General features: G+C 38.6%; 2 protein-coding genes across 7 annotated transcripts; one reads left to right on the top strand and one right to left on the bottom strand.

Moving 5' to 3' along the window:
- The first annotated feature begins 41,568 nt into the window (after positions 1-41,568).
- ALCAM (activated leukocyte cell adhesion molecule) lies at positions 41,569-77,242 on the top strand. 2 transcript variants are annotated; one of them, XM_042031633.1, is made up of 16 exons: positions 41,569-41,702; positions 44,429-44,648; positions 48,655-48,719; positions 49,100-49,187; positions 50,024-50,206; positions 54,973-55,100; positions 56,758-56,887; positions 62,301-62,413; positions 63,281-63,416; positions 63,491-63,624; positions 65,070-65,202; positions 65,910-65,948; positions 66,251-66,368; positions 68,275-68,331; positions 73,253-73,367; positions 74,936-77,242. In XM_042031633.1, the coding sequence occupies exons 1-15, from the start codon at positions 41,649-41,651 to the stop codon at positions 73,338-73,340; spliced, it is 1,686 nt and encodes a 561-aa protein (XP_041887567.1). In that variant the 5' UTR covers positions 41,569-41,648; the 3' UTR covers positions 73,341-73,367; positions 74,936-77,242. The 2 variants fall into 2 exon arrangements, with proteins under 2 accessions (XP_041887567.1, XP_041887568.1); XM_042031634.1 differs by lacking the exon at positions 68,275-68,331.
- A 21,965-nt stretch (positions 77,243-99,207) lies between these two features.
- CBLB (Cbl proto-oncogene B) lies at positions 99,208-227,361 on the bottom strand. Of its 5 annotated transcripts, none has more exons than XM_042031627.1 (19): positions 227,227-227,360; positions 226,141-226,299; positions 216,278-216,528; positions 159,212-159,358; positions 148,065-148,221; positions 144,127-144,248; positions 141,841-141,978; positions 140,271-140,358; positions 137,818-137,949; positions 133,886-134,089; positions 126,064-126,249; positions 123,134-123,499; positions 121,385-121,479; positions 117,681-117,824; positions 113,617-113,696; positions 113,386-113,517; positions 111,963-112,100; positions 109,408-109,527; positions 99,208-103,496 (listed from the first exon to the last, which is right to left on the bottom strand). In XM_042031627.1, the coding sequence occupies exons 2-19, from the start codon at positions 226,285-226,287 to the stop codon at positions 103,234-103,236; spliced, it is 2,910 nt and encodes a 969-aa protein (XP_041887561.1). In that variant the 5' UTR covers positions 226,288-226,299; positions 227,227-227,360; the 3' UTR covers positions 99,208-103,233. The 5 variants fall into 5 exon arrangements, with proteins under 5 accessions (XP_041887561.1, XP_041887566.1, XP_041887563.1 ...); XM_042031632.1 differs by lacking the exon at positions 227,227-227,360 and adding an exon at positions 226,746-226,972; XM_042031629.1 differs by lacking the exon at positions 227,227-227,360 and adding an exon at positions 226,472-226,665.
- Positions 227,362-288,358: the final 60,997 nt, after the last annotated feature.

The following is a 288,358-nucleotide window of genomic DNA, read 5'->3' as shown; positions in this document are numbered from 1 at the left end:
AACCTTGAGGTCATACCCATGATAACCCTGACTCACATCCAAGGAGAATCAGCCAGACATGAATTAATTTTTCCAAAGGGGAAGAAATTAAATTAAATTAAATATGGGCTTCCTCATAGTACTTATCTCTGTTAAATGAGAAAATTGTAAGTACTGAAGAACTTTGAGGCTGGTAGCTGTGTATCAACTCCAAGATATTTTCTGGCCAAAGTAATTAGGGCTCAGCTGATGGATGGACAGGTACACAGCTCACTGTGTTTACATAAGCTCTGTTTCAATAGGACACCAGGCTCCATATATGACAGTGTTTATTGTAGATGAGCAAAACCTATTGTGGCTTTCATCCAGCTGGATGATAGATGGGGATTCTTCACAGAAAGAGAATGAGAAATAACTGCCAGTACTGACAAAAATGCCAGACTGCGAACCGAAACAGTGAAAAGGTGCTATTGCAAAATCAATGCAGCTCCCATACAGGATAATACAGAGGGGTCATCTGTCTTCTTCCTAGCAGACAGTCATCTACATCAGATACAGCTGAATATGTTAAATGGAAGCCTCATCCAAAAAAAGTATCAAGGATGACAGTGCTAAAAAAGACTGATGTTACTCCTTGTGCCTGACAGTTAGGTTGGGCTGGTTGGTCTCTGTCACACAAAAATACTGCTGTCTAGACATGGGGGTGGGGGAAAGCCTTTTGCTAATAGTAAAGTGGTTATAGAGTGCTTTAACTGTGAAGGAAATAGTCTCCTTTAGTCTTTCTCATTCAAAAGTTCTATTTATTAAAAAGAAGAATTGGGCAATTTTTATATTTGTTCTTTGAAGTTTAGCATGACCTACAAAACTACCATATATCCAAACTCAGGCAGAGGATTCCTTCCGCCAATATTTGTGTACTCAAGTGTATATTTTTCTAATACTGCTGAAATGCTGCAAAGTAGACATTTTTATTCATTGCACGCATCTGGTTGCTTTAGATAAACTAAGTAAAAAGAACTAAAATACTGATGAGAGTATTTTTCAGCTCAATCTTTATTTTCCTGTGCTTTGCCATAAGCTTCAATACCGAACTACTTCTTAGCCTGGAAGTTCATATTACATTATCTTTCTAATAGTTGGAATAATATCCAGACACTGAAAGGCTTATTACTGCCTTAAGTCTGGGTACAGTGACCACTGCTATCAAATGCAACTCTGTATCTGAATTCTTACTGTCCCAAGTGTGGCTGTGCAAAGTCAAATCATTCAAGTACTAAAAGACATTAAAGTCTAGAAGCAGTTTAAATGCATTTTTTCACAAAATCCATCATTTACACCAGACTTAATACCTTAGAATTATAGAATGGATATTGAAGTGGACTTAGAATTACTTTTTTTTTGTTAACACTTACACTATTGGACCAGCTAGGGGTAATATTTTCCTGATCTGTAGCTCATGAACAATTAGAAACTGATGGTGTAATCAATGACTGAAGCAACCACGAAATGATGGAGAGAAAGATTGTGAGGGGATCTCAAGTTACCTGGCAAGTTCTTCACACTGATATTTCCCTTCCCTCCTTTGGGCTTTCTGCCTGTTAGTCAGCAAAAAAAGTAGGTAGATCACAACTGAGCTTAATTTTGAATAAGCTGTACTGGGGAGGTGGGAGCAGCAGCAGGCTGCAAAGGAGGGATTCAGAATTATTGCACAGGCACATGGTGATGGCGTTAGGAAAGCCAAAGCTCACCTGGAGCTGGAAATGGACATCAAGGACAACAAGGCAATCTTGTGCCACTGGATGGGCAGTAAAAGAATAAGCAAGGAAAATGCTGCCCTGTTGCTGAACAGGACAGATTGAGTGACTGCACATAGATAAGAAGTCCTCAGGCAGACCAAGTCTCCAGAACTTTCTTTTCCTGACTTTTCATCTGGATCTCCTAGAGATCTCAATAGGCAAACTGCCCACAAGCTGGCAGTGTGCCCTTGAAGCAGACAGCAAATGCTATATGGGACTGCATTAGCAGAATAGCACCAAGTCAAGAGAAGCAGTTACTTCCTTGAACTGGTATTCCTAGATCACATTGGAAAAACCACACCTGATTTTGAGCTTGTAGATACAAGATAGATGTGGATAAACTGGAGCAATTGTGGTGAGGAGTCTGCCATGCAGGAGGGGCTTTTATGATTCTATGATCTGCCCAAATAAAGCCTTGGGGAACCTCAAGTGGTCTCATGGCTGACCCTGGTTTGAGCAGAGGAGCTGCACTAGAGGCCTCCTGGGATCCTGTTTAACTTGATTTACTCTGTGATGATTCTGTGAAATAGGTCACTCTCTGGATTATTGTCCTTCATTTGCTTCCCTCCTTCATTCGTAGTCTTGATACTGGATATACCTGAAGATTGTGTGAAATGTGTATCATAAGGGAAGCAAAAGATCTTTTGATACCCTGGTTTGGGGGCTTGTCCAATAGTAAATTGTGTTTGAAAACTAGGTATTAGTAGTGAAATGTGATATGCTTGGAGTTGGTCTGAATTGTGAGGTTCTCTCCCTAATGGTAGCTTGTTAGCAATATTCAATCCTAGCACAATTCATTGATTTCCTTACTTACTTGGGAAATGTATTGTGTTCCCTTCTGACTTTTCTCTCCTTCTATACTTTACTACAAAGGCCTGTGTCACAGCATACATTTCTTGTTGACATAAAATAGCAGGAGTATAATACCATGTACTTAGTAGGCTGTGTGTCATAAGCATTAAATACCAGACCCACTGGTGCCAAACTAACTAACAAAATCGTTTATCAGATCACTTCAGGGATTTTCCTGCATTTGCTTTACCACTCTTTGAAGTGATGTAATAGGCTCTGCTGACTTCTTGTCAGCAGGGAATACACAATAAGATGTCTGGCTTTTGTAATCAAACCTCCAAGGGTCTCTATGCAGAGCTGTAATGCGGCTCTTGAATTCTCAAATTCAAGACAAGTCCACTTTCATAAAAAGGCAGTTTAGTATGAATGACACATGCAGAGCACTAGAACTGCACATTCAGTATTCCCCCGCCCCTTTTACTAAGAACCATTTCTCAATTGTGCATTTTTCAGAGAAGGAGTGACTTAGGCCAGGTCACTTGAATCATTTAAAGCAGACAAGGTGGAGAACTCATGCATGTGTTGTATACTTTGATAAGACAGTTGTGTTTTGTCAGGAGAATGCTCTAAATTGTTGAACTTTGCTCAGTGTGGCCTCTATTTTGTGTATGAATGTGTAGTTGTGATGTCACTCCTAGCCAGCAATGAGTTCTTTGTATCTCCTTCCAACAACATTGTATGAAAACATCAATATAAGGAAAATCATATATGCCTTTTGATGCATTTATTCTGCAGGGATCTTTAAAAACCTTTACTTTCACTGAAAAATAGATCATCTAAGTATTTTAATCAAAACAAGCCATTATGTTGGTAGGTATTGTGTGCTTTGGCCTTTTAAGGAGGAAAAAAAGTGTGCTGAAGTGCCTGTTTCCTTGCTGGTTTTTTTTCCGGTGGGTTCATGAGTAGAGACTTCTGTTCTTGGGCTTTATGTCTCAAGGCAATGATAATTTAGAGGGCATAGTGTAAAATTCTGTCTGCTAGAAAGCTTGACAAATTTTATTTAAAAATCAGTAGTTTTTTGGTTGTTCAATTTCCACTCCTGAAACTTTTCTTATTTTATGATCTTCCTGAGAAGCTGATGACAACTGCAATTAGAAGTATAATCACTAAGGACAATAGTACTCAGCATTCTCTAAATATGCCATTATTTTTTACCTTATTGTTCAAGGGTATTTGAGGAAATTCTGTATTTCAGTTGCTTTATCCCACTCTTACCCGAATTCAGCATCTAAGTACGGTACCAAGTGTTGTGCTTCGTTGCTAAACATCTGCTGAATCTGGATCATGATGATTTTGAACAACTGGAGCAAGACTTCCTGAGCTCTGCAGTGTAAATTGGAAAACTAATTTGGCACCATAAATGGATTTATTGCCACATGGGCATGTATTGCCCAAAGTCTTCCACCAGCCTTGCTTTCAGAGATCTGTAGTTTATTATGAATATGGAAGCTGTGTTCTCAAGTTCTTGGCCTTTAATCTAGGGAGTATGTGATCTGGACAGGTTAACTAAGTATTCTGGGATGTCATTTTTTCATTTTGAAATGAAGTTTCACACGCTGTGGGCTAACTAATTAGGCCCATTTAGAAAGCAATGAATGATTTACTCCATTTGAAACAGGGTGTGAAGTTAAAGAACCTGATAACTGCTGAAACTAATGCAGAGTGGTTAGGTCCCATTAACTTCACCTTAAAAATGTCAGTCTGTTAAGTAACTTCCTTAGCACTTAGCTTTTGGCAATTACTTAGAGAGTCACCATTTGCATTCCTCTCCCAACTACTTTGGAAGTGGGAAGAGCTGGAGCTGCCTGGGCTGCCAAGAGCTGCTGTCTCCTTTCGATGCAGAGCCTGGCACTCCTAAGGTCCTTCAGCTGCACCTCCCTTCCTGCTTGCTTGTCCCACTGATGTCAGGTCGGTGACCTGAGGTGTTTGTGTGTCTGTCAGGGTGGTGACCCTGTACGTAACCACCTTGAAATGAGGGCTGATACAACCTCTTTGTGTTCCATGTTTGGTTGCCAAGTTCATTACTCTGCTGGATATGAAGTCCAGGCTCTCTCAGCTCAAACCTGTGTTAAACAGTTGATTTTTCTCTTTTTATTTTGTTCAGCTTTTGTGCTTGAAAACCAGAAATGGTAATACTGCTTTTTCTGGGTAGCTTATGAAGATGTAGCAAAAATGCCAGTAAACTGGTTAATGTAAAAAAATCTTTGTTGTTTAAAAACAAAATCATATGAAGTATATATCAAATACATGAGGGTCCTTACATTTGCAAATTTTTATATTGACTTCAGCTTTTTTACACTACACTGGTACATGTTTTGCAATTAATTTCAAATGGCAAAAGGTTGAAAAGGCAATTTTTTCCCCTTTGTCAGCTACTTCATTTTCTCCAGCATTGTTGAAATCAGTGTAGCACATGTGTTATGTTGTCTACTGGATTTATAAAGCAGGATGTAATTAATTAAGATGAATGTCTCCAGAGCCAGTTTGTAGATCAGGTGAAACCTCTGGCCTTGTCCTCTGTTTTGAATGTGGTTTTGGTGGGTGGAACAGAGACATCCACAGAAAACTGAATGGCTTTCATTTTGTTCAGAGTGTCTAGTTTGTTGCTTGGGGAGGGCAAAGTGCAGGAGGAAGAGGGAATGTGGCCAGATAAGCTGTTTGCTTTTTTCTTGCCTTTCCCACTCTTATCTTGGAAACTTTATGGTGAGGAAGTATGGCCTGGGATCCTCTGAAGAGAAAAGGTAACAGGTAAATGTGTGATACTAAGAGCTGGAAAATGAGACAGGAAACACAGGACTCCCTGCTGAAGTGCTTTGATGCTTCTGTGACCTAATGTTTTTCCTTTGTCTCCTCCCCAGCAGAGCTGGGAGGGTGAATATTGCCTACCAGAAACAGCCAGGATTAGTTAGTTATGCATTTGAAGTTCACCAGCAGGAGACCTTCAGGGCTTTCAGACAGCTGCTCTTGGAGCATCGATCATTCATTCAGGTTGTCCCACTTCATGAGAAAAGTAATTACTATTGGTGAGCCAGTAAGTATGCACTCTTTTCTTAATTTGCTTTTTGACATCTCTGAGGGAGCAACCAATACACTCAAAAGTGCCCCCAAATTATTTTTTTAAGTTGCCTCGTAAAGGTAGATGACTTTTAGTCCAGAGTTCTTATGACATGAGAAGACAACTGTGTCCCAAGTCTCTGTAAAGTACTGTCTCTTCTCTCCTCTGGTTTCCTTTAGCATTTCCCACGGTACTAAATTGAAGGGCAGGGGAGTGGCAGAGGTAGCCCCGGTCTGTTTGCTCTCTTTTTGTGTTCAAAAGCATGTTATCCTGAGTTTGAAATAAAATGTTTCATTCTAATGACCATAAAGAATTGACTTAAAACAGTTATCTATACAAGAAAAAATAAAAGCCTGTTCAAACCCACCCAGTCTGTCAGCCTTTGTGATTATCTTCTGTTCTGTACTCAAGAGATTTGCCCACAGCATAGAAGAAAAAGCCAGCTCCTCTTTGTGCATCTAACCCTTGTGGGAGACAGTGCTCTTACTGCTGCACCTCATCCACTGAATTTAGAGTCAGAGTATAGCAATGGAAGACATCCAGGGTAAAGTCACACCACTAAACCTTTACAGTCTGTTACATGTGCCTTACAAAGACAGCTTTCATACTGACTGCAGAAGGGATGTAAAACATGGGTTGTAACAAGGATTTGTTTGCTCTTGGCTTACACACAATTCTCACAAAATGACTGCAAAGATATGGGGAAGAAGGGAATAAAACTCTGGAGATAGTACATGTCCAGAGAACTTTAAAACCGTATGTTGATATAATCTGCACCAACTCTGCTCTTTTCCTTGATTCTTGGATGATAGTACAGATTATGCTGAAGATAATCCTATTCAATTGTTCTTTTGCTGTAGGAAGAAAATGCAGGCATAGGTCAGGGTGTGTGAAATCCCTTTTCATCTCATCAATATTATTTCTACCATCAGAATTAACAACACATGGTACCACCTAAGTTATCTGTGGTTGTAGAGGGGACATGACATTAATTTCTATTTGTTACTTTTGTGACCTCACAAAGAAGAAGAATGGCAGCATTTATCCTTCCCTGTGAAGGGCCACATACTGGTTAATAAAGTCTGTGTCTACTGATAAGAGTGACAGCAGTCAGTCAGTCTGTGCAGATGTGTGAGAAAATGAAATCCCTGTAAATGTCCTCCAGATCAGTAGATACCAGCTAATTTCCCTTCAATAGAGCAGATAGATATCCATCCAAATATCTAATATCAATATCATGAGGAGGCAGAATAGCTGGATAGTCAAAAATGCAGATCCTTCCCCCATCATCTCTCCCCAAAGTGCAAAGATGCTGATTCAAGTGATACTGACTCACTGGCAAAATAAACGTGCTCGGGTGTGCTAGCTCAGTTTGCAAAAAAGGACTTGTTACAATCAACAATGGCGCATTTAAACTTTGAAACTAGATGTTTCTTGGCCGTGCCTCAAATCAAGTTCCCTCAACTCTTCACTGCTGTGGGAGACAAGCTCATCCTAAGTGATTCTGACTGAAGGCTTCCTTGAAGAATTGCCTGAAAATTGGAAAAATTATGTGTATCAAAAAGTGAGTTTAGATCATCAAGAGAAGATCACGAAATCACAAACAGCCTACAGCTCTGTAAAAGATAAGGAGTAGCAGCTTCCAATGCTTACGAGAGAGCATGGGGAGGATCACTATGTTGCTTGGGATAGTAGCTAGAAATAAATAGATAAATATTAAACTATATTGTTAAAATTGCTAGTCGTGACAAAATATTCCTAGATAAATTTTGTCTGAAAACAAATGAGAAAAATTTTGGATTCTTCCCTTGAAAGAGAAACTCCGTGCCCTTCCTGGGAATTACAGTATCTTTCTACCTCTCTTTTTTCCTTGTGTTGGAGAGCACAAAGTAGGAGAAAGGACTTGTTTTGTTAATCCTGTCTTTCTCACAGGAGCAGACTTTCTGTTGAAAAATCAGCTGTACACAAGTTCTTAATTGTTGCAGTCTTTAAACAGATTTTTTTTCTTGTATACATTTATTTACTTACTTTAAGGGTCAGAAAAGTTCACTAGGAAATTAGTTTGGTAGTTGCTTACAAAAAAATTGTTTCAAATTCTAGTGATTATTAGTTGAAGCTATTAAATGAACCTGAAGAAGTAACATAAACCATTGTGTGCTTCTTTTAATCTTGGTGATTTATGGTAATGGTGATATCTTTTAAAAATTCTGTAGGTTTTTAATTGAGATATCTAGAGAATCTCTGTATGTAGTTTGCTCAATATCAAGGTCTCCATGAAATAAAGTTTTATACATCGGTGTCATTGTTACATCCTCGAAACATTTTGAATGTTCTATTGCCAGAGACTAGATTAAATGCCTGTGCAGTGTTCTCGTCTGTATGCAGTGTCTGGGAAATATCTTCCAATGTCTGTGGAAAGAAATCCATCACTTACATTATCTGTGAAAAGTAATGCTCTCAACACTGATCTTACATGATTTTGCGATTTTTTTTTTTTTCTCTAGTTCTATAACTTTAAGAATATTGGTAATGCTTGGAGCAAGTTAATGTCAGCATTTTAACTAGAAAACCTTTACTTTTTGTCTGCAAAAATTGTAAAATACTGAAAGTGCTTATTCAGCATTTCATCTTGCAGACCAGTGACTAGAAAATCAGTATTTGTACCAGGGTGGTAGAAATGAGGATGCTTTTTTTTTTTTGCAACCATATGAACCAAATCTTGATAGATGTCTGAACAGTCCTTTAAGCTCCATTGTGCTATGTTGTTATTTTGTGTGTTGGGACTTCCTCAGGCATCCAAAGTCACTTACCTGAGGGAGGAGATCTGCTGCATGTGTAGACCTGCAGCAGTGGCCAGTGTGGATTTGCTGGGTGTCCCTGCTCTGCGGGGAGGACTTTTGGTAGCTTTGGCTTTGCAAATGTACCTGCCCAAGGCAGAGCTGGAACAGTTGCAGGCTGCATGCACAGTATATTTGACTGTCAGCTTCTGCTGATAACTTCCTTAAAAAAATCTGTTTTCTGTTTGGGATTTTTTTGTTTTTGAACAAATATTTTGAGTAAAGTTATCACAGGAGTTTATCTGACCACTTGGGCAGGTGTGCATCTGAGCCAGCTGTGCATCTGAGCCAGCTGTTTACACAGCATCTGCTCACAGTCAAGAGGGCATGATTCACTGTGAGGAAGAATATTCTAGTTCCCTAGAAATGCCATTTTCCCTCATCTGAGCATAAAGATGATGCTGAAGCCCACACTGAGTGTAATTACAGTTAGGTGAAATCAATTTTACCTGAGTTTACTGCTTTATTAATTTTTCCTATAGTCAGAGAATGGCTATAGATGGTTCTGTTGGGGGTAACAAAAATACAGTGAGATAAATATCCTGAGTTTATGACTTTAGGACTGTGTTTTAGTAACAAATGCTTGGTAAGCTTTACATCAGCATACAAAAAATCAGTCAAATTTCTAAAAAACATACTTAACCCTGATAATACTTACCCTTAAAGGGAGATAAGTGGGAGTTGCTGAGGAGCTGAAATGGAAATTTTACAGCATGAATAGGTCAGCCAGGAGTGGTAGTCTGTTCAGCTGCATTTTTTTGGTAGGTTTTCTGTATGCTTCAGATACTGGTGGAAATAACTTTGAACTCAGCTCAAGGACTGTTCATGAACCAAAATTAATTTGTATGCCAAAAAACCAGAGAATTTTGACATTACTAAGACATATGGGCAACAACATTCGGAAATCCCAACTTACCAAATCACAGTTTGGAGAGATATACAAAAGATACTGGTCTTGATAATTTTCTAAGAAAACCTAACAAAGAATTTTTAAATGGCTTATAGTATCCAAAAGTCTCTTTACAGATTAGCAAGCTTAAGATCCTCAAAGTATTCAGTGATTTAATAGAGTCAGATTAAGCTAGAATTCTTAATTTTTTTCAATGTTCTTTGAAATTTGTTTTTTATGTCATGTAAAACAATTTTCATGGGCCATGTTAATTTTGCCAGTGTTTGGTATTGAATCACTTCAATTCAGTTAAAAATTAATCAGTTTAAATTTTTTTTCTATCTAACCTCTTGTTACTCAGTTGATTCTGCTTCCTCACCTTTTTTACTGGTATTTTTTTCTCAATGTTATGCTTCTTTCAGTGATATTTATGAGGAACCTTGACTAACAAGAATAGCAAATTTCAGATCCATCTAGAGTGACATTACTTAAATAGTGAATCAGCAATTTTTTTTCTCATAATTCTTTTGGTGATATTTTTGCTTTGATTTGTTGCAGTTTATGTTACAAGAAATGTTACTTCTTAACATTTCCCCACACACACCTAATGGAACAGATCATGCCCTGTCTGCATAAGTGCTAGAGAATGATTTCTTTGATGATCAGCTGTTAAGTTCTTCATCTTTTGGGTGCAGAGTCTATTTCTTTTGCTTCTCAACATCAGGTTCAGAATAGTTAATCTCATTCTCAAGAGATGAAGTGCCCTCTCAGCAGCTGCTGATGTGTTTTGGAGACTGGTGGTCTGGCCTATCTAATAACACTGGTGTAATCTTCCTAACAAGTAGATGCTGATCCTGGTTTCCCACCAAAAGTCTTTGATAAAATCCACAGAGGTGGCTACTGAAAGGGCAAATAGCACCAATTTTAGCAATCAGATGCAGAGTTCAGGGCAGGGGGGAAGCCTTCTTTCACAACTTGAAATCACATTTCTTTCTCTTCTTTTTTTCCTAAAATACTCCTTTTAACAAAACTCACATTCAGAGGATCTTTCTTCCCTGTGGTCTTAATCTGATATTGAGTTTCTTAATGGAAGCAACCTTGGAGTGTTCTAGTTTTGATTGGTTGTAATTCTTCTTTTTCCAAATGCCTCTCCTGTAGTTAGCTGTTCTGCACAGAGAGTTAGAGTTTCAGATCTTTCCTTATTCTTCAGGAGACAAATTTTCCTCCTCCTTTCACCTGTTTTTTTTCCAGTGTCCCAGGATTCAGTTGAAAAATTAATTTGCCCTTCAGTTAATCAAGGCTCTGTTCTGCTTCCTTTCTCGTCAATATCCGGCACATCTTAGCTGATTAGGGCATTGTTAAAACAGATTAACCTTAGCTGTAGATTAAGGACCTAAAGTGTTTGCTGTGATCCTCAAGGGAGAGCCTTACAAGTTTAAAAGAAAAACCTGTCCTCTTCAGTTAATGGCCAGATGCTTCTTGAACAAACTTTGGGATTGACAAAGCCTTAATTAAATTGCTTAAATTCTCAGGTGTGGATCTGATCCAGCAGTTGTTGAAGCTGACTGATACCAGCAAGCTTTAGACAGACCCAAGTCTAACACAAATGAGGTATTCTAGTACTGTCTCAACTGTCACACAATAATTACAAAAAAACTCACCAGCTTCTTTCTGTCTCTAGCTGGAAAACAATATTGTGGCTTGTGTTTTACACCAAATGGCAACTGGAATACAAGGTCTCTAGAATGCTCTGGTAAATCTGGAGCTGCATTTTTATTGTTTGTTATCTCCATGTTATTATGAAACTTTAGAGCTAGAGGATACTGGGCATTTTGGAGCATCATTTTAACCTTGCACTGTCTTTGTCTCCAAATTATATTAGAAGTTGTCATTCCTTGAAGGAAAAAACTTAATATATGAAAATCAGTCAGAATGAAAGGCCTCCATTGAAGTCAACATCCATCTGGCATCTGAGTGTTCTTCTTGCCCTTGTTACCTAATTTGAAGAGGATTAGACAAAAACGTAGTATTTCACTGTAAATAGTTAAGAATTGGCTTGACAGGGCCATACATAATCTGATCTGGGCTTTCCTTTAAACAGAAGGTTGTGCTGGATGATTTCCAAACCCCCTTCAAGCCGGGCTTTGTTATGAGTCTGTGATTCTACAGTATGTTCAGGGGCACAGTGGGGACACATCTACCCAGAGCTGGCTAATACTAAAGATGTATCTTTGGCTGACTTTATGCTCATGCTGATCTGTATTCCCATCTCCTCCAAAAACCCCATAAAAAACAAATCTCTAAGTGATGAACGTCAGAAGAACTGGGAGTGCTGTTTCTGTACTTGGCAAGAGCAAGCTTTTTAGAACATAGTGGTCTTTGCATCTTAGGCCTGCAGGTAATGAGTTGAAAACCAAAGGAGGACTGCGAGCAGTCCTCCTTTAATGGAGGTCCTGGAGACACAACAGGGTATCCCACTAAGCAGAGTAAAGAAGTAACTTATTGCTTTCTTGCTTTGAAAAACTGTTTGCTGGGCCTTTTAATGTGACATAGAAGATTTCAAGTGTGTGTAACAGCAAAAAAAAAAAGTATTTTTTTACAGCTCAGCTTTATAACACTCAGTTTTTAGAGTGCCGTGAGATGATGTGGGAAGAACTGGCATTAGTGAAAAAGCACCTGGCTTGGGTCTGTGATGAGTCCCCTGTGCAGTTTTTTCCCCCCATAATGTCCTGTCACGTGTTTCTTCCAGATGGAGATGAGTCCAAGTCAGGTTAGTTTCTAGCTGGGGAAATGTGGGCTGAGTTAACACCTGGACTTTTATTTTATATGCACAAAGAGGGAACACTTGGTGCTCTACACTTTTCTGCAACTGGACAGGAAAGACGAGAAGAGGGAGGGAAGTGTGGAGATTGCAGCTATGAACAACTTGTGTTGTGGATCCTGTTACAGTTGGGGAGTTGCCTGATGACACCTTATAAAAGCTGGGGAAAATCCTTTTAATTTACAGCACATATGTCTGTTTGACATACCTCTGAGGGCTTGTGCTCTTCAGCTGGCTCTGGCATGTTTTCCAAGATGAGGGGTCTCAATTCCTGGATCAAATCAAAGAAACCCACAGACAAAGTTAAACAAAATTTTAAATACCTTTTTACAAATCCTTGTTCAAAAGTTTTGATTCAAAAAATCAAATTTCTAAAGGTGTACAAGGATTTTGTTTGCTTTCCTCTTAAGATATCTTCAGAGATCTCTTCAAATAATAATAAAAAAAATTGTTTCTTCAACAACTTGCAGCCATGAATTTGCTGAGTTGGGATGGATTTGGGATATTAGGTGTTTGATTTAGGGTTTTTTTTTAATGTCCATATACATTAATTGAAATTCTAATATGATGAATAGAGGATTCTGTAGGTTTGAGCCAGTTTTCAGAATTTTGCTTACCCATAACAACAGAATTTTGGGGGGGATCCTATGTTTTGTAGAGACCTGATAATCTTAAGCAGCAGTGCAACTGGTTGTACTTAGCCTTGGGATGTCAGGCTGGATATCTTCTCAGAGTGTGACTAAGGGGCAATTCAGGAAATCAGATTTCTCCATTATATGTCACTTTGATCACCCAAAAAGCAATACTGACTTTCTAAATTAATGTCTATGCTCTCTTGCTCATACAGAAATGTATCCCTGATGGAGTTAAATGTTTTTGAGAAGGACTCTGATTTATAAATGTTCTTTATTAATTTTTAACTCAAATAAAATATCTATGGCTTATTAAGGCTTATTGTTCTGTAGTTTCTGCTACTTTTACTTCTTCCTCCCTATTAAAAAGAATAAGGTTACTGTCCAGGAGCAGCTTTACCAGCTGCATACTTTTCTGATAAAAAGCATGAGGTTATGTGGTAAGGGGTGAGTGTTCAGACCTGTCAAGCAAACTGTACATCACTTGCTCATGGCTGATCATTCTGCACCAACAGACTCTGCATCCTTCCTAATGCTTCATTTTTCATAGCCCTTGGTAGCAGCATCCATGGGGATTTGTTAACAGAACTTACAGTGGAACGCCATTTCTGTAAGCCAGACCTGGAAAAAGCATGAAGCTGTTGCTCTTAGTGTCTCTTTTGTCTGGACCCCTCCAGAGCTGGCTTTTATGTGCTCACAGAGCTTGTGGCTGTGAGCCCAGGACTCAACAGATTTTAATATCTCTTGAATCTGTGAAATGTTCTGTCCCTAGGAAGAAAGCTGTCCCTGCCTCTTAGCCCTTCTCATCTCCCACAGGCTGCCTTTTCACCATTTAAAACAAGCCAACCAAGGTACCACAGCAATGGCATATTTACAATTGAATTCCTCAGTTAATCTTGTTGGAGAAGGTGATTTTGGTCTCTGTCCCTTTGTGAGAGATGGCTCTGCCCCCCCTCTGCAATTTCAAGCCTGGATTTGAGGAAGATCATCTTAAAGACTGAGATTTCCATCTGCAGTTGAGGCTGCTGGTGAGCAGCAGGTGTGACCTGTTCCACGGTAGCATTCCCAGCTCCATGGTACAGCTTCTCACCTCCAACGCACATCAGTGTCTGCTCACTGGATCCTGCTTCCCATGGCTGATTTGAGGGCAGGGAAGTGGGGAGAAGAAGTGGAAGAAGAAATGTTTTGCCCTTCATTTTGTCCCTCTGCCTTGCTTGTTTTGCAAGGATTTGTGGCAGTCTACCTCCAGAGATGTGCAGCGCCTGGTACCATGCAGGCTGAGTCTTCAGGTTGCTTCATGCCACTGTAAGAGAAGCCCTAATAATGCCAACATTTGAAATGCAGAGAGAAATTGTGATATCTGAGCAGTATGGAAGATTGTAAATCTGTAATAACATAAAAATATGCTGACATCTCTAGAATCAAGTAGATTAGATGTGTTTTAATACTTACTCCACTGACTCCTTTTTGCTGTCAGTTTTTGAACAGAAAATATAAAAGAAAGTGTAAAGGAGTAATTCTTGTATTTGCACACAGTGATTTTGAGTATAGTGGAATAGCAAGTTTTTAGAAGGACTGATTACTGTGCTGTAGTGGAAAAGTTACAAAGTCTTGCTTTGTCTTCTCAATTTTCTGACAGGCAGCTGAGTCAAATTAAATTGTGTTTAGAACATGAGGTTAATACCCAGAAGACCTGGAGTTGCATTTGTAATTTAATGTATTATGGGTTTAATTTTCTAAGTAGCCGTGCCTCCAAGTGACACTTAAAAGCACCAGTTTAAAGCTGCTTCTTCGCACATTATGTTTCATGAAGAATGAGCTGAAAGCAAAATCTGTTTTGTTTTTCCAAACCAGAAAATGGTGGTTTTGTTTTCACAGTTGGGTGCCAAATGATGACAATTTTTTTTATTCATGCTATTAAACCTGAAGGTTAGAATTTCAGCAGCACTGTATAAGTTCATATTTCGACTTACAATATGTATAGAATGCCTTAAAGAATCATTTGAAAAATTATTACTGTGTTTATTCAGTTTATTTATTCCCCAGATATATAAGGCATCATAAATTTTATGTGTCATAAAAACCCTGAAAAGTCTCACAGAATTGTCACTACCCCACCAATTTCAGATTTTTCTGTGGAAATTGGTGAACTTTTATACTAACTGTGCATTGAGAGGGTTTATTTGGCAATGCCCATAGAAGCTGGATTAAATAGCAGGTTTTGTGGTTACTTCAGAGGCAGCTACTCCTGCAGTACCCATCCCTAGAGTGGAAACACAGGTCAGCCAAGGGAGCACGTGTGCTGTAATCCAATAACAAAGTGTCAGGTAAAACTCAATGTGCCTCGGTGGGCCTGGGCCTCTGACATTGCTTCCTGAGCTGTTCCGCCTTAAACCTGATTGTGTTGGCCTGTTTGGGCAAAAGTCAGCAAAATCACTTAGATCTCTTTGGTTTGTTGTGAAACAGACTCCATTAGCCTGAAAGGGACTCAACAGAGAGTCCTGTGAGTTGCTTGGATAAGCCTGAAGGCACGAGAAACCTTTGGGCAAAACTGTGGGGGTTTTGGTCAAGGTTTCTTTTGCTCCCAAAGAATGTGGATATTAGCAAGTTGTTTATTGTGTAACTGTAGGCATTATGTTTGAAACCCAGCCTGTTTTAGAGTTCATTTTGATGTTCAAGGAAGTTACAGGACCGGTTCAATCTGCTTCATGATATGTAGGTAAAGCCAACATTCATTAACCAATTATCTACATGCACTGTATACATCAGAGGAAAGCATCAGATAAGAGAACTTCTGTCCAACTTCCATCTGCCTACTTGGGCACCTGGCTTAGATATGAATATACTTAAATCAACAAAGTAAACAGCTAACCACATGAAGGCAGAGTTATCGCTTTGAATTACTGCCCTATTTTAAAAAATAAGAGTTGGCTGTGTGTCTTGGTTCACTTGAATTTCTTATTGTGAAATACAACTTTGGCATTCTGGGTTGGATTTCTTTTCTAATTTTCATCATTTAGCTTAGTAATCTTTTAACTCCATGTGTTGCATGGGTAACTAAAACCTCTGTAGGTAGGAAAAACTGAGCATAGTAGGCGAGCTGTGAAGGAAGATTTTGGGTTTCAACCATTGAGACAGACTTACACAAGCCCAGAGGGCTGTATGAAGAGCTGCTCTGCCCACTGGAAGCTTTCTCAGATCATGTACACAGGATCTGAAGAGTGTGCAGTCAAAAGCAGACAGTTCTAAGCTCAGGTGACTACTTAGGTAGATGTACTGAGCAAACCCTGCATGGATAGCAATTGAAAAGTTTCTCCAGTGTAGGAAAGAGATTCCCTGTCAAGGAGCTTTAGCATTTTCCTAACCCTATCAAAATATTTATCACACAATGTTTCTTTTTTTCTTTATAATTTCTCCTCCATTTTTGCAGTGCACAGTGGGTGTCACCATTCTATTACTACTGCTAAGCTTTTCATTTTGGGAATGTGTTTTTCTCTGCATTCTAACTTCGGTCTGCTTTAGGGATGGTTTTTATGAGTTGGCTTTATAGTGCCTTGCATACTGAAACTCTAATGATATAGAAAATACAGTAATTGTTTTGCAGTATTGAAATACAAGTATTTGCCTTTATTTCAGAACAGTTTGTCATCATTTGTTAGGTAACTGCAGTGTTTAACCTAGCAGAGTTTAAAACTACATATTTCATATCAGTAGTCAGGTGTTAGATCATTTAACAATATTATCAAAATCATTATTTTTTTTATACAATGTATTATTATTTCATCACAAAACACTATAGAGCTGGTTTAAAGGTTCAAAAGCAATTTGCCTGATGCATATTTTATTTTTGGTGGCAGAACAAGAATACAAGTGTCCTTGTTCTTTATTCAGAGCTTTAGCCAAAAGACCTTCCTTTCTCTAATACTCATAGGTTGGCTGTGGTTTTCTATTGATACTTTGCTTGTTACTCCAGTTATAGAACACACAATTTTCCTAGCAGTAAATTATTGAAATTAAGGTGTTTGGTTCACATAAGGTATTTCACCCTGCTTTACATGAAAACTGACTGATGTGTTTAACAGAATAAACCTAGAAGCAGCTTGAAAGATAATGCTGGGTTGGTTGACTGGCTTTAGCAGGGAGAAAAGCAAGGACATACAGATTTGAAATAATTAGCTTTTAGTGCTTTGTTCTGGTGGCCATAACAGACTTTTCCACTGTGATTTAAAAAGTATACATGATGACATTAAAAATGTAGAGCCACATCTTAATTGCTCTAGTATAAATCTGGAATAACTTTTAAATTTCAGTGTTTTATGAAGCTGCAGCTGAAATCAGAACCCAAGCCACAGCTATTGCGTTTCATGCACTTAAAGGGAGCTTGAAGGCTGAAATCTCAAGAAACTGTAATGAGTTCACTAACCTGGCGGGGCATGTTGGCTCTTTTATTTTTATTTGGAGTTTCAGTAATATATGCTTGTGAGATTGAAAAGAAGATGATGTGAAATCCGGCCATATTTATAGTGTGAATGAACACATGAACAGCTGTGTAGGTACATACATACCCTACATTTAACCCACTTTCTCTTTCCAGAAACCTGAAATATAAAATCTCTATCGAATTTCTTTTTCAATTGAGTGCACACAATTTTTCATAATATTTTGATAAGTCCCATCTTCATCTGGTAATTTGAATATTTCATATTATTTGATTTGTCCTTTGATGATATCTTGCAGGAATATGTAGGTGAAAGTATAATGCAGAGATTGAATCCTAATAGATGAAAGGTTTAACATCTTTATAGGCTTCTGCTTTGCTGTAGATAGGGTTCTGCAGAATTGTGCAAAATTCTTAATAAATCAGAACTTTTACTTGCCAGACTGCTTGCATTGGAAGAGCTGAAATGGATCCCTTCTCTTGTTTTAGACTGTAAGGGCTCTTAGGTTTCAGCCCATGAGCCCTAAAATGTGCCAAAATCTAAAGTTTGAAGATTTTGGGGTTTTGTTGGGGGTTTTTTTTAACAGGAAAGTGATTGTATAAAATTTTGTAACCAAGGAAAAAAGTCTATGTTTAATGACATGTGTTTAAATAATTCAAAATCTAGGAATATATCATATATATCTGTGAAATGCTGAAATTATTATTTGCAATGTACCTTTAAAACCAGATGTGTTAGCTCCAGCTCATATCAGATATAAACTTTAAATTATCCCTCAAAAAATTTGATAGCTCAACCTTCAATACCTCAAAAAATTGTACATGCACTTCTTTTTAAACTGAAGGGGTAAATCTCAATCAAAAATATTTTTATTTAGTTATCAGCTATCAAAGTGTCAGTATTTGGCCAAAAATACCCAGTGTAATGCTAATAAGCTCTAGTTTAATTTTCTTTTGGGTTTGTTTTTATTTTTTTTGCTCGGAATAATGAGTGTTTTAACAAAATTTCACATTTATACAACTTATTTCATGTGGATTTGTCTTTTTTTAAACCAGAAAAGCAAGTTATTAATGAAAATAATTTTACTCACTTGTTGAAAAGCAACTGCTATCACAGAAGAATGTAAACTCTGTTTAAGATGGTATGTCCTGTGTAAACAATGAAAATAAGAAATGCTGCATTCTGTGTTCGGTGAACGACAAACCTCAAGTTAAGGTGATGAACCATAGTTCCGAGGAAAAAATTATTCAGAAGACTGGGGCTTTTTTGTAATGTAAAATACTAATGCATAAATGTGTAGACATTTTTAAAAACCCAACAATTTACCTAGGATCAAAAAGCTATAGGTCTGAAGATGCCTGCTTAAATGTGTTCTTCACAAAAATTACAATGTGAAGTTAGGTAGAAAAGAAAATTGCGTAAGTGTTTTCCTGAATATATAGCTCCTTTGAATAGAACAGAGCCAAAAGGCTGCTTGTTAAAATATGATTCACTTCTCTCCAGTGGCTGTTTCCACAAGACAAGAATAGGATTGTTTCTTTGATAGATGAACAGAAGAAATACAGAAGAGGCAAGAAAGCAGGTGTGTCAGCACATAGCAAGTGTCCTTCTGAAAACAACTAAGTCCCAGGTTTAACCTATCATTAGGTTTTATGCTTTGAATTAATCTGCACAGTGAAATCTGGTGAAAAGTACAGGGTAAGGTTTTTCAGTAATTACTCCTAAGCATGTGTTTCTGTTATGATAAGTGACTAAGCATAACAATTCTGGCTGTGATGGAAAACAGGGAAAAGTCTGTCCTTGATTTGCTTCTGACTGCAGCAGCTGGCATAGGTGTATCCAGCTAGATGTGCCAAAACCAGCTTGGATAGCTATTATTTTACTAAATAGATGCTCTCTGTCTTTTGAGGGTCTATTGATTACCAAAAGGTTTGATGGTTTTTTCTCTTTAGTATATAAATTTAGCAAGCTTACTGATTTAAAAAAAATTAAATAAACACATTAATTCAAAGATGCATTCATTGTCTATAATACAGTGCAGCTTTCCTCCTGTTAGAGGGGCTTGTTCATAAGCAGTGTAGGTGTGTATTCTGATATTATTTTTTGTTCATGTGATAGCTTTGTGTTTAAGATGAGATAGATGATAAAGTACCTCATGAGGCATCTTCAGTGCCCTGAAATATCATTTGAGCCAGTTTCACTGTCCAGCTCTAATAGTTTGATTTATGGAAGCTCTCTAAGCATAGAAAGTATGGGGTTTTGTTTTACAGAATTTTGAAGGCATTGACTACTACTTTCACTTAAAAACTGTAATTTTAAAAGATGAAGTTGTGAAGACTTGAGAGGACAAAGTTAAGTGCTGACACTAAGAGAGCTTTTCTGCCCCTCTTTCCCTCCTCTGTGAGGGAAGGGGAGGCCAAGGTTGAACAATCCACACCAAATTACATATATTTGGTTTATAATGTTGGAGGATGAGGTGACATTAACAAATACAGCTTTCAAAAACGTCTGGTCCGTCATATAAACTGCACTAGGTAATCCTACTGGGATGAAGGGGAGAGAAGACAGTGTGCAAAAGATGATTAGAGATTAATATGCTAGTGCTGTTGTTAGTTAATGCAGCTGACTTTATCTCCTGGTGCCACCACTTTCACTCTTAACTGGCATCGTGCCCTTGTTTTTGCCGAGTGTTTCTTTTGCTACCGTTAGGTGCAGTTATGTGAAGTGTGTACCTATTTAAGATGATGTAAACTGCTCTGTTGCATGTATTTGTAGTGGTCAACACTCCAAGAACTGTGGTACCCAGAGAATCCACCTGCAGCTGTGTTCTCTTAAGTTCTTGAAGCTGCAGGTAGGTAACTTCAATTATCAAGAGTGCACAGATTATGTAGCTTGGACCTTGGAATATTACCTCACAAGCAAATGAACAAAAGTAAGTAGCTGAAGCTCCTAATCACAAAGCAGGAGAAATTCTGTATTGCTGTGTACTTTAATTTATCTGATGTGTACACCAAAGGCCAGCAATCTGGAGTTTTTGTTAAATCTTCATCATTTGCCCACAGTAGCTTGGTTTTGTCTATTTTTATTCTGAATGTTCCCTCCAGGTTGACTGTTCTTATCACTTGTGTGCTCTTGAGTGGTGTTTAAAAAGTCCTTTTCTTTGCTGTGTCAAGGAAAAATAAAAGCAGAATCACTGCATCTGCCTTGGTTAGTAGATTGACACTTCGTGCTTCTGGTTCCCACGGTTTGTAAGGAAAAGTACCTTAACACTTCAAATTCAAATGTAAATCTTTTCTTACTCAAGAATATTCTCGGTAAAAAAAATTATCCTCCGATATTTCTGAGGTAGAATATGAGCAAATCAAACATACTTAATCTTTTTTGGAAGGGACTGTAAGTTTTGTTTAGGTCTGCTTTGGCTCAGAATGGTTCGAGATGGGCTCCATCCCCATCTTTCTGTCAAAGCTTTGCAGAGCTAAGGGGAGAAGGGAAAGGCGCTTAACACATTGACATGGAAATAAGCAGCTCTGAGCCCCCAGCTTTGAATGCCTGCTGAGGGCAGGACTAATGAATAAAGCATCACCATTTTTTCATTGCTCATTTTTAGCAGAGCCCCAGCACCCTGGCAGAGATTTAAATAGTAACTCATAAAGATTAAGAGTTGATATTTTTCATCTGTAACTTTTCCCTAACAAAAACAGTCAGAATTGTACCAACAATTAAAATGAGGTACTGCTTGGCTACAAGCTCCCTGTGCTTTTGTCTTGTATTTATTAGCTGATGTAACTTTGTGTTTGATTTTCTGACTTTTATATGGAGAGGTATGTCTTGGTGTGCAGTGGTACAAAATGAGTGTTTTCTTACAACCTTTCTCTCTGTCAAGGCTCTAAAAGAGAAAAAAAGGAAACAATATTGAATGAAACACTAATGCTGTACACTGGTAGTGCTTGGGTGTACTGGAAGTAATGTGTGTCTCAGTCCGCTCCCCTGCAATGTCCCTTAATTCGTTTTAATGTCTCTCTTCATTCTTATTAATACACTTTGTTGTTCTCTATGCTTCTGCCACGTTGTATTACAAGTAGCTACACATGAAATCTATTCTGCTCTTCTGTCACCTCCAGGTCTTTCCCAGCACAAGGACTATCCCTACATGTCCTCTTCCTTTTTTGCTGACACTTGCTTTGGAATTTTTTTCCCCCATAAATTATGACGCTTTTTTTTTCCTAGTGTAGCATCTAATCAGGATTTCTATCTCATATTCAAAGTTCTCTGAACAGTTCATCGTTGTGATCTCAGCACCATTTTCCTCGTATTTTTTGTATTAACACAGTTGCAAAAGTATCTTGACAGCTTTTAAATTCTTTTTAAGAGAATGTTGCACAGTGTCAGGTTTTATACTTTCAATAGGTGTACCTAAATTACATAATGCTTTGTCTTCCAGTGGGCTCTAATGTTCTTTCACAGAAATAGATTGAAATCTGCGGTATCTCAAATTGGAGTTGTTTTACCCAAAAAGTCTTAGAAGATATCTAAGCAGAATTCCTTACATTTATCAAGACCTAAATTTATTGCAATCTCTAAAATAATTTACAATGTGTTTCATGAGCTTTAAAATATGATTGAATTTTAAAAGCTATGCTTTTTAACTGTTAAAAAAATAGTCAGCTCAAGCTTTGGAGTCACAAGTCATTAATGTTGAGTGAGAATAAAGATTTTAAGCCATTTTAACCAGAAGTATGTTCTTTTTTACACTTCCCCACATTATCTTAACAAAATGAATGAGCTTTCATTAGGAAAAAAGTAAAAAGTACAAGATTAAAGTTGATGAGCTAAATCAAGGTGTCCTGCTTGGCTGATTTAAATCCATGATTAAAATCAGTGACTTGATTTAAATCAATCCACTGTTCTTTCAGCCAGTCTGAAATGAACTGTTCTTCATTTCCTGCCTAATTAGAATTGCTTCTGTAAGATTAGTTAGGACTGTGCTTTGATACAGAAAATCTGCTGCACCCTCCGAATTCCCTGAATTTTGGTTTTGGGGGATGAAGACCTTTTTTCCTCTTGTTTTCCTGCTTCTCAAATAATAGTTTTAATGAAGTGAAACTACTCCTAGAACAGTATACCTCTGTCCCTTAATGGCTGGAGATAGAAAAACAGGTCTACAACCACAGCTCACCTTGTTAAGGATCATTTCAGCTGATGACTTGTTCAGATAGCAGGGAAGGTGCTGGTGCTCACTTGTGTCTTCCTTTCATCTGTCCGTTATCCTGGGACTGATGTTCCCAAGTGCCTGCCTCCTGCAGAGCCTTGCCTGTGCAGCCTGGTGCAGGTCACCCTCACCCACAGAAATGACTGAATAAAGGGGTGTGGAGATGTAACTAAGGAAGTGAGGGACAGTAGACCTAATACTGGCTATTTTTCCCATGGGCTTCATGCCCATCAGTCCACTGAAAATGAAGCAGGTAGAAGGTCCTGTGAAAACTTGCCTCTTCCTAGGAGCCTTGCAAACTTCGCAGGTTGGATGCTCTGGTAGCCTGTCAATTTAAGCTGGTTTTGCGGTCTTTTTCTCAGCTGGCCACAATCTTTGATTTATTTATTCATTTATTTTTCCCTCTTCCCTGTCTTCACAACACTTTTGATATGAACTACTTCTTACATTCCTGTGAAACTTAGGTGGAAATTGTCATCTTCTTAACTCGTTGTCTTGCTGTGGGGGGGTACCTGTGAGCATCAGTCACACAAGCTTCATTTTCCTTTGCTGTAAAGAAAAGCCTGTCACACAGCTCTAAGGAAGGTTATCGTACTAGTTCAGGGTTTTTTAGGCCCACAGAAGCAACCTATGATAAACTACTTTGCTCTCTGAAGTGTAACTAAATAACAATTTCTGTTTGTAGCTATTGCATCCATCCTGAAAAATGAAGAAGTGATTTCATCCTGGTGTGAAATCCAGGACAAAACCAGATTATTTTACTGCATGGCCTATAAGCAGATCTCTTCAGAAAAGCCCTTAGTTGATTTAATTCCTTTGGTTGTTCTGGAAGGCAAGTCATAGGAAGGATGGTCTTCTGCATCACAGCTTTGGAAAACCAACTCAAAGTAATCATCCTGCCAAATGCTGCCTGCCTGGCCTTTGCCCATCATGAGAACTTTATGCTGCACCTGCCCTACAGGAGAAAACTGGTTTCAATAAGTCTCTTTTCCTTTGATTGTCCTTCTTACTTAGATTGCACAGCTGTTTAAGAGAGAGATTACCATGTACTCTGGATCTTTGGAGTGCCTAATATTGTGAGCTGCAGGGGAGGCATGGAGGCAACTATGAAATATTACGTTATTAGTGGTGTGCAAAGATTGTTTGGAAAAAATACTACTGACAGTTCTGAAAGCTGAAGAATTTACCTTTATGATGAAAATGAAAAATAGCTAAAAGCTTGCTTGTACTTAGAACAAGAAAATAATGTTTTGTTAGCTAGAATATAATTTAAAATATGTTATGGAAATTTACATTTTTCTAAAGAAAGAGCTGCCAAATCAAATTAGTTTTGAATTCAGGAAAACTCTCGTTGAGGGATTCAGACAAGCCATATGGTACTGTCTTGCAAACACCAAGGCAAGGGAAAGTATTGTGTGGGCTTTTATCACATTTTAGTCATTTTGAGAAGAAAATATGTTTTAATATTTTTATGCATACAATTTATATTGCAATTTAATGAGAAAGAAATGACATGTACCTAAGATAAATCTAGATAATGAAAACCTACTCAGATGCATTCAGCTTGATTTAAGGTGCCTTGTTTTGATTAGAGCACTTAATATATTGAGGGGTTTTTTTTTTTTAATGGCTATGATGGATATTTATCTTATGTTGGACTCATTTCAATACTGTAGCAGCCAATTTCAGGTACTTGTATGGATTGTCTAGAGAGGAAAAATAATTCTTGCAGCAGCTGTTGGTGCACAGAAGGCAGGTTCAGGTGTGAAGCTACTCCTAGGGACTTTTTGATATCTCCTCCTCAAAGCAGAGGCGTGGTGCTTAATAAACAGTACTTCAGGATAATGCCAAGGGTGTAAAATGAACCACTTAAAACTCTGCAGCCTGGTGCTCTGTCACCCAGTTCAAAGCTGGCTTGTGCCAACTGTCTGTCACTGCTTCTCCCCATCCCAGCTCTGCCACAGCTGGCAGCCCTCCACACCATGGTGTTCAAGGCACTGTATGTCTGGGGACATTTTCTGTGCTGTTTTAGAGCAAGGACAAAAGCAGTTATGTCCAGGAGTATGTGCTTTGAGATTCACTGGTGTGTACAGGAATCTGTAAATGGACAGTTTAAGTTTTCTTACTTCTTTTTAACAGGTACTTTTTGAGCCCTGCTCCCAAAGGTCCAGGCTCACAGCCCCTCAGTGCAGAAGCTGTGGGTCCCTGTTGAAAGGTGCCCATGCTGCTTTCCAGAAGGGGGGATGACTGGGGATCAGCTGGTGAGCAGCTGGTGCACTGCAGCCCTGCTCTGAGGGCTCTACACCCAACACCTGTATAAGGGCTCAAAAAGCCAGCCTTTCACTCACTCTTCTTGGTCCCATTCCTGTAACTGTTCAAAGCCAGCCTAGACAGGGCTTCGGGCAACCTGGTCTGGGGAAATGTGACCCTGCCCATGGCATGGGGGTTGCAACTAGGAGATCTTGAAGGTCCCTTCCATCCCAAACCATTCTGAGATTCTGTGGGTTGGTTTAGGCTGTGAACATCTGTTTTTCAGTGTGAATTTGCATATCAAAGGCATTTATGAAAAAGAAAAACATATAAAGAAAAGTTAAACAAATCAGCCTAAAAAGCTGATTTGTACCTGTGAGAGGCTAAAGGCAGCTACTCTTTTGCTGGGGGCTGGCATGGGTTGCTCTAGGGTTTTGATTTGTATGTGGTGGGGCTGGTTTGGGATAGGTGTTTGTTTGTTTTTCACAAGCCAATTAAGACCAACCTGAAATACCATCGATTCCCACCGTGCACGCATAGCTCATACCACATGTGCCATGGCATTCCTCCCTTTGGTCAGACAAGCTGACACTGACATTTCTGCAAAGACCCTCACCTGTTACAAAAGGCAACTTCTAAAGAATGAAACTTCACAAAGTCACTTTTATCTTCACTGTGTGACACTTGTTTCCCATTAATTTAGAGAAAAAAGGCTTGTTGTCAGTATTGGGGCATTAAAAACATACATCATTCCGTGAGCTGTTCAGAGATGGTCAAAGCTCACATAAATAATTCTCTAGCCTTGGTATTTTAGGAAGGACACCAGATGGTGCTCCAGAAAGAGGGGGGAAAAAAAAAAGGATTCCAGAACTATTAATTAATTTTCAGGTTGTCTTTAGAATCATTATATATAGCAGCATTTTTTAAAAATATTTGTGCTAATTAGTGCATGTTTTTACAGAAGGTGGGGATGATTAAAAGTGTTCTTCATCCTCACAAAAGATAGAACAAGTTTTTTTGGGGGGGGGGTCAGATTCTTTGAGCCTATGAGCCATCTTGGCACCCCTCCAAATGGTCAGAGGCGGCTTGGAATAGCTGTAGGATTGTTTCTGCCTTTCAGAAGTGTTTTCTGCCAGGTACCCAGCACGGTTATATTCCTCTTGGTACAGAGCAGTGATTTGGGAGGGCTGCAGGTAATGGGTGCTCTAGGAGTCCCCTCGGGCATGATGGCTTTAGAGCCACAGCACAGCAGGACAGCTTGCAGCTGCCTGACTCAGAGAGGCTTTCAGCTTAGCAAGAGCTGAGGCAGTCCCACGCAGACCCCATGTGAATGCGGGTTCTCTGCAGAAAGCACAAGAGTGCTCTTAGCAGAGAAGTAAGGTACCTCTCACTTCTCAGTACTGCAGTATAAAGGTGCACATGAAGGCTCTGCTCTTCAGGAGGGGATCTGCTTCAGCCAAGAAATGCTGTGCTTTGCCCACAAATGGGCTACATAGCAAACACCTTGTCTTCAATGGCTGCAAAATGGTCATTCTCTGAGTACATAATTAGTGTCAGAAGATGGATAACTAGCACTGTACTGGTAAAAGCTCCTGCCACAAATCAAAATAACAGCTCAGGAGACCTGTCCTCTATGTTCCTGCTCAGGGGCAAGTGGTGATATGGGCAGCAGCAGCAGCAGTACCTAGACAGGGAAATTGGTAATTATGGCCCAAATGTGTAGGTCAAAACATGATGTTCAAATGTACTTAAAAGTGCATTAATAAAGTTGGGCGTTAACGCGGTTTACAGGAGCATGATGCACTGCAGCAGCTGTCATGCTGACTAAAACACGGCTGCCTTCTCTGCTGAGTTTCTGACAGGTGTATAGAGGAAGCAGTGACTTTCACACCAAGATTGGTGTTTACAGAGAGTTTCAATGACAACATAAGTGCAGCTACCCTGCACTGGAAGCTGTGCATCTAAGGTGGGCTACTCTGAAGGAATTGCTGTTTACTTGGCCATTCAGATCAAAATCTGAAATTTCAAGCACCAGAGCCTGTGCAGCTGCTATCATTTCTGATACTGCTGTTCAGGACTGTGTTGACGTGAGCTGTGTGTAAAAAACACATTCCCTAAAGCCAGCACAGTGTATCACCCAGACAGTCAAAGTTTCTCTCTTCCTGCAAAACACGTAGCAGGTTTTATTGGTGACATAGGCACAAACCTGGAGTTGCGAGGTTCCATTGAGCTGGGGTTATGCTCTGGAAGTAGGAGTGGCTCCATAGGGGTCCTAAAGTGCTCTGCATAAGGTTGGTCTGGGCTGGATCCCTGAGCAATCATTTGGTTGTCTCTCTGTATCCTCTTACACATGGGGTCCTGGAGTTTCAGGATGCTACCACAAGATTTATAATAATAGGGAGTGAAGCCTAGTCAACATAACTGTTTTCTAGTAGTTATGCTGATATTTCGTGTCTTCATCCTCATGCTGTTGCACTGTTTGTTCTTGATGACAAATACGTGCGTAAATATTTGAAAGATTAAACTTCTTATGGCTTCCATTCTCACACACTGACAGTAACTCTGTTTTTGGGCCCACATACAGGCCTTGCAATGTAACCTGCTGCTTTTAAACTTTTTAGCAGCATTGTATTTGCAGAAAGTAGTGCCTACATTTTAAAATTCTAGAAAGTAACTCCTGTATTAATTTAAAGCATTAGTAGGAATCATGCTTTGCATTTTCTAACCTTTCATGGCAGCTGAGACTTGCAGCAATTTGTTCAGTAACTGGACAGTACCTATATGTTCCAATGTTATATTATATTGGAAAATCACTGTAAGCTGTGACTGCATCCACCATCAATATAGATTTGAACTGCTGTTATGTGCTCCTTTCCAGCATTGTTTTATATATGCAGCATTATTTTAAACAGTGGTTTGTTTTTTGATTTTTTTGTTTGTTTGTTTGTTTGGGTTTTTTTTATTTGGCTGGTTTTTTGGGGTTTCTTTTGTAAAAAAAAAAAATTCATGAAAAGCAGGAAAGTAATAGCACAACAGATGTCAGTTTGTATATGCAGGTAGAAATGTAAATACACGTGAGGTGGAAGCAGAACATGATACTTGGCAGCATTTCCTACCCTCACATGTCAGTAATATCCCCAAGTAGACATGATGGGCACTGAAGTCACACCAGCCTTAGATATCTCCTTATCCATATGTCTATGTTTCACTGTTGAATAAGAGTCTGTGTAACCTTTGTTTTTATATATTTGGGTTTATATATTGCTTGCAATCTTTGCTCTTGACACACCTGTGAGTTTTCAGCATACTGGTTAAGAAAGGCAGGTAAAGACAAACTTGCAGAAATGAAGGTGGTCTTGATTTCTCCCGTTAGTGAAAGTGCACATCTGCTTCAGCTCATCCTCCTAAGGCAGGAGACTGTTGCCAGTACCAAGGCTGCCTACAGGCATCTGTGAAATTTAAAAAACTCCATCTGTGAGGAGCCCATTAAATCTAAAGAGTGCCACAGAGGAGATATCAGTCACGTATTTTAGCATAAATCATAAGGATTTTGTAGCATTATACTTTCAAGGAGCTTTTCCCCTTCCACACTTGTGTTGTTGTGCTATCAGTGAAATGATAGGTCCTGTTTTCAGGTAACAAAGACCTGTTGATGATTTGGCAAGGCTAAGTTCATCTCATCTGCATTGCTCTGTCTTCTCCCTTATCAGTAGGGAAAGCAGCTGGAAAAAAGACAGAGCAGCCAAAGCCTGTTGTCAGCTGCAGGGTGTCTGTCCAACAGGCTCTGTTCAAAGCCTGTACAGCTTTTTACACCCACTCAGTGTCATGGAAGGATAAATCTGCCCTTCATCTGTGCTCTCTAAAGTTGTATCTTCTGTAAGGCCTTGGCCTTTTTTTGTTTGTGTGGCTGGGGTTTTTTGTTTTGAGATGATGAGCACATGGTTTTCACCACAAGTTAATGAAGCTCATTCACTGAAAATAATATTCTGTACACATTATACAAATTACAGTCACAGGTTATTATTTTCTCCATCATGAAGGCTAGCTGATTTATTTGTGACTAACTGCTAAAACCAGCAAGCAGCAGGTCTGGTAAGTGTGACTGCAGTAAGGCAAGTGTGGCAGGACATTGTCAATTAGCTGTGGACCCCATAGCCTTGATGAAAGGCAGGTAGGACAAACATTCTTCTGTGATACACAATATTGGATGTGCAATTTTGGGTGCCTGTCTTGGCAGAGTGTCAGTGCCTTGTGCCCTTCTGCAAGTCACCTATCAGACTTACATTCACCAAATATTTTATTTCTTAGTTATTGGGGTGTATGGTATTATTATAGGATTACAATTGAATCTTTTGCAAGTGTTTCAGAGCACTGATAAAGAGAACCAAGAAATGATGGCTTCTCCCCACAGGGTCATCTCTGCTTGCTGGAACCCCTGTTTGCTGCAGAGGTGATTATGGATAGCAGATAGTGAGCCTGTGGCAGAAGCTGAGGAGCTGAGCCTTAGGACAGTTTTGTATGAGTAAACAAAGGCCTAGGTGGATGTGCAGATAATGGACGGGGGTACGTTTGCAGATCTGCAGCAGTCAGTAGTAGAGATCTGGCCATTTTCTGTGTTTTATGATTCCTTGACAGAGCAAATCACGATTTGAAGTAGAGGAGCAACAGGCATGATTTAAAAAACTACGTTGCTGGAACCTGTCAGGCACTAATTTTCAACTTTGAAAGATCCTAGACAGATGGAAGGCAAGTGCCTGTTCCTTCTGACTGTGGGCAGAAAGGACACAACTCAAAGGAGGAAAGTGGTTAGAAGAGGAGGAAAGTTGTTTGCTGTTGAGCTTTCTTTGCATAGGAGGACTCTGGTGGCATTCATTTAACTACATCACTTTTTCTAATTTTTTGTCTCACTTGCCTTTTTTTCCCTAATTCCTGATTTTTTTCCACTGCATTTTTTTACTTTTAACTAGAGTGATCAGTGGTATTTTTCTCCCCTCATGCTTTGCAATATTATTTTCTTTATGGTGCTTCAGTTTTGCTCCTGAGACTCCTTCAAGCTTAAATAAGTATACAAAATATATACATGTTTTGGAAAGTTCATATTTTTTAAAATATAAATAGTTACTAAGCTTTCACTTAGCAAGAAATTTAGTATCTTTTTTTACATTTACTTTATAGCAGGAGATATGGGTAATTCCTATTTATTGCTGTACTTGCCAAACCTTAGGTGTGTTATCCATGCAATTTTTGCTAAATGAAAGTGAAAAAAGGCTCAGGGAACAAGTCAGGAAAACCAAGTAGCTTTAGTGCCGATGTTGGCTCTGGCAGTGTGGCCATGGAGCCCCTCCATGTGTTTGACTGGGAGTAGGAGGATTCAGCATCAGACTTTCCTCTATGATGCTGTAGTCTTTGTATGTGTTCTTGCATCTCGCCAAGGCCGGGGTGAAGAAAATACTGCTTATTGGCTGCTTTTCAAAAGCTAGGGCTAGAACTATTTTTCCCTTGTTTTGATGCAAGAGTTGAAGCATGGATCAATAAGGCATCTGTTTCTTAGATAGTGCCTAACTCCCGAAACAACTGTAATTGGAAGGTCAATCTGTTCCTTCTCCTCTTACCTGCTTATGGAGCCTCACAGACTAGAACCTAAAATAAGGTACTTACAAGGGGTACTTGAATGTAGACAAGCTGCCATGTGCTTTACTGGCATGTGTAGGCCATAATGTGTGTGAAAGAAAACTTTTTTTTTTTTTTTGACAGTTGGAGAGGAGCACCCTGGGTCAGGGACTGAAGGGCACTTCTCTTTTTGGTTAGCTGATGGTCAGAGTGAAGCCTTAACTTGGCTCTGTGATTGCGTCTTCCCAGAAACAGCAGCTGACCAAGTGGGTTGCAGTGACCTCCCCCTTGCTGTCTTGCAGTTTCTTCTCACTGGTTTGATCCTTCACAGACTGGTGGGAAAAGGTTAATGGGTGTGGTAGGAAGGGAGCCCAAGTGTCTCACCCTATGAGGAACAGTACATTTGCTTCCAGGTGCCCCTGGAAAGAGCCAAGAGGTTTGGACCCCCTTTGGCATCTCCCCTCTGGTGCCTCCATCACCTTTTCCCAGGCTTCTCGCTGCAGTGAAGCAGCAGCACATGCAGGGTGAAGCGTAAATGTGGCAAAAGTTCAGCCTCCTTTATCAGAAGATCTTGTCTTCTCCTTTGGTGCACTGCCAGTTGGACACTGACTTAAAATCTGGGATAAAAGGGGGCAGCATGTTCTTACTTAGAGCACCAAATCAAAGCCTCTCATAATTTTGGTATGAAAAATGTGTGCTCTTTAGCCTTTTATTCAGCATTTTTGTATAAATAATGTGGGTTTTCTATACTACTAACCTGTGAGATATATTGCTCTGTACTGTCAATATCAAGCTAGGAAGAAACAAGAGGGAAAACATCTTTTTTTTAGTATGCTGTCTATTGACTTTTTTTAGTTGGAAAAAAGGGATTCATAGAAGACTACAATGGGGATTTTTAGATAATTGTTTTTGAGCTGCAGGTTTTATTGGACTTAGGAGAAACTTTTAAGTCCCTTTAAGTTATTGGCTACACACCAGTCTTGCTGACTAGCATAATGAGAATATAAAAAACAATTTGAGTAGTTTTAACAAATGGAGAAGGTCTTTAGAAGTGCAAGTGAGAAGCATATCAGAAATATTCTGCAGGAGCAGCCAGGGGCTAACCTCAGAAACAGTGAGAAGTTTCACTAAGCCACAAAGGCTTTGTTGATTCCATTTTTCCTAATTAGGTATACCCTTTAAAGTAAAAATTTTTTGCAGTATTGACTCAGAAACTGTTTTCTGAGTCATATTTCTTGACTCTTCTCATCTCTTGGCAGATAGCTTGTGTCATCAGACTTTAGTAAGCTATAACTCACTTCCCTGGCAGATGTGCCTGACCACTTGTAAAAAATCACACCATATGTTGGTAACTATTTTAATAAACTACTCTCAATTTCTAGTATGTTAAAAAAAGAAAAAAATCATAGTTCCTTTAGGCATGACTACATCTTGAACAGAAGTATTTATAAGAAGATTCATTAGCCATTTTTTCTCTTCCTCTGAATTATGGAAGCTATCCTAAGAAATGTGTAAAAAATGGTATGAAAATAAATTATTAACCCTGGTCTTTCAGCTGCAGCATCAGTTGTGGGAAAGAACTTTTTTTCCCACTGTATGGTGCTCATAAAAGTCATAGCTGGGTTTTCTGATGCTGATCACAATTTGCCAATGTTGGACGTGTCTCCTGATGTGGTTCCACCTGGATCTTGTGGAAAGGTTGTCTTTACTAGCCTTATACTAACTCAAGCATTTTTAAGTAGGTAGTTGTGTGTTCTTTAAGTCCAATTTGTAAGTATTTGCTTGGAATTACACTGCATTTTTTTCTATTTACAGCAACACTGCCATATATGTAACTTCTTTTAAACCTCTAAGATTTACTCAAAGGACTTGAAAATTTAAATCTGCAAATATGACTAGTTTTGGATTAGCACTGAATCCAGAAACAGAGTTAAATAATTCTGAGCCAAAAGCAAGGACTTCTATAAAATAGTGTGATTAGAAGGCCACTGAAATCACAGTGATGTCTTGGAGTGGTGGTTTGGGAAAAGAAGCTTAGGTCTTTCTCTTTGGAAGGAAAATCTTGCTATAACAAAGCCCATGTGCTACAAAGGCACTGGTGGCTTTCATGGGTTTTCCTTGCAGTTCTTTAGCAGACTTTGGAGCCTTCCTGATTTTAAAGGGAGTAGATTAAAAAGTGGAGCTTTTCTGGTCCCATTTGAGAGCTGTTGGACTTAGCAGTTCCCTTTGTTTTCATGGAGCTGGGCACTGGAGCAAGGCTGAGGTGGTAAGGTAGGAAGGTTGATGTGCTGACACAAGTAGTTCATTTTGCAGTAGCATTTTGCATCAGTTACTGAGCTTTGAACTGCTCATTTAGTCTCAGGCTTTGCAGAGGGTAGTGCTAGGAACAGCTCTTTTATGTCATTTGAAAGCTTTGCTGACTTGGAAGCAGTATCTGTTTTACTTTAAATGACAACGATAATGCATTTAATGATGGCCATTCAAGTTTTAAAGGAGTATGACTACGTGCAAATTTCTTTTGCATACCTATCAAAAGTTCTAGAAACTTTTGATGATTATGATCTGGAAAATGTCATGGTTATTGCTTTGTATGTAATATTTGAAGCTACTAAGCTGACAAAAGATTATTAGTCATCGTTATTTAGATGCGTTCTTGGTGTTTGGGTACATTCAAAATGAAAAGCTTTTTTTCTGTATGTTCTCCAGCGCAGTGCTTTAGCAATGATGATGATAGAAGATGTTCAGAGAAATGCTCAGTGTGAACCTCCCTAGGGTAAAGCTTGCAATGATGATAATCCTTGTAAACTACGCACTGTGGTATCCACTACAAAACCATCTGCTCTCGAAAGGACATAACTTCCTAAAACCTCTGCCTTGCAAAGAAACTTCCCTCAATCTTCCCAAAAGCTTCTGCTAAAGTAGTTCCAAATCAGGCTACATGCAAATCATACTGAAAAGGAGCATAGAGATAGGAAAGCTGTTTTCTGGCTTGGGAAGTGGGAAAAATAGCCACCAAAATACTGAAACAGCTGGATATTTTGAGACCTTGGAACAGAAGTAGCCCTCAGTGAAGTTAACAGCAGTTGAGTAGTCTGGTGTTTGAACAGGCACACAGCACTCAGAGCTCTGTTTGGTCACCTTGTAGGACTTTGAAAACTGTGGTTAAAGTGATCCATGGGATTTTGGACCTAAACTCAGAGGCTCAGCCTGGAGCTCACACTTGGGGCTACATAGCTGAACCGTAAAGCCGAACTGTATGCATTTGTAGGAAAACTGTTCATCCCTGCCATTCAAGACTGGCTGAACAATCGAGGAAAGAGCCAGTGAGAAACATGCAATGGACTCAGTCCTCTTGAAGGAGTGGGCTGAGGATTTCTTTATTGATTTAGGTGATAGAGCCCATGTAGCTTTGGTCAGACGGGACAAATTATCTCAGCTAGTTTCTAATTATAGCTCATTTCTTTATACTGATAAGGAAAACACTTGTTTTATATGGTATTAGAGAGGAATAATTGTTCATATTCATAAGAAAGACGATTTCTGAAGGGCTGACATGTTTCCTTCAGGATTTTTTCGTAATTCATGAAAAAAAACTGTGTTTTAAACACATTTAATGCTTGTGTAGGGTAATGATAGCTGAATTCTGCTGGAATTTAATGCCTACTCTGGTGTTTTCAATATCTCTTTAGCTTTAAATACCCTGCCTGTTTGCTGATGTGTACTGTCCTTAATGTTGTTGGGTGCCAATCTCCTTTTCTCTAGCCTGTTTGAGTACTTGCCAAAATCAGTGTTAAGTACCTAAGTGCTCCTGTTTGTGTGGGTTTGGCTACTTGTGTCATTGGAATTAAGTAAGTGTTTATCTGACAAGCTTGTCAAAGGCAACTCAACATCTTCCAGAGTCACAACCATATTTTTACCTGGATCTTCTCCCCTTCCTTCCCTCCCCTCTCCCCCTGCAAAAACAAACAAACAAACAAAACAAAAAAAAAAAACCCAAAAAAGCAAATGAAAACTGTCCCAAATGTGCAAGTTACTTCACATCTTCAAAGAGCTCAAGTTAGCAGTATGCATTCTGAAGGGTAATTTCTGTCTGTTCCATCAGTGCTTATAGGATGATAAAGAATTTTTTTCCTTTAAAATTGCCTGGGCTCTAATATTATTCAGGGTTGAAACTAATTGAAGGTATACCATGATAAAGTATGAGAAATCCTTCAGAAAGTTCTGCTGTGTTGCTTTAAAAGTGTTTGGTGCATCAAATACTGATGTGTATGTTTATCTACAATTAGTTTCCCTCTTGGATACTCTTGATGATTCTTTGTAACTAATAGTCCTTTTGATGACCTAGTCGCTCATGTGTGGATTTGTTTCACTATTTAAACAGGTAGAGATAAGAAACTATACTGTTTATATAACCTGTATCAGATAACATATCAACAAACACATGCGCCTTTGTTTTTAATCATATTTGTGCAGTGAAGATAATCAGTGTTTGAATTTTCTTGGAAGTGTTTGCCCTGCTTCCCTATTTTCATGCCCAGCATACGAATGATCATACCCACCTAGCTGAAATAGGGGGTGTCCCATGTGTGAGTTTTGATAACATGACCCTTTTTTTGCCTGCTTTTACCAGTCTTTTGACATCTGATGTGTGTCTTGTGTTTTCTGTGCTATGTCAGAAAATTAATGAACACTGTGTGAGCTGTGCATAGGACTGCCTGTTGTAGCTCATGTGAAGAGTAGTTGTTTTCAGTAGAACAAGCTGGATCATGAGGATGAGCTTGTTGAGAAAACAGCAGCTGAACCTCTGTTGTAGAGATGTGCAGACTCAAGGCTGGGTGGCGTTTGGCTCCCTGGCTGTTGTGGCTAAGCAAGAAAGGGTTATTTAAAGGCCCATTATATCCATACAGGTTTTGTCTCGGTTTTCAGCTGATTTTATCAGGCACAGGTGGCAAAATAAAAGGTCCATGACATATTTGCTGTATACAGTCTTCACTCACTCTTGTGAAAATCTTGAAAGCCTACTAAATGGCTTACTGAAAAAGTGACCTTTTGCCAGCCAATGAGAAGAGAGAGAGAAGGAATATTTAAAAGTTTATCCCTACCTGAGGAGTCCATGCAGCATGGAAAGCAGCTCTGGAGAGAAGATCCTTTGGTAGACACAGAGTTGGACATGATTGATGTACCCATGCACAAAGATGGCTAATGAGATTCTGAGCTGCACTAGGGAAAGTACTGCCAGCAGGCTGTGGGAGGGGATCCTTCCCCTCTGCTCAGTGCTGGTGAAGCCACACCTGGAGCAGTATGTCCCTTTCTGAGCTCTGCAGTATGAGAGACATGGGCATACTGGAGAGAGTCCAGGGAAGGGCCACTGGAGCACCTCCCCTGTAGGAAAAAGCTGAGAGAGCTGTTCAGCTTGGAGAGGGGAGGGCTCAGGAGGAATCTCATTGGCGTGTACAAATACCTGAAAGGGAGGCTACAAAGAAAATATAGACAGGATCTTCTCAGTGATGCCCAGTGACAAGGCAAGATGCAGTGGGCACAATCTGAAGCACAGGATGTAACTCTGAACATCAGGAAACACTTTCTTCCTGTGAGGGTGACTGAGCACTGGCACAGGTTTCCCAGGGAGGCTGTGGTGTCTTCTTCCTTGGAGATGTGCAGAAGCCATCTGGATGGAGTCCTGGACAACCATAGGTCAGGGCTGTAGATTGCCCTGCTTGAGTAGAGTGGTTGGACCAGTTGCCTTCAAAAGTCCCTTCCAACCTCGGTCAGTCTGTGATTTTGTAAGCTCTCTTAATTTTTTCTCCAAATAGTGCTTTTAATTAAATGAAAAATATTTTTTTGTGTTAAAACCTGCTTTAAGGCATCAACAGTTGGGACAGTAAACACCTGCTGTCAAATCTTGTCACATCCAAAGTAGGAGAGTTTTTTCTAATACGTTTAGTATTGTACCAAGCTGTCATTCATATACTGCTTTGTCTTAAAAAAAACCCCAAAATTACTTTTAATAAAAGCATGTTCAATGAGGAGCAATTAAGCTGGTCAAGGATATAGAGAGCAAGTCGTGTGATGAGTGGCTGAGGGAGCTGAGCTGTTCAGTGTGGAAACTAGGCTTATCACTCTCTACAGCTACCTAAAAGGAGATTGTAGTGAGATGGGTGCGCACAAGAAATGGCCTGAAGTTGGCAGCAGGGGACATTTAGATGGGCTGTTACGAAAAATATCTTTACCGAAAGGACTGTCATGTCCTGTAACAGGATGCCCAGGAAAGTGGTTGAGTCACCATCCCTGGAGGTCTTTAAAAGACTTAGGGACACACTTGAGTGGTGGACTTGGCAGCATTAGATTTACAGTTGGACTCAATGATCTAAAGGGACTTTTCCAACCTAAATGGTTCTGTGACTCTAAAAGGTGCCTTCCCAATCTTAAGAACATGTAATGGTTTTGTGAAACACTGATGTTTCCTAAAATAAATCATTTAGGCCAGTACCAGCAATTTAGGCTGGTACCTAAGTGGGAGCCTGGTAGGACCTATGTTTATGCCTGTATAGCTGAAATCCTTTTACGAAGTGGAGGGCAGAAAGAAAAGTAGCAAACAACGTAATATTTACTTCATGAGGCAAAGCTTTGTAACCTCCCAGATTCTATTTAGTACAGGCTAGTTGGGGCTACTTGGAGAAAAGATGGGACGGCTAATGCCTCAAGTAAAGATTTGGAGTGCTAATCCTAATGTAGAGTTTCCAAAGTAGTTAACTACAGTTTCTGAGGTAGGTGCTAAATAGGCATAATAGCTCTTGAGTTTGGACACTGCCACTGAAGAAGCTGCTAATTGACCTCCCCTGCTTGACGCTGCTGATTGCTGCAAAGAACCATAGCAGCCAACGTGTCCTGCTGTTCTTTAGTAATGAGACTTTGCTCCTTGGGTCCAGAAAGTGTAATAAAAAGCAGCATTGCTGAACCCGCCTGGGCAGAAGCATCAGCAGTAAAAAATGAAGTGCAAAGGAGAATATAGGACATCTTTGTAGATGTAAAACGTGATTTAAATCAGTGGATACCAATGTACTGAGGGAGGTTTGGCTCCGCAGATTTCCACTGCACTGGAAGTAAGCCCTGCTGTGCAGACCAGTGCAGATGAGTCTTGGGCAGTACCTGTGCTAGCCAGTTTTCAAATACAGGTTCATAGTCTCACGTGGAGCTTGCATCTAGAGGGTGTTTGAACAGCCCTTGTTCTGTTTTACATTTGTCCCAAAAATGCTATTGGTAAGCACCTAGAAGATGAGTTTGTGGCAAGAAGTTGTTTCAGTATTGCAAACGGAAGGTAGAGGTAGAAAACATGGCTGCTTTCCACACACTTTCTACAGCTTTTGTTATTTCCTTGGAGAAATATCAGCTTCCTAATTTTTTTTTTTTTTAGCTTACCTTCTATCCATTCCTCCTACATGATCCTGTTGATTTAAAAATAATAATTGGTCTAAAGTATGACTTGCCTTGTACTTTTGGTGAGGATCTAAAATAACAACAGCACCTTCTCTGCCGTTAAGCTTCTGTTCAAGATTTTTTGTTTTGTCCCTTAATATGTGGGTACTGTTTGGTTCTTCCCTTGTGAAACACAGGCAGAGAGCAGGACAAAGAAGGATGCAGTTAGCACTGCCATGGAGACATGGGAAGTTCTCTAATTAAAAGCATCAACAGCTATGTCATCTCAATTTACCAGTGTCCTGCTGGGATCTTACTCTGAGCCATCATACCTCATGAAGCTGCTGCTTTCTTCCCATGTTTGAACCTGTGTGGAAAGGTTTCATCTGGCTCAGAGTTTCTTCAGCACTGGATCAAAGAGAGGGAAATGAGGTAAATCTCAGCCTGCTCAAGCCTCTTATGTATGTAAAGAAATGGAAGGAAAGTGATATAGGTGTAATTCAAACCTAGCAGGTAGAGCTGCTCTTGGTGTACATGGGGCAAGATCCTGCCTCTGAATTAGTGTGTTGTTAACAGCACTGGCTCAGTTTCAGAAGAAAACATCTGAAAATCATGTAAGGAATCTGGCTGAGCTCTTAATTAGCTACAGAAAGGTGCACCAGAAATAGAGCAGGGCAGGACATGATGTCCGGTGACGTAGCGTTATTCCCTGCAGCCGCCTTTGCGCCCTCCTGCAGTTAATGAGAAGCGAGGGCCCTGACATTGACCCTGAATCGTGTTAGGGCACGCAGAAATTTGTTATGTATTTGTAGATCCTGCTTTCATTTTTTTTTTCTTAACATGAGCTGGAAATTATGTAAAGACGTCTCACAATATGATGGTTGATGGCAAGCACTGTCATATCATTAAGCAATAATTTTCTTCTTCATCCCGCCATTTTACAAATATGTCTAGTAGCAACAGAGAGAGGAATTTCCAATTCTGTTGAAGTGGTTTTTCTGTTTGTTTCTTAAATGTATAGGTTGGTAGGGTTGTTTTGTGGAGATTACTGCAGTTACTGCAGTGAAAGTTTGAAGTTATTCAATTAATTTGCATTCCTTCAATGTGCTAGATTTGTTGCTACAGAAGTAGGAGGAGAATATTTTTCAGGGGGACCTTTTGTATTCTTGTAAGGACTATTTTTCTGTATTTAAAGTAAAATCTGTGTCTTTTTGGTTCTGTGGTAGCAAATTCATAGAAAACTGTGTGATTCTAGTATAGGCAAAATTTATGGCAAGTCATGATTTTGTCCATTTTAAGAAATGCCTTTCAGCTGAAAGAGTTCTAAGATCAGAGGCCAGTCTTTCCCTTCATCAGGCCATTCATCAATTACCTGCTCTGAATGCTGTAAAGAGTTTTTCCAGAAACATTTTCATTCACCTCGTGAGGCTGTTGAGTCTTCAGTTGTGTATACTTGCTACCTTAGCAATTTTGGGGGGGCTAAATGGGTGTCTAGAAGAGAGCAGCATTTCAGATCCTGGGGGCCATTTTGTTTTCCTCTAATGACAGGGAGTATTTCCTCTAATAACAGCGAGTATCTCATATCAGAGGAGCAGTTTTTGGTTTTCCGTGTGGTGCAAAACACTATTACAGGTTTCAAATTACTAAATGGCACTTAGCTGGAATTTGAACAGGTACCAACCAGTTTACTAACTGAATATATATTTGCAAGTCTGTTGTAATTTTGGTCCCATGGGAGAGAGGAACCAAAAAAGGACAGCTTTTTTCAGCTGTAGCAAAAAAATGAAAATCAGGATTCAGCTTGCACAGCCAGAGTTGCGTTGCCCCCCCTCCGGTGATCAGAATGAGGATGAGTGCAAGAAAGGGCCAAGGGAAAAATTCATTCCAGCTTTGAATTTTACTTCAATTTATGGCTTGATATTGTAAAACATTGCTTCTATTTCCATGAAATTGAAGTTATCTGATCTCTTTAAAAATTTTTGTTTCATTTTCAAAGATTGCACTTACTCAGCACCATCTAGTGGAATCACCATTATTGTCATTTAGGAAAAGCAGCTGGTCCCTGTGAACCATATAACAAATTAGAGCATCCAGTACTTATAGTGTGAATAATGCACCTAAAGCATGTTTGTGACTAATTAAGTAACAGAATCAGAAAGATTACTAGTGCTTTAGCTGAAAAGGAGCAGTTGAACGAATGAAAGTTTAAGATAAATGCAGGTAGTGGTGCCTGTTATCTCCTGTGTTCCTTCAGTCCATTAAGCTCCAGCCTGCTTTTTTGCCTTAACCATGTGGTGCCATCCAGGTTGTAGCTTCTCTAAGGAAAGATTTTGGAGTACTGTTTCTTTGTGCAGTATCACACAGCACAAACCCCACAGCCTCATTTGTCTCTGTGATACATGTGACAAGTACAAGCTGATGTTAAGTGAGCTGTAAAGTCCTTATGTGAGAAAAATGCTCTGAAGTCTTTTTAATTTAAATTGTCGTCAAGGAATTCAGGTTTTGGCTCTTTGAAAAGGCATGACTTTCTTTAAAACAAAAAACAATCCCTTTGAAAAAGCTCCCTATTGAGTGCAGCTATGTGCTCTATAGAATTGTCAGGCCCTCCCAGCAACTGCCTTATGACTTGGGAAAAGCAGAGGGGTGTGTGGCTCAGGTCTTTGGGGGTGGATGGGAACCTGTTTCTTTTCCAACTATAGAAAGAAAGAGCTGAATCTCCAGAAAAATTAATGTTTCTAGAAGGAATGGATGATTCTCCTCAGAAACACCTGGCTACATCAGCAGCATCTTACTTCTCACTCTTAGATACGGTTCCTTTGGCAGCAAGCCCTTAAGCTACAGTTGCAAATGAAAGGGCAGCAAAGGGGGAGATCCTGAGTCTCTGAGCAAAGAATCTGACAGAAGTCGCAGATGTGCGGCTGAGAGCAGGCAGCCAGCACACTCTCTGGGCAAGCACCAGAGGCAAAAGCTCTCTCCAGTGCAAGGAGCAGCAAACAAGAGGCAACTAAGGAAACTAGAAGCAAAGTTGCATTGTAGTAAATGCACCAAGTTGTAACATCTTCCCCTTTAAGCCTCCTTGCATTTCAGCATTTCTTCACTTTAGGGTCTGTTGGTTTTGTTCAATTCACATGTTTCGGACAATGAAAATAAGTGGGTCAGTTTTATTCTGTAAATTTATATGCATTAGCACAATAACATTGTGCTGAGGCTTACAAAAAAAGCTGTTCTTAAATAGCTCATAGAAGCATTTCACTTCATTTTTCCAAAATCTAAACGTACAGACTAGTTTTTTTCCCCCCCAGGTTTTAGGGAACACATTTTAATATTATCATTCTCTTTTCTGTCATCATTTCCTAGGTTTTTAATGTTGTGGAGCAGTCAGAGTATCACTTCTTTGGTGGCCTCCTCACAGTAGTGTATTGCAATGTAACCTTCCCAGGAAGAATTGGCTCTTTTTTCAGATGAAGAAAATAAAGGTTTAGGGATTTTCCCTTTGTACATTTTAAGTTTGAGACAATCCCAATTGTAGGGTAGGTATTAATCTGGTTGAACAGGTGCAGTTGTGTTTGGAAATCCACTTGGCTCCCATTGACTCCAGCAGGAAACATGGGTTCAAAAATGTCATAACATTTACTTAACAAATTTAGTGACAGGAATTCTGTTTTGTTACAGGATTGAGGATAAATCCTACGTGCCTGAAAATAATCATTTGCAAAGGAGCTGGTGTTGCAATAGGTGTGAACCAAATATTATCTAGCATATGGGAATTCAAGAAAACACTTTAAATTGTTTCTTCTCTTTCTGTTTCTCCTCTAGCTCTGGGATTGTACACAGTAAATGCAGTATATGGAGACACTATTACTATGCCTTGTCCTCTAGAAGTACCAGATGGTCTTATGTTTGGAAAATGGAAATATGTAAGTATAGCTCATCTTTATATTTGTTAGAGCTGCTATAAGATGATGTGTATTTTTTGTGTGTGTGTGATTTTAAGATTCCAAATGATAGTATTTCTGCCTCATATATGAAGCCATTTATTCCCGTGTTTATAAGACTGCAAGATTCCAAGCTGTATAATTTCTGCCAAGCGTCGATTAGAGGTTTGAGGAATTAATCTCATTGTTCAATAGAAATAATTATTCAGGAGTTCTCTGCCAACCTGTATTAGAGATCTGGCATGTTATCCAGTGGTGTCTTGCTCACTTGACAGAGCCATTGTTGTACATTTGAGCACTTTTGAAGTCAGCTGCCGGAAGCAGAGCATGCTCCATCCCTGGGAAAAAGCCCTGCCCCGCCTTTGGTTGATCTGACAGTCACTCGGATCTGTTTCAGGCTTCGTTGTGCTCAATACACAGCGAAGAAGAGAGCAGAGCTGACCTTAGGAGCGTGGCTGCTGGTTTCACTCTGCCATTTCTGTCAGGGAACAGAGGCAAAAATGTGGGTGCTCTCTAGGTGTGCTGGCCAGCCTGCAGTAGGAACACTGCAGGATGAGCTTCTCCTGTATATGATCGGTATCCCAGGTCAAAAGGAGAATCAGAATATCAAAGTCAAATGAAACCTGGAAGCATATGCGGATAAAAATGCTGGCATACCAAACCCCTTTTGCTTCTCAGACTGGTATTGAGACAAATGGTTTTCCTGCCTCTGTGAAGTTCATCTAAATTTTCTCTTCTGCTCAAAAAAAATGTACCTGGAATAATAGATAATTTCTAGTTTGACAGTGGATTTAAAATTATGTAGCGCTAGCTCTCTCTTTACAAATAGCATCCACCAGCCTATTTTACAGGAGAATGATCTGCCAGTGGCAGGGGGAGTCCTATTTTCCCCTAGCTCCTTCCTTTTTACCTTCAGGTTTGCAGCTTTTGCAGCCCCTATCCACTCAGTAGTTCCTTTCCTGCAAACACATTTTGGGAAATGAAGTCAGAAGTCTGTGGAGAACGTTTCCCCAAAAGGGAGAAGTAAAACTGTTTTATAGGAGCATTCAGAAGATGGAGTGCCTACATTTTGCAGTAGCTTTTTCAGTCTGCTGACTTTTCTTGGGAAGACACAAGTCCATCTCTCTGAAGGTGCAAGGATATTCTGAAAAATAGAAACGTGTTATCTTTTTCCATTGCATTTGGATTGCCTGTGTTGGACAAGTACCACGCAGCAAGTGGAGATGTTGTAGCTTCTTCTAAATGGAAAGGGAGACAAAACCTAACATACAAAAAAGCCTGTCTAAGTTTCTGTTGTATGAAATTGTTGACAGCCCACACAAGCAAGTGAAAGTGATGCCTTTTCTCCTGGGGCAGCTAACAGCATGGCAACAGAGAGGGTTGGATTCATTTTTTTCATCAGGTGATTATTTAGTTGGAAGAAGGAGGAACTCTGTTTTCTTCTCTCCTGCCTTGTGAGGAGCAATTTGGGTTCCTGGTGGGAATGTGGAGGCACTGGGAAACTTGCACCATGGCAGGTGTTGCTCACTTCAGGGTCTACCTGTGTGTGCTTGCAGCTAGGTAGGCTATGGGAGTCAGGAGCTCATTTGCACTTGACAGCCAACTTCCTGTGTATCAAGTCAAGACAGTGTTTTCTTTCCTGTGTGACAGACATCTAGACAAATCCAGCAGTTAAAAGTAGGAGAGGGAGAAAGACTGCAAGGGAATTTAAACTCCACAGCTAGCTGATGCCTCCTGCTTTCTGCCCAGCTCCGACACCACTCATCTCGTCACAGCATCGTCATGCTTTTGTGGGCTCTGCAGTCCAGCTGAGGTATTGTGCTGGGAACACTGCTAACACCAGTGCTGCAAGGTATAAGGGACAAAAGAGAATGAAAACCTTTTCCAGCCCCCAGCACAATACAAAATATAAAGATAGAATCAGTGTTTCACCTCTCTTTAAATAAAGGCAGATACTGTCTGTCTGCTCTGTGCACGTGTTTGTGTAAGGAGGAAGGAATCAAATCCTGTAGAACCGTCCCTGTAACTTTGTCCCTCAAAAAATCAGATTTTTATATGAGAGATTTGTGTAAGGCTGTCAACTTTGTATTCCTTCTTGGGATGGCAACTGCATAAGGAGGATGTCTAGAAAATGGTACTTTGCAGATTAACAGTATTTGATTGTATGTATATTCCCATACTACAAGCTCTCGGGTCTTTTAAAAACAAAGGGAAATAAAGCTAAAAACTAATTTAGAATAAAATAGGCAGTTATGCCTGATTAAATCCTGCATTTGGAATGAAGTCTAAATATCCCGAATAAACAATATGAATATGTAAAACAATAATGAAAAAAGGAAATTGAAGCTGTTGAGACTAGCTCACACATGCGTCTATTTCAAGTACTTTTTCATACAGACACTGGCAAGAGCTGCCAAAAACACCAGCTTTTATTAGAGAAAGCCCTTTGCTATGCTGAGATTGAGCAAAAGGATTGAAATAATTTCTATTGATGATATGCTCAATGTATACCATGGCAGTCTTAAACTAGCTCTCTTATTACACTGAATTTCTTCTATGTACAGTAGAAATTAATCAGGAAAAAAAAGCCATCTGATACAGTTTGCAGAGGGTTTTTTTTGAAATTATGGGTTGTACCAATTGCAAATCTTCAGGAACTTTTAAATGAGTGTTTATGCAAAATAGAGGTGTTTATCCTTTTATTATAGGAAATGCCAAATGGATCTCCAGTATTTATTGCCTTCAGATCATCAACAAAAAAAAATGTACAGTATGATGATGTACCAGACTACAAAGACAGGTTGAGTCTCTCAGAAAACTATACATTATCCATCAAGAATGCAAGAATCAGTGATGAAAAGAGATTTGTATGTATGCTAGTTACAGAAGATGATGTTTCCGAAGAGCCGACGATAGTCAAAGTTTTCAGTAAGTAAATCTAGTTGTTACTACCATTAACATTCATCAGCATCTGAATCATAAATTACAGAAACTTTTGTTTAAGGCAGGATTAAAGCCAAGAAAGTAAGTTTGGCTCAGTAAATTACTAAGACTAGCAAATTTCTGCAGCTTTCAAAAATGTAATCTACTGGTGGCATTTATGTAACAGGACTGCCTGCACTTGCAGTTTATTCATGATAAGTGCTGGCTCAAAGAGAATTTTAGGCTTTGATAATGACTCACTTATGTGATGTCATTTGGCCTTGGAAATGAAAAATGTAAAATTAGCATTGATTATTTTCCATTTGTTCTCAGAGCAAATTTTTCTGCGGGAGGGAAACATTAACCGTGTGCAGTCTGTAGAATTAGTTCAGGCAAGAGGTTTGAAGTGGCTCTAAGCAGCTACTGTGCAACAGCACGAACCGTGAGGGAGAGAGCAAGGGGCTGGAAAATGAGCCACCAGCCCCAAATGCTTGTTTTGTCCCCTGCTGAACGGTAGGAAGGAGAAGTACCAGTCTGCCATTCTCTCCTGGAGCAAAGCAAGGTTTATTACTGTTTGGTATCACTACAGCTCGATGGCAAGGCTGGTCTGCAGTGCAAACCCCAGTCCTCTGAGGCACAGCCCAGCTCAGAGCTCACACAGGAGCGAGGACAAGCCTGGTCTCTTCTTGGTGCTGATTCAGAGCAGAAGTGTAATCCATCAAACCCTGAGCCAGCTTGGGGAGGCGTCCATTGTGGCTTTTAAGGGACACGGGGCTGTGGCTGCAGTGTCTTATCTTCCTTAGCTTCATGTTTTTATATGGCTTTTGGCCTTTGTTGCTCTTCAGGTGCAGATTTACACAGTCAAAGTAAGTCTGTTGTGGGAACACGCTGACTGCAGGTACGGGCAGTTTCAAAGTGATCACACTCTGCTTGAAAAACAAATTCATGTTTTGGAAGGGCATTCTTTTGCTTTTCTCAGGTAGAATGTGTCAGGGAGTCCTCAATGATGTCTATGCTGTCAGTCACATAAATGAGTTTAAGGCCAGATTAGGAGCCAATAGTAATTCCCTCGTTTCACTTTCAATTTGACTGCAAGAACAATTGAATTAATGACAACAGGGACGAGTGTGCTCAGAGCACGCATTGTAAACACAGTGCTTCAAAGGAAATGATCAAGAATTATCATGTTTACTTATTGCACAGTAGTAAATATGTAGATGAGGCAGTGGTATATGGTGAAATGAAATGCTAACTGCTTGAATTACTGTGTACTCTACTAAGTATGAACACAATGCTAACTCAGCCATGGAGCACAGCTTGTCTGGTTTATTCTGTGTATTAGTACTAATAGAGAAATCTTCTGTTTACTAAGGAAGATAAGAAGGGAGGATGCCACGCTTGTAATATGGCCAACTTAGTGCTGCAAGAAAAATTACCTTTATGTTTTTTCACTTTGCATTCACAACTTTATTCATGGTTCTCTTAACTTTTCTTTGCATTTAATTTTCTTGAGTCTGGTTTTTAAGTTCTCATTTTTAGTTGTTTGCTTGCTTTAATTGCAGAAGAGTTAAGAGTTAAGCTGGCAAGCTTCGTTTGTTTAGCCAGGGGAGTTTCTAACTCATTGAGCCACAGGTACAGAGCTAGGCAGCTGCAGTGTGGCCCTCATAAACCAAGACCTTGTGCACCTGAAAATCAGCTGCATCCCAGGAGTCATGGCTGATCCTGGGTTTTGCTGGAGCTTGTTATGCCCTCAGCTGTGCTACCTGATTAACTCAGGACGAAGGAGCTGAAATGGCTCGTTGTGCAGTTACCACCTGCTAATCTCTCTCACTGACTACTCAAACAAGCACTACCAGCTTTCCAGATGGATCCTGTCAGCAACTTTTTTGTGGAATTAAATGGCCAGTTTCCAAAGCAGAGCAGCCCAGCAGACAGAGCTGCTGTCCTGCTGCACTGACACTTGGCTTTTGTAGGCAGTGAACTCTTTTTCCCTCTATTATGAGGCCTATATAGAGTTGAAAAGTACTCTGGCAAGCTCTTAAGCTGAGAGATAAGCAGTGTGCTGAAGTTGCAAACCCACCAAAGTGGGGTTTGCTGCCAAGTTTAAAATTTTTTCTCCCTTCAGACGCTGAGCTGGTAAATGCCAAGTAAGTGTTTTACAGTGAATTACCTTTGTGCACGTGCAGCGGCTGTGGGGGTCTGGCAGCAGGCATTTCCTTTGGAGGCTGCTCTCAGAGAGCAGGTGGCAGCCTCTCAAGTGGAACATCTGCTCAGTCACAGAGCACTCAGAACGAGGAGAGCCCCACACAGCAGCTACGGAGCAGGGGACCTCCCCTTTCCCTCATAGGATCACTGCGGGGCAGGGGCGTCCAACGCACCAAAAACAGGGTCTCATCTAATCAGTCCTGGGGGAGATGAGAGATGAAAAGAAGCAAAGCTGAGGTGGAAGAAGGTGTTGTGGCTTGGTCAGCTGGTGACTGGGACAGGCAGGCAACTATCCCTGTTTATGGGACCCAAAAATCTGACCCAGAAGGCCTGTTAATGGTCTTGTAAAACCACGTTTTCTTGAATTGACAGGAAAATATTTTGTCCCTGACTGGTTCTTATATGAAAAAGATTCACCTTTTTCCTTTAAAGCTGACAAAAGAGAAATAAACATGCATATCTCTCCTAAAAATAAAGATCTTTATTAGTCTTTAGAAGAAAATATGATGGTCTTAGTGTATAGCTTTGACTGTTTCTTTTGTTTGGTTTTCTTTTTTGCCACAAGCAAAGTTGTTTGAAAATGTCAGATGAATAGATTCTTTTATTCACTTTCATTTCACTTTTGACCTGATTTTGCTCTGTCCTGGAGTAGTCATCCAAGTGAAGAGTATCTGTGCATGTATGTGCACAAGTAAAATGGATTATTGGGAAAACACACAGGCTTGCTACGTCTGTGACAACAGGAGCAGTGCATCTGCACATCAGCAACTTCATCAGTGTGTGTAGAGACCTTGGCAAGATAGTGGTGAAGTTCACTTAGGGCTGGGATTAGTGACATACAAACAGTGCTTCATAGGAAGCTTGATTTGGGGAAAGGGTTCTGTAAGTTGACATGGTTAAGAATGTTTCAGTCTGTCAAAGTATGCTTGTTTAAACAGTATAGATAGGGTGTAGAGGCTCTCCTTGACTGTATAGACATTGATTTATTTTTTATTTCCTTCACTCTTCCCCTCTCCTTTTAAAATTGTGGGGAAAACTGTCTCTTTTTGGAGATAAAAATTTGCATTCCGGGCTTCAGGCCAAACTGTTTTAACAGACAAGTTATATAGTCTCTAGAAAGTAGTCTTTTATGATGGAAACACTGATAGATCCTCCACTTTGGCAAGCCAAGAGGTCCATCTACCATAATAAAAGTAAATAAAAAGACTTACTGGCACTGAAGAAAAAGTTTGTGTTTTTTTAAGAGAGTTATAACTAACACAGAATTGGTTAAAATAATTACACTTCTCTCTATCATCTGAATTTCTTAAATGTAATAATCCCAGTTAGGAAAAAATAAACATTAGAAGAATTATTAGGTTGACTTTGTTCCTGTATAATGTTGACAGCTCAGCTACAGTAATATCTGCAGGAAAGCTGCTTTTTTGTTGCTACAGTTTCTGTACCACTGGCTCCTTCTCCAGCATGTATATCCTATAAATCGATAGATCAGATCAGATTCTCTCCTCCTGGGTGGTGAACTAGTCTGTCTGGCTAAAAGATGTATTGTCAGAATACATGGAATTCATTATGGAAGGCGTGACAGGTTTAAAGTGAGAGTTTGTTCTTCTCAATCCATTTGCCAATACTGAGAGAGAAGTACCTCACCTTTTCTTCTTTTAATGGGAAAACATAGGTAAGGCTGTGATAATCAGGCCAGATTATTCTGTTTAGTTTCAAAAGTCCACATATTTTTAGTATTTTTTTTGCTTTTCAAACAGCTGTTTGTGCCCCCTTCACCAGTACTTTTATCCTATTTATGTTTTAGAACAACCCTCTCAACCAGAAATCTTACATCAAGCAGACCTCTTAGAAACAGAGAAGCTACAAATGGTAAGAGAAGCATCCTCCTTCACAGTTATGTTCTTGACAGCTGCCTGAAGTCCCTTTTCAGTCCAGACAGAGGTGGTGGCTCAGAGAGGTGAATGAACACCTGCCTGTAAGTCTATAGCCAGGCTGAGCACAGAGCATTTGCCTTGCCACTACTCTCTTTATTCCTGCCTGATCTGCAAACAAGGGCCGTCCTGACCTTAGGCCCACCACCCTCTTCCAAATTGTACCTCACTGATTTGATTTTCCGTATTTAAGAAAAGCAGTTGAGGTTAAGCCTTTGAACTTTCTAGAAATTTTTACCTAAAACAGCATAAGTAAAAACAAAATTATGTCAAAACCTAGTGGAGAAAACCAGTGACTAATTCCTGTCTGTTTTGCAGCTCGGGGAGTGCATTGCAAGGGACAGTTATCCCGAGGGCAATGTCACGTGGTACAAAAACGGGAGAGTTTTGCAGCCCGTGGATGATGGTATGTTTTGGTAATGACCAATGTCCCTGGATCCACACATGGCTCAAGAAGAGTGTTTATAAGGGTTGCTCTGCTTTCTTCTAATATATTCTTCCTTTGAGAAAAGCTACTTGTATGTATATACAGATGTAACTAGAAGATGTTTAGCCCTTTCAGAGTACCCAAGCTATGCCACATAATCTTTCTCTTTTGGTACCAGTTCTAAAACCACATCATAGGGAGGAGAATTGCCTTTATTAATGCTATCACAAAGCTATTTTTGGGCCTATGTAACCAATAGAAACCTGTATCTAATTTTCAACTTCTTATAAGGCATTAACTGTCTCAGTTTCATACCTGTTCAATATTGTGTTTTGGACCATGTAGACCATCATCTTATACAACTGTTATTTTCCAGGATATGTATGAATGACTATTTTTTTCCTTCTTTTCAACTTTGACAGACTGATCAGGCTACAATATTTTTCCTTCCATAAATCAGAGAAAGCTTAAAAAATAAATTTGATCCTAATTTTTTTGCCATCATTTTTGAGGCCTTCTTTCTGTCTTACAAATTAGGCTGAGATTTGTATTAAAAACCCCACCAGTTTGCAACTAGGTTTTTTTTGTTGGAATGGATTTAAAATATTTGGTAGGTTAGGAGTATGTTGTTGGTAAAATGTTCCTTGTATACCTCAGTGGCAGTACAACAGGAAAAGTTTGTACAATCTCTTGGGTGACATGTCATGCTGCTTGTGTGTTTGCAGCCTGATCACAAATGCAGAACAGGCAACAACATACAGGAAAAAGGTTTCAAATTCTGTCTGTGTGACACTGAAACATTATTTCCTTTTCAGTTGTGGTCATAAATTTGCAAAAGATTGTGGACAGAACAACTGGACTTTTCACCATGACATCGTCTCTTCAGTACATGCCAACAAAGGAGGATGTAAATGCCAAGTTCTCTTGCATTGTGACTTATTATGGACCATCTGGCCAGAAAACTATGCAGTCTGAACCAGTTGTCTTCGATGTTCACTGTAAGTTATCAAAAAAGCATCTTTTGCTGTACAAAGTCTACCTCCAGGGCAGGGGAAAGCAAAATCAAAAACAGTTTACAAAATTAGAGAGTTACTGCTTCTTGGCTATTGAAATGGTTTCTTCAAAATTGGTTTGTATCAAGAAGGTCTGAGTACATTGCCAAGGTGATTTTTATTATCTTCAGATTTACATGAGATTTCATTTTTCCTAACAATAGAATACTGAATATCAAGATTTCGTTGACAAAAGTGGTAGCCATAAAGAGTCACAGTGAAATGGGCTTTTGAGAATTTTAAGAGAAGTTATAGTGGTTGATTCTGTGCCCCCTGAAATATGCAGTAAATACATAATACAGTTTTTAGTAAACTCAAATGTTTTTCATCTTTGCAGAGTCAGCACCAAGCAGTTAATGCTGGCTGTCTACCTTGCATAAAATGCTTCTCTACAGCTGTAAGATGCTGTGTTTTACATTTAAAATACATATTTTGAATATTGGTAGACTTTTAAGTAGAGAATTTGTGTAAATAATTGCTTCTAACTGGACTGAATTCTAAAGCAGCTTCCTTACTGTGTTACTGACAGATGTGGAAATCAAAATGCTCCTTCGAGTAAACAAAACAGGCTGTTGGCAAGGAAAGATCAGAGGAGGTGGCAGCACTTAGAGACCAGGGGAAGAGACATTTCAAAGTCTTGTAAAATGACACTTCTGAAGGACTGTAGAAGGGAGCAGGTCACAGCAGGATGTAGAGGAACCAGAGATAGACAATATATCCAATCAAGTGTTACCTCTCTGCACACTTCAAGAAATACCTCATCTTATAAAAAGATTAGTCCCTGTTTTGGGAGTGATAGGGTCTAAGTATACAGCCCAGCATCTATGTCTTAGCATAAATTGTATGACAGCTGTGTAATCCAGCTGAATACAAAGCAAATAAGTAAGGCACTGGATCTCTCCATGCAGTGTGAGTGCACCATTGCCTTGAAAACAAAAGCCATGGGCTGGAAGTGCCATGTATGTTCTGCCTAGATGATAGTTGCTTTTCCTCTACAGGTAAAGTTTGTTGAGCCACAGGGTAGGGGATCGGTTTTGACCTTGCCCAAATAAAACCAAACCTTGGAGGTCTTTGGTTTCCTCTGGATTAAGGTTGTCTTTTCACCAGCTGTTTCTCCAGAATGACAAGCAGAAGAACTAATGGAGAAGAAAGCCCCTGGGACAACTGTTACTCCTGGAAACACCACAGGCATTCCAAGCCTGCAGACACCTATCTCATCACTTTGAAGCTAGAAGCATTTCTTATTTTTTTGGTTTGGATCTAAAGCTGGGCACCAAATTTCACTGTGGCTTTTTTTTCTGTCATTTGTGGAGCCCCATGACTATGAATAACTCCTGCTGTGCATGGCAGATGTTCCCAGGAAAGAAATGTAATGACCAGAAAGCATTTGTTGCTATTACTTGCCAAGAGGTGCTGTGCTGTCCTCATTTCCCCTCTGCTTTCATGCATTAGGGCCACTTCACCTGTTGAGGGTGAGGCTCTTCCAGGTTCCTGTGGTGCATGTACTACATGCACTCGCAAGTAAGAACTCCCCATGTGAGGGGAAAAGAAGGCTGCACGGCTGCAGGATGGTCACTGGCCGTGTATAGTGTGCCCTCTGTATAAAGATTTAATGGTTGATAAACTAGCTCTTCTAGTCCTGGTCTAGTAATACACAATTTAATTAATTCCACCAGTGTGCTGCTAATTAGCAAATAATGGAAGGCAGGCACACCATTCAGTACCTCAGAAGAGGCCTCAAGTATGAATTCTGTCTTTAGAATGTGGAGTTTCCCAACTTTCTTTATGAGTATTTTCATCTGCTGTAACTTCAGTTCCTTACTCTGCATAAATGCATCTCCAAATGAATTTGTGAAATTCTTTGTTAACAGATGTATTTCATGACTTCTGTTAGTTGATGTTAATGGCCTGTCTGATTTGGTTTTGCTTTTTTAGTTTAGTACAGTGATCCTAATTCGTTTCTCAATAATTGTGATTTTTTTAATGAGTCAAATATAATGCAGATTAAAAAAATGTCAGACTCCAACTCTAAGAAATTGAAGTCTTTCAGCCTTTTTTATTTTATATGGACTGTCAAAACTATGATATTTTGCATCTCTAAACCAATAGAACAAAATCATAAAGACCTGCTGCTCATTCCTTGCAACTTACCCATTTATCCTAAAGAAATGGGGAGAGCATGATTAAAATTATACCGGCAGAAGATTTTTTTAAAGATATATCTACTCACTCAGGATCTAAGAAATGTTTCATTGTTTGTTTTGTTTTTTTATTTTATCCTTTGTATTGAGTTAGTGCAATCTTTAGCATGCAAGTGTTTAATAAGCTAGTTCATGTCCTGGAAGGAGCCAGCCACTGTAACCTAGTGTGAGAAGAAGAGTGAATTAGCTCTTGCTGTGTTGGATGTTACTTGGATTAGGATAATTTAGCTCAGCTAGCAGCAGTTACGTGCTTGGTTTTGCAGCTGCAAGCAAGGAAGCTACTGAAAGCTAGGAGTACTAGGAGAGAAGTCTTGGAAGTGGGCACTTAGATAGTATTTCAGATATTTAATTATCTAGGCTCCAGTTATGTGGGGTTCTCCTCAGCAGTAATCAGTGTAAAAAGATAATGTTTGTCAAGCAGATTTCCCAGTCATGGCGTGTTGTTAGGTGTCTGTCTTGTTATGGATAAACTGCTTTACATGACAGATTAGAGTCAAAGGCACTTCACACTCATACTGCTTCCAGCATTGGTGTTTTCCTTGAAATGGCACATTGGCTGGGACAGCTCTGGGATAGCAGCATTCATCTACTAAATGGCTGCCTTTTGGTGCTGGCTCCTGGAATTTTGCTGTTGTTGAAAGCAGAATCTCAAGTTTGCAGAAACACCAAGTCAGGAATATGTGCCACTGAGAGGCAAGACGTGCCTTCACCAGGCTGCTCCTGTTTATTAATGAAAGCAGGGGAGCACATTACTCATGCCAAACACCACTCTGCGTGGCACTGGATACTATCTTCCTGTTCTCAGGCTGCATCTTCCTCAGAAGAGTGGCCTCTTCATCTTAAACATCTTAGTTTAAGTAGTCTTTTGCTATTTACTTCTGTATGTTTGGGGTTTTTTTCTAGTTTAGCAAATTAAATTAAAATTTGCTCCTGGTTGTTTACAGTAGATAGAAGGGTAAGATATTTCTACAGAAAAGACTGGTGCTTTGCAAGAATGTTACTTTTGTTTAACTGTGCCCATTTCATCCAGTTCTGTTTATCTCTGAGAGGAAAAACCTGTTCTAGATTAAAGTCCTAAAGTCTTACTCTTTATTAATTCCTCCCTTTTCAGTCTTGAGACAAAGCCTAAGCAATTCCAGGATATATCTAGACGTTCTTTATGATAAGTTTACCTTAACGTAAAGTTGACAGAAGGAGACACACGTTTTTGCAGCAGCCCCTGAAACTGAGTTTTTGGTCCAGCAGCTACCAAGAAGGGCATGCATGTCATTCCTGGCCAGCAATCTCATTGCATCTGTTGTATTCCCATACCAGCAGTGATGCTGGACTTCCTTTTTCTAAGCAGGAGAAGCTGTGCCTCAGCTCTGAAGGTACTGGGGAAGGAGCCTGTTCGGCCAGGGAAGGGAGCGGAGGCTCTGAAGGAGGGAGGGAGGCTGTGGCTGGTTGGAATCCAGTACCCCTCCTGCCCTGAGGAGGGGTGAGGTGCTGTGCTCTGCTGGGGCTCCCAGTCCTTGAGAGGCCCCAGTGAATTGCAGCTCCTGTTATTGAGAAATCCCGTCACAGAAGACAGACGTGATAAATGCCTGGAGGGTTGGAAGGGCTGTAGAGCACACGCTTCACTAAGCACACAAAATCACCTGTCAGCCAGGACTTTCTTTGCTGTGGAGATTTTTTAGTGCCTAATAAGGTGCGCTGTACTGTATCTTAATGCAAGACTGGCATCTCTGATGGACTTTTATTTATCCTTTGAAATTAAAATGGTGAGAGTTATCTGCCCATATTATTTTTTTTAATTTTGTTCATTTTACTTTGTTTTTTAAAAATTATATTTAAGCCTCTACTTAGAAAGAATAGCATCTGCTAAAGAATGCTTTAGAAAATTGTGAAAGTAAAATGTAAGTTATAGTTCAACTTCAGTGAACATGACAGAAGTATGTTACATTTACTGTTCTGTTGACTATGTTAAGGGTCCTATTATGTTCACCAGATTTATCTTTCTGAAAGCCTGTAGTGATCAGCATATAGAATAGGCTGAATATAGTTGCTTAGTTCATATTTCTTTCTTTTTAATGCCAGAAGGCTATTATCTAGTACTAATACATGGTGTTGAGAGCTTCAGTTGTTTTTCTGATTGCTGCAGTCCTCCAAAAAGGGAATTTCACAGAGGACAAGTTAATCCCTCATAATGAAATCACACCATGAAATGGTTCATACTAATCAGGATTTCTTTTGCTTTAAAGCACATGATATGTTTGTAATCATTGCTGTTTCAGTTACAGGTATTTTGGAGAAGAAAAATGAATTTTATGTCATATGACTTCTTTGCACTTAATTGGCAAAAATATAGAGAGTGTGATTAACTTCAAGTTCTTTTATGAAAAGATCTACACGTGCAAATATTTTCAGCTGCAGGATGATAAAATTGCATTTTCTTGGGCCATGAATATTGCATGCATAATGTTGCTGTGCGGATTATGCTGAAGCTATTAAATATGTACATTATTTTCACAGACCCAACAGAGAAGGTGACTATTCAAGTGCTGCCACAAAGTAGTACCATTAAAGAGGGCGATAACATCACTCTGAAGTGCTCAGGAAATGGCAACCCTCCTCCACAGGAGTTCCTGTTTTACATTCCGGTACGTCCTGCCTTGCTGTCGCTGCCTAGTGAAATATTCTGTATCATTCCTTCCTACAGACATTGCTACATGTCAGTGTATACGTGGTTTTGTAACAAATGAAGGAATTCGATGCGACAAACACTGAAGATAGACATTGACCATTATAGCATGCTCTGAGAATGCCTCACCTCAGTTGGCAAAATATTTTTGAAAAAATCTCTCCTTTACCCCAGCCCACCCGAATTTTGCAGGAGTATAGACCTACTAAAAATTACAATGCTTCATTTCCCATCATCAGGTATTTTAATAAACAGTTTTGATTACAGCAGTTTAGCACCTTGAAGGAAACCAACTCATCTGTTGTCATAACACAGATCCAGCAGTGAAAGTACAGCAAATTAATTCAGCTATATTTTGGACTTTCACAGATTAATCTTTGTGCAATTTCTTTTCTTCAGTTAATTAATTAATTGTTTGGTGGCATATAAAACAAAAAAGAATGTGTGTGACAGCACAGGAGAACAAATCTGTCAAATGCATAAGACACAGACTGAGAAAAATAAAGGCTTTGTTACCATTAATCTTCTTAGTACTGGTGAAGTCCACAGACAGATGTGACTTTATATTCTAAGGCTTCTGGTCCTTGTTCCCATGTCCTCCTTCCCGCTCCTACTTTACATGCCTTATTTGTTCCTGCTGCAGCATTGAGCAGAGCTGCTCTTGCAAGAAGACAGAAGTGGTATCCTTTCAGATATTTCAAACCCAGCATATCACCCTCTGAACATAATTGTCGTCTACTCTGGGCTCCTGGCACGTTTGAATTGCTGAAGAGAGCAAGGGGAGCTAGGAGCTGAAGTCCTTATCTCAGAACAGCCATTTAGATGCAGTGAGTCATCCTAGAAGCACACTAAATGCTAGTGAAAAAGTGTCTGGTATCTCTCCTTGCTCCACTATCACAGTGAGTGAGCTAAACACCCAAGTTTGTCTTATCTTTGGACTCCCTGTCTTTTCTCTCAAGAAGAGCTGCAGTGGGTGATCCCTTCAAAAGGCTCAGAGGTATTATAAATCTCTTTCTGGATCCAGAGATAGGAATTAGGGTATCATCCTATGCTTGTTTCAAAGCTGATCTAAGTCAGTAATCAGGGGGAAACTAGGGAACTGGACAGCCAGAAAGCAACATTTGCTGGCTAATTCAGAACACCAGTGTCTGTGGATAACTGCATATAATGCAGTGTATACCTGACCAGGGTCTATATTGTGATGTGGATAAAGCAAGGTTTGCTTGTGCTGTTCAAAAATTTGCAATGCAGTACAAATCAGTTCATGATTTGTCCTAGACTGAATATATCAGAATCAGATTTAGCTACACAATTTGTTTTGGTTTTTGATTTCTGCAATACTTATTCTGCTAAACTTTCAAATTTTGTATATTAACATTCTCTTAAAATGAGTTAGTCATTCAATTAAAAGAGTAAGCTCTTGATTGTAGTTGTTTTTTAAAATTATGTTGTCACACAGGAAGTAAACCTCAGTATAATTAATAGGAAATTACACTTCAATGATGCCCTGTCTATATGTACTTTGGAGTATTTAGCTATCCTTATAATTTAAAAAATCCTCAACAAAAATTAGTGGGTTTAGCAAGCCCATGTACAGTCTTGTTTTCCACCCGCAGGGAGAAACAGAAGGTATAAGAAGCTCAGATACTTACATAATGACAGATGTGAGACGAAATGCAACAGGACAATACAGGTGCTCTCTGACTGACAAAAGCATGATGGACTCGACCACCATCACTGTGCACTGTAAGTCATTGCATTTTGCACTCTTAGGTAGGATACAAACTGATCTTGGACCTCCTGGGATGGTTTCTCTGCTTTATGTATGTAGCTTAGTGCAGTTACCTACAGGTGAAGCAGTTGGTTTGAAGGAGTGTCTGGTCATTTCTATTTATTTTAATGTATTTCTGTTTGAAAATCTCAACTTTCTCAATTCATTGGCCTAGAAACAGTTTCACTTCATGTAACTTTTGTGTAGTATACACTGTCACATACAGTGAGAATTTTGGTATTTTATATTTCGGTCATATATATAGGGCAAATTACTCTCTTCTGGCCGTGCCTTAGAATGTACACAAACATGGAAGCTGATCCACAGGGATATCACTGAAGGCCATTCTTCATAATCAAGTTCACATTCCCTCAATGAGCTTAACAGTCTAGAAAAGAGACTCAGGATGTTGTTATGTTCTCATAGGAAAAGTTGCTTTTTTTTTACTTTTCCCAGGATCGTGAGAGCTACAGAGCTCAGTAAATTTTCTTTAGCTGGATACTGTTTATTCACACTATCAGCAACACTTCGAAAGCAGCCATTGAACTGGTGGAACCATTGAAGCAAGAGTTGCTTTTAATCTCCCTGTGGAGAAGACATGAGCAGGAACTCTCAGCCAGGGGTGGTTTTCCACTAAAAATATTGATGGTCTGAAGTCTTCACGGTAGCATCAATAGTTGACAGATTCAGAGGGATCTGATGGATAATGAAGTTTAAAGGCTTCCACAGTTGTTATACTTTACATGAAAACAGACTTCATGTTTTTGTATTTGGTTTTGAATTTTTTTTTCCTGGAAGAGGTACAATACATCCATAATATATCTGTACATGAACAATTACACTGTTATATTTAATTAATATTTTGCCTTTAATAAGTTCATCTGCTGTTACCCTGCCCACCCCTTCTGTTTGCCAAGAGTTGGGCATGTAAAATCTGAAAAGAGCCCAGTGCTTCTGCCTCTTAACTTAGCAAAGTTAAGGTAGCAAATGTAGCTTTATAACTGACCCTTTAATTTTTCTCCTAGTGGACTGCAGGTCTACTCATACTTTCATAAATAATTAAAAAATCAAGTCCTCCGCTCCAAGTTATTTTTAACAAGCCAGTTTTCCTTTCTCTTCTATTTTGTGTGCACATTGGAAGAGCTTTACTATGCCAGAGAAGCATGTGTTTTCTAGGTGTGAGTCTTCCCAGTGTTGGCAGCTAGTGCAGCTACCCAGAACTCAGAGCTATCCTCTAGTACCCTACTGCTTCACTTTACTTAGGGTTCATTTTGTTTTTCCAAAACACCTCTATCTGCAATAAAGCCTTTGCTTAAAAGAGGCGCAATGGCCTGGAATAGTTCTGTAATTCCTGAATGTCCAGACCATGCCCTATCCTTAAGGTACTTCAGTGTCTTCCTTATGCTGCTCTAAAGCATTTCTGCAGGATGTAGTTTGTCCTTCAGATAGTACTTACTAATGCCTATCAAATCCTACTTTTTCTCCCTCTTTTGCTTTATTTTTTACCTTGTCACATATGGATGAATATTCCTCTCTCTGCTGTTACACTGAAAAAACCTTGATTAGGAGTCAGGGCTTTTCATTTCTTCCCATCCAATCTCAGTATTTTAGATTTTCTGTTTTCTTTTTTAAAAACCTAACCACAAACACAACAAAAAGCAGGCAATATAATAATTTAAATTTGAGAAACTGTTTACAGTAATTTGTTAAATTTCAGCTGTAGTGCTTTTTCCCAAAACAATTTTATTGAGCATTCTAATTACCCTGATTTCTTTCAGTGTCTAGGTAGGGAAAGCTTCTTGCTGGTATGAAAAAACATTATAATGCCATATTCCTCAAATATTATTTGCAGAAAAATATTCTGGCTGAATACAGAGCTCCCTTTTTGCAAATTGAATGTAAATTATGAGACTTACAGAAAGCTGAAAATTGACATTGAAGCATCTGAGTTACCCATAGTGTCTAGGGAAATATTTTATTTATAAAGGAAATTGAGGAGGGATGAAAGGACAAACTGTACAACCTGAGTTCTTGCCCTTCAGAGCAGGATCTGTGCAGCCAGATCCCAGTTTAGAGTCCAGCAGAGCTGAGTGCTTGTGGTTGGCATGATTTGTCCCTCTACAGAGGGAGCAACAGAACAAGATTGATGTTGTGGGTTTGGGGTTTTTTACACTAGGTTGTAAATTCTCTGCCAGCTCTGTTCCTTCAGTGAGTTTGCCCAGGGTCAGATGAGCAAAACTGGCAGGGAAGGGGACCAGAGCAAAAGCTGTTTACAACCACTTACAGAGATGTAGCAGCACTCCCTGAGCGAGGCAAGGAAAGCACCCTGCAGCAGAGGACAGGTGTATCTTCTCTCAGCTATAAAGAAGCAACTCTTTCAACCCACAGTCCCCTTTCTTTATCTATTGCTATGGGGATTCGAGCAACTTGGCCTAGTGCTGGTGTTCCTGCCCATGGCAGGGGGGTTGGAAGTAGATGATCTTTTAGGTCTCTTCCAACCCAAACATTCTATGATTCTGTAACTGTTTCTGCATGTAAAACCTAGTATGGAGTAAGTAGGTCTGTGGAACTTCCTCTTTGTGATGCTTTCCTTTCTGCTAAAATGGGTTCTGCAAACCGTCCAGTAAATTAAAGGTCTTAGGAGTATAGCACTTGTATTTCTCTGTAGATATTTTTATAGCCTTGTATTGACTTGTCTCTTTCATTAAAGCCATCAAAAATACAGGGGAAATCACCTTTTGAATGTTGCATGGGAAAATATATTCTCAGGATACTAGGAGAAGTTTCTAGTTGTCTGCTAGTTTATTCATGGAGCTCAGACAACAAGCAAGTGCCTGCATAGTTTTCCCAATTGTAGCACAGTACAATCAGAGGCCTCCTTTAAATGCTGCAAGTCTGTCCTAGATGTGCCACAGTTTCCAAACTGAATTGTGTGCTCCAGTCTTGCCCACATTAATTCCATACCTCCCTCACATGATGTGGTGATATGTGCAGAATGCACTGTTTGTCTCTTCCCTGCTCTACTTGGTATGCAAAGACAGCACTGAAATCAATGCAAGACTTCAAATGAGACCACATTAAGAGCTAGCATATATTGAAAATGGTGCCTGATGAGGAGCTTGTTTCTGAAGAACATTTCAAAGCCAAATGTGAAATGTACAGAAAATTCTCACAGAAAAGTTTTTCTTTCAATGGAGACAAAAATTTAATTTTGACAGTCTTCTGTATGCAAGAAATATTTTCTCCTCATACTTCTGTACCAAAGAGAGATTATTTACTAAGTAGCAAGATAAAGGTAGCTACATAGCATTTCTTTGTGGACCTGGCAGATAAACTGGCAGAAAATTAAGCTAAATCAAGTTGCTTGTGCAGAGTTCCTAGAGGGGATCCTATAACAGTAGCTGAATTCTGTCTTGCCTCACAAGTCATACAAATACTGCTCTGAGTTAAGTAGCTCATCTCATACACTGTAAATTTTCCTGAATTGCTGTAGCAACCAAGACCATGGTGTGAGAGGGACTGTAGTCCCAGTTACACCACACAAAGGGGCTGGCAGGGCACAGACTATCCTGGAGGAAGACTCAAGGATTGCTCTGGGCTCAGTGTCACTCTTGCCTGAGATGAAGGCAAAAACTTTCATGAATTTTTGCTCCCTATGACAAATGTGAGAGGAACACCTTCTGAATGGTCTTGGTGATCTCTTGGGGTTGAGGTGCTATCTTGCTTCAAAGAACAAGAGGTTTAAGTACATGTATAAGGAAATTCTTGAGGGAAAAAAGAAAAAATCTTCGTTTTTTCTTCAACCACCCCTCTGCCTTGATAGAATGTGTTTAAGGGTAACAAAGCAAGAAGAAACACATCCCATACACCATCCGAATCTATATACTGCTCACCGGAGGAGTCTTGTAATTTTATTTCTTTATTTTTCTTCTGGAAGCCACCAGAGAATAATTGGATTCCATTTACTGGTTTCAGGAGGGAGGATAGGAAATCCCCATAGGAGTACAGAAACAAGATGCCATTTTATCTCATCAAGATCTTTGACAAATGCACAGATGAAAGTACAGTCCTTGTGACCTCTTGGACGAGACACTGGGCTTGTAACACAGATAATAGTGCTGCAGACCAGTAGTACAGGCTGAACCCTAGTTGTTCCCTGAAGTTCTACCTCTAATTACAATGGCGTTCCCAGGGCAACCACTGAATGAAGCCAGTAGGGAAGTTCATTGTTTTGTTAAGGAAAACTCGCTTTCCTCTACTGTGATTTTTGTCTCAAGCTTTTTTTTTAAGTTCTGCTTAAAAGCCAAAAGGAGGCTTTACAGTACTTTGCCAGCAAGTACTATATTTGTGATGAAGTCATGTGTGCATTTGACTGCACATGTTTGTGTGTGCACACACACATCTGTGATAGTCATTCAACCAGGCAACTTGGCTCACAAGCAAGGCACTGTCAGAGGGGAAGCAAAATAGAGATTGGCAAACTCTGCTTTTCTTTCACTGTAGGATTAAAATTTAAAAAAAATGACCAGCCCATTTATACTAAGAAATAGCTTATATATATATAAGGTTTATATTATATATAAACCTTTATACTAAGAAAAATCCAAAGCAGTGTTTTCTGATACTCGGGTTACTGGCTCTCACCCTGCCTTGTGTCAAACACAGCTGTCGCTGACTGCAATTTCCTGGGAGCTTAAATATGTCAGGCAGAGCTTGGAGTCTTTTTTGAGGTACCTAAAGTGGCACTTTAAGTAAAGGGCTTCATGTGTAAAGGGCCCCAACCCTGTAATTCAGACATCTCACCCCTTCAGTCAGTATCATGTCTCATACACCTTCTTTGACCACCTTCATCTCCTTCAGATTTTGAGGATAAAAATCCTCTAGTTTTATCACACAAAAGAAAGGTACCTCTTGACCTGCCTTTTTCTCTACAATTACTATTTAGCATAACCTGTCCCCACCTGCACTAGTCCTCCCCTGAAGATGCGTTTTTACCTGGCCCATAGCAAGCTGCCCTCACAGCATTCTGTACTTCCTTTTCCAAATTCACATACTTCTTTGTGGAGTACTTCTTCATCTTCTTATGCCTACTTTGTCATTCTTTCAGCAGAACAAGGTGAAAAAAATGTATCCATTTTTCTAGTGATTAGTGAGGTTTTGCTTTTCCTGTTAGCCTATAATTACAGCAAAAATATGAATGTTCTGCAATGCCTATTTTAGAATAATTCTCTCATCTCCCTTACTTGTAAAATTGACTTAGATTTTATTGAAGAAATGAAATCTTGAATTTAATGAGTGCAATTAGTCACATTTTCTTTTCTTGGTAAGCCTCTGAAATGGGCCAGGCTTTCTGAGATTAACTTTTTACAAATGTTCTTTCTATCCCAGATTTGGATTTGCAGCTTACTCCTAGTGGAGAAGTCACAAAACAGATTGGAGAGGCCCTGCCTGTGTCATGCACGATTTCTTCCAGTAGAAATGCAACTGTGTTTTGGATAAAGGTCAGTAATTAATCTATTTCACACTTCATCTGAGTGTTCACCCCTTCATATTACTGCTGCTACTTCAGTGTTTTGGGAGGAAGGAAGGAAGGAAGTTGTTCGTTGGGCTTTTTAAAGAATGTTGTTAAAATGAGTCTTATGCATATGCTTAAAATGAGATCTTATTCACTCACATTGATGACTGAAAATCAGTTACTATAATTATCAGCTCAGCTTTCAAATAGAGAGAATTAAGGCATATTGTAACACAAATACAACTTTCTCGAAATTGTCTATGCAAGGCCTTTTGAGAATAAGGTTCCTCTAAGAAAAAAAGCCCATTTGGAGGAATTTTGGTGCATTTTCTCAGAGGTGAGCTTGGTCTTTGTTCTGATAAACATAGCAAAAAGGGCAAGGGTTGAGAGGTCAGATAGTGAAAAATGCAGCTATTGAAGAAGGTGGCTTTACACCAAACCTGTAGTGCTGGAAACTTACAGTAAGGATGCCTAATGGTTGTTTATGAGCATATGTTGATCTCGTAAGCCTGGCCTAGAGGAGAGCTGCTTGTGTCTCAAACATGTTTTGTCACTTGTGGTCTTGGCCAACCCACTAGAAAAGCTCAGAGCTAATAACTGATCCCATTTATGCCCTTGATTTAAAAGCAATATTGTTCAGGAAGAAAGGAGATGGCTTCTATAAATCTCCATCAGTTTCTACTTTACATGCTGGATATTCAAATGCTAGTTATTAATGGGGAAACAGCTTGAAAGTGTGGCTTTAATTTTCCAAAGCATGTGAAAACTCCTGTTGATAGTAGTCACATCTGTCATTAAGGGGTTAATATATTGTGAGTCTATCTCTGTCACTTCTAACTCCTGACTTTATCAGGACAATACCAGAATGCAAACAAGTCCATCATTTTCAAGTCTTCAGTATCAAGATGCTGGAAACTATGTCTGTGAAACGACCCTCCAGGAGGTGGAAGGATTGAGGAAAAGACAGACACTTAAACTTATTGTGGAAGGTAAGAGAGCAGAAAGTTATGATTATTATTGTTCTTTTTAAATCAAATGGTTAACTGCAACATTGTTCTTGTAGGAAAACCTCAAATCAAAATGACCAAGAAAACCAACACAAATAAAATGTCTAAAACAATTATCTGCCATGTGGAAGGTTTCCCCAAACCAGCAGTGCAGTGGACAGTTACAGGCAGTGGAAGCATCCTAAATAAAGCAAGTATCTTTCTTATTACTTTATTCACCAAAAACTAGTGTATAGGAAGTGCAAATTAAAGTCGAGGAACATTTTTCAGATAGTGAGATTGAAGAAAAGTCTTTTTCATTTATCTAAGAGAAGGTTAAGTGGTAGCTGTAGCTACATGGTACTTACATGGATGATTTTTTATGATAAAGCCTTTTTGAATAGAACAGGTGAAGGCAAAGGAGATCCACTGGCTACAAGCTGAAGCTGGAAGGAAAAAGAAAAGGTTACAAATGAAATATGCATTTTTTAAATGAAGGTACTTAGTCGTTTTATCTGGGTAATGTGCTGATTTCACCATTGGATAAAGAATTTGCAAATAACGATGGAATTGTAGAACTTACATTAGAAAGCAAATGGGTACTTGATGTAGGCATTAGCTGAGTGAAGTGTAATGAAATTTGGCATGTGTGAATCAGAAGTTACATTCAGTATAATTCCTTATGGGCTTTGCAGCTTTTATTCTAATATTTATAGTTGGTTTTGTATGGTTATACCTGTTGTTTCTCACATTATGCCCGCATCCTTGGGGATAAATAAGAAGAACTCCTACATAGCAGGCAAAATACCTGGAAAATATGCAAACTGAAGTATTTTTATATGGATTACCAAATCCCATGCAGAGTATTGCCACATTTTGCCTTAGCAGGAAAAATAAATGAGACCTCTCTACAGTCAGTGGATGGAAGTACAATGTACAGTGCTCCTGTAGATTCCATTACATTTCATCAGGTTCTGCTTTAAGCCTACAGAAATTATGTGTAGCTGTCAAAATTTGTCCATTTACTTGTAGGTATAGGACAGCAATTGTCTTGAAGCTACACAAATGATTGGAAATAATTTTCTCTGGGTGTTGCATTAATCCAAGAATAATGTACAGCAAATTTAAGGAACAACACATCACTGTTACAGTGCAGATACTGTAGGTGCCACTAAATACATGGAGCTTGCCAAAATAATGCTTAATGTGGAAACAGTTTGGAAAGCTGGAAACTGGAAAACTTAGAGCAATTCTTTTCCTTATAATGACATAAATGAAAAACAGCAAGATGGAAAAAATAACACCTTAGAAGTCTGAAATTTCCTTTAAGAATTTTGTCATTTGGAATATTTTTTAAATAGTTGAAAGAAAAGCAAATACAGAATGTTGTTAACTTTTTCAGAATAAACCTTTATTATCATTAGTCTTACAGTGTGCACTATGCCATCTATAACTGGATATTTTGTCCGGCTTTTTCATTCAAATATTTGCATTGCCATTTAATAAAAAATGTATTTCTATTGCTGTTGTTTGGAGAACTGAAATAATAGTTGAAAGTTGTTTCCCTCTGAACATTTTCAGTGTGTAACACAATTAATGAGTGTACTGTTCTTTGTGTTTTTAAAGGATACTAATCTTCCTTTTTCACCTTTTCAGACAGAGGAGACAAAATATGTTAATGGGAAATTTTCCAGTAAAATTGTAATTGCTCCTGAGGAAAATGTAACTTTAACTTGCATTGCAGAAAATGAGCTAGAAAGAACTGTGACCTCCATGAACGTCTCTGCTAGTGAGTGTCCTCTAAAGATCATTTCTTTAAAGTTACAGTTTCTCATAAAGTACCCATACATCACACTCAAATGAAGAGTAGGTCTGCATAGTAATGTTGATACTAAGATATTTAACCTTTTTGTCTTAAGTCAAGCAATTGTAAATCCACTCTGGATCAGTAGTACATAAAATTTATTGATTGCTTTCTACATGAGGTCACTTAGTCTTCATCACTTTCTTGGCTAGATACCTCTATTTAGAAAAGTAAACAATATTACAAAATAATAGTACAACACAATAGCACAAAATACTGCAAAGTAATACTTTATTTACAAGACAGAGGTCTTTATTTATTACTAAATTGACAATATCCCTTAGTCCCTAAATTCCAGTTTATTATTACTGGTATGACTTGACTCACAACAGAAATCAGCCATACTGGGCTTTAATCACATCATGACAAAAAGTAGTGAGAAGCTTTGGAAGGCTAGCACAGAAATACTCAGAAATATTTCTGACTTTAATATTATACAGTTTTAGAGTAAAATTCTTCTAAGGGATATATTATAGTTACAAAGGAAAGACTTCTGTTTAAAGATGGGATTAAATATCTTGTTTGGCAAACACTGTTCCAGTTTCTGTCACTGGTGTAAATAGGCAATTAAAGGTGATGTTCAGGTCAAATATGTGTTGTCTCTAATTTAATTTTAACATTTTTCATTTCAGTAAATATTCCAGAATACGATGAGCCAGAGGATAGGAGTGGTACGTATGGTTTTCTCTCTGTAACCCTTGCTTTTGATTGTCTCGGTTCAAGACCTGTGTAGAGCACTGCACAAGTTCCTTAAAGTCCCTTAAAGCTGGACTTGATTTGAAATAGTTAGTGCTGTGATTGACTAAGATGTGACTTTCTTGAAGCTTAAAAACACGTTTAAAGAGCAATGCCTAGTTTGGTTTTTTTTTCCATTTCTAGTCCCTTTTCTTGTTTCTGGTGAAAATTCTTTAGAAATGTTGTAATGCTTTACTTTATCGTAGGTCATCTCATTAACTTTTCTTCTTTGCTTCAGATGACAATAGTGAAAAGGTTAATGACCAGGCAAAGCTAATAGTGGGAATTGTGGTCGGTCTTCTGCTGGTTGCTCTGATTGCAGGTGTTGTCTACTGGCTCTATGTGAAGAAATCAAAGTAAGAATTTTTGTAAAACTTTATACTAAACTGGAAAAAGAACAATGATAAGCAGAGATGTATGTTTACCTGTTTTCCTTCCTCTACAGCATTCCAGTAGTCTAAAGTGGGGAAAAGCTGTTACAGTAGGTGCACTTGGTAGAGAAAGGAAACTTGGTACCCCTGGCTTGTCCTAATGCTGAACAGGACTCATGTCCTAGAGGTGGGGTTCAAAGATTTTCATAGATCAGAGTTGTAATGAGGTCCTTTTCCCTGACAGCCAAGTCTGTGCTGACTCTTGCATTTAAATATAGTACTTAATTGTGGAACTTGTGTGGAAGTCTGTGTGGTTGTACTGGTGCTAGAAACTGCCTTCATTTAGAAATTGGCTGGCTTGTTTCCTTTAAAATGGAATAACATACAGAATAAGGCTCAGCCATCTCAGGGAAAAGAGAGAATTGTTTTGTTCACCTATACTTTAAGATTTCTGAAATAAAATTGGTAAACATAGAGCTTCTGTTGCTGAAAAATCTAGAAGCTCTCATCCCAATCCAGGTTTTAGCCATCACAGGCATAGAATAGCATTTTTCAGTGAGGCCTGCTTGCTTTCAAGTTTCTTCCTTGTCACAGAGGCTCACTTCTGAATATAAATGGGAGGGTCCCAAGAAGTGACCATGTTCTTTTGAAGTTGGCTTGCTCCATTTGGTCTTATCCCTATACCTTTGTCTCCAGGGAGAACCAAAGGCAGTCAGAAACAGGCTTTCTTTCTGACAGCTCTTACAGCTGCTTCTTAGCACAGGAGGTTAAGTGGTTGTGCATAACAGGCACTGACAAGGACAGGTGTAAAAGCAGTCTTAAAGTTCACTTGGTTTTTGTATGATCTTTCACTAAAATTGAATCAAATGAAATCTAAAATATACCAGTGGGATTTTACTATGAACAAATGTGTTTTCACTGATGTGCAAGTGCAACAAGGAATTCCCCATCTGCTAGGAAATGCTCTTTTTTTTAATTTTTTTTGGATAATACATAAAAATTTTAGTTCAACCATAACGGATTAGGTTTTTGAAATTTTTCAAATATAGAGTTGTTATAAATTACCCAAGCACAGAACCACACTCAGATATTAAAGAGGATTTTTTTGGTTTTTTTCCAAAGCTTATGCTTCTTGTGGTAAAAAATTAAAAGTAACAACATAGTGCTCTTCCTCCCACACTTTGCTACTGTTGCAGTAATGTCTAAGATAACTTTGTCATTCCTTTTTGAATGTGTGAATGTAGAATCATGAAACCGTGGTACACTGGTTTGGGTTTCTTTGGATGAGGTGGTTTGATTATAACAAGGGCAGAAAAGGTAAAATATATTTTCTTGCACCATTGAGTAGTGTGGGGAGAGCTGACAGGAATCATAAAATATAGCATGAGATGAATTTATGAATTACAGCAATTTTTTCTGCTTCAAAGATAGAATATAGCATATTCTAAATGGACAACACTCATTTTTCTCATGCTCAACTTCTCTTCCTAAAGCTTAGAGGAAAAATTAGAGCTAGAATTGATTAGACAGGTTCACTGGAAACAAAAATACCTTTATAGTTTAATTATAGTCTCTGTATTTGACATGTGGTTGCTAGCTTCAAAACCCCTTAATTGATGTATCATCATTGACAATCTCCTGTTCTCTGTACATGTTTAAATTGATCTGTTGTTATCTTCCCTGCTTTCTGCACACCATACTTGCAGGAGCAAGCAGAATGTCAGTACCTATTCTGACAAAGTTTTCATTATGAATCATAGCCTAGAAATCAAAGCAGGCCTTGCAAAAAGCACCTTACACCTTTAGGCACAACTCCATCCAGGCCAGCAGGTAGTAGTTACTTTTTGAACCCACCCTTGACCAGTAACTCACCTAATCTCTATCCCCAAAGTGACGCCAAAGGAAAGTCTGAGAACGCAGCAGCACAGAACTTTCCAAGTCTGCCGAGGCAAGAAAAACGTTAATTTTTTTTTGTTATTGGTGTTGTGGTTTGTATAATCTTCTATTGTCTTGTCATCCACACTAAGTAGGAATTATACTTGTAGCCTTGGAATATATTCCCAATAAATCACTTGTACAGTTACTCACTGCCTCAGCTCCACTTGATGGAAAAGCTGATTATTGCCACATACTCTTTTCAGTGTGAATATTATCCCATAAATCAGAGACTCATCTGTATTCCACGTCCTGCAACCAGCCTCCTTTTGAATAAAGAGTTGAGGCTACCTACTCCAGCATGCCTTGTTTCTCCTTCATCTGAGCAGAAGGCCAAACACTTGTTTTCTTCAGATTTCTCCTTTTTCCAAAAAGGATATTGTAAACTAATATGCACTGAACAGAATATAACTCAGCACTTCAGAATTTTTCTAAAATTTTTGTGTCAGACGTCAGTTGAGAGATTCCAGGACACCCATGTTCGGTAAATGCTTCATATATGAAATTTTCACCTTGCCAGAAACAGCTGAGGACATAGCAGGAATTAAAGATTCAGAAAGGAAATAGTGCACCCTGTACCCTGCTCTCTAGTCATGAAAGTTTGCACGTAGATTGGACCCTGGCCCCATTTTTGTCCCCGGAGTTTGGAGGTGCCCAAATCTCAAGTCACAAGGCTAGATAAAGGTTAAAATGGTTCAACATCTGGTGAAGGAAACTTCAAATGGACCAGCTGAATCACAGCAGCAGTCTTAAAATTGTTCACACTCAGAGCACATCAAACTCTTGAAATGTTTCTTAGGTCACAGTGATGACAAAGGTTACTGGCATCTCTGAAACTGAACATTTGAAGCATAAAAATTCTGCTTTTCTGATACTTTATAGCAAACAAGCATATGAGTCCACACATGGTGGGCCAAAAAAGTAGGAAAGTCACTATGTTTTCAACAAGACTCAGCATTTGTGTTGGTTTTCACTCAGTTCCCTTCCAAAGAAAAGACATAGTTACAAACATCTCTGAAAGTGTCAGTTCATGACAAAAAACTAATATAAAAGTGACACAAATTAAAAACAGTCATCCATTTCCTGATGATTGGAATATTTTTCTAGGATCTCTGTGTTTTTTCCTACTGATGGACATTTGAAAACAATCGAAGAAAGTGGAAGGCAAGGTTGGAATAAATAAGGAGGTTGCAGCTAGTCCAGATTGGGATGTATAAAACCATTAGCTCCTAGAAAATCTTCTGCAACAGTGCAGTTGAGTGTAGTTTTAATGAAATTCATGGCTCCTGCTTCAACCCCCAGAACTACACAGATGTGCATTATCTTACCTGTCATTATCACAAGATTGAGTAACAAGGACAAACAGCACTGCATCCTTTCTTCCTTAAATAGTGTTGAGGGTGAGGCCTAGACTTGCAAGATTAAAAGAAATCAGAAATTAAAACCCTACTGCAATTTTTGGGTCACCTATATGTAGTCTGTATTTACACTACAGCAGGAAAAACAGTTATCATGGAAAATGGTCTTCATATTACAAACAATGCTATGAGCATCGTTCAGTATCTGAACATGAAAATAGTGGCCCCTCAGTACATACACGCCAAAGAATGCTAAAAACCTCACTTTGGTGCTACTTACAGAAAGATTTTGATTAGGATTCCCTGGGGATAATTGTTTTCCTGAAGAGCAAGCATAGATAAATATTAAATATGAGTCATAATTTTAGCAAGAGCTCAAAATGATCCATGATTTACAAATTAATTTAAAGAAAAAAGAAAAGAGTTGAGCGAGTAAACTCATATTTATACAACCAACTTCTCACTCTTCAGAACAACAGCATACAAAAGTGTGGGCTATTTTGTGGAGCTGCAGATAATGACAATGTGTAAGAGTGCTCCAGGCCTGGGCAAAGTGGGCTGTCTTCCCTTTTGGGCAAATCCTTGGGAATACTTCTATCTGTTCAGACTCCATTGCCCACCTGCTCAGACATTATCAGGAAGTCACTCTTGAGTTGAAAATGGAGCAAGCTGACAAGAGTCAATGCACAAAAAATGTAAGGAACAAGTGTTGTTGAATGTTAAGCTGAAAAGGACCATTTGTCCTGTGCCTGAAGTCACCCCAGGAAGTGATGGAACCTGTGTTTTGAGACATTTCTGTTACAAACCCAAGCCACGTCTGTCAAGCCCTGGGGATTGGTGCCATGCCAGGGGTGGCTGTGCCTCTGCTGTTGGCAGGGCACTGCCACTGGATCACACTGCTGCAACTCTGCAAAATAACTCCTGTGTCTCTCAATGACACTATTTGGATAGCACTAAAAAAGGCAGCAGCACTGTTTGTGCTGAGGTGGTGAATCTGCCTAGATAATGGTATTTGGGGAACAAAAAAACCAGGTCAGCAGGATCACCAAACCACCATAAATAAACAGCTGCATTTCAGTCTCAGGCACTGAGAATTGAAATCCATCTGATTGTCAGACATGAAAAACTGCTGCTGCTCTCATTTCAAGCAGGTGGTTTGTAACATCCTCCAAAAGAGTTTTGGAGCACCTGCCTCTTTCAAAGTCAGTGTTGCTCTTTGAGTGTCCCATTTTTGCCCATTGTGTCTTTAGGAAAATAAAGGTGACATTCAGTTTCACTGTATGCAGAACTAAAATAGATTACTTTCAAAATCAAAACCTGATCGCGTTGGAGAATATCCTGACATTAGTCATTGAATACTTTTAACCTAATCGAAGACCAGACAGATCCCTGTGCTGTAACTGTCAGGTCCTATGAGATTCAGTCTGCTTTGGGCACTGTAAAACTCTTGATAAGAGGCCAAAAGAAAAGGATCCCAGTGAGCCATGCCCCTGATCTATCCAGTCTCCAAGAGCAGACATTAGCAGTTATATGAGGACAGATGTGCATGATACTGCTTTCTCACATCCAACTCATTTCAGCTCAGGTAATTGCCTGAGTCCAGACTCTTTCAGCTTTTAATCTCTTTCCCTATTGTCTCCTATTTTGTGGGACTTATTTATGGAAAAGACTCATTAGCCACATGACAAGCCAAATTATGTGCTCAACCTAAACCAAACATGGTTTTAATTTAAATTTAAAATTTTTTTAATTTTCAAGGGATTTTTTTTTGGAGGGGTTGTTTCCTTTTTGTTAGGATTAAAGAGATTTGTGAAAGGTTATTAAGCTCACAGAAGGTCAGTCTCTACCAAAGCACTGAATTTTCTTCTTCATTGCATCTCCCATCCTTTCCTTTTATGCATGCCATGTGTTTCAGGTTTTGAATACCAGAAAAAAATAGAATGTTACTGCCCAATGGAAATTTACCACTGTAGAACAAGTTACTTTGTAATACTATCTCAGCACTTTTAAAATTAAATTTGCCTGTAATAAAGAGGAGCTCAGATCTTTGCAGTAAATGGGTTTTCAGGATGACACCTTCCCGTCAGTCACACAAATATAACAGAGGCACCCTAAACTGATAGGAAAAGGTAAATGCTGCTTTAAAATGTTAAAACTTATAGCCCCTCAGGAAATAACCGCCTCTAAAACCAAAAAGATTTTAGAGTGGTCCCTTTCAGTGTAGCCTGTGGGATTTGGGATCCAGAATCCCATGCTCCCCTGGCACTCCACCTCCACGCTGTGTTCCCCAGCCCGGAGAGCAGCATTTCAGCAGCACTCCCCGAGGTGGGGGGGTCAGGTGCATTGGTACCCCCGCAGGAGCTCTTCAGAGACAAAGACTAAACGGTGCTGTCTCAGTAGCACTGCTCCCAGGGTATTCCAGCTCAGGGCACACACGGCAGGCAGCCACTGCTCCCGGCCTTTGCTCAGATGGAGGATGTGCACAGGAGCGCTCCACTAGCGCTAGCTCTGCCCGGTGCTTCGGGAGGTGCGTACCTGCATGGTGTCAGCGTGCCATGTCACACTATCTCCCTAACCTGTGTCTTCATTGTATTTTGCAAGTCAGCGTCACTCCGGGTCTTTACCCTGCAGCAAGGGTGAGCATATGCATCAATCTGTCACAACAGACCTCGCTTTTCTGTAGGGGAAACAAATTATCTGTAGAGAAAATGCAGCTACGATAATCTGCTTTGACACAAGGGATTTACTTTGTCCCACTCAAACACATTTGCCCATTTACATTTTCAAAATTGGGACCTTCAAAATGTTATCACAGCACTGCAGGAATCTTTCACCTTGGCAGACAGTGAGGCTTCTCACAGATTAAATGAATGGCATAGTGGTTTTATTGTGCTAAGCTAAACTAAGCTCTTAACTCATTAATTCATCACCACTACTTGCATTAAGGAAGACCTGCTATTTTTAATGAGGCATACCTCTTTTTTTTCCCCCCCTCAAACATTTACACAATCTCATCTTTACCCAAAGCTTGTCAGTCATAGCTAGCACAGACCTAGAAGCTAGAGTGGGATTTTTTCTCAGTGTTGCCAGAATTTTCATTAGTTTCTTCACATTTAAAGAGCTTCCGTTTGGCACGGGCTCTGAAAGTCATTTACTACGAGTACACAAAAGATTGCTGTGTTGATCAAGATATCTCAGCCATGCTCGGAACGTTTTAGTACGCCTTAAAGCAGACTCGTGTTTATTGAAACAAGCTGCACAATTACTTTCTCAAGAAACATGGATCTCCACAACTGGTTTAACCTTACTAAATGTCTGCTAGCTCAGACTAATTCTGAATTCCTCAGGAGGTAAATCAAACACACAGAGCCCTGCTGCAATACTTCTTGTGGTACTCACAGCAGTGGGGATCTGGTGTCACTGGCCTATTTACAGACATATGCAAACCTGTTGCTCTGCTCAGAACAGAACTGTCAAAATTTTCTGTTTACTGTGAGGGGAGGAGGCAGTGTCATGAATATGAGGATGGAACAAAATGCTGTAGACATGCAAAAATGCCCTTCCTTTACATTATAGGACAGCATCAAAACATGTAGACAAAGATCTTGGAAATATAGAAGAGAACAAAAAACTAGAGGAAAACAATCATAAATCTGAAACTTAAGAGAAAATGTGTCAATCATCATTCCAGGTAAGTGCTTCATGTTACAGCATTAACATCTCTTTGTCCACCATTTCTCTCTGGTGATTAAAGCTGTAGCTTGGGCTGGTGTTCACCTTCCAGAGGTGAAGCAGTAGGGTCCTTTTGTGGTGTAGTTTTAGAACAGACAGACTCAAGCTTTTGGCTAGGTAAGAATTCAGACCTGCACACAAAAATATAAAAAGAAGCCTGACATTCAGATGGGACTTAATATTTGGCTTTATTTTAATGTATGTGCTCAAGGAAATGAAAATATAAATTTGTATAATGTATCACTGTGGTACATATGTGTATGTAGGGTTCGTATGACTTGAAATGTTTACAGGAATTTCTTCCCTTACTGAAAGCAACAGTTTCCAAGTCCTTGGTCACTTTTTTCATCATTAATGCAAAGGTCGTGAAACTTCCTTTAGAACAAAACAATTCTCTTAGTCTAGATTTCACACACCTGTTCTGTGATCAGTTCTATCCTGGAGAGAGACACTGTCCATTACATTAGTAACAGGTTTGAAAGTTTCCCCTGCTGGGATCCGTATGAAGTAAACTGTTTACAAATGATCTGGCAGATCCCCAAGTTCTGCTGGGAATTACAGGAGCACTGCAAAGCACCAAGAGCACCACCCTGTGCTCACACATATATACACCACTGCTGCACCTCTCCTCTTAGTACCCAAAGGAGGGGGTTAGACCATTTTTCTGGCCAATTTAGGCCATTTAAAATTAACACTGTGATAACACAAGAGTCTGAAAACCAGCTAACCATAGAGAGGTTTGTTGAGTTTGTCATCAACTGTTCTTAAAAATGAGAGTAGTACATATCGAGGGGTGTTTGCATTGTAAGCTCCTCCACAGGAAACCTGTAGACAGCCCTGATTTTCAGTGATCTTAAGCAAATAGCACTGGATACTTTCTTGAGGTAAAACGGGGTTAAAGCATTTGGAATTATATAGAATTATGGTATTTCATGTTTACATAACAATGTTTCTTATTTCAATGAATGCAACTCTCATTATTAATGTCAATATGTCAGTATTGTCTGAAATTTTCAAATAGCAGTCACAAGTTTTTCACTAAATATTCAGAATTCATTGGCTTATATAGAGCAATTACATGGTATATAAAGAGATGCAGCATTGCTGTAGGCACTTTACCAGCAATATCAGTGTTTTACTAGTTTGGAAAAGGGAGTTGGGAATACCAAAATTATGGCCTAGGAAGGATTTAAAGGTGGAAAACAAGTCAATTTGGATGTTGAAAAGCTTGCAGCGTAAATACAATGTGTGCCTTCAGTGCAATCTTTTACTCTGTATTCCTTCAGAACAGTAGATCTACACAAATGAAATGGACATAAATCCATTACTTACCAGATAAATTTGCAATATTGTTCCCAGTACGTCCAGTAACAGTGATTCTTGTCATGAAAGAAAGTGTTTGCATCACTGAGCTGCAGAAGAAAGTACTATTCATGTATCTGTTTATTTCAAGTTTACATACAGAGTAGTCATGATGGGTAACATATTTTAAAATGTTTAACTGGCTTTTATCTTTCATATTTTCAGAGAACACATATAGACCAATTGAAGCATGAACGTGGATTGTATTTAAACATATACAAAGAAGTGACAGCTATTCATGGTTCAAGTATTAAGCAGATCATACTACCAGGTTTTCAAAGGATTTTAGACACAATTATCTCAAGCTAAAAAAACCCCACAAACTAATTTTGGCAACAGCCATGATAATAGGTCACCATGTTGTGTTCTGTTTGAAATATTTTTTTGTAAATGTCTGCACTGAAGATTTCTTTTTGTTTGCCTTTATGTAAATTTTTTACGTAGCTATTTTTATACACTGTAAGGCTTTGTTCTGGGAGTTGCTGTTAATCTGATGTATAGTGTAATGGTTTTATTTCAATTGTTTTTATGATACCCTTCGAGCAGGTACATGTCTAATTCTGGTTGTTATCAGTGAAGCCTCTGCTTTGTAGCAAGTACCTAGAGTGTAAGATTGTCTTAAAGGAAAATGTCAAACTCCTTTTTCATTCTTTGAAATCGTGGTAAAGCAGAAGGGGGACAGCTGTGACAAGAATGAACTAAATTGTTAATGAAAAGGAACATTTAAAAAACCGTGCAAAGCTAAACAGACTAGAAAGGGAATAAAGAGCTTCCCTGAAGAAGTCTGGGTATTGAGCAAGGAACACTATGAAAAATTCCTAGCCTACATACAGCTGGTGGCTAATAAATCCTTTTCTTCTAGAGCAAGACACGCATTTTATTGATGGTTATCAGTCGTCTTTCATGTTAGCATTAGGATAAGGAACTGGAATTCTGGATTAATTTTGATTCCTTTATGTTATTCGCTGCCTTAAAGTACTGTACCTTTTCTTCATTTCAGAGAGATACCAGTCAGAATTGGAAACTTTTTTTAAAACGTGGTCATATCAAAGCTGCATTTTTCCCACAAAAATAGAATATATATATATATTTTTTGTGTGTTTTTGTTAACTATGCTACAGATATTGAATGCACCTTGAGATAATTTTAGTGTTTTTAACTGGTACCTAATTTATCAAACAGTACATATAATTGTAACAATGAAATGTCTATGTATCTTTAGTTACATTCAAGTTTGTAACTTTATAAACATGTTTTTTGCTTGAGGAAATTTTTAGAATGGTACTTGATAAGAAAAGGTTTTAGGGTGAATGGCCAATAGAAAGTTGTACTTAAGGGAGATAAGTTTCATCTTATCTGGAAAGTTAGTTTCTGGAAGAAGGTAGCAGGCAACTTTGATAGAGAGGAACAGTAGAATAAGCAGAACATCAGGTTTCCATTTACAAATATCCAGGGAAAAAGTAAGTTTTTATAGACTGGTAGGCAAAAATAAATAAATAAAAGATAAAGATGGACGTTAGGAAATGTATTTTGCCACTTTTGCATTATTTAGGGGGAAGAAAACACTGTTACTTGTAAATTTGTAAAATGTTAAATGTCTGGGCAGTAGTGACTGATGTCTTAATAAAAGCTTCCTGTAGTGCATTGGCATGGATTAAATACATAAGATGTCCTATAAACTCTATGCTGTATAAAATATTAGAGGGAAATCCTGTTATATGCCTCTAAACTTTAATTTGTTACTGTTTTACTTGGCAAAAAAAAATTATAATCTTGGTCAATATTTAAACCAAAGTAAAATGGGGGAAAAACCAAAGTAATTTGTTTTGCATGGCTAAGCCATTCTGTTATCTCTGTAAATATTGTGATTTTTTTTCTTTTTAGAATTTTGTTAAAAAAATTCTAAAATTTTTAAACACCTGTTTTTCCAAAATAAAACGTGAACACACAAAAAAGTTACTTTATATATAAATATATCTTTTTCTTTTGGTGCAAGAACACTGCCAAGCGATACACGTTTTTTAAAAGAAAAAACAAATTCAGTGGGCATGACTCTGAACGGGAAAAGTTGTACCAGAGTCCTGTGAAGGAGTGTGCATCTATCACCTCTCTTTGTTTATAACACTACAAATGGTTCTTAATACAGAGAGGAATCTTCCAAAGATAGGGAAAACTCCAAAGGGAAAGCATAGGGAAGGGCTGAAAATTTTCATACCACTGTCAGGGGAATATAGGGCAAAGGAGAAGAAAAAAAAGTCCTTCAACTTTCACAGCTATAGAAAAAGGAATATAAACAACTCTTCGCCTTTGGGATTCTGCTTGATCTCCTATGCACTTTAAATCGTCAGTCCGAGGAGCTGGGTTTTTCGCTGCTCCAAGTTCACTATAGGCAAGTCTCAAGAACCAAGAGTGCAAAAGAATTAATGTTTCTATCCATGCCTAAACAACAATAAAACTGAAGTATTGTCTTCACTGGCTTGTGTGAAATCTCAGTTTACAAGAACACGTGTGAGCCCAAGGGAAAGCGCTTACCCAGAGTAAGCTGCTGCTGCTGCTGCCGCCTCTGGTCCTGCGAACACAGCCCCGTAGAGTCTGGCTGGCAGGAAAAGTCATGGGATGCTCATTGTGGGTTTGTGGAGCTTCTCCTGGCCCACAGCACCTGGGGAGCACAAGCACTTGCTCAGAGGAAAGCACAAGCTGGCACACAAAGCCTTGCCAGAGTTCATCATGCAGGTCTCTGCTTGTGACCTGGACAAATAATTACCCCAGCAGTGAAGTTGGGGGGGGCCTGATCAAATCTGAGTGAGAACGCCACAAGAGTTCAACCTCAGTTTACTACACACAGGAAGAAAAACCTCTGCTCACAAGTGGTTTAAAAGCATGATAAGGGGCAGCAGGGGACAGTCCATCCTCTTGCTTTACAGGCAGGAAATAATGTAATTAATGATGCCTGTTCATGGCTGCGCAGGAAACTGCCACTGAGCTTGGAACAAACCAGTGGGTTTGACTGCATGCTGCAAAGGCAGTATCCTGCAAAGATACCCCATGGGCTTCCCAAGCAACTCTGGGAGTCCTCTGAAGCAGTAAGATCAAAGCTATAGCTGTGCTGCAGTGGATATGTGCCACAGAAATGTGATAATGGTGCGGCCACAAGGTGAGGCCTTCTGGAAAGAAAGAAAAACACGTGCTTGGGGTCAACACTATAAAAGGCAAAGCATCAGGGACATTTTGTACTTGTTCTGAGTACTGCAGACCAGCCTCTGCTTTAGGGCTTTACTGCACCTACAGCTACTGTGCTGCTGGGGCCAGCAGCCAGTCAGAGCCTGAGCAGAGGACAATGCTGACCTGACTGCTGGCCAGGGAAACAAACCATCCACACCTCATTGTCTGGATATTTTCCAGGACTTGCCAGCATCAACCCAGATGGTTTAGGCAATATGTTACACCTCTTCCTGGACACAGAGTTTTCATCCTGTCATGTTTTGGAAAACATACACAAATAAGTTCTATATTGGTTACTATTTGAACATTATGAGATACCAGTGTGAGTTTTATCCACATTGGTGCCAGCCCACAAGGCCATACAAAGAGTGAATAAATCTAAATTTGTTGTCTTGTTTTTTTTAATGATAAATTTTGTCAGGGAACATCCGATATTCACCTAATAGCCTCAGCTGCTGGCTGTTGCAGTGAAATCTGATTTACTTGTAGTACCACATGTAGCTGGATACCTTCCTGTTGACTTCATATTTAGACAGCCATATGTCTGTAATTATCTCAGCTAAGATTAACCAGTGACATATGAAATGAGATCATGACCTCCTGTGTCAACCACATCTGTGCAAATGTTTTCTGGGTTTCCTTTTGACGAGAATGCATCTGCATTCAGGTGTCTGTTTCCAAGAATTGCCCAATACTGCATTTTCAAGCAGGTTTCTCCTCCAGGCAGAAGGAGACAGAGGAACACAGGAGGTACATAACTTCCAGTTATGTGCTTCTAACCCCTGAAGGGCTCCCAAGCTCTCTGGAAAAGGATAACATCCTCAAGCTGGCATAATTCAGTGCTGAGTGAGGCTCACTTCAGCCCTCTCTCCCGGTGGTCTGCCAGGGAGGGAGGGCACTGCCCTTTTACAGTGGGAAGATAGGAAGGGAGGCAGGCGGGCTGCAAACAAACCAAGCAGCCAACCCCCCACATACATCCCTTCATGTGTAATGCAGCTCTCACATTCTGTAAAGATTTGCTGCATTTCAAGTTGTTAGAGAATCAGAAGCTAAGCCTATTACTTATTATCAAATTATGTGAAAGCCAATTTCTAAAATAAGACTAACTCCATCCCCCCAGCCACTCACAATTCTTAAAATGTCTTGTAATTCATACATTTTTCTCATTTACATTCTAAATAGAGACATTTATTCTGTTAGTAGCAGGGCATTCACTTTGATGTAGTAATGAATTTCAGCTTGAAAAGGTAGAGCCTGACAAATTATTAGGAAATTTTGTTTCTTAGTGAAGAAACAGTAATGTACCTCTGTCATCACTCACCCTCCCTTCTTTCCCCCCAGATGTTTTGCCTCTTCTCATGCTCCACTTGGTTTTACAGCCAAGGCCTCTGTTGTCCTCTTCCCTGTGCTAGTGCTCATTGCCACATCTCCTGTTCTGTATAGATTGATTCTCTGCTGCCCTCACCATCCGTTCTTCATTTGCAGGACACCCAGTAAATACCAGCAATTTAACATAACCGTAGACATGAAACAGACTGTGAAACAGGAAAAAAGGTAGAAATGTACCAAGCTTCCTGTGCTTGGGCTTCTATGTGTTCACATCCATAGTTCTGGAGTCCCCTGGAGTTTCCCTATTTTGGGAAAAATGGCCAAAAATCTAACCCACACTACAAAGGCTCAACTGTAATACCATAACATATATCCGTGCACACCATGTTGCCTTTTTTCTCATCTGACCCTTTTCCTGCCACTCATAGCATTAGAAATAATGTTAAATAAATATCATTGGGTCCTTGAACAACAGCACAAGTCTTATGTTTAAGAATGTGATCTTTTTTCATATATTCAGTCCACATAGTTGTGATGCAAGGATTTATTACATGCTACCCAGCCCTGGACTTGAGAGAGCAGAGGGAAGAAAGTAACATCCTATTGCTCTAACAAGCAACAAATTAAATCATATTTAAATATAGTGACTTACACACATTTAGTTTTTCTAGGAAAAAGGAACAAACCTACGTTCAATTTCACTCAGATATATTCTACAATAAAATAATAAAATAATTATAAACAGAATACATTTAAAAGGAAGAACATATAATTGAATCTAAATTCAGGAAATGAAATGAATTAAAGACTCAAATAAAACCCTCATATAGAAAAAATATTTTCACAAATTCAATTTTGTTGATGTTGATATAAAATAATTCTCTGGTTTTATTATTCCAAATAAAGAAGGAAAACACTCATTTCCATGAATTTAGGAAAGTAAACACACACAACAAACAATTGGCCAAAGTGAGTGCACTTACTAAACAGAAAGAAACAAGATATGGAAACCAGCTCAGACAGGTTTTCTGATAAAACTCAAGTTAGGAAGATTAGCAGTGTGTGGAATACTCAAGGCTTTTGTCTGATGTCACGTGTGTTACCTATGCTAAGTGCAATGTCTTTCTACCCCCACTCACTGTACTTGAAATAATCCACCGTGCACTGCAGTCCAGGTTTGCTGTTTCTCTTCTGCTCAGCACTGCATCCCAGATTTTCCTAATCCAAACCACATCAGGAACAGCAGTGGAAAAGCAGAGTTTTTTCACTGAAATTTTTACACAGATTGAAGTCAGGGATAAGTATTAAAAGTTTGGCAACAAAAGTCATCAGTGGTCAGAAGCTCTTGAGAAAATTGTATTTGTGGACCAACTCCTCTCACTCTGCCTCTGACTGAAAAATCAATTGTTTTGTCCTTCATAAAGGGGTGTGGGAGAGAAGGGAAGAGTGAAACTGCCAGTAAATAGGAGCATAACTCACTATAAGTTGCCTTAAATGGCAGCTGAATACTTTTCCAAGCGCAAATCTTCAAAAAATAAAAAAGGTGGAAAAGAACCTGAGGTCGGAGGGTTGCTGTGGTCAGCAGCATCCTCCAAGGATGCAGCCCTTCGACAGGAGCCCTGCTCCATGCTAGTGCTCTCTCTACTGCTCTCCCTGGAGCACTTATTCAAACATTTGCTCTCTCCTCATTATCTATATGTTTCTCTGCACTTTCCTGAGATAAAAGGTGCTAATAGCTATCACTGAGAAGGGAGCTGGGGCTCAAGGCAGTCAGAGCAATCCTTTACAAATCCTTAGTGGTCATCTTTAGCTCTAACAGAGGAAGCCACCAAATCTCTCCACGTAGCTCCAGAGAGGGAACAGCCTACAGTACTGGGCAGAGGTAAATTCAACAATTAACAAATCCATCTAATTCCAGTTACAGCAGGATGGAAACACTGAAAGGAACTTCAGCCATTACAGAAGGCACACAGAGAGCTGGCATTAAGCAGCTTTCATTTGCTCATGGAGTTTTAAGGAAGGTCTAATGGCTGAACCAGCAGTAGCAGCCAGAGCAGGACCGGCTGAAGCCCTAACCCAGCTTCAACATAGCAGCAGGTACCAAGACAACTTTTTAAACATCTGCATTTCTTCAATCAGTACAATTCTGCTCAGAGATGAACTGAGAGGAAAGGAAAAAAACCCTTCTTGAGATCGGTGGAAATAATTAGGCTGGTCAGGATGAGCCTCTTCAACTCTAAGAGATATGGAAACTAAACCCAAATAGCTCAGGTTCCTCAATATACATAATACTGCCTTTATTATAATAATTCCACTTTCAGTGCAAAAACATTTGCATAAATTTACATGAGGGAAAGTATTCAACTTCATTTCAAGGTATTATTAACTAATAAACCCTCTCAAATGGTATTTTAATGCACTCAGTTCTTTCATCCAACTAGATCTTGACACAAGACACAAGTATAATAAGTAATCCAACATAAAAATTCATAATTCATCATCCCAAATAAATCCACCTGAAATATGAGGCATGACATTTTGTTGCTGGCTGGGCACAAGGCAGAGATATGGCCAAAGAAATAGTGATCATGGCTGTGGTAACCAGCAAAGTGAGATATTTTCTAAGTGGGAAAGCAGCCTCTGCTTCCACCATCCTGAAGAGAATTTTGGTGTGAAGTATCACAAATAGCACACTAATTATGCATTAGTGATGCTCATCTACATGATGAAAACTCTAAATTCTGGTTAATGCAGAAACTTGCACATCAGGACAAGAGGCAGTGAGAGAGAAACTGTCAGGCATCAAGGAACTGAGACAGAACAAATAATGAAATTATTACATTATTACAAGGGAGCTTTACAAATTAAAGCCAACATGCAGGCATTAAAGCTGACCCAAAATCGTTAGAAAATAGTCAAAGGAAATTAAATCAGGAATGAGAATTTTCTCAAAAAGAAACTAAAAAATATTTTACAGGAAGAAAAAATAAAAGGCTACTCAGAAAAAAAACCAACCATACCATCCTGTCTGCAATGGCAGCTATTAAATACCCAGACAGATTTGAAAAACTGATTAAAAAGTTCCAAAAAAACCAAATTTGCCAGCCCCCCTGTTCCAAAACAGGAACCATAAGCCAAAACTAACTGAACCAAAAATATTTACAGGGACATTTGAGAGATTGGGACAATTTTGACCATGTAGGAACTAATGACCAAAAAATGGGAATAAAAAAATTTTACATTAAATACATCACCTTGAAGATTGCAGATTACTATGGAAGACAGTCTAAGTGGAAGAGTAACCAGACTGGTGTTGAACATATGTTTACAACACCTTCTTACCACTTTGGGTTCCACAGAGAGACAGCCATGCAAGGTCCAGTTTCAGAAGAATCATATGCTGGGTTGTTGCCTCAGGGTCTGACTCTTCTCCTTTATATTGCAGGCTTGAGATCTAACTGATAGGACCTGTAATTCTTATTGATTAATCAACATATTACTAATAAATAATAAAACTGTTTAACTAATAAACAGACTACTGTTTCCAATTCACTTTATTTGGCTTGCTATTACACACAGCTACAGAGCTACCATTTATCAATGCTAAATCCTATTAATTACACATAACTACTACTGAAATACAAGTCACCCTTCTCTCCCCACAGCTTTTAACATTAAGGTGCAAGTTATCCCTCTTGGCTCTGCCCCCGTACACCAGTCCTTTCCAAAGCAGACCTGGCTGGCAGGCAAGCAAGTTGTCCCAAGGGTTCCCTCTGGCATCCTGGTGTCCTTAGGCCAGTGGGACAGCTACACTAACATCTGTAAAAGCTCATGCTCTTACTGCTGGAAAATCTGCCCTCCTTTATTTTTTACCTGATTTTTATCTTACTTTCCATTTCTCCACTTCTGAACCCTTTTTGTTCCCCTTGTACCTCCTTTCCTCTAGCCAGTCCCCTCCCAAATTAACATGTTTCTGATTAGTGCTTCTCCACCAGTCCCAGTTCTGCTACATCTGTACCCAAATTCAGTGTTCAGTAACAGTAATGAAGCAATCTCACTTTACTGATATTAACTGAGGGGGGCCTGGCAAGACAAACTCCCCTAGAGCTGCCTGGTTATTTTTAGCTTACCTGCCTTCTAAGACAAATCACTCCATATGGGAGCCTTGATACCACTACCTGGATCCAGTTAAGTACAAGCACTTGCTTGTCATCTGCATGAGGAGTGTGCATGTGACAGCAGCTTGTCACTCTGTTTCTGTTCACACCATCACCATCCTGCTCTCTCTTAGCTGATGGATTGCAGTGCATTGTCCTTGATGTGTCCTTCAGACAATCAACAGCTTTCCTGCAGACTTTAGAATCCAAGACCTGGCATTCCAGCAGGACATCTGCTTCCCCCCCGTAGGTTAACTAAAAGTGATCTGAGGGAGGAAAAAATCCATAGAGGTTATGCTTAAATGAATAATCTGTGAAGTAGACAGAGGTAGCCTGGCTGTAGTGTAGAACAGAAGATGTGTTTATTTAAACCCACAATTCTGAAGTTCAAAGATGTAGAAGAAACATTGCTTTGTTCCCATCCCCTTGCCCCCCCAATAAAGTTGAAGAGCAATGTTAGTGATGGTGGTAATGATGGCAGCAGAGCAAAGCACTGCTTAGAGACAGCATCCAAAAAGCGTCCCCAGTGCCTGAAGTAACATGCAGAAGCAAAGCTTGCTGCTCTGAGCTGAGAGCAATGTGCACCCTCTCACACTGCTGGTGCCTGAGCTAGAGAGGATAAGCATTCTCCAAGGGACCAATTGTCCTGCTCCTACATATCTGGGGCAGGGGAACATCTTAGGCACAAAGTAAAACTCCACACTGAACTTTAATGGGGGTCTGACTGTAGACAGTTACCTTCATTAGCCACAAAGATCAAGCAATCCCCACAGATACCCTCAGATACCCTTTTGATCCCTAATCATTCTTGACAGCAGGTGGAATTCTGTGTGTTGAATTAGGAGTCTGTCTTCCCTCACGTCAGAGATCATTTCCTCCCAGTACAGCCTCGGTGCCTGGAGAACACGGCAGCGTTAATAGGTTTCATTTCCCCCTACTGATGCTGAACAGCCTATGATTAATCACACTGTCACTGGATCCCATCCTGATGAGAAAAGTAGGCTAAGCATTATTTATATGCTAAATGTTAGGCATTTACAATATGGTTTTAACAGTTGGTACCCTGATTTTCTGTGACGCCGGTTTGTACGACAAAACAGCAATGGTTTAGTATGCGGAGATCTGCTGGCCAGTTCTTAGAGCCAGCTGAAAGTACCCAGGCTCAATAAAAAAATCACAATAAAAAAATTTACCGGAATTATTTTCTCCTTTTCTTCTAAAATCTGTTCTCAGTAAGAACCCAAATGCCATTACCATTCCAGGTCACATCACGTAGGCAGTTTCTTCTTGCACACAATGAGCCCACTCACAAGGTGTGGGTGACATTTTCTCAGTGCTTTCCAGTAAAAGGGGTCGGCTCTCAAAATTGTTCAGAACTTTTTCAGCGTTGACTAGGCTGTTCTATAAATAAAGCCTTGTACAACAGTGAGCTCAGGGCCCTTCAGACCAGTCACCTCAGGCAAATGACAGCCACCTACCGGGATTTACATGCAAGTTTCACCTCATTCATTAAAGATGGAGATTTTCCTAGTCCCTTGTTATCGTTGTTTATCGTAACTAAATGATTTGGTAAAATCTTCTGCCTGGCTGTTTACAAAGTGCCAGTGCACATCCTATGATACTCAGCAACTACTCAAAGACCTGTATCCTGGTCAGAACCTCACAAGGAAATCAGACACTGTAATTCTATTAACAGTTCCTTATTAAAAGCAGAACATCAGACTCAAGCTAATCTGTTCTGTTGACACAACAAGCTTCAAACTCCTGGCTTACTCTTTTTTAATCAGAAGCCTAATCAAATTTTACTTGTTAACATGACCTGATTATTAACTGGCCCAGAAAGGAAACATTTTTCTCCCCTAGTTATTCAAGCCTCCTGGGCTCACTGCCTCAATCCAGACACTGGCAAGTGGTGGTACAGACCTGCCATCTTGTTTTGCTGGAGTGGGATTTTGTCACCTCTGAAATAAAGGGTAAAACCAGCCATGAATGAGGGAAAAGCCCAGCAAACGTCGTGCTTGTGGAAAGGCAAGGGCACTTCCATAGGTGGCACTCAGGGCTACACTGAGCATCTCCCACATCAATCCCAGCGTCTGATGGAGCTCCAGGCTTCCCTCACACGTGCCTGCCAGAAAGAGGCATTGCGGCATCACAGCCTGCTCCTCCAGCCACCCTCTGCTGTGAGACAAGTCTGTTGCTGCTTCCCCTGCATCTGGCAGCTATTCCCGAGTGCCAGATGTGCTTCCCCCTGCTCCACTGCCTCTCCCTGCACCGAGGGGCGGATGGAGCTGCGGTGCGCTGCGGGGCAGCCAGCCCGGGGCTGTGCACAGCAGCACGGGCACATCCTGCCCTTCGGCACTGCGCTGCCTCCCACGAGATGGCCGGCGGCAGGGACAAGGAGGAAACCTTGTACAGAGAGGCTCTGATGGGAAGATGGGAGGGAACACCTCATCAGAGACATCAGGGAAGCAAGAGGTGCAGATGACAAAGAGCAAAGGATGGGGAAATGCACTTCAGAAAATAAACGAGAGATCTTGTCTCCAAAGCAGGAAACAAGAGGGAAGAGATCTCAGAAAGCAAAGAGCAGACTAAACATGCAAATTCTGACCAGAAACAAAATAGAGGCTGGTGGAAGAGAAAACAGCATAGGACAGGACAAGCAGCTGAGCAAACAGCGGCAAACCATCAGCAATGCTGTGAAACACGACTGAGAAATGATATGCTGCTCTGCAAAGGTCAGACAAGGAATCATGGCTCAGGAGGAGAGAAAAGGACAGTTCTGGGAGAGATGACAGGAGATTAACATCCCAACACTTTGTCTTGTTTTGTACAACCACTAAATAAATAAATATTCTGCACTGAAAATATACACTGCATTTGTGTATGCAAGCATTATATATTATATCACAAACACTGTAAGGTGAAACATTACAATAAAAAGAAAATGGAGAGGGAAGCATGAAACAGAGAAAAAAAAATTGCCCAGTGAATTCTACTTTGTGCTTCAATTTCCACTGGCAATCACTCAGAATGGATGGAAGGACTTTCTGGCTCTCCTGTTGGGACAATGCTACTACTTGGAGACTGGGGAGGGAGGGGAAGGGCTTCCAACATTTCTGAAAAACGTGCACCTCTTCAGAGCACAATCCCTCAAAAAGGGAGCAGTGCCTAGAGGGAGATAAACTGTAACATGCTCCCTCCACCATGTAGCAGCAAAGGTAAGCTCTCCATACAAATTACTCGTTTTTTTTTTTTTTTTTTTTTTGCAAGGAGAATGAGTAACCACATGAGATATCCATGTGTTGATAGATGAATGTCACTACACATTCCTGGATAGCTCAGGAAACAAAGTATTAAAAAAGATTCTAATTACTGCAAATCTTAGTGGATTTAAAGCATTTGGGGGTCATCCATCAAAATTAAAGCATACTGTGATTAGAGAACCATATTAGGATGGGATACATTTTGCATTACAAGGGAGCTTTACAAATTAAAGCCAACATGCAGGGAAAAATATGATTCCTTTGAGCTTTTACTAAAATTTAGATAACTCGTAATTAATATGCATACAGGATGACTTGTAACTTAGTGGGTCATGTGCCTTTTTAAAACTTGGTAATTTTAATGCCATTTTTATTAATATGATTAATGCAAGCCTGTTTGTCTGATGAGAAGGAACAGAAGCAAATCAAAGTTATCTGTCTGCTTCATTTAAACTCAGATTGGTAGGAATATACCCTGCTCTCTGGCCTGAGATATCAAATTGAGGGAGGAAAAGCAAAAGCAGCCTTACAGAAATTGAACCATTATTTACTGGACAGGATTGGAAGCTGTCATCCATTGAACAAGGCTTGGTCAACCAAACTTTGGGATGTAATTGTACCTTCTACAAGATGCCAAGATAATGGATAAGGATTTCAAAGGAGTTTTATTAAAAGACAGTATTTTGCAGGATGTAAAAGGATTTTAGATCGACAAACATCCTACAAAAGTGAGCTAGGAAATCAGAGGGACAGTTTAATCCATGCTGCCTTGATTTAGGCTCACTAGAGTCACAAAATAGCTGCTGAAACACAGGTTGCCGTTTACGATGAATCAAACTTTCTCCTGTAATTTGACACCCTTTTATAAATGAGCCTGTGACTCTGCAGCTCAGGCTCAAGAGAAGAGGAGACAGGAGAGGCTGGCAACTCTGGGAGCCAAGCCTGCAGTGTCTCAGATTGAAGTCTTGTATAGCGTCTTTTCCACCCCTCCAGAGTGCTGCTGTTGAACAGCACTGGAACACGGGCGAAGCGAGTATGAGCCACGAGCCTAGGGATGACATTCACCCTGCAGCACTGCTCCTCAGTGGCTCCGGCTCCCGTGGCTGTGCTCTCCCTGTCCCCACAGCTCCTCTTCCCTCCCCTCTGCTGCAGCCACGGCAGAGGCATGGAGTGCCTTGTGCATGCGAGCAGCCCTGCAGAAAGTCCATTTTCCCTGTGTGTGCTACACAAGATTGCATGCAGAGTCAGCCTTGCTTTGCAGCAACAGTCTTGTTTCAGGCTTTACTACCCTGACATCACATCTTCCTCACAGCAGGAGGACGCATCTGTCCTTCGTGTTCCCCTGTGCACAGGCACAGAGGGACGGACTGAACGTGCAGGGGACACGGCGTTTCAGAAAAGCCCTGGGCAGGGCTGTGTATACACACAGAGCTGTGCAGATCTGATAAGCTCAGCTTATCAGCAAGCTCCTTCAGCAGAGGACACAGTTAAGCCCCCTGTTTTACAGGGCACAGGCTTTGGTCAGACAGCTCTGAAGTGCAGGGGAGAAATCACTATCCATATGCTGAACTAATACTAAACTCTAATGATGATAAAGTCTTCACAGAGAGAAAGCTGAAAACTGGAATGAAACCAGTGCTGAAGCAAGAGCCCACATGTTTGCAGGCAAGCATTATAGACACTTATCAGTACTGAGTCAGCAACTAAGGCAGGCAGTAGAAGTTTGGAAGGAGCATGCTGCTGGATAGGTTAAGTGCACTACACAGTCCACACTCCATCACCAAAACCATTTTCAGAAGAGCTGTGCATCCCTTGTCAAGCAGTTTCTGGACTCCTCTCCTTGTTTCTTCTTTTACTAACAAACCCAACCATAAGTGGGAAGATTCTTTCTACTCTCCCCCTTGCTCTGCTTCATACCTCTTTATCTTTTGTTTGATCTCCATCCTGGAAAGCTCCCTTCAGCTAGTTTTGCACCTGATAGAAAAGTGAAGCAAAACCCCCAAAATCTTCAGCCTTCCTGAAAAAGTCTTTTTTTCCCTGGCTTTAAATTCCTTCAAAGTATCTCAGTTGCTATCAATCTATCCCAATGGCATCCTGTATTTACCATAATTTTATCCTCTGTCCTCACTGCTTCTGCAATTCTACCTCCTTTCCATCTTCAACTTTACTTTATTTGGTCATTGGTCTCCCATTTGGTTTTGATCTCATGGTCATGGATTGGCAGCGATGTGACTTCCAGTCTTGCTTAAGCATGTGATTGGCACAGGTAATTAGACAAAAGCAGGAGGAAAGTATCCAAGTTTTTGTTTGACCCACACACCCTCAAAAAAGATTCCAGCAAATGAATGTGCAGATAACATGAACAGTGTGTTGTCAGGACTGACAGCGCCCAGGGTGCACTCAGCACTTTCTGCAACACAGAAACCACAGCAGCTGCAGAGCTGATCTGCAACCAAAGCACAATTACAGTAAATTCTTTGTTTCCAGGGCAGAGTCAAGATACCAACCCCCTGCAGCCAAACAACACACAAGAATTGAAAAAAAATATACTGCAGATATCCCGTGAAAGAGGTGGCACATCATTAAACAATCTTTTCAAACAGCCTTGACCAGCTTGAATACTCCCCTGTTGCGTAACAACCAAGCTGTTAAAAGGCACAAACTGGATCATTTCAAAGCACACAAACACAGCCCATTTCATTCTAAAACTTAAGATTTGCTAAAAAGTGGATTAAAAAACGTAGAAAAGAAAAAAAAATATAGAAAACCCATCGTTTTCCCAGCCTATAAAATTAGTCCCTTCTTTTTCACATCATTTCTCTGCACTGCTGCAATCTGCATGCTCTTAGACTTTTGAGCTAGTTATCATATGCCCAGTTCAGTGGGCTCCTGTTTGAAAGGGAAACTATATGTTGTTAACAGACATCGTGGGGAAAAGTAGATGAGTTTCTACCATTTGCATCTTCTGACTCACCTCAGGAAGACAGTTGGTACCACAGCTTTCCTGGCTAGCACACTTCATACAACCCACAGAACATGCAATTATCTGCATTTTCATTAAAGAAAAAAAGTAACAGGGAAGGAGGGCACATCAGGCTGACAGCAGCAGTCACATCAGCCCTGCCTCAAACAGCAGCCTTCATCTGGAGTCACCACAGAGCAGCATTGGCCCGATCCACCGCAGTTGTAAAGCCCAAGCCCTCGGCAGCTGTACCACTGCTCACACCACAGAGAGCTGCGTGCCTTCTCCCCCAAGAGTTTAACTCAAGAGATCCCACATGTTCACAGCCTGGAGCATTTTGCCTACAGATCAGGAGTTACCATTCAGCATCAGAGAACACCACAAAGTGGCAGAACTATGGAGACATACAGACAAGTACGATTCCAGCCAAAAAAACCAACAAACCACTGACACAGTTAAAAACTTAATGGTCTCAACACAGCATCAGTGCTTTGTGCAGGCAAGGCATGACTGCACTTAAAGCCACTTACAGAGCTGGCCAGGTACTTCAGGCTGGCACAAATAGCCAGGGAACAGCTAATGAACAGCTGCTAATGAGGGATTTGCTCACTGTGGAAGACAGAAGGGGCAAGAAAGAAGCAGAGTGTTACTGTCACTGAATGTCCCTGGGCAACAAAAATTGTAAAGGAGGAGAGAGTTCACAGAGTGACACAACCTTCAAGAGACAGGCACAAGCTCTCAGCAGTTGTGGTACTTCAGGCTGCAATAGCCAGCAAGGGTGGGAAGATAAGATTTCAAAATTTCTGAGGAAAATCTTAGTAACAGAGAAATCGTATCATAGTAAGCAAATAGAAGAGATGAGAGAGGCTTATAAGATGAACCAAGAGAAAAATATAAAGCCTGAGACTGAAGAAGTTGAGGTGAGACAACCAGTCAAACACTATAAGAGAGCTGTAAAAGCATAATTCAAAAACGTGCATCTGCTTTTACTGAAAATGGGACTGGGAGAGAAAATGAATGTTCTAATTAGGTTTATAAAGGTATGAAGACTTCCCCCACTGCCATATTTCAGGTGTTTGGAAATTAAATCTAATTGGATTTTAAAAATATCTACAAAGATATCTCAACACTATACATAATTTTGCTTGGTAAAGTTCCTATGCTACCTTTCACAGTTGCTAATACAGAAGAAATGATACCTGTCAAGATAGTTGTTTGCTTGTACTCCCCTACATGGCTATTTCCTCATATTTTCCATTGTCTTATTCCTATATTTCAATAGGATATATATATATATATGTTTCTGCCTCACATTAGGGACAAAATTATTGGTAGAAGACATGTTTTTCTATTCTGTGTTTTCTACTTTTCCAGCATCTAGTTCACTGGAGTCTCACCACTCTAACAAGGTTTTTGTCCAGGATCAGATAAATAGCAAGAATGACAGCAATATATCTTTAATTTCCATGCTTACTCTTATCTCACAAATATGAGAAAAAAGATCAAGCCAGAAGCACTGCATTTAAGTGTCAACATCTTAACAGTTTCTTCTTCATGGAGCTCCATGTGTTCTGAGGTGGACAGAAAGAAAAAAACTCTCAGCAATTAAACTCCTGACTTTAAGGCAGTAGAAATTTGGTTGAGGAAAGGTCAGAGTGGAACAGGAAACAAAGTTTTTTTTATTATATTAGGAAAAAGATTAATTGAAACAAGATACATAGATTAATTAGAGCATAAATCTCTTCTAATGGCTTTAGCCCAGATCATCATCTTTTAATTGCCCTTCAATTCAAATCATGAAGTTTTTTGGCATATATACCTTATTTCTATCGATTCCATTTTTAAATCAATAGAAGTGAGTCACACAGAAGTCAGCCTTTACTGACTTAAGTATTTTGATAGAAGCCTATGAAACAGAAATGCACAGCAAGAGCTGTAGTCCAAACTGCTTGAACAATGTCCCTTAACCATAATACAGACTTCTTTTTATATGAAACTTTCCTCCCTTATATGGCCTTAACCACAGAAGCATAGAATAGCTGTAGGTAGAAAGGGACCTTTAAAGGCCATCTAGTCCAACGCTCCTGCAATGAGCAGGGACACCTTCCACTAGAGCAGGCTGTTCAGAGCCCCATCCAACCCGGCCCTGAATGTTCCCAGGGGTGGGGCATTCACCACCTCTCACAGCAACCCTTTCCAGCCTCTCAACGCCCTCACTGTAAAAAACCTCTTCCCTCAATCTAATCTAAATCAATCAGTCTTCAGTTCCAAGTGTTACACCCTGCTAAAAGTTTGTCCTCACGTAGGCAACACTGCTACCTGCATCACACACAGAAAGTCTGGATAAATAGAAGAGAACCTACTTAAGAAAAAGAGAAAGAACAGTTAAGGGAGAAAGGAAACAAACTGCAGACACTGACATGATGAGAAGCTCTGTCCCTTGGCCCACGTGAATTTTGTCTTCCCAGCACACAGAGGCAAATTCCATTACTCTCACCTACTCTCTGAACTTCTCATGACATCTCCTGCTGAACCCATGATGGTTTGACTCTCCCTTTAAGCTAAACGAATCAAATTCTTGTCTTTGCAAAATGACAAAAAATCACCCCATGACAGAGCTTGGAAAAACAACTAAACTGAGCCTGCAATGCTTTGTCCCACCACCTACAGACTGGCCTATCTCCTCTTACTCCCAGTACAATTGTAGAAAGGGGAAATTTCTTACTCTCTAGAAATGAGAAGGAATAGATGCTTTGCAGATTCCAGTTTGCCATCTCCAGCATTGTGCCAACTTTTCACTTTCAAGAGTGCAAATAAATGAGCTACACTTATGATGTGTATTTAAATTCCAATTATCATACAATTAAGCTACAACTCCGGTTCTCAAGAAACAATATGCTCTTACAGCATAAAAAATAATCAGCAAAATTACTGAGATTGTTTCTTAGAGACATAAACCATTTTCATTTCTTACTGCTTGCCACAGGGATATTGCTTCACATCCAGAGGATGCCTCTCTCTATATATGTGAGTTCTGGTACCACCCTTCCTAAAATAGCTTTCAAAGCATTTTTAAAACTAATCTTGTGGAACCTCTCTCCCCTTCTTCCCCCTATCCCCCCTGAATTAATCTGATAGAGCTTTCATAAATAAACACAGTCTCTCCTTCCCAGTGGGGAAGGGAACAGTCACATACTTCAGAAACCATGGATTTTAGTAAACGGAGTTTAAAGAAGGAGAACTTATCTTTAAATATTTGAAAATAATTGTCAGTCTCCTCCACCTTAAACCCAGACAACCAAATATCCTGTCATTGTCTTTATCTGGTATTTTTAGATTCAGTCTTAAGTCCAGCTCCTCTCTCAACTCCAAGGCAAGTCCTAGCAACATTTCCTCTTGTCAGGATATGGCTTTGTAAAACTGATCCCTTGGTTTGAATAAGGCTCAGTTCATTGATGTAGATTGCAAAAAAGTGCCAAAGCCTTAAGGACCTTCCCCTTCTTATTCTCTAATCCAAGAAAGCCCACTGCTGCTGCAGCTTCAAAGTAGCTGACATGCAGCCCAGAGATCAGGCAAGCATTTCCAAGCTTATTATAGGCTGGTTTTCCAGGAGTCTCCCTCTCTCTACATGTTATTCAGCGGACATGCAAATGAAGTATTGTCCAATTTGTTCCCGAGTTTCTCACAGAAATGCAGAAGCAGTGCTCTCCTTTGTACTCTCCTAAACTGCCCTACTGGCCTGGCTCACAAATTTCTGCAGTCTCTAGATGTGTTTCTGTGTTTAAACTGAGTGAAATACACATAAACTCTATTTCTTGAGTGATGAAACTCACACAAGGTTTACTAGCACCACATAAAATAAAAGCTCTACAAAGAAATCTCACTACATCACTACAGTTTAAAAAGATTAATTATACAGACATAGAACTAGAAAGGGAGCTCCTCCCTCCACTCTCTCTCCTGCTGCCTTCTACACACCTACCAAGGGCATTATTACAGAGTTGCTCTAGATAAACAGGTTTAAAAAGCAGCTATAGATTTTGGGTGCACAGGTAAGTACACCGAGAAATCTTAAAATATTCCAGATGACAAGGAAGTTGCTTTTGAAACTGGACCACCTGAAACTGAGGTATCACAATTGCCCCCAAATACTTTCATTATATTTGGGCAGTAACAATTTTCAGCATGCCTGATGGCTGTATGATTTATTGCCAGTGATGAGCATAAAGCATAGTCACAGCATGACTACTCTGTAGCTGGAAAATTATTTCCACAACTGCGTTGAAAAGTGAAACCCAGATTTCAATTCTGAGAAAAAAACGCCACAACCTCCCATGTCAAAGTAACCTGTAAGGTCTCAACACTTTCTAGATTTAACAGGTTCCAAATTGGGCTCAGATATGAAACTGCCAAATGACAAAGTTTTCTTTGCTTAGTCATTCATTTACAAGATTTGGTGAAATTTCTCACTATCAATTTCAAATCATCTAATTTTGTGAATCCTTTCTAAACTTAGATGTTAACATATTTTCATTATAGCATAAAGAACAAAAGAAAGGCCCATTCTTTCTGAGACTTACTGTTAGTTTAAAGCAGCATTAAATGGATTTATTAAGCTGTATTACCCACCACCATTTGTGTTTGAGCTGATGATGTTATTTACACTTCTCATTTAGTTCTGGAGAAAGAACCTTCACCAATCAACCATTTTCTTTCTTCCTTCTGTGTTTTTTTCCATAAGGGTATTTTCTTCATCTTTTTTTCCTTTTCTTCCTTTGCAGATACCTGTCACATTGCTCCTTCCTGTTTCCTCTGACAAATCATTTTATCCTCTTATCACTGACAACAAGAGATAGACAACAAGGTCTTGTTCAAAGAGTGTAACTGCTGAACAAGCATCAGTAAGTTGGCATCATTTCAGAAAGTATAGGGACCAGAAGTTTTCATAATTGTTTATTAACTAAGAAAAAAAAAAAAAAAAATAGTTGGAGGACATGCAGCTCCCTCAAAGCCACTGCTGTGGTAGCACCTTTCTTTTTTTAAAGGCATGTGCGATAGCTTCCAAAAACTGAAAATAAAAACTTCTCCACCATAAAACCGATTGTCTAAATAAAGAAATAGATTGAAAAAATGCTTCTCCTGAAATCCTTTTTCTCCCACAAACATGCTACTACCAAATCAGACCCACTCCGTACATCTCATACAGCTCTCCTGACAGATTTTGCTACTGTCTTAAAAGGGAGACCAAGCAGCCCTCAAGAGGCATGGATATTGCAGTAATGGAGAAAGCTCAAATACAATGATGATACAGTATCAATAATACAAGGTCCCATAGGGCAGATCACCGAAAAACAAATTTCAGCTCAACCAACCAAGGAAAATCAATCCACATTGCTAAGGTAGTTTGTACATCAACAGGAGTCTCTCTGTACGAGCTGTTATTCCACACTGTTGTGCTCATCACTAGCAAGAAATTAACCTTTGTCCTGTGCACCCCATCAAAGGAAACGAGTGTGCTTCACAAGGCAGAGTGCAGCAACCACTAAATAAGCATGGAAATGACACGGGGTTCAGGATAGGTTGAGTTTTACAGCATTATGCTTGTGACACCACACATGAATACAGCAAGTTACACAGCCACAAAAAGTGCAAAGCATACATCTTTGCATGAAGCCACAGCCAATTTAATTTTGTCTCAGGCCCTTACAAATTGTTATGGAATGTGGATAAAAAGGCAACCAAGAGCCAGTTTGATGGCAGGTTCACAGCCTGCAGCAATGCTTTGGTCAGCCAGTATCCTAAAAACAAAGCACAGATACAATTAAGGGTCTGCCTCTTCTAGTAATCTTGGAGACTGTTTACTCAGCAACACCAACACATCAAAGGAAAGGATGCCAGTGTGCGAGGACAGGTCTGTTTAACTCCAAGCAAGGTTTGTTTATTGCTAATAGTCTTCCTGCTTAAGATAGACCTCAAAACACACAGAAAAGCCTTGAAGGGCCTGGACACCTCATGTTAAATCACAGGTAAAAAATGTTTCTATGAGAACTGACTGAGCAGATTGCCACAAAGAATTTCAGAGCTGTGCCACAGACCACAGCAAGGGCAGGGCAGGTGTATGTATGTGTGCACAGTAGTGGTGTGAGGGCAAACACTGATAGAGTATTAACTATGGCACAGATCACTCTGGAATGATACATGCAGGAACATAAAGCCCTTTTCATGTTACCCTGTTCTGCCCCAAGCATGGCAAGTAAGATTTCCCCCACTTAAGCGCACCCTTGCACACTACCACTCAAATTCCCCCCTCCACCCACACTCCGAAACACTTCTAAGTTTGCACCAAATGTCCACCCATCTTTTCTCATTTGATTCCCTGCCTCCTGTTTCCATTACACAACATTCCTGCTCCCCCAAGATAATCACAGTTCTAGCACCTCCTTGCTCAGTAAGGTTGTACATCCTCAACTCTTCCCTCACCATCCAGTCGTCCTGTCTCTGGAGGATCTTGTCCAGGTGGGCAATCTACACTTGTATGAGACCTCACGAAATTCACCCATTTCTGTTAGAATTTGGGAAAACTATGTGTATCCTCCCCCAGGCAGCAGCATGCAAACCCACAAACCTTCTATCTCTGGTCACACTCACAGTTTCACCTAAAAAGCTACAAAATTGTCATCAATACAGCCAACATATGGGCAAGGTTACCTGACAAATGAGGAATAAAGGTATTTTGGAGGCCCTTGGTGGAATCATTCAGATATAGTGCTTTTACCTGCTCTGTGTGAGAATTTTCAAGCTACATGACACTTACTACTTTGATATCAAAGGTCTATCTTTTATCCTGGCCGCTCATGGTAATCATTTACCTTTATCTGAAGGAAGTTCCCAATTTCATTGACACACCTTATAAAATTCATCCCTTCCACCTGCTCCTCAATTAGTACTAAAAGTAATCAAATGCATTTGTGACTTTTCAAGATACAAACCAAATTCTATGGACAAACTTCTTAACTCCCATATATTTAGACACAATTCATCTCAAGCATAAGGACTGTTACTAGCAGATGTAGTCTGTGTTGGTTTTTCACATTTCAGAAGCAAAATAGGGATCTGTTGAAATAAGAAGTGGATTTCATCTTCATCCCTGACAACCAAATCATGAAACACAAAAGCACTCTTCCAGGCCAAGAAGGGAATAGGAAAAAATGCCAGTGATACTAAAGAAAACAGGCTTTCTCACAGAATTCTCAATCCATTTTGGATGACCATGCTCACAGAGGCCATTTGGATACAGTACAGAGAATCTGTATAATCACTGAGACAGACAAGGCCAGCAGAACGCTTTATGAGGGACCTCAGAAAAAAGTACAGATGTGGTTGCAAGCTGAGATGGGAAACTGTAAAGTGTCTGTCATCATGGAGAGGAAGGATGTGCTGGTGACTGATGTCACTAAAGAGATTTGGGGTGGGAGAAGAAGATAAAAAACAGTCTTAGAGGGAGCAGATGAGGATACAAAGTGATGCATCTGTTGTGGGACAAAGGTTGGGCTGAACATGGCCAGAGCTGGGATGTAGGAGAGCAGGATAATTTGAATTTTAGTATGTGAGCTTAGGTAATGAAGGTAATACTGACAACAGCCACAGTGAAAAGAAAATAAAAGCTTTAAAATAAAGGCTTCATAATTTTTCAAATTTCAAGACTTTCATATGGACCACACTGAATTGGTAACAAAAATGTGAACAAGAGGAAACACTTGAAAGTCACATATTCAAGCAAGTTAATAACTTCAGCAGACTACCAGCCACTAGCTTCAGGTATTTCTGAACAGCTAATGATGTAAATTTACTTATGTTTGTAAAGAATTTGAAATTCAATGACACTCCATCAGCAAATTAAAAAGTGTTTTCCAAGGGCACTGACTGCACTGTGGTCTGATGAGAACTAGGGAGCAGGTGTTACTTTCAGTGCCCTAATCACCACACACATGAGCAGAAGCCAGCTCTCTATTTTGGAGAAAATGTATGCACCTCCCCAGCTACACAGGGACAAAAGCTTGCCTTGTAAAACATGGATGACTGTAGTAGCTTGACTACAGTGCAGATTCAGCTATCCAGCAGGAGCAGGTATTTTGTAACATGAATACCACAGCCTAGGTTTAGGCTGGCATCACGTGGCGTACTCTCTCCTCCACACTTCACCAGACCAGCAGGTACATCTCAACGTACATACACACATCCTTCCAAAGCCAAGATGATGAGCTTGGAAACCGAGGTGTTTCCAACGAAATCCTTATAAAGCTTTCAGGATTTTTGCTAGCATTCAAACACTTTATGAGCAGAATGCTATTTCACACTTCCCTCTGCTGCTAAAACCCTGGCATCCCATTCCTAAACAGTGTGACTTCTAAATAAGACACGCTGTCCTCAGAGTAGGACACTTCCCTGGAGAAGAACCCAGTAACTGAAAACTGGAAAAATCGTAACAAACACTCCTTCATGTGCACTAGATCCCCAGGCAATTCACTCTAGCTAAATCTGGCACGGCAACAGGAGAGAGGGGCTTGGATTGTTATGATAAAATTATCTTCTGTCTAGTTGTCTGCTCCTCTCCCATCCTGCTGGCTACTGTGGCACTTACTGCAATAAAAAAAGCTGTTTTCCAAGCAGTATTGTTGTAGTTGGATGGGCTGATTTCTTCACAGATCCAGACAGATGCAAGCAGCTTCACAGTGAGAAGATCAATATTCAATGGGTACTATGCTTTTACTTCTGGCAGGTCTACAAAGCAAGAATCTTGTCACAGTTCACATTATTCTGAGTCTTTTAAGTTCCTTACAATGTTCGGGATGCTTATGCAATTAAGTTTCATAAATATAAGATTTATTTTGTGATTTAAGATTAAGATTTGGGAATTAGCATTTATTCTAAGTAAGAATTTCCAGTGCTAGACATGAAATCATCTAAGGCCAAATGGAATGTTCAGATGTCACAGTAACACACAGTGTTGTAAAATCTAAGCTTATCAATTTCCTGATGGAAACTTACTGACCCTGATAAATGGAAGCAGGTATCTGGTACAGAACTAATGACTGGATCTATCAAACAAAAATTCCTGAAACATTCCTAGAGCACCCAGCTGCTAAAATTTGTTTGTAACACAATGAAATAACACCTAACTTTCATATAACAAAAGTAAAAATGACAGAAATAGGCACCTATAGTACTAAAGACAAGTATCCCAAACAGGTAACTTCTCTAGTTAGTAATATGACTAGTGACATATACAGTGGACAAGGATTTAACACACTGAAGGAAGTACCACGAAAATCTCAGCATTGAAGGCCTAATCCAACAGGAGGGAACAGTGTTGGGGTTTAAATAGCAACACTTGTACTGTCATGCATAGTAGAGGGGTTAGATTTTCTAAACTTTTTCCAGGATGCTGGGATACAGTAACACAAAAAAAACTGTTTCAAACAGCTAGGTTTTTTTTTTTCTTTTACATTAAGAGTACAATGCTTGAGAAGGTAAATGCACAAGATATTAAAAAAATACCAGTGTCAGCTTGTTGTAATTTTCTTCAGGAAAAAATCCCGCAAATTAATATACAGTCGGACTATGTGTTCACCACTTTGGATTCTAAATATTTAATGGTTAGCGTCTTTCTGCCATACAACTGTTACATGCACATTCCAAAAATTACTGCCAATTTATTAACTTTTACTCCTGAAATTTAGAAATGAGGTAATGTATGGGGATATAAAGGACATGTCTCAATGCAATGATTCACCTTATTTTAGAGCAAGGCCTCATTTTTGTGGCTTACAAAGCAATGGTTTTTAAAGCCCCTACACAGGATAGGCTATGTTTCTAAAGCATCATAGGAAAAGTGGTAATATTCAACAACAGAGACAGAGTCTTGAAAAAGCACGGACTAACCCAACATTTTCTTAACATTAATTTTATAAAATACCTTACATGAACAGATAAAGAACTTGAGCATACATAATAACCAAAATTTAAAAAGACTGTTGAATAAAATATAAATTAATTGAACACATCACTAAATTTGCCACGTTAGACAAGTTTATAAAAGGCATTTTCAGATAAAATAGTTATTTGAAAGAAAATCCTTCAAAATGGAAATTGATGAAGTCCTTCTTCAAGAAGTCACTCCTAAAAGCCCTAAATTCCAGGTCATCAGGTAGCACCTGAATTTGCTTTGAATACGGTGTTCATTTGCTTCAAACATTTGTCAATATTTAAGACACAAATTTAAATGCTTTCAGGTCAGAGTTGTCAGTGCAAAGTAAAGCTTCAAGCTGAAAACGAGAGAAATATGACAGAAGAAATGATCCTGGTACAAAACTTCCTAAATTCACATTATAAAAAAGCTGTGCCAGATGCACTCTTGAGATACTGGACATTAACAAATGTTACCAGTGGCCATTTTAGGGTTCCAGACAAGCCATTAACATGGCTAATTATATTAATTTCCTTTATCTTTATCACCATTTAAATTTTTCCTATACATAGCCTCTGGAAAAGATCTGTGCTGCTGCTGTCCACTTGCTCTGCTCAACTTCTGATTCAGCCAATTTGCTCAAAATGCAGTAACTTAGCCAAAAGGAGAGAAGAGGTGAGGCCAACAGACATCACAAGGATGGTCTAAAGACTGCAGTGCTGGAACAAATACAATAGCACATGTTTCTGAGTTTAACCAACTTTGTTCACCCAAGCACTCTCATTCAAGTCAATCTTCCTTAAAATTATGTAAGTGCATAACACACTGCCAGGCTCAAACCTTTAAGTTTTCAAAGGTTAAAAATACATTTAGAGAACTATGTCTTTAGAGAACTAGACTGCAGCCAGATTAATTTATATTAAGCCTATTAATTCCTGCAGAGTAAACATCAACACTCTAGCAAAGCAATTTTGATGTTTGACTTTAAAACTACTAACCAAAACAGGTTTGAAACAGTCTGCACATTCCACTATTTAGAAGTGCTATCAGCACACTCATTTAAGATTAATGGAACTCTTTTCAAGTTACCACTCGGAATATTGCTCATTAAGTTTGGCTTTCTAACACAAAATAAAAAAAAGGTGTCACTGGTGGTCACAACCAAAAAGGAGAAGGAAAACTTTAAAAACCTTAATCTATCAGGCAGCAGTTCCAGCCTCTAATTGAAATATAAGGATGTAATTTATACTAAGCTGCTGCATAAAAAAGAGAAAATTAGTTCTTCATTACAGTTCAAAATTTCAAAACTCAATCTGCAGATTGTTTGTTCATCCTTGTAAAGTGGTTTTTTTTTTTTTTTTTCCACTGTCATCATTGCTATGCTGGCAGTTATGCTAGAACCTCATTTCAGTAATTCCAGTACAGCCAGAGTGTGTAATTTAATAGCATGAATCATTTTGAATTTATAGCTAGCTAAAATGCTACAGGGATGTTGCAAACAAACCAAATGAACTAGAGTGTTCAATACTACACAAAACTTTCTCCCAAAACAGAGGAAAGAGATTAACTTGAACCAAAACCACAGAACGTAACTTACACCAAAATTTTTCCTAAGCTGTACTCGAGGAATGAACAATTAAAGGAAGATGCAAATGTCTTTTCCTGGAATATAAACTCAGAATTGTTTGCTTAAATCAAAATGGAGCAGCAGCTCTTCCCTATACCCCGTATTCTCCTGATCATCTTTTATCACTGAAGCAGATTAACGATATCCACACTATGCTTTGTGATGCTACAAAATAATTTAATTAGTTTTAAGAATAAGATTTTTGATGAAACAACAGGACTTTGAGATAACACAGTAATTTCCAATGGGTGTTCTCAGTTATCTCAAATCCTGCAGTTCAGCCACATGCTGTCTTTAAAAACATCTTTGCAACAAATGCACTGGGCTGATGAGATCTGATCCAGTAAGTGATACAAATTTTAGCACTTGCTCAGAGTGAAAGAGAACACTAACAGCTGAAAGAGAATAATGAATATATACTTCACACCCAGCCTGGCACACTGAAAATTTTCATGTACTCGTCACATCTCAAAATGAGAAAAATATTCTAACTACCACAAGGTTTTTTTTTTTCAATAGTATTAGAAGAAAAGATTTCCAAGTTTCCTAAAAAAACAGTAAAGCAGCAATCTTAAGAATTGTTCTGAAAATATCTGGACTCAACTTTGAAGGTACTCAGAACAGAGTTGTCGTCTCTCTCTTTTTTAAAATCAGGAAGATTTTTAAGTTGGCTTGCATCAACTTGGGCTCAAAAATAAAATGTCGAAGTTTGGAGTATCACTAACCAAGTAAAGCAAAAATGTATTTCCAACTAAGCAGCTGGAAAGTGAGCGGATGAATTTGGGTGTTAAACACATCCTTGAGGAATATAAAGTGTACAGGGGAGGGAGGAGGTTACTGAAGAACTTTGCAAAAAATATTGCTACAGTAGCATTAGGAATTAACAGTGCATCAAAGATTTAAAGTTTCCAAGTTAATACAAACTGATCCAAGCCACAATGAACCACAGGATAATCACTCAAACAAAACATTAACCGCATTCTACTTTACTGAAGCTAGAACTGGAATTTACCTGAATACCTTTAATATCATTGAAAAAGATTTGTTTTAGTCTTGCCATGAAGAACTGGTGCCATTAGCATGTAATCAAAACACAGTATTATTATGTGCATTTGGCTTTTTTTCAACATCTGCAATCAAATACTCAAACTGGAAAGAGATTTTACATGTGAGAACTCAGTATCACTGTTGCACGAAGTGTTTTATTTGTTGGTTGGATTTTTTTGTGGAAACTGTATATAAAAGACCTTGAGGACTACAGGTCATGGAATTCTTGTCAAACAGAAAGCTGCCCAACATTACTGTCAAAATACCTTTAAAAAGGCAGTTCACAGAATAATGTATTTTACATTCAGATATCTCCTCTCTCAAAAGCAAAGGAATCTCAGAAGAAAAAAAAAAATCAGTAGTGAAGGCCACATACTTTTTGCATTTGATGAGCTGAAATGCAAAAAACAATTAAAGCATCTTGTAAAAGAAAAAAAAAGACCAAAAAACACAGAACTTCTGGAAAGTGATGATTTAGTTGATGGAGTGGTCAGCATGGAAACTGTTGGGAATGCTACAGCAGAACTGACCACAAGTACAAGGGAATATGAACAGGACGTAGTACAGGCACAAACTAGAAAACTGTAACTTGCCAACTTGTAAACAAGAAAAAGCACTTCACAGATTAAAAGTTCTAGGGAAGTAAACTTTTTTAAATTACTTTGTAAGTTCAACCCTGATTTAAAAAAGTATGGCTAGCAAAAATACATAAGCCTCAGCATATTTATAAGTCTTGATCAGAGCAGCCAGGAGCCTTTGATAAACGGCTGGAAACAAACACCCTTCTAGTAAGGATGGAAGAAAAATATTCTGTTCTGTTCTTCCTCTCATTGCCCAATCCACATGTGTATCTGTAGAATTCATACACTCCAAGAAAATCTTGATGCTGCTATAGATTGAGACGTGGGGAGACTGGTGGAGGAAAACAGACAAACTCTCTTAAAATGCTGCGGGCCACGTCAACGTTATTCTGGGCAATTTCCAGTGCCCTCTTGACTTCTTCAAAGGAATAGCCCTCTCCCATAAGTTTTGCAATTTTTGCATCCACATTTTCCATGGAACTGTCAGAGCTGTATGCTTTCCTGTGATGTATTTCTGGTGCAGTTCTCCGAGGAAGTGGTTTAGGGGGCCTGGCTGGTGCTTGCGAACCATCTGTTTCAAATAAAAGGGATAAAAATCATTATAAATTGGCCTGAGACACTGTTATAGGTTGGTCAAACCTCATGAAACTGTTTAAAAAATAAAATTCTAAAGGAACATGAAAAAATATTTTAGTTAACCAATATATCTCATTTTAAAATTCTGACAGAAGCTTAAGTCCTCAAGAACATCCAAAATGGAAATAAAGTAGCAATATACTATTTTAATAACATGATAGGAACATGCAATTTACAATCTGGATTATCTAAAGTTGGAAGAAAAATAAAGTATGCTGCAACAGCAAAGACAGCGGAAATAGCCAGTCAAACTTTTAAAGGTTCTCCACTCTCAACCCACAGTTTGAGAACTTCTTATTTTAAAAAAAACCCGCCCAAAACAACAAAACAAACTAACAAAAAACCCACAAACAAACAAAAAAACCCAAACAAGTTCCCCCTCTACAAAAACAAATAAATAAGCAAAACCCAAACACAAATGTGATCACAGCTTTATCAAGAACCATAAGTTGTGTAGAAGAGGAATCCAGACAAATACGCCTGAGGGAGAAAAATCCTTAATTTATGGGTCCATCTTGCAGATTCTGTTCAGTCAATTGCTATTCATTTCATGCACAGCAGCTACACATAAGCACATACATAAGTGGTTTCTCAAAAAGACGTCTAGTCCAACTATTCCCACGATGAAAACAGAACACGCTCCTTCCTCTCCAGTCCCCCTTTAGAAACATCTCCTGGCTCCTTATCCTCTATGGAAAGGTCACCTTCACAGTTAATGCTGGTGGCAAAGAATCAGGATGGGCTGGTGAAGAAAAGCTAATATTCAAACTTGCTAATCTCCGAGTCAAGAGTTTCGTGCTTAAGTAAACTTAGTGCTTTACTGAAACCTCTTTATCCTCACTGATTCCACAATAAGAAGCTTAAATACAAGTAGGCATAGCACAGAAAACACTTTTAAGAGCAAAGTATTTAAAAAATTAAAAAGTCTTTAATCCCTCAAAAAGGGTTCTAACAAGTCCTATCAACAGTGACTTTGATAGATAAATTAGAGGAATTTCTGGCTGTGATACTTCCTGTTTACTTACACTGAGAGCAGTGGCATTTTCCAGTGTTAAGTACTTCAGAGGCAGTTCTTTAGGCATGGAAGACATGTTGCAACCTTATCATAACCACTGGATAGAGAACTATAATTCAAACCAAGTGCATGAAACACTTCAGATAAATGAAAGCAGTTCACACTAGAGCATGTCTAATCCAGGTGTATTTTTCTTTCAGTTAGTTTTTCCATCAATTCGGATGAGTGTTACTATGAAATTTAATTTCACTTCTTAATTCAGAGTTAATAGTACCTTTAGCAGAATGGTGATATTCATATAATAAAGGGATGAAAGACATTTGATTAAAGATTTACAGTAAGGGGCTAAGACCTACAGGTAGTAAGAGCTACTTCATATTTGTTTTGATTTTTTTCCTCTGTGAAAATAAAAAGAATTCTGTAAATGATAAACATTCTAATAAACACACCTGAAGCAGATCCAAACCTCCTATGAAGGTATGGAAGATCCATTAAACACTTCTCTGAGAAATTAACTATAGCTCAGGAAATGCGGTTATCACTAAAAACTGAATCAGAAACAAGCTCGAATTTCTCACTTCACTTATTTTAGAAAACTCAAGACTGTAAAAGAATAATATGCTTTATCTTTAGAATAATAGCACATCATGTTAAAACCAATCACTTTGCTTTCACAAACATTCAATCTGTTTTAATATGTACATTCCATTACGGACTTCATTTCTATACAGTATGAAACAAAATTAATTTACAAACTTTACATTTTCCCCTGGGCTTGAAGTACAGAAGAAACTCCTTATGCATAAATCAGATCCCGTGCTTGTGTTACATGAGGATATTTTTGCTTGCCTCAGTCTAATACAGGCTTAAAACTAAAGCTATTTCTTGTTTAAAACCTTCACTTCGCTGAAGCTTTCAAACAAATTTTATTAAGCAATCACATAATTTAGAAAAGTCATTTTTAATTCTGTCAGCAGATTTGAAGCACAGGCATTTTATTCTCACTACAGTGACATCTCTCTGTAGCACAGATACTTTGAGATCTTCAGCACTCTCAATTTCCATTATTATTTTTTTAAACGCTGACATCTCTTTCAGTATCTTCACATCCATATAAAATTTCAGCTAAAGCTGGGTATCGTATTGGATCCTGAGCTTAAAGATACTAAGCCTAAGCTGCATGTCCATCTGGACACTCAGATAGAGGTATTAAGCAGGACTTTTCTTCCCAACCTCCCATCATCTCTGATGTTTCAGCCACCACAGATGTCTAACTAAAAATTCAAATAGATTTTCTAACCGTGCAATTCAATTAACAATATTCACCACGAGCAGCTTCCTCCACCGCTCACATTTCTGTAATTCAGCACTAGACTGAACCCTTAGGTAAGGGGTTAGTATAAAGGCAGACACAGGCTCATTTAGTAAGTGTTTAAAGCATGGAAGCAGTGGTGAGAGCTCTATGGCACACTGGGAGGAGGCTATTTGTAACAATGCCAACTGTCTGTTCCTCTCTGCTGTGAAATGCCCTTCTTTTCTTCCCTCACTGCTTTTCCTGGATGTGCCTTGGTTTTTCACTGACAGACTGAGGAGCATCAGAGAAGCAGGTGACAAAGGCTTGCTGTGCAAGGCCCTCTGTGGAACAGTGGCAAGCAGCTACACCTAACCTAACTGGGGTACAGGAACAAAGCACACCCAGGGGACACGTGCTCTAAGGAACTCAGAGAGCAGGGAGAAGGCAAGGGAAGGACTCACTGCACACACTGCTCCATCAAGCTGTTAGGCACCACCTTCATATTTTACAATACTGTGGATTACATTATTTCCCCTAGTGTTAACTAAATACACCCTGGAATAATAGTCTTGTATAAAGGAATCCAAATTTGCAAGTGTTTTCATAAGGCCAACTGAGTGAATGAATAGGCAGCAGGCAAATATACTTAACCAACCATTTGAATCTGTATCTTACAGAATAGCTAAGTTCAGCGAAACACAGCAGACATCTATTAGAGGTTTAATTTTCTTCTTCCTTTCCCTCTTATCATTGGCTGTGCTTAGGCAAAATATTCTGACTACTAGCAATATCACAGAATCATAGAATGGTTTGGGTTGGAAGGAACCTTACAGATCATCTAATTCCAACTCCCCTGCCATGGGCAGGGACACCTTCCATTAGACCAGACTGCTCAGAGCTCCATCCAGCCTGGGCTTACACATTTCCAGGGATGAGGCATCCACAACTTCCCTGGACAACCTGTTTCAGAGCCTCACCACCCTCACAGTAAAGAACTTCTTCCTGATACCTCATCTAATCTCTTTCAGTTTGAAGCCATTCCCCCTTGTCCTGTCACTACCTGCTCTTGTAAAAAGTCCCTCTTCTTTGTTTTAGGCTCCCTTCACGTACTGGAAGGCCACAATTAGGTCACCCCAAAGCCTTCCCTTCTCCAGGCTGAACAATCCCAACTTGTCTCAGCCTTTTCTCATAGGAGAGGTGCTCCATCCCTCTAATCACCGGACTGGTCTTCTCTGGACTCACTCCAGCAGGTCCATGTCTTATGTTGGAGGCGTTTCTCCAGGTGGGGTCTCATGACAGCAGAGCAGAGGGGCAGAATTCCCTCTCTTGCCCTGCTGGCCACACTGCTTGGGATGCAGCCCAGGACAAGTTTGGCTTTCTGGGCTCTGAGCACACATTGGCAGCTCATGTCCAGCCTCTCATCCACAGCACCCCCAAGTCCTATCTCCTCTTCTTGCTCTTTTTGTAACAATCATAAACAGTTGTATATAAGAAGCTTGAGAAACCATGCCTTTGGGGGAGTGGGTTGTATGGCTGAGTACTGTTTCTGAACTGTTCGATACTGGATACCCGAATTAGAGTAAATTTCTCGGTATACATTAAGGATTCAGTTGAAGATCATGACAGCAATCTTAAAAACAGTGAAAGTGAAGCAGAGAAGTTAAAGCACTGCCCATGCTACTCTAGGGACCCAGTGGCTAAATTATAATTAGATTTTAGAGCGAACTTCATTTCTTTCTCAGCTAGTTCAAAGAATCACCTTACAAAAGCAATGAAATGAAGAAGTTCTTAAGTGAGCTGATTAGTTCAGAATAAATGCAAAATCAAAGTTCTGAATACAGTTACACTCTCTACATTGTCTTTTTACATCACAGATGAAGGTGAACCAGTTCATCCTGAAGCTCATCAGCTCTGTCCTTTGGAATTACTGCCACTGTAAAAACAATTTTCCAATTAAGAGAATGACATGATCTATCACATAGTTTTCATCTAATTGAAATTAAATGGAATATCTTGCTGCATATCATGCTGATTTAGAATGATATTTATAGCAAAAGCTGACACGTGAGTGTTTTAGAAGATGGCTGTGGGAAACACAGATAGGAAAGTATTAAGTGACACCACAAATCTCCAAGTTCTTAACTAGCAAGTATTCTGCAGTTGATTTAGGAAAATTAAAAACTGTTCTACCCAAGAAGTGCAAAAATTGCAGGAAAACTCCATAGCTTTAAAAGTAGTTACATCACTGTCATAATTGGCACTTTAAGAGACCTCAAAACACCCTGAATAAATTGAGCCAGTATTTTAAGACAAACAGATCCCTCACAATGCCACATATAAAGCATGTGTTATAAACTCCTTTCTTCCAACAATTGGAAACAAAAAGAGAAACAGCTATATTTGTAAAGATACTCTCCCAAAAGAGATAGTATTTACCAAAGGTATCACACTGATTCTCAATTATGCTATTCATTAAAAAATAAGTAAGCCTGAAGAGAGCTACCGAAATTTCCCATCATTTAAGCTGGAAAAATATATTCTTTTTTTCCCTACACCCCAACAGCATGAAACTCTGTATTCCTGAGAAGGAGAATGTAATTACTACTAAAAATATATCTTTTTTTCCACTTGGGAATGTTGCAATTGAACAACGGTGATTATTACACCTGAAAGACTAGAGAAAAGTCCCTTCTTTATGCATTAAGAAGTCTTTACACACAAATTTATCTTATCTGGAGAATGATTAATGGTACAAAACATCACTTGGCTTTTTCTCTGTGTGGTTTCTTCATACAGCAAAATAATGTGTCTGGGACAATCCCTCCCCTCCCCCATGTACTACGCACATCTAAAGAAAAGAACATTTTTCTAAAAACTGGTGAAAGTACTTTGAAATACAGGTAATACTGTTATTATTTTTATTCACTTCAGTAGATTTCCTTTAAAGTTTACTATTTTTGTTGCCTGAAAACCATAACCAAAATTTCTTTGGCAGAGGAATTGTTTCTACTGTACCTGTTCCAGAAGACCAAATTTTAAGTGGTTTTGAGTCTTGCTGTTTTATTAAGAAACAAAGTTTCTTAGAAATTCAGACAGACATATCAGCAAAAAAGACTGAAAATAATAATACTTTAGAGAGTGAAGCTACTATTTTTTTGTTTAGGAGAAATGAAACAAAGATGGAAATCACATGTTTGTGCTCCTTGCAGTCCTTCTGGTCTCTTGTGAGCTTGAAAGATGGCAGGAAAACCTCTGCCTTTCTCAAAAAGTAAGGAACACTAGAACTCACAAAAGCATTCATTTTGACAGCTAGTAAAATTGATGCCATAGTATCTACACCTACAGACAAGTAGCCACTTCTACCCTGATTGCAGATCTTCAGTCTCTGTTATCCTTTGATGATTTCATACTTTTGTAAAGCAGTATTACCATTGTCATTTGCTGCACAGGATGACAAAAAACTCATTGGACTTTATGGATGAAAGTTATTTTCTTCATAAACTTGTAATTTTCTACAAGAACAGTTTTCTGCCTTACCTGAAGATGGAGGAAGTTGATCATAATCTTGAGATGTCCTATTTGTTTTGACATTTTCTGCAGGTGCTCTCCGAGCAGGTGGCAAAGGAACATGACCAGTTACTGGGTCAAAATGGGGATCTGTGATAACAGAACAAAAAATGTGTCTTAGAATAATTAGAATTATTATTGGAGGGAGGGCTGAAGCATAGAAGGTAGGATTAAAACAGCCTCCCATCACGCAGAGGAACCATGAATCCAGAGGTGTCCCCCCACAGCACATGCACGTACACCTCCAAATTCAGCATTCATAGTACACATGTTAAGTATGATTTGAAGTGACAAACATAAGAGCACAACTTAAAGGTGGTCTGTCCTACACTGACCGTGGTCTCCTCTGTTCACATCCATGAGGTACTTTTCAACTACACAACCTTGACACTGCTGGGATTGTGCCTGGCAAAGCACAGGAGAAGTTGCAGTGACTGAAGCAGCACAATCAGAAACATCCCAGCTATTCAGTTTGCTTAGAGCTTCATTACACTTCTATGCTTTGCAGTTCACAAAGACTGCAGGGCTGATTTCATACTCATACAGTCCCAGCTATGGGTAAATATTACAGGGACAAAATTTTAAAAATGAGAGAAAAATAGTCCTGGTATATTGTGTCCTCCTTTTCTCTTTTCCTTGTCTACCAAAGATGCTGCTGAGCAAGTGTAACATCATTCTGGATCTGGCTTCTGCTCTGGACTCAGTGCTTGTAGAGTGCTTGTTTTGTATGTGAATGCAACTTTTTGCTGGTGTTGATGAAGAGATTATTATTCTAATCTGACAGGCTCTGATGGATTGCTGAGAAATCACCCTCAAGACTTGTATGGAAACCAATCATCAAAAACTCATCATAAATCTTCTACAGCAGATTATGTGACAAGATGCAAAGTGAGTAATATGGCTTTAGAAATACCACATGAATAAAAAAAGACCAACTCACACAACCATGCATGCCTAAGTAGATGCATACACTTCTAAGATTAATGAGAACTGCTGCTGTATGATTGTATTCCCTATGCAAATATGAAGAACAATACATGGCTGCAGATACATATTCCAGATATTTATTTTAAAGCTATTAAATGTTTTTTAACACTATCAGTGACATTCTTAGATTATTTGGAAGTTACACTTAAAAATTTAAAACTCTGCATGTTTCTGGGAATTGGGCACAGACAGATGGAGCTTGTGTACATCTGTGTGTGAGGGCTCCTATTTTTCCTCTCCATTCCCATCAGACCTGAACAGTGCAGTGCGTGTTTCTGCATCAGATGATAAAATTGAGGCACCCATCCAGACTAGACTGCTGAAGATTACATTTTTTTATTTTGAAGCGTAGAAGATAAACTACACTGTATTTATGAACATCAACCTTTAAATTCTGTAATGTGCTAAGTCCTTTCACCTGGATGTGTTCAGAAATTTAGATGAGAAGGTAACACGCTGAGTTGGATTTCCATTATAAAATACACACAGATTTGCAAATTACTCAATGTCAGGCCTTGACTGATAGCAAAACATAATAAAAACATTCCATAAAAGGTCACTGTCCCTTTCACCCCACAGTGAGTTCCACTCAAGCAGGTCAACCAAACACCAGACAACCTGTGAGGCCATCATGCAGCTGCACATGACTGCCTGTCATCCACATTCTGGCCTTCCTGTGAAACTATCACCACAACACTTCATTTTATCCCCCTCCATAGAGCCTCTAAGAGAAACAGAGAGGGGAAAGACAACATCTAACCCCACCACAAGGCACATCATCCCTGAAAATATTCACAGCAAAGGTAAACTTAAGACACCAACATTCTTTGAAAGCTTCCACAGAGAAAAAAAAAAAATCACTTCACAAACATGGCTTATAACCCACAAAAATCCTGTTGTAATCTGTAGCGTAATCAGCAAATGTATTCAACTTCATTAACCTGAAAATCAAACTCTTTTCAACTCAAAGACAAAAATAGTGAATTGTGAATACAGTTTTTATACCATTTACAAGCAAAATACCAGACTGAATGTGTCACAGTGATTTACAGGGAGAGAGAGATAGGTGAAAACCTGACTTAGCAAAAAAGGTTATTTGCCTTAGTAAACAGGTTATGAACCCCAGGACCTAGCAATTGTGTTCATAATATAGTTTTGTAGCGGAATTCTTTTCCCTTACTTTCCAGATTCTTCTGCAGTTTCAACTTGAAAATAACCCCTATGAATTACATTTTACTGTTGAAAACAATGGAGTTGACAAAAAGATTACACTAATATTACAGATTACAACAGAAAACTAAAATGTACAAAATTTCTAGCTTGGTATGGAAATATTGACCTTATTTTATTACTTTGTGATAATGAAAAATGAAGTCTTTATCATCTGAGTAGCTTCACCTTCACCTTTATAAAATTTGATTTTTTAGTATTTTGTATAACGAGTTCTTGAGACCTGATGACAACTTTATCACTGAACAGATAAACTTCTGAAGTAAAGGAAAATGAAATAAAATACATTGTTTCCTCTGTATTCCTACCAGAATGAAGGAATAGTTCATGCCCTGAAGAGGGTCGGCTCCCTGAGCCAGCAGGTTTTGTGTGCTCGATCATGCTGTGCCGGGCAGGTGGTGGTGGTGGTGGGAGTGAGGGGGGTGAGCTATCAAATGCATCTTCACCTGCAGTTTAGAAATGAATTATTAGATGAGCAAAACTTCATTAAGAACTGCAGAATAAAGAAAAAAGCTTATTAACTTTATTTTTCTCTGTCTGCTGAGGCCTTTACTCCTACAGTTGATCTAAGCAATTCAGTGACTCCAGTAATGAAACTGTAAACCTGACTGTTAATACCCACAGTCCTCTTCTAATACATGCTCTGAATGACCTTTTGCAGTGCTCAGTTTCTTTTCTGGGATGGAAGGAGAGATTGCTTTTAGTGACTCAATTGCCAAGAGTGTACTACAATGAAAGCTTCACTGAGTATCATGGTAGAGTAACAGCTGTATTTCAGTGGCTAAGCAAGAATATTTATATAAAAACACCAATGCTGACTACACTGAATCTACTACATTTGTACTGTGTATTATCTCTATCTGCTGTTCAGAAGCTCTGACTCCAGACATAAACTGAATTTTCTAGAGCTTGGCAAAAGAATGCACCTCTTATACAAAGGTGGCGCAAGCAGGACTAGAGTTACCAAGCACCATGGTTTTTTAGGTGTTCTTTTGCCTTCATTTCTCCTGCATCTCAGGAATACTTCAGGGACCAGAGAGAGCATAGCGTTCAAATGTTCAAAAGGTTTTATGGAACTAGAAAATTGGATGCTGACACATACACACAGACACAACCATGCAGCTGAGTTTGTCAATGAAGGTGTGGGTGGTCCCCAAGCACAGCATCAATATATATGCAGAGATCACTGATTTTTGTGTAGGAGAACAGAACAGAAATCAGGGTTGGAAAAAAGAGCTTTTGGTGACTGAAGACAGCAGTGAATTTTAAACTGTACCTTGTTGGTGGAAAAAAAAGCCAGATATTAACTTATTGATTTAATTTAGTGGTTTGGATTTTTACTCAAATACCATCTTTTGGGCATTCTTCTTTTTATTTGACAAAATAAATTGAATTATTTAAGCTACAGGAGGAAAAATGCTCCACTACTGCATTAAATTGCAATGCTCAAACTTCTTAGTAAGGGACAATTAAAATTTATTTTAGGAAAAATGGTTTTTACTTTTCTGTATAGCTGGAATACTGATTTAGTATACCCTTTTGTCTGTCTCAAGTGAGGCCTTACAAACAGACTCCAAATGACACAAACATTGACTTACAGCTGTAGTTTTTAGCTCATAGCCTGTTTGGTACTCCTAACATACTCAACACTGGCTGTTTTTCAGTAAACACGGCATTTAGTTCATCTGGGCAGTGTTAACCATTACATGTAATCAGCAAAAAGTCTGCAACCTAAAGGGGGCACCAGAAGATCATAATCGGAGGGTGTCCTGCTGAGCAAAGAGCTGTGTTTGGGGTTGTCTCTGGCAGGAGGCCGTGCAGGTGGCAAAGGTACCGGAACAGTAGGTGCATCATAGACATCTCCTGAATGACACAACCACAAGAGGTGAATGTTTTCCTGCTGCACCCCTAGGGCAGCACAGAGTAAATAATCTTGACGAACAGCGAAAAATAAAAACATACCTGACTCTGGATGTTTAGATTTCTTTATCTCAGAAGTAGCACTGTGTGTTCCATTTGCACATTGACCGTTCTCACACACCCTGAAGACAGACATGAAGCAGGAAGCAATCAACCATTTAGCCAAGCATTAATTCCCTGAATGAGCAGTACCTGGCAGTTCACTACATGGAAACGAATGAAGGACAATAAGCAGCACCAAGTTTAAAACTTACATTTTTTGATATTGAGAGCAGATAATGGTTAACCCTCACTAAAACTGCTTTGAAGGATTATACTGCTTTCTTGGTCATGTATTGATATGGCTTAAAAAAACAAAGGCTGCAATGCAAATTAGATGAAGAACTAACATTAAACACAGTCCTCGCTTCAGAACTCAAGTCATTAGTTTATTCATCACATGTCACAGATTCAGCCCTAGTTCACTTTCCCAGATGCTGAATTTTCCCTAGCAGAAATAGGAAAAAAGGGAAATGTGGGTTTTGGTAATTATCCACACCAAAGCACACAGAAAAACCATTAAACAAAACATAAGAACAACAAAAAAATCCGAACAGAACACCACAACGCCCCACTAATATTAATAAATTTCAACTCAACTTTGCAAACATTAAGAAAAAACCCAGTGAAAACCCCAAAACTGAACTAGCCAAAGCAGTTTTACAGGAAGATATTAATCTCTGTATCAAAAAGCTGACTCTTACTGATACTTCTACCAGAGTTTACTGATTTTTTTTTTTAATGGAAGTATATTCTGCCCTCATAACTAAACAACAGTATCAAATTAATATGAAAATCACCCAACCAAACAGTAAAGAGTGCCTACAATCTTATCAAAAATACTGGAGATTATTTTTGTAAGAAGACTTTGTTCAAATATGGCAGGGAAAAATAGAGAACAAGCCTTTTCATAATATTAAATATTGTTTAAAAATACAAAAGAACCAGGAAATACAGAAGAACCAGCTCCTGTCACAGCTGTGGGCCCTGCATACTCAGAAAGAATCAAGAGAGTTTCCTTGGGAAAAGGCCACCATGCTAAGCAATTCCAGCTTAACGATAAAAACCCCATCCCACCATGCACCATTATTACTAAACACTGGGAAATCTCCTAGAGTTATATAAAGCTAAAATTTCAGATTTGGGGTTTTTACCAACAGTGTTAATAAACCTACCAGCTTTGGCCACAAGGAAAGGAGGAATGAATAAGGGTCTAGAGTAATTTAAAATACATAAACAGGAAAGAGGAAATGCATTTGTGGTCCCAAGAGTTACAACTAGGAGCAATGAAATAAATACAAGAATAGTTCCAAGATTTAAAAACAAACAAACCAACCAAATGAGACAAAAAACCCAAAAAAGCCCCTAATGGTAAGAGAGATTCTGCTATAAATTAATTCCCCCAGAGAAGTGGTAAAGGAGTGCTGTTTCTTTCTTTGACATTAGATCAGTTCAATCTTTCAAATGCAGCGGATGCAACACTTCCTGTGACTCCTCACCACATACACTAAGTAACTATTTTCTACTCTAATGTTAATCTATTCTGCATTTTCAAGAATGTAACCAGCCACAGGGAGCAAGGTAACTTAGCATGGCACCACTTCAGAAGTATTCAGTTCATGATGAGCCCAGCTAAGAGATCAGTTTACAAACGATGCTGAAATACCTGTTTACATTAACAGTAAACACTAGAAAAAAGGGCATCTAACTAACAAGCTAACTAACAAGCAAGTCTTCTGTCCTTTCCCCTTGTGGAAAAAGCGTTATTAGGAAAAGACAGCAAATGCAATAATGTAACATTCTTCTAATAATAGCCTAATTAGTAACGCTGAAATTCTTTCATTTCTTATTCCTGAACTTCCTGAACTGAAGAGATGTTCAGCAGTAACAAACCAGACAATTAAATGATCTGCCAGAAAGTAAGGCTGAATAATTTTTTGTATTATTCCTGAAATATTTTTAGCATTGTCATATCTACAGGTAAAAGAGAGAAAAGGCAAGACAAATTTGGGAGTAGGATGGACCAATTACATAATTCCTAAACTACAAAACATCCTGACAAAACTTTGTAAGCTCTTTAGAGTACTGAAAACTCCAAGTACTATCCAAGAAGTGAGGGAGTAACACTTAGGAAAGAGTAAGAGAAAGTGACACTGGGGAAAGAACTGAAATGTGCTAAAAATTTATAACATTTACAAAAAGAAATAAAAAAAAGTTAATAACAGTTTTGCAGAACAATAATGAGAATTTAAGTTTCATTGAAACAAAGCATACCTCCCACGATTTTTAACGAAGTGCATTAAAAGAATACAACATCAACCAGGAACCAGACTCTTTCTTGAAAACTTTATCTCAGCTTTCACATCTAAGCAGTGACAGTAGCTAAAAGAAGATATTTTAAGTATGTGGAACACCAGATTTTTTTTTTTTTTACTGCCTAGGAGAATGGTTTGAGTTAAAATTTTTATCAGATTGTATAACAAAAGGAGTTGGTGGTTTTAATCACGGAGCAACTTGAATAGCAAACTGAGGCATTTTATCTGTAGCAAGTCCTGAATTCATGTAAAAAAACCCCACCATATGCACAGTAAAAATTGGAGAAAACTCAGAAATCATCTTTCTATCTATAGCCTCCATTAATAATTCTAAGGGTCTGGTAAAGTACTGTACCAGCCAACTGAAGGCAGTCTATTTTTTTCAGTATCATAAAAACTATAAGATTCTATTTTTCCAGCTGCTTATTTTCTCAAGAACCTTTCAGTTTGCATCTATTTGCATCATTCCCATACAGAAGCACAACATGATCACATAAAAAATGGCATAGGTAAAAAGGATTAGGACTATGGAATTTTTTTCTTCTGACTTCCCATTTTTTGCTTAGCCAACAGTTTTATTTTTATTTATCATTGATTTATTTTTAAAGTCTCATACTGTAGATAAGAATTTAGGTACTTAGTTCATAAAGCTTAGACAACTACACAATACTCATGTCTATGCAGTGAAGCCTGGATCAGGATTTCTAAGACAGAATTTTTAACCTGCATGCAAAGAATGATCATATTATGACCATTTTTTGCCTGTTTTAAAATCTAACTTAAAAGGTCTGAAAATTATTATTGGCTAATTTTGGGGTGAGAGACATGTTGAGCTTTATTGATGGTGGGTCCCCAACATCACATTCTGACAGAGAGGAAAAAAATGGCAATATGTCACTGAATTTTTTTTATCACAGGAGGGTCTGAATTTTTTAGATCATACTTGATTTTAACGTAATACTTGTGACTTACAAGACCAGTTAAACATTTGCCCTTTTTTGCCCCTACAATTTAAGACTTATTCTCTTAATCCCAGCCATTCATATCTTTTCAAGCTGCAAAGTTCAGCAGGAATGTCACAGCCTTGAGTTGCCATGTCCCTTGCTCCAAGTCTCCTTGTCATAATCCATCTATTAGTAATTCTAAACTGTGAAAGTTTGGTGGTATTGTTTCAGAATGTATTTAAAGCTAAGGAGATACTCCACCTGTATTTAAGAAAAGGTTCTTTACCTGAGAAGCACAAAGAAAATATACTGCCAAATGGGCTCAAAAAGCTAAAAAGACACATTATACATTGGACAAAAAGAGAATCAAAGTATGCACATGCAGCTGCCAGTTCACATACTTTTCAGTACTGCATTGCTTTCAAAATGAGTAGTATGAAATGTGAAAGGCTAAGATTTTCAAAGCTGACTGGGAATTTCAGTCACACAGTTCTCCTCAAGTTTAAAGAGTTGTAGGGGTTGAATCTCCTGGTCAGTGCTGAAAACCTCAGCGCAAGGGGAAAAAAGACCAACTACAGAAATGGTATCCAAAGGCAAAAAATACCCAGTTCTGACACGAGAGATACAATGATGTGAACTTCATAGTTTTATATCTGTGGTGGTGGCCAAATGAAACAGAAGCATGGGTAATCCAAGCTTAGAAGGCAGGCAAGCTTAACCATCATTACAGACATTGAACCAGCTAATTTTGAAAAAAAAGCAGAGGTTTTGTAAATAAATTTCTTTCAAGGCACCTAAATTACCTTACCGAGCAAGAGGTTTTATATTATGACCATGAGGAGGTTGTGAGCTCAGTATTACAGGATGAGAAGAAGGGATTTTGTATTCTTCGTCATCATCTGGGTGTTCCCTTGATTTATCAGACAGAGAATTTGCTGAAGGACCAGGGCACCTAAGGAGATGAGAAAAATGCTAGTTTTTCTTTAGCTGTTATGTACTTGACCTCAGATAATATAGAAAATACTCCTCTTTAGTCCAAACATCCTTAATACACTCTGCTATGTGTAAGGAGACAAAAGCCCCATGACAAACAAACTTGTACGGTTACTGACTTTTTGTCACTGAGAATGCATAGAGAAAAGGGCAGCTGCCCTTCTAAGAATTGAACAGCTACTTTAAGCAAGCACAACACAGCAGAGAATTACAAAGAACTAGAGTACTAAATAGGCACTTGCAAGACAACCTGTTTGCACTGATCAAAAGCACCAAATAAAAGTTAATTCAGGACAAAAGGTACGTAGCAGGGCTTAGGGATGCAGAGGACATTCACCCTTTCACTGGCCTGTCAAGCTGTGAGTAAGGACACACTGTGTCCTCTCACATGCCTGCAACGTGCACGTCAGCCCTGCTCCTTCTGTCACTGAGAAGTGCCATGCCAAAGGCTGACCTCAAGAGAGACAGGAATTCCAAGCCACAGCTGGCCCTGATGGAACTATTTCATCTTCAAAATTTTGTAAGCAAGATGGGAGAGACAGCAAGAGGAGAAACACCTTTTGGTCCTACTTTTCCCTCAACTACCTCAAAGCAACCAAATATTCCTAATATATTTATAGACTACAAAAGGTGCTTGGAATTGGATGCCTCATTACATACCCAAAAATGCATCTTCCCTCATGCAAAATTTCACTGTGTTTTAAAGTACTTTTGAGACAAAGAGTCTGCTGCTGATGCACTAAAATGGGAGCTATTCACTGGAATGAAACAAACACTAACTTGAAAATTTTGAAGTTTTGGGGAAGAATCATTCTGTATCTTTGACATACGAGTTGTAGATATCTTTTCAAGAATAAAACAGCAATTTGATCAAAACCGCTAAAAAAGTCTGATATAATTATAGAAGTCCAATTAAAAGTAACTATTTTCACGTGTCTGGTCAAAAACATAGGGGCTGAGTGGAAAATAAAAATCAGATGTTCAGTTAGCAAGAGTCCAATATTTCATTATTGAAGTACAAGTTAAAATAACTACTTTAGTAAAACAAAAAGAAATCAGCATGGTTTCCAGGAAAAAAAAACCAAAAAAAAACCTCCCGTGCTTTTCTATTAATGTAACTTTTTAAGAAAAAAAAAGTCATATTTGTAACATTATATTCAGTAAAAACTGATCAAACAATTTAACTAGGGACATTTTAGAAGTGTGAAGTTTCAAGTAAGGATCATTTTGCCTCCTTGTTATTTAGACTAAGACATATCATACACGATCAATATATCCTTCAGCCAAATGTTTGAAATTACAGACTGATTATAATGACTAGAAAGAACAGAATGCCTTGGAGCTACATGAAACACACCAGCTCTCAATCCACAACACTGCACAGACTGGAGAGTACAAAAAAAATTAGCAACTTGCCCAGATTAATCAGAGTAGCAAGGTTGTGAATAGCAGAGTATTTTGAATCAAGTACAGTTCAACGTTTACGAGTGCTGAGCGCAGTCGATTTAACAAGAGGAAAAACAGACTGTAAAAATATTCTCTCTGACGTTTCCAACTAAGTCATGACATATTATTTGAGTTACTTTTTTGAAAGCAATTGTGGTTGGTGCAAATTGCTATTTTTAAACATTTTTTTCCCTCTTCCTGTTTTTTCACCTACATATTGTCATACAATATTATACATTAGTGGGGTATTTCCTAGCAGTAACAAAAATTTAATTTTAAATAAATTAAAGAGAGACATATTAGTGTTTAAAGAAAGAACATAGAATGACCAAATTTTATTTTTAGAAGTAATTCCATGTGACATTTTAGTAATTAGATAATTTGAACTTCTCACTCCTAACGTTATGTATTGATAATTTTACATTTTAAAAATCAAAATCTAGAATTGCCTGTGTAATTTTTAAAAGGTGTAAGTACAAAGCCGATACAGAAATGAAAGCTGATTTCTTCCTCAAAAATCAATGGAGTTCGGTTTTCACAAATAAAGATTTTTCCTTCTCCCTGGAATTCATCAGTTTTCTACTCAGAAGACTCTGGTTAATGAAAGCATTTCTTTTGACCAAGCTGAAGTCACACATTCTAGCTTTGGATTGGCCTGACATGGATTTTGTGCCTGTACATATTGTTACAATACCATGTGGACCTTCCAATGCTCTATGTATACACTGTACTTTGGTTCTAGGCTACATCTGCAAGTATCTGAGTAAAAAAAGTGGGATACTCATGAAGAAGGATGTTTTTCCATGCTATGAGATATAAAAATAAGAATATTCCCGTCTTCAGATTTGCATTGTATTATGAAATAAGTAGACTAGAAGGGGACTGATTACATGAGGTATCCAACCAGTACTCCTGTGAGACCCTACCTCCATCAAGTTACATCCCAACATTTAATTACAGGTATGTCTGGATAATACTCTATCATTTTCTTCTGAACTGAAAGAAGCAATGGAGAACTTTACCTCAGCACTTGTGTCACCTGAAAACAGGTTTAATAGAAAAGACAATGCTCCACTGCACCTTTATTGTAGTGCTCAAGAAGAAAAAACCCAGCATATTAATAAAATGCTGAAATATATTTGTCTTCTATATTAAAGCTAACTGAACACAAAAATTGAATGGGTACACAATAGTGAGAAGGTTCTCAGGACTAATACGAACTGACTGTCCAATTATATTACTTAACAGCAAGAGCCACAAACAGAACACAGGAAAGCAGTTGTAAGATAGCATTATTGTAATATGCTCCAATTTCCTTACAAAAACACAAAAAAAGGATAGACTACACTGTAGAACTTCCAAGCTTTTGACTTTAAATATATCTTGTTCTGTACAAAATCCTGTGTCATTCAGAATCTGAAGATACTTGCTATGACAGCAACATCTTTATTTAAAAAATAAACAGGCATTTTACTGGAAGACTAACAGCAGTCTGCAACTTGAAATGACAAGACTTCCCAAACCATATTCTGGAACTTAGGAAGGTTGATCATATTTAAAATTACATAAAATGGATTTGGTTGTTTGTTTTTTAGCCACAGCAAGTAAGAGATGATGGTGTGAATCCTGGACAAAGCTCCATGTTCCGAAAGCCCAGAAAGCCTGACAAGATTAGGGGCAGAACAGTGACAGAACACATTTTTAACCCTAGCACTTTCCCTAGAATCTGTCATCTCCTGTGATAAATAGCTCTGACCACACTTCTCCTGTAGTAATAGAAGCAAAACCAGACAGTACCTGCTCCCACTGCCAAATGCCTGTGAGCAAGATCTGCCATAATTTATCCTCTCTTCCTATACAAACATGCTATGTTCAATTAACATTAGAACTGCTCCCATTTAATCAATACCATTTACATTTCCTTTGTAAAACGCACATTAAAATTCATGGAAAGCATATCAAGTTGTGTTAGTTAATTTCTTTCCTTTTCATATTTTTCTCTCAGCACCAGAGTGTCACTGCTATTATCTAACATTAATTAGCACTTTTCTTTTATAGATAAAGTTAACTTACTTTATACTAGGGATAATGGAGCCAGCTGGAAGAGGGGGTGAAAGCCGTGGAGGGACATCATATTCTTCATTCATCAGGTGACCATTTGAAAAAACCTAAAAATCACACAAGTATTACAATGGGTATCTCCTTCTATCACCATGGATATTCATCAACTAGGCATTACAAAATAGACCTTAAGAAGCCTGTGGGTAAAGGCTTTCCCAGGAGTTCACACCACAGAGCTGAAGTGACTCTCATGCCTGTTTCAGCTCACCCCATTTTGGAGCTGTAGAATATGTTAAAACTTCACCAAAAGAAGGAGTTTCACATGATAGTTATTAGACAGACACTCAGTTACTGCTGAACTGCCTGGGAGAAAATTAAGATTTCAAGATTGCAAAGTGAGAGAGATGAAGTGTAATGGGAAAATGCTAAACATATTAATTATTAAAACTGTGATACAGTGCTTGCCAGAATTCATCCCCTACCCCCAGGATTGTCCTCCCAATTCTTGGTTTCTATAAATAACGGAAGTTTATATTACAATTGATATATGAATCAGGGAAGAAAATTCTTCATGTTTCCCCATGAATGTGAATACAGCCTGAAATGGTAATTCAGGGTTGCTTCCTTCAATCAAATGGTTTAGATCTACAACCTGAAGGTGACAGTTCAAACAGTACTTGGTTAAAGGTATGCACATGTAACTTCTCCAGACTACAACAGCACTTCCACACTGACTGGGTATTCTAATTTGAGAAGTATTCATTCTATCAGCTTCAGTACTGTGCCAGACCACAACAAGAATGCTACATGAAGGAACAACTGAAGACATAAACCCAGTACTCTTTTAAAAGCAGAAGAAAACCTGCAGCATTTAAAGTAACAGCCTAGTTCTAAGTAAAATTTTGGTGCTTTGCCTCAATGATGATAAAAGCATTATATAATGATGATTTAATTATATATAACATCATAGATGACTTAAGTACCTTTCATCATATATGTCAACACCCCTTATCAATACTAACTGAATTTCAGTAACGTACTTTCAAAATAACCAAAAGCTCCATATATATACACACACACACACAAAATAAAAGTAACTGGAGATAGAAAGGTTAAATAGCTTGTGGTCTTGGGAAAAGCAAATAGATGGAAAAAAAATTATTTCTAACTGCCATGACTTAACCACAAATCCACCCGTCTTAGCACAAGCTACATAGTCTTGCACAAGCTCTGTAGTCTTCAAGCAAAAAAAGAGCAGCAGCTTTGAGTTAATAACCTCTATGAATAAATTACTGAGCTGCTTTGATAAAACTGATTAGAGCAGAACTAGGAATTTTTTCTTAGGACATCACCATTTGATCTCTTTCCAAAGATAAGCCTGACCAGCTGTAAATGGCTTTGCAAGTGCCTGAAGCTGCTAAAGGCCAAAATTCACCTCACCTACAACAGAGAGAACTGGAATATCTACTATTCCATCAGCAAATGCATACACAGTCTTGGCATATGACACTTCCAAAGTGGACTTGAGATGCTATACTATTACAGCATACAGTGATACACTGTGAAAATTGTAACTCAATTACTGTTGCTTTACAAATTACAGTATTTAACAAATCATTTCTTTATGAGCAGCTTATGAACAGAAAAGATTCAGAAACCACAAATCATCACTGCCTAATATCAACAGTGTGTTAGCCAATGCCAGACAATGCTGCAGTAGTGTGTCAAATTAGGATTCAACACCCAGTTCATGTGAAATACCTTGGCACCTTCTGCAGGCAGCTCGTGACGTCTGTGTTTCCTCATAAATCCCTGCTCAGAACTCACGCGGCCGTGCCTTCCGTTTACGTTCGAAATGGCCGTCAGTCCCGGCTTGGGGGAAGCATCGCCCCCGCCCTGGCAGCCCACCAGCTGACCTGTCCCAAACACGTCCCTGGGACACCATCCCTCGAGGGGCATGGGCTGGTCCCTGGCAGGGACGCTCTCGGGGTGGTGCAGGTGCCTGCTGATCCGGTTGTCCGGCGGGATGGGGGGAGGCCTCTCCGGCGGCGGGGGCGGAGGGTCTCGCAGGGGAGGTGGTGGCGCTGGCAAAGGTTTGTCTTGTTTCCTCACCATACAGGGAGAAGACTAAACAACACAGGAAGTGACAAAAAAGCAAAGTTACACGGAGGCATGAATGTTGCTCATGACCAAGCATGGCTTTATCGTTTCTCACTGAGCTGCTTTCTTGGCACCACGACAGTACCTGCCAGCAGGCTAAATGCAGACCTTGCCTGCCTTCTGCAGACTACCTGGCCCTTTTCAGAAAGCATGCCCCATTTCTGCTGTTGCAGGAGTAACCCAAGAAAGGAGTGGAAAGCAGAAAAGACAGCTAACTCTGGTAGGTTTATTTGACCCATAGTTTTTTTCCAGTATCCCTTGCTTTGATCATTTGAATCACTTATTCATCTACTGAAATGAGTTCTGTGGAGTGCTTGGAAAAAGCAGACTTCCTGATGCAGAAAAAAACCCCAAACAAAATAAAATCCACATCTCAGAGGAATGACTTGGTGACAGCAAATGTGCACAAAAAGCAATGATTAGAGAGCAAGGGGAAGAAGAAACAATTACTTCATTTTTAATTATATACCTAGGGATGACTCCAATCTTTACATGACATGCACTGTTAGGCCGCTGAATCTGTTTGAACTACAGTTCAGTTTTTCAGCTAACAACCTAATTAGTTTGTAGTTTTACTTGCAATTAGCTTATCTGCAAGAAACATTTGTCAGAATACTTACTTTCTAAGAATTGAATTATATCATAAATGGTTAAATGTGATCTAAAATTATGTATGCTAATACTAAAAAGCTGAAACCCGGGTTATCAGGAAAAAAACTTGTAGCTGCACAAATCTGAGCACAAATCCGACAAAACCAAAATATTTTCATTATGACTGAATTACAAATGGCAATTTACAAAGTAACAGTTGGCCAGGTCCTTACAAATGTTTTATCTCCAGCTACCATAAGAAATACAGGAAAGATTATTTCCCTGGGAATGTATAATTTTCTTGGACTTTGGTAAACCTGCATATTATCACCACTGAAAGAAATGGAGGTCACAGAAGTTTTACAGTAAGAACAGCATTTGCTCTCACTTCACTGGCTAGCCCAGCACTCTTCTTCAAGCAGCATCTCAACACGTGACTTGAACTGAAAATAAAGTTATTCCACCTACAGGTCTATGCACATAAAAAGGAAGTAAACCAAATAAAGAAGTGTTTAACTCACCTGCTGGTCAAGAAAAATAGTTATTTTCACTGTCAACACAGGAAAATAATACCCTGATCCAGATTTTTCATTATACTTTATAGTTATAAATTATAGTTTTTAACTTGAGAAAAATAGAAAAGTTATTGTTTCAGGGTTTTTTTCCCCTGAAGGAGTAGTTTTGGCAGGACTAGATTTTCTTTTTTTTCTTAAATATAAATTTTTTGAAGTATGAAATTATTCTTTGTTGCCCCCATCCTTTTTCCCTTGCACCCTACGAAGTTTTTGGTTTTTTTTTTTCCAGGAAAAGTTTCACATAAAAAAAGCATTTTCAAAAAATTAAAGCAGCATTAATAACATCCCTGGTCTACTTTTTTTTTTTAAAAGCCATGAACTCTGCAAAAAACCCTATTGTAAAACTAATTTTTAATGGATGTGGCTTTTTTTTTCGTGTATATCCTCAATGTGTTAAATTCCTCTGCATAATTCAGGAAGTTAAGAAAGAAGATTAAAGAAACTATACAAACTTCTATTTTTTCTTCTAAATTATAAACCACTAAAATCTTAAAAAGATACTGATTTTCAACCTTAAAGTAAAAACCTGACAAAAGAAACAAGGTACTTCAAACTGAATTATTATGAGAACATAGGTTTGAAGTCACTTCTTGAATTTGAATTAATCATATAAAAATGAAAAATTTAAATCTAACTCGCTCTCTCTATACAGCAATTACAATAAAACAATCAACCTGTAATAGAGAGCAACAAGCAGTATTTGTTCTCTTTCATGCTTATCCACTCAAAAAAATCATTGAATCTTTAGTATCACTAGTTTTACAAAACATAGCATACAATCTTGTTGGCTATAGTCATTATTATTTCCCTTGAAATTTGAGTCCTATTATATGCCATTTAAGGTTATGAAAGCAGTGTATCCGCACATATTTTTCTTGTAAGAACACTGTGGAAATCGAACATAAATCATCATGAAAGGAAAACATATAATTTTAATGAGATAATGACCTTTAAATCTATTTTCAGGAAACTTTAGCTTCGATTTATTTTCATTAATCAGAGTTTGTTACAGAACTGATCCATTACTGCAATGTCTTTAAAATTCTGACCATAACCAAGTACCATATAGTCATCAGGCAAACTGAAGTCATATTTGACCAACACATGCAGTCAGAAACATTTAACTACATAAGGTATTACGGAAAGAGAAGAGACTTCATTGATATGGATCTAATCTAAAGTTTCCTTAAACTAGAAGGAATTCAGGTTCTTTTGGCCAGAGCAAAACCATGCAAAAAACAAAATCCATGGAAAGCTTTGAAACAGTCCACCATATAAAACAGACAAGAAAGCTCACCTTGGAAACAAGCAAATACAATTTCTCAAAATTCTTATATCTGGAAATAATGGTTCAGTAAGATTTACCTTTGGTGACCCGGTTGGGCTGGCACATGGTGACCGCGCTACTCCCTTCTGAATCAGATCCAGACGGGGAGGTACAGGGGGAAGACTAAGATGTGGGATTTGCAGGGGGTCTGGAAGGGGTTTTCTTCTTTGTGCAAGAGGGGAAGATCCTGGGGAAGTCACTGGTGAATTCTGCCTCTCATTGCACTTCAAGACAGAAAAAAAATTACCTTTTACCTGATGATGAAGTACACAACTTCCATTCCACAACTAAAACATTTGATACTAATCAGATACTTACTAATAGTCAATTATAATAGTCATTTTTCATAATGGACATCTGGACAGTAGAGCTCATCTTATAGTTACTGAAAAAGAAGTCTACAAGTCATTCTACCTCAAAATGAAGACCCATGTTAACTTGTGATGAAAATAAAAGAATGTATATTCCAGCAACTTATATAAAAACCTAACAATCACTGCCAAACATAAGGAAAAAAATCATAAATTCTACTGTAGCACTGCTACCCTTGATAACCTTTTTATTTATAGAGAATACTCAATGTAAAGTTCTACAAATTACTTTTAAAAGCTGGACACCCATGATATTGCCTGTTAACTACAGCCCTTTTTCAAATCATAATTCCATACAAAATAGAATGTATATCTACTGAAAACTTACCAATCAAAATCACCAGCAAGTCAGTAGGGAAAGAAGTGAAATCACCAAAAAAATGAGGAAGTAATTACAAAAATTACAAAAATTTTAGAACAATTTTATCATTTAAGCAAATACTGAACTAACAACACAAACATTTAACATCCCCCTCCAGTGACAAATTATGATTTCTTTTTTCCTTAACCTGTCCTTTTAAATTCATCAGAACCAAAGATTTCAACCCTCAATATAGGGCTCCACCCAATTTTGTAACTACTCCCTGCCCCTCATCTTGCTCAGTTTTAACAAGCACAGCTCAGGCGTTTGCATAGATCAGTTCAAGTTATTTCCATGAACTCACTGTATGAGTGTCAGTGCATTGTAATAAACCCGGATGTTTGTGCTGTTCTGTGCTTTCCCTGAGAGTAGACAAGTTGCTGGAAGACATCACATCACAGCTTGCCTAGAGGGGCAAAAATGCACCCATCTTTAGGCTTAACCTCCGTGATAAAAACCTCCCCCTCTCTTCCATAAGCTTTTTCTCACAAATGCTGAACATCCCATAGTAACTGGGATGAGACTAGAAAGTTCTTTAACAAGGTAAACAAGTAAGCAATGTTACCTTTCTTTATTTACATAGTGATTATATTAAAGAAACTGGAAACTTCATAAAATCAAAAGCAGATTGAGGAAGAGGATCTAGTGCACTGACTCCTTATCAATGCTCTGTACTACAGCTTAGCTTAACATCCTGTTCTATACAACAGGGATTGCTACCACATTTCCTTCAAAAATAGGAGCCACCACAGTATTACTGTCAACAGTGCATGAAAATGCAGGAGAGGGGTGAGGAGGTGGTGAAAGCTAGAAGGGTAACATGCAACTCCATCAGCATGATTTTTTGTTGCTATTTAGAGTCTTCCTCACTTTGTCTACATGTGTAAGCTCCGTGTCACAACTAAACATTCAAATTCAAGAGACAGAGCAATTTAAGATTTGTAGTCTTCATGGCTACCAGAAGATTCCCAGTTTCTCTCTTCAATGAAGAGGTGGTCTCAATATGTGTATTAAATGCCTTGAATAAAGTCCTTAAATTTTCTTTGTTCCCTTTAATTGGGGAATAACCCTGTCATTGACTAGGAGACCATAAAGGTAAGCACTTAAATTATCGAAGCATTTAGTCTCTCAACATTAAGGAAAGTTGAATAACTAAGCAATATATGTATCTTGCAAGCATGCCTGAGCAACCATAATTATAGAATAATGATAAACTGATTGTCAATTCATTTTCCTTATCAGGAGGCATCTATCAGTTAAACAGCATAATAAACATTGTATCATTTAATAGCATTTGTTTTCAAAGTTTAGTTGTAACTCCATGAAGCATTCCTGAAAGCCAAGAAGCATGCAATACAGTCTACTCAAAGGATTGACTTCAGCAGACACAAAATGAATTTATTTCCCAAATTATCTGAAATAGAACCAAATAAGCAGGTCACACCTCCAAAAAGATGCAATTATTTAAAAGAAATGAAATTGCTGTAGTTAATTCACAGCATTTTATGGTGTTGCACAACATAATGCATTTCAGTCAGCAGGGAATTGTTCCAGAAGAACAATCATATGTCATAGGAGTAGGAAACAAAGAGTAAGAAAGATAGGAAATACTGAAAACCAATTACTGGACAGGAAACATTTGTTTGGAATTTAAGATGTTCTAATTGTCGCATCATCACACTAATTAACACAATTTCCTGAGAGAGCAACCTGACAGTCTCAAATGAGAGAAGGCATGGAGCTGTACAAATCCCAGCTAAATGAACAGCACTGTAGTGATATCATTTTAAGAATATCCATCCCTGTTTCCATCTGGCAACTTTCTCTTACACAGTTCTGCCCTAAAGAATCATCAGGCAAAATGATGCCCTCTTCCCTCAGTGTGACCACTGGTCCCATCCATGTCAGACTTCTTTTCTCCTGCTGCAACAACACTCTAGCTTTCACAGAGCCAAAAAATCACAGAATATTCACATTTAAAACCCATTCACTTAAAAGTTCAAGATCCTTAAACCCTGACATGCTTTTAAACCCAATGAAGAAAACAATTTGAATTATGTGATAGACTTCTAGTTCCATATATGCTTGGCATTTGGCTACCCCTATCACATTCCATGGACAGTAAACCACAACTAACAAAACAAAATGGAAGATTTTCACAGTAGTAAATGCGTGAAAGGACTTGAATTTAGCCTTACATCCATGCCTTGTTATGTCTTGTTTCAAAATTGCAAAGTAATCTTTCAGCCCCCAGGACTACTATGCTATACTACAGCCAAAATGCTAACAGAACATGCTGAGATTTCAAAAAGGGAATTGATTATGGCCAATAGGTTAAAGGCTAACTTAACAGGCACAATAAAAGAAAAGGAAAAAAAAAAAAAAAAAAAAAGGAAAATAGCTGCAAGCTGCTTGGTGCTGAAATAAGAGCAAAAGCTTTGCTGGGACAAACTAATAATTCCTTGTTTGGATCCACTGATACTAAATATAAAATAAAACCAAGTATTCCACAATTCCACAGCAACAAACCGGTTTACCTCAGCATTCAGTATCAGATTTCCATCATATTCCCACTATGAAAATCCCATATTTTTCAGTCCACCCCCATCCAACCTGTCTAGCTGCATCATTTGATGTGTGTTGACAGCTCGGCCAACAAGATGGCTGCATCTCATGTGGATACCAGGGCACTGACAGATGTACTAGTATCTACTCTTTTTGGCTCACTCTCCTAAAATTTCTCCGTTTGTCACCTACTGGAGATTTCTGTGTGTTTTCTGTATGCTGGGAAAAAATGTGCAATGAGAGAGCAGAGTGACAAAAAGCTAAACAAGCAAGCGATTAAGGCACAAACTAACTCAAATGAACTGGCAGTGACAGAAGACAGACCTTCAGTGTACAAAGGGGCTCTGCTGCACCATACAGAGACCTGTGCAATAAAGATGTAATTAAGGAGAAGAACACAGACTCCTTTGTAACAACATGGACTTCATCTGGTTGGCGTGACTGCTGCCAAGGGAAAAGCAGCTGTGACTGACTTTGCAGTTGTACTGCAGAAATAAAACACTTGTGTTATTCCATCAGATGTATTTATTACTGGGATATACTGGTATCAGTGTGCCCCAAGCAGTTGCGAATTCAAGAAAAAGCCTGCTTCCAAAGCCCGATTACAATTTCTAGTCAAGGCTTCTTCTGATGGAAATACTAACAGTCAGCCTATTGAAACAAGAGTTTTAACTTCAAATACTTTTCTGCCAGATAGGCACATTTGAAAAGCATACTCAACATAAATCTTTACAATTGACTCACTGAGGAATATTATCCTGCCTGTTAATGTCCTTGGAGCAAACTCAAACTGCTGAGGCATCTAAGATGATCCAAGCAGACCTACAACAGAAGTAGTTCTCTAAAGTTTCTTTATTTATAATCAGGTAAAAGTAACTCACGTATTTGTTACTTCTTGTTAAGATAAGCTGTGACCTAGGCAGACCAGCATTATGTGGACTTAAAAACTTATATGAGGATATGAATTTACGTCACTTAACACTGGTGACTATAAACATGTTTTTAAAAAGACAGATTTATTCCCTATTTGATCTTTGCTGACCCAAGAAAATGTATGTGAAGTAGAGAGAGGGAGTTAGGTCTGTGAGAGTCAGCAGCACACTGCCAAGGGAATCAGTAATTAGAGGAGGCACACTCCCTCCCAGTATTTATACCCTTCAAATACTAGTAACTGATCAGTTAAGTAAGTTACTCCTGTTGAGTGACATGATCTCAATAAATTCCCACCAACCAGGTGCTCCAAGGAAGTGACATGTATGTATGGGTTCAGGTACTGCTGAAGGGAATATCTGGATACATATTTCAAGTCTTATTTTACATATTTTTATATTTTATATAATGAAATAAAAAACATTATTACTATGTAATACATACCTTCTTCCATTACCAGAAAAAAGTCAGCTTAATAATATGGAAAGGAGTTAAAACAGTCTCCTCCCATATTTTGAGAGCCAAGGTCTTTTGTAGTGATTTACCAAGTCTGACCTAACTCACCTGCTGGAAGAAACCTAGTCATGGCAAACTGTGTCTTTCAGCCTTGACAATTTCCTATCATTATTTTAAAGTACAGCATGAATCAATCAACCAGGTTTTTGTGTGTTTAGATATCTAGGAAATTAATTTCAGAGAAGACAGTAACTCTCCAGATGGGGTAACTTCATCTACTTTTAGACTAAAGTGTTTATAGACAATTTTAATTCACTTTCAGGTACTGAAAACCTCCTAATCTCCTATACTGGTAGAGCCCTCCTCTATGTTTTCATGGGATATTATTTGAATCAAACAATTACCTTAGCACTTATCAATTCAAAATTACTTTCTCTTAGCAAGAACTCCTGCACTATCCATTTGCCTTATTTCCCTTCTTTTTAAAAGAAGATTATCAAATTATGTCTTGTACCAAGGAAAAGCGACAGAGAACTCCTCCTTCATTAGGACAATTAAATATAAAACATTATGGAATAGCTAACATACTCTACTAGAGATTCAGATGTCCTCTTTAAAAACAATACAAAAGAAAAAAAAAGCTGGTTTTAGTATTTACCTGAGCCTGTAATCTGCACTTTTTTAATGTGCATTTCATAATGTTGTGCTTCACTAGAAGAAAAGGTATAGAGCTAAGAAAAGGAAAATTTTGGGCAATAACTGCATTAGCTAATCTGATACCACTGGGCTGGAAATTTCTCCGCAAGGAAACAATTAACAGAGGCTTTTGGCACCACTCTCCATCTTTCTTTTATTAAGAAATATCTGAAGACAATTTGGAAATAAAAAAAAAAAATAAGCTGCTTGATGAGGCAGATAAACAGCCTAACTGCAGTGGATTTCTCTAAAGCCTGTTAGAGGTGATCTGCTGCTACTGCTGACTCATACATAACACCTAGCAAGAATTATTCATTTTTCTTAATGTGCATCCACTTATTAATGTCTTTTAAGAATGACTAAGGAGCTTCATGATTATTCTTTTCCTTAAAGCAATTTCAAGTCTGAGGTCTTTCAGAGACTTAATTCAGATAACTCTTAGAGTTTCTGAGAACAGTTCAGGGTAACAGTGATAAACTGCAGAACTGGTATTTTTTCTGATATCTGATTGAGTATTTCCACAACACGTTGTGAAGCCCTACAGTCACCTCATCAGAACTTCATGTCCCTGAAACTCTCCTCTTCTAACAAGTTTAACATCCCAGCTCAGTACTAGCCAGATTTTTCTTATAATGGTCAGCCAGGTGATTTGACACAAATACAGTCCATTAGATTTTCAAGGATTAACAGATTTATGTTGAGGAAGCTTACCACAGCCCATGCAATAAAGTAAGAATTGAAGAAGTTATTCACTGAGATTACAAAGTAACAAGAGTACCAGCAGGTTGGCTGCAAGAGTTAAATTATTGTCTTTGCCATGTAACCTCCATCATTTCAACAAACTATGTTACTACAACATAGTTTGCTATGCAGTACCCTGTTCATAAGAACAGCATCAATGACAAACAAAAGAAAATCCCAAAAAGAGTAAAGTTCTACACAATGTCGTAGAGAAAAATATAATTTCTTTCTGCAGGCTCCAAAGATACACTGATTAGCAGGAAAAATAACGATTAAAGAAATAGGCAAGTCTGATGAAGACATTGCTAACAAGAAGTATAAATAAACAATGCCATATTACACACAGGTGGTATGGTTAAGACCATCACTGCAAAACCAGTGGTAACAATTTTAAGAAAACAGCAGCTAAACATCACCAAATGATGCAATATTTCAACAATTTCAAGTAAAGAGGCTGGCAGGGTGAAGATTTCTTTCACTGAACAATGAAATCAATGAAACAAAAATAGCAAGGCACCTAAACACTCAAGCTCTTGGTGGCTACCGAAAAGATGACTTCTTATAGTAAACCTATTGTTCCTTCTTTTGATAAAGGCATAATGCATTTTTGCCTTATCATGGAAGTGATAGCATTATAAAAGCCCATCAATTCAAGGCTATCTCACCGAGGTCATGCTGCAGACTGCAATTTAAGTCCAGGCAGGAAGGATAAACTGCTCCCAGGGGTAGCCCATGTTGTATTACGTACACAACATAAGAATGATTCATAAGCCTTAAGAGGTTAGGAAGGACATCAGAAGCATGTATATTAACTGACAGATACTCTCAGATATGAGGGTGAAGAACGCTTTTTTTCTTAAGAAATACGATGATAAGGAAATGGGAAAGTAAGATGTTACAGAATTAATTCTAAGGCAATGATTCAATCTAGATGACCTTAGTATAAGGTAAAATCTAGTAAATGCTCTGTCAAAATCAGTGTTGCATGGCCTCTGACAATATCTATCCCAGGCTAAAATACAGTAGTAAAAACTACCACTACAAAATAAACTTTTTTCAGTGACAGTGCTTATTTATCAGTAATAAAATCTCCTGCAATGAAAGATCCCAGAATTTAACACAGAGCACTTTCAGCTCAAAAAACATCCCAAAACACAAAGTCACTATGGACAATCTCAAAAACACTTTTCCCACTAAGAGTACCTAATACTAAAAATTACAGGAAAAAAAAAAATCATAGACAACTCACATGAAACGTAACTAAAAGCTACATGTGTACAATATGAATTAGGTGTCAAGTCACTTCTGTAAAGTAATAATATTGAAAACTGTTTAAAAACTCAAGTTTAATCCTAAAGCACTCTATACATGTGTACACACATGTGCAGAAAACAAATGTATATGGGAATTTTTTTGTTCTTTACAAATAAAAGCTTGGGGAATTGTCCATACAGAATAGTTTGGGTAAGAGTTTCACCTGGTGCAAATTCATGCTTTGCCCATTACAAAACAAGCTATCTCAGTTCACATCAGCTGAGAATCTGGAATATTTTTTTTCTCCAATCCAACTTCAGTTTTAATGCTGTAGTATTGATGCATTTTGTTTTTTCAACCCAACAACTGTTGAGAGAAATGCTGAGAGCTGAAGCATGAAGTGCAACCTCTCATTGTTTAAAGTTACAGGCAGCTTTGTTTACAAACATTCTGGGTTTAGCTGTGGTACAGCGTTTGAAAAGTTACCTTTCGGACTGAAGCCAAACGATTCATCATTAGAGACTCTTCTCTATCATCATCGTCATCCAAGTCCAACATGGGCATACTAAAGCTATCCATAATACTGCAGCACCTGGAGTTCTCATCCCTGGGATCAAAGGGATCCACAATGATTGGTTCAGTTCCCTTGATCTCACAGCGGCAGAAAGGGCAGCCTTGGCCATCCGATTCCTACAGCAAGACAAAAAAGTAGATAAATATAAAAAAAAAAAAAAGAAAAAAAACCAGCAATAATTTTAAAAGTAGGACTTGTACCTTTTGCACAGAAACATTCGTAACTGGTCTCTAAAAGCTTGTAAAGAAGTACTGGAGTAAGCAGGAAACAGATTAACAAATATTTAACTATAGTAAATCTTAAAATGACAGCACTTTTAAAGCTGTCTCTCTTCAACAGATTAAGTTTCACTTAAATTACTAATGAAAATGTAACTTACCTCTACAAAGCACTAAAACAGTCTTAATATTACAGGTCAGGAAGCAACATGTTTCCTTTCAGGCTTACAATTTTGCTATTTCTTCAAGAGAAAGAAGGTGAGGTGTGTAGACAGATATAATGCATTATATTCTGTATCTTTTATATTAACGATAAAGGGTTTCTTTGTCATGTGAAGTTAGGAAATGCAGGCAAGTTTTATGGCATGCAGCTCTTCTTAGAAAAACATATTCAATCCACCACAGCTGCAGCATTACTAGCATTCAGAACACCTAAAGCTACAAACAGCTTAAGTTTACATAAAAAATCAGGACTTAACTACATTTTTAATACATTTTATAAGACACGGAATTCTTTTCACATGTTACCAGAAACAAGAACTACTTGAATTTTACTTTTTAAGTGGTATGTGTTCAATGATTTTCAAGCAGCCATATTAAATTCCTTTTACTTATTTCAGATACGTATTTTTTTCTCATGAGAAATAAACAAGAAGCCTTTAGATTCAGACTACTAAGGAACAAAAACCAGAGAAAAGTCTTTCAAGCACTTACGAAGAAATATTTCCATCAAGAAGCATAACATAGATTTGAATTATAAAAAAAAACCAAAAAAATCTACCACCAAACAAATAAAACCACAAATAAACCCACACCCAGAAGAACCATGAAGCTTTGAGATTTCAAGCTAATTCAAAGTGATATCAGAATCACATTGTGTTGTAACTGCAGTCAGGTAGACAGACAGCTTAAGTGACATGAACACCAAAATTAAGTCTAAACAACTTACCTATACTGAAGTACAACCAAGCAAGCACAGGTTTTTGATTTCTCAGATGTAAAAACAACTTAAATTTTTTCTAGCTTTTTTTTATCTTGACACTTGCCAGTCTTACTAAACTGACAGACGATTAAGAGTTTTTGGACGAGCTGCATCACAAGGCCAGGTAAGTATAAATGATGTCTCTTGACATCATTTGCAGGATTGGTAGTGGATTTTCATTTTGTATGGAAAGACATATGTACTCTACTTCCAGCACCATAAGTACAACTAATTAGTAAACATTACTACCTCAAAAACCATCTTCAAATGACATGGTCCTACTGAAGTACCCACTGTCAAGTGAACAGAAGTCCTCCCTCACTCTACGCAATTCCTTACAGCTTCATTTTCTAAAAAAACCCTTATCAACGAGGCACAGAGCTTTTACTTTTCAGGGCTTTCTTGTACCTATGTTGTCAAATAGTTCTGCACTAGCAGTTTCCATCCTTTCTTTTAAAAAGCCTTAGTAACCAAACACATCAGCAGACTCGTATTCAATAGTATGAATATATATCCAAGATGTCTGTATTAATACACACACTTATCCATGCTCTCAGAAAGGTTATTTAGAACATTATGAGCCTTACGATACAGCCTATATGCCCATATGCTTTTAGAAAACATGTAATTTTCAGACAACAGACTTCTGTGGTGTAAATTTTACTCCTGTTGTGTAACAAAAAAAGGAAACAAGTAAACCAAGTCTTATTTGAGCAACTGAGCTCCAGAAAGGTGAACAGCTCAATCATCCTTAGTATTCTATGCAGATCTGATGCTGCTTACTCAATTTTTTTCTGCTTAGTGGAAACATCTGTACTGGATCTCTTGAGGCATGCCTAATGAGCCATTATGCTGCCAATTAAACAACCCACCAGAAGCTCACAACAGCTGATGCTGTTACAATGTAATATTTCTTCATTGCCTAGCTAATTATACAAAAGTTAAATTTGTAATGAAGTCTGAAATGTACCTGACCAATTACAGCTGGTAGCAATGTTCTGATGAAGCCTGGTGCTTTCAAACACGTCAGTTCTCTGAGCCTAAAATGCTTTGTCATCATCTTCCTGAATCCCTATCCCTCAGCCAAGTACTGGGGACCTCAGCTTCTCAAGCCTCCAGAGTCAGAGCACATCACTGCCCCAAGATTGGAACATGCTCCTACCATGACCCGACAACCAAAAGTACAAAGATTTCAGTCAGGGCTTCTGCTTAGCCCTGTCAGCTGAGCCAAAAAACAAATGAACAAGCAAACAAAATCAACAAACTACAGACCTCCCAGAATTTTTCAGAATTTTTTAAATCAATGATTTATGCAGTCAGACCTCTATGTCTGTCATTCAGAATGAAACTTGAAAGAATAGAGAAAGGGTACTCCTGAAATGAGAAACATTGTTCCATCTCAGCAGCTGCTTAGTAGTGAAATAAATATCCTTACGTGAGTACACCTCAAATGGAATTTCCTCAGAATTTCTGATCTATGGCCAGTTTGAAAGATTTGTGCTTGGAACATCAAACTCAGATTTCACAAAGAACACAAAATTGGAAACTGAGAGTACTTCTTTTTCAAGAAAGCTTTATTGCTAATGGAAGAAAAACTCAAATTATACTTCTGATATATCACATTGGTTTGCCACTGAGACTTTCTTAATTAGGTAGAAAATGTCCTAATTAGAAAAGGAAAATTATGACATGAAATGAAGACATACCACAAATATAAGAATGAAAACACATTAATGGAGGTGAACTCATTTAAAAGCAGGTCCAAAATGGACTAGACTCAAGGATTCTTTTTACTCTTCTCACTACATTTGTAAGCAAAGACTGATTATAAACTGTGGAGCAAAGTTCTCTCTGAGAACTGGATGAGTCTTCTCCCCATAAAATATAGATATGAAAGAAGGGGCAGGGACAATGCATAATTGAAAAGAGGAATGACCTTAGCTTTAGATTTTACTTTTTAGGTCAACTGCCCTGAACTAAAGATACCTGTTCTCCCTTCTCCCACAGACTGGTGCATCTGTGAACAAGATGGGACAAAACACACCAACCTGTGTCACCAGGAAGTCTCTGGGTTTTTTTGATGTTCCATAAATGATGTTGAGAGAAGGGAGTTTCCCCTCCTTTCAATCTCTTAGTCCAACAACCATCTAAAATGTTTTAGTGCTACACATCTCTAACGTGAAACACAGGCATCCTAAAAGCTTTATTTTCCACAGGTCAATTCATGACCTGTACTACTGGCTGAATCCTTCTCTCACCAAAGACATCCCTTCTCCTCATAAAATGCTGTCTAGTCAGTTATCCATTCCCAGCAGCTACGTGTCTTCTTTGTGCCTTTTAAATACATCATGAAGTGACTGAATTGGCACCAAATGCCCAGCTTGTACTGTCTGAGTAGGTACTGCACTCAGGAAATAGCTTCCACTCAGCAGCAGTCAGCAAATGGCCTTGGCAAAACTACAAGTCCAGACTGCAAAGACTCCTGGAGCTTTGCTTTTCACAGATTTCTGGTTTGCAAAATGAAGTTTATCATTTTAAATATATACATCCTTGCACCTGGAAAAGTAATCATGTACCCACATTGTAAACAGGAATGTAACAGAGAAATTCATTCTCTTCTCCACAAACTAAATTATGACAGTACCTGCCATGCTGTAAGACAAGAAGTGCACATAAGGTGTCCACAAGGCTCTATCTTCACATCCTTGTCATTCTCTGCACAGATTTTACACAGCTGAAAAGTGGAACCCATTTCACAGTACAATTCATACTGCTCCTGTAACAAAAGAAAGTCAAGTGATTACTTCTTCCCAATGATCTGTTCACAAAGAATATACTCCTCCAAATGCCGTTTCCCAATCTGCTTTCCTTATTTATCAAGGAAACTCTTGCTACTGATCTAAAAGCCACACTAAGGTTACTGAAACAGCTTACATTTTTGCTTCCTCAAACCTGGGATATACTACAACTCATGCCAAAAAGTGTTTAAGATATCTGTGCCTATTAGATTTTGTACAGACTTGTAACATGTAACTGCTATGCAAGGCACACATCTGCTTTTCTTTGGTTGCAGCTAGAAGGAAGAAAATGAACATATAGTTGCAAGTGAAAAGCTAAGTGATGAATAGGGACAAAACCAGGATTTTCATTTCTAGGTATGAGTTTAGGACTAAGAATATTATAGGATTGAAAACTGACAAGTGAGAGGGCTTTCTACCTACAGCAAGGACACTGTATAGCAGTATGTTAAAGTACACAATCCTTGTGAAGGAAGCATGGCAAGAACACCCTGCAGGATAACTTGGCAACAGTCATGCACAGATTATTCAGTACTTTGCCTCCTTACAAGACTGACAGGAAGGTAGAACACCACCATTAGGAGGAATAAAAAACAGACAAAACTCAAGTCCAGAACAGTTTTCTAGAATTAGTTATTGTTGAGGAACAGACAGTTAAATGCATTTGTATTGAAATAAGTTTTTTTTAGCCTTGAAAAACCAATTTTTGAAAGCTTAAAGTAAGGAGAATCCAGGTCACAGGAAAGTAAGCAGCTACTGCTAAGTAAAGTGAGGGGACATGAGGCTAAGAAAAAGAGAAAACAAAAGAGAGAGCTTGTATCTGCAGCTGTAGTCAGTGTACTAAAGATGCTTACAGTGGAGCTTCAGCAAAGAATCCATTTGCAGCAATCTAGCCCTGCAGCCACTTCAATACCATCTTTTCACAGTTTAGGTAGGTATAGTGACAACTTTAAACCTCTTCAGTTATATACTATTTAAGGTAGACTCACATAATTCACACTGTTGAATCACCATCATAATTAGCTAATGATGTCCTCATAACTACATGTTCACAAACAACTGGATTCACAACTAGATTCATTCAATGGATTCGAAATAAAATGATTGGCTTGTGAAGAACAAGGTAATCACTGACCACGTGCTGCTTCTCCTTTCCTTGAGGAAAAAGTGAATATATGGGCTAGAGCACTGCTCTGCGCAACACAAATACCTGATAAATCTCCATTACTCTTTCATTATTATCTTAAGACTGGAAGGGAAAGATGGAAGTCAGACAAGTGGAAGTATTCAGGTTTTCTTCAGGTAATTGTTTTTAGGAATTCTCTTACTTACAAAACAGATATTTTTGTAATGGTATTTCTGATAATACCACAGATGGTAAAGAACGCTTCTTTTCTAAAATACTTCTGGTGATGGAATGCACATGGAGCACCCAGAAGTACAGAAGATTCAGCAGGTCATCCAGTCTGATTTGAGGAAACAAGATCGTTGGGAACAGTATGGCTTGTATTTAGTCTGATGTCTTTCTTTGAACATATCCTCAAGTCTTCCAGATATTTTCATCAGGAAAAATGTTCTACACAGTATGCCTTAACCTTCTAGTCTTGATTTCAGCACCATTTTTAATCAAGCATTTGTCTTGGGGGGGCTACTTCCTACTACTTGACTACCAAACATCTGCACAATTCATCACACCATCACTTAACAAGACTTTAAACACAACTTCATATTCTAATTTTCTCTGCAATTCTCTGCAAAGTGACTCTGTTTAGGCATTTAATTACTTCTGCTGTTTTCCCGATCTCTTTTTTCATTTGCACCATAGGCAAAGAACAAAGGAGAGAACTGGATACCCCGGAACATCTTTGCGATGTATGAACTATACTCCTCCTCCTGGACTTGCCAACAAACTGTACCATTCCTACTCAGGCTTCAAAACTGTTATTTGATCCTCATTTTGTTTCTGTATTCCCTCTGCTATTAGCAAGGAAAAAACAAGCTACATAAACCTGTTGTTACACAGATATCAGAAAAACCTTTCATAGCTGTTTAAAACACTTCTCACTTGGAAAAGGCTCACAATAAACAAAACATTCCAAGACATGCCATCTGCATCACCATCAGCTCTACAGTTTAAAGGATTTTTATCCTGTTTTTCACCTAAGCCCCTTTTATCAACAACATTATTTTCACTCTTATGAACTTATTACTCACATTTTAATAAAAGTTTATTATTATTGCTAGGTGAGATACTAAGGGAAGTGAAGATTACAAAGTAACTCAAAACTCTGTAACATACCTGTGTGACTTTTATGTGATCATGTGGTGTGGGCTCACATAATCCTGTCAAATCAGGATTATAACTTCGTCCATCTGGGAACAGATAGCTGCATCACAAGAAGACTGTTATAAATATGCACATATCTTTAGTTTTATTAGCTAAATCATACTTAAAAAATTTCAAGGGGGCAGAATAAGTTACAGTAGACATTACTAAAATAAATCATCTTTCCTCAGCCATCTATTTTTCTTTTGAATGCAACTGAATTGCTACATATTCATTCTGACACATGCTCAAGCATATTTGTAAGAGCAGAGGAAAGGTTTTGACATCACTTGCAGAGCTACCACCAGAACGCATCTGAGCTTTGATTAGCAGATAACCTTCTAGGGGTAGCTCAAAAGAGTATTATTTCAGATCTTTGTTTCACAGTGAGCTCATACTTCCTAGTGATTTCCCCACTGAGAGCATCATGCTCAGGGACTCTTAAGACTATTTCAAGTAAAGCAGCAGAAAAGATGGTAACACATTTGTGTGTATCTGTATTGTGATATATATATTATATATGACACAATATTACTTATGTGCATATCTGTATATTATGACAAGAATCTACATGATGGGAGCATTTTAGTCACGCAGGAAACTAGCAATAGGTTAAATGGTATTACAGCAACCCTAGATTTTTCTATATTCAGGTTTATGTTACCTGTAACTTGCAAACAGTTTCTTAAAGGCCACATATTGTTATGTCACATAATGAAAAAGTTATAGGGTACAAAAACATCACTCTGCATTAAATATTCTCAGCTCCAGTTTTTGTCAGAGAGAAATACTACCAATATAAGTGTGCTTTTACTACAAGTATGAAATCATCATACCAGAAAAAAATACTAGACTGCGTAGGACTGAGAAAAAATACATGGTTGCAAAAGATTTATCAATCTTTTTTTTTTTTGAGGATTCATCAACTACCTTCCCTTTTTCTCTCACATTATATATATTTATATTGCGTATACCAAAACATGTATCCCAGTGAAAAGATTCCAACACCAAATATTTGTCTGTTAGTTCAGCCAACCCAGTAAAAATGTACTACTTCTCCCTATAAACTTACATTCTCTAATAATTATAAATCTTTTCTGTAAACTATTAGAATGTGGAAAATGTTCTGGCTGCACAATATATAAAAAAGCAATTACATAGCTTTCAAATCATTGTCCAGAGTTAGACACATGAGTAACTGGAAGTAATAACTGTTCAACAAGCTTAAGTGCATTGGGAACTCGTGGGGGGCTGTGGGGGGAAGGAGTGATCAATGCAACAGCTGTCTCATTTTATTTTCTCGTGGAATTTATTTGCTATGAGATATGACTTTGGTTAACTTTCAGTAACTCTGGTAAATGGAATTCACTAGAAACAAGTGCTTTTTAAGTGAATTAAATAAATGGTCCTTAAACTCCAAAAGAATGCTAACCACCATATGCAGATTCTCTGTTTTAAACATCTTTAACTACCTATAGAAGAATTAGGAGAACAAGGAAATCAGGATTTCATAGCCAGGGTGGCTGTAAGAATTTGTACTTACAATCCTTCCCGGCTGCCATCAATCAAAGCTTGAAACAGAGGCTTATTGTGAGGTATGGTCTGCAGTATGTTCCCATCGCCAGTCACATACCCAATGGCCCACTGGCCCAGGCGAGTGCAACTCAGTCTGAAAATGTAGCTTGATAAAAACAGGATGAATGAAAAGTCAGTGTAATTCAGAGTTCAGCAAAAAAAAAAGTGAAGAGAACAAGGATGGCCTCTGGTTCAAACACTGAATTAGGTCCCTGGATATTCGGGTCAGATTCCCAGTTCTGCCACGTTCTTTGTATAACCTTAAATAAACCTGCCTCTTCTACACTGTCAGTTTCTCACGGGCAGAAATAAAGTAAGAGTAGCTGCCTACCCCCTGCTTTTCATCTGCCTGTGTTTTAGTTCTCAGAGTGAAAGCTGCACATTCACTGTGAACAGTCTCACTCAAGACATGTCCATAAACCTCTTCAAGAAGAGTGTATGATATTATCAAGTCTCCATAGCTACAACAGACACCTTTTGTGCACACACAGGCCAATAACCTGAACAAATGGAAGGAGAAATACAAAGCATCTTTAGATGCAACAGAAATGGGAAAGATGAAGGATAAAACCTATCCTACTAGCAAATGGTAATTTTGTGTGCGCCTGTGAAGGTGAACAAAAGAAGTATCACTTCTGTTTTGGAAAAATCAGATATTAACTACACAATTGGACTTAGATTTAAATACTTCTGTGTGTTACAGGCAATAGCTGGGAGTATACATAATGTAGACAAAGAGCTCAAGCAGAAGAAAAGGAAGATTACAGGCAACAGGATTGGGGGTGTATAGTGCTTCATACTAAAAACTCTACTCCCTTTCATGTCAGACACCATCCCACATGCACAAACTTCACTGTGAAAAGCATCTCACAGCAAAAGGCCACAAACTCAATTCTGTATTACAGAGCAGCTTTTCTGAATTACAGATCTATAATTTATTTCACTCCAAATTATTATGAGAAATCTAAACCTCTCTGAAGTTTGACAGAGCTCTTACAACCTTCAGGAGAGCCCATATTACATTGAAGTTCTAACTATTCATTTGAACAGAATCTTGTAATTTGCAGGATGTTTTAGGCAGATTAAGGAAGAAATTTTACTTCATATCCCCTCTTTCACACTCCAGCACTTCACTTAAGCAATTCAGAAAGTAATTTTCTGGTATGTAATAGAAAGCTATTTTAGAACTAATTCTCTATTTACAAGGAACATAAAAGCTACTTGGGGTAATTTCTCTATTACAGCATCAGGATCAATAATAGAGAAAATACTAAATATATCAAACACTCTCAAAATCAACCTAGTTATTTGACTTATGTAGTAGTGTCCATGAGTATCAAGCTAAAAATCAGTGTTGTTTTGCTGGAACCACAAGATTTTTGTATATATGCACTTGACTACTTTGGTAACCTAAGATACAGTATACTGTTTGCTAAAAATCAAAAGAAACCAAGTACTGAATATGGGTATAGCTGTTGTGAAGTTTTGAAGTTGGTAGACTTCACTAATGAGTTTCAAAACAATGCACTTTATGCGTACATGTGTTTCTGCAGAAGTTTACACAAGTAGGCATTAGAGAAAAAGATTCGTAACTTTAAGATAAAATTAGCAAAATAAATGCTAAGTAATGTAGGATTAAAGTAATTACTGAATTTTTTTTCCTCCCATCTGGAAGAAGAAAAAACCCCAGGACAACAGTGACATAAATGGTAAAACCTCAGTTTAAATAATTTACTATGTATAGCACCACAAAGAAAGTATTTAAAAACTCAACAGGTCATGATCTTTAATCTGACTGATTGCTTTTCTAGGTGAAGAGTTTATGATATAGAATGAAAAAGGAAAAAAAGAGGTATGAAACACAAATGGAACACAAAAGCACGGATTAAATTTATAGCTTCAATGTTACCATGAAAGTTGTTAAGATGATTTTTTACTATTAAGTAAATTTCAAGGTAAATTTTGAAAATCAAATTATATTTTAAAATACACTTTTCAAGAATGCATTGCTTGTTTTACCTGATTCAGAAGAACAAAGAAAAAGCAATTTATTTTCAATTTCTTTCTGTTAATTTTTACATATTTAGACTTTTATGTGCTAATACAGTATTTTTTTGCTTCACTTCTTCAGTGCTAAAGTGAGTGTTAAATAAAACACAAAAATATGCAAAATAGAAGTGCGAACCTAGAATAATTATATAGGTTCTGAGACAGCAAGTTTATTTGAAAAGCAGTATGCAGCAAAACCTCTCACCTCCCAGGTTTAGTGCTGTATTTCTGCAGCCTTGCTTTCACTTCATCATACGTCAGGAATGCCATATATCCAGGATGTGTCACAGCTAAGAAGTTCCAATTCCTTAAGATTGAGCCCCACGGCTACAAAGAGAAGGCAAACAAGTGAGGAGAAGCAGCCAGGTAGCTCTTCATTTCTAAAAAAACTCAGGTCTGTAGGTCAGAGACACGTGAAGTGTTCTCAGCTTCAGCTGAAAAACACACACTTCTGCTTTAGGTCTAATTGGTACAAAGGACTGTCCTATATACCCGACTTTGCTACAAGTGTTCCTTCGAAAGAATTATTCCAAGAACACCAAGTACAAATTTTTGGATAAGGATGTTGAAGACCCTGAATTTAAGAGACCTTCTATTCACAGCTACATTAAATATTAAACATCATGTTTAGTTAGAACCTGGAAAGTATGACTCCATGATGGTTTAATAAAACCACAATTAAACCTATTCTTGAGAGGTCCTGAAGCACTTTCATAGTTAATGATAAGCAACATTAACAAATGAATTGTAATAAAGCCACTAATTTGAGCTGTCATTCCTTTTTTTATTCTCTACCTCTTGATTTCTTCAGTCACCATAATGGTATTAAAGACAGAGAACAAAACAAATATTGACAGCACTTCACCTGAGTATTTGCTGACCTGAATAGCAAATGCTTCAAAAAACTCAGTGAAACATGCCTGATATGCTATCACTTCAAAGAATACAGAACAGTCCTTTACTGTAAATGAAGGATGATTTTTTTGAGTAGTGGATTAATACAGATTTATAAATGTCCATTGCCAGCATTTGGGAAGACAAGAAACTGCCTCTGAATGGTTTGCAGATTTTTTTATCTATTTCTCTAAAGATCAAGGCAGGTGAAGTTAAGCGACACAAGACAAGATGCTTGTGTTCTTATGTGCCCTGCAAATTCCCTTGAAAAGATTTTTTAAGGGCTAATGAGGCAGAGATGAAATGCCTGTGTGACATGCTTGAGCAGATTATCCTAACAGTTCTGCTTGAGAGTGTTACATTTCCCAGGCAAACCCTAACCACTACTTACACAGAGATGATCACCTGTTTATTTTAAAATTTATACTTCTTCAAGTTGGACACATGGAATAGAAGACAGGTTTCAGCAGAGAGGCCATAAGAAACCTGAAGTGTTTAAATTTGTCCAAAAGCAAGGAGGGGAAAAAAAAAAAAAATCACAGTTCCTAGATTCTACACTACATCTCACCAGCTCCTTCAACAACTTCAACAAGGCCGAGTGCAAGGTCCTGCACAGCTTGGGGCAATCCCAAGCACAAGTATAGGCTGAGTGGAGAATGGATTGAGAGCAGACCTGATGAGCAGCACTTGGCCATGCTGGTGGATGAGAGGCCGGACACAACCCAGCAAGGTGCACTCAGAGCCCAGAAAGCCAAATGTGTCCTGGGCTGCATCCAAAGCAGCATGGCCAGCAGGGTGAGGGAGGGGATTCTCCCTCTCCTCAGCTCTTGTGAGACCCCACCTGGAAAACTGCATCCAGCTCTTGGGCCCCCAGAACAGGAAGGACATGGACCTGCTGGAGCAAGCCCAGAGGAGAAGGAAGATATCAGGTGGATGGAACACCTCTCCTATAAAGACAGGCTCAGGAAGTTGGGATTATTCAACCTGGAGAAGAGAAGGCTCTGGGGAAACCTGGACCAGCATCCCAGTACCTAAGCAGGTCTACAAGAGAGCTGGAGAGGGACTTTACAAGGGCTTGGAGTGATAGGACAAGGGGCAACAGTTTTGAACTGAAAGACTGTTGGTTTAGGTAGGATGTTTGGAAAAAATTCTTCGCTCTAAGTGTTATGAAGGCACTGGAACAGGTTGCCCATGGAAGTTGATCCACAGCTTTTCAGTTGATGCCCCACCCTTCAAAGTGGTCAAGGCCAGGTTGGATGGAGCTCTGAGCAACCCGGTCTAGTGGAACGTGTCCCTGCCTATGGCAGGGTGGTTGGAACAAGATGATCTTTAGGGTCTCTTCCAACCCAAACCATTCAAACGCAAGAACCCATAGCTTGCCTTGTGTACACAGAGTCTTACAAGAGCAGAAGTGCTAAATGGGACAAGATTTCTCTTCCATGGAAGTATTTTCACATCAAAGCACATGCTAACAGCAACAGACTGAAGTTCCTTCAGAGCATCCAGATACTCTGCTGTGCTAACCCCTCTGGTCAGGGAACACAGCCCTTAAAGCTGTGCATACATACAGTGGGGAGGCAGGGGGAGCAACTTCACTTTCACAGGATCTCCATAAAAACTAGTCTTACTTTCTTCAGTGAATAAGGATCATTACAAATGCAGCTTTTCTGTAACATAACCCACAGTGGGCAAAACAGTATTTTGATTACTTAATTGGGATTTTCTCTGTGGGTGTATGCACACATAGTTACAGAAGCTGTTTAAAAACTAAAAAAGTAAAATGTAACCTCATGGGAATGGTTCTCAGACCAAGTTCAGTGCAAGTTCAGTTCAACAGTTATGCAGCTATTGCACCTAATCTGTTTGGCAAAACATTTGTCTCTGCTTCTTTGCTGAATTAAAAGTTAACCCTTACCAGTCATCTCTCTTTACATGTATCAATACTGCTGATCCTCTTCTTCTAGCACAAGGCAAAGTAATGAATCAAACAGGCAATGGCCTCACAAAGAAAGTAAGTGACCAATATTTAAGGTTAAATTAAACAGAGATTACTGACACCATTAACATTTGTAACTATGATACTGTTTTGACTCATAATGGAGAAGAGATAATCAAAACTCTATATACTAAAATCATCAATCCCCTCTTGCCAGATTTTAATGCCAACTTCATAATGGCACCCTTTCCCACAACAGCAAAACTAGGACATCTAAGCAACAATTAACACAGGATAATGTGGAAAACAGAACAAACATCAACACAGGGCTTGATATAAAATTGATATTTTGAACATATCTCCATCAGGCTAAAGAACGATATATTCATTTAGGTTGGAAAAAGACCTTTAAGATCTAGTCCAGCTGTTAACCCAGCACTGCCAAGTCCCCCACTAAATAATGTCACTAAGTGCTTGATAGTCCTTTCAGTGAAGAAACTTTTCCTAAAATCCAGTCTAAACCTCCCTAGTGCAACTTGAGGCTCTGTACTAGTTTATCACTTTACAGGGTAAAGAGAATAAATTATCAAATAAATGGTTGTATATCTCAATGGCTTCTATATATAAAAGAAATACCCGAAGTGATAAATTCAGAGGCAGGACATCTAATATGGAAGCAAACTACCACAGTCTTCTATACTGACTAAAATACTTTAAGTAGGTTCTGTAGAAGGAACACAAGGTTAAAATAGGCACATAACATACATAACAACCTTATTTCAGATAAATATTAACAGTAATACAATTAATGATATTCCCAAATATAGTTCCTTGTTGAAAATAAACAGCAAAGCATTAATGGCAAAAAAATATGTTCATGAAGAAAAGACTTAGGCCTACCTTTAGCCTAAAACAAAGTAATATGTAGCTGTCTTTATGTGTTTGTAGCAATACCTTATGTATGTAGATACAAAAGCACAACAAAAAACACAACTAAAACTCTGATTATCAGGAGGTCTACATTTCTAGGAATGTATTTAAAAATAGTGAAAAGCAAGCAAGCAGCAAACACAAAGGTCTTGCAATAACACTAGACGTGTGCAGAAATGAAGCAGGTGCTGCTGCATGCTTTCCGTTTTTCAGATGTGGGTGTTGCTGCCTCAAACACCTCTGAAGGACTAAAAGAAATACACAATTTATTTCTAAATCATAATGTTTCAGTTCTTTCAGTTTTTTTAAAAAATCTGCTCCCTTGCCCTCAGGGCAGTAAGTTTCTCAAATTCACACAAGTATCTAAAATTTTTAAATCTTACCTGAAATAATCTAGTGAAGATATCAAATTCGAAAATTGAAATGTAGTCATTGCAGGTCAAATCAATAGTAGATTTAAGAGCCATTGCTTCCAAACCAGAGCTAATCTGATGAACTTCATGAAGGCACTGCCTGAACACTTTCCACGGCACTATAGTTCTGTTAAATTAGTAGAAATAATAAATTCAATAAAATAACATATTTAAGATTTGGTATCTCATTTAGACATCAAAATAGAACTTTTAAAGAAGTGAAGTGGAACATTAATTTGGTTTCTCTACAGAGACAAAAAAATACAAATTAAGTTTTCTGAAAGCAGCCTAAGCAAATACAAGAATGGCTTACCTTCCTTTAAAAACAGCTGAAGTGTCATTTATTTCACAATGATAAATATTCAAGCTTCCTTAGGAGGACAACAAAAAGAACACTGAAGAAACTAAAATACCCAACCAAGCAGGTGCTGCAAACAATCTCACGTCCTTTCAGAGATAATGTAAAGGACCAGCTCTGTGCTTGGTAAAGAACTCCTTTCTTCACAGCCTCACTTTCCAGAATGATAAGCATCAATTTAATATCTATAGAGATGTAATTTTTGCTATAGCTAAAGCTCATCAACAGTGGTCAAGTATCATGACAGCAATCAACCAGATACCACTAGGGTCCAAGCCCTGCCATAAGCCATGGCAGCTACATTAACTTTAATAGACAGGAAATTAGAATTATCCTTTCTAACACACAAAGCCATGTTCTGTCAGATTCAGCTTCTATTTGCACGCTTGAAGATAATGCAGGTTAGTTATTTTACCAACTGAGTTTTTGTATTTGGAAACTGGGATGAGGCTGATCACTTGGATGTGCTCCATCTTATCACTCTCAATAACAGCAATTCTTCTTGTGTCAGGGTGAAATCCAAATTTTGCCAAGCCGTAACACCTTCTCTTAAAAATGCTCTGCCACACATTGAGATCAGATTATATTATGTTGAAAAACATTCTAATTAACCAAGATATAAGCAATGCATAATTATTTAGGACAAGATCTCACACATTCATAGTAATATTTTGTTAGTAACTGCTAAATCAACTGAAGACACAGACCTCACAGACTTAGTAATATTTCCTGTAAATTTTATTAGATCAAACTGCCTTTGTTTTTCCAACTATTTTTCTCATGCACAAATGTAAATTACTTCGTATGGGGGGGGAAGGGGAAACCAACTGTATTAAGTTGGTCCTGCGTAACAAATACTGTGCAGTTATCCTAAAATAAAACAAGCAGTAATTTGAAGTACAACACTAAAGATACACTCCTGTATTTTTAATGCATAAGATATTTGCTACATTTCTAAGTGGAAAGAAATCCACTTGTTACATGCAGGGTTGTATTGAGAAAGTCATAAATGACAAAATGGGAAGTATAATAGATCTCAGCAGATACTTTCATCTGCGTATGAAAAACAGGAAACCACAAAGAGCTGAAGAGAGATACCACATCAGATGCCATTTAAGAAAGAATGCACATCAAATTTTCATTACAGTAAAGAGAATGAAACATTGCATTAAATTCAGACAAAAAAACTGCAAAAGTCAGTGCTTTTGTGGTGTTAAAGTTGTCTCAGTTCAAGTGCCTACTGCTTATTTAGCTCCTGTAACCATGGCTCCAAAATGTTTTCTGATTCTCTTTATAAACCACCCTAAATGGTTACAGCACTGGGATCATGCTGAAACGGGGTTAGAAAAGGTTCAGGGTTCATTGTGGGGTTTTGTGATCTTTTTGTTTGGTTGTTCTTTTCTGGGGGGTTTTTTGAGGATGGTTGTTTATTTTATTGCTTTGAGGCTTTTTTAAAGGTTAAGACAATAACCTTTAAACAAAAAAACACAATAGTAGAGCATTTATCAGATATGATCACAGCCATACTACACCTTAACAACTCGTTTTTCATGCCTTACCCAAGACAGTATCTTAGATGCAACTACTAAGTAGGATCTTAGGCCGTCTATTCACTTACACTGCACCCCCAAAACTCCACCAGCAACACAGAAAACAAAAGTCTTCAGGAGAATGTTTTTAGAGCTCTGTTGGCTAGCACTTTGGACAAGACAGAAACCAGATGCTGGGAAATTAGTGGTTAGCTAATGAAATAATATCTAAGGTGATTTTTTGTGATTTCTCCAAGAAGCGTTTGGAATAGTGGTGGCCCAAATTTAAAACACACTAAATTCAACAGATTTATTTTCTCTGCAGCGTCATGGAACAGGTCTTTTTCTTTCTTTAAATGAAGGTGTGAACTGGTTGTTGAAACCTGTTAACTCCTATTTCTCAGCAGCTATTTTATAGAGTCAGCATTCCTAAATACTTTGAAACAGCAACAGCCAGGGATCATTTCTCGCCCAGTGTCTCTCTCTCCAGTTTATCCACACATATGCAGAGCTCTTTTTGAGGCCTTGCAGACAGCACACACCCACTCCAAATGCGGGTATTACCGAGTCTTCACAAGGTGAAGGTTTCTGCAATGTCCTCTCCTCCTGCTCCTACATCACTGAAACCTGGTGACCTTTCAGGCACCCTGAGAAACACCCTCCTCTGGCAGAGATCTGGGAGGGGTCACAGAGAATGAAAGAAACTTTCAGAGATGGCTGCTAAATTGAGTTTCTGTTTGAATTAACATTTCACTGTTCTTGCTTTCTCGTGTTTTAGGGATACACAGCCTTGGAAGGCACCTGTTCATTATTCAAATCTAAAGAGTTACTTTAACTTGACTTTTGGTTGGTGGCAGGGGTGGTGGAAAGGGAAGGAGAACAAGACTTATCAAACTAAGGCTGAGATCGGGACTGTCCTAGTTAATAGCACGTTTAGACTGTTATCTAAATATATATGTGTTTACATATATAAAACACAGAAAGAAAAAAATAAAATCCTGTTTGCAATGAAACCACTGCCTGCCACATTCATCTCCTGAACCACAGACAGTATCTCCTATAAATATTTTCAGGGATCTTTTTGTAGTATTTGTTGCATCATGTCCTAATGATCCTCGCACCAGAGGCTGGCAGATACTATGCACATGCCTCATGCTATTAGGCTGAACCTGCGGACACTTGTCTAGGAGATGAGTCACTCAGCTCTGCTTTCTGCTCATCAGAAGGATGTGATTTGATGTCTTGGTAACATTAGTTCTCTACAGAATTAGGCTGAGGATGTGCAGTGTCTGAGTATTTCAGGTATTTAATTGTAGTTACATAAGCTATCCCCTGTAGAAGAAGTGCTCATGACTGACTCCAGCTGAGACAATGTTCTGGGGAGTCTCTCACACGAGAGGATGGTACTAAACAGTGACTGTACTTCCCTCAAAGGTCTGATGCCCGAAGTTTACAGCCACTGCATGTGCACACATTACAAGTATATATACCCACAGCTTTGGTAACAGTTTCTCTTTTTATAATACAATTTGGGAAAAAAAGAAGAAAATCTGACTAAATTACACAAACATACTGTTACTGTGCTACATGTTAATTTATTGCAACCCTCTACCAGTTCAAAAATCCTCAGAGAGATAATATTAGAAGGAAACAAAAATATGAAGAAAGCCACAATGTACACAATGTACAGAAGTAAAAGGATAGAAGGACCTTTTACAAGGAAATCCTAATCTCTACCTGCCAGTCTTTTAGGAAATGATTTATACACCCCATGTCCTTGTACTGCCTTTCTTCATCATTAGAGTAGAAGCAAGCCCACGCCAATTCAAGGAAAGAAAACAAAATAAAACAAATGATCCTGAAAAATATTTCCTGAAGGGGTTTTCTGTGCATCTCTCAAATCAACAAAAGTATCTGGATCTTGGTATTTACCCTGGGATTGTTTTCTTAAAGAGTCCTGTCAAAAATCCTAAAATAAGTCATTTCTCCTGTCAAAAAACCCTAAAATAAGCCATTTCTCCATAGGCCTCTCTAAATGACACTACTTCTCTCCCTTTCTTCTACAATAGTAAATCTAGTAAGTGTATTTGAAGAATGATGAACTCAAAAGTGTTCTAACTGAAGTGTAAGATTTTAAAAATACTGTTATATAAGATGGTATCTGTTTACTGTTGTTGGCACACATCAAAGCCAAGTATGACTCTATAATCTTAAATACAGTGTTTTAAACACCACCCACACAACTTCCACATGCTTAAAGGAAAAGGGATTAGTGTCTAGCATATGATTTTCAAGCAATTTAGCAGAGGAATTTAGGTCCTCTCTTCCCTCCTGCCCTGATCATGTGTACATGGGATTTTCTAAAACTCCCCAAATGTTGCTACATTATTAAAAAGCAAAAAGACATTAAAATAAACCTGGAGATGAAGCATATATTTTCTGAGCACAAAGAGCACAGCACTTGTGTAAAACTGCAGAGATGCAGCTATCCTGGAATGTCAAGTGACACTGCTTCCATTTGAACCAGAGCAGACCACAAGAATGTCTAGGGAGGTAAACATGTACCTGTATAACTTACAGTGAACATTTTTGTCTGCAAGAGACTCTCAAATGTTGCCAAAAAACACACCACAAAAAGGCCATTACTGTTTCTAGGGCAATCTAAAAAATATTCAAACAAATACTGACCCAGATAGAAACAACATTCTTTGTAAGTCTGCAGTGAGCAACGTGGATTTTGACTTATCACCACTGAAAAGAGCATTTTCTTAAGGTGGCTGCTTCATTTTTAAGTGAGAGGCCACGTTTTCACTGTTTCTGAACTGCAGAGCAAATAATTGACACAGAGAAGGCTTGAGAAGTTCAGTCCTAAGGGAAAAAAGGAATTCTGCCATATCATGCCAGTACAATTGCTAAATACTGACATCATTCCAAACAAATATGGATTAATCTAATGAGAACAGAGATGGCAAAAGAGAGAAAATGAACCTTATGAAATGGGGAAAAGATACCATCAGAAAAAGCCACTTCCAAAGCTGTGTAACTGGACATTGCTGGAGAGACAGCAAGTTCCTTAAGAGATACAGGAAGTCTGCATGTCCCCAAAGGGGACACTTCTCTATATTTTCAACTCTGATCTCTAACCACAATCCCAAAGCACGCTCATGCTTTTGCACATCCTTTTATACCTAAAACACTGCTCTCCTGCCTATCCATTGAGGATCTGTTCTCCTGTCTCAGAACCTTTTGCACCAAGTATCAGAACTTTCTTCTCTCTATCTTTTGTACATGCAATTTTACCTTATTCTTAGCTACCCAGAATAGCTGTGAAGACTGTTCTTTTCCATTTTCTAATTCTATCTTGCAAATTTCCACTGACTTGCTCTTCTCTATAATATTACCTGTTGTTTTATTCAATCTTTTTCATCTTGCATTTGTAGGAAAAAGGTTTAGTGAGATTTCTGTCTCACTAGCACCCAGGGAACAGTACTTTCTGTCTCTAGCTCAAGTTTAAACAAGTTTATCAATAAGCCTGTGCTACTGATCTGCTGAGGAAAGAACCACACCCCAAAAGCCCTGTTCCTGTTCACATCCTCCTCTTTAAAAGCTCCTGTTGCTATAACACCTGTCTTGACAGTGATGAAGGTGATGGTATTTGGACCACTGCCTCTTCCTCTTTCATCTCTGTCTTTTGCTTCCCTTCACAGTTCAGTTCATATTCAGATTTGAAGCTCTTTGGGCCAGGACCAACTCTTCAGTCTGTATTTCTACACTGTTCAGGCAGTAATAGGGCTCTTGGGCACTATCAGCAGCAAGAACAGAAAATCAAGTAATAAATTATAGGGATTAACAAGGTGTTAAAACTTAGTTTATCTGAGGTCTCTTGAACTTGGAAACATTTAACTGTCAGATAAGTTGCTCATTGTGGTCTGCCTGTTTTACTGCTTCTTCTGTGAACCCAAACCACTGAGGCTGTGTCTGTTCTCTCCTGAGCCAAAAAGCACTGACCACAGCAGAACCACAGCTACTCAAAGTTTAGAGTATCAATTTGAAATGCACTATTTAACTGCTACTGAGAAATCAATAGCCACATTTTTTCATAAATTCCAATAAAAAAAAAATACATTTCAGACCTCATCTAGAAAAAAGTATAGGAGCATTAAAATAGTAATGTCTTTGATCCCAACAGGGAAAGAATTTCTATTTCCTCAGCAACTAAAAGGTGTAGGGAAATCAATGTATCTGAAAATAATAACAGAAATGCTTCAAATTTTTTAAAGTTTCACAATGAAGAATAAAAAGCTTAAAAGATAAATAAATGGCAGAACTATGGAAAAGTGAAAATCTAAGAATATTGACATTTTGCTGCTGATTCATTCTGCAACACGAAGACAGCCACAAATCACAAATTTCAATAGTTACCAAGCCCTGCATGACTTCACTGTAGTTTTCAAATTCAGAAGCTGAAAGATCTATTAGGTCCTCTTGCCTGCTCTCCTTCTCAGTCCAGGATTACTCCCAGTGGCATTTTGCACGTTTTTACTCAGAAGAGCAAACCAGTAAAAGATGTAAGGTGCTAATAAATTGAGTGAGGAATCAGGGGAAATCTTCATCAAGCACTATACAGTAATAAAATGTGGATAATGAAGATGCTATCAGATTGTGTTTTATATGCATATTTACAACCCACTGGGGGGGGTTATTAAAGTATCTGTGAACAAATGTAACTGCTGGTTATATGGCTTACAATTTCATAGTTCCACTTAACATTACTGTTTAGCTGCACATGTAACTAACACTTGCTTCAGCACAACTATAATGGTGAACCAGGGGTGAAGATTCACTCCACTAAAACCACTTGCTCCAATCACTGTACTCTGTCAGTCACTATAAATTCAGAAAAATCACATCTCAACTTCACCACTTTCCTGCTTTTGGAATTATCAAGTTATTTCTTGGTATAGGTAAAGCTTGTGTGAATTTATTTCTTAGTTCTTTTTTTAGTCAGCTCCTTTACATTCTTTAAGAGGCTCTCTTCTTCCACATAGCTGGTGAAAATGCCAGAGAGAACGTATTCCAGGCATTCAGTCTTTGGAATGTTCTCATTCGTTCCTGATTTTTGTTTTCAGAAAGTAAATCCAAACTCTCTATTGCTCATCTCCCTGATAACTTTTCTCTGTCCGCTTCCTTTACAAACTCAATACACCAAAATCATCCTGAGCCTTCAATTGAACACTGCTGACCTCCTCACCTACCCCCTAATTTGGATACATGTTTTACTTCATCCTTGCAGAAAAATCAATACCTCCATTTTTTCCTTCTTCATACTGCTATTAGCATCCTTCTCCTTTCACCCAGACAATCAAAATCTCATTATCTCCGACCTTGATTTATCAGTCCTCCCTATACACTCCTAAACCCCACATCAGTGTCTCCAGATCCCTTCCAAACATCTTATAACTTCCAGGTTTCCCATTCCCCTCTCAAACGTGCAATACTGGAAAAACTTCGCAATTGGAAAGGCTCTGACTCTGTGCTCCTTTTACACTTTTCTGCCTGTGTGAGAGCTGACAACTTCCATTATTGATGTATCTGCTGCTCTCACAAAGCATTCTCTCCCAGACAAGCTTCCCCAACTACTGGCATTATCTAGAAGTTTTTTAGGGGGTACCAGACATGTGAAAGCTGAGAAGGTATCTGCAGGCCAAGAATATGTGGTTATCTCAGCACTTTGCACTGAGGGAGCTGTTCAAATTGCTTGCTGAGTTCTACACGATGTTTTCAACAGAAATCCAAAGAGCAGCTACATGTATGACCCAAGGCTTGAAAGAGCCTAGCCATTTATTTTGCTCATGAGTTTGAAGCCATATGAATGTACGCCTGACTAGCTCTAAACACAAAAAGAAGGACTGCATGCTATGACACTTACTAGTAACAGATAAATAAACTTAGTGGCAGCTGCACAATTTTGCAGCAAGTGTACAGACAGACAAATGTAACCAACAAAATTAAGTGTTCTCCATTCACTGGAAAAAAATCTTTTTTCCTTTTTTAAAGTAAAACTGGACTCATTAAAATTGTCTGGTTTGGATTTTTTTCCTCAGCAAACTAAAATATGTTGCTTTCTGTAAATGGAAGTGTAGGTCACATTTTCAAAAACTGAAAGCCAAACAGTTAACTTAAAAATATAAACTACTATTGGTGACCTTCTTGCTATTTAAAATATTTCAAATTAAAAAATAAAAAAATGTCACATTTCAGAAAGAAATGAGTGCAACAAGTTGATTATACAAAAAAGCATCTAATTTGTTATGTTCAGAAACAGGAAGGTTGTTTTCATGATAATACTATGTTGAAAAAAATCATAAATTAATCTGATAGTTCAAATTCCCTCCTTCCAGTCAGATCAAACTGCAATAGAAAAATTTTTTGTGCAACAGTTTACCATCAGAAGCCAAGATCCAGCACGACTTACTTTTTATTTATGCTCTAATCTTGAGCAGAGTGGCCCCAAAGTAAGGGCTGCTTTTCAGAAACAAGTGAGGGGTCCAGGCTTCCCCTGTAAAACAGAAACGCAGCCAGGGAACGCACAATTGAGTTCCTCCCTGTACTTCTTCACTGCACTAAGTAGAGTTGGGGGTTTCAGAAAGTCCTAGGGGCCTAACTCCAGGTGGCCGGATTAGAGAGAGATATTATGAGTTGTTTGCAAAATCTTTATGCAGCCTTTGCTTTTAGGGAAGTGATACCAGCAGATTTGCAAACTAATTTGTCATAACAGGCCCATTGCAGAGGAGGTGCCTTACAGGCATATCTGCCATATACTTCTAAAAGGATTAGAAAATAATTGATGTTTAAAAAGCTTCAGGCATTTTGTTTAACAAAGAGATTAAACACAATGCCAAAGAAACTTTTCTCATCTGTTTGACATATATGCTGTTACATGTTTTATAGTTACTTAAGCATCATTAACTAAACCTGAGATAATGGCAAGGCTGCCAAGCACAGATCTGCTGCTCCCTGCTGAGGAGACAGGCAACGAGACCAGCTTCACTTTATTAAACCAGAGCTGGGAACACCAGTAACAGTGCTTATTTACCTGGTCTGAAAGTAAAGCACCTGACCAGAAAAAACTCAAAAAAAATTTCAGGCTATACTACAAAAGATATACAAGTTTAACAGGATGTCACTAAATTGCCTTGATTCCTAGACATTCTTGATACATTGATGTTTTAGGCAAAAAACCAACAAGATCCAAACATCCAATCACCCTCCCTAAAAAACAAACAAACAAGAAAACCCAAACATAAAAAATGAAAGCCTATCAAAGTACATGGGGGAGAGCAGAGAAGGTCAGAGGGTTCCTACTGACAGTTCATATTCAAAGTTGCATTCTATGAAGAAATTTGCATGAGAAGGAAAAAAACAAAGCCTAGAAAATGCATGGCAAGAGCTCTGGGGCCATGAAAAGTTTTAGAAATAAGAGCTCCAAGAAATGACTCAGGAGAGAGAGAGAGTTAAGTGTGAGCAAGGAAAAGACAAGGGCAGAGCTGAGTTGTTCAGATGAAGTGATGCAGTTGAAAGATTCTCCTTACCAACTTTGCTCTGATAAAATCTTACTAATATGTTACAGTACCCTACTGTCCGACACCTTGAGTGCCTATCGTGTCATCTGCCAATGGAAACTGGCAGGACCATTGGAAGGAAACTTGAAGGAAATCACTTGAATCTCACGCAGACAGTAGTGAGAAGTCAGTCAAGAACCCCAAAGAGGAACAGTACAGAGAATAGGGGAGCTGAGGAAACTGGTTTAGATTAATTGATAGAAACAGAGCTCGCAGAGGAGATCATCTGTAAATCCCAATGACAAAAATGCAATTTGTGATCAAGATATCTGCTAAAGGTCATTCAAGGACAGAGCCCAACAGGAAAAGAGAAGGACCACAAGGAAATTTAAATTCTGAGAGTTGCTAAGCAAAGGGGGAAAAGAGAGGAGGAAAAAATAGAAACACTGAACAAACAAGATCATTAGTCATTTTATCAAAGATCCTGTTTTTTCTTTTCTTGACTGACATGTTTTTTAAAAGCCTTGTCTGAAAGAGAACCCTGTATGTCATTTAAGTTAATCCTTCAGAAAACTTTAGCTGAACTTTTGAAGTTATTTTGAAAATCATATTCACATTAAAATGGGCAACACAGAACACAGTTAAATTCCTTTTCTCTAACAGAGAACTGATATAGCAACTTCATCACACTCTAACATTACTCACATGGGAAAGAAACTACCAGAAAACACTACCATGAACTCAGAAAGAGGAAAGCTGACAGTAGGTGTGTTTAGACTAACAAAAAAAACCCATGGAAGTGAAACTGTTGTAAATTCACACTGAACAGAACTGATTTGCAAAAGTGTCAACCTACTACACTGGTATTCTAAATAAAAAATTACTTATCTTAAAGAGCTGTTTATGCTCAGAAGAGGCAACAGATTGTGGCAGAAATTGTTCTGCCTACATTGTGCAAGATACCAGAGCTGATGACCGTAATGAGTCCTCCGTTATAATGAAAAATACACCAACCTATTGCCTCTGGCATTCCTCTTATGTCACTATTACACTTATAAACATTCCACATGAGAAAGTGAACAAGCTGCACATCTTTTATTAGCTTGTATGTGTATTCTAAATGGATTTTTTCCCAGAAACAAAACAAAAATCCCACATATGCCTACTTTTACATTTTCACTATTGCATTTGCTATATGGATTAAATCATATATCTACACTTCACACACTTCATTCCACTAAATAGTGTAGTAGTGAGAAAGGTAGAGGTGAGATAAGGAAACATTGTCCATGACACTAGTATCAAGTTCCTAATTCAGACTTCAGAGTTTTCATTTGTAGACTATATATACATTTTTAATAGGAAAGGACATGATTTGCCCTATAGTTTGTGAAAGCAATGTACTATCTTCACCCTATAATGGAACAAATAAACTTCTTGCAGTAAGACTGAACGTAAGTACCCTTGACAGAACTACCTTTGAGCAAAATACAACATTGAAAAAAAAATGTTAACAATGAACTTAGTGATTTTAGCCAATTTAAAGACTTAGATGAGAAATTATCTTCAAAACATCTACCAACCCTTATCTGGATTTGTAAAAAGTTCATTTTTTTTTATGCTTATGATTAGAAAGAGTTCAGGATTTTATAAAATGTTGCTACTTACTTATCTCCAAAGAATTTTCTCCAGAAATCTGCAGCATCGGCTTTGGTGATGCGAAAGTTATCACCCTGGAATTGTCCATTTGGAAAAATAGCCTTAATTTCTGCTAACATGTGGCTGAAGATGAGAGACAGCTTTGTTAGGTTTCTCCTGTGGATGTAATAGGGAAAAAAAAAATCACATCAAATCCTTAGAATTTAATAAGTTTAATCCATCTTTCAGTATTTCACATATCCTGTGTATTTGTGTAATAATCCCTTTGTGACACAAGAAAAACACTGAGCTTTCAACTGAAAACATAAAAAAATATAAATCAGTGGTTTGAGTTTCCACACACTTCTGAGGACATATTTATCATTAAGTCTCCGTGAATATAAGATCACTTTTTGGCAACAGAAAAATTTGAGTTCTCAACTGCATATTCAGATACATTCCTTGTGCATTAAGCTTGTGTGTTTCTATTTCCTTTACTCATTGCAGAAGCAAGAATTTATACTAATTAGACAGCTTATCCATTAAAAAAAAACCAAAACAACCTACCAAAGAAAGATGAAAAACCACCCCACACTCAAGAAACTAAAATTATAGTTTTGTACATGACATCAAACCTGTTTCAGTCCAAGTTTCTAGAAATATAAACATGGCATAGAACTAGATTTACTCCTTTTTTCCTATGGTAGTTTTATTCTTTTTGTTCTTTTCAGCTTTCTCTTAATGTACTTACTTCTTACTCTCCTTTCAAATGCTCTCTAGTTAAAACTTATTTTCAGCTATCACTAGCATATTATAAACAAACAAACAAATCAACCTTCTTTGCTGTTATCTCATTTCCATACATTTTCCAGACTGGTATCAGTTAATCAGAGATTACTTAGCTTTTGGCACAGAAGTTCCATTTAGTATAGTGCAAAGAACAAAGAATCCTTAAAAGCAAATAATCCTTTCATATGGAAAAATCTTTGGGAAATGGTGAGGAGAGGAGAGGAAAAGTAGCAAACTTTATGAGAACTTGTGCCTGGAGATTCCTTGATGCTCCTTGCAGTAAAAAAGGGCCATTTCCCAAGCTAATATATAAAATAGAGACTACATACGAGACTGAGCAGTTTCTGATGAAGGATTTGTATTCTTGTGAATTCTACTGGAGTATTTTAAGGTGTTAGAAGTGTCTCACGTATGTCAAGCCCGTTCACCTTTAGCCATCTCAGGTACTACTTAAAAATGACTCAAGCAATTTAATGAAAACCACAATAAAATGCTTTTCAATCATGTAATTTATAGACTGTTTAAAGACAGTATTTTAAATAAATTCAAACTTATTCGTAAGTTCCTAGCCCCATGGAAATATTAAGATAGATTTTTATTTTAGTTGAACATATTTCCAGAGGTCTTCCTGAAAGAACACTAAATTTAGCACTGAGGTGGTAATTACTTCAACCAAATTTGTGAACTTTATAATAGAGATTTCTGTGGAAGCTGTGTTGCAGATTTACTATAGGTTTTACTACCAAGAAAATGATGATAAAGTTGTTGTGAAAACATAAGTAATTTAAAACAAACAAACCAACCCCCAATGAATACGCTCTCCCTTCCCTCAAGATTAAGAATGGCTATAGGGCTAATTCATTCAGAGTCCTCTAATTCCTTCAGTAAAATCAGATGTCTGTAATTATGATGCTCAATAGTTCCTTGCTATCCCACTTCCTATTTCCTTTGTATTTTAATTACACACATGTGTTCTTTACTATTTTACTCCTCAGAATTCAAGTCTGATGCAGAGGAGCAAGCAACAGCTGTTTCATGTGGCTTCCTCAGTCTGCCCTAGACCCAGGATTAAACAAGAAGCTTTCTGTATTTGGGACAGATGGGAACATGACTCGGTGCAAGTTTGAGCAGAGCTCTCCCCTGCCTGGCACAATCAACGTCCCACATTAATGCGCTGTGCTGCAGCGGTTCTTTCCAGGTACAAATTCACCTAGTGAGCTTGCTGGATCCCTGAGGCTTGAGCCCTGCAGTGAATTAAGGGATGAAGTCACACAGAGGTGCCACCTGGGGCACTTCCTTGCCCGGAGGGCAGCGTGTCTGTGCGCACACATCCCTGCAGAGGCACTGCCCAGTGGGCACAGCTGCACAGGACATGGCCAGAACCAGCCGCTGCTAGGATGTGGACAGTAAGAGACACACACCCAAAGGGTTCCATCTAAACCACAAAGCCCCTTCCTTCCCTCTTGGAACAGCATCAGTCACTAAGTGCATCAGGACACTTTTGTTCCATTGTACAAAACCGCAAAGAAAGGAAAAAAGTACCATTTTTTTTTTGTTTGCATTTCTGTAAACAAGAAAAAATATTTTAACATCTAACTGAGATAGCTTCTTTTTATCTGACTGCAAAGGTGAAACTCGAAACCAACTAGAAGCTTGTCTGTGCTTGAACATATATCACAGCACGTACAAACAGCAAGAGATGGCAAATTCTTGGTAATTTATATGCAGGGTATCTGTTTCTTTCAGTTTAATTTTGATTCTTGCGTTATGAGATCACTATCTCAAGTCCTTCTTTGGTATCAAATAGCCATGACAAATCATGTCTCAATTTTTCACTTACATATTTTTTCTTCAGAACAGCAAAGCACATAATGCACCATTTTTGCTTATATATGCTTATGTGATACCAGATCTCAGTACCTTCCTGAGGCAGAGGTATAACGCTCACTGATTTAAATGGTTTTTAACAAGTATGGTGCAGACATGATGGCACTGGGGTGGGCCAATGACTCTCCCTATCTGTGCCTTTCACCTGCCTGAAGATGTCTATCCATTTCAGCAATGTACTTTTGCTGTCTTGGGGAGGGCTTTCCCAGGACACCTCAAGAAACACATACTCCACTTTATCAGACCTGGCAGTCTGTGCAGCTTCATTTTTCAAGTTAGGATGATTCCCTTCTTTCCCCCATATGAAGGAAGGAGCACTGTCAAAAATTTTCCGCCCTACTTTTTCCATTTATAAGTTTAAGACAAGGTATTTAAGTCCTATTTATTTGAAAAAACAACAACTAAAACCATCAAGGTTTGGCAATTTGGTGAATAATTCTAATGGAAGCCAAAGAACTGTTCAATCTGAGCACCTATTTTGCGTCTCATTGCCACCACGAGACCATAAAGAAACCAGTCTGCATCTCTTGCAGTAACAAAGGCTTTCTTCTCCTGGTCACAGCAAAGGCTGATGCAGTGGCAAAGGGACAACTGCACTGGCAGCCTGGCAGAGCAGAAGAGCTGAGCAGGTAGAGACATGCTCCAGAGACCCTTTGACTCACTGGATTCCAGCAGGGGGGAGATATCCTAAGGGATCACATTGCAGCTACAGCTCAAAATACTGCCATCCAAATTATACAGAAACAATGGTTTTAATGCCTCACCAGCCAGCCTTCACGGTTTAAAATTATAATATACTTTTACTGGCAACCTGGGGCAGGTTAGAGGTGGAACTTCTTTCTTTAGCTGTGGGACAGAGCACAGACATCTTTATTTCTGCAGAGAATGAATTTCATGCTGATGAGAAAAACCTTAACTTTCTGAAATTACAATCAAACAACACTGCTTTATACAAAAGATGATCCCCGTCCACTATGTAATAGCTACTGTGGTAAAATATAACAATTTCAACACTAAATTAAGTTTTATCAACTGCATTTTATGTAACACAGTGTAGATCTCAACCAAATTACTCGCAGCATACTCAACACCTCCTAGTTAATATTTTTCCTACGATTCAAGCTTATATTTTGCTACCTTGCTTTTACCAAGTCGAATCAAACTAATGCCATACAGATCAAACCCCTTGTAGAACTTGATTTCTGAAGTACCATTTTATCAGTCACAGTCTATGATTTGCTGCCAAACATGTTTGCACATGACGGATCTACTGAAGGACCAACATAACACCTAAGAAAAAAAAATTAAAAACTGAATTTTTATTTAGTATAAACTTGTAAAGATCTGTTGAATCAGTAAACATCTTTTCGCTAATCAGCAAGATGCATGTTTTTAATTTCAAAATTAATCTGTCTTTTGAAGTTATCCGTCCTCAGCAAGATTTCTAAATAGAGAAAGCAACGCCTGAAGACAAGGATTTCGGGTTTATTCACTTCTCAGCAAATTACTATATTCTGAATCAATTTTCTCTTCAACTGTCAGGAATGGGGTCAGGCTAGAGATTTAATAACTGAAGGACTTTTCAAATACCAGTCATATGCAATTTGAAAGCAGGGCTTGATAATGGAGATACTACAGCATCCCAGCCAAACCAAACCAGCAGCAGCTGAAGTAGTAGGAGGTCTGAAGCTGTCCTACCCTCCAAGTGAAGCATGATCAGCATGCAGTAACACAGATAGGTTTTGGCTGTGTCAACTTCATAATCACCTTATGAAGTTAATTTTACTTGCTGGAAGGCAGTATGGTCCAGCAAACAGGACTGGACAGGGAATTAGGCAGAGTCACTTCCTTTCTGCCACTGACCTGCATTATGAGGTGGAAGGAACACCCGAGTCCTGCACTTACTGCCTGTGTACATGGATGAACAGAGCAAAATGCTCAGAGAGCTCCAGACTTGAAGAGTTCTGAACAAAAAAGCATGGCAGATCCAGCCTGTGCATAAATACACAAAGCAAAGCATCCATCTGTGCCCCGATCCTTCATAATTACTGGATGTCACAGACAATAACCAAGATGAAGTCATTTTAACAATATGTACCTGTTACTCCTGCAACAACTTGAAAATGTTTAAACCTACCTACATACTACATGTATATATAATTTCTACTTTCATGCCTATATATTACTATGCCCATGAAAGAAGTTATTTTCATTTTACCACAACAAATACTCCCCCCCAAAAAACCCCAGTCTGCAAGAGAAGTCTGAATGCATATCTCTGCAGTTATTTATGTCATTCCAAAAATTAGGTTCTTGCTGGATTTCCATTTTCATTCCATCTAGTAAGTGTTTAATCTTTCTTCATCCACATAGATACACTTTGTTAAAGAATCACCTGCGGTAATAAGCAATACACCAACTTTCCAAGCTCATAACATATAACTCAATCACTCGGCACAGAAAAACAGTCTTTAGAGTTAGAATAAAATCTGTTTGGCAGCTAGGAATACTTTCCAGACAGATCTGACACAAAAGTACACCAAACAACTCCTAAATAATTCCTCTATAATCGTTAGCTAGAATAATCATACAAAGAGAGCTCTCTTAGCTGGCAAAACTGCAAATCATAACTGTGTAGGAACTAAGATGAAAGAAAGTTTGAAATATGAATTTCATAAGGTGAATTGTTTATTTTGACTTCTAAAAATCCAGCCCCCAAATATGAAAACCTTAAAATCCAAAGCATATGTACAGAGCTCATTTCACTTAATTAGTGCTATTCAAAACAGATTTCCGATCCACATGCTCAAGTTGTAGTAAAACACAAGGATCCTACAAAATACATGTTACTAATCCAAAGGAACAGAGTACAGTCTTGTGATTCAGGTACAAAAGAGGGAAGTGAAGATCCATGTTCTGAGCTCTGTCACTCCTCTCTCCCAGAGTTCAGAATTTTGTGACTCAGATTTCCATTGTGTGAAAAAAGCCCTTTGCAAATTATTTCCCATTTTTATTTTGCCACTACAAGGAAAATCATAGCAGCCCATAAAGCCCCTTGACAGATCATACTTCTGCAGTTAGTTACTGATAAGTGACTCAAACAGGAATGCCCCAAGGCCAGGACAAAATACAGGAGAAAAAAAAAATTCTGAAGAAATATGTGAATTTTTGAAGATCTCCAGAAGACATTGGAACAGGACTAAAAATTATATATGCTGACAGTGATTCACTCTTGATAATCCAGTATAACCCTGACTCACTTATCCCCCTTCCTCTTACAGAACTTCCCTTTTCAGAGACAGGAAACAATTAGAAAAAAAATCCCACAACAAAAAAATCCACCCTCCCCCAGACCCCTAAAACAGTAACACCCCCATCCAAAAAAAAAACCAAAACAACCCCCCCAAAAAACCCCACCAAAATTCCGCAACATTTTTTTAGAAATGTACAGGTGTAGAATGCAGTCAGAAAATCTTAACAATGGAGCATTCCTTAATACTTCAGAGGAAGCAAAGGAAACCAAAGGTTCCTGTCAACATGCTTGCAGAAAAAAAAATGCCTACCATCATATTTGGCAATCAGATCAACTCAGCTTCTGTGCAATGATTATTTTTAAAAGCTATATACGGACAGGGTATTGTTCAGACACCAAAGTATAGACACCAAGCCTATTCTTGGGATGAAATGTCCCTGGGACTAAGAATAATCATGAGCTCTATTTCCTACTTGTGCCACTGACTCACGGAAGGAACACATACAACTAAATTTTGCTGTGCTTTAGTATTCCTCGCCTCTAAGCTGCCCCACAAACAAAACCTAAAAACCTGCCTTAAACACGGCAAGGTTCAGCCAATAACTAAATTTATCATATGCTAAACATAAAATACAAGTATAAAATTGTAAGAAAGTAACTGGAGGCAACTATTACTTCTCTTTGAATCCTGGAGGAGCTGGTTTATTACAATTGGGAAAGCAGCATCCTTCCTTGAACGGCTCTTCATCAGCCTCTTTGTGACAGATACAAGGAGTCCTGGGCAAGTCTGTGCTATTCACAGCGGATACCGAAAGGAAGCAATGGCAGCCTTTGGATAAGGATCGGGCAAGTACGTTTGGGAAACAAAAAAGCTGATTCCAATGTCACCTTGAATTTTCCTCCATCTTTTCTTTGCTTAGAAATCACTTTACATCAATACACTAACTTCCGCCAGCAGCCTGCTTCCTTCTGTTGAAAAAGGTATCAAATTCAAAGAAGACAATGCTTGAAGAATTCAGAACTTGATTTCATCTTTTGAAACTGCTTCTCAGCTGTCATTGCTTTTACAGCAGGTATTTGCTGCCCAATTTATATAAAAACAGAGAATTAACTTAATATACAACAGCTAAGTAAAGAAAGTGGAATATAAATACAAATTAAGGAAGTAGGTCAGGGTTTTTGCCAATCCATAACACTCTCCACAAACTGATGTGTCTGTCTACTCACTGCTCTTCCATTTGTGAACTGGCAAGCCACTGTGCCACCAACACCTCTTAAGCAAAGTTCTATCCATGTTTTGCATTGTGTTTGCTTTTTGCAAAACAAATGCTTCATACAGCAGCAACCATAAACAGCTCTTGTCAGCTGGGTTTTAGGCTTTACAGTCCAAGTTTCGAAAATTTCATTACTTCCAGTTCTGCCCAGGGGGCATTTATCCACACAGATAAATTTCTCAAGCTACTCCTAAAGCATTTTAATTTCTTTCCTCACTAGTACTCCAGTATATGAGGTAACAAATATAACCATGAAATGAAAATCTAAGGAGTGCTGGCAAGAGCAAGAAGTAACAAAGGAAATACAGTCTGCATAAAGCAAAATGTGAGTCGTCAAAAGTAAAGAGGTGTGTTGACAAGCTAAAGATTTAATAACTTTGCCCATAATTATTATCTCTAAATACCCATGCAGAAGGATAGAGGTGACAAAAAAAAAAAAACCCTCTAGAGAATACTACTCTCTGAAAGAAATTTGCTAAAACTGATCTGAATATTTACAAGTACAAACACTTTGTGAAGGATAGTCAATTCTATAACATTTTAAGTAGCAACATAAACTAGGATAGTCAATCCTATAACATTTTAAGTAGCAACATAAACTAAGAGCCAACAGACTTACTGATTTTACTAGCAAGAGTTTCAATGGGCCTACTAGACCATCCTTACAAAACACATGATTTAACATCCTTAATCTAATACGTACAGAGATTTACAAGCAGAGCTGGACACTGGCTGTTTAGTTTTATTTGCTACTTTTCAACAGTCAGTTGCTCTTGAACTATGGTTCCATTCATCAGTACCAACATGTTGTTCAGGCAGTTTGTTTCCTTCATCCTTCTCCCAGAGACATCTTTGTCTACAATGGTCCAATGTTATTTAACTGAACACTGACTTAAGTCTAAAGCCTAATATCTGTATATATAAATGAAACTGAAGTTGTCACAGAATTCCCCAGGAATCCTCCAAACAGTAAACTCTGTCTTTGAAAAGCTGACTTAATTCACTGAATACACAAGTACATAAAACTTGTTAAAAACATGAATGGATTAATATGAAACATGAAAGACTGAATTAGCATCCTTTCACCATTTTCCAAAGCATTCTTCAAGTGGAAGGAATACTCAAAACCACACCTGGCCAAAATAACAGTCTTAAAAACAGAAGTGTGGTTGGTATAATTGTTTAATACCTGATTATGCCAGTAAACATCTTGAATTGCACTGCAAAGTAAGGTCACTACTATAATTCATCCTATCTGTGTACTGGAATATTAACTCTACAACAGGTGTTAATATTTCCCCACATAACCATCTCCCTTATAATTCTTGTAAGGATCACTGATTTGGAGGTTATTCCTGCTATGCATAGAGCACAACTGCGCCAGGCCAAGCAAAGCTGTGTGCCAAAAGGGACCAACTCAAGCGACTCCAGAAGAGGTAAGAGGCTGAGTTTGGCACAAATCCTGCCCCAGCCAACGCAGCAGCCCAGAGGCCAGGGATGGCACAAGGAGGTACTGATGTGGCTAAATGCTTATCTGCTTGACAGCAATCGAGCATGAGCAAAGGAAAGTGGTTTAGCTCTGTGTCATGCTTCATCTAGTTTGCTCTCATGCAAAAACTCAGGAAACTCAGTGGTTCTGAGGTGCTAATATCAACAAAGCATGTGTGCCATGCAGCACCCCGAATAATCCTCTTCCTGTGCAGGTCTGCCTCCCATCTGAGCAGCAAACAACCGATTATGCTTCCCTTCACTGGTTTGCAGCGTGCTAATTTTCTGGACTATTTCTCAGAAATAGTCCAGAAGACGTATTCAGGCTTGTTTTTTCAGAGTTTTTTCTTCAGACTATTGTCTCACCTTAAAACATGCTGTTATGATCTTTTCTAAGTAAAATAAACTAAGAAGAGATGTATGAGCATTCTTAGTGACAGGCAACAAAGTACTTCAAATTCAAACCTTACTGAATTTTGCAACAGCATCATTTTTCATGAAGACAAATCTTTCTGATTGTTAGAGAGTGAATCCAAAATTTTTCAGGCCTACTGCTCGTCACACTCAATGACTAGACAAAATCTGCAACACAATTCAGCCATTTCTGAAAGCAGGACTGGTAATACTTCTTTCTGACATTAAGGACTTTTGGCAAACTAATATCCATATGTGTCTTTTCCCATTTATTTAATTCTCAAGTACCTAAATCCATTTTTGATATTTAACAGGAAACGGTCTTTGAATCACATGTGCCTCCCAGTACTCTTGGGGAGACTGACACAAGTTTGGCTAAATGATGAAACTGAGGGAAATCTTATCCAAGAGGGCCCAAAACAAAATTCAAAATTCTCAGCTCTGACTTCTGAGCTCATGTGTAGTTGACTAAAGATATGAAACACTTGCAGACAACAAGTGAGTTTGAGCTAGCCTGGAGCAGTGAGGCACAACTCTAATGTTTACATAGGGGGTTTTTAACATCAAAGAGGATAGAATAAGAAAATTGTTCTCCATTTCTGTCAGTGAAGCCCACAATGAATTCAGAAAGAAAGACAAGCTGCAAATTCAAAATTCAAAGAGCAAAGAAGACAGAAGCTAGGAAAGGGAGATGGAAAGAAGTAGATGGCAACACTGTCCTCAGAGAAACTTTATTTAAAAGGTGTGATACTGCTGAGCAGCGTAGGAAAGCCCATGAGAAAAACCCAACACTTTTAGAGAAAAGTTTGAACAGCATGAAAAAATTAAACTATTAGGAGATGTATTAAACACCAGGAACAAACGTGTCTATTTTGCAGTTGCTATCCAAGTGAACATCTATCCTGTGCATTCAGGCCTGGCCAGGTACAAGAGCCATGGAATAAAAAAGTCTCATACTGCATTTACAGACAATTGCAATGTACAAATCCAAAGGGGATCAATCATGGCCGCACACAGAATCTTATTCCAGGCAATTCTTTTGATACCTTACCTTTTCAGTTTTAACTTTGTTTTTGCTTTTATGAGTCATAAGAAGTGCATTAGTATTTTTACTGATTCTAATGCAGATAAGGGATCTGAACAGAAGGAGTGTATAGAAGTATCAAAACTGCTGTATTTCAAAAAGTGCTGTAACCTGCAGAGGTGCTTAGTACCTGCTGTGTCACACATGATTTCCACTGAGTGCAAGTCAACAAGCTGTCCCAGCATTCCTAAGAGATTGGCCAAAAAGGAATTTTCCTGGCTGAGCTGCTTCTCAGACTTGATCTAGAGACAATACTGAGCTGCACATTTTGCCCTAGAACTTAACTTTAGAAAAAGTCCTTGGATCCTTTTTGAGCCTCTTGTGCATCATTACTTCTATTTATTTGTTCTGTGGCAGTGGTAGGAGCCTCTCATCAAAAACAGAATTGTTTTACAAAATCTAACCCTCTTCATCCCATGTAGTTTCCAAAGTATCATCATTAAATGAGAAACTCTTCAACTTTAACAAACACATTTTTTCACAGACCTTCAAATATTTAAGAATTTTGACCCTAAGCCCTGAAATCAGATTCCATGTAGGCAGACGCTCTCATTTATAGCATTCTAAGTGTTGTCATTAAAGCATTCTAAGAGTATTTTAGACCACATGAAAACATGTTATTTATTCAAAATGGAAATCCAAGTGAGAGCTATGTAACCCATCAAAATATAATAATCAGCCTTCAAACCACATCTCAAGTTATTGAATCCCTATCAAACATGTAATAAAAATTTCCATTTCCTACATGCACCCTAATCAAATCCACCTGAAATCATTCACTGAAAATGATTTAAACATTACTTAGAGCTGAGATGCAGCTTTTTTGCAACATTCAGGTAGTAGAAATCTGTGTCCCATAGCTAAGCAGTGTCATACAAATGCCAAAATAGAGCACAAAAATATACAAAATAAGATATATGAAGTACGGAAACTGTATGTGGGTCTCAGAATATTCACTGGGGTTTTATTTACAGAGGGAATGTAAAGTGACTTTCATTGAGAGAGAAAACTACCATCTCTGACCAAAACAGTAAACAACCTACCCTATTCCCTTTCACATATACCCTAAGGCACTCAGTTGCCTGTCCTCCTGCATATGAGGAGCACATCCAAACCATTTAAATCCAGATACATTGCTGCCACATTGCCTTAGGAACTTTATCTGTACAGAACAGCAGAGAGAGAAAAATCAAATCCTTGGTTCCAAAATGCCACTTGAACTGATGCTGTATGTACTTACAGCCCTTGAAGATCAAGTCAGTGCATATCCAACGGGACAATTAGGAACAATCTGGCATCAACGGAACACAGCACAGACCTCAGTCAAAGTCTAACGGATTTTGTAACAAGATGTGAGATTTCACACTAACTAGAAAAAAGTAGAACTGGCTGAAATATTTTCATCTGTAATTTGGACAGTAAAAGCAGGCACTAAAATCCACAAGGATATAGTTAGACAGACAGGTGGGTTTTCCATGAAAACAGAGGCAGAATCTTTGCCTCCAGGAAGTACCGATGTCAGATCTCCAAACAGAAGCTGTCCATACAAATCAAAATAAAGCATTTTGCTTCTTCACTCCTTATCTCCCATGAAAAGCAAAGGAAGAGAACAGAATGAAAGAGATTGAAAAGTTCTTTGCAAAACATGACTTTCCTTTTTTTGGTCTAAAGTACAGTAATCAATCAAGAAATTTATACCCTGATCTGCTTATTAATTTTTTTCCCCTTTCAACATTAATAAGCTTGCAGTATTTCAGTGACTACATTCACAAACATGGGTCTTCACCTATTTCTTTCAACCAGTGGTGGTATTCTCACGTAGGGACAATTCAATATGGGAGACAATCAAATGTTTTAAAGAAAGCTACACAGTCATGACCTGGAAAGGATGGTCTGCCATGAATAAAAAATTGAAGTAAGAAAAACTGGAAGCAGAGGGCAGGCAATAAGGGTTTGTGCTTGCAGAGGAGGGAAGTACCATCTCAGTTATTTGATACATTCACGGGAAAGCAGCAAGCAGCAAGGAAACCAAGTTTTCTGATTTCATGAAGGCTGTAAGGCTGACAGATAACTGCAAATAGCTGCAGAGTGATTGCACAACAAAAGTGGCAGACGAAATTCAAAATACGCGACGGCAAAACGATGAATTTGAACAGTTAATTGACCTGATGCACAAAATGGCATGTGCTGAGCTGTCCACTTTCACTCAGAAGCAAAATTTTGAATTATTATAGGCAATTCCATGACAATATCTGCTCAGTGCTCATCAGCAATAAAAACCCAGATCAAATATTATGAATTATTAGCAAAAGAAGAGAGGAAACAACCCAGAAAACATAATTATGCCACCATGTAGAAGCACAGTCACCTGTTATCAAACCAGATAAATAAGAAACAGAGATGTAAGAGATACACTGAAAGACAAGCGAGGTTACCAAAGGTAAGAAGTGGCTACAAACTGAGGAGGAACTAGGTATGCTGGGACTCTTCATATTGGATGAGTAACCACAGAGGAACTCTGATAGAGATCTACAAATTGCAAGTGGCATAAGGATGAGGACTGAGAGTAACCAGAATATTTAGTGAAGGTGATGGGAAGCAAGCTCAGAAAAATCTCTGATCCACAGAAGTTGTTGCCTAAGGATACTAAGGAGGCAAGTTTAAGTAGGTTTGAGGGGAAGCTGGGAAAACACCAGGGAGATCTGCTTCACTGAAGGTTACCAGAGTAACAAAGCGCAACAGGTTCAGGGAATCCCTTAGCTAAAAATGGCCAAAGGCTGGGAGAGTACTAGGGAAACATACTAAATTATACATGTTTGCCCCATTTATGCTTCCTTAGGTATCTCCTTATGCTCACCATGGAAAATAAGAATTACTATAATGATTCAGATCAGGTTCTGTCTTAAAAACAAGACACAGTACTTAAGAACAAAAGCACATGGTTCATAGGGTACCCCCAAAACTCTTAAGTTCACTTATTGATTGCACAGAACTTTTAATACCTGATCACTCAAATTAATTTTGGATGCCTTGGTGAATGGAAACATCCTACAGTTGACAACCATTCTTTTTCATCTCCATAAGTGAGATTAAAAAGTTGAAGTTGCCCAAATCAAGCCTGCTTCATGAGTGTGGTTGTGTGTTTCACCAGGAGAGGTGCCGGGTAAAGTCCAGCAGTAGGAAAGGGCAGGTGGTGGAGCAACACTGCATGAGGCAAAGACTGAGAGAAGTACCAGGGCTGATCAGTAGCTGAGCCCCATTCTGTGTTTTAAAATGATAGCTGCAACAAGAACCTAGAAGGGTACTTGCCAACACTGGAGAAGTGAGTAGTGTTAAGAGGGCTGGTGGTGAAATTGAATCACAGATGTCTTCCAAGATCATCAGCTTCAACAGTGAAAGCCAAGTAAGATAGCACTCCTAAAATTAGATGAAGAGGTTCACAGAGGGCAAGTGTCCAAAGAGGATCAGAAAAGGTTACTACACCACAGCTGCAGTGGAAACTTCCAAATTCTGAGCACCAATGGGAAAATCTGCATATTTTACTCACTGCTAAATTTTATCACATGCAGGCTATTAAAACAATATGCATAGATAGAATCACAACTGGATACAAAATACACTAAAATTCCTTCTGGTAAAAATAGTTTTTAAGGCATGAAGGTTGTAAGACTCACGCCCTAAGAGTTTACTCCCCTGAGATAACACTTGCGCAGTTTTGCCTAGCAAGACAGTTCACTTTGCTACTTGCAGAAGCAAACACTTTATGCGATTATGGATTCCTGGAACAATCCATCAGCCTCTGAAAACAAATTGCTTTGAAACAGGAATGTAAACCTACAGACAATACTGTTCTTCTCTCAAGCACCGAAGCATTCCAGCTCTTGCTACCAAAGCAAGTAAGAACAGGAGACAGAAACTGAAACAAACAAAAATCTCTGGATACTAAGACGTCCAGCTGCAAATTTCTAATCACTCTTTTTTTCCATGAATCATCCTTAAAATCACTGCACTGAATAGCCTGGCAAATTCTCGCCATCTGAAAATACTTGTATTAAGATTATATGAAATTATACTATATTTAGCGTGGTTTAGTTTGTGGATCCAACACTTCAATTTCTCTAATTACTTGAATGATGTAGCTAAATTATATACATATACTCTTAAGAGCCATTGGGCTAAAATATTCACAGTCAAAATCATATTGCCACTTCTGGTTTTTCAGATCAGCCATCCTGTGATAGGAAAGGAGCATTAACTACCAAAGTGTAGCACGTATTTAATCACCCTTTGATACTATGAATAATAAGATGAGTTTTTAGACCTGAAGGGAAACAGAACTGGAAAAATACAGCTGCATTCCTTCCATCTCTGGGAAGCTCAGAGCACCAGCTACCACGGCAGGTATCCTGCTGAGGTTTGGCACAGTTTGAAATACCCTTGACAAAGAGCTTCACTTGGTGTGGCATATATTTGGTGTTGGAAATTCTTTCACCCATACTAGCAGTTTTCATCCCATGTAAGAGACATCTGACGTGAACTGGATGACAAATACTATTGCTGTAATAAGCCATATCTGAGTTACTGTAAGAAATACTTGTGATCAATAGCTATTGTTTGCTCTTGCAGTCAAACAAATTACAAAGCCTCCATCTGCTAGTGACTGAAAAAGGATCATTACCAAAAAAAGAACTATTACAGCTAACTACAAGAGAGAATACTGGAGAAGCTTGTGCAGCCAACTTGAAAAACATCTCAATCTGTATCAGCAAAAAGACAGCTCTTGAAAGTTTTTGTGCCCCAAGTCCCCACACAGCTTTCCCTGTCCCTGGACAGCTTCCCAGAAAAAGCAATGTCCTGTACACCAGTTTCCACCAGAAGTCCCACAGTACTCCTTCACTCCTCCTATTCCCCAATGGCTAAAAGTAAATTTTTCATCTGGCTCCCAGAGAAGAGAAAGGAAAGACTGTGAGAGACAGACAGGAAAGGGGAAACAGAGGAGGCAAAGGCCGAATAGCTATCCTGGAGCTTCTTGCTTCCCACCCACCAAGCCACATTCCACAGCCCCGCAAGGGAGAGACCCCTCTCTAGTACAGAAGATAAAGTAGTATCTGACATGGAGCATTCTCTTACAGAATGTTCATCCATGGAAAAGACTGACGCAAAACATGAAATATCCAGTGTGTTGCACTCATGCTCATACCAGTCCAAAGCCCGCTGGATCACAGTAAAAATTTAGGAAGAGAAAGAACCTTACTCTATGTTAATATCCTGAGCACAAGAATTCCCAAAGATTTCTCCAGAGAGCTTGAGGATTAAAAGGCCTGGCTAGTATGTCATAGTGACTCACTGCTTAAATCCAGAATATTAAAAGATAAGCTAGCCAGAAGAAACTTTACTTTTGCCGTAAGTGATGTTAATTAAAAGGTCAAGAGATCTAGAGAAGGTATTGAGAGAAAAACTGCAGGAGAAGGAAATGAGCAGGACATTAAAAATATATATTTTTTAAAAGGTGGGGATTAAAGGAGAATAAAATAAAACCCTTTGAAAGCTGAAAATGAGAAAAGGATGAAAAGGTAAAAATGAAAAGTGCAAAATTTATGTCTCTAATTCTTCCTTCAGAACTTTATAGTTCACATTTTCCTCCAGGTTTAGTCAGCTTAATTGCACATATGATTCACAGCAGGCTCACTTGCTAGTAAGAGAAGATTCACGATTAAGAAGGCACAGTAAATTTTGATTTCAATAGCTAAGACCTCAGTATATCTGAAAAAATTATTTCAGTCAAAATGCACAAGTATGTGAAGAATAACTCTCAATTTGATTTTTCCATTTCTTGCTTTTTCTACAGTCTGGCTGCAAAGAGTCTAGGAATAACAGCAACAATGTACTAACACTGAGCAGTTCATCAACATCTTGCACTAGCTGCACATAACTCTCTTAGGAGAATATGAAAGCTATTTCTTTCCAAAAGCAAGCCCTTAGTATATATGTTAGGAACAATGTAAATAATTTTGGATTCAGATCGTGCTAGGCAGCAGTTTCAGTATGTAACACTACTCAAAGAATCACAACTGTGAAAATAAAAAAATGTTTTTAAAGTATTTAATTCTGAAGAGTCTGCTTTAGCTTCCCTTAAATGTTTTTAATAGTATGTTTAAGGAAAATGCCACTGGGACAACATAGCTTCTTTTGGAAGAAAGGGCAATGCCAAATAAATCATTTCTTATCTAAGCTCTCAGCTCACTTAACGGTGAATCTGAATGACGATGAAGCGACAGCAATGTGTTCAAGAGGGGGACTGTTTTTCCTGCAGACCGAAGTTGAGCCCCCAACTACAAAGTTTAATCAGTCAAAATGGAGAACATGAGCACTGCATAGGATCTCTGAAACAGGAGTGACCCCCTGGGCAGGTGCTGGGAGGTTGCAGACATTTTCCTCAGGGCTGGGGATTTGAGTTTGTCACGTACTTTCCATGCTTGTGCCTGTGCAAATTAATCTCCAACAAGTGTAAAACAACAATTCCAACTCTACAGCTGCAAGTAAGTATGTAGGTGCTGCTTCTCTGTGGCTCAGAGCCAACATGTTCAATGCCATGATCCCATACCACCATTTCATCCTCATACAGCTCACAGTCAACCCTCTCTACAATGGATATTTAAACACTTCAAGTGTTATTTTTATCACCAAGGCTGGGGGCAGGGGGGCCAGAGGGAGGGAGCCAGAGCAGAAGATACTGGGAGCATTCAATAAAAACATGCACCCCATTTGTACACAGGAAACCTGAGCTTTCAAGCTGTACTGAATTAATTTCACAGTCAATCCACAGAACTCCATGGATTCTGCCGTAAACAAGTCTTGGCTGAAAACAATGTTCATCCCACTACAAATCTGGTGCTATATTCAGATGGCCTAAATTCTGCCTAGCTTGCTGTGTGCTTATTTTTGGAAATTCCTGAAAGGAAGGCCCACCAAGAAGCTACAACAACATTTAAAAAAAAAAAAAAAAAAAAAAAAAAGAAAAAAACCAGCACTAAATGCCTTTGATCTAAAATTACGCTTTTTCCCCAGGTAATAGAACTGTCATAGAAAAAGACTTCCCTTGACTTGAAAAATAATAAAATCATATACATTTATGCTTTGTTTCAAGAGTTATTATATCAGAGTTATTTTAATAGTCTTTGACTCTTTACTATTTAGATGTATACTATCTCATAATCCTACAGAACTGCAAATATTTCCACTTAGGATAAAACAGAAATTTCCTTCTGCTTGCTCTTCAACTTGCTCTGTTAAAACAAACCCAGCCTAATAATTTTTGTCTAAAAATTTGAAAAAGCTTTGGATTAAATATTTGTCAGGTAAACACCAGAAAGAAGCTTTTATAAAACTTATGGAACCTGACTTACAGCTGACACCATTCTGTGACACCATAAAGTTGAGACCCTTTCAACCTGCAAATTCAGGAAAATCCTGAGATAATGGAAAGGCACAGAAGATAAATCACCATATGACTTGCTGTAATAGGGCTTACAAACATCAATATGTATCTCTGAAGCATTAGTCCAAAGGCAATCACTCAACATTTCTCAGACTGCAAGGCCTTACTCCCAGATCCAGAACCCAAAGTGACACTATTTTAATAGGAGCCACAAGACCTGTAAATCCAACAGGTTAAGTGTTAAGGCACAAAGGCTTCATCTCCAGTACTAAGAGAGTGTGCCTTGTATCCATGAGTTAATTTGCATTAGTTATTGCATTATAGATTCCTAATCCAAACAGAGATCTTTCATTTTAATGAGCTGAATATGAGGCAACCTCAGGCAAGGGTTATGCTGATTTTGTCTAACAAAGAACTTCTCTGCAGGTACCCTGCCTCTGCCAGAGTTTTATGTGAAGCAAGTATCTCACATCAACTTTCCATCAGCTCATTAGCATTCCCCACCATCTCTCTTCTCAACAGCAAAGCCATCTATGTAGATTGAAACAAAAACCAGAAACCCTCTTTTCATAGAGGGCTACAGCCTGCAGCAGCCAGCACTAGTGACTGAAATCTTGCCCCTGTTGCATAAGGATTAAAAAGAGGGAGGTTACAAGAAGTATTACTGCACAGTTTATTATCTGTCTTCTGACAACAAGCAATAAATTATTTTCTTAACTACTAATCCCTAACGACTGACTTTTATAATGATTAACTTCCATTATAATACACTGAAAGAGTAACAAGGTCCCTCTAATGATAGTGACATGAAAGCCAAAAACCAAAACCAAAAGTATTTCCTCAATTTAAGAATTCCTCATCCAAAGCTCCACTATTCATACAGGTTTCCTGGGATTAGTTTTCTCCATGTCTGAAAAAGTTTCAGCTTGTGGTGAGGGGAGAGGTATGGCTTCCTGAAACTCCACCAGAATAAGGGTGTTTGCTCTGAAATACCCTTGGGGCACTATTCTGAAATGCCCATTGTGCACTATCATTCACCCTCTGGAGACAGTGCAGCTGGGCAAAACATCTCTTCAACAGAGTACAGAAGACATGATATTAGTTATCCTTCATTACACAGGACAAGGTGAGCCTTTTATTACAAAATGCATACAAAACCATAATACCAAGAATATATGCAATATATGGTGGGATTTACCTGAAACCCATGTCATAAAAACAGCATTTCTGTGTGGTAAATGTCACATTAGCACACTACATAACAAAAATAACATTCTCTTCTATTTCTAACTTTATATTATCTTCCTAGTCTACCACATTCACCTCTGCCCTTTGGTATTTTCTTTAGATTACTTGCATTAATGTTAACACTTATTCAGCTCACTTGAAAGGTATTTTTCAGATACAAGTAGGAGTCAGGTAAGTATCAGCTATCTATATAACTAATAAAATAGTTCTGTCCTGTATGCCTTTTGGTACCAGAGGGCACTGAGATACACACACGTGAATATATACATATATTTATATGTCATTGGCAGTTAGCTTAAAAGGTGGTGCTGGGTTAAAGGTTGATGACCTTAGAGGTCTTTTGCAACCTAAACCATTCCATGTTTCTGTAAGACAACAACAGCAGGCCACTTCTTCTCCAACACTGTAAACCGAACTGAAATGGACATTTGTTTGTTGAGGCTCTCAGACTCCAGACACATCTGGAGTGTTGCCCCCGATTCCACACCACCTTTCATGCACTCAGCTGCAATTAAGAATTCTTAGGTGTGTGTCATATTACAATCAGACACCAACAATACATTTACATACCTTGCATCAGATTACATGTTTTGTCCCCTCAGGAATAAAAAGCTTTCCCTTGCACTAACAATAAGTTATTCTCATGCTCTGTGCAGCCAAAGCACCTTAAAGAAAAGGCAGGATCAGGCAGCAGACCCATTGCTACTACTGCCTGCCTCAAGCAGGGTCACAGCTTGGGCAGTACCCCTCACATACGGAGAACAACCAGCTACAGCTAAGCCCTCAACTCCACGCGGAGTTTTTGCCGCTTCTTTCGCAGAAGACCCTTAACTAAGGGGTCCATGAGCCTCTTCGCTGCAACATGTTACAAGACAGTAACAATTTGTTTTAACTAGGGTGTTAAAATGAACAGTTTGAACAGTATTTGCTGTATCCTACAGCAGATACATGGCTGATGTTTGCTTCCCGGATTCTAAGAGAAAGTGAAGGCAAAGATACATTTTTAACAAGAGTTCAAAAGCCCTGACTACACTGGCTTGTCTGTATCTCCTCGTATTAGGAAATAAAACAGGGCCAGGGCATGAGCACTCCAGGCTGCAGGCAGGTGCCTTGTCATGACTGTCCCAGCCCCATCAGACTTCTGCCACACAACTCAGGCACGATTCGGGTGGGTGACAGCTCCTGTGGGACACCATTCCCAGCAGGCCCAATGGATCAGGTTTCCCTGTCTTTGGAGAAAGGCAAGTCCTTCTAGACACACATGTCATACCCCACCATGAGTCCTGGGGATCACACAACGAGCATGGGCTCATTTTATTACTGAACACAAAAATGGCCATCAGTGCTAGAATGGAAATCAAGGGAAAATTGGTCACCAGGGATTTAACTCAGGAACATTCTCAAGGCTCACAGACAACAGTGAAACTCAGTAAATGTACAAGTGCCTGATCAATAAAAAAGGAAGCCTAAAAATACCAGAGTTAACCTACAAGAAAAAGTTAATGGTAATTCAACTCAAACTTCTGTAATGTTCATTTCCGTTGAAGAAAATATTTCAGGAGTGAATACCAGCATATGTACCCAAGAAAAAAAGAGCAATGGAAGAACAGACTCAGTTTTAAAATAGAAGGCAAGAAACAATACAGCATGCACCTTTTCTAATAAAAATGTACCAGAAATTTTACAGTGTAAAAACCTGAATATACGCTCTCAAAAGCAAAAAGCATCTGTTGAAAACACTGTATTATCTCAGAATGTAAGTATGACACAAATATGCAGAACTATAAATACAATTACATCTGTAGCTTTTATGTAAAGCAAAGTATCTAAAGATGTTATGCATGAGAATACCAAATCCAGAAGGAAAACATCAGATTTTGATAAAGGCTGAGATATTCTAGAGTTTATATGGCATTAAATTTTGCTCTAAAAAGAGACAGACCCTTAAAAGCAAGAAATATCAAACTTCCTGAAGTCCACTGGAATTTCCAGCATTCCCATTCTTTTTACAAGGAAAGTAGTCAAATATAAAACCATGGGAGTTTGGTATGAAAGAATTTGTCCTTTGCATATAGATACTCTAAAATTACCTGTAAGATGAAAGTAACCTTATGAAGAACTGATATTTCTTTATTCTACTGATGTCTCAACAAGTGTTGACACTTATTGAGACCACTCGGAAACCCTCTTCCTATTTTAAAGTGTGGAATTTTTGTACCTACTTTGTTCAGTTGAAGTCTCCCATCACTAAGGTTAGATTTTCACCCAAATGAAACTTACAGGGAAAAATCTGTCCTCAGAAGGAGCAAAACCAAAGAACTTCCCAAAAGTGAGAATTGTGTTGAATCTCCTTTTCTTGTGAACACCCTGTTTCAAATTTTCCTGTTTCAAAATCAGCAGCAGTTTCCATAGAGATAATTAGTCACCCCAATGAATGCACAGCAATTTCTACCCAGTTCAGTAGGGTCAGAATTCAAGCAGGTAGGAAACAACACATCCTCCGTGAAAAGTAAGCATACAATTGCCAGACTCTTTTCTTCATGGAGAAACTTCACAAATAAACCAGGAAAAAAATGCATCAAAACTCTATATAATGGTTCTTCCATGCATGATATATCAGGTGGTATTCAAGTTTCAAAACAATGTTTACATCTGGCTGCAACTTCTGGGGTTTTTTTGCACATTCCACACAGGAAATTGTTGAATGCCATTATACTTCAGGGTGCAGCTTTGTAATTCAGCTCCTCAGCTGATGTAAACGGGGTTGTGTCCCAGTGTAACAGCCCAGCCACATATCTTATTTGGAATAAAGGTCTGGATTTTAGGTTGGCTGGTTTGGAGTTTCTTTTGTGTTGGAGAGCAGGGGTTGGTTTGGGTGCCTGGTGTTGGGGTTTGTATTTTCTAGCGTAATACTCCAAACACCCAATTAATTTTTCACTTTTAAATGTTTTTTTTTCAGCCAAAAATATGAGCAAATTGTTTTCCCCTGCAATTTAACTAGCAAACTGCAAAATGTCTCAAAACAGAGGTATCTAATGGAAATTCTGACACATGCTTAGAGCCACTCTAGTCAGTACTGGTTTGTTCAAGTTCTGTTTAAAAGCATTTTACTTTTCATACATGATTTTCCTGTAAAATTCTATATTTGGGATGGTTTTTCCTCTCTGTTTAAAATCACTGAGTTGCTCTTGCCTTACAGAGGTTGTTGTCTTTTTTCTCTTTTCATGGGGAGAAAAATGAATACATTCTCTAATGGCTAAGAAAAGTCAGATGTCTAACACTTAATTTCTTTGCATCCAGCACATGTGAAACATTGCCAACTCAAGGTGGGAAGTGAAAATAGAAAGCAGGAACAACTTTGGACATATGTAAATATGTACTTGAAGTAATGGAGAAAAAAGGCTTGCTGGGGTAATTGGCCAGTCTAAAGCCATATGATATACAGACCCATGTAGATACTTTGATGCCAAAAGTAGTATTGTGTTTTAAATCTTTTTGGAGAGTTAGCAAGTTTTTTCGCTTATATTCCAATGGAAAAAAAATTGGTTACTTTCCTGACTTCCCACTGACTCTTACACTAACACTATAATATCTGACTAAAATTGACTTGTGTAACAATCCAATATAGTGGGAAACGGTAATTTTATTTTTTTTCCCTCCTCTCTGGATCATTAACATTGAAGCAAAGAATACCTAGCGGCCTTTTCAACTTTCACAAATCAAGACTGGTGTTCCTCTAATGCTACAGACTTATTCTTGTGCACCTTAAGGTGGATCACTTACACTCTGCTAAGGAAAGCATTAGCACTTGCATTACACAAATGACCAGAGTAGGTATGCAGTAAACAGAAAAGCTCCAGAGTTCACCTTCACTAAGCAGCAAATAGTATGAGAATGTTTAGGGGTTCAGTTACTGTTTTTACCTTTCATAAAGTGCAGAAAGTAGAGACAAAGTGAGTAAGAACTGAAATCAGACTGAAAATCTGATTATACAAACATTCAAAAAATGGGAAACTGCGTGGAAGCTTTATCTCATCACTGGAACAGAGGTACTGAAAATACATATTCCCCACCCAAATAAAATTTTCCACTCTCTTCCCTGCCTGTCTGGAAAAAAACCCAAAACTAACAGAACACCAAAACCAAAAGGTTCAACACTATCTCACCCCACTCCCTTCACTTATGAGATGCACAAGTTTACAATTCGCTTTCTGATTTCCTCATCCATGAACAGGAATGAAACTATCCTCATCAGGAGCAGAATCATTTTGCAAAAGCAGTAGAAGGTTATCTCACACCACATGGTACAGAAAGCACCTTACTCAGGTTTACTTAAGTAAGCCGACATTTCACCTCTGGAGCTGATAAACAATTCTGAATGCATTTTCTGCTTCCAACAGGAGATTAAACACTTACAGAAATATGTATTTCTTAGGTCCTCATTCCTTAATAGAAACACAGCAGCAAAGTAATACTGTATGTGATCTGCACAAGCAAGTCCATGAAGGCCTTTTAAGTTCCATCCAATCCTAAAAAGATGCATCGCATTTAACCGCTTTAAAAATAAGGTACTACTGTAAATTACATACAGCAAATTAAGCAAATGGAAACCACATTCTCTAGATAAAAATCAATTAGCATGATGCATGCTTTGTTCCACTGTTATCTATAACATATTCATACTCAACAAATGAAAACTCTTACTATGAAAAGCCAGTTCCTTCTGTCAGTATCCTCTGTAGAATTAAGAAATGTAGCTCTGCCAAGATCCTTATTTTATAAACAGGAAACGGAGCAACAGAAGTCCAAAGCAAGTGTACCAAAAGTGGTCCAAAAGGCTAACATGAAACTAGATGGAGGCTGAAAGCCAGGGTTCCAGGCCCTTTCTCTACCCATTAAGAAGCACTGGCTAAGAAAGAAAAAGGCACCTGTCCTGCTCTTTGAGCCACACCACACCACTGGTATTTGCAACAGCAGTTTAAGTACAGGTAAAGTTCTGATGGTTTGCAAAAGCTTTTTTGCCACCTCCTAATCCGTAACTTCATGTAAACTATTTTTGACATGGGAGAAGTTAACACTCACCTATTTGCCAAAGACCCTCCAGTAAATGAAGTAACTACTCTTGGTCTGACACTAGCACAGTATCTTATTCACATAACCTAGATCCTTCCCCATCTATTTGCTTAAACAGCTTAAGGTTCTTAATAACAGCTGAGCCTATTCTTGACATCTTCACCTGTCATTTTAGATAAAATTTTAATTTCTGATTTCATGCATTTAAAACATGTTTCATATATTTTCATTTTCCCATTCTACTTATAAAGCACAATCTGTTTGGCATCTACATAATTTTCTTTAAATTTAACATTATTAAGGTAAAGCCTGAAATGGGCAGAGAGCCCAAGCATGGTTTTGTGGCTTGGCTTGAGTTCAAACAAAGTAGTGAGAAAATCCGAAGGCAAGGAAACTCACCTATTCAAGTCAGGACCATTATAAAAACAGCTCTCAAGCTGCTCTACACAGCCAGTTTCTCTACAGATATCCCAAAAATAAGGCCCAGACCACTATGTCCTCCCCAGCGTGTACCACCATGAAATTGAACGATAGGCATGACAGACCATAAGATACTCAAGCTGCTCTTTCTGGTCTCCTACAGTGGCCTTAGTGAAAAAAATAACCACTACAAGAGGTGTAGTCTGTCAGTGCCCAGACTCTCCTAAGCAAGGCAGGTTACTCACTACATCTGCAAATACACTGCCAGATCCTTTCTCATCTGATGATAATGACCACAGACCTTATGTAAAAAAAGTTCAATCAAAACACCATAGAGGTCCCCTTCAAAAGAATCATTATCCTTCCACTTGGCTGAAATGCAAACTAGCAGAATAAGAGCCAATTAATTAAAAAGCCACATAAATTACATGGTTATTTTTTGCTACCCTGCTGTGCAGCTTGACAGTCACTGAGTAAGGGGAAAGAAAGGATTACACAATCTGGCAGAGTAGGCTGGGCAAACAGATGAGGAGAGAATACACACCAGAAAGGGCACTGAGAGAAGTTACACACCCATGAGAGAAAACAGCTGATCAGGTTAATTAAAACTTTTTTGTTCAAACACTTTTGTAAGGAGACATTCTCTGTGCCAATGTTTTGACTTCTTTTTTAAGTAACATTTTCCAATTATTTTATTATTTATGCCTTTCCAGCATCTCTACCATCGAGAGGGTAAAATTTAAAATTTTCCTTAGTCTCTTCTTTCTCTCTGTGCCTGCCTGTTTAATTAACTAGTTATAATCTTTTCTTAAATTGTTTTGCCCTAAGTTTATTTTTTTCATTCCAGTGCAATGACCAAGAAGTCAGACTACACTGTCAGAAATGTCAACAACTTCAACAGCAAAGTCTCTCATAACACATGAATGAGCACCTCTTAGTTTTGCTTTCAAAATACTGATCATTTAGCTCTATTGTGAAACAGCAGACAGCACGTAATCAGAAACAGAGCATTATTCACTGTGTGAGCAAATATAATCATGTACAAAGCATACATACTTTTTTAAAAGAGCCCTTCAGAGCCCTGAGGATGACCACTCATTTAAACAAAAAGTGGGGAGAATATTTAGCCATATTCCAAGTTTCAGAATACCTATGAAAAGTCTTCCACAGAAGCTGCACTATATTAGACATGATTAAAACTATACACTACAGTATTCCCTTTGAGTTGTCTACATATTACAGTTAACAAAGTATCAAAGATGACCTTCTGAATTAGTCCACAGCTGCTTCACATCCAGAGCTCACAGTTCTCAGAACATCTGAGCCTCAGTGATTTTTGCCTAAACAATTTTCAAGCATGTTTTTCTTTGTTTACTAGTCATTAAGTACACATTTACAAACACTACTACAAAGTAACATTACTTTTCCCAATGAAAGTTTATCGATATTAAGACCTTAAATTCTAGCTATGTCTATCTCTACAAACAGTTTTCTTCCAAGAAAAGATTAAATGGTTAAAAATACTTTAAAATATCTACATATTTTTCCCTATGCAAAATATTTCAAGTTGAAGATCTTTGCTTTCATTTTAGCCAAATTAAATGGAAAATTAAAAAAGAAAGACTGTACAGAGCATTTAATGCCACAGCATACTCATCTCATTAAATCTGTTAATTAATACAAGTTAGGTTACTCACTTTCGCAACCCAAGCAAAGCTACCAAAGGACTTTTGCAACTGCTCAAAAACAGATTAAAGCTACTGTAGCAAAAACCTGCCAAATAATATCAAACACTGGAACTTTACTCTTTTTGCTGAGACATAACATAACATCAGCTCATGGTTCAGGTATTTTTATGACTACAGGAGGAAAGGAAAGGCAGAAGAAAAGCCAACACAGTCATGGCAGGTTTAAACACACTACTGAAAATGGTTAATTGATTTCTGCTATCACTGCTTTTCAGAAATGGTATCTTGGCATGACTTGTTCCTTGCCTCTATCTGTTTAGGCATATTTTGGTGTTGGCAAATAAACTGTTTCATAAACCAACTACACCCCAAAATTATACCACAAACAGAGAATTAATTATTACCTAGAGCACTAAACATTTCATTAGCATTAGAAAGCTTCCTATATGTGTGGGAGCTTAGAGTTTGTTTTTTTTTTTTTAACTAAGTAGCCAAAATTTGGCCAAAATGAATGAATTTTTGTTTTAGTTAATAAGGAAGCTTTCCAGGACAAGGAGATTCCTAAAAGTACTTTGTAAAGTTTGTGTTTGAAATATTTTTTTTTTCCTTCCAAATGAGAAATAGAAGCATGAGACTGTAAAAAGACAAGACTGAATTCAAAATTGGATTTTCAACTGTACCCTTCCTAAAGCAATATTCTGAGGGTCAAAAAATTCACCCTTCATTTGACACAAATTTTTAAGAACTAATACTTGCCAGCTTTAAAGCATTAAAGATAAGAAAAAAAAATACAATAGTATCATCACTCTTAAAATGTTTTCTTGTGCATTACCTGCAATACTTTGTTTCAGTAAGTTTCCTCACATCATAGTACTTTTACAAATAAGTCTAGACAGTAAAAACATCAGGCTACTGGCAACAGTTCTGAGAATAATAATCTACGAACAGAGGAACAATGAAAACCTCTTACTTCAGTGCTTAGCAGTAAGTATGTGAAAACTACCATCCAAAGTATAAAATAATCATGTATTTGTTTGCATTGAAAACCACTACAGATTGATTTGATTAATATGCAAACATTCAAGAAAATCCTGATGAACATTTATCAGAGTAATAAGGTAGTATCAGGTAAAGCAACAATTTTCAGCAAGTTCACCCTTTTCTGATAGTAGTTTCTATTAGTGATCCTTTTATTTCTTTTGCTATTGTACATCTCCAATGCCACTTGCATTTGGAACTTTGCACTACATAGAACCCAGCATGGATGCTCCTTGGATCTGAACTGAATCTCTCACAGGATAACAAGTACTGCAAGCCGGCCACCGAAATGTCACAGCAGCAGCTTTTGCCGTGACGCGGAAAGTCTGACAAATCCAAAACCATTTTTGCAACTGTTAGGTTATTTCACAATATGTTAAGATCATTATGACATTTCTTGGGTACTTCACATAGTTACTTTAATAGATACCATTTTCTTTCCCACAAATAACTTGCTGCTGCCCCCCCTTTTCTTCCCCCTGATTATACATCTCAGAAGTTCACAGTGTGGCACTACCCGTCTGCTCCTGGGAGCACCTCAGAAACATCACCCACCAGCTCCTTCATTAATTAATTAATTTGCTGCATGCAAAGAAAATGGAACATTTTCTTTCTGGATACTTACCCTAAAATTATCAAGTACATTATTTATGGCACCAGTATCAAGCATTTTCTCTAAGGAACAAATATAGGATCTGTAATTCTGTTTGCCTGCTTCTAATACAGTGTCTGACATTTTCATACCTTGAGACAGGGCTTAGTTTTCATTCCAAATTACATCTCTAGACACAGAAAGATGTCAGCTTCATCTCACTTTTGGCTGCAATTCATTTCTGAGAAATAATTAAATATCAAGGGATTTTAACTGTGATAAAAAAATACCAATCAGTAATTCAAAACTTCATTCTTTTAATAAACTAGTTCAGAATTTTTCCAAGACAGAGAACAGAGAAGGCAAAGGCTGTCTAACAAATAGGTCTAATCTTTTTGTTTATGATGATGATGATTACTATAATGCAGCCTATTTCAGAATTAATCTGGTAGAAAGATGGAAGGTAGGTTGATTTTTTTATTCATGACACTCTGGGTTTTTTTAAGATATTGTGTCTATTAGTTAATTAGATTAATATTTATATTAGTCCAAATGAGAATCTTTTCCTCCTCATTCTAATAATTTTCAAGAATTATTAATCTTTTACTTGCCCCTCTAAAAGCTTAAAATCATTTGTGTTGTGACCAGTAAGCACATACAGATGACATACACTGATGATACCTTTGCCTAGGAGATTAAAAAACCCAGACCATACAAAAATAGATCCTCCTACACAAACATACTTTAAAGGCATGTCTTCAGAAGACAGCAAGTATGATTTTGGTGAATGGTCATGATATATGTGAGAAGATGCACTTCTCTGAAACACTGAAAGCTTTCTCTCTCTGCATGTACCACATTTATCAGTAATATCAGAAAAAATTTTCTTGCCCATATTTAGGCACACTATTTTAGGTTAGTTTTGCATATTGATCTTCCCCTTTGGCGTTAAAAAGGTGAAATACTTCCTGATGAAGCTCCTATTAATACCAGTAGAAATAATATGTACCAGTTGTCCATGACTGTATAAACACAGAGAGTAGTACCATAAGTACCACAAAGTTTAACTGTTCAGACAGCTTGAAGTTTCCCTTTCAGAAGCAAAAATCACTGTTGGAGAAAAATCATTTGGAAAACTGAACTTCAAGGCACTGCCTGAAATGGGAGAGAAATGAAAGAGAACACTCCTCAGTAGTCAGCAGCACCAGCAAAGATGTCTGTCTGCAGCAATAGTGGAAGTGGACTCCAGCAAAGATAGCTTTTATAAAACCAGGGCTACACTCCCCCCAGTCAATCAGCAAAGGTAAAGATTCAGTCCTGCACTCAGGCATCACAACAATTATATTTCAGAACATATTGTACAATTCCTTATGTTTCAGATGACTGTAGTAAAAAAATGCACCTCCTAGCAGTTGGAGGACCTGCTGTTTCTCCTACTTCCTTACCTGGTACTCCTGAGGGATCTCCAAATAAAAGACACACACTGATACTCATGTTTTTCTGCCATTTAGCTAAGCAATTAACGGGACAAAACTGTTCTTTGGATAACACCTCAGAGGTCTATAAACAATTCCACTATTTCAAATGCAAGAAGAACATTAAAGATGCTCCCAGAAGCAGCTGCCCCGCTCTATTTAGGTTACAACAGTACTCAAGTTAAACAAGTCTTCTATAGAAGCTTTGAGTAGGTTAACGTTATTTTTCCTTTTCTAACAAGCCTACATCAGAAAACAAAACATCACCCTAAATTAAAGCAGAGATCAAGAAAGGACAGCATTTTCCACTTCTGAAGTTACTAATCTAAAATTAAGAATAAGGAAAGCTGTTTCAATTGTGCAACAGTGTAGCACAGCAGATCTGACCAGATTCCTGCTCTCTCAGCATACAAAAATGATGGCCTCTGAAACTCACCTGGAATTCATGAAGCTTTTTGTGACTATCAAACTCCTGATTAAACTGGTGCTGACGTTGAAACCTTGAGAGATGTCTCAATCAGACAAACAAAATTAATGACTACTTAACTTCACCATTATTCTTTCACTTTTCCCACTAAAAGCTATCCTCCAGCAAATGCCCTGAATAAAAACTATTACTGCAAAGCACTCGGATGCTACTGTGATCAGTTTTACCAATGCCATAGTAGAAATTAATACTTAATATTCAGTCATGAATAAGGCAAATAGGCAGAAAGAAGCTTGAGATTACACAATGTTAAAGTAAAATAAAAAATACCAAATTATTCTGAATTTATTAGGAAACATTGGGGTTATGCAAATAGTATGCATTAACATATACTCTTGAAAATCACACAAATGAAAACTGTATCCAAATGCACGTATACAAATGGACCCTGAGATATTTTAGCATGCAGACCCATAGAATAAAAGTTTTGTCTCCTGAAAGAAGTGGGACATATTTCCAATCTTTTGTACCAAATTCAAAAGTACAACTAAAGTAGCTATGCTTGCTTTTCTTAAAGTTTAAATACTTGGTATCATAACTTCAGTGGTTCTAACTCTGAACACAAAGTTCTCATTATTCTAGCACAGAGTCTATGAAGCAAAGAGCAGTAGCAGACTTTGCTGGACTGTATTTGTGGAACTGGAACATAAATAGAAAAGAGAAGTATTTCAACTACATTACTGGTTATACTATAATCATCAAAAAGACAAAATATCACACTAAAAAAGAAAAAAATTACTGCCATTGCCTTGAATGTCACTTGAGCGTGTTGAGCTCAAGACCACCTCTTTACTTAAAACTCAGTCATGAGGTTGTACAAATACTGATCCTGAAACTGTGTCCTTCCTATAGAGAGACCAAAATAATGTATTTTTTCTCCTTTTTCAACATTAATGTCTTTAATATTTTGAAATATTAATGTAATATTGAAGAAAGCCTAATAAGGCAGACCATTGTACTTAAGAGATCCAACTTGGCTCTTCCATGTAGTGCATCTGCTTGAAATCATGGATGTAACTCGTATTCCTCACCTAACAGTACACCTTTGGTTTATCATACAGAATCATAGAATCACAGAAAATGCTGAGTTGGGAGGGACCCATCAGGATCACCGAGGCCAACTCCTGGTCCTGTGCAGGACACTCCAAGAGTCACACCCTGTGCACTGTCCAAATGCTTCCTGAACTCTGTCAGGCTGGTGCTGTGGGACTTCCCGGGGGAGCCGGTTCCCCAACCACCCTCTGGGTGAAAAATCCCTTCCTGATTGTTTAAAAACAATCCTCACTTTAATTGACTGATGTTTTTGTTTGACTAGCCAGAAGTATTTATAGAAACTGCAAGTAGCTGTAGTTTTCTATTACAAACACAAATGTTTCTTATTAGACAACAATCTAGTCTAGAAAGCTAAACCAAAATCAAATGCTTAAAAAAATGTCACCCACCAAAAAATAACTCAGCAGGGACAGAGTAGCAAAAGAGTCCTCCAAATAACTCTAGCATAAAAACCCACTCTATCTAGTGGCCTAAAGTTTCCCTGAAAAAACTGGAAATACTTTGGTAAATATCTCAGATTGCCTTGCAACTCCACTTCTGTTTCTGTATCACAAGTTTTACTTTATTAGCCTGTTTCAGCAGAAAGGGCTTCTTCTGCTGGCCAGCTCCCATTACTAGCACAATCACTAGAAGTAGATTGCATTGAACATCAACTTGTGTGCTTCTCCTTGCTTCTGTCTTACGAAGATGTTACTACTTCTGTTAATTTAGCACAGAGAGGCCCCAGTCAAAACTGAGGCCTTTGCTTGTCAGGCTCTGTACAAACCACAACAGGAACGCCTGAAGACTTTCAAATAAGGATGCAAGTCTGCAGATGACACAAAAACTGGCAGAAGGGGCTGCTACACCAGAGGGTTGTGCTTCCATCCAGAGAACCTCAAAAATGTGCTGTCAGGAACCTCAAGGCAGTTCAGCAGGAGGAACACCAAGCCCGGCACCTGAGGAGACATTCCCCCACCCAGCAGTCAGTGACGCTGGGGGCAATGCAGCTGCAAGGCAGCTTTGCAGAAAAGGGTGTGAGGTCCTGGTGGGCACTAAGCTGAACACAACATGCCCTTCACAGCCAAGAGGGCTAATGCCATGTTGTCTTGCATTAGGAAGAGTGCTACCATGCAGGGAGGGAGGTGATCCTCTCGACTCAGCATTTGTGAGGCTGCACCTGGAGCGCCGCATCCAGTTCTGGGCTCTCCAGTACAAGAAAGACAGAGCTACTGCAGAAAGTTTAGCAAAGGGCCTTGAAGACTAAGGGAGTGGAGCATTTCACATGAAACAGCCAGGATTATTTAGACTGGAGAAGACAAGGCTCAGGTGAAATCCCATCAATGTGTAGAAATACCTAAAGGAAGGGTGCAAGGAGGAGAGAGATGGGTGCTTTTCAGTGGTGCAAAAGCAGTTGATACAGACTGAAACACAGGAGGTTCTCTCTGAACATCAGGAAACACTTTCTTCTGTGAGGGTGACCAAGCACTGGCACAGGTTGCCCAGGGAGGTGGTAGGGTCTCCATTCCTGGAGACAGACAAAAGCTACCTGGACATGGCCCTGGGCAACTGGCTCTAAGTGGCCTTGCTTGAGCAGCATGTTGGAACAGATGAGCTCCAGAGGTCCCTTACAACCTCAACCATTCTGCAATTCTGTGATCCTTTTTTATTTTACAGACTCAATTCAACATAAATAATTATGTAAGGAATCATATGACTCATTAATTCCAGAAATAAATGCATGATTAGCAGTACAACACTGTGACAGTAATCTGAGAAGTTTATGCTTAATTTAATAAGGTGCAAATATCTATTGGTATTTTAGTTGATCCTGATCCCAGGTCAGTCTGTGAAAGACACAGAAGTTTCAAAATATACATATTCATTTATATTAAAAATCTCAGAACAGGGTAACAGCACAGAAGAATACCACAGAAAAGAAAGACCATGTAGGAAACTTTAAACAATGTTTATATATGGAAAATTAATTACAACAAATAGCCTCAGTTCACTTTGATTGTCATTTACTATTATAAACAAACTCATGCCTGAATACTCTCAAATTAATTGCTCAATCTTCATCAGTACATGTCGTATGATGGGTAGCTCAATTTCCAGAAAATGTTACTTGTTTTAAACACCAGATTTAGCAAAGCACATCCTCAACTTTGAAACAAAATAGAAGCATCACTTTTGGAAGTGACTGGCTGTGTACATAAAGACTCAGCTGGCTATTTGCATGCCAGATGCTCAAAACAATATGCTAGTCAAGCAAGGACACAAATATCCTGACTGAATCATACTCAGGATACAGTCATGGAGTTCCAGCAGCATTTTCTTATAGACGCAGAGAAGAACTAATCAGCTTAACAGACACAAGAGAGCTGCTCTGAAAGTGAAAAGGGGAGCGAAAGGTTAAACTTTCACAGCTTACGAAGTTTCGTCCTACATTTGGCATGGGTAAAAGAAACCACAAGTCTTACAAAGTTTTACTAATTTAAGCTTAAATATATCTTTAAAAACAGTTAGAAACCTACAAAATTCCTCCCTATGCAAGACTTCTGTAATGCAATAGCACCCTGAATACCTTCCCATACACTGCACTCCATTGACTTTTGTCTTGCAGGTCTGCAACAGGAGGGGAAGTTTGGAACCGTGGAGAGGCTCCCGCTCAGCACATAGTCAGTAACAGCTCAATATGGGGCTGCCCCTGTCACAGCAAGATTTAATCAACAGTATTTGAAATGTAGTTCAGACTGCTGTGCTAGCAGAATTCATCCAAACATCTCACAGGGAGGAAGCAGACCATGACAAATATTTCTTTTTACTGGCACTACACATAGAGACGAACAGCTGTTACAGTGAGGTATAAACCTGCCTACTAATTTTCAGCAAAAGCAAAAGGACAGTCATTCTTTGAGCTCTCTGGTGGTAGATGTTGTTGAACTTACGTGCTCTGTGCTGCTGTTTGGCATGACTTTGGAGTCTACAGAGCAGCCTTTCCAGTTTCATGAAAGCTGGCCTTCACTCTGCACTGAAGGGCACAACTGTTACAGGTTCTATACACTGACTATGTGCCCTTCACAGCCCAGAACATTAATGGCAAACTGTTTTCCAAAGTGTAATAGTGAAAATGCAAAAAATGTGAATTTAAGGTAAGCAATTATGAGGAAGAAGATGCTGTGGACAGTGTTAGGACGACATAAAAAACCACCTGAGGGAGCCACAGCCTTCCTGCAGCTGTGGGTGCTGGACCAGGGGCTGCACCCCAGCTCCCACAGCCTCTTGCCTCAGAGTGGGGATGGTATTGACACACAGGATCAATCCTCACTGGTTTAATTTACCTTATGGTCTAAGGTATGGATTCCCTCACAGCCTGCTTACAAGAATGCTCTGCTTACTGTAGCCCACATGGAAAGCCCTTTCAGAAGTCTGCTTTACCAACAATCATGGTGGTTACTGCTATGGCTCTGACAGAAAGAAAATTCAGTGACGGACCTACTTTATTTTTAAAGAGGTGTTCTGGGAGGTGCAGTGTCAGTAAAATCCTCTACTTACGGAACCACAAGAAATTTTCAAAAAAGAAACAGCTGTATTAAAGGAGTCATGAAAAGTTTCAATATATTGAAGTTTCATATATTGAAGTCTCCAAGTTTAAAAAGCATGACACTAGAACTGCATACTATTGCTAGAAGAGTTATGTTTCATCATAGGGCCTTTAAAATTATTTCACCCTACAGAACAGCTTACTTTGAATACCACAGACATAACATTTACAGTAAAAACCAGAAAATATAACACTATGACAAGAAGGAACATAGCCATAAATATTTTTAAAGATTAGAATATAAAATTTAATTCAATAGCAGCATCAGATTGGGAGTAATTATTCAAAATAATAGAGCTTTTCATTGGCAAAAGTTATACAATGTGACTGAAAACATTTTATGGAAATGAAACAAAATAAACAGAATATTTACATTTGAGATTTTAACTATCTTCAAAATGTTCTGTGCTTTTTTTTTTTTAACAGAAGGCAATCTAATATTCTTATATAGTTCTAGAACAACTTCAGGCATGGTGGCTTCAAGTAATTTTTAAGATGGTCTGGAAGCATTATATTAATTTTTACAACACCCAAACCCAAAATACCTAGAGCGGAACCTGATTTAAAATCATACATTCTTCTTCATAAAAAACTTAGTTCTCCCCACACACATATTACTTGTCCAAAGACAAGTTCATGCATTTGCTTTCAAATTCTAAATGTGGTAAATTTGACAGACAACTAAACACACAGAACCCCGACCATGAGCAGGCATGATGATAATGCGCCTGCATGCAGAAAACTTAACTATACACACATCTGGCAATTGCCTAAGCACAAACAGCAGTATCTCCAAATGTTGGCCAGAAATTATGAACCATGTATTGAATACAAAGAGATGATTCAGCAGAGGACTAAAACCCCAAGGAGTTACAGTACTTGCCATATTAAAAAGAAACACAAAATAATACACATAGTGGAAGAGAAGTCTCTCAGAAATTTAAATCTGTATGTGCCTGTCAACATTTAAAGCTGGCTTTCTATGTTTTACTGACAAATACACATTTTGCAAACAAACTTGTGCATGTAAATTGTGTCACTGAGGCTACAATCTATTTGTTATCTAGTGGACTGAAACATCATCTTACGTCAGCAGGCATAATGAAGCACCTCAGGTAATTAGTCTTTAGTTACCTTTCCTTGATGACTGTTTGCATTACATACTTCCCTTCAAAACACAGTGTGAGAAGCTAAACCCCTGAGAGCCAAGACATGGGACTGGTCAAGAATATCTTTGGAATTATTTCAGATCAGCAGAAGTACACATGAAATGGAGACCTGAGTTCATTAAGAGCTCTTCAAGCAAATAAGCATGTCTTACACATCAGAATACATCCTGTGCTTTCAAACATCAGTCTCCCACTGTGGTATATTTAGAGTCTAGCAAATTAATATTCTGCTCTTCCAAGCATAACTAAACCTCGCAGCTTAAAAATCTGCATGGCTGATGAGCTTTAAGGTGAGCCTTGGAAGGGCCACATTCACCTTCAACATGAGAGGCCACTTACAGTGAAGGACTTCCAGGCAATGTTATCAGTCTACCATCTTCAGACATACCCTTCCATGAAATGCCACAGGATTTCTCCAGACTTTCTATAACTCTCCCTTTCCTTTCATACATCTGAAAGTTACTAACGATGCCCTCTCTTGGAACACACCTAGACCACACGTTGCTTCCATGGTTCTTCCCTATACAAACTAGGGTAAGAAAACCACGTGGCTCTGTCTCAAAGACCTTGCTCTGTGCTCTTTTATTTTGAAAGTCACATGCTGATTTTAGACTAAACAGGCCCAATAGCCTATGCCCACTGCATGTCTGGAAAAAAAAAAAAAAAAAAAAGAAAATTATATTAGATTTTTACCTATTTACATCATTTGGTAAGGCTTTGGTCCTCCCTCTACAATCTGCTTCCTTGTAGCTCAACTGTACAGGCCTTTCTGTATAAAACATACATTTAAATTAGCAGACAAAATCAATTAACCTTGCATCATACTGGCTGCCTTCTTCCCTCCAAAACGGAATTTTGTTAGCTCAACAATTTTTATAGCTTAAAGACTGAATAGAACTCAAGCTGCCTTAGCCACTTCCTCATCACCAGAGCCAATCTTTTTCAGTGTATCTTCTCCCACACTACGTTCCTCCTCTGTGCCAACATTGCTCCATTCTCATATGTCGCCCTACCCAAACTGAAGTGTACAGGCAGGTCTCCTCCCCAGTTGCTTAAAACTGAATTTGTCTGTGCGGCTCTGTGAACTTTACCCAGTCTGTTTTCAGTGCTACTGTCATCCAGCTGGTATCTATTGAACACATGCAGTGGATCATAGCTCAGCAAAGGCAGCATCAAATGTATCCATTCCCCCAAGCTCCCCAGAGAAGAAAAAAAAAGAAAGGGCAGGGGGACACAAAAGGGACAGGAAATCTCTGTTATCAGTAGACAACATCCTGTTAACTCGATTCACATGAGTTTATGTGATATATACTCAGTGAGTGTTAAACTGAAACCACAGTCTATTACAAAAAAAAATATGGAAAAATCTATCTGATGTCAGCTGCTACAACATTAAAATAGATAATATTTTAGGACAGTTAGCTATACATAGGTATGACTGCTCTCTGCAAGAACCAAAATAAATGACAGGAGATGGACCTTCCCTCAAACTTGTGAGGAAAATGAGTTACTTCTCTCCACCCCCTGTCCTCAAGCAACTGGCTGCAGGTGGCCCCACTTGAGCAGAGGGGTTCAACTAGATGATCTCCAGAGGTCCCTTCCAACTTCAGCTATGCAAATCCTAAGATCAGCATGTCCACTTGGAAATGTAAATCTGACAAGATGTAAAATTGAGGAGTTGACTGTTCAATGATGACATCATCGCTTTTTCAGAAAAAGACTGGATTTCCATTATAGAGAGGTAACTGAATAAGTATCGACTCAAAAAGGAGTAAGAGATAAGACTCCCATGAGATCCAATTCCCAAGCTGTGTGAATTGAAGTTTAAAACTAGTTTCTGTGTGTCCCCAACTGCGTCCTAGAGTACTATCTGTTCAAGAGTTGCAGTTCAGCTGGGAGCATTTCTGCACTGGAAATGGAGACAGTCAACATAAGATGCTACAGCACTCCCTACACTCAGGCAGGCACAGCAACAACAGCCAAGTCCAGGAGAACCATTTCTGTTCTAAGAGCAAGATCATTTTGAGAACAGTATTTCTTCATTCAGTACAGCTGAGGACAAAATTCAGTGCGACCTTTGGAAATAAAAACTGTTCAATTTAGCTTTGAAACCTTCACTTCCTCCTTACAGACTTTTGAATACTCAGACACAAGAGTGGTGATATCAATGCAGGTTTAATCATGAGCGAGTCACTGATGCCTACTGCTCAACCTGGCACCTCTTCCACATGCTGTTACAGAACATTGCATCTTACCTGTACTGCATATAACTAACTCCAAAATGTTCTATTTCCTGTTACTGCAGCAGAAACTAAGTCTACTCTCCTGTTTTCAAGCAGTTAAAAAGAAATGCTTACAAATGGTTAAGTTCACTTATTCCTGCTTTGCTCAATAAACAAAATCAGAAAAATCTAACTTTTCATGGAAATTTAGTTATGTAATGTGGTTCTACTATTATTCATTATATCCACTGAGTATACGCCTGATGCCAGGCAATGTCTAAAGAGTTTTTAATCCAGCTTCGTGGCCATCCACATGAAAAGCAAATTTGTCCTGGTAAATCTACATCCTAGTTTCTCCAGGAAAGATTGTCCTGGTCTTACAGCAAATCACTAGATCAGAAAGGGGTTTAACAAAGGCAAATATCTTCTTATGTATCCTCCCCTTTTTAATAAAAATATAGAAGCAGAAAAATCTTTAGCATGATGTAATACAGAAATCAAAGCAAGAGCCTGAAGAGCTGGAGATGCTCTTCATGGCACTGCTCTGAACAACCTAGGAAAATTACTTTCACACCTCTCTGTATCTCAATTTCCACAATTTCTAGTTGAAGAAAAATCTAAGAGCACTTTTGTATTAAGAACTAAATACCATACAAAAGCCAGGAATATGACCAAAATCCCACTTGTACTTATTTCACATATAACACTAACAGGTGAGTCTTTGTGTAAAATACATAAACCACTGGCATGTGAGGGTGGGAATCAAATGCTTCCAAATCTTTATCTACATGTTGAACATTACTAGATATGATTCTGAATCAATTTTCAGAAACATAATACAGCAATTATTTTAAAATAATGTTTTAAAAAACCCACGTCTTCAAATGCTTTCATGTTTTGTCAAGTTTTAGACAGACATGAAAACACATATTAACTTTGATATAAACTAATTCCTCATATAAGCTTATTAAAATTATGATGCAAAAATGAAACAAAATGGGTTTCTTTGACAGAAGAGCTTAATATTATAAAACTAGTTTGCTAAGTCAGATACTAAAATTTAGAGTAGTTGCATCTCCAACAGTGAGAAAAGTAATATAATAAAAACCATAGAATGCCGCTCTCTGTTATTATATATTTTGTGTCAGCTGGGGTTATTTCCCCACGTACCCCAATTCCAAACAGTTCCATATGAGAAAAGCAAAAGCTCAACTTCTTTCATCCTTAACTTGATCTCTCTGTCACTATTACACACAGAGCATAAGTTCACTAACTCAAATACATCGGGATAGTACCACCTTTCACAGAAGCAAAACTGTGTTGACAAATTGTAGTGCATGTATTCTTCAGATATGTTACTGAGGCAGCCTTTGCCCTGAAAATGAGCACATTTTATCCTGCAAACCAGAAGACACACTGACATCCAAAAGCATGCACTAACAACAAACAGATTTTGGAAGGAATGGTGGCGGGAGTAGCAGAATCAGCAGTTTTGGATCTCACGATTCAGAAGATTTCTCAACAGCCATTGTCCAGCATTTCCTTTAAAACTTACGGTATGGGACAGAGAAAATGAAACCAAAGCACTCTAATTATATCACTTTACATTAAAACAAACACACCAAAAATTAGAACTTCACTGGCGGGTAAATTAGATTTGAATAGACATTCAGCTGTCCAATAAACCTTACTTCATTCTTCACTGCAAAGAACACTCAAACCCTCCAACCAGCTTTGACTTAAAAGAGGTACATAAACTTAGTTCATTCTTCAATTTAGCCACAAATTCCAGATTAAGCAGGCACCATAAACCAAATGGAATGAAATCAAATTACACACTTGAAGCACTCCTTGGAGAGAGCTATTGACTAAATGTTGATTTTTCAGGAATGAAACACTGAGGTCACACATAGCTAGGGGAAATTAAGATGTGCGTTTTGTGTAGTTTTCTCATGAACTCTTAATAAAGTTGTCTAACTATTCTAAATGACTATGCCTCTGTCTATAAAAAAAGATTCAAAGAGAAGGAAATCTGAGGGGTCATTTGCTTTTGCACAAATTAAATAACTGATCATGGGCTACTAAACATATAATGTTATAACAAAACAGAATAATGCTATTCATTTCATGCTTACTGATTTGGCAAAAAGTCACAGGCCACAAAGATATCAGGTTCAAGTGTGGGTCAGTCAGGACTTCACGTATGTTGCCCCTCCTTCACTCTTCCCCTGCAAGCTTTTATCTTCTAACCCTCTCTGGCCATACCTAACACCTTTTAAGACAGTTACAAAAGCAACACAAAGCCCAGTGTAATATATCCCAACTCTGACTCAACAAAATTCAGTCCCCTTAATGAGAAGTAGAAGCAAATTGGTCTTCTTTTAACACTCATCTTTGTTGCATTGCTTTGCCCCACACTTTGTAAACCAAATTTCAAATTAATTTGCAGCTAAAATCTTATCAATATTTCATTGCGAACAGAATAGTGAGAGAAGGTGTCTACTATTTAATTTGGAAAGCACAAATTCAGGCTGCATCAAGTACTTATCCTCTAATGGTTCATGAGCAGATTTCTTCAAACAAATTATACTAGACAGGGCACACTGAATTGTGAAGCAAAGCAAAACTCTCAGTGTAATCAAGTATCTAAGTTAAAAAAGCTGAAGTATGGTTGTTTAAAAATAAATCTCTCTGAACATAAAAATATAACTACCCTTTGTAACACCACTTTGAAGGGTTAAAAGTACTATACAAATAAAACTGCCACTCAAATATTAACAACATCAAAAAGAATAAAGTAAACTTTTTGTGAAGGTCTGGTGAACATTTGCTGGACTGGCAAAATAGAAATGTTCTCTAATTATTTAAAGATGAAAGAGTATCTATTTAAGTACATGTGATTGTTTGAATAGTCCTTGATGGGACAGCATTATTACTACTTAGTTTCCTCCATTATAAGCTAAAGAGTATATAAAATCTCAGCTGTTAGTGTAAAACTATGTTATAACACCGCAGACACGGACAGCTGTATTTGCTGACTATATTATTTTTCCTCCCCAGGGGACCATACATTCATCTTAAACTCACAGGGGAATCAAGCCTTGTGGAAGAAGGAACCCTGGGGACATTTTAGCAACACTGCAGTGGGGAGGGAAGGCTAATTATGAAAATGAGGCAGAACCATTACAGTGGGAGCTCCAGGGTATGTAGGACTTGCACAGAAATGAAAGTAGTTGCAAAATAACAAATACGACTAATCCAAGGCTATTCAAACACCGTTTTTTGTTATCACGATGGGTGTGTATTTTATCATCCATCTAGTTACTCTTGAAAGGAGCATGCTATTATAAATAAAAATTAATTTTGTAATACTAAAAGCAGAAAGTGCATGGTCTTTATGAAAGCCTCCGAAAGGATACATAAAACCAGTACGCTATCAAGTACACTTTATTAAGCAGAATCAAATCTATATGAAATTTAAATTACTCTCAAACTTCCAAAATATTCTCGAACACTCAGACTTGCATATGCACCCATCATTGCTTCAAGTATTATTAGATGGTATCTTAAAAACTAAAGGCCTAAAGAAATTTTGATTTTGTCTGAGGTTTGTGCAAGTTTCTTCTATCTTTGATGTGGACCCTTCAGAGGAAATATGTAAATATGCGCTTAGGTGTCAGCCATAGGAATTTAATCCAACATCAGTGCAGTCTGGTGCTTAAAAAGACAGAAGCACTTACAAACATGAATAAATTAAGTAAACAACCACAATTTGCAGATGGAGAAAACAGGACACAGACTTTCCAATCACAGATTATGGCCATCATCCTGCAAAGCTATTTACTGCAGAACACAGTAGTAGCTGACCATCTATGCATATTTATTGCACTCTAAGTTAGATCCTTACACAAGATTTAATGCCTTAGTGACCTGAAGACTTCATTATAGACATGCAATTCTCTTGGACTAACATTAAAAGGAACTCAGACTACAGTGATTCAGAATCAGAAGGGCAGCTGGATTGTGTACCCAACACACTAATGTGTTATGAGCCCTGCTACATCCTGATTACATCCAAGACCAGGTCATCACCTGAATCATTCTTTCCCCTGCAACATCCACCCACTCCCAAAAAGGGACAAAAGGTTACACTACTGTTTGCTTCAGGGTTTAACCTCTCCAGCTCACAGAGGATAAGCTCTTGCAACATCTGGGTTCATTGTCTTTTGCATTCAAAGTTTCAGGTTCCAGAAGGTATTTCGAAGTCTGGGGAGGGGTTATGGTTAGTTGGTGGGAGTGCACTGACAAGGGTTCGGAACAGAAACAGAAAATCTCAGGTTTCTGTCAATTCAGTAGTCTTTCATCAATATTTACTGGCGTTTCCTAAGGGAGGCACAAAAACTAAAGTCAGCCATTCGCATATTTGCTGTCACTATGCACATTACCTGATACATTGCACATCTAGTTCCTCTCAAGAGGTTCAAGTAAGCCACAAACAGGATTCATTCCATATAAAATGATAATTAGAATAATCTACCACTGCAGAAACATGGGACCACTGGATGTCCTAACATGACCAGTAGAGCTGCACAAGAGAAGTGTTTTTACAGCAATGTCCCACCCACCCACCCTTCCTATCAGGGATACACAGAGGAGCTCTTTCCAGGGGTGTCATCTCTCAACTTGGATTTCAAAATGTGGAAGAACATTGATTTGCTTATCTTCAAACTGCAGGCTTGTCTAGCTGGCCTGCTGTTGCTCAAATGAAACCATTTGCCATTTATATGGAGGCTTGTAAGACGGCATTCAGCTAAAGAGGGCTGAAAACACATTCCTTTAAAATAAAACTTCTGTCCAGAAAATATAATCACACATGAGTAAATCCCAAGCTACAACACAACAACATTTTGTTTATGGCATGTAGCTTTTGAAACTATAGTAGCAAGTTATTGTTCCTGTACACAAACTGAAATGTTTGAAGTCTGCCTGTTTCAACGTCCAATCTGAACTCTGCTCCTACACAGCCACCCACATGCTACGGAATCAGCATGTCCTGTCCCATGGTTTGCCCTGCCACGTGCATGAAACAAGATGGTTCCTCAATTAGACAAAGGCTTCTAGCAAGAAAACACTTGAGGGAACACAGTTTACCCCATTTCTCAGTATCTAAAAAACCACTGATGTGACAAATAAAGGAGACATCAATTAATCCTAGATTATTACAATGATAGAACCTCAATCAGCTGAAAGAAATTCAGTGAAACTGCAGGTTCCCCATATTCAGATATGATTACTAGAAAAACATAGTTGTTTTTTAGCCTAGACAACAGTCACAAGCCCAAGCGCGAGGCCACCTTCTTTTCCACAAATCTCATAAAATTCTTCAAAAATAGTGCTATCCACTATAGCTTCCATACACCTAATGATAAGATACTGCTTTAGAGTTATGAGTCTATCATGACACTATGCCTCTAGATGTATTCCATTCAATTGGCATACATTAATTTAATTCAGCTTATATTCACCTGGCAAAAAGTCCCACTTGAAAACTACAATGCCTGAGACTGTGTGTAAAGTTCCAACACAGACAACTTTCACATGCAGGCTAAAACAAGGCTCTTAAAATAGGGAACTATTCTGGAAATGCTGACACATCTTTAACACTGTGAGTGGGCGCCAATATAATACACGCATTGTGTACACATATGTTGCTGTCTTCCTGGGAAGCTTAACTGAAAGCCCACATGGCTGATGTGGGACAGCAGGAATGCCTCTTTGAAAGCACTCACACTGCTTATTCGTAGTATCTCAAACGAAACCCAAGGCATATGGTAAAATTATGCCATTTGACAAAACAGCACTTATGACAGGGAACAATCCCTTTGAATCAAAACTACCCTTGACACTTCAACAAAGAAAAAAACCACCTTGATGACAGAATTTACACACAACATCAAGCATTTAAATAAAAATAAATCGTAACAGCTAGAATTGCAGAGGTCATCAACAGTTTAATAAAGTGGGTTACATCCATTACAAAAAGACCTACTTTAGTTGTTTTTTTTCCACTAAAGCACACACCCACTCTAGAGGGTCAGACTCCCTAAAGAATAATGCAACAATAGATGGACCATCTGCTGTTACACAAAGCAAACTGAAAACCCAGGAACAGAATATATGGGAGCTGTACTAAAATCAGCACTACCTTTCCATTTGCTTTCACCCCAGATTCTTAGCTAAGCTTTTAAAAACAAAAACAAGTAAGACAGGCCACCACATAGGGAAGTCATAAGAGCGAGACATAAGCATACATAAAGATAAAAAAAGAACATGAAATATCCTTTGAGACATTTTTTTCCTTCTCTTGGCAACTCTAACCAATACACCAATTTTCCAGTGACATTCTCTCTTCTGTTAATACAGCAAATAGCTGGCATTAATGGAACTGCTGTTCCACAAGGGTACAGAAGGATATGACAGGTATCTTAAATTGCATATCCATGAACATTCACACCTTAAACATCTTCACAGCTGTCAGCTGATTTTACTCTAAGGCTTATTTGTCATTGCCCCCTCCCAGATTATTTACGCACATCAAGCACAAGCCAACCAGAACTCCTTAACAGGCTTAAAACAAGTGTGAACAAATAACTGCCCAAGGAAAAGACTGACTTGGAAAGACTCTCTGCACAGTACAATATTACCTGAAAACAAAGTGCAGATAAACAAAGGAACAGTACATGTACATGTCTCTTTTTCCCAACAAGTGCCGCAAACCAGTGTAACAGATAGGACCCTTCTGTTCCACTATGTTCGAAGAATTTAGCCACTAGACACTTTTACCATGTTAAAGCAGATACTAAGAGATGGGTCTCGCTCTTTTTTGTTGCTTTGTTTACTCTGAGTAAACATAAGCTAGTTTATTTTGCCAATATTTCCCTAGCTATTACCCTTTCCAGTAGGCTGTGGGCTTGTAGGTTTTGAGAAGGTATGTCAAAAGTCCTTTCAGTTATCCACTCCAATAACAAATTGCATTCTCAGAAATCATTTAATAAAGGACTGATTAAAATTTAAAAAAAAAATTCCAAAAAAAAGTCCCTCCAAGTCCTTTTAAAGATATATTGTAGGATTCTAAAACACTATCTTTTAGGTTGCCCATGACAGTTTAGCATTAATAACACTAAATTCATGCAGCACAAATAAATGAAAACTCTGAAAAAACCTTTTGTGCTTTCAGAAATGTATTTTGCATTCATATTCCTCTTTAGCTACTAAAAAACTGCTATGTGGTGCTCAAAAACGTCTCTTCCTGGCATTGGGATTCATTAAAGATTATTTCAAAGTGACTGCTGGGATCCATGAGCCCCACAGAGCAGCCACCCTCCCCCATTCTTTTCCTCCTCCCAATGGAAGTGGAAAAATGAGAGAAAATAAGCAAGTCTTTCTCAGTGCCGCTCAAGACAACTCCATAAGGCAAGATTCCTTTCAGACAATCATTACAAGCCCGTCAGTCATACAGGGGTGTAGCTAATGAACCCACAGAAGCACAGACTGGAGGACAGCTGGGTACTGCCTGGGTCACCCCTGATCCATCCTGCTGAACACCCCCCAGACGAGCACTGTCTTCTTACATTACTGTGCTCTGTAAGTGATTAGAGCCCCATTCCTCACAGGGCATTAATTATAGGGATTAACAGTAAAAGGAAACACATGAACAGGATGCTACATACTTTTTATTTTTTTTTGCTTTGAATCTTTGTGTATTTGCTACAGCTATGAATTAAGGAGTAAAAAGGATATGAAGAGATCTGTAAAAAGTAGTACAATACAGTCTTCCAGTTTTCTATATTAAAGAAGCCCATTAAAAAAAATATACTGGAGGAGACTGCTGATATATGACCTTTCAAGCAAGCCAAAAAAATTGGCTATATACGCCACATTTTCTGTATTTTTCCAATTTCAGCACAGAATATGTATCATTAAGTTGTAAAACCACTGGAGCATTAGCCACTGGGAATGAGCTGTCAGTGAGATGCAGTTATGAAGTGGATTAAAAATTCTTATGAAGTTAGAACAAACACAAGCCTTTATCAGCACTCCTATCACCTGCCATTACTCTGCTGCTATAGTGAAAAAGCATGTAACTGTAAATATTACTCTTAATTCTAGAAAAACCTGGAAGTGCTGTACAGTAAATTAAATGGCGTAATACTTAGATGTAAGTGATCTACTACGACTCAGGCAACCAGCAAAAAACCTAACTAAAGTATAGGTGTTCAAACTGAACAAAAAATACAGACACAGACTATTCATTATGACCAACTCAGCATTATTGAGATGACCCAGCAACTGAATATATGCTTTTCCTATGACAATGTTTCAGAGCTGAAAGCTAGAATATTTCACTACAAAAAGATTCATTTTTTTCTAGTATTTTAAAACCAAATACTTAGAAATGAAGAGACAAAAACAAGCTAAGTTAACATAACATAGACATCTCCTTTATTGCTGGCACATTAGGCAAGCAGATGTTCTGAACAGAGACTGCCATCATTTTTAATGACAAACAACAGTTGGAACACAGGTTCTCCACTTCAGGATTTTCACCACAGGCTGTATATCTGAACAAACAGAAGTATTTTCAGGCTCTATTTGTTGCATTATATCTTCCTTTAACATGCATGACATTTATAGAGTATTAAATACAACTTACACAGCTCTATCCTAAATGTACTGATGGAAGGCTTACATATCACATTTGCTGAAACTTTCAACTTTGACTTCAAAGAAATTATTTTTCTTCTGTCAAAACTAAGCATTTTCTAAAAACAAGAACAGTGCTCAGGGATTTTGATACTAAACCTTAAAGTAATCTGGTAACATAGTAATTTAATTTTTTACAAGTTACACAATGACTAATTCTCTGTAGCCCCATACAGTGTTCAAAATGTTGGCATGAAAACACCTGAAGGTGCTTCTCTTCATCTTTTCACACTCTCCCACTAGAGAGCAGTTAGAATTCAAGGCCTGCTCTAGGATATACACTTGTCTCATCAATTAATGACTGCTTTTAAAAAAAATTTAGACATTGCTCCAACAAATGTTCTTGGATACAAGACGTTTTATTACTGACCCTGCATTTCATACTTCCCATGACAGACATTCATGACTCAGAATCAACTCTGAGTTCGCAAAATATTCTGTTGGCTAAGGACCATTTTCCATTGGAACAATTTGAAAACAGATGCTAATACATTTGTCTGTTTCACATTAATGCCCTTTAACTTGTAACGGGAGGCAAATTTTTTCACATGTAGTCATTTCTTAAACAATACCGTACTGCCCAAAATGTCATATTTTAAGAGTGATAACTAACAAGCTAACTCATCACCTCTTAAAAAGTAAGAGGATTTCTGATATAGAACCAATGAAGGTGTTTGGGTTTTTTTCAGGACAAATAAAGAGGTTAGTAAAAGCCTTCAAAACATTACTGAGGGGCAGCACACGCACAGAGTAAAGAAAAAATTAAGCTGATTAAAATGTTTCTTTATTCTTACTGTAATCAAGACTAGAATTTGTCACAGAATAATCCTCTGCACGAGCCAGGGAACAATCACAGATTTTCTAAGTATGTAAGTTTCACTAAGTATCTAGGTTTCACTTCTTTGAATGTGTGTCCTGGTTCCAGCCAGGGCAGGGTTAATTTTTTGCAGCAGCTAGGACGGGGGCATGGCCAGGACCCCAATGTTGTTCCATACCACCTCAGGTCATTGCCTTTTGGTCAGAGTGGTGGGAATGCTGGTCCTGAGCCAGAGGGAACATGGCTGCGGTGAGGTCAAGCTCCGCACTCTTCCTTTTGTACACTCTTGTTATTAATATTGTTACTGCTACTGTTCATTCTCTTACCACATTGCTGCTTCCAGTATATTGTTCCTATCTTTGCCTTTTGTGCCTCCAATTCTCCTCCTCAACCTGCTGCAGCACAGAGGGAGAGGGAAGAGGAGGCGAGGGAGTGGCAGTGTGTGGTTTGAGGTTTGTGGGAACACTAAACTGGGGAGTATCTTTCCTAAACCAAGAATGAAAGTTAGTCAACAGATACCAGAAAGAAAAGGTGAACACTGGGCCCCAAACATAATTAATCAGCATTTGCAAGACACCCTTATTTTACTCACTTATAAACAAGCCCATGGATCCTTTTCTTTCTGCCATCAGTACGCCATGTCTAATCCAATCCTGCAATATGTCAAGTACTTCTGCAAGAGTCTTGGTATTCTCCACTCTTGGTTATATCAAGATAAACAGACACAGGGCAATACTTTGGATTGGAGCTCAAGAGACGAAAGTAGAAGCTAATCAGGAGCTGGTAAGACTTCCATAGCTTATTATTCGGTATTCCTCCCTACCAGGAGACATTTGCATTGTGCAAGGTAGATGTAAAACTGGGGCTAATATTTAAAATGAGATATGGTTGTGGATTTTATTTCTACAGACACATCTGTTCAGTATACAGACAAAATAAAGTAAGGCTCAAACTATTACTAGTGATAACTTTGAGTAAGAAACGTGGAATAAATAAGGTGATCTTCACACATTTTTGCTACAGAAGATAGGAATCATTTTCTTTTTTATTGTTGCTTCAAATTTCAAAGCCATATAATTTCACCGGTTTATCTTATTAAAAAATCTGTTTTGTGAACTCTCCCACAACGGTATCAAGTAGAATAAAAAAATTAAATTTAATAATTTTTCCCCAAAATTCTTCTCCCTCTGTAGAGTCACAGCTTGCCAAAAATTAGCTAGTAACAGTGAAAGACTAGCTCAACAAGTGGGCTGTTCAGGTCCCCAGTTGAGTCCTGATATATACAGGGCATCAGATACTAGGCTAAAATTACATCTCCACCGTTTGAGCATTCAGGAATTATAAATGAAAGTCCTCTTACAGAGAGATCACAACAAGCTTACCCATACAGAAATTAAATTTAGCTCAATCCATACACTACCATGTACTACAGTCTTTCATCATGTACCCCAGAAATGTGTTTGTTAGGCATCTGCTACTTCTATGTTTCCTCTTTAGTTTATTGTCTTATATCATAGTAGGAAGAAATACAGTTAAATCTATCTCTACATCAGACACACCAGAAGTAATAATTATTATGACCAAATAGTACTGAAATGAACAAGCAATTACTTCTTCACCAATTTTCTGATCTGCCGAGGTATTTGCAAGAATAAAGTCGATATACTATTCAATATGTATTTCACTTCACACAATGTTAAAAATTAGGTAATGAAACAGATTACGGGGAAAATCTTCCATTATGAGACAGAACAGCTCTTTAATTCCAACATGAAATCTGAGCAAATGATGGGGAAAGTACTCAATGTTTTATCATATGCTAGAGACAAATATAAAAACATTTCAATAAGGAATACCGTGGTTGCACTCAAACCAGAAAGATTATATATGTTTTCAGTCATCTACATTGCGAACAAGACACTGATGATAGTCACCTGGTTGCTTGCTCAGGAAGTTTTATCCCTCATATAATTCACTTACTAACTTCTTTTTCCATTTGTACTATGTGTTAAGATGTGCTTCTTTTTAGAGTTTACTCTTGGTCCTTTCTGTGTATTACTCACCCTGTTTATTTGGATTTTTTTAATAGTTGTATTCATTGCACAGGCTTTCACGTAAATACCACATTTTATTTCAAATCAAGCAAATTATATTCCTAAACTAGCTCTCAAGAAAACATGATTTAAAATCATTTGGAATGGCTCAATATAAAAGAATGAAACGTGCCAATATATTCATCTTGCAAGCAGCAAAACTGTTCTGTGCAGACAACAGCAAACCTACATTTTTAACCACAAACCCTTGTTCCTTGTTATTAACAATATTAAAGCTTTGTCTCATTCTAGAGCATGCACAGTATTATTGCAGAATCTTAGAGAGAAAGTTAGCTTGCAAACGTGCAGCCACTGATAAAAAGACTTGCTAAATAATTACATTAACTCTGTTATTTTTAATAGGGTTCAAGTAAATTAACTTTGTTAATACCGAAGCAAAGGACAGAATAGGAAGAAAAAAAATTTAGGTCAAATGATCACAACATATTTTTAAAATTCCATGACATTATCAAAGTACTCCCTAGCATCCTGAATTTTAATGAATGGAATAGGGTAGTTCCATCCATCAGCTTTTCCATCAATATCCCACTCTGTAATTTTTGTTTTGAACTAAAACTTCAGCTGTGTTAATCAAAATATATACTGCCACTTTTTCACATGAAGGTTATTTCTTACTCTTTACAGGTTAGTGAAACTGTCTTTACTATTGGTTTGATACACAGCAAGCATGTCTTCTAGGCTGGTTTTTTGATCAAGCATTCCTTGGAAAAAAGGATTACCACCACAGCACATTTGTTTTTATAAACTGGCTTTACTTTACTTTCAAAGAGCTTCTATTGACTAAACAGCAAGTGTAGCACTTGAAAGTGATTACTCCCAAGTGTTTTTTTCATTTCTTTATAGAATAAAAGCAGACTTTTATTCTTTCATGTTTCTAATTTTTAATGGAAAACAATGCCACAGAAGATTAGGAAAAGGAAACCATTTATTTTTACAGCCTGAAAATAAAATTAGATGTGCTTATAAGGTTAGGCATACATTTCATAAAAACGGACCCTTTATTCTATAAACTTTCTCTGTGTTCCTGTTTGCATGGCAAGCAGCTTCCATCATGCAGGCTAGTGTTGAAGGCATCCTAAAACAAATACCTTATCACTGAATATAGAATGCTTCTGACATAGGGAAGCAGAGACCAAATTTTCTAAAAATCAAATGCGCATAGAAAAGTGAATTATGAAAGATGCATTCAGGTGCCCTACAGGAGCCTTCCTTTCTACATGCTAAATTCACGAGTCAGTGGTGCCTGCTCTTCAAAAAGTTCCCAAAGTTGCTGACTTGGGCTTTATCACACCTAAGAACACAGCTTTATTAATAGATGGTGACCATGGCCCACCCCCACAAGCACAGCTGTTCCCTATACAGACCCTGCAGGCAAGTATGGGGAAGGGATGTGAGACAGAGCTGTTGCAGACCAGAAATGGGTACTGGTATCCTCACTGCAACAGAGTATTTCCAGAGATCTCTTATCAAAAGCACTGTATGTCCAAAAAACCACCTATTTCCCCCAGTTCATTGTGCCATCCTATATTATGCTCTAAAGATGAGCTGAAATCATATAGAAAACTGTGTCAGTTTAGACACTGCAACAGTCACATTGCATAATCCTAGCAGTAGAACTACCATTAGGTTTATCATAAAGGAATATATGCTAATATATGGGAAGCCTGAAGGACTGACTCCCCTAACTGCACTTTTTGAGAGCTTTCACACCTGCTCAAACTGCGTATAAATGGTATGGCACCTTAAAATTTGGGAACAGCATCATGCACACTTTCACAGGCATAAATAATTATACAAAAGACAACAAGGAAAATATCAGACTGTGTATATATCCCCTTACAAACAGCTGAACTCTACCCAGACATCACTGTCAACACCACATTACTTGTAAGATGATGCTTGAAAGAGACCTTGCACTAGCATACAAAATGCTGTTAGATTTTATACGAGTAAAAAGACAAAATGCACATCTCTCTCCTCTACACAACTAGATATGAATCAAGGATCTAAATCAATTATAAGAATTTACAAGCCATTATTTTTTCATTAGCATCTTTTGTGGTTTCAAAATCCTTGTCTTCCTCTGCAATCTGAATAAATAGTTGCCTCTAAGTAACTCTGGTACTAATACTTCCTTTGTTCTCATTTGACAATACCCACCCCCAAGTAGTGAAGATGATAAAAAAAATCTAAAATTTAAATACTGCCTTACAACAACTGCAGTCACACAGCCTGTTTGCATTTATGTTGAGAACAAGCTGTCATAATACTGCTCTACCATTTGTAACCTCCACGCGTTCTCACCTGCCCTCTGCAACAAGAGTCTCTTTGTCTGAAAAGCGTGTTTGTGTAACGTTCCTTTTTTAATTTAAACTATAACCAAAAATAGCAAATGCCTTGTGGTCCACCAGATCCGCACTGAAGCTCAACTACTCATGTGGGTCAGGTACACCAGAGGGTTTATTAAAGCTGTTTGGTTCACATCTGGTTTTACATCACATTTAAAGAGCAGGAGGGGAGAAGAGGGTGGAAATTCTCACCGTAACATAAAAGCTTAAAAAAAAAATTCATTGCATTTCCTCCTCCCATGCAGCCCCATCTAATCAGTCATGCACTCATTTTTCCTTAGAAAAAGCCTCTTTATTAGAGGCTATTTATTGTAGCCAAGTTCCATTCCCAATTACCTTATTTATGTTATATATTTAAAGAGAAAAGTGCCCTCCTTTTTCTAGGGACAGCACAGGAGCAACACTCCAGAAGACTTTCAAGGAGAGCAAGGCAACTTCTTTTACTAAAAATCTAGTGAAGGAGTCATCTAAAAATAGAGGTAAATAAATACAAGAGGGGAAAAAACAAACACTACTTTCCTTTCAGCTTCAGCAAGATTAGAGTAAAACAGTCAATATATTATATCTCTAAAGTGTGTTGAGACAGTTTAAGTTTAGGGGTTTACATATCAGGTTAAGCAATAGACTGATGGTAGGTGTGTCTTAGCTCGGAATTTACTGGAGAGCAAAAACTACATAACATGCCTGGAAAATGGAACAAATCACAGGATACCAAGGAGCCCATAACTTTTATTCAACAATTACCAAGTTATCTCTGTGATGTCAACCCAAAGCCAAAACTGGCTCTATGAAAAGGGCTATTAACATCCTTTCCTGAATCTGTACATTCTGTTTGTCAAACAAAAAGAAGTCAGCCAAAACAATCTTAACTTCTCCAAACAAAATCATCCTGAATAAAACTTTACTCTTCCTGATCCTTCCCACAATCAACAAAACCTCCTCTGCCTGGAGACACAAACAAGTTGTGAGGCTAGCTAAGTTATAAACTTCCTAAATTCCTGTAAATAAAACAGCAAGGTTGTGATACAGAGGAAGTAATTCAAGGAAGCAGGGTAAGTTACCTCACACTTACTACAGGACAGAAGTACACAAAGGGCTGCTGCATTACAGCTGGCACACCTGACACCCATCCTGATACTATTTTACCCTCTCATCAAGTCTGTACTTTCAGGATAAGGAGGAATGGGAAAGAAATTTCTGCAGCAGAAAGAATGTTATGTACTTTAATGTGCCAGTTCAAGGTGTTGATCCAAGAACCATGACTGATCTCAGTTGTCAACACAGACTTAAGGAAGAGAAATGGAATACTCTATAAACCCACTAATCAACATGAACAGTAACAAAGGAGAACTTGATCTATCGTTTGAATTGCAGGTACAAGACCTCCTTAGAAGACTTGAGAATATAAGAGTTCTGTGCCAACATTTAAACAAGCTGTACAATATCGAAATACATCATTTGAATCAAGACACCAAATGGCCAGATGCACAAGTGAATTTAGTAAGACTTTCTAGACAGAAACAGAAGTGGTTTTGTGATCACCTTGAAGGACTTCTTTGACATTTCCTGCATGCACACCTTTCTACACTGACCACAAAACCATCACAAGTCTTCTCCTCTTGATATCTTCATCCATACCATCCACTACTTAGGAAATATCCACCTTCCATCCTCCACTTCTGGAATACCCTTTAAAACAAACAGCCAACTAACTCTGGCTGAACCAAGGAGCATTTTAAGAGATTATTAAAAGTAAGTATACACACTGGTTTTATACTTTTCTGCCTCTCCTCATATAAAGGGCCTATAGCAGAAGGCAAGCAATATTAAGTCAGAGAATAAGTTGCATTTCAAGACATATTCTTCTAAGGATATGATTTACAGGAAATCACAGGAAACCTCCCACTTGTCTCCATTAGTAAGAACTGAAGGCTATGTCCAGCACCTTGAACGAATCCAAATGTAATCTCCCCACTGCCATTTTATTCTTCTTATAGTCTTATTATTATAACTTACGTTCTTGATTTCTACACCTGGCTAACACATTTGTCTCAAAAACTGCCATTCTACAAAGTTTTTATATTTTCTGAATGCATAATTCTGGAACGCAGCAAGAGGAAAGGAAGTTTGGACTTCACAGAAACTATGCTTTCCAGCTTTAGTTTACTTCCCAACAAAGGGCACAAAGAAAAGGAATGAAAAAAAGAAAAGACAACCCCAAAACCTTCAAAGACACGGAAAGCATTTTAAGAGTAGATAAGCCTGAACCAGTAATTCTAATAAGCTTGTGTTAATAACCTTTTAAAAAGTAACATTTGTGACAAAAAGATCTTAAAATTACTTCATTCATAGAAAAACTTTATGCAGCCTATATCCAGTACACTTTACAAAACTTACTGGACATTATCTCTTACTTCATTCAACAAGAACACTGAAAGGACCTAATTTTGTAGAAGACACCATACCCAGAAAATAGATGCAGTTAAGGACAAGAAACGAACTTGCAAACCCTATTTTCCCTTCTTAGCAAGACTCATCCAACAGAATACAGAATGACAGCACCAACTACTCTTAAATGGCTATCATATGCATTTGATATGGAAACAAGATGCTGTGCCAGTCAGATTATGTACAAATAGCTAAAACAAAAGCTTACACTGCATTAGTGCTGCTTCTCTAACTTGTTTCATCCACATGATCTTTGAAAACTAAAATTCATTCACAGGATCTTTGAAAACTAAAATTCATGATAAATTACTCACAATAGAGTAATTTTGGTGTCATCACACAAATAAAATCAGATGTATATTGGCACCGGATCCTAAATGTACCATCACTATAGAAGTGAAGATTAGTCAATAATGCTAATAGGCTAAAATTATACCAATCAAATTTATGAAGAATGAAGCATTTCTCTTTTCCATGATGCCCTTTTATCCAGAAACCAGTACAGAATAAGACTGAAAACCACAGAAACTGTTCAGGCACTAAGATCTGCCTTGCCTTTTTTTAAAATTGACTATTTCCCAATATTTCTACTACAAACTGACTACTTCAATTTGACAGTCATTTTAGAAGCATCTTCAAAAATATCATCTTTAAATGATCACTCCTACAATTACATTATAATACTAACAAATAAGGTTAATGCAGGCATATGGGGAAGCAAAGAAGCTAAACACATTAACAATTCTTTTGCTAAGCTACCAAGAATTAGCATGATCAAGTATGTTGAAGCACTGCTTTGCAGTGCTCAAATACTTAGTCATATGGCTCAGCAAACAACTGTACCTTCATTCAACTTAAAACTAGGACAGAGATACAGATTAAGCATCATCAATACATGAAAGAGGATGCACTGAAATCATAAAGATATAGACTTTTACTTGGAATTACATGGGTCATGAGCTAATGAACTAATACTTACAGTTTTTTCGTTTAAGCAGTCTGACAGTCAGAATGCAATTTGTATAGGAAACACAACTAACAATTTGAACACAAGAAAAACATTTCTATTACACTCCTTTCCTCAAGCTCTGAACTCCACCAGTTAGGCAAAATAAGATAGTTGTCACCTTCTGAAACACTAATTTTAAAAGCCTGAAATAGTTACTGTGATTCAGTGCACTTCCTTAATATGATTTGTTTTAAAACCCCTCCTCTCCCACCATCTCATAAGAACGGCCCAAACAAACACACAGCAAATATGCTAACTACACCTTCTTCAAAAACTCTGTGCTTCACAGAAGACATCCTACTATCACCACTGTTACCCTAATGCAGGAATGAAACGGGTAACTGGAAAGAAGCAACTCTAGCAACTAGATATAGTTACGAAGATACTGCCTGAATGACTGTACAGAGCTTACAGCAAGTACTTTGAAAAAGTGACATGGAAACTGCCTTTAATTTTTGCTAACTTTAAGCAAACCTGTAATTAGATTAGGATTTCATACAACACAGGTAAGTCAAAATAAAATCTGCTTATATAATTCAACCACTTCTGTCAAATTTCCCTTACCATAACAAGTTTGTATTTCCTTTGCAACTACTTATACCAAATGGGAGGCTTAAAATAGGCAGCCATAGGCTCAGTGTTGATAACTCTTTCAGGGGCTCTGGTAAGAATGCATCAACAGTGAAAACACTGCTTTACACACTTGCAAATTCAAACACAAAAAACATTCATACATTAAAATCTTTACTCATCACTAAAACATCTTAAACAGTGCATTTTGCTACTCTTGAGCATTTTTGCCAAAGTATATTCATAACAGGACAGTCTTTATGTTCTTTAAGAAAAAATTCCTTAGATGTCAAGCAAACTTCAGACACCCTACCAAGCCCAAAAGACTGCCACAGTAGACTGAATAGCTGTAATCATTGCCAAAGATCTGGAAGGAACATATGTCTAATTCAAACATAACAGCAGTGACATGTACAAGAATGTAGACATTTCACTGCTTCTACTGATAATTTCACCAGCTGTAGAACTACACTGCAACCATGCCTGCCTCCGAGCTCAGGTGCAGACAGAAAGAACAGCAGGAATTCAATCCTCCATTCACTTGATTTCTCATTCCCCACTATCTCCTGTAAAAGGAGGAGACTTCAGAAAGAGCATAATCTCTTTCATTGGAATACATCTAAAGTTATACCACACAAGGCAAAGACTAATGGCCACAACAATGTTGTATCCCCCTCTTCTCAAAACAAGACTGCAGCTCTTGCACAGAATTTCCTGAAATATTATTTTTTAAAATATTAGGTAATCAAATCAAATATTAAAAACCTCTTCAGTTACCACCAAGAGTGCAGATAAAGTGGACGTTAATTCCTTTTACTAAAAACTGAACCACTGCAAATCAAGAATCCATTAGGCTTCTGAAAAGGTTTCTCAGAATGAAACTAACATTATCATTACTTTACCATAACATCATGTAATACCTGAAAAATATGAACATTGTTTTGCTTCATTCCATCATTTGTGAAAACCCTAAGTCAATATTCATCATGGTTCCCAAAGTTTAAGAAACCAGGGTAGGAAGGAAGGTCAAGCTCAATCCAAGTTAACAGTCACTCTCTCTACCACAGGAAAAACTACATACTGTAAGCCCTGTGAATAAGTAATTACAATGAAATGAATGTTTTATGAAGGAAATGCACTTGGTTTTAAAGGTCACAAAATGACAGATAAGAGCATACAGTGAAACAAACCCAGCAAATTACTGATTGACCTGCAGGGTCAATGAATCCAAGCAATAAATATTTCTGCTCTTTGAATAATTAAAAATGTCAAAACAATGGCTGCAGACAACACTGTTAAGAATGCAGACAGACCAGACAGTCTACTTCATATTTAAGTATTTCACTTACCTGTCCTGTGACTGCTCCTCATACATTCTTTCCTTCCCTTCTTTAAAGAGTCTTATGGCCCGTTTTGATTTTTTCATAAGACTGTCAATGTAGATTTTAAAATACTCATTTTCACTGAGTTGTGCGAGTTTCTGGTTGTCATCATACTTGCTCAGTATAAGTCGCAAATGTTGGTAAGTGTCAGGTAGAATGTCAAGTATGTAAGGTGGGCTGTTTTTGAGTTGAAGCTTTGGGTTTTGGCACAATCTTACCTATAAGCAAAAACAAGAGAATGTAAAAGACAAGAAATACATTGAGACAAAAACTCATCTGTTATCTTCAGAGTTATTGGATGTAACATACTTCTCCAACCTCCAGTCCAAAAGAATTAAATCCTACTTCATTTATATTCTGTGAAATTCCAGCATAGTCTCTAATGTCAAAATAGGCAGAATTTGACTTAATCTTGTCACATCTATAAAGAGTAAACAAGCTTACCTACATATTTTGTGGGTTTGCCCTTAAAGTATGTCTTTTCCTGTCTAATATATGCTAAGGAACATATCAAAACACAGCATGCAACAAATGCCAAAAGTAGTACTTTCATACAGATCTGTTTGCTGCAGGTTAACTTACCTACAGATGTTTAAGTATCTACTAAGAACTGACATAAATTACTTTGTCATCTGCTGGCTCTCTATCTAACAATATAACCTCTTAGACCCTAGGGAAATTTAATTTTGAATGCTCTGCACATAAGAAAATGGTCTGAACTGTGACAGTGGTCCAAAAGTTATTAGCTACAACAGAGAAACTTAAAGTCACTCAAAAACAGATACTGTAAACCAGGAAACAAAATATTATAAATTCATTGTTTTTCAGCTCCTGGCTGGAATAGAAGTTCAGTACTTTGCTTTTGGCTGGATGGGGAGGTGTCCACCAAAGCTTCTTTCTCATTCCCCTACCCATAACAAAAGACTCATAGGTCAAGACAGGGACACGGAGAGATCATTCACCAAATACTGTCACAGGTAGAATAGACTCTACTTGGGGAATTTAATTTATTTAATTACCAATCAAATCAGATTAGGGTAACAAGAAAATAAAACCAAAGCTTAAAAACACATTCCATCCACCACTCCCTCCTTCCTGGGCCTAATTTTACTCTCCAGTCTACCTCCTCCCCCCCAGTAGCACAGGGGGATGGTGAATGGGGGCTGTGGTCAGTTCATCACACCTTGTCTCTGCCACTCCTTCCTCCTCAGTGGGAGGACCCCTCATACTCTTCCCTTGCTCCCACAGGAGACAGTCGTCCTTGAACCTCCCCAACATGAGTCTCTCCCACAGACCACAGTTCCTCATGAACTCCTCTAGAACATGTCCCTTCCACAGGGTGCAGTCTTTCAGGAACACACAGCTCCAGCATGGGTCCTCTGCACGGTTACAAGTCCCGCCAGGAAACCTGCTCCAGTGGGGGCTCCTCTCTCCATGGGAGCACAGGTCCTGCCAGGAGCCTGTCTTAGCACAGGTTCCTCATGGTGTCACAACCTCCTTCAAGCATCAACCTGCTCCAGCATGGGGAGCTCTATGGCTTACAGTGAATGTTGGCTCTACTGTGAACCTGCAGGGCAACCTCTGCTCCAGCACCTGGAACACCTACCTCCCCTTCCACTGAGCTGGGTGGCTGCACAGTTGTTTCTCTCACATATTCTCACTCCCCTCTTCCCTGGCAGCAATTTTCTTCTGCACAGTAGCTTTTCTCCCCTCTTCAAGGCATTACCCCAGAGGCACCACTGCTGCCGATGGGATGCCAGCAGCAGGCCCATCTTGGAGCTGGCTGGCACTATATCTATAGGACAAGGGGGAAGCTTCTGGCAATGCCTCAGAGAAACTACCCCTGTAGCCCTTCACAACTAAACTTTGTCACTTAAACCAAATAGAAGAAAACATCTCAATGGACTTGGAAACACTGTGATCCCAAATGGCATAAATATTAATTGAATGTATATTACTCAAAGAATAAGTTCAGACTAATCAAATACCTTTATTTGAATCTAGTCTCCACTGAAAACGTTTCTGGAAGACAAAAGTACTCACTGTTTCCTACACATCCTTAACATAACAAGATCAGAATTGTCTCCTGGCTATCTAAATTTTCTGATAGTCTGTTCTGTAATGTTCTGTTCTAGAAAGAAGAGAGACTAAAACTAACATGTAGTTTTTGACTGCTGGTGCACTGAGCTATTCAGGCTCAGCTAAAAGATTGCATAGGGACACATTCTAGATATGTGTGCATCTGTACAGATGCAAATACTTATAAAAGAATTAAGACCATGTGGTATCAAAGTTTTATAGGCATCATTTGGAGATTGCCACATTATATATTAGTGACTTTGGCATTCTTTTGAGGTAGCTAATGAGTTTATAAAAACACCTTAATACTGCTGAATTCATCTATCATCTATTCATCTATCAACTTGAAAAAAGTAGTCTTGAGCATTTCTGGGTGAGAGGGGAACAAGCCTGTATCCTATAACACTCAGCTCTCTAAACTCAAAGCTCTATCACTATTGCTGACCTCTCCTGCAATTTCTACATCTACACCATTAAGAAATTCACTGTCTTAAGACTACTGCCACTAACAGACCTTCATGCACCCCAAACAGCAAAACAAACACGAAATAGTTTCTTACCCTCTGACACGTACACAGCACAAGAACACAAGCAGGCAATTAGACTGAGGTAACAGGGGGTCATAGTTAGAAAAGTGGAGATAGAGTGGACAAACGTCAAGCACTACGAAGCTTTTAAGAAGTCAAGCACCATTCAAAACAGTATTTAAAACATGACACAATAGGTCTCCTCATTTCACTGATTGTTATTATAGTAATTTCTATTATTCTTTCAACTTTTAGACCAAGTGATACATCAGGAAGCCTTCTGATGTGTTGTAGAACAGTCCTTATCCCAGAGAAATTTACACCTCAGTAGGAAAAAAAAAAAAAAGAAAGCAGGCAAGTATGAATACATGAGCTGTTCAACATGCTGAAGAGTGGTTCAGACACTGAACACTAGCAGTTTGGTATTTCTAGGTATAAACAGCGAAGTTTCACAGCAAGCTCTCAATTTAATGGCTTATAAAGGAATTCCTTTAAGTTCAGAACGAGCTGGAAGCTGGAAGGAAAGAAAAAAAAAGTACAGCATAAAGGTATTTGATCATCTCTTGACTGGTAATGAATTCTGGAAACTGCAATCCAGAACTGCAAGAGACCTTGAAACTGAAAATAATTTGTTTATATTTTATGTGATAAAGATAAGGCCATCAGAACAAAAAAAAGGAACAACAGGGCCCCAGTTGTGGGTTAGGAGATGTCTAAAGCAGCATTCTCAAAGAATAAAGGTTGGATATGACAGCATACTTTCAAGCTCAGAAAAGCACTGAAGTTAAGCTGACAGGTAGAATTCTCTAAGAAGATTTCAGAAACATGGGCAAAGAATCTTACATGTGTAGACAGACCTGAAAATCATCCATGCAGAGACATACATGAATGTCTTTTAGTAGAAGAGTTAGAAGAACTGGAATCCCAAACACAGAAGTGAAAATCTTTATGAAAAATAGATTTTTTCCCTCTGAACTTTGAGTTCACTGTGACTTCTGATTTAGTGAAAACTTGAAACCAGACTGACATTCTTCACAAGATGAACTACAGGTGACACAAATCTGTCACTGATAAGGCCTTACAACTTTCTGACGTAACAAGTACAAGGAAAAAAAAAAATCTGAAGATCAAAATGTTTATTCAGAGAAAAAAAGTCAGCAATGAGAGCAGACCACAAGCAGAGGTGGCTCCAGTAATTTTGAATTACTTATTTATCCTAACTTAAATCTCATGAACAAAGAATTAATTATCTTTCTGAAGTTTATCTTTTCGATCAGATGTGCCAACAAGCAAAATATAAGTGATTTCACATGTATTAGAAATACCATTAAAATATCATTTATACTAGAACTACCATTCCTGTTATTAGAACAAGAAAAAGCAATTTGCTTATGCTGGTTGCTGTATTTTCAACAGTCAGTCCATATACAAAAAGAATATCCAGTTATAGAGAAGAACTAGTTTCTCTTTCAGAAGTTCTAGAAAGTTTTCCTCAGTCTCACGTCATTACATACAAGATGGTTTACAAGGCTTCACTTTCTGCTGAATTTGAAGAGAGAAATACGGCACATAACCAGGACCTTCCATTTTAGAACAAGCTTTTAAGAAAGCCAAACAAAATTCATCAACACCTTCATTAGTTTTATGCACTATAAGTGAAAAAAAATACTAATACGAAGTTCAAGTCAGTGATCCACTTAAGTAGTATAGGGTTTTCTTCACTTCACAGAGTACACAAGGCTTCAAAGGAAGTCTGTAAAGAGATGGTTGGTAAACCATATGGTTTCCAGTCAGGATGTCCTGACACATACCACAGCAGTTCACAATTAAAAGTAAGCAACAAGAAATGACACCTGCTGACGCAAAAGGTTTGCCAAGACCTTTCTTCAAAAGAAAACAGAACTCAAAACAAACAAACAAAAAAAACCCCAACACCCCTAAAGTAAAGACCGCTATATTGCACTTTACACCAACACATTCGGAGAGGACATGAATCATATCACTCTGTGATTTTTGTATTGTTATGACTGGAAGTAAGCATGTATATATTTAGCAGGCACTCAGTGTAAAAAATGAAAAGAAGTACGCAAGTTAGTAAAAAATAGCTCTTATTGAGGCAAACTGAGGCAAAATTAAGCTCCTTTCATGAGCTCACACTCAGGGAAAATCCAAGTACTTAATCCAGAATCACAGAAACAATAGGAGTGCAACTCTGAAAACTGAAGCGATACCCTAATCTACCAGAAACTGATTTTGAAACAGTTAACTCTGGAACTTCCAGACAAGTTAACTCTAGTTCCTTTGCAGAAAGAACATTAACCCCCCTCTTCCCTCCTCTCCTCCCCCACCCCTATCTAAAATAAATGCCACTACCCATAACACTTTTAAAGATATTTGACTTAAATTATAAGGCATTATTTCATAGCCTCATCAGAGATTAGAGTAATGGAGGCCTATTGTACATAGACAAATTAATTTCTTGCTAAAAACTATCTTCTGTACACTTTTTAAAGCAAGGTTGAAAGCCCTTGACTCATTTGACAAAAGGACCCTTGTTCAAGCAAAGTATAGCAGCTTTAACACAATCTGTTTAAACACCTAATGCTAGTCTAAGACAATACAAGGAAAGTAACTCAGCTAATACAGTATCTAATGAGTAGGACATCCGCTAAACACTGTTTTCAGCTGCAGTGAATGGACTAGAACAATTGAAGCATCAGTGCTCACACACTTCCAAAACCACACTTCCAAGTCGCCCAACTGAAGGAACATCTCCTGCCATGCTGTACAAAACAGTCAAAGAATTAGGAAACGCTTTGACACACCACAAACAGCATAAAGGTAGCTCCGCAGTTACCGTAACACTTCTCCAGCAATCCACAACATCCAATGCAACCAACAATGAATTCTGAAAAACTTAATCAGGAGGGGCTAATAAGGAAAATGGTCCAAGTTTGAACATTATGCTTCTTCGACACAGATTTCTTCCTGCCTGAAGTTACCTTAACTGCAACGCATTTGATTTTGCGCATAAATAAAGCTCTCATGAGAATATAAGTAAAGGTGACCCAAACACCAATCTTTTTGCCTGAAAATACAGTAAGTGCTTGCTCAACAGCTACCACACTGCAACTGAGCCATATGTTTCCATAGGGGAAGAATAAACAAGAAGAATGCTGATGCCACAGACACACAAGGACAGTTGACTTTGGAGGGTGATTTTACTCTCTTCCAACTAGAAAGAGAGAAGCTTCTGTTTCTCTGTTTAATTTTGTATTCTTTTTCTATAAGCAGCATGTGCAGGACATAAGATTTCCTACCAATTTTGACTGTAGAATCAATTACACGAAGCTTCGCACACACAGTTTCAGCTACCATGCTCTTTATACTCAGATGCTGACAGATGTTAATTTAAAGAAAACCACAATATTAAGCTGCAGAGGTAACACAGCTTTTACTCACTAAGTCAATAGTGTAAGCTTTGGAGATGCACTCTAGTTTGCTCTTAAATAATTACTAAACAGCAAATCAATGCCATCCCCATTTATACAGTCAGAGTCAAGCAACTGGTGGGCCATGACATTGCACCCAAATAGTTTAGGCAATATTGTTAATCTTCATAGTAGAAAATTTAATTATTTCCAGGCCCAATGCATAGGAGAAATGAAAAGTGATTGAAAGTTGATGAAATATACCTGTTTTAAGAATCCTGTTCAGAATGCGTCATGATTTTCTCAGTTTGAATCCCACAAGAGTGAAGTGTGAAAAAACAGTACTGACAACTCTAAATAGCCCAAGCAGTAAACTGACCTAACTACTCCAATGTTTACATAGTAGTAATTCTCTCCCAAGGCTAGTCTCGACATACTGTTATTCTCTAATATTAATACATGGCTAGGGTCTAGGTTTTAAAAACCATTAGGTTTACAATCTCAGAAAAAAAAAAATCTCATGTCATTTATACACAGTTTAAAGGAAGACCTGAGTTATTTGTTAACAATATTCATTTTTCATTTATTTACAGGATAGAAACTTTCTAAAATATACATCATATTTTAAAAGTAGTAGTTTGTTTCCTACAAGTCCAGAAAGATGTGGTCAACTTTCTCAAACAATGCTAGCATTGGAAAGAAAGGCTAGCCTTCTAAACCATAAAAGAAATATTATCCTTTGCATTGCACAGGAATTAAACAAAGTATTTTTGGTTCTTAATGGTAAAGCTACTGCTTACCCATGAGAAAAGCAGTAGGGAAACCTGACATTGATGCTAACCATTGCTTTCCCTTTAATAATGCAGTTAGTATTGTAAATTCACTTAAGACATACCAACAAACCACAAAAAGTACAGATTCCAGTGTATGAAGTACAAAAAGGAAAGATATATAGACAGATAGCAATTTACATTCACTGATTACCTACATGCAGATTTTTTTAATTCCTTGCAAGAACGTTGCTTACGGTGACTTTTACAAACAAGGCTCTAAGCAGGAGCACTATTCCAACATTCTCTCCTGCTAAAGAACTCTTTTTCAAAAAGTCCATTATTATTTTCAGACTGGTAGTAAAAGTTTAAAGAGAAAACTCCCCAACAGAACTGCAATATTCTGCCTATTCCAACCTAAAGTATCAGCCCATGGCAAAGTGGTATTATCATGAAACCTGAACAATTTGAAAGCAGGACACATAACCAATTCCACACAAAGAAGTTTGCATGGTGTCTAGGTAGCCAGAATTTTTGCATACACCACAAAACCACCCTCATAGTACAGTTCTGATAGGGTAGGAACGTTTGTAGTATTAGTTAATCCCTTATTGTTGCAAACAAGTAATTCATACAGAATGCCTCATCTGCCAGAGGACAAAATTACAGAAAGAAATCAAAGAAAGGTGAAAGACAGCAATTATAAGAAAGAAAAAAATGCAAACCAGAAATTATTGAGCTCTGCTGCTAGTTTTTAAGGCTGCTCTTTTTTCATTGTTTGGTCAAGATGATAGTTTTGCTTTGCTTCCATTCTTCATTTTCTTAACATCTTTAGAATGGGAGAAAACTTCAGCTACCTTACTGCAGCAGTAAGATGGTTATCACAGCTACCATAGTTAAAGAATAAACAAGCATAATGACTGTTATTACAACAAGTAAAACAGACCTCCAAGCCACAGCCTTACTATGGGTACCACCCCACTGACTTGGCAGAGCAACTGCCTTCGCTAGGTACTCATTTGATCAGTGACCCACCACAGAAATCAGTCATAGGACACACTCCAGAAATGGGATTTAAAACAACAGTTGATCGAGCAAGTTTCTATTTCTGATTTTAATCCCTGGGTTTGATCTAGACAGAGGAAAAAATTACCTTCCTGTGCCTACTGCCACACAAAGCTATGAGATTTAAATTTGTTTGCCAGGATATTAAATTTGCTCAAACACCCTTTCAGTACAAGTACCAAATGCTAAAAACTCAAGCAACAAGCTAGAGCATTCTCACACTATGACATCATCCTGTCTGGTATACTTCAATACAATTTGGAAATAAAATTTGATTAACTGAGAGCAGCTTAAAGAGGATACATTAAAGATCCAAATTGAGGACACTTATCCAGTAAAATGTAAAAGGAAGCACAGCACAATGTCCAGCTGTTCCAGTGACTTCTACCAAACAGGCCTTCCTGGCTGTTCTGATGGGCTGTGACAAATACAGTTATCCTGTATTCAATGAGTGAAAGCAATCCAGAACTCTAAGCAGTAGGGTAAAGACTTTCTGGTAACTGTGATTATACAAACAAACCAGGGTATAACCATACTATATAGATCTGTAAAAGGCCTGACACAGGGAAAACAGAGCTATGCATTCCCCATGCGGTTCCAACAACAAACCAAATTCCTAGTTTCCAAGCTGAAAACTTCCTCCTACTGAAGAAGAGTACCTACTTTTGAGTATTTATACTTGCACTTCTTAGTACAAGAGACCTCACTAGTAACAGCATCCTGACCACTGACAGGCAAATGTCAACAAAGTCTTTGTGATAATAACCATTTTTATCAAAGCTGGGGTTTCAGTTTATAATCACTATCAGTAAATGCAGTGGAAATGCAAACACTGTTCTTGGAGCAACAAAAAAGAGCCTACAAGGACTTAAAAAATACTTAAGCACTTGTAAAGGCATATTATATAAAATACTCTCCACCCTGCCAGTATAACTAATGATGAACATTAAGAAATGTTGAACATCTTATTTTACAAGAGCCACAGGGAAAGCAAAGAGTTACACTAAGTCACAAATAACCACTGAGTTAAAAAGTGGTAACTGTATTGCCATACAGACCCAAGGCCAACAGGTAGTAATCCTCACTGCTCAGAAGTTTCAAGAGGAAGCTTTTAAGTATCACCCCGTGTGCAAAGCACAGTGTCTGAATCTCCTGAACAGCAATCCATGTTACAATCAAACTGTTCCTACCATTGGTAAGGCACTCCCCTAGATAATCATGATACAAGCTGTCATTTCATAGACTACTAAATAAAATGTACGAGGCTCATGAGGGGAAGCATAAGAGCTAAAAAGCTATAGCCTATCCCCCCACTTCCTGAAAAACTAGTTTCAGCATAGTGTATTTCTAGTTTCCAAATTAAGAGTAGACGTACTCGTAAGTCATTAAAATGCAGAACACATACTTAAAAAGTTAGGCATGCCATACTAATCTGTTTACTAAACTGACAAGAGTGACATCCCCCAGTCCCCCCGCAGATTCCTAAAAGCACAAACACATCTATGTTGCCATCACCAACATACTCACAGGACAATTAGCTTAACTGACATTTAATACTTCAGAGGTCTTGTTTGCAGACTAACAGTGTGATCCAACACGAAACACAGATAATATGTGATTACGAGTCTAAGTTAAGCAGCTTTTGATTGGGACAGCTCTTCAACTTTGAGTCATTTTAAAGGATCTGAAAATAACAATAGCCTAAGGCAAACACACACATTTGTTTTCCTTCCACAAACCAAGATTAAAAAAAACATAGCCAGAGGCCACTGAAAAGGAAAAAAAAAAAATAAAAAGACAAATGATGCTTAAATAACCTAAAACATAAGTCCCCTTATGTCCCGAGGCACATGCAGCACAGCACTCAGAGCTGCAGGAAGAAGCTGTTTTGCCCATGTGTACCTATTTAAATAGCCCCATTCTTCACCGTGTATACACGGACACACAGAGACACCCACCACTTTGTCCATAAGCTTCCAGGTCTTCTCCACAGTCCTGCGGTCGGCAGCTGCCTGCTTGGGGGGGCCCACAGCATCCTGAATGGCATCAATGAAGCCCAGGATCCGTCCCTTGCGCGGGTTCCGGCCGTTGAGGGAATTGGCCATCTGGGAGCCAAGCTGGCCGCAACGACAGAGAAACACAGGCTCACAAGGTGCTCCGAAAACATCTTGTCATAGAACCCGCCGCAGCCTGCGAGGCAACACTTCCTTCTCCACGGGCAGGAAAGGGCAAGATCAGGGCACGTTTAGGAACAAGCTTAACTTTTCATGACAATCAGCGTAAAACCACCTGGCCCAGGTTTACATGGGCAGAAGCGATCCCGGATTTATTGTCAATACCGACAGTCGGGAGAGGGGAACACAGCCGCGCCCGGCTCCGCGCCGCGCCGCTGCCGGTCCCTGCGCCCGCCGGCCGCGGGCACATGCCCGGCACCGCACAACAAAAGAGGCCGCGGCGGAGCGGGGGCAGGAGCGGGAAGAGGGAGCACAGGAAGGCAGCGCAGAGAGCAGGCAGGCAGGCAGGAACCCGCAGGGCAGGCGGGGGCAGCTGCACGCACACGGACCTGGCTCACGCATACGCACACACTGGCACCGCACGGCCGTGTGCCAAGGGCGAGAGCGGCCGCCGGGAAAGCCGGGAGCAGGCGGCGGCAGGGAGGCTCCTCAGCGCCCGCGGCGGAGCGGAGCACAGGCGAAGCGTCTCTCCGGACGAGGCTCTCCTCCCTCCAGCCGCGGCGGCTTCAGTGCCGCGGGAAGCAGGCGGAGCGCATCCCGCCCCGCCACCCGCGCCCGTCCCGGCTCCGCGCCGGCCGCCCCGCAGGACTCTGCCCCGTGCGGCTGCTGCTGGCGGCGGGAGGGAGAGCGCTGCCCCACGGGGAAGAGCGGAGAGCTACTGCCCCGCCGCCCGCGTCGCCCTCCCGGACCCCAGCCCAGCCCGCCCGGCGGGGGGGTGGAAATGTGCGCGCGTGTGTGGAGAATCCTACAGGCACATGCAAAAGAGACAGAGAGAGAGAGAGAGAGAGAGAGAGAGAGATGCACACGCACAGGTCTGTCTGTGGCACCGCTCGCAGCCCCCGGCAGGCTATGGTCTCCCCGCACTCCTAGGAAGTGAGGCTGGCTCCCCGGCGGCGGCGACCCCGCTCCTTCTCCCGCGCCCGCCCCCTCCCCGCGGCGCGCTGGCGGCCGCTCCTCTCCTCGGAACATGCCCACCCCCAGGACAACACTCCGTGCGCGCCTGCGCGCCGCGCCGCAGCGCGGCCCTCTGCCCGGGGGCGGGAACACTGCCGCCCCACAGCCAATCACAAGGGCAGGCCGCGCTTGATTGACGCGGCATCCAGCAAATGGGCGCGGGTGTGGGCACGGGGCGGGGCGGCGGCCGGGAGAGGGCTCGGGGTGGGGAAGGGGCGGGAAGGAGCGGCCGGCAGGGGTGGGAGTGATGGCAGAGCCGGCCCCTGGCTGCGACCGGGCCGAGGGGGGGTGGGGTTCCGGTCCCACCTGGTGGCGCTGGCTAAGGGGCAGCCTGAGACCTTTGGGGGTGATGGGGGCCGGGTGGGGGTTGCCTTCATGGGGATGGTGACGTTGTCCCTGGCTGTGGGGTCTGCAGGGGCTGTGGCAGTGTGTCCGTCCTTCCCCTCGTGGGGCTGTGGGACCCCTGCCTGTGGGAGCGCTTCGAGTGTGTTAACAACCAATAGTTCCTGCTGCCTTTTCGAGTGCGCTGCCTTTGCGCTTCCCCTTCGCGCATTTGGGAGTTTGCTGGGGTTTTTTGTGGCCACAAAGAACGAGAACTTTTTTTCCCTCTGTCTGGTTTCTTTTCTTGTTTTTGTTTTTCTTACTCTTTTCTTGAGAGCGAAGGAGCTTTGCTGTTAAGCAAGTGCTGAGATTTCCGTGTTTCTGTGCTGGGAATGGGCTGGAGAGCTCCAAAAGGTGGTGAGGGAAAATGTAAGCACTTTCTAGTTTAAAAGATGCTCTTTTTTTGATACGAGCCCTTCCCCTGGGGATATGGTGAATAAAACTCAGCTGATTGTTACACTTGAGCGCTGCAAAGAGTGAGGCTTACCTGCGTCGGGTACAAGACACTTGACTTCAGATCCTTTTGAAAGATGGGCCAGGGAGTAATTATACTTTGCAAGGGTTTATCTTCTAGTTAGCTGTCATAAAAGGAAACAAAAATGCCACACTTAGCGTCAAAGTTTTTATTTTCTAAAGACAATTGTATTAGAGGAGTATTTTTAAGTTTGGGGTTTCAGAATTTCTGCAAATGTGGGTTTTGTAGTAGGTGTTTTGCAAATATTTCCTTTTTTAACGGTTTCCTCTTGGGTTTTTTCCTCCTTTTTTTTGGGTCTCACTTTTAATAAAATAGGAGTCAGGAAAAAACAGTAGAAAAACTTGTAGAGTATTCAGTGTTGCTTTTATTTATATTGTAATTTATAGGTATTTTTAGTGCAGTTATCTTCCTGTTGATTTAAAATGTATCATGTTATTCTTTAAAACACATAAAACAGTAAAATCATATCAATAATGTCTTCCTCAAAGGTTGTTTCTCTATAGCTTTAAAATATGAATTGGCAGTTACTTGCCTTAAGTGGGTTGGAAGCTTCTTATTTTATTGTAGTCTCTGTAAATTACTCTTGTCCATGTGTTGGTTTAAAACTCCTCTCTGGCAGATACTCCTACCCCTTTTTTTCTTTGGAGCTCAGCTTTCATAAGATTAAGTAGTGACTGCTCACTCTGTTGCTATCTCTCATTTGGTTGTGAAAAAAGCAGAGGATCTGATGCTTTTTCTGAACTTGTAAAGTCTTTGGTTCCTGTTCTCGATTGTTTTGTTTTCATTGTTGTTATGTCATTCCCTTCATATCCCACACTCTGCCAAGAGCTGTGATCTGTGAGCTCTTGGTAGCCGTCTGGGGCTGAGTCATGTTGTCTTGCAGTTCATCCGCGTGCAGGGCCAGCAGGAGCGAGCAGCTTGGTTCCCTGCATCCCTCTGCGTCTGTGCTGCGTTGTTAAGAGAGTAGCCAGCTCCATGGGGAAAGTGAGTGGTTTTCAAGCAGTGTTCTTCCATTGCCTGTGCTGTACAGTAAGTACAGATATTCTGGGAATTGCAGTCCTCAGAAGGTCATGTGAGTATGCTGGAAGCAAGCCAGCTGGAAGAGCAGGTGAAAGAGATACCTATGGCTTCAGCATCAAGGCTGTTAAAGATGGGTCAGGATTCTGCGTGCTGTGGAAGGACGAGAAGACATAGACTGCTTTTGTGGCTTCAAGCACACAGAGTGACAAGGCTGTTTGACAGAAGACAGCTGAGAGGTGAGGCTGAGAGGAGAGAGGCAAACAGCTGCTGTGTTTGAAGTTCAAGGCATGTCTTGTTAGCAGCCAGCACATAAAGCTTAGCTTGCCTGCTGGATCTGTGGGGTGCATAAGGATTAAGGGTGGTTGCTGAAAGCACTGGCCACCTGTAATATTTTGATACAGGCCAGCAGCACTGTGTTAATGTCCAAGTACTCCTACTGCCCAGCTTCAGGGTCTCTAATAGGCTAAACTAAGAAGCTAACCTGCTATGTATAGATCCGCTGAGAGACCACAAGGTGTTGCAATGCAGAAACCTAGGTCAGGTACTTTAATGCTCTAGGAAAGAGCATCTTTCTATTCGGGCTATATGTAAGGTACATATGTAAGTTTGGTATCTAAGGTCCAAAAATTGTGTATATACAAATGACTCCACAGATCTCTTTTACTTACAAGCTCTCCAACTGACTGTTTATTTTACTTGTCATAATACTACAGTATACACAGTTTGGATCTGTGATTTAGTCACTCTATGAAAACACTACAGAATAAAGCCAGGTAAATCTGAGGTGTCAGATTTTGAGAATTGTATGTTACATGAGACTGATCCTCAGCCTAGTCAAGGTACTAATCAGTCATGTAATGATGACATTAGGATGTCATCCAGGATTTGGTAAAATTCTGTAGTGAAAATTGTGGAGTGAAGGTGATTTGGAGTCAGGATATGATAAAGGAAACAAGACAGTGTAAAAGAAGCCTCGTATTGAACTCTTAGGTACCTTTGTAAAGTAGGGATTTCAGGTCTGGGCATTTTACTGAAAAGCAAAATTGTGACTTCTTGAAAAGCCCAGCTGCTTGGTAGGGAAAAAACAAATACAAATGATCAAGCTAACAGTTACATTTTTCCATTGCAGTATTTTACTATCTGTTAACTGATTTGGGTTTTGTTGCATTTTTGTTTTTATGGAAGGTTTTTGATTGTTTGGTTTTTTAAATTTTCTTGGTGACTCTCATTCTTCTGGAGTTATTAGACAGCCTTATGAATGAAACTTTGTTGGTGTTCTTGAATGAATTCCATCAAAGAGCAATTGACAGTTGTTGGAAGCAAGAGAGATGTTTTGGTTTGGTTTTCTTTGTTCACCAGCTATTAAAATATTATTGATTTTCTGCAGTTGGTCAATGCATGTATAGTGGAAGCTTTTGTCATTTGTGTGGTTTTTTGCTGTGGTACAAGTGGCTTGGTACCCAAATACACTGAAACATAAGAACAATGAAGAGGTCAGATGTAGGTTCTATTTATAGCAACATAAATAAGGTTAATATAGTCTATAATGTGCTGAGTTAAGGGATATGGTAGCAATGCCTGTAAAACTTAAGTCATCTATTTCAAAAATTGAATGTGAAGTGACTTCTTCCTAATTGTAACACAACATCCTGGCTATCCCAGCATTCTTAAACTTTGGAATTAACCTATTGGTGTTTTGACTGAATATATACGATGTGATGAAAAGGCAGCTGTTCATGGGGGTGTAGCATTCTGTGGTGCAGTGTCAGGCAGTGGTTTAGTGGCTGAGCTCTGACGAGGTCACCGTCTTCTCAGCATGTGCAGTGCCCCAGCAAAAAGCAGCTGGTCCCTCTTTGCAGGGAAGCTGAAGCTGTAAGGGCCACTGGAACCTGCTGGTATTTTGGTGTCCTACCTTTATCTGTTCTGTAAAAACATCAAACAAAACCAACAAACAGGAAACCCCCACACCACAACCCAAAAAAACAAAAACAACAAAAAAAGACAGAAGATAATTATTGTAACAACAGATAACTCTGAAGTTCCAGGACTATTTGCTTAAATACATTTTGGCTTGCCCATTCTAGATATGTACAATATCTTATGAATACCCTTCTTCTCCCGTATTCAATTATTGCATAATCACCTGTAATAATTGTTAAGAATATTAAAGTGGAGCAAATGGAAAACGCTTTCACGTTATTATTTTGCAGTGCCCTCAAGGATGCTAGGATCTTTAGATCTAAAACAAAATTTTAAAAAAAGGGTTTATAAGCTGCAAGCCACCATCATGGGTAATTTTTAAAATAGATTGCAATGTACTTACCTGGGTTTTACTATAGCAAACTGAGAGAAAGCAAAACCAATCACCTGTGACACTCAATATTCTCTTACTGATAATTTAAGTCGGTATAATAATAATAACAACAGACACTTTTCCTGCCTTAGTGGGTAATTACTTAGAGAAAATTTGTGATGAGAGTGGCAGTTCATTGTTAGATTATTATCTAGTTAATTTGGCTACTGCTATTTTTTCTCTATTTACTTAGCTTATGTTTTTCATAGTCATCAAGTACTCAAGCTTACTTTTAAAAAAATTTTGTTATTGCTTTCTAGAAATGAAAAAATATTCTTTTCACACATGAAATGTGAATAGTGTAACAGTTTAACCCACTTTGCTGTTGAACTACTGCAAGAAAGAAAAAAAAAAAAGGACTGCCTGTCCAAGTTTCTGTACACTGTAAAGATCCATCATTGCTCCAGCAGGCTGTTGCAGTACAACTGATGATAATACAGTGTTGCTGTATTAGTTCCCTCTGCTGAGTAATTAAATCCTCTTTTTGTCCTTGATGTGGAAAGACAAGCTAAATTTAGCTCTGTCTGTACCTGTAAATTAAATGAGCCAGGCACTGTTCTTGGGCCCTGAGGCCATGTAGGCTGGCACAGGGATGGTCGCCACCGTCCTTCCTGAAATTACAGCACCCTCACCACCCCCTCCTACCTCTGCATCCAAGCAGTGATCCCTGACCTGTGCTGGCCCTGAACCTCCCTGGGATTTGTTTGGGAAAACGCCAGCTGACATGGGCCAAAACTACTCAGCAGTATCTTAATAATCTACTACCACACTTCATGGTGTGCCTAGGTCATTGTGGCTGTAGTAACTAGACAGATATACTTGGAGTTTGTATGCATCTAAATGTACACACATGCATATACAGAGTGTAACGGGAGGTGTTTCATGTTTGTTAATTTTCGTTGGGCTTCAAATAATGAAATTGTTTTCAACTGGCTTCTTGAGGAGTGAAGTCTTTAAAAGGTGAGAATTTAACTGACTAAGGCTCTTGTGCTCTACGTTTTCAAATCTTTCCTTTACACTAGGAGCAAATCTACTTAAGTATCCTATTGTTTCCCTTGCAAAATAGAGCACATCCATTTGCCTATGAGTAATTAAAAAATGCATTCTCTGTTTGCAGAATGAGTATGAAAACTAATTGTAGGGCCAGGCCTGTGTTTGTTTACACACCTCACTAATGAGTTCGTTTGCTGTAAACTAGACAGCCCACTTCAAAACACATCTCAGCCTTAATATATTGTATTAAAAAAGTGTGTCAGCTTAATTTTAAAACAACCTACCCCTCAGGGAGTGTTCTTCTGTTTCTTTTCTGTTATTAATTGCATCCATCTGCCAGAGCAGGTGCAAAGGCTTTAACTAATTCCTGTCATTTTAGTACTACCTCTTGAATTTGCTCCATCTGTGCAATAGCATTAAAAAAAAAAAAATCAATGTCTATATCTATATATATATATATATTTTTTTTTTTTTTTTTTTTAATTATCTCCCTGTTCCATTTGAGTGCCATGATCTTGGTTCTTCCCAATCTTGGTCTGATAAAACAACCTTTAACTCCAACATTCTATTTAATATCTTGCCAAAATACAACTGGCTTTTCTTGTTTGACTTGATAATTAGGAGGTTTTGTTCTTTTCCATTCAAATAGCTCTTTTTTCACCAAAATTTCTAAGTTTTTCAGCTTGTGGTAAATGGTTGTAAAATACTCCCCAGGACTTTTCATTGCCACCCTTCTCTGGAGTAGGAGTTGTGCTTTGACAGTAAACAAGCCTATGTCTATTGAACACAGTTTAGCATAGGAAAGACTTCTGTGCTTCTACATGTCAAAGTAAGCTCAGTTAGTGGAGATTTGAACTATATTGCTAGCAGCTTTAATTGAAATAGTCAGATGAGACACTGTCATAGAGGCTTTTCTTCCAGAAAACAATGTTTTCTGTTGAGTAAGAGTGTCTTAAATGGGAATTATGCAGTGCTAGGAAATCATAGCTTAAGCATAATGATTTATTTGCTTGAATTTCTTCTGTGCCATTCATTGTAGCTTCCAATATTCTTGTTCATCCTTCTAAAACAAGACAACTTTTTGTACTATAATCTGCTTGACTCCTTGACTGTGAATTTGTGGTGTATCTTGTGTTTCCTGTATGCTTCAAGTTCTGCTGATATTTTGTTTGTGAGCAATGACAGGAACCTTTTGTCTTTGACTGGTAGAGTAAACAAGTTGGGGTTTTTCTTCCCTCTGCTTACTTACCTTCATTTAAAATAAGTTATTTTTTCCACACGGAAAAGTAAACCATGTATTTTATAAGGCAAGTCACTATTTTAATAGAACTGAGTAATTTTTGACCTTTTGCATGGGCCGTTTTCAAACACAAACTGAATGCATTTGGTATTTGTAATTATTTGTTGCATACTTCAGAGCATTCAGTTATTCTCAGACTGAGCTTATAAGATTTTTGCATCAGTTTCTCACTGTACATAATGCAATTGGTGACTATTTTTCTGCTTCATTACAAGACTTTTTTTTTTTTTTTTTTTTTTTTTAGTGGAAAATGAAAACCAGTGAACCAGGTTTCTGGGGAGAGGAATAAGTGATTTTTGCCTTTTGAAAATATTCATTTTAATGCATCAAGAAGTCATATTTTGAACAACAGTGAATACTACATTGAAATGTGCTTTTACATTATTCTGTTAAATCTGTTGTGTGGGAGAGTATAACATTGGTTTCCACTAAGTTTCAGATTAAGGCGTCTTGTGTCCAACGAAATATAAAGAGGTCAAAGTAAAACTAATAATAAAGTGAAGCTTGAATTAACCTCTTTTGCTGAATTTCTTTCATTTTCCTGTGTAGTCTTCAATGTATCCAGTTCTACATGGATGCCCTCATTGTTTAGACAGTCAGCAGTTGTCCAGCAGAACATTGTGACCCTTGTATCAAACCGCACAAAAGTAGTTTTAATTACTAGGAATGTGATTTTATTTCGGTTTGGGTTTGGGTTTTTTTGCTCTGCAGATTTATTTCCCCATGTTTTTATTTTGTTCAGTTACCATTCACTTGCTGGTGAACGCAAAACCAGCTATACTGGCTTACAAGCCTGTTGTACCAGTATTTTCCTCTCTCCTTTCTGTTATTCTTGGCTTTTTACAAAGGGTCTGGTATTTTACAGCTTTGCTTGAAATAGTGTAGTACTACAGGGGATAACAAAAATATGTCTTCTTACGTAGTTCAGTTCTTCTCAAACTCTTACTTCATCAGTACTGATGATGAACACTTCAGGTTTTCTACCTACCCACCAGTAATCTATGCTGCTCATAGGTTTTTATCCTGCTTTTCTGCAAATTAGCCAGACACAGTGCTCACTTTTTAAGGAATGAAATATTTATGATTAAAGTCTTGTATCTCTCAACAGCTGTATAATTTTGGCACCAGGTACAGTACGATTGGTATTCAGTCTGCCACATTGAGTGAAAATTTCTCTTAAGTTTTTCTATGTAGATATGAATAAAAGACTGAGTTTATAATATTGCCTATATTGTCCCTAATTTTCAAGTTTGCCCTTTTTCATGCCTTTCTCTTTATGAGATGAGAGTCTAAATGTTAGTTTTCACAAGAAATGTTGTTAATATTCTTATGTGTCAGCAATGTGGAGAGTGTGTTGTGCTTTACTCAGTCCTGGTAGAAAGAAATATCAGAAAATTAGTTTTTGATACTTGGTGGTTTTGTCCAAACTTACAAAGAAAGTCTGGAGGAAGTAGGGAAGCCCGGTGTCTTGGAATTCCTTGCATGTGTTTTTTCTTTTACCTATAGGCAATATATCCAGAATTTTAAAAGGAAAGTAGTAATCTGATCATGTGCCTATTCATGAATCCTTGAAAAGGCAGGCATCTCATAAAATATTTGGTAATTTTGGAAAATTTACTGAATGTGAAGGTTTCTCTTTTTGAAGATACATTGAGGTGCAGAGTTGCCCGCTATTTCTAAAATCCTTGAATGCTTTCCTCTGCTTGTGCCTGGTTTTCTGAAGTTAGTTTTAAACAAATACTTCACTTTTTCCATAGGTACATGCCTCAGGCTGTTTATTTTTCATGTTTAGCATACTTAAATATTGTCAGATTGAAGGAGAATAATATGGATTCATTAACTCCTCAGTTCTTCTGAGCTATATAAATTGGCTTTGGACTTCTTCTATCAGAGCCTTAGCATGACTGTCCACACACTGTGTGGATATGACAGAATTGCTACTTTGGTGTCTGGCTTCACTGTCTAACACAGCCAAAGAGACTGTACAGCTTCCAGGGGACAAAGTCCGTATGCTGGAAGGATTGGTTGAAATTTGGCTCAGGACATCCAAAAGACTCATCTTTTCATTTATCTTAAAAGTCATCTTCTGAAGGAGAGGAGTGCTTTAAAGCAGAAAAGCTAATATATTCAGAGAGATTTTTCCTTTTGGTGACAAACAGAAGGAAAGTGTAGTAATTTTGTCCCTTTTTTTGCACAGTCTCAATGCAACTTCTAGGGATGTGTGGGAGTTCTTACTGCCTTTCTTCTTTGTAACTCTCCAGTCAGCTACAGCCATGTAATGGCAGGAGTAATTCACTTTGTAGACCCTGAATAAAGGTACATTCTGCCACTCTTAAGTTCAAAGAGACCTCACTTGCAAGGCTTTTCAACCCAATTTCATAATCTTGCACAGCCTTATGACATAATAAAGTCTACAGTTCAGTGGAATATCTGTTCCTGTATTAGTGCAGTATCTCCTGTCCATGTGGAACATCTACTTTAACTTACTGGCACTGAAATGATAGGTGGTTGTGACTTTTATAGAAACAGGCAGATCTGCACTTTTACAAAGCAGAGCATGGTAGGTACTGTGGTGTGTGTGACAGAGTGCATGCCAGTTCAAATATTTTTAAAATGTGGAACACTTTGTAAAAGGAAAAAAATCATAACATGCATCTCTCCTTTTTTTTTTTTCCCCTATGGTCAAGGCTGAAAATATTTTCTCGTGGACTTACTTCCCTTTACTCGTTGGCCTTCCATATTTATTTTTTTTCCTTCCACTTGGCTAAATTATGCCAGTTGGATTTTAACTCTTTTTAACCAGGTTACTGAGCAGCAAAGCCTGTGAAGAGTGTAGTTGGTTGAGCCAAAAAGCTGAAATAAAGCGGGTAACCTACTCAGAAATAAGACAATTTGGACAGTAAATAAAACCTTTTAAAAATCTTCCAAGAATGTAGTGATTATATAAATGGAAAATATGTTCAATTGCAGGTCCTCTTGTGTTACTGTGTAAGGGCAGAACTAGCAGAAGGCTGTTATCTTCATATGCAGTCATATCAATGACCTCTGAAGGAGGAAGAAAGGAAGCAAAGATGAGGTAAAATAATCAGAAAGAGCAATCAGAGAAAATATGCTGGAAGCAATAAGTTGAGATTGAAATCTGTTTAAAAATACAGGCTTGTAGCTGTAGTTAAATGCCTTGGTTTCACTGACATTATGCAAACATCACCCTGGGATTTCATTTAAAAGGCTCTCATGTGCTCATGATTTTGGAAGAGTTGAGACTTCAGACTTGATGGTTAAATGAAATGCATTTGTTTATCACACTTTCCAGAGTTTCTGGACCCTTCCTGGTGGGTACCACAGCTAAAACTAAACGGTACTTACTAAAGTGTTTGTTGACGAAGATATTTATTTTTGTAAGAAAGGAATGTGTGTTCTTCACTGCCTGTGCAAGTAGCACTTGTTCTATTCCCAATTACTTGCAAAGCTTATCTGTCAGTCAGTTTAGCTTCTCTTACAAGATACTCTACATTGATGCTCACTCAAGCTTTCTGCATTTTCACTTTGAGCTGCTGCTCTGTTTGGCATTGGAGAAGTTGCAGCTTCCTTTGAAAGAATGCTTGTTTGCTGAAATAGTGAAACATGTCTGAATACTGGTAGCAGTGCCTGGGAAAGGAGTTTTGAGATCAAAAACTTTGATTAATAATTGACTGTAACTCCTTCTTCCGCTGAGTAGAACACAAAAATGTCATGAGGCTTGTTTTCTTTTTTTTAAATTGGGCCTGCCAGCCAAAATTTAAAATATTAAAATGCTCTGTATAAGCTGCTTATGAATAAGAAGTAGGATAAGAATTAGTCATAATTTTGGCAATAATTTAGAATCTAATCAATTAGCTGCAGTTACAGCTCTTCTATGAAGTGGTGCACCCACAAACACAGTTATGTGAAATCTTTTTGGGATCTCACTTGTGTAATTTTATTGTATTTTAGTGGCATTTTAATATAATCTTGGAAATAATGATGTCAGATTAGCCCAAAAAACAGTAGGAAAATGCAGTAGTGTTCTTTTTGGTGAAGTTATGACAGGCTTGTAGGAGGACAAGTAACTTTAGGTAGATTTGATTTTCACTCAGCTGATGTTATTTTTCAGAATGACAAGCTTGTCGTCAGCAGGAAAACCATTGGCACTAAATATGACTAATGTTTCACTGTATTGCATGAAGCATTTAAGCACCATGTAGTCTGAGACATTTAATTTTACATGTTCTCAAAGCTTTTTTTAAATGATGGTTTTATTTTTAAAGTATATTGAGCTTTTTTCAGGAGACATCAGTGGGACTGTCTTGGTTTAAACCAAAATGTAAAATGTGGCTCTCCAAATTGTCTTCTAAATTGTCAAGTTTGCTTGGTCTTGTGGATTTATATCTTCAGTTGTGCTTAATCACTTTCTCTGTTCAGTGCCCTATTCATTCCCTCATTTTTTAAAGTACTTATATATGCTTAAGCTTCATCTTTGTCCAAGTGTGTTGCTAAAATAAGGGTAATTTTTCAAGGGTGGTTAGCAGCACAAATGTAAAAATGTTTGTTTGAAAAATGTGCATGACTTTGTGGGAAATTGTTTGGGGTCTCTCTGTCTGTGTGTGTATATATGTGTGTGTGTGTGTGAGTACTAGGAAAGCAAACCTCAGCAACTTCTTACATCTTGTTCATACAAGCAGAACTTTGTCCTTATAAAGTGGATATGTTTGGTTTCAGTTTTGTCCATAGATGAGCTTGCTTAAATGCAACTTGGTTGTAATTCTCAATGGATTTTGGTTTTAAAGTGGACACTGGAGATTGCCCAAAAATAAAACTGGTCCAATTTCTCTGAGTTTTTTCTCTTTTTGTCATAAGGTTTACTCATCCAGCCAAATAAGTCAGTTTCATCTTCTCCATGTACATCTGATGTAACAGAAAGAAATGGTCATTTTAAATAGTTGTGACAGTCATAGTTATTACAAAAGGGTGAATGGGGGAGGAAAATAAAAGAAACTAAGTGGGAACAAGTCTAGACCAACAGTGACTAGTAGTGTCATAAGCCGTAACATGAAAGCCATGTATTTATAAAAACTCATGGTGATAGTGTGTCCTTGCTCTACGTTACACTGGCATGAGAACTCAAGACTATTCATCATTAAAATTAAATTTTGAAAAACCCCCTTACGTCAAACTATTGCTGTTAATCAATGTTTGAAATAAAAACCTTTACTCATCAAAAAATGAGTAAACCTTTTTTCACAAATATACAGATCATATAAGGATGGAAATCATCATTATGCAAGGTTTTACTTTTTTTTTTTAAAGTGAGGAGGCTTACTTGTATCCTGAGGGTGGTGTATTCCTGTATTTACCCAGTCTTCTCCATGATGACTTCATATAGTCATGAATAGAATCATGCCTAATTTTTACACTGATAAGAAAATACCTTGTTTAAAGTGCATCTCATTTTCTTAAATGCTTTTAAACCGCACAGTTATCTAAGATCTTGAGTCTGTCAAATTCTCACTGGCATTCTCAGTTTGTCTTGTTCATTACTTTAGTAAAAACTATTTTACATGACTATACAAGGAACAAGAGGGAAATAATTACCCATCAAAGAAAACTTTTTAAAAATAATGGATGGTAGACTCAGCAATAAAGAATTAAGCTATTCGGAAGTGAACTTCAATAAAAATCTAAATCCACTTTGAAGTATTGAAAAAGGCATAGAAGTAAGGTCTGCCCTTTGTTTCTGTCACTGTTGGTTTTTTTCTTCCATGCCCTTTTCTTCTCGGCTTCCCAGAGGCCTTTGCTTACAGTGTGATAGTGACATTGTGCGTATCACAGAAAAGCAAATACAGTGGTTCAGTTGTAATCTTAGCTCCTACTGCCCACACAGATTCATGAGCTCTCTTCCTTTAACCTTGCATATTGGTAACTGGAAAGCTTGGAAGGACAAATAAGATAGAAAAGGAAGTTATGTACCCTATTGGGCTTCTGTTACTCCTTTTTCAAAGGTGACAAAAATATTTTACCCCACAAAAACCAGAGTTTAAATGGTCCCTACCAGGTTCCAGCTGATGTTTCCTGGAGAAATGTTCTGGGGAAGATTTTACTTCTACTCTGTCTGTGGTCTTCCTGCCTAGGCCCCCTAATTTCCCACATCAGTCATAGGCAGAAGTGCTGCCCTGAGCTACATTACAAAATTGTACCCCTGATGAATAGGAGATATTGTATTGATAATTGTGAATAGGAAACAAGAGACTTAGCTATGACTAAGGGCATTTCTGTGGATGGGCTTGGCTCTGTGTTTTCACAGGGCTTTGGATTCATTACTAGCATGTCCAATGACGAGGAATAAGCAAGAGAACTGAGCTCACTTTCCTACATAGCACTTGTCTGGAGCCCCTTTCTTGGATGCAGCACTGCTGTGGGTTTGCAGCAGCTGGAATGCATGCTAGTAGTGGACTGACAAGCAATGGTGTCAGCCATGGTGTAAGAACTTCACTGTGCATAACCTCCTGGCTCTGATTATTTCAGATCAATTTGGTATTAGACAACTGGCTGTTCAGGACAACTCAGATGGAAAATCTAATCTGAAAAAGGTGTTCACTGTAGCATCCTGGGAACCTTCTCAATGCCCAACACTTACTTCTTTCTTCTTATGTGTAATAATGATTTTGAAAAGATATTGGTCTCTTCAGTGGGCACATACTTCTATTCAGTATTTCCCGGTGCCAGTGTGAGTCCTTCAGCATCAGAGGCACTTTTTCACCCTTGTGGGCGACATTTTCATACAACGGAATATGCAAAGCTGAGGTGTTGCATCACACAGAAGCATCCAGATCCACAGAAGTCTGCTGGAATGGGTAATGAAGCATATTCACTGTGGATTATGATGAAACGGTTGCTTGTTATTGTGTGAGACTGGATGTACCACTTTCTTCCCGGACTTAGCCTGTTTACTGGGCACTTTAGGTATTGGAAAGAAATGCTATAAACATGAATGCAAACTGTCACAGCAAAGTGAGTGTTGGAGTCCAGAAAATAAAGTTGGAAACAAATTTCCTTCGTGTTAAAGTCAAGGCCTATTCAAATTCATATAGTGGAACCATAGTAACATGTGGTTATTAATAGAAATGGATTGTATAGTTGTACTATTTCTAAGATATTTTCTAAGATATAATGGAGACAGATCTGTCTCCATTTCCTGACTGCATGACTTTGAAAGAGCTTGTAAATAGGTTGCCTGGGCTGGGGTGCTTGTCTTATATTTACTTACTTGCTGCTTTCACTGGCCAGTTCAGTTGTAACCATATGATTTTCTTAAAAACAGGAACAGAAAAGAGCTCTCACATCTGTTTGTGTCTGCAGTTCTGCACTCTTCCCCCCTCCAAGGCCAACACAGCCTTGTCCATTGAGAACTGCTCCAGAGAATTCTTCCTCTAAAACTCTGCAATCTTCCACCAGCATGAGTTAAGTATTTCTTGGAACAAAACTTCTCAGCTCATTTCAAAATTAATCTGTTTATTTCATGCATGATGGATCTTTGAACAAACCACAGCTGATAAGAAAAATGTAGAAAGCCTGATTACTTAGCATCATATTGCTAGTCTGCTGCATATCTGTTCCTGAACTTTTGAAAAACATGAGCTTCTTCTATTCACTTAGCTGTGGCAAAGTACACTTCCAAGAGAACTTCCTCGCTTTCCAAGGGCTGGCAAGAGGTCTCCCAAGTTACTGTCCTCAGCACTACTGCTCTGTAACAAAGGTGTGTGGGCAGCTGGCTTTTGTGAGGGGGGAAGCAGCCCCTGGTAAGGTAACTATGTGAGTGCTTTCAGATAGATGCCCCTGGAAGGCTTTTGTGGGATATATTATCCCTGACAGGAGCTGGCACCGTATACAGGCAGACCGTGGGGAATGAGAGAGGTGCTCGGTTTTGTTGTTTAGCAGCATAGTGTCTGCTAGGTGGTGCAGGAATAGAGCAGAAGATGGTCCTGAAAGAGCTGCTTTTTCTTGCATTTGCATACCAAATTGAACTGCTATCTCTGATTTCAATAATCTTTTCTGACACCTATAGATAAAGGATAAAGTACATTCCCATATTAGAGGAATCCTGCAGTGCATGTTCCAGAGCTGTAAACTTTCTTAAAAGCTTTGGGACACTTGGCCTCATGAAATCTGAACTTCAGTAAAAAGTTGAATGCAGGAGCTAGCCAACATTCACTTTTCCAGTTGGTTTTGTTCTGTTTATTTTTGGATGCTGTTTAAATTTTAACCTCCATGGGGTATGCTGGTGTTTAAATTGCCCAACTTGCTTAATAGGAGGGCAAAAGAAGAAAGAGGAGAATGAGCTTGAACAGCAGAGCAGGCATGAAGACAATACATTTAGCTGACTTCTGGAATTGCAGCTGGAATGTTGTGGAACTTGATACAGATGGAAAACAGGAGTTGAAAAGCGCAAAATTTCCACTGTGGGTGCCATTTTGAGTAGGCTGTGTGGGTGGAGAATGGTGCTAAATGCCAAGCAGGGAAGTAGAACGGAGAGTCTCTTTCCAACTAGTAACAGACAGCTATAAGTGGAGGGGGGAAGGGGTTGGGGAAGTGGTTTAAATATCCCAGTGCAGCTGTTTTGTTATAAATCACTAATACTTGTGGGTAAAGCTCAGCTCATCAGTGTTTGCTACTTCCTTGTCCATAGAATTCTTTTCCACAGTAGTTTCAGTATTATTTTTATGGTATCTCTGTTTAATGTCCTACTGTATGTAATCAGATGGTTCATGTGGCTCTGAAATCTTTTTTTGGTCAGACTATATGACATACAGCAGGTCAAAACTGGTTTTGACTGTTTTGGTTAACTATCATTCCTCAGTATGAAGTAGTGGACATCTCTGCTTCGGCTTTGGTCTTAGATTCTCGGTCCAAGTTCTGATGCTTTGTTTTGGCATCAGGCCCAGGTCCAGGAGCAGATATTTTCATTTGCTGCAGATATATTTCGTGTGTGTTCATGTGACTCTCCTTAAAAAAAAAAAAAAAAAAGAAGAGTATGCAGCAAACAGTTCCTAATTCGAAAAAAAAGGCTTTTCCTCCAGTAACTTTTAAGAAGCAGTTCCCTGCCTTGAGTGATCATGACAATACTTATGCTGACTGGTACATTATCATACAGAGGAAAAGGGGAAGGACAAAGTTTTTCTGCTTTATAGTCACTAAGTGTTTGAGAGTGTCCTTGTCTACCTGACAGTTAAAGGTGGATTTGTTGTTCAAGATAGACTCATGCCCCTTTGATGACAGAAATCCTTTGTTATGAATGGCCCAACATTTTTCTTCCCTCATGTTAGGTTTTAGATGAAACTGTTAAAGCTTTTGAATATTTTATATGTGTAATAGTTCTGGTTCGATTTTGAACTAAGTGGAGGTCATTGGAAACAAAAAAAGTGTTTCTTAAAGTTTCAGAAGGATCCTGCTGTTGAAATGCAGAGAATTTCTATTGTAATGTGAACAATTTAACTCTGTCTTGTGTGTAGGACATGGAGTATAAGGGTTGTAATCACTTGGCTTTTATTGTTCTAAGAGAACCCTTTTGTTAGTTTCCAGCTTCTGAGAGGATGGTTGTAGTTCTTGCAATCCTGTCCGCTAGGAAAGATTACAAGAATCCCACATGGTAACATTTAAAAATCCGCTTTCATCTACAGCCAGAAAATAAGGGCTGCTATATGTAGTGCATAGCAAAAGTGGAAATTACTCAGTTCAACAAGCTTCCCAAGTGTATTGATGGTTCCCTTCAGAGGGAACGACACTGCAATGCATGTGGTAATTATCTCTGTGAAAGAAGCACACATGTTCTTGTGATTGAAATTTAGTATTTAAGAGCAATGTTTGGTGTGAGGTAATAATTGGGAAGTCATTTGGGATGCAAAGCAGTGGAAATAGGGTGGGTCTTTATACAACTGGAAAGTACAACCATGGGTTGTTTTTCATAAATAATATTAGCATCAAGTATTCCTTTCACTGAATTTAAAATTATAACTATCAGGCTTGGAGGAGGGAGGTTGTTTTTCCCCTTATCCTATACACTTGTAAAGGATTTGGAATGCAGTCCTGGTGCTTGCAAGTTTTCCTGCTGCAGCTGGAAGAGAGATGTCATGCTGCTGATGTCCACAACTGGTTGTGTTCTAAAATCATAGCCCAAACAAAGGGAAATGAATAGTTTTACCACCTCTCCCAGCTGCTGTCACAAGAAACACTGACTCAGACACACCTGTGAGTCAGAATTCCTGTAGCTTCCTTCCTGCAGCCCAGTAGTAGTAATTTGCCTCTTACTTCACACCTGTAACCTTTACTGCTGTTCTCAACCTCTGTGTTGTCTCTCTTAATGTGAGCAGGCAGCAGAAGTGAAACTAAGCTGTCTCTTACTGTCCTCTTCCAACCCGTCTATTCTGAAAAGAGGGCAGCCAGTCAGAAAAGTGCTCTGTTCCTCTGTGCTTGAGCACAACATTTGGGTAGACAGCAAATTATAAAAGGACTCTCTTTTTCTCAGAACTGATAAGTAACCAGGTCATAAGCTACATAAACAGGAACTGGACTGAAGAAAATCAAAGGTCGTGATGTTTCTTAAATGCAATGGAGATTCTTACACAAGCTGCTTCGCTAAAGGATAGTAACGTAGTTTATTTAAATTAGGTTTCTTTCCTCTGGTTTCACAGACCGTTGTGTTCTTCATGGTGCCTCTGTTGCATTACAGTTTTACTTTCCAGAAGATAATTTGCTGTTGATTTTAATGTCCTCTTAAAAGCACTGACTTATTTTTTTCAAATGAGCCAATGATTTTGATTCTTTTCTTTTTTGGTTGTCTGCCTTAGATCCTCTGAAGGATCTGAAACAAGTGCTGAATTACCTATTTTGCAGAGATATTTCAAGTTGCATAACTGAAATAAGATAATTGCAGAAGAAAAATTACATCTTTGATTGATTATTGTAATGGTAGAATACCTAATTAGACATGCAGACAATAATCTCTAATAAGTGAAAAAAAAAGTCCACCCTACAATATATTTAGACATCAGTAAGAAATGAAATGAGTTAACAACAGGAGAAACAAATGGTCTGTGGTTAATTCGATCACTTCCTTTGCTACAAAAAGGCAACCATCAAGTTTTAGAAGGCTTATTCAGATGTGACGGGGACAACCCCTAAGCAACAGCAGCAGGAACATCCACCACTAATCATTCTCCTTTGCCAGTTTTTATTCCAGTTCTGCAGTTGCTCTGCTCACAAAAAGGAAATATGAAAGACTGTTTTGTTTTAGCAATGACAGTCAGTCTAAATGTTCAAACGTACATCTGCTGAAACTTCTTAAAGATTTAAATTTTCATTTAAAATATTCTGTAATAAAATGCAGCATATGTAACATAACTAGCAAACCTTGTACAGAAGTTGTTTTTTGCTTTCCTAGTATTAAACACAGCCTGATTCAGGCTGGGGTATACTGGAACAAGAAATAGCTGTTAAAATGCTAAGCACCTTTTGCTTTATGAGAATAGTGGGACAGAATCAGAGAATTCTAGGCAAGTTTTGGTTCATTAGAATTCATCATGATTTGGGCTCCAAGTTATACACAGACATATAAATTTGAGGTGAAACTAGAACTAAAAGAGGAATGTCTTACAGATCTGGTTTTGAGTCAAATGAACAGAGCACAAAGCTTATAAAAAAAAAAATTAATTTTATCGTCTAACCCAAAATCTAGCAATGACAGTTTAAGAGCTTGGTCCTGGCAGATCTGAAACAACTCTGATCCTGTTTCAGATCTGAATTTGGCTGTTGTTGAAAATACAGGTTAAGAGAATGCATCTGTGGCATATTTTTCATATTAAATAGTTTATTCATAATTTGCTAAGCAGAGTCATTATTTCCCCTTTACCCCACATGCCAGGGCTTTTACAGCGTGTGGATGTTTCATTGCACATTAACTTTTGCACACAAAAATGTCTTGTTTAAATTTGCGAATTCACTATATAGAACTGCTCTTTATCTTTTTAACCATTTGGAACATTTCTGCAAGCATTTAGTAATAGAACCTACAACTGTTGTTTTTTGTAAATATTTAACTCCTAGCAGTGTGTTGAAAATCTTGGCATTGCTCAGCAAACAATGCTTTGGGGCGTTCTGCTTAGGTTGAGAGACAGTCTGCCTGGATTAGGTAGGTATTAATTCAGGGCTTCTCACCTTCAAAAACCTGCCTTCCTGAGCAGTTGATAGAGTCTTTGCTTATTTGGCATCATCAGCAGCATGCAAGAAATTTTGCACTAAATAATTGCAGCCCATTCACCAATGGCCCACTCTGGAGACACTCAAGAGAAACAGAGCAAAGCTACCAAGTTCTCAAGGCAGAACGACCAAAAGATTTAGCTACTGGGAATCCTGGACCAAAAGCAGCTTCTGTAATGCAACACAAGGTCTACTTGTGAAGTGCTCTATCAGTGGATACAAGTCACATCTGTATGACATTTAGTGAAAGCTTTCAAAAAAGCCTCTTAATCTGATTGCTAACAAAAGATCAGCACTTTCAGTAATGGTAAGAGGCTTTCAGTGTAGTACCTAAGCACCACAGTAAGAAAAATGCATTGGTCAGTAGTCTCTGTTATGTATAATTTCCTGTATTTCCACCTTGGGACAGAATTTTGATCTTTATTCTGTTTAAGTCCTTTACCAGATATTTGTCCAATTTCCTCTTTTAGGATGTGCGACTCACTTTTGTATTTATTTTGTGCGTGTGTGTGCATTTTTGTGAATTTACTTTGGATGATGCTGGCTGTCTCCAAGTCACATCAAAATGGGCATTTCTGAGAGACTACTGGCATTTGCAGAAAATCTTTTCTTAAGCACCTAGTCTTACCTATAGTTTAAAGTGCTTTGGTTTGGTTTGGTTTTTCTTAGTTTTGGGGGTTTTTTTCCAAAAGGCATAAAAATCTCCTTGGGCAACTACTCAAAAAATTTAGTTAGAACTAAACTCAGGGGAAGAAGCAGAGTGGTCATTACATTATTTTTATCTTGTGTTTTTTTGCATTTTGTTTTTGGGGTATTTTTTCAACTTGCATTTAATTTAAAGGCTAACATATAAAATCTCCAAGTTTAAGTGGAAATACTGAGGGCAACTGACATGAAGTTCATTAGCGCTCTGTTGGGTTTGCATGGCTTGGTTTTTGGTAGCAGGGCTGGCTACAGAGGTGGCTTCTGTGAGAAGCTGCTGGAAGCTTCCACTGTGTCCAGCAGAGCCAGTCCCTGGCAGCTCCAAAGACGGACGTGCTGCTGGCAAAGGCTGGGCCAGTTAGAGATGGGGGTAACACATCTGTGATAACAGATTTAAGAAGAAATCAAAACACAGTTGGGGGCACAATTTTAATTCCAGACAGAGAAGAGCAGAGTGAGAACATGTGAGACAAACAACTGTGCAGACACCAAAGTCAGTGGAGAAGGAGGGACAGGAAGTGCCCCAGGCACTGGAGCTGAGATTCCTCTGCAGGCCGTGGTGATGACCATGGTGAGGCAGCTGTGCCCCTGCAGCCCATGGAGGAGCCCCATGCCAGAGCAAGTGCATGCCTAGAGGAGGCTGTGACCCCGTGGGACCCATGGAGAGAGGGCCCCTGCTTCCATGCTGGAGCAGCCTGTCCTTGGAGGACTGCACCCTGTGCAAGAGTGACCCATGCTGCCGCAGTTTTGGGAGGACTGTTGCCCGTGGGATGGACTCACACTGCAGCAGCTCACAGAGAGCTGTTGCTTGCGAGATGGAGCCATGTTGAAGTCCATGGAGAGCTGTCTTCTGGGGGAGGGACCCTATGGTGCAGCAGAGGAATGACTTCTCTCCTTCAGCAGCGGGAGAAGCCTTGGGTGATGAACTGACCATAACCCCCATTCCCCATTCCCCTTGCATTGCTGGGGTAGGCAGCAGAGCTGGGAAGGAGGGAGGGGTGGGGGGAAGGTGTTCTAAGGGTTTATTTTACTTCTCATTATCCTGCTGATTTTGTTAGTGATAAATTCACTTTGTATCTCTAAGCTGAGCCTGGTTTGCCCGTGATGGTATTTGGTGAGCGATCTCTCCTGGTCCTTATCTCAACCCATGGACCCTTCATTAAATTTTCTCTCCTCTGCCCAGATGCAGAGGGGGTGAGTGAGCAGCTTTCATGGGTACCTGGTATCTGGCCCACATCAACCCCCAACAAGTATCAAATCATTATCATCTATACACTCTTCCAAAGAACTTTTTCTGTCAAGTGAGTAATGAGTTTGCAAGAGTTGTTTTAAGTGCAGCATAAACCATGAACATGGTTCAGTTAAAAGGAGGTATATTGTATTAAAGCACACACTTTACTTGGGTATTCATAAATATATTAATTTAGCAGATTATGTTCCTTTAGTGACCTATTTGTAATAGTTTATCTTCTATGTTATTGCTGTTTGTATTATTAACAGACTGTCTCTACACCTGAGCTCATAGCCTCTGTTACACTGAGTGAGAGTCTGCATCAACCAGCAGCAGGAGTGGGATTGATAACCCATTCTCTCTCTTCTCCTTTTTGGACATTTGCCACTATAAATTGTATGTTTGGTAAGCATCTCAGATATAAGTTTTTGACTGCCTTCTGGCCAGTCTACTTTCAAATAAGCCTCTCAGGATCTGTAATCCACATTACATAGACCATTAATGGATAGAAGATTTCAGAAGCAGGAAATGGTAGCAGCTGCATAGGGACATATTTTTACTCTACTAGAGATTCAAAACATGCTTTCAATGCCCAAGCATTGTTTTCCTGTTTGTATCTTGGTTTCTATAATTTATTTATGTGCTTTTGAAATGAGCTTCTGCATGGTTTTCTCCATGAATTGAGCCACCAAGTACTTGGGTTAAACTGCTACCTGTTAGAAACTATGTCATCGTGGATGCATAATTTTCAGGATAGGTACTTACAATTTCGCAAGCAAATATTTAAAAACTCTTAATTGCTTTTGGAAATCTAAGTCTCTGTAAATGTGAGTTATGATCTTGAATGATCGAAGTTGGTAACTGTTACCTACTGAAAGTGTAGCTCATATTTTAAAACATTTATAAATTATATATGTGTAGTATTTTGGAGACTCTGAAAATCTTAAAATATCTGACAGCAGCGGAAATCTTATGGTTTCTTTTACCACATATGTTGGTCAGTATTGCTCGTAAAGATTGTAGTCATTGTATACTCATGTTCTAAAAAAATTAATCAGTCTGGCAATGTGACTTTGTGAGGGTCTTGACTTATTTTGAAAGATGCCTGTGGTTAGTTTTCAAGAGTGGCTTAAATTTTGGGGCCTCAGGTTCCCTGTACAAGTAGGAGTTAGAAGCCCCTGTTGCATGCTTTCTGTTAGGCTGTTTATAGAAAGTCATGGATGGGTGTTACAAGCACACAAGTTATAAAAAAATTCTATATGATATACTCCAACTATGTGCACAAACTTAGACTGGGCCACTTTGATACAGGAAATCACTGATGTGTTTGCAGGATTGACATCTAGAGGAAACAAGAAAATTGGGAACATGTGGTGAACATAGTTCTAGTGCTTTGCTAGATAGTTCTTGCTAAAGATTAATATGTCAGTGTGATTTACAGTGAATTGAGTGTTGCCAATCTCTCCTGGTCATCCAGTGAAACAAAGCATGTGCGTGAGGTGAGTGAAGGAACTTTGCAGCCCGTACCACCAAACCCAAAACTGCAACATGGCAAACAATTTCCATTGCTAAAATCTTTGCTTCTTTCGAGGACTACGTGCTGCCCCAGTGTCATCTTAAGCATAATAGGGCCTAGAAACCATAAGTGATCCTTTTCCAATAAAAATGTCTCTTTGTCTCTTCTTTGGGAATGTTGTAAGGAAGTATGCTATGTATAGAAGGACTTCCTTCCATATTTAAGCAGGAAGAGAAGTACAAGTTTGTATACAAGGATGGAATTAACTGCAAACCTTCCTTTCCTCTCTTCCCTCCCTTTGTTTTTTTAACTCTGTAGCTGGCATTAAAATGACAGCAGGAACAAACTCATGTTTCTTCTATGTACTCACAAAAAGAGAATGGGAACTTAAGGCATTGGTGCATGTCCTTTGTAAGTTAACAAGACAAATACCAGGGCAATTTAGGATCTGTGTTCAGTCTTTAGTGCTTTTCATGAAGCTGCTAACAAAGAGCTTCTTTTTGTTTTGCTGCAGTATAATTTTTAATGCTGCTGACAGACTTGGATGCTGAAATTCAGCCTCTGGTTATTCACAGAGCAGATATAACAGCTGCAGTTGCATTTTCTTGAGAGTGTTCCAGAAGCTATACTTCTCCCAGACCTTTAGGGACCACTTACTGAGGATTGTGGAGAACTTGGTGTCAGTATTTACACAATCCTTGGACTCTTTTCTAAGGTTATGCAAAGTCTCCTGGCTGCATTGTCATAGCAGCCACCACTCACTTGAAACTGAACACTGACCACCAATTTTACATACAGCAGCTTTTTCTTTCAGTTTGGAACTAGTGACCTGTGGGTAGAAATGCTTTGTATTCACGTATTGATGTGCTTGTCAAAAGCTAATTTTATTAGAATATAATTGGTGGTGGCAGTCTAGGGAGGTAATTTCATGCTTAATTTTGAAAGTGAAGTTAGGTGCCTATTTCTCTCAAGTAAGGGTGGGAGTTGGGCTCATTAATTTAGTTTTCTGAATTGTAGCAAACAAGTAAAAAATAGATTAATTCTCCTAAATATGTGCACTATACAAGTCTCTAGTGCTTGTAAGTGAAGATACAGCATAAACAAGTCACCGAGTACCTATCTATTCCTACATACCTGTCTGCACTTTAACTCCTTTGCAATGAGTAAATGTGCAGTCACTTTGACTGTAAGCTGCTGAGGACTCTGAGACATTTAAATATTGGGATAGGTATTAGAATTTTTTATACACTTTATGTCTAATTATTCCACTTTTATTTAAGAGCAGGTTCCTAAACTCTGGTCTTAAATAGATAGTTAACAGGTATTTATGCTTATGGTACTATGGAAATGTTTCATTTATTTATTAAAAAAATGCAATTGAACCCATTTTACCAATATTTATGGATTTAAGAGCTCCTGGGAAATAATAGGTGAAGACAGGAGAAATTAAGGTTTTACAGTAATCCTGTTCCTTCTTGAGCCCTTTCATTATTATCTATATTATTCACGGTACTGTACCAAAGGCTGGCCCATCCCTGAGCAGTATCGGCGGGGGAGCAGCGGCTGCGCTGGGGAAAAGGCCCGGTTCTGGACCAGACCTGTGGGGTGGGCCTGGTGTGGGGACTGTGCAACCCAGCCTGCCCCAAGGGTATCCGCAGCCCCGCACGGCAGAGAAACAGCAACTGCATCCCCCTTTCCCGTTCGCCACGCCACCTGGACCGAAAGCGAGCGAGTAGATGCCATCCCAGCGGAAGAAGCTACAAAAGCAGCTGTTGTGTGAAAACTCAACCAGCACCGATCTCCAAAGTCAACAACATCCAGCCACCTCATCATTTTCTATTTTTGCATTATTTTATCATTTTTCTGTTGTATAAAAATTAAGCCCTTCCCTTTTCAATGTAATATGAAAGGGGGAGATGTGGTGGTGTATTTCTCACTGATTCATTCATTAAATACCTTTCCCATTTCCCCGCCCCCCCCTCCATTTTCCCCTGCCCCTAGCCCTGGCCACTCCCTGGGCTCTCTCTATTGGTTCCTGTACCCCAACCCCGCCTATGTACCGCCCCTGTGATCTGACAAAACCCCTCTGTGCCTGGATCAGGAGGTCTCTGCTTCTGGGGATCGCGGGGACGGGATGTAACTATTAAAAGTCCTCTGAAAGCCTCATGGAGGGACCCTTCTCGCCTCCCTCGCCGTCACTGGGTTGTAACGCTGCAGAGCTGTCCAAAATGGACTATGGGAGAGCGAAAATAGTCGCACTTCCCTAAGCAGCTCCACTGAGCTCTTAGGAAAGCTGCAGCTTGCTGAACTAAACCTAGCATTACAACAATATTAGTCTATCATAAGTAACCTTGTATGTATTCCAGCTCTTAATTATTCATTCTGGGCATAAAACATAAAACTTCCATTTATGTAGACAACTGAGTAATTTCTGAAACACTTAAGGGTTTGGAATTGTCCACCAGTGTGGTTAATTTCCAGGTGGTGTGTATTTCTACTCCCTTTTTTTGGTGAATGGGTATGCTTTGGTTCCTCTGTAACATTTACAGGAACAGGAAGCAGCAATGCTATTAGTACTCTGAGCCTGGATTTTTGTTTTGTTCCAGAGTTCCTAGGCTTGAGAGTGAGTATGTCACTTGGCAATTTGAAAAGCTTCACCTCCTTGAAAAAGTAGTTACGTGCAGCACCCTATAAGGATATAAGTTCTTTCTTGTTGACCAACAAGTTTTTGCTAATAGGGGCTGTTATTTCTGTCTCCTGGAACATTCAAGTTTAACAACTTTATACTTTTATCACAGCACTTCTGTGTATCTGGAGAAGTTAGGCTGCTCCTAATCTGAAAATTTATGGATCAAGCTGCATCTGTAACAGAATAGGAAGCAAATCAAACAACAGGAGTATTTTATCATTGCCTCTGTAAAACAAAACAGTCAAGCCGAGATGGAGTTTCAAAGGTTCATTTCTAAGCTGTGTTAGGTTTTAATTAGTGAAAAAAACTGTGACTTTCATTGTCCCTTATTTATCAGTAGTTATTTACTCTACTACACCTGCATAGATATGTTTTATGTAAGATTGCCGCTTCAATTCTAATTCAGTGTTTACAGTTTTTCAAGTTTGGCTTTATTTTTAAAATGTATTTCAACCAGTATCGATAAAAAAAAGCCTTGAAAACTAAAGTTTTCCATCTGAATCCCTTCCATCAATGTAACAAAAAGAATATATTAAAGATTTTGTTTACTGAAATGCTGTTCCATCATTTAGTACAGCAGATTTTTAGCAACATCCCAGCAACTATATTTCATTCTGGGGAGGTTATGAAATCCTTTTTCTCTCTCCACCCTTGTAATTTTTCTTCTTTGCTTTAAACTCAAAGGATTTTAAAAAATAGATTTAAAAGATTTTTTAAAATCCCCCTGAATCACCCTTTGTCGGACAGTGACTCCATAGTTCTGGTTTTCCCCATTTAAAAATTACTAAGGAGCATATCATACTGTCCATTGCAAAGGACTCTACTGCCCTTTCAGGGTAATTTGTGTGGTAAGAGGAAGGAAATAGCAACCTATGAAGCATTCTTAGTTAGTAGGAGTCATACCACATTTTCTCAGAGGAGGGATTCCCGTTTGACTTGGAAAAAAAAAAGTAGATTCCTGCCTACGTAGACAAGGAGCAGCATTTTCTCTCCTAGTTTTATTACATGTTTTTTAATGCCTGATGTAGTTATCTGAGCTCTGAGAAGCCAGTTCATTCTTGCAACTGATTATTAAAAATGGCATCTTCAACCAAAACTTTGTGATAGCTTAGTGTTTGGGGCTGCCTAGGAATTTCTGAAACAAAAAAATTTAGCCCAACACAGAGGTTGAGGTGGGAAGTTAGAGTCAGGTGGGTACAGAGCCCGTATTTCCTAAACAAGGTATCTTACAGGGCAGAAATTCTGTGGTGCACATCATATGCTAAGCCACGGTCTGGGTCTCAAACTCTGCTCTCAGTATGGCTGGCTCACCACGTTTGAAGTCTGCAGAAACATGCTAAATGGCAACTTCCATACTTCATGGCTCTGCATGTCTGGTTTGTGGTGGTTTCAAAACTGTGTGCGTTGACAGGAATACCCTATATAAAGTAGTTCTGTAGCAGTTCAGTGAATTTTTGGAAGTTACCTGGCCCTTGTCTCTGTGGCCTCATGCACTCTCTCAATCCCTTTCTGCATTGAAAAGAGATATTACAAGTAGGTTTTTATTTACTCATTTTTTACATCCTTTGTATTTTGATATGAACAATGTTTTTTTCCTCATGGAATGTGATTCAGCAGAGCAGTCAACCACTTCTTTAGCTTTAAAGTTGTTTAAATGGACTCTGGGTTAAAAAGAGATAGTTCCCAGCCTGTCTCTATAAACAATTGCTTCAGGCTAAAACCTGAGTTTCATTTCTTGAAGGAGCCCATGGGAGGGATCCTTGTTTAGCCAGATGTGATGCACAATTCTCTAATGACACTCATTCTTCTGCCTCCTCAGCTGAGTTCAGTACTACCTGACCATAGACTTTCAGTATTCAGTACTGTACCAAAGGCTCATGTTTTGGGTGTGGCTGTGTTTCCCATAAATGATATAGGGATCCCATTTTGTTGTCACAAAATGGGGTGAGTAGTGCCAAGCATTTATATTGGTGCAGAATATGGGTCCTCAATTATCCCCTTGATAATATAAATAAAATGAAAGCCATGCTAGTGTCATGAGCCATTTTGTCTTGCCTTTCTTTTGCAGTCTGGTTGCGACTAAATGTTACTTATTTGGTGAAGTGTCCTAATAGAACACATTGCTTTTTTATTTATTTTTTGTAAATCCGCCAGTAGTTCTTTTTATTTTGATATGCACATTGGATCAAGCAAATGGCTGCTTGAAGTGGTTGTTAAAGTCCCTATGATATCAGCAAATGACCTAAGTGTAACTTCGGGAAGTTTTTTGCATGACTTCCAGGAGCTGTAGGGCAACTGAAGTAATAAGTGATTATGACTCATAAAGAATAAAAGGAGCTGAAATGGAAAATTACGGGAAAGAGCATAAGCTCTGGCTTTTCCCTGCTGTGATTTCAGGGCTATTTTTATTAGAGACAAGGGAACTTTTGCATGCCTAGAGAGAAGGCAAAATAGACAGGGACATAGATATCCTTAGAGGAAAAGTTAGGTGAATGAAGTAAGGAAGTAAGGCACTAATAATCTCCAAATTCTGGTGCAGGAAGAACCAGGAGCTTGTTTTTTTTAATTTTTTTTTTTTTTCCCCTTCTCTTTTCCGTTCACCATTGCCCCTCCCCTCACCCCCCCCATCCCATCAGTAATCAAATGCACTAAGGTTAGGGTGCATCCATACTGTTTTCAGGGTCTCAACAGTTGAAGTTACTGTTAGTTTGCAACCAAATTCTTCAAATTAGAGCTAGTGAAGCAGTTCAAGCTGTCCCCAGTATGACTGGACTGTGAAACCTCCTATTTTACTGTAACTGGGGTGAAGGATGAAAAATGTTATGAGCAGTATCTTCCTGAGCCCTGTGTTAGTTACAGAGAAATTCCTGCATATGCAGAAGTTGTCCTTGAAATTAGGATAAAAAAAGACATTACTATTCTCAACAAAACAAACGTGGTAATAACAAAAGCAAGCTAGATGTAATTTCTCATTAATATAACATGCCTTCCCTTGCCAGATTTTCAGAAAGCTCATTTTGAGATGAGCAGAACTCCTCTATGTAGCTGGCTGAATTCAAGGTGGATGTTTGTGCTTGTGTATTGGTGGAGGCCTAACAGACAAGAAAGATTTGATAATTTGAAAGACCAAAAAAGAAAAATATATTTTAAGGAACTTAATAAGATAAATTCTTGTGTTACAAAAGCTTTCTACTCCTCCCTGTGAATGCAGCAAGAAAACCTATACCTACAGCTGCCCTGTGTGTCGCTTGTGTTAGCATAACTCATCCACACCCACAAAGGCACACAAAGCTATTTTGCTTTGTGCTGGAATAGTGCCATCCAGGAGTAACAGCCAAGAGGAAAAATTCCTTTCAGCAACATTCATTGCCCTAAGCCAAAAACAAGGCAGAAAGATGCGCTTCTCTCTTTCACGCTTGCGAAGTTGGAGACAGTGCCAACATAAACCGTGACTGATGCTCTGAAATGGTGCAAGTCCATGTCACTATTTCAAATTCAGTGATGCAACCTGAATTTACATTAACTAACTTTTTAGTAAGTTAAAGCTTTTAAAAATACTTTAAAGCTTTTGGGCAGCGAAAATGGTGAAGGGTCAGGAGCACAAGTCCTACAAGGAGCAGCTGAAGGAGCTGGGATTGTTTAGCCTGGAGTAAAGAAGGCTCAGGGGGACCTCAACACTCTCTACAGCCCCCTGAAAGGTTGTTGCCAGGTGGGGGTTGGCCTCTTCTTCCAGGCAACTAGTGACAAGACAACTGGAAATGTGCTTAAGCTGCACCAAGGGAGGTTCAGACTGGACATCAGGAAGAACTTCTGCCCTGAAAGGATTGTCAGGCATTGGAACAGGTTGCCCAGGAGGGTGGGGGCATCACCATCTCTGGAAGTGTTCAAGAAACAACTGGACATGACACTTAGTGCCATAGTTTTGTTGACAACATGGTGTTCAGTCAAAGATTGGACTCGATGATCTTGAAGTTCTTTTCCAATCTTAATGATTCTATGATTTCACATTGTTATACTTGTTATAAATGATAATTTCATAACTACGGTATGCTGCAGGCTCAAAGTAGCCTATGCCTCAGGTACTATGTTTTATGCCTTTTTTGGTTACTTCCTTGAAAAGCTTTAAAAGGGAAATGAGATTATACTGTATGAAGGAAAACTGCTTGCCTCAAGTTGTTAGGGTCTGTACTTTTCACTCAAATCAAAGGTAGGAGACTCACTGATTTGAGGAAAGTGGCTTTCATTAATCCTGGATGGTTCACCAATGAAGGAACATGAGAGAGATGGATGTCCTTATATCTGAAGAGAAGGCAAAAGAACAGCTTATTTGAGGAAAATGAAAATCAGTTGGGACAGAGAATTTTAAACTGTATCTATACTTGGAGATGCTGACCACATTAGCTTCTAGATCTAGATGAACACTAAGCATTTCAGCTTCGGTCTAACAGCGATGCGCACACAAGCCAGCCAAACTTCACATAGCCTGACAAATCACAAATTCAAGCACATAATCAAATAGAAGCCATAACTTTGATACAGGTGCTTGGCCTGAATAATGGGTGGTTCAGGACCTGGGAGTTTAAAAGTTTGTATATGTATAATTAATATACAATCTAAATAAATACTGTAGCTGGAGGTCATGGAGTCAGATTTTGAAAGGTCCCTGATACCGTGTCTGCTGTGCTTAATCATCTAATTTGGAAAGTAGTGCACTCTCAGTAGATGCTACTGAGAATGGGAACATAGATGCTCAACATCTCCTTTAAACACCAGTGAAAAAAGATTTAGGATAGCATAAAGTAGGGGAGTTTGATTTGGAATGCTGATGTAGGGCCAACAGTTGCATATCAGGAAATGTAGCATTGGCAGTCAATAACACAAAATAGTAACAAAAAAATGTAAGCTGATTTCAGAAAGGAATGTGGAAATATTTGAATTCATACATTTAGAAATGTAAAATAGAATACTTCACAGTGAGAACTATTAAATGTACCAAACCAGAGCTAGTATGCCTGTGATTTATGTAAGGCTCACTAAAAAAAAAAAATTGTTCTCTCCCTTGACAAAATCAAAACTACCTGCTTTTCATTTGCAGAGCTGTTCATTTTTTGACTAACTGCATTAAAGACAAAAGCCAAGAAAGTTAAAAAATTATATTTATTCTCCAAGTAGTCACCATGTCACTAAGGAGAATGAAACTGCAGATGCCTTTGTTCATTATTATGCAAAAGATTTACAAATTTGGTTCAGCTTTAGACCCTTATGCCATTTCTAACTTCCTTGATATTCTTCTCTGAAACAAAATAAAATTACATATATGGAGTTTTTGAATGACAGAAATCATCCCTCTTGGTTTGATTTCTTGGATAATATTGATCCTGCATTTTCCCAAGACCTACGTCTTGTTTAAAAATCTGTTAAACCATCCGAAGTCCAACACCAGTGAATGCAGCCTCTACAATCAATGTGTCAGCTGAGGATCTGACCTCTCCTTTTCAAACCAGACAGTATCTCCCATATTACAGGACATTTTTGTACCTACTCTGCCAGCTTATGACAAGCATCACAGCTTTTCTAACACTGAAAGTTGCCCAGAGGCCATGAAACAACAGAGGCCACTACTGTAGCTTAAATGATGACTTCCATCTGGGGACACTGTGGAAGGCAGAGTCAGATGCAGTCTTATTCCTCTTTTGTTCTGCGTGGCTGTTCTGGAGGGTACATTCTAGGCAAGGTACAAAGGCAAAGTAATCACTCTATGAAGTTTTAGATAATGTAATAGAGTAACAAAGAAGTTATCCTGTGGGTTCTGGCTGGAAGGTAGAGAGGAAGGCTTTCAGAGAGAGCAGAACAAGAGAATTATCTTTAAGTCCCTCCTCCTAGCTATACATTCTTATTGTTTCTTATATTGAAATTGTCCAGAAGCAGTATGTGTGCTTGTCAAACTCATTGAAATATTAATTTTTCTCCTGGGAGAAAATCCAAACAGAAGTTCATTAGTGGACAGCATGCAGGCACATTTGGTTTAGAGGTGTTTTACATCACCCCACGGTTCCACCTCTTGCTGATGTTAGTCTAATGAAGGCATATTCAAACTACTGTCTTTTATGTGCTTCAGCAGCTAAGTGGATTTTAGTATGTTTGGTGATATAGTCCCCACATCAGACAAACTACAAAACATTTAAACAGAGCACTATATTTAGGTGAGAGTCAGTATTTTTTTTCACAATTGGCCCAGAATGCACCATGTTTGCAGTAATCCGCCACCTGCTCCTGTTTTCCTCAGCTGAATCTACCCCAAGCTCAGCTTTAGAAATTTATATAAATAGATTGGTATCCTATTTCTACAGACTGGCTATTTGATCTTTCAGATTTCTTTCTTGTTACTAACTTTAGTGAAATACTTTTCCTATTAACTTCATGTTGTTCCTTGCTGTTTCTTTCATTTTTCTCTAAGTAGATCTCTAGTTCTGCGGTATATGAATGCCAAGAATATTCCCAGTCCCAGAGCACTGATCTCAGAAAAGCAAAACTAAATAAGAGAAATTTCAAGAAAAATAAGTCTTATTGGTATTTTTTTTTAATGTTATTACTAGACAAAGAAAAATCCATGACTATAATTTTGTTTTAAGGGCTCTTATTTACCAGAGACAGAGTTTAGGCTCAAGGCAAATTTTCATTATGAGAATGACTAGCAGAGATATGACTCTTGAGTTCCTTTTTGTAGCTAGTTAATTGTGTCACCTTTAACCACTAAGACCCTTTTCAGGGTTACTTATTTTGGTGGCAAAAGTCGATTAGTCAGCCTTGAATACACTGAAGCCAAGTAGAAGAACCTATTCCACAAGGCATCCTGGCCCCACCCTTGTTCAGGGAAACCCACTGGGGCTGGGCTATCTGAGCTTTGACACGTAGGAAGCTGCATAGGAAATGTGAGAACATGGGGATTGTTAACTCCAGTGGAATTTGAGGTTTAAGTTGCTTATATTGTAGAATGGACTCAATACTCTAGTAGTTTACCCTTTCCCCATGCTAAAGTGAGCGGGGGAAAATGTGGAGTAAATCAAGTTTACAAAATGCTGAATTTTTGTCATGTTCTTTGCAATTTGTTTTCTGAACTCAGTGGTTAAGGGACTTTATTATGTTATTGAACTAGTCTCCCTGTTGGGCAAAAAGTCTTGGGTATATTTTTGTTTTCCCTGCCTTTCTCTTATTATATATCCAATAGTTCAGACTTACGAAGTGCTGATTTTTTTTTTTGAGCAATGCCAAGTGGTATTATCACATTTCTTTTTGGTTTTGTCAATTATAAAATATTCTTCTTTGAAGTGGTAAAGGAAGTTTAGAACATATGGTCAAAAAAAAAAGGAGGGCATTTGAAGCTAGACCTTGAAAAATCATGAGAGATGTGTTATTTTTAAGAATTTTGTCTTAAAACATCTTCATTCTTAAAGTGTCTACAATTTAAATGTTGTTTTATCAGATTTCTTCTCCCCTGCTAATTTGGAATATGCTAATTTGAAGACATAAATCTTGACATTTTTTCCAGAGTTTTTTTCAAAATATGAAGAAAAATTAATTCCTTCTGAAATGAAAAAATGTCACAATCACTATTGTTGATGCTGTTGGCGTTTTTAATTTTTTTTAATAGAATGTAGGAGAGCATGCTAGAATTTATCCTTATTTTCAAAGTATCAGATAATTGTATACTTATCAGTGTGAACTTCTTGGACCACAACAGTTCTTTCATTAGTAGTCAAACAGGTTTCATTGTCTTTGTATAAGCTGCTTTCAAAGATTTGGGGTTGTAGGGATACAACACGTTTAAGTATCTTACATGCAAGAACCTCACCAACTGTGTTTTGAGCTGTGAGTGGCAATGCCTCTGGAGCAGTAGGGGACTTTCATATAGCTGCTTAGTTCTTATAGAAGATCCAGCCTTTATTTACATTGCTTTCAGTTTGTATAACATTAAAAAAAAAAAAAAAGTTGCCATTAAAAAAAAAGCTGCCATTAAAAAACTAATGGAAGGATAGTAACTTCAGTGGCCTAAAAATTGCTGATTTCCAAGGGGTTCCAGTGACAAATCCTTTCTTTCATTTGTATGAATGAGTAGAGATTTGGGGAAAAAGATTGTGGTTTTGTTATATCAGCCTGTGACAATGAGCATTGGTTAGAGGGAGCATTGTTTAATTAACATAATTTAAAGGGTAATAATCTAAGTCTTTTATGTTTAGTTTGATCTATTGTGTCAGTGTGTATTCAAGACATTGAAGTGCTTTTTTTTAAAATTCCTTTACTTTGTAGAGTACTTGGCCTCAAGGAGTGCTCATGCATAAAGAAATTGTGGTTAATTTCTAAAGTAGTTCTTAGGAATTAATGTGTACATGCAAATCCTTGCAAGTAGAAATGAACTTGTTATTGTCGTTTGTTCAGTTTTCCTTTCTTTGGGATAAATTTCAGTCACAAGTTCCTGTGAGGCTGTGTGTGTGTGGCCTTAGCTAAGATTTACAGTTCTTGCCTTGCCCTAAGAGTCGTGTCAGGCAGAAGGAGAGGAAGGAGTCTTGGTAGAAAAGTGCCATTTTGCAGAAAAATAAAACGACCTATTCTTATAAGTACAAATAAATTTTTCATAAATGACTTGCTAGCAAGGGATGCACAAAGGAAACTCTACTCAGGAGCTTGTCTAATGCTGCTAGAGCAATACAAGCTCATGCACTGGGATAACTATGGAAGATTCTGGAAGATTCTGTGTGGATTTGCTTACATGGTTGCCGTTTACACAGTGTGGTGAGCATGGAGTCTAGTTTCCATACCTATAATATGGGAATTATCATCCTCCCCATTGGGAATGCACATCTTGTGCTAAGTAGCTGCTTGTTATGCTGAACATCAGCTGCAACCTATTTCCATTTGTTGGTTTTGGTGTGATTGATCACAGAAGAAGCAGATGTTAGGTCCTAAGCAGAGGGAATAATTTAGGATATGCATCCTTTAGAACACTTTTTGTTAAGTCTGAGAGAACTGACAATAGTAAATTCAAACAGAGTTGCAGACCATAATAGCACATACTGTAATATGCTATTCTGTACTTAGAGCAAATAGGTGCATTAGTCCCAGGATATCACGTTTCAAACCATTAAATAGACATAATGAGGTGATGTATTGGTATAATTACAGCTAGTGGCAGGAACAGAATTTGGAATCTGTGCCTGCACACTTACAAGGGCTGTGCCTGAGGCAACTGAATAGAACCGGCTTCTTAAGACTCTGATAGGTACATCAACTATCCCTTAAAAACACCTTCAGTAGCTTCTGCTTCCTACCATTGCTATTCTGCCAAGAAGTGCTACTCTGGTTGAGTAGTGGTTCCATATTATCTTGTTCCAACCTGTTAAAATTCAGGTTTAGAAGACTTTGCCTTTGAAACTGGTAGTGGTCATAGTCTGTAGAGTTAAATTATTCATCTAAAAGCGCATTTTCAGTCTTTTAAACACTAGTCAATGAGATGTCTCTCTAGTAAGATTTTTTTGGTGGTTGTTGTTAAGAGAAGGAAATAAGCCCCAAACAACAAAACAAAAAACCACACCTGAATACAGAACTTAGCAGCACAGTTTTCCAATTGTAAGACAATAATGGATATCAAAAATACAGTTGCATACTTGCTCCTGATGTTGTACTTTTCCATTCCCAGGCCTGTAAAACTGTTCCCTGCATTTTGTCTTTGGACCTGAGCACATACTTTCAGTTTCAGTCATAAACTGTATATGGACAAGAGGGCTCAGCGTGTGCAGATATGATGGTGAAATACCAGGTGAAACCGTAATTTCTAGACTAATTAGATGTCATTTCTAATCATTCTCTTTTGGTTTCTCATTCCCATGTTAGTTTTAAACCTGGAAGGTGAACTTTCTTTAGAGCTAATGACTGATTTGTAGGGATTTTGTGAATGTCTGTCTGGAGATTATTTTCCCATAGGAAATTCCCTCATCGTCTTTAAAATTGAACTGTTACCTAGCACTAGACACACGTGTGTGGGTTTGGTATAAAACTCAAGGGGACATTATTTTTGGATGTTTATATGTATGTGTGTATGTGTTCATGTTGCAGAAGGCCTGGGGGGGGTTATTATTCATACTACTATTTTTTCTGCTGGTTTTGACAAAAGAGCAGCTGGTTCTACAATGAATGTTTAAGGTGCCCATTTTTTCTCTCCAGTCTCATCTGTGCTGCAGGGAAATATATTCTGATGGATACAATTCATGACACAATTATTCATGAAATGGCAATGTTGTTCCCAAGGTATAGTATCTGCTTTATTTCCTTGGCAAAGGTCTTCCTCATGGAATATAGGGATGAAAAATGACAGGAATCAAAACACCTTGAACGTTGGACAGATTCATATCTGAATAAGAATAGTGTAGTTTTCAGATTGCAAAGATCACTCGGTATTCCTCTTAGCTTGCCACTAGAAAAGTCAGTGTTAAAGCTCCTAAACTTTATGGAGAACCTGTCTATGCCAACATTTAACCTTAGTCATTCAGGTTTGAAATGTCTGTATAAAGCAAGCACATCTCCATCCATATTAGCCACTTTTTCTTGGTCACTGTAAGCTGTTGAACTGAAAACTGTTTCTAAAAGCAGTTGACTGGCTGATGCATTAAAAACTGAAACTAATTTCTTCAAAGTCATCTTCTTGAAACTGTAACTTCTAGTAATTCACAGGCTTTTGATTTATTTTTATTGGGAAAGCAACAGTTACTTACAAATGGTACATTCACACAAAATTTCACTTATTTTAATAAAAAGCATGAAAGCTCCACTGCAGTAACTTAAAGAATAGATCACTGCTTTAAACTGTGCAGTAATTACAACTTCACTAGTTCACAAAATCTAGTTTAAGAAATGAACAGGCCAATCAGCTATGGGTTTTGACTGTCTTTTTTCTTTATTACATTCATGCTTTCAAGATTTTCTCCAGAGGACCTCTAATTACTTCTACTTTATAGCTATACAAAAATGTTTAGTTTGGTGAAGTTTTGCTGCATATTATGTTACTTCTAATAAAGGTTGGAAAATCCAGTGTGCCCTGGTACTTATTCCTTCCGTTACAAATTCATTCACTATCTTTTGAACTTTTATCCTGCTTGCTCTTACGACTCACGTTGTGGTAGCACCTGTAGGAAATCAAGTGCTGTATTAGGACTTTGTACTGTAAACCCTCTCTAAAACTGCCTGCCAATTACAGTGTAGATTTACCTGCTGCAGGGAAGGTTAGTCATTATTTTCTTCTTCTCCCTCTCCCAGCTGCCATCAAGAACAAAGGATTTATAAATTGTTTGCTTATCTTTGGCATAAAAAGTCCCCCAAAAACAAACAACTCCCCCTCAAAAATAATTATTTATCATGAGGGATAGTATAGGCAGTGTACTAGGTCAGTGAATCAGACACAGATGTACCTGTAAGGAGGTGCTGCCACTTCTTGCTGTGGCATGTATCGCACAACAAATCATGGGTGAGAGCAATGACACCTTAGCCATCCATTTCTCTGATGTATCTGATGGTGATGTAAAGCTTGAAACAGCCATTACTGGGCTGATAAACTCCCGAGAAATGTTCCTGAACAACTGCAGGTGGCACAAATAATGCTTTTTGTTTGAATGAATGTCCATATGCTTTTCAGGTATTTTTGGGCCATCTTTAATTGCCTGCAGCCCTTTCCCATTTTGCCCATTTTTGACAGCCTTGGTAAAACCAAGAGTTAAAGGATCTAGTTTCAAGGTCTCTCCTGGAGTTTCTGTGCACCAACAAGAGACACTAGGAGTTGAAGCTGCTTAGCATTATCTATGTCTTAGCACTTGGGAACACCTTTCATCTTTTTAAAGAATAAATTTTCAAAACAAATACTTTTTTAAGGTAAATAACACTGATGGAATAGAACAATACACATTTTTTTCATGACCCCTTCTCTCTATCTGAAAGGATGTAAGAGGAGACCATGGGCTTCTATTACCTGTAATAAATCTGCAGGATCTGTAGGCATCTGTACTGCTTTTATGAACACACGTGCAATCACAGACTGAAATTAGAGAGTTAGTAACACTGTGCTGTACGAACACCTCCCTCCTTTATCATTTTCAGAGCACTGTAAAAACACTCCATGTAGCTGTAATGATCAGTGGTAATTTTACCTAGCCCTTTATTTTGCAGTTCGAACATGCATGAAATAGGTAAATACCTGTTTTATTGATCCATAAACTGAAGCTAAAAGAGGGAAAAAAGCCCAAGCTAGCTCTCCTAAAGCAAATGGGGAGGTTCTGTACTGCTTTTAGAGCAAATTGGATATTGTGAGCATCTTGCCTGAGGCCATGTAATAAATAGCTTATACAGGTAGAAGTGGAACAAAGGCACCATACTATTCTATCGTAATGTTCTAACTGCTCAAAATCAAAAGCATACCATTAAATGTATCATTTGTTAATGTCATTTTAACAACACTATCAACTGTGCATTTTTTCATGAAGCAAACCATATTTTAATTTTTTTATCTTGGCTTTCTAATATTTCAGACATTCTTAAAGATACATAATCAGATTTCATCCTTTTTACAACTGGAAATTAGGTGTATCTATAGATGGAATAATGTATCATGCATTTTCACTGGTGTATCAGAGAGCATAATTTGGCCCTATTAATGTCAAAAACCCCCTAACTTATCTTAAATGGGTAAAGTTTAATGACCATCTCTTTATTAGTGGTTTTAATGCTGAGGTATAGATTTGGATTAAAGAGTAAATTATTCCTGATTTCCATAGTGCCATAAAGGAGATATTTAATTAAAAAAAATAAAAAACAACACAACCCCACAATTTTTTTTTTATTTGTGTCTTTTCTCAGCTGCCTGTAATTCTTAAGGGAAAAGACTTTAGATCATAAGGAGGATTTTGTGTATATTTTTGACAGCCAGAGTGGGTTGAGCTTTCGGTTTCATCTTTAGACTCCAGTGAGCTGCCTGAGGCAGCATGAGTAGAAGATGGAAAAAGAATCTTTTCAAAAAGATTCAGAAATCATTTTGATAAGTCTGTATTTCCTTGCTTGACTTGACAGTTTTATTTCTTTGTAGAGCCACTGGCTATTGCTGTCTTTGATTCTTCTAACTCAACATACTGCAGTAAAGCATTTAATACCTTACAGAATCTGAAATTGTTTTCACTAAGGCAAAGCAGGGGGTGAGGGAGTGGGCAGCAAGGAGCAGCAAATATGGTGGATTTAGTAACAGCTGCAAGTAGCTCATTACAGGGCTTTGGGTTTGGTTCCTGTTGGATCCCTGTGGTAATTCAGCTTTAGGCAACACAAGTCTAGAAAGGTGGTGGCATGAAAGCCTCAAGGAGGAACAGGGAAACAAGCTGAAGCAGGTTAAGCAGGAAAAAGGGATATATACAGCAAAAAGAATGGAGTGTGATAATCCTTGTCTACATCAGTATACTTGCTGAGTGTTTTGTTGTTTTGTTGTTCCAAAGACAAGTATAATTATTTCAGATATATTTTCTGGCTTTTGATGCCATGTGTCCAATTGGAGCTGCTCTTTTTCTGGTTGCACTTTAGTGTGGGAAGTGTATCAGAGCTGCCAGACTATGTCCCTCTTTTTGAAAGTAGGTGGAAAGTGGATAGTCCTGGTCTGTGCGAGGAGATGGAATGGCAAAAAAACCACTTGCATCATTAGCTTCAGGATCTGTACCTTCATGAAATACTTCTTGTAAAACAAACTAACACACCTGCACCCCTCCAAAAAAAAAAAAAAAAAAAAAAAAAAAAAAAAAAAAAACAGCCACGATTTAAAACACAAGGAAACAAAACAAAGAACAAAACCCCCCAAAACAAACACTCAGAAGTCTTGGCCAGATGGAGGTGGTTATGGTGGCCATGAGTTTGGTCATAAGCAAAAATACTGCTGGTTCTTTCTCAGATATTAACTATTTGTGCCTGGAATTGTTCTCCATATTAATAGAGGATTGCCCCTCTAAGTGGAGGTGATGAAAGTAAATTTTTTGTTGTTTTCTGAACTCTCATTGGAATTTATGTATGGGAAAATGTGATGGAAGAGAAATGTGCCCGCTAGACTTTGGATTTTTAAATAATCAAGAGTGAAATTTTATTTTATCCTTCCAGCAGCAGTGTATTCTTCAAGACATCAGGAAAATGAGGACGTGCACCAAGTTGGCTCTGGGCAGAAGAGTGGCACTACTGGCTGTATGGATATTGCTCATGTGCAGCTTGAATTTGGACATCAGTTGACAATGGTAACTGGAATGGGAAAGGTCCTTGTGCAGCACTGTGCTGGTGGGATGGTATCACTGACACAGTTGACAAAGGCTTGCAGTCCCAGACCATTCTTATTTTCTTATTCTGTATGTTGAGGAGAGAAATACTGGATATGTCCAAAGGTTTTGGAGGAGTTACTCCTGTTTCTGACCCTCTTGCCTCATTTGCATAGTGCTTTAAGAGCTCTGGCAGAGCTCTTAACGAGGCTTATGACGGGATGGGAGAGGAAAGAAAATTAAATTCATGCCACAGCATGAGGGAGAAACAGGCAGAGGGAGAAAGCCTGGGGTGAAGAAGGAAGACGAATATGTTGTTTGGGGATTTTTGAGACAAATTGCCCTCCAAGGGAGGTTGTACTCAACACATGCTTTGCTCAGTTACTCAAAACTGAGATCCCTTTTGGAACTGCAAGCCTAAGTCATATGCCTGTGCATACAGCATGCCTGCCCTGCTGCACTTGCATCTGCTTAGGGGATCCCTGCCACTATGTCATCTAACCAAAACACATGAAGATAATGCAACAAGTCACCACTACCAGATAACCATAAGTTTTGACATCAGCCCACGTCTGCCCGATAGGTCATTCTGTTTTAACTTAGACCTAATGCACCACACAAAGACATGGCAACACTTCATTTGGCTTAAAGGAAGTTGTCCATTAGGTAGATCTAGCTATTGATTTAAATACAAGCCTAGAGTACTATGGCAGTAAATAGCTCTGGATTTCTCTATGACTTGGTAAATCTTTAATTTGTTTTTTTTTTCCCTCTGCAGGGTAGGAGTATGGACTTGTAAGTATGCTAGAAACCAAGATGACACAAACTTGTGGTTGATTCCTCTTACGTGGCCTCTCACCAATTCTCTTGGTAATATCCATAGACTCTTCTGCCAAGATCCTGACAATTACAAGCTGCTGAGACTGTAGGAAATGGAATTCCTATAGTTAGTCCCCAAGTCATCAGGTATCCTAAACGCATGTAATAGCCAAACTTTAAATATGCTATTATTTATTGCTGTCACTGTGTACATATGTGACACAGGGTATGACAGAAGAGCTAGCACAAGATAATGAATTCTGAAAAGTTCTGGAGTAAAAGTATGGGTGCTTTCCTGGTGTCTTAGAGCAAACATAACTTTTGAGGAGAAAGCACACTTTTCTTTTAGAATGCATCTTTGCTCTCAGCAGTAAGAAGAGAGAATATATAAAATATATAACAGCCCAGGGGCTTAATAATCAGTTTTGGTACAACAGATTTGTAAGTAGGGGAGAGTGGTTGGAGGGAAAATTCTGCTGCCTTTGCTCTTTCAGAGTTATAACTTTGGAAAACGAAAAAATTTTTTCTCTTTGCTGTAATACTTTTGATATTGGCACTGCTAGGCAAGAGTAATCTTCACTTATCTGCTTCATGCACCAGTGAAGTTCTTCATGGCAGTGTGTGTGCAATTAGATAATACTTCTAAAATCTTCAGTGTCCATTGGTGGGACACAGAGGAGAACTCGTGAGCTTAAAAAGTGCAGCAAAGGGTAGAACCCCACTACAAGAATTAGAGAGTTAGTTTGACATTTAGAACAAAGGTAAAAAGCAGGCAGCAGAAGTGTGAAAAGCTTTCCCTCTGAGACACCAAAGTAAATGAAACTTAATTTGAATCTCTTGATTGAAGTAATGATTTTCAGATTATATTCAGCCTTCTGTGCTGTGCAAGGCTTGATATCACATCTAACCATGTTTGGTTCTGAAGAGGTCTTGAATTAAGGTTCCTGCCCACAGAAAACTGTCTGAACAAGAGGACTTCAAGGTATTCAGAGGTGGTGATTGTCCTGCAGTTTGTCCTGTCCAAACAGGACCGAAATAGAGACAGAAAGTGAATGCATTGTGGCTTAGAACAGGGCAAGTAGAGAGAGAAGTGATAGAAAGAGATTAATACAGAAGTTTGGGGAGGTGTTGATGCAACCTCTGTTATAGGTACTTGTTTTTAAGACTAAAGCCTTGGAAGGCTAGCGGGAACTAAGAAAGGCTGGGTGGAGGAAGGAGGACTTGCTGGGATTTGTGGACAATGCATCAATCCATCTTCCTCATAATCTCCACACTTCCTTGTCCTGTCATGTCTTTTTAGCCAAAATTATTAAATGGCAGTTACCCAACTGCTTCAGGAGTGAAATACTGCTAAAGCAGGGGAAGCAAGAATGGTACTGACACACTCACATCTATTCACCTGGCAGCAGAGTGTGACAGCCAGTCTTTCAGCCCCTCCAAAGCAAGGGTGTCTTGGGGTGCTCATGAAGGCTGACTAATATAAACTTTCCAGAAACCTATGAGTATGTGTGTGCCCATAACGCAAGATTAAAGATTCATTATGAGATATCTGGTATATTCTTTATTCAGTTATTTTCCCCACCCACAGTGCAACAGCCTCTGCTGCTTAGAAAATGAAAGTGAGAGTGGCAGGTGAGATGGAAGAGACATTTGATATACCTGACACCTCATTCATTTTTCACATCTGAAAGTCATGTATATGTTTTGATTGCTGTGTTCTTTGAAAGGTAATTCCTCAGCTAGGCTATTTCAATAACTGCTTCCCACTAGGTATCCACCATGCCCACCTCCATGTTTTGTACATATCCTTGGGGGTAACAAGTTACACTCTGTGCTCAAGTGTGAGTAGTAATACTTGGAAATGTCTGTTTTATATAAGGCATGGAGAATGCTCTGTGAACCACAGATAAAAGGTGCTGAAGATGTAAAGCAAAGAACCTTTACAGTACTGAATAATACCCTGTTTGCCTGTCAATGAAAATGTTTGCATTTTTTATCTGGACAAGCAGTCTAAAAGTAGGAAGAAATAATAAAAGAGGCCTTCTTCACACCACTGAAGCAAGCAGTTCATGTTCCAGGCCTTAATCTTCATGGGAACTTTAATTTGCCTGGTATCTGCTGAGATGAGAGGTGAATTTAGAAAGGCACAAGCAGCTGAGAAGGTTTCTGGAGTGCATTCATGGTGGCTTCCTGCTGCAGCTGCTGAGGGCCCTGACAAAGGGTGTCTCTTTGCTGGGCCTGACACTTACAAGCGAGGAAGAACTTGTGAGAAATATGAAGGTAGGGGCAACCTTGGCTGCACTGAGCACAGGATGCTGGAAGTCAAGCTCTCGAGAAAAGGAAACAAGGCATATAGCAGGATTACAACCCCTGGACTTTAGAAGAGCAGATTTTGGCCTATTTAGGAGTCTCCTTGGAAGAATGTTGTGGGATACTGTCTGAGACACCTGCTTGGGTGGTTTGTTGTTGTTTGCCTCTTAAGGGTTGTGTCCTCCGAGTCCAAGAGTAGTTCATCCCAACATGCAGGAAATTGAAGCAAAGGGAGTAGGAGACTTATGTGGATGAACAACGATGTTCTGATGAAATTAGACATAAAAAAGATGCGTATACAAGGTTCAAAAGGTCAAGTGACCTAGGAGGAGTATAACCAAATGTGCAGAGACAGGGTTATGAATGCCAGAACCAATGAAACAATTCACTCTAGCAAGGGATTAAAAAGCAACAAGGACTTCCTACAGGTCTATCAGCAGCACAGGGAAGATCAAGAAAAACATGGGCTCAGTGCTGAATGGGGAAGGGGACTTGATGACAAATGGCATGGAAAAGACTGACATGCTCAATACCTTCTTTGCTTTGATCTCTACTAGTAAGACTTGTCTTCACAAAGGCCTCTGAGACTAGTGGGAAAGCCTAGAAGCAGAAAGACTTAGCTTGGTGGATGAGAATCAGGTTAGGAAATTTTAAACGACCTTGTCAAGAACAAATCCGTGTGTCTGGATGGGATACACCCATGTCTGCTGAGGAAATTGGCTGATGTCAGTGTATGGCCACTTTTGATCTTCGGAAGGTTGTGCTGTTAGGGGAAGGGAGGACTGGAAATGAGTAAATGATGTGCCTATCTTCAAGAGGAGCATGAAGGAAGAGCTGGGAAACTACAGGCCAGTCAGCTTTACCTTGATCCTTGGAAAGATACGAAGCAAATAATTCTGGAAACCCTTTTCAAACACAGCAAGAATAAGTAGGGGATTGGATTAGCCAGTATGGATTTATGAAGGGAAGATTATCCTTGAATGGTATTATAGTCTTCTGCACGAAATGAGTGATTGTGGTTCGTGATGTTGTGATGCAAGTAGATGATCAGTGGATGCTAATCTTCACTTTAGTAATGCTTTCAACACTGTCTTACAAAACATCCTCATAGACAAACTGATGAAGGATGGACCAGATAAGTGAGTGAATGGGGAGTTAAGTTGAAATCTGCTTGAATTGTAAGGCTCAAAGTGCTGTGGTCAAGCATAAAGTTCCAGCTGGAGATCAGTCACTAGTGGTGCACCCTAGAGGTCAGTACTGTTTAATATCTTCATTGATCATGTGGATGATGGGGCAGAGTGTACCCTTAGGAAGTCACAGATCATACAAAACTGGGAGGAATTGTTGATAGACAAGATAATTGTGTTTCTTTTCAGAGAGATCTTGGCAGACTGGGCAAGGTCAACAGCATCGTGGGTTGCATTAGGAAGACTGTCACAAGCAGGTTAAAGGAGGTGATCTTTTCCCTCTACCCAGCCCTGCTGAAACCACTGTTGGAGTGCTGTGTCCATTTCTGTGTTCCCTAGCACAAGAGAGACCTGGACATACAGGAGTGAGTCTCCTGAAGGTCCCCTATGCTGATTAAGAGACTAGAGCATCAGTCATGTAAGGAGAAGATGCAAAAATTGGGATTATTTAACTTTGTGTGTATCTTATCATTGTACATGAATACCTCTTGGAGGAAGCAAAGAAGATGAAGCCAGATTCTTCTCAGTGATGTCCTGTGAAAGGCCAAGAGGGTGGGAACTGAAATACAGGCGATTCCATTTGAGCCCAATAGAAACAACTCAGCTTGTTTTCTGACAGCATGGCTTTCCACTGTCTTAGTTCCCAGCACTTTGTGGAGTCTGATCCTTGGAGATGTCCAGGGTCCAGTTAGACTTTGTCTTGAACTAACTTGATTGAGTTTACTCTGCTTCGGTTAAGGAGATTTGAGTAGGAAATTTCTAGATGAACTTCAATGATTATTTTTTTTTGTGCAAGTATATGAAACTGAAATATAACCACTACAGGAACCAGAACCCCACTGGAGTCTCATGAAAATGATACTAAATGATAGCATTTGAGGATAAAATTATAAATACAACAAAACAATGTGTTTTCCTTACTTTTAATGATGAACAAGTGTCCTGATTTTTCTTTCAGTTGCTGAGTCCCAATGTGTGCCTGCGGATGAACTGAATAGTTTGCAGAGGTGGTGGCAATGCAACCACTTTGAGGAGAAGAGATAAAAAATCCCACCCCATCAGAGACATCCTACCTACATCAGTAATTTTTTTCTGACCCAGCTTGTGGCTACAAGATAGAAATTCTTATTATGAGCTCTTTCAAGATAGTAAGAGAAGTTTAAAAAAAAAGGGTTAAAACAATGTATAGCGTAGCAGGCAGTAAAATAACTTTTAAAATATTAAACTCTTGATCTTTTTTATGTGCATGTCATGGACCAAGAACAGTTGATATGCACATGACACTCTAATATCAACCAGCACGCTGACATTTCAGTCTACATGGTCTAACTGGTGATGCTTGTTTTGGGTCTAGTCATTGGGACTCTTTCTTGTGTGTATAGTTTCCCTTATAGGAAATGGTTACTTGGGCAGCTAGCCCATACTGCTGGGTTTTGAATGCTCAGCCACATGTAGACAGAGATATTTCTGTGTCTGTGGGGGCTGAGAGGGGGAAAGGAAGTGGTGTTGGAGATAAACCTCCTCTGTATGGCTCCATGAAAACATAGACTGCAAAGAGAAGTATCAAAATGTGACTCTTTTATTATCTGTTTCCTTTTAACGTGGAACTCTTCCATGTGTCCAAGCAGGGCTCACTGGGCTTTTCTTTTATTTTTGTAACATCTTGAAATAGTAATGGTAATATCTGTGCTTTGGAATAGGCTTTAGATAGGTGAGAGTATGCACTAATAAATTTAGGGCACTCATTTTTGGTTCCTTCTTCTGCTGCAGACTTTCAGCTTTGCATTTTCCACCTCTCACAAATACTTACTTATCTCTTCTAGCATTCCCTTTCTGTACACTTTCCTAATTTGAAACCTCCTACAGGTGTAAGGTAAAAAGGGGAATCTGAGTAGTGGACACCTCATGTCACAGGGAAAAATTCTTCACTTTTCTTTTGTGTCTCTACCACTGTCCCCAGTGCTTTAGTTCTAAGAAATTTCATCCCCACATCAAGTTTAAATATTAATGCAAAATTAGTTTGGGTTGTTTCTGGCTCATCTGGCTATTGATTTGTTGAATTCTTGCTATTTTTTTGTTCTGGCAAGTCTGATCAGCTGGAAGGACAGGACACATCTTCAAGTCTAAGAGGAGTACCTATCCTCTCCACATCCGGTTTTAGGGGACTACTACATAAGAGTAAACTTACATATTTAGTAACACTGTTTGAGTGACTAATGCATGGTTACATATAGGAAATTCCCAGTTATCCAAAACTCCATTTATAAACAATCTCTGTAATTCCATCTTCTCTTCACTGCTGATCATTTGACCTCAACTTTATCCAAATAGCCAGGATAAACCAAATGTGGTTTGGCAGCCAGATTTCTGTTATATTTAAGCTTGATTCATAATGTGTCAATCGTCTGGTAATGACACATATCCACTTTTCCATAACGTACTCAAAAACCTGTGGATAAAACACTAGTGCATAAATGCTAGGACTGTTTTTCTCAAATTACAGTGGTAGGAGAAAAGAAAGTATTTATAAGATCACACAAAAACACATTTTCAGATGACTTAGTTACAAAGGGCTGTGAGGAAGGCAGATGTCTCCTTCTCTAGTGTTCAGCAAGAGTCTTTGGCACAGAAATGCCCCTTTCAGGCATGAGAAGAAAACCAAGGGAAAAAAAGCTGTTCCTGTGTCGTGCAAAGGCGTATATACCCAGCTCAGAGCAGGTGTCAGGAGCAGGGAGGCTGGTGGAAGAAAAGCAAGGGGAGTAAAAACCAGACCTCAGAGATGGAGGGAAAAAAAAAATCAGACTCCCCAAGAGGAATTTACAGTTTGCTACAGCAAAAAAACTCCAATGAACTGATGGCTAGAAAGAGAACACACCCGAAAACAAGGGATCCTTCCTACCAGCAGACAGGCATATAGACAGTATGTCTATATTGAGATTCTTTTACATATGTCTACTTCGTGTTTTGAATGTGTTGTTCTGTTAAAGCCTAATCTCCATGTTTCAGAATGCTTGTGGTGTATTTTGATGAGTTCAGTTTGTGGGAGAGGTTTGGGAAGATTCACTAGAGTTCTCACTGATGATAGTGATTTTGAAGGAGGTTTGCAAAAATTCCTTTCCAAGGAAAATATAATTTTTAAAGTTTGTGGTGATTTTTGCTTTATTTAGAATTGATTTTTCTCTTATCTGAAGCACAGATACAAAATTCTGTGAGTATTTGAAATTTGAATACTTTCATACTAAAACCCTTGTGAAACTTCATCTGTAGCCTAGATTAATTTCCACAAAAAAGTAAATGATTGTGGACTTACAGGAAGTACCGTTTTTCTATGGAATGTCACCATTGTCTCAGTTAATGAGAAGATCCTGCCTTTTTAAAAGTTTTCTTGGCTTACTGGAATTTTTTTTCCTGACTGCTTCAGAAATTCCTGCTGATGACAAATTGTCTTTGTATGAAGTGTGAACCAGAATCCCTCTGACCAGTTGTGGTTAGAAAATTCCCACACTATTTTTGCAGTAACAGTGTTTGCCAGACAATTCAGTCCAAAATTCTATTAACATTAGGTATGCTTTGCCTAATGAACTTACTCTCCTAGTTTCCCCATATTCTCAATGCAATTTTTTAATGGAATCTAATATAATTCCTTCTATATTGTTTAAAAACTTAGAGCTTTTCAGAAAGCTCAGATTCAGACTGTAGCTTCACTCCAAGTCTGCATAGCTGTGACAGTTCACATCACTTAATGCTATAGGGCCTCAAGTGTTTCTTTATTTGGGTAATTGGAATAGATAGACCTGAATGTTTTTCTAGGCATGCAGTTGAGAATGAACTCTTTGGTTGGGATTTAATGTCAAGATTCCTGATGAATTCAGGAGCAAATACCTAAAATTCACTGTTGGATCTTTGGTCTGTCAAAGATGTGTTTGGAGAAGTCTCTCATTCTCTTGCTCAGTTAGTGTGTGACCTTCAGTAAGTCCTTCCACTTCTCTTTTCTCCACTTTCAGTCTGTAAAAGATGGTAATGGTTACCAAATGTCTTAGGTTTATTGTGAAAATTAATGGACTAATAATTTTCAAGCCCTTTAGCTCATCAAAAGATACTTCAGATTATTTTTCCCCTTCTTATTAATGATCTAAGAGAAGTTTGAGATAATGAGTAAGAGTTGAAAATATATCTCCCATTATTATTTCCAAGAAACATCCACCACTTCTAAATCATAAAAAAGAAGCACAGATTGTTTGACAGGGTTTCCAAGAGTGGCTATGAATGATTCTTACTGAAATTGTTGAATCATTCTGCACAAAGTTTTATGTTCTTTAGAAACCCATATGTTCAGTAAATCACCCTGAAACTCCAATCTTTCTTAAATTAACAAATGAGTTTTATCAGACCATTAATTTAGGCTTTTAAAAATTTTATACAGCCTCTATAGACTTGTGCGAAGAATTCAGTATGCTTGGTCATCTTGCGTTGATTTTAAAATTCAAAAGTATCAGCCTGAGCTTTAACAGCACCTAATTGGTTTGAACCTCCTTTAGCTTAAAGGCCTTAATTTGCTTTAACTGATACATGTTTAGGGAGGAAAATTTACAGTCTCAAGTAAAAGTGGTGAAAGGCAACAGAATTGTACAATGGCTTTAGGAAACAAAGGATGTGGATAAAGGAAGATAAAGTGGATTTGGACACAGTTATCTTGGAAGAGACACAGATCAAAAGAAACAAGTACATATGATGCTCCCAAAAGCCACAGGTGGTATGAATATCCTGCTGTCATTTGTGCCTTTGGAAATCTAAAGCCTTGGTTCTTCTCCTCCTGAATTCAACAGCAAACCTCTTGATGACTTTGTTGGAGAAAAATCAAGTTTTAATTATTCCAGGTCCTATGTTATCTTGGTCAGAAAGTCTATCCTTCATAGTGGTAGGCTGATGCCTGACAGACTAATGTTGTTAATGTTCATGGAGTTGATTGCTTGTGTCTTTTTAGGGGTAGATACCTGTAGTGTTTTCTGTTAGGGAGCTGCTGGTTTTGGAGAATAAGTGGTCTTTTGTCTGGCCCAAAACACAAGAGGGAAGACCAGTACAAGTTAGAACTTGCAGCTTCTTTCAGGTGTTTCTCATTCTCTTTAAAGTATACCTGTTTACCAAATTTGTGTCATTTGCTCTTTAAATCCCTCTGGAATTTACATGTCCCAGGACTAACCTGTGCTTTCAACTATCTACTTTTACCTTTGTGGAAGAAGTAATATTTGGTATACTGGCAGTAGCCTGGTTTGTCACTGTACTGATAGAGAATAGCATGGCCACAAAAATGGTACAGAATGGTTGAATCTTGAAATGAAGTCTCTCCCTGAATTTTGTTGTTCATATTAATCACTATTATTTTTTGTTTGTTGTAAACAGCTTTATATCTTCCTAGCTGAAATCTCTGTTACATACAATGAAATGCTGTACTAAGAGCTCTGGAGGAATTAACTCTCATTGCTGTCTTCTCTCCCGTGCGTGAGATGGTACAATGCTGAATTTCTGCACAAACATTTGCATAGAATCTGTTTCTTGTTTTGTTAGCATCCTGTTCTGACCAAGGGAATTAAATGTTTGTGAAATCAGATGCTTTTTGCAATCAAAGAGGAGATTGGTATCTGGTCCTACAACATCATAGACATAATGGTGGGATTTTAGGAGCTGCATTCTAAAAACAGGTGGCCTAATTGGCTCTTTCACAGTGCTGATAAAGAAAGCTGACAGTGGTTGCTGCCACTGTCATCCTTCACTTGTAAGGAAAACTCTGGGATCATACTCATATATGCTAGTGTCTCATCCTTATTCTAGGGGAAATCATAAGCAATTTCTTTTTTCTGTTTTATGGTGTCATTCTAGTGAACAATTTGATAAATACATTCAATTATGTTTTGGGTTTTTTGATACAAAACTTGCTCAGGCTAGCACTTAAACAATCTGAAACCCTCTTCTTACTTACTCTGCAGCTGGATGTCAGTGAATCACAGAATCAACTGGGCTGGAAAAGAGCTTTGAGATCATCGAGTCCAGCCTGTGATCAAACACCACCTTGTCACCTACACCGTGGCCCTGAGTGCCACATTCAGTCTTTTCTTAAACACCTCCAGGGGCAGTGACTCCATCACCTCCCTGGGCAGACCAGACTGAAATGTCTTATTGTAGACAACCCAGACTGAAATCCCAGTCTGAATTTTCACATTATGTATTCCTTCTGTTTTACTTTTTCTCCATACTTCCCTGAGTAAGTTTCCAACCTTTCAAAACCTTCACATTTTTAACATTTGTTCCCCTTATTTTGACAGAGTATCTTTTAGGGTAGTTCATGCTAAAATAACAGGCATGCATAATCAAACTTCAGACTAATAATAGTAAAATATCACTTTGTTTCATAGTCTTCATCTGTCAGTATTTGTAGACTTTTTCATAAAGGTGAAAATAATTTCTGTGCAGGCAAACCATGCAGTCCTCTGGTGAACCATTGTGTTTCATTAACTTGGGGGCGGGGGGCAGAGTTTAAGAAAGGCAGTAGCTGTATGATGGCTCTAAGGGGAAAAGATTTTTTTTTTTTTTTTTTTTTGGTGAATGTTCCTCTTGAGCTTTCTACACTTACTGCTCTAAATAAGATTCTAATCTGTGGTAGGTGCTGAGTAACATTTGGCCTACAGACATACCATGGACAAGTTTTGAATGGCACTGGAAGGAATCACCATGGCAATAGGTGGTCATGCTCTTCACTTCTGAGACCTGTTGACCTGTGCCCTTTAGGTCAAGGTCTCCTGCTGCCAGACTACACTGCAATTGTTGAATTTGTGGGCAGCTTCTTAGGCAGCATGTGCTAGGGTGCTGTTCCTGCCTGTTGGACAGCAACAGTGAGAGCTGCTTTGTGTGGAGGTCTGCAACTCTGAAGAGTCAGTAAATTTAGCTTGCTTCCCAAGGGGACTTTGGGAGGGTCATAGACCATCTGCAGTACTTTGTCCTATTCAAATGCCTGTACAGAAAATCATTATAGATCAATCTTCCTAAGGTCTCAGAATCCTGACCCTTCTTATCAGCAGAGTATGAACAAAAACTTCAAAGTGTTGAAGATAGAAAGAAATTGGATTTGTGCCTGGATAGGACTAGACTAGCTTACAAGAGGCAATGGAAATGTACCTGCCAGGGGGAAAAAGGTCATTTGCTCAGAGGTAGAATTCATGTGATGTACTTAACTGGGAGAAAGTTGTTCCTTGGAACTGCCTTTTGTATTCAAGGTACTGCAGACTGCTGTGCAATAATTAATTAGAACTGCAGCACCTATATAAGCAAATTTATCTCCAATTATACATTTGACAAAAACTTGCATCTTGTCTACAACAAGTTGAAAGTGGTATGACACACAGAGATGTTTGATTTGGGACTAGAATGTATTGCCCTCCAAAATTGTCATGTACTCTTAAATATCTATCTAGAACCAATGACAATCATCAAACTCTCCTAATCTTTCCTGAACATGTGCCTCTATTAGATAAAAGTTTATGATATAATGCCAAATTTATTGTAATAAAATATTCTAGATGAATCTGAACCCACAGCAGCCCACCACTTTATGGTTCTTATGTATTCTTCAAAAAATATTAAGAATTTAATATATCCTCTTAAGTAAGACAGCTGCACAATCTCATGAAAAGTTGTTAAAAGAATATTACTTACATTGGATTATAAGTAAACAGGTGTTGTAGAAAAAAGCAAAATTTAGTCAATGTTAAATCAGCCTCAAAACTATTCACATGGTATTGAGGATTTCCATCAAATTTGTCAGCCAGACCTTTTTTTAAAACAAAAATTTTTCAACCCACTGCTTGAGTAGGGTTCGCCAGGCCTATTTTTTTACCCAATGTAGACAGATACTACATATTTTCTGTGGCTCTGTCCTTGCTGTGCCTCCACACTGTACCCTCTTAATGACTCTACTGAAATGATTTAGTGATGTGGGTCAAGAAAGATATCTGAGGGAAAGCGTGGCTGTTTCTTATCCACTGGTTATGATCCCCTCCCTCCTGGCTGGCAGAGCCAAATGCAGAGTGGGGCCATGTTTTTTCTTTTCTTTGAGAAGTAAAATACAATTTAGTCTATAATGTGGTCAAAGGCTTGCACTAGTCCTAACCTTAACTATTAACATGGAAAAGACTTCTTCCCAAGCCATTGTAATAACAGCAAAAACGGAATGCATAACCTCAACTGTTACTCTTGAGCACTTCAGAGAAATGCATTAGTTAATTACTAACTATTATTACTGCCAGCTGGTGCCTGGTTAAATCTGCAGTTTATTTTACTACAGCCTGCTGTGGAATAATTCTTCTGTTCCGTGGTATGCAGATGTTTTCCTTAAATCTGAGAAACTGTGTGGAGGTAAACAAACTGGTTGTTTTTAATGGGGGGTTCACTTGTGAACCCTTATTTCTCAGCTATATTTCTCATCTATCCTGTTACCTACCCATTCTCCAACTGTCTGTGTACTTAGTGCTCCATTCTATGCCTGCCTTCCCGTACCTACAGACAGCATAACAGAGGCAACAGGAGTTGCTTCATACTCTTGCAGAGGTATGCCCCTGTAGGAACATCTCCATTTTACTATCCCCAACACATTCATTCATTCTTGCAGCAGTAAATGCTGAACATGCAAAACCTGATTCTTAGCTATACCTCTGTCACATAGGAGCTCTGGTTTACTTATTTCAGAAACCGTAACAACATCTGTGCCTTTCATCTGAAGGGTATCAATGTGATAAAGAGCTGGTATGAGTAATAAGTTATCCAGTTTAGTGGTCAAGTTGGGTTGGAATAAAATAATTTCAAAGGATACCAAAGCATACTATCTACCTCAAGATAAAATGTTTTGTTGTTTCTTCTAGATTACATAAGATCTGTTTCTTCTTAGTTATAAATTTTATTTGTCTTTTTAAAACACAGTGTTTTGATTTATATTTTTTTTTTCCTGTTGGAATTCTCTGTGGGAATTGCTATGGTAAACTTCAAATAGACAGCTTCAAATGACACTTTTACTTATTTCCATCATATATGAAAAAAGCATTTACTTGGTTTTATTGTCCTGTCTTATTGCAAGTATTTATACCATCATCGTCCCAGCCATGAACTGGTTAGAAATGAACTAGTTAGAAATCACTTGGACTCAGCAGCAGCTGCATTCTACTAAATGGATGCAAGGTAAATGAGGCCCCTCTCAATTTGAGAACTGCTTTTCACCTTTCTGCTGAGAATCTTACAGAAGTAAAGTTTGTCATACCACATCCTCTCTTAACCTTAGAGAAATTTATGGACCTTATATTTAATTTATATTAAATTAAAGGTTTCATAATGCAGCAGTTGCTACATAAATTCTTTTAATGACATAATGCATTCATAATGGAGATTTAAAAGAAATGTAAATATATTTCATGCAAAAGTACAGAGAAAGATGAGGGACAAAGGCAAAATAAATCCACAAGAGGTTTTAGAATGAGGTAGCAGAGATTTTGACTTCCAGTTTTGTGTGAAGTATAAAAAAGCAGAAGCAAGAACTTTTCTTAGTATCTCCCTCCCTTCTCTGCCTCTCCCACTTTGCAAACCTCCACACATTAAATTGCTTTCTAGTTTTAGGTAAACAAAGTCCTGATGTATTACACGGTGGCAAGTAGAACAGAGAATACAGTGAAGCTTTAGCTTTAAAAAAAACCCAGCCAAGCAAATCTTATCTCTATGGCTCTAAAGTTTTGTGTGTGTGTGTGTGTGTGTGTTAATGGATTCTGTGCTGGTATTGGATTGCTAAATTGTTCATAATTGAGCATTTACGAACACTCGCTATATACGGAGTTTTTGATTTATGAAATGGGCCCAGTGGTCAAAAAATATATGGTTAGTTTCAGTAATATATTTGTCTGGTGGCACCTGATCTATTAATCAAGAGAGTGATTTTCCAGTCAGGCAAGTGCTTTGCAAGTAAGACTGATTTATAAGTGTAGAAAATAATGGATAGTTCATGTACCTGATTTATAAGTAACATTACTGTCATACAGATGGTTTGAAACGCAATACTTTATCTGTTGGATGTAAATATCTATTTTATTAATAAAAATTGACTGATTTATGTGACTGATTTGTAAATCTTTATTCTAGATTTTAGCAGAAGTCGTGCTCTGATATACATTATTTCTCAAACGGGCTATTTTCCAAGGCCCAAATTTTGTAATCACGGTTTAGCTTATTGATATTTACTTTACATTCTTCTCGCTTCATGTTCTTACCAAGATGAATTACTTTCTTTGTCCTTTTTAGGGTACTGCCTTGATGAATGTTGTGTATGGGTGATTTTCTATCACTTCACACCTTCTGTCATAGTGGTGCTTTCTGCACAGCCTTCATATTTACCAATAGTTTCTGACCTCTTTATGTCTGGGTGCCACTTCAAGAGCATCTAGTGCTTTTTCTTAGTAGCTGCATACAAATTACCACAGCAAACAAACTAATGAATGGATAGAAAGTGTAGCCAAGGGTTGATAATACTTCACAAATCTGTTAGTGGCTTGGAAATTTGGGCTATAAACCAAGTACTTTGAGATACTAAGCTTTCAGTTGCCCAATTAAATAAAATAAATTTGTTCCATCTGAGATCAAAAGGAAAAGGTGCCCATAAGGTGGATCTTTCTGTGGTTTTTAATCAGCATTGGATTATATCGAAAATGTATTTCTTGTATTTAATATTCTTTTTTTCCCTCTTCATACTATTCATCTGTTGAGGACCTTCACACAATTTTTACTGAAGTCTCTACTCCCCAGAATATTCTTTTCACTAGTGGTATTCTTGAATAAAGAGCAAAAATTTTGAGATCTTATTTAAAAAAAAAAAAATCTTTTAACTGAAAATGATACAACAGATTTGAGTCCATTTTTGGGATTGCTTCAAAAATATTAGTAATTTGGAAGCCTACAAGCAGTACTTTACACAGACAGCATCTGATTGAGCTATTCATAGTGGGAATTCAGATCATTATTGAAATGCTTGCTATTGGTCATCTGGCTTTGTTTGCTGTTTAATGGTTTAATCTTCACACAGTCTCAACAAAAAGCTACTAAATGAGTTGTGATTACAGTCATGACAAACATATGCAGGAACCACAACTCAAGCTTACTAATTTGTGGGGAATACTGTCAGGAAGAGGGGGTGAGTAAGAGTTTACAGCACTGGATCACTGGATATGCAGCAGTACCTTGAGGCCCTGAGTTAGTCTGTCCCTCATTTTGCAAGGCAACTGTCAAGGAGAAAAGGGAACAGTTCGAGGATATGAATAATCCAGATCACTTTCACGTTAAAGTTAGGGACAGATCTCATTATACTATAAAAGGAGATGCAGGATGCCACCAGAGAGAAAATGGGAAGTATGACTCCTTCAGTCAATAGTTAAATTCTTGACTGTTTGAACAGACATCCCAGTTAGTACACAGCTTATTGGGAATTAATAGCACAATGATGGTGGGGCAAGATCAAGTAAGATTGTCATGGAGTAAAGCCAAATGGAAGGGTCAGGAATACATAACCTTGCAGGAGCTGTCATACAATCACATTGTGACCATTGGTCATATCCCTGACCTGCAGAGTTTCAGTGGATAGGATAAATGGATGTGGATGGAGAGGAGTTCTGGAAGTCCCCAGCAATGCAGTGATTGGGCCAAGGCCAGAGGGAGTGAGAATGAAACACAAATATTTCAGTCCTGTGAAAAGTGGATGTTCACAGATGTGTGAATAAAACTTGGTTCATGTTCTCCTTTTCTAGTCTTCAGCCAGTGCATTTCAAACAAAATGAATCACAATAAACTGTAGAGGGTTTCACGTGGCAGAAACTTTAAGCAGATCTTATGTTAATTAGAATAGCTAGAGTAGCTTCAGATCCTGTAAAGAGCATCAGTTTTATGATCAAATTCATGTTGAAGAGATTCATTAACAGCACATTAACTCACTGTAAAAGATCTGATAAAGTTTAGATGAGCTACACAATTGACTGTATTTCTTGGAACATTAATTATAATTTAAACTTTCATATGCTTATAACTGTTACTTTGAGAATTAAAGGACAATTTAAAATGACAAAACATTAGGTTTTTATGGATTGTGCTTCATTTACACTACCATATTTTTAAATTATTGTGGGATTAGATACTGTAACTTCAATTTATAGCTGTCTGGAAAATTTCTGTGAGTTTTTGTATACTGAAAATTTGCAGCTGGAGAAATATTTAGCAATCATTTTCTCAAACTCTGTGTTTGAGAAACTCACTCTGTGCTGTGAAAGCTGGAAAGAAATATTTTGGTCTGACTGAAATCTGAACATGTGCTTTGACAAATCACAGAGAAGTGGAGTTTGGTACCAAACTGGTCTCCAGTGTTAGCACAGAGAAAGAGTTCTGTTATCTTGAAAGTCCTGGTAACCTCATGGCTTGGGCTTCCTCTCTGAACTTCATTGTTCACGGCATTTTGTTTCCTACCTTGGCCTTGCTCTTATCTGTCCTTGCACGTATATACAGAAGCCCTATGCACTGACTCCGAGTCAGGCAGAAGGAATGGGAAAAGAACATCAAACTATAATTTTCAGACCTATATATTCAGACCTATATTTTCAGTATATTTGATGAAGAGAATTTCGTGTCCAGTTAGCTCAAAACATCTTTTTTCTGTTTGATTAAAAAAAAAACTGTTTTAGTCAATTTTGAAATGCTAGAATATTTTTATTTGTGTGTTTTCAGACATATTCTGTATTTTCACCTTTTCTCTTGAGAGTAACACCTTTTCTCTTTCAAGTTTCCATTCCAATTCATTACAAAAATCTCAGAATTTCTTATAGGACAAGACTAGTGATTGACAACGAGTTCTGCCTCCAGCTGTCTCACAAATGTTTGAGTAGGCACAGGGCTTTGAATTCACACATTAAGTTAAGCTTTAGTGCCTATATAGTTACTCTTAAGGGTCTTCATCAGTACCTGTAGTAGGTTTTTTTTGGATTCTAAATCTGAAAGGACAGCATATTGGATTCTGAGCTAGTGTAAACCATTGCTGACTGGAGCCTTCCAGCAGTTACACCATTTCTTTGTTAATTTCACTGATGTTGCCTTCTCATTCACCCTTTACATCCAGAACCACTTTAATGGTGTTATGTAATTGCCTAAACATTTTTGTTAATTTCTCATTTTTTATTTTTAACATTTCTATAAATAAATATTCACACAGTACCTGAGTGTCTTGTCTTCCTTCCCTTTCCTTAAAAGGGTTTGTTTACTTCCCATCCTCAGGTTATGAATATAGCCTATGAATTTATCGTGAGTACCAGAATGTTCCTCACAGCTGTAGCTCTTACATTCTGCTCCAGTACTATTTGTCATGAGCCTTTTTTAAGATGAAATTAATGAAAAGCATCACTGGATGAATTACTCAGCTCTGAGTGTGTGTATCTGTGTGCATCTAGGACTTGTGAGGAGAGACCTTTTGAAAATATCTACTGTTGGCAAGCCATAGAATTTCCTACTAGCAGGAGGAATCTTACAAATGTGACTAACGAGTGAGGGTAATGTTGTTTGTACAGTGCGTCACCAAGAGTTACACGCTCATTTTATGTGAACTTGCTTCCTCTGTCGTAGAAACAGTCCCTATATAATTAACTCTTTTCCTGATGACTAGATCTTTGTGTTTAGGCCCTCTTTTTAAAGTAAAAGTCTTAGTTGTGATCTCTTGGACTATGAAGGTAGAGATTGCAACTCTGTGGTAACAAACACACTGACTTTGGTAAAGAGCACAGAACCACTTGAAAGAAACAAAGCTGGCAGAGTGATAACCAGGGTATAATCCCCTATGTGTCCTCTCATTTGGAGGCTTCATTTCCTTTCCCCACTTGAATCAGCAGGTACAGAGATCCATGAAAGTAAACCCTGAATGCTGGGACAGAAATGAACAACAAAATTGCACTTGAACCTCCAAGGTTTGGCTCCTATCTAAGGCCAAACACAGAACCCTGCATTGTTTCTGTATTTTACCTAAGCGGTTTGCCCATCTTTCCTCTACATATTTGCTTGTATTTTGAACATCAAGCTGAGCACATAAGCAGCAGGATACATTGCACTATTAAACTGCATCACAGTTACTGGGATCCAAGCACCAAGCTCTGCAGTGGCCACCTAGGAATTGCACATTGCTGCAAGAGCATTATGACCAATGGAGTTTAAATAACATGGCTATTGGACTACAGTGTATGCAATTCCAAATTTATTCTTGACAAAAGTGAACCCCAAACAGCGTTGAAATACTGAACTCTTACATTCCACTCTGTTGAGCTGCAATGGAAGTAATTTATTTAAATATTTAGGGAAATATTAGGAACTTTCTTGGAAAATTCAGTGACTATAGCAGTTAAACCCTGCTGTGAAACATAAAATACTTGCCATATTAAAGCAATACTTGCCGTTTGAAGGATTATGATGTACAAAATTGTGAACTGTTACTGCAGCTGAAGTTGCCTTAGAATTTTAATGTAGGTTTTGGTGCAGGGTTCTGGAAGAGGCCACTGGGAGGCTTTAGCTTCAGGTACTTACACTAGCCCTCTGCTAGAGACTGCCAAGCCCACAGTATGCTTAGCCAATGTTCGCATGAACAACTCGGACAATTTAAACATGAGGAGTTCAACCTCAGATGCCAAAGCATGAAGTGACACCACTGAGATGCATTTGTGTATTTCTTTCTGTTGTTCTCCAAGGATGACTGCTGGGTAAAATAATGTTACAAATTGCTACAGCATGATTTGCTAGAGCTCATCTCTTAAATCCATCCTAGTTTCATTTTAGTTACAACTTCCTGGCTTGCTTTGTAACACAGTCTGAACTGAGATGCTGAAGACTGTGAGATGACAAACTGGGGAAGAGCTTGAATAAGATGGTTTAAAGAAACCTAAGAAAAGTATTCTAGGTTATATTTGTAGATACACTTTTTTTTGTTTCTACATATACAGCTGAATATTTTTTTTGGTTGTTGGTTATAAAATATAAAAAGGATTATTGACTTGTTAGCATAGCATTTAGAAAGCATTTAGGTCTTTTAGTGACCTCAGTTCCACATTTGGGTGACTAAGAGCTGCATTGCTATGAAGTTACTTTTGATGCGCATTTCTTGACTGGTGTGAACTACCAGAATATATCTAATTAGAGGCAAATGTTTTCATTTTTTGAGAGCTGAAGGTCAAACTGATGTTTTATTCTCATGTGCCAGTCAGCAGAATAAGAAGAGGGTCCATTTCCCAGCAGATCTACTTGGGTCCAAACGTTGTGCCTGCTGCGTCCTTTGTTAAAATTGTGCTAGGCAATTGAAGGGGGGAAGGGCAGGTACCATTACTTAAAGACTTTCTAGTGATGTCTGTCATGTAATTAAGTACCAGTGTTTTGGAGAAATCAGGTTTTCCCCCTCTACTTTGTAATATTAGAATTGGTAGAAGTCAAATAGCTGGCTTGCATCATACCTTTTGCTACTTAACTACACTACCGTCTGCAATAAAATTCAGTTTCAAGCATGAATCATAGTTTGTAGAAGAAGGATGAACTTTAGTAACCACTCTAATAACCTTCATGCTTTTTGTGTCCACAGGTGTACATATATAGGTCAGACTTCCTCTCTCTTGGCCAGGAACATGAACTTGGATCAATACTTTATGGTTGCTGTGGTCCTGGAAAGATTTTTGTGTTTGCTCACTTTTACTTTTATGATTTTGCTGAATATATTTAGTATATTCATTTAAGGAAATGAAGCAGCAGCTGTTGCTTGGAATAAAAATTTTGTTCAGCTGAGGAGGTGTAAGGCCAAAGCAACATCCCAAAATAGTGGGATACCTTCAATTGTTAATACAACAGTAATGTTTCAAAGCTGATAACACAGTTTTGTGATTCCCAGTGAATTTTAGTGTTACAGATTTTTTGCTGTGCCAAAACCTGAGAGCAGACACTCTGGATCACTGAAGCTGGCAGAAAATGGTGAGTGGTTGACTGATGCCAAGATAAAACATCTGTAGGATAAAAACCCCTCACTGAAGTCTGTGCTTTTGGGGAGTAATTTGCTTAAACGGCTGATATTTATGTCAGCAAAACCCTCAAGAATGTTTATCCTTAATTGCAACAACATAAATGTTGATGATCAAGGACTTCAGGAAAAATTTACAGAAATGACAGTGTTCTCTAACTAAGTTATTAAACATCACATTACTTTCACTTATGAATCCCAATGAGATTCTGTACTTATGTGCCTAGGAATTACTTGGCACTGATTACAGGAAAAATAATTCTTTGTGAGAAGGTGACAAGTGTGATTTAGAAATCCAGACTTCTGAAAAATTAGGGACTTTATTTCCTGGCATTTGCTGAAGGGGAAAAATAGTGTTACTGAAGATATTTTACTGTAGAATGAATTGAAAGGAAAGAGAGCAGGATACCACTACAGCAATAATGGGGGAGGAGGATGGGTCTGGAACTGAGCAGGGGACATCTTATCCATTCCTCATTACATGAGCAGATTGTGCTCCGCTGCAGGGGTGTGCCAGAGAGTCTCCTTGTAAATCTGTGATAGCTGTAAATAAAAGGAGAGAGAATTAAAATGTTTACTGGTTAATGCTTAATATTTTACCAGCTCATCTTTCCAAGAAGATTTAGGACGTGCATATGGTATGAGCTGCTTTTCTGGGAGCAAGGGGGGAGGGATGGAGGGGTTAAGTTAGTCCTTTGTGTGTTGTGTGGTGCTGAGGTATAGGAGAAGGGAAGAGAGATGACATCTGGTGCTGATCTCAAACACCCACGCAACGAGATGAATAGATCATCATTCCATCCTTAAATCCTGTTTACCAGGAATTCCAGTTCTTTGCTGGAATTGTGTCACCATGCAGAATAAATCAGTATGCAAGCCAGGTTGCTTTACTTATGGTACATTTCTGTAGTACAAAAAGGGAAGAAACAAAGATCATAGTATTTTTAATTTAATTTAAACACAGTTGGAAGGAAAAATAAGTTAAAACCCACTGTCCTTAAGTAACACCTCATCTTTTTATCACATGCTTAGCTCTCTTCGTAGGTTAAGATCCAGAAGAGAATTTGTCTATGCTGGCCATTGTTTCTTTATTCCTGCTACATAACTTAGAATCTTCTCGATGGCAGATCTGTGGGGATTAGCTATTAAGTACTCTTTGAAGTCTTGGTCTCTAGGTAAATGTTTTTGAAGATGGCAGGCTTTGCAGGGTATTTCTAAGGAAAACAAGAACAACTGTGTTTTAACCTCTGAGTCTTTCACAACCAAAGACTGTAACTTGAGGCGTTTCACTTGCCTGGTCTTGTTGACAACCTAATGTTTTCAAGTGTAAT

This window comes from Corvus kubaryi, unplaced genomic scaffold, assembly GCF_017639235.1.
Source record: "Corvus kubaryi isolate FWS band 111438036 unplaced genomic scaffold, C.kubaryi_AGA036_p1.0 37341, whole genome shotgun sequence".
Taxonomy (NCBI): Eukaryota; Metazoa; Chordata; class Aves; order Passeriformes; family Corvidae; genus Corvus; species Corvus kubaryi.
Note: the sequence above shows the minus strand (reverse complement) of the source record. Positions and strands in the feature narration are given on the sequence as shown.

Coding starts and splice junctions, on each gene's coding strand:
- ALCAM (XM_042031633.1), top strand. CDS start 41,649: ATGCCTTGTCCTCTAGAAGTACCAGATGGTCTTATGTTTGGAAAATGG. Junction 41,703..44,428: donor TGTTTGGAAAATGGAAATAT/GTAAGTATAGCT, acceptor CTTTTATTATAG/GAAATGCCAAATGGATCTCC. Junction 62,414..63,280: donor CAACTGTGTTTTGGATAAAG/GTCAGTAATTAA, acceptor TGACTTTATCAG/GACAATACCAGAATGCAAAC.
- CBLB (XM_042031629.1), bottom strand. CDS start 226,606: ATGTGCCCGCGGCCGGCGGGCGCAGGGACCGGCAGCGGCGCGGCGCGG. Junction 159,359..216,277: donor GAGGAGCAGTCACAGGACAG/GTAAGTGAAATA, acceptor TTACATCCACAG/GAGAAACCTAACAAAGCTGT. Junction 137,950..140,270: donor ATCACATAAAAGTCACACAG/GTATGTTACAGA, acceptor CTTTTGTTACAG/GAGCAGTATGAATTGTACTG.